Raw genomic sequence first — 283932 nt, forward strand, 5'->3', positions numbered from 1 at the left:
AATAAGTTAGACTCTGACTTAACTACATGCAAAGCACTTCGCAAGGCATCTAGATTAGGATGCAGAGAAAACGACTGCTCTCATCCTGAACTGCATCCACGCAATGCCAGATGCTTGCGCTCATAGTCTGAAGGTATTTTCACAGCAGGTGTCTTTCAGGTTGCTAGCGTCCAAAGGTGTGTCAAATTTCCTCTCTCTGCTGTTCATGTCAAAGTAGGGTAAAATCCCTCCCTGCACATAGAAACTTAAAAAAAAATAAATAAAAAAAAGATAAATCACTCCAAATTTCAGTCTGCTTAGCCAAAGATTGTCTGAATGAGCTAGGTCTCTCTGGCAAGTAAAAACTGGGCTGGATGTCTTCCAACACAACCCTCTCGAAGCAATTTGCCACTTCCCAAAGTTTTGCCTATTCCTGCACAACCTATTAGAGTAGCCATCTTAGAGAAGGTAAAAGATGCATCTGGGAGAACCCCGAAACCAAAAGTGGAGTGCATTCTTCAAAGTGAACTACCATGCTGTACACCAGAATCTTTGAAAAACTGGATATGAAACAAGGAATTTATTAAATTGAGAGGCAGAGAAAAATAAAAGATAATTCCAGCCCCTGGCCTGAGCGCTGCACCTACTTTGCGTCGGCGGGAGCAGTCTGCAGCCACCTTTATCTCGAATGCCGAGGTGTAGCTCATGTAGCTATCACGCCCTAAAACGCAATGCACGTCTAGATTTGAGCATACTCTCATCAGATCAAAACGGAGCACTGCTTGCTGGGATTGTAGTCTGAGGGCCATATCTCTTTATGAAGAGACAGAGATGATCACAGGGCACATCACAGAACTTTGTAGATCATATGTGGCCCTCCCACGGTTAGTTTGCAACACAACACACTGCCAGAAAAAGATGAGATTTGAGATTTGGACTGCTGAGGCAACAAAGACTGAAAATGTTACCACGATAGATTTCCAGGCTGGGTAAAGCAGACGAAGAAAACAGCAGATAAGCAGTCCTACCAGCAGGTACATTGTGCACTTGTCCTTTTCTCTACATGGTAACAAACAATAGTCATGTCTTTTGTTGAAATCAGCAATGATAACACAAGAAAGAGGGATGAGGAAAACACCTTTTGTTTTTTTCCATTCAAAAAACAAGTTATTAGTTGCCAGATGGTCATCTCCTTTCACAGAGTTTAAAACATCTAGTTCAGAACATGGGAAACAGGTTATCAACCAGACCTCCTCTGGTCATATTTGCCTCTGAAAACCAGGCCTCCTCAGTTCCCCTTGCTCCCTTCCTTGTCTATGCTTTCAGAGTTTTAGAACTACAAGGGACCAGGAGCAGCTCTATAACATAGGACACAGTATTTCAGACTCCTCTTGCTCTTTCTCTTCTTTATACCATGACTGTCACCCTTGGATGCCTGTCTGCTCAGGCTGATTCATCATTTAATGAGGTAATTTTGATTTGGCTAATGACTTCCACTCCCAGAAGAAAAAAAGTCTGTATAAAATCCACAAAACAAAGACTGATAGTTACTATTTTATATATCTTACCATATCAGGAAAAAGAAGGAAAATCCAGAAAACGTGAAAATATTGTAGGATTTCACATTATCATTTCACATTATTTCAGTATTATCATAACCACTAGCATAATCAATTGTAATGCCACTTCAGAAATCTAGCAGATAAAACTAAAATAAAACAAAGGTTTTCATCACCCCATGACAAGAGCAAAGCATCAGGTATACATCTAGGAATAATAAAAAAAAAAAAGAGCTACTACTACTTTAGGGCTAGATTTCACAAACATGCAGTTCTTGATCAACTTAAGGGCTGTATTCACTTACCAGGAGGAGGGAAATTTTAGTCCCATAATAGACAGCTATGATTTGAATAAATTCTCTGACTTAATAAAAGATAGCTGAGGGAGAAGAGAAAAAAGTGTGGAGAAGCCCATCATGCAATTAAATGGGAATACTTGCATCCACATCACATAAGGAGCATGAGCATGTTCCCCACCACCACTCAATTTCTTATATTAAACATTTTTAAGCAAACCATTAGTATGTGCTCCTAATAAGACTCCAGCCTCATAGACTATCCTAGTTGGCAATTGCCAGGACAGTGTTCCACAAATTTTCAGGGTGAGGGTTAAGATACATTTGTCAAGTTCCTGACACAAATAAAAATTTAAAGATGCTGCTCAGAGACATGATGTATTTTAAATTTGCCAAGTCCAGTCTCAAAAAACAAAAGAATAGGAACACAGTCATTCCATGAAACTGGTTAAGGGACCAAGTCACAAAAGCACTGACTAGTATCTGTTTCATTTACCTCTTACTCCAGGAGCTCTTTCTTACACATCCAACGCAGAAATAAACCACCATGGGAACTTGTTGGCTCCTTCCCTGGATGATCTCATTCCAGGGCTAGAAGGTACAGCTAAGCAGCACCAGATGGTCACTGGAGGACATCCAGACATACACCAAGGTAGCTTCACCCGAGCTCCAACAGGCAATCAAGAGTTCGCTCTGGAGAGAAGGAAGGCAGAAGTTAGAGGGATGAATACTGGAAAGAAGGACCACTACAAGAAAGGTCAGTCAGCCCAAGTCAAGAAAAAGACTTTCTATGCCCAATATGCTAGCTGTACTAACTCCATTTCAGTTGTAAAACTGACTAGTTCCTAGATATTCACCACTAAATCCCATCCCTCAGCAAAGAGTAGTTGATAAACACAGATTGTTCAAAATAATTTTCACCCTATTTAAATATACCTGGAGTGTGCTTTGCAGCCACATTTTGCACTATTCAGATAGCAAAGTTCCATTACCAGTTCTACTGCAGCTTTATTTCATATGAGCGCTTTAAGACGACTCAAGGTGCTTAATATATTTTAAAAAATAATATTTTAATTATATATGGTTAGGATTCTCTTAAAACTCTGTTGAAGTGTGGTTGCTCCTGATGAGAAAATATTGCACATGCTTTTAACATGGTGCATTATCACAACTCTACTGAGGATAGACCATGAAATACCTGAACAGAGTGAAACTTCAGAGAAAATTTCAGTAGACAGAAGGCACAAAATAAGCAGGAACTTTGCCAGAAGAGTGCAGAAAAAGCACTAATGCTTTACATGTGCCCTATTGAACAGCACAGCATCACAATCACAGAGTTTATAGCTTCTAGGAAGGATAAATGAAGAGAAAAAACATTCACAGCATTCAAGTTAGCTCACTTAAGGTTAGCTCGTGTTTTACATGCTGTCATCTAGTCATTTATGTGACTTAAATGCACAAAGATCCTCTAGAAAAAGAAAGCTTTATAGTGAACAGAAAAAAAACTAATAATTAATGTTTTCTAATTAAAATTTTTTTTCTGTAGTAAATAAGGGTTTTTGAGGGGAACACATGACTATTCTGATTCAGAATTTAAGAACATAAAATATGGTTGTACATCTAATACTTTGAGTATTAAGGCCAGTAAGACAAATTGTTTTCTTTAAGCTAGTTGATCAACATTAAAAATTCAGTATTCAACACTGCTCACTGTTACCCAGTGGAATATAGGGCAGAACAGTTATTTTTAAGAGCAAAGGAAAAAACGTGGTGTTTATCATTCTTCGCAAGGACACTACAGGAACACCTTTCCAGATACCCATATAAATCCAGTATCTGGATCCACTACTTACCTTTTGTAGCAAAATCCCACAATTTTGACTTGTTTAATGAAAGCTAATTACAGTTCCCTTAAGTTAATACAATTGCTCATCTATTCAGATCAATAATTGTAGAACTAACATCATCTGCAAAAATTAAGATTACTTAGATAGCTGTCAATAAAAACTGTCAGTGTAGAAATCACAGGTTATCTTGCATCTTTATATACTCACTTCCACAGGCTTTTAGATTACTCATTTCTGGTTTTCCTGTTTAGAAGTACGTACTTTACGCAGCACTTCGTTATTTTCCTTGCCTTTTCTGCTGAAGGTGGTAAGATATGCACACAAAACATGGTTCCGGCATTAGGTGTCCAGTCCCCTTCAGACGGAAAGAAGGATCCAGGATATCAAGACACTAGGGCCGGTGCCAAAGCTCCCAGCAGCAGCTGTGTCCTCCTAGACAGCACCTCCAAAGCTCTCCCTGCAGGACCTGCACACGATGCCCTCCCTGAAGAGGGGAAAGGTAACAGTCACCACTGCACACATTTGTTCTATGAAAGGAATCTGTAAATACTGCTTTTGTTTAAGCCTTAGAGACTAGTATGACATTTTCAGTAGGAGTCCTGGGAATTTTAGGAACCGCTTTTATTTTTTATTTGTGTGTAGATGGAAAGGCAGGGAGGAGGAATAACTTTTAAGTTCGTATGTGCCAGATGCTATTGAAAAAATAGGGAAAAAAGCAAAAGGATTTAAATTCTTTTAGACAATTTATTGATACACACTGCAATAGTATGACGGGCCAGCCCCAGGTTTAGGTTTTCTTCCTCTTTCCAGTGCTCAAGACAAGGGCATCTCATACCCCAGACTTGGCTCAATGCTGGATCCCTCCCTCCTTTTAGAATCAAAATGTGCCTGATGCATCTGATCACAGATACACAGCATCCTGCACGCAGTAAGCCCATAAACTGGTCCATTGCTACAGTCTGTCAGGTGCCAGGTAACATACCTGGCACTTTTGGCCTGAAAATGTGAGTGTGGGTGTCACAGGAACCAAAAAGCCTGAAAGCTGGCAGGGCCCTGGCCCAGCATGATAGATGAGACCATGGCTGATGAAAACTGCGCCAGGTTCACTGCAAGCTGTGCAAAACACTGGCACAAGAGCTGATTGCATAGCATAACCCACAAGGCCTGTCAAACCTTGGCAAGACAGTTAATAATTTGCTGAAGGAAAAAAAAATCCGCAGTAGAACTAAACTCCAGAGTTTTTTCCATAAGAGAGTGCTACTTATTATAGCCAGTGAAGCCATGCAGCAGGCAGGTGGTTGGGTATGTGCCTATGAAGTACCTGCTCTTGCCAATTGGTGGTTCTGGATGCCAGGCTAGGTTTGCACCCAAAAAGCAATGCTCAGTTAGTACCCATGCCAAAAGCTGCTACCAGAGCAGAAAGAAGAGTGAAGAAATATACTCCATTCACAAAGCTTAGAAAAGTGGGAGAAGTACATGGAAGTTTCAAATAAAAGATCCTATTTTTAAACTACTTTTATTTGCATATATATTCAGAGGATTTACACTCTAAATATAGTGAACATCATGAAAATACCCTGGTACATGAGCTTTGAAACTCAGTACTCACATTATGATGCAGAGGTGCATTTTGGCAGCCCCTGTGATTCTCTGGGTCTGTGATTCTGTGGTCCATGCTGAAAAAGACCAAACCCAACCATAAAACAAATCAGCCAATAACCTGCAGAACACAAACTGTGTTTAGTTTTGTATTATAGATCATCCAGCCCTTGAGCCTCAACCTTTTCTGAATTCAGATGACAATGTAAACAATTATTTTAAGTGGCTCTAAGCATATGAGAAGCCTCTCTCTATGCTTCTGTTTGATGACATGGATTATTAACACCGCTTGTTTTCATGTTTTCAAGAGTGTTTTAACAGCACTTCACTAGGCAGCATCATCGTGGTTCCTGATGGAGGAATCCTTTGTCAGCCCTTACTGGGGTCTGTCCGAAGCCCAGATGCTCCCATTCAGTTCAGTTTCAATCCAGGCGAAGGTAAGGACAAACAATCCAAAGATAACTTTCATTTTTACACAGAAACTCACAAATTTGACAGCTTCGAAAAATTAAAGAATCAGACCCAATTAACATTTTTCTCACTGAGACAGAATCATTTCTGTTCATGCAGATACTAAAGCTAACGTCTGCACAGCAAGCTCACCTGTCCCAAACAATAGGAAAGTTTGTAGCGCAGCCACGGAGGGATTGGGGATATTGTATGCTAACGAGTGTCAAAGCTCCCTTGGAATTTGCCGAGTGTAAACCATGTATTCCTTGCCTTTGCTGTGAGACTCAAAGAAGGAAGAGGCAGCTAGTTTATAATCCTCTCAAGTATTTCTGCTATGCGCCTCAGCTGGCCAATGTGAATCACCTTCTGACAGACAAGTTATGCAATCCCCCAAAAAACTAAGCAGCAGGCTAGCTTGCAGAAAAGGAGGAGGACTTGTCTTGGGTAACAGCCGTAGCATAGACCGAACAATGTCCAGGAGTGGCAAGTACCAAACAGTAACAAAACAGAACTTGCATCTCTAACAACATTTTTGCTCAAAGGGATTAACAGGAAGTGTGCTGAGATTCAATTAAGCCAACACAGCTAGAGATTAGCGATGATTAGGTCAATGCAATTAGCAACTGGGGGAAGGATTAGAAGGAAGATTATTATAGAAGCAAGTGGCCTGTATCATTAAACATGTGGGCCAGATCACCTGACCCAAGCCCCACAGCATGGCAGTCATACTTAAGTTTCTGGCACAGTACACAGAGCTTTAAGGGAAGAGACTCGACCTGCTTTCCCAGGTGACACATGCTTTCACTGCTTGCATTTAGGATACAACAGTGGCATAACAGCAGCTGTCCAATTTGCACTCACAAGCCTCCTGGGCCCTCCCCAGGGAGCAGAGAGGTCACAAGCTAGAAACTCCCCAGCCCTTGGTGCCTCCTCAGTCTCTAACACCCCTTGCAGAAGCTAGGGCACATTCGAGGCACTGCTGCACTACAGCTCTCTCCTCAGGAAGCTGCCGCAAGCAGGCGGAGGTGAGGAAGCCCTGCCTGACAGTTTAAAGCTATCAAATCAACTCCTAGCCTATCAAAGAACAAAAAAATGGCACAAAACTTTCTCCCCACTCCTTCCTTTTCCCAATATTTTGCACTATCTTGTTACTGCACTGACAAACTCTATGCTTCACCTTTATCTGCTAAGGGGGTTTGGGTTGGGTTTTAAAAATCCAGGCCAGGCCAGGTCACAGCAAAGCCAGCTGCCAGTAAATGAAATTTTCTCTAGCCATGCATTTTTCAGACTTGCTCTGGTACCTGAAAATCAACTGAGACTTTTATTTTTCTTGTATTGCCAGCAGAAACAAAGGTCTCAGAGGTCAAATTATGCCTCGAGTTACACATGCACAGCTCCACAGAGTTCACGCGCCTCCCCTCAGTAATACACAGAGAAACTCGGTAGGGGAAGGGGAACTGCAAAGGTGTAACAAGCTGTTCTTTGTTACATTTGCAGGCAATGTGCAGAGCTGGCAGTCAAAGTCTATTTTAATTAAGTTTCTTTCTGTCAGAAGACTGTTAGCAATGGCCAGTAGGCAGACCATCTAATCTTCATTTACTAGATCTCATTTACTAATTTTCCTATGATTTGAGCAAAATTTTAGAGTCAGTGACAGCCAATATTTCTAATATTCACACGATGTCTATACATTCTCTTCTGTGCTTCCTATGTATGACACATGTAAAAGATCAAGTTTTGCTTAGCTTACTCTTGTTGCATACTTCTGCCCATGGCACTCCCTCGAGTTTTCTGCCCCTGCATCAATCTCCCTATAAGGGCCGGAGTTCACACCCAGAAAGGCAGCAGGACTAAAGTGGGTTTGTGAACATATAGTGCCTTCCTCAGGGTCTGCTGAAAGCAACAGAACCTGCATCTCCAAATGGGATCCTCACAAAAACCTCCTCTCCTAGAGCCTCCTCCAATGTTTCTGAGGCAAAGAGCAATTGCCCCTCTCCAGTACTTGATATGAAGGCCTTCTATTAGCTACAAACGAGCAACAGTTAATCCTAGGGAAGTTGTCAGGATATAATGGGGTCTCCCCCTTAAACTCATGAAAGCAAAGGAAGTCAGGGACACTGTTCACAGCCTAAGCAGAAGAAAGTGTCTCAGCTCACTCTGTAATACAGATCACGGCTGGGAAAAACCAGTAGCCTTGCCCAAACCTATTAAAACCCAGTCAGCCTTACTCGAGGCTGCACAGGATGAGAACACATGCTATAATTGTATTTGGGGGAAATAACTCTATTTTAGATCAAGATTTATACACTTGGTTGTGAAATATTATGTTCCAAGCTTGGTCTTTTTTATAATATAGTTTTATCAAGGAAGCCTAAAAACAAAAACACACCAATCTCCCAGCAATACTTATTTAGCCAAATGTCTGTGAAACACATTTCTTTTAAAAAGGGACCATCTGTTTCAAGCAATTCCAAGTGAACAGGGAAAACTACTCTAGCTCAGTGTTAAAGGAATCCCCTTCAGTAAGAAATATGTCATATGCCTGACAATTTAAAAATATGTGAATGCAAACTGAATTAACAATTTCTTCTAACAATAGAGTTTTGAGGACGGATATTTGTCAGTCATACCTTCGCTAGCTTTTAAACCATTTTAACCCATTATTAAAGCCAGAGAACTTTGAGCTTTTCTCAAAATTACTAAGCAGAACAGTTATTTTGCAGACAACACTAGTGCTGAGACTATCAAAAAGAGGCAAATCTTTGCCAAACGTCCAGTCATAAAAGTTAAGATTTCCTACAATCACTGAAATATTTTTTAAATTATAGCAATAAACTGTAACATGACATACCTTATTAAGCTACTAGGACAGAGTCCCAAGCAGAAAAGCTACTACAGACTGCAGTAGGAATGGGGTTAGACTCTTGATGCTCTGAAAGGTAAGAATAAAAAGCAAAATACTTTCTCTGATCACTTTCAAAGATACATCCTTGCATAAGTAATAACTTAGTTTAAGTTATTATTTTAAAGTCTCGTGTGCATATGAATAGTAACAGTGCGGTTGGATGAAGTACCCTTCCAGGAAAGACAATCCTGAGGAAAATATTAAGACAGAAGTAGGAAAGTGGTATTAATGGATTTTTTCCAACTCTCCTTTACAAATTTCACTGAACTATGTAAACTGATATTTCTCAAAGGTTTATAATTTGGCTAAATCTGAAGAGCTTTTCACAGAACAGCAGGAAGCACATCAATAACACAAAATTTATACCTTATCCACCTAAAGATTTCAATTGTCTACTCCAAAGCACATATTTCAGCTTTGCAAGAAATGCTTCTAATTTTTTTCTGTAAGTTTACTGGGTTTTTTGTAGACAGAGCTACAGAAAGAACAGAATCTTGCTAAAAAGTATCGAAAAAATTATAAAGCAACTGAAAGCAAGGTCCCAGTACATTCTGCCTAGAAGCACTACTACAAGACCTAAAACCGGGGGAGGGGAAGCAAGCAACCTCCAGATATCTGTTAGGCTATCAAGAATCCAGATCTTCAGTAACGAAATACCGTAAATAATGAGCCCTTTTTGTCTGCTACCTCATGTTTAAATTTGTTACAAGATACATTTAAGATTTTTCCCCAAACTACAAGAGATATATTAATAAAAATCTATGTAAACAAAGAAGCCAGCATTCCTATAATCTTTGGAAATCAGGAACTTTAGGAAGAATATTTAATGAGGTAAAATGTGATAAAATACAAACAAGTAACTGCAAAACTAGGAGTTGTGTTATAGTTCATACATTTTCTTCATTATCAGATTTTTTTTTAGAAAGCTGTGTTCTGTGAGAGTAAATTAACTCTTATTATACTATGTCTCTTAATTAAAACATATCTTCAAACCCAGTAATTAATGAAAAATGAGAATGTACAATCTCCAGTGCATCAACCCTTGAACTCTACAATCAACACTAATTAAATTTTTTCTTTCCACAGTGTTTGTTCCCAGGTTCCCAAGTTAACGTGCTTATTCACGTTGTTTCACTCCTTCAATCCATTTAAACACAATTATCCAAAACCTACAAAAGTATTTTTGCTAAAAATACAAGAGTTAAACATTACAAGTTCAGAAACAGCTAAAATATATTAGACAACATTTAAATGCTTGTTTTCTCATCAGGTAATTTATTTTTTAAATCTAAGTGATAGCAATTATTTCTAGAGAAAAGGAGAAGGACAAAAATGGTTTTTCTTACCAGTATTTATCACTAATCCAAGTCTTTCATTTCAACCATAAGCACTGTAACTAAAACCCCCTGAGCTCCACTTTGAGGTAGTTCACCCAAACGTAGATTTCTCTGATCTTGATTCTCAGGGCAAAACCCTGGCCTCTGCAAACTCTGTAACAAAACTGCTACTAGTGCAGGAAGGTGAGAAGTTCTGAGCACCTTATAGGAGATATTTTGAGGCCTGCTACCTCTACACCTTCTTTGAAGCATACATTTTTTGAGCAACTTTCACTCCAGTCGATGCTCACTTCTTTAAGCTAAGTGACCCTTCCCCAGAAATGGCTACAACAGGTTAACTACTTCAGTCCCACTCCTTGCTGCCAGAATCAGCTCTCAGAACAGTCTGTATCCACACACAGGTATTCTGTGCAGACTGTACTGAGAGACAGGTTGATGGCTGTATTCTTGCCTAGCAGCCAGTCCCCAGGAACACACTGCACATCTCCACAACACTTGTCATTCAGAGTTCTTGCTTTGCCTAACCTGTTTCTCCCCCCCGCCCTGTGAACAAGTGCCACTCTCCTGTAGTCTCTCTCCTCTTTCATCTGCCCTTCAGAGTAGAGTCAAACTAAAGTGGATTCTCTCACTTTCCAAAGGTTATTATCAGGCTTTCCCCAGTCCTCCAATATGAGCCATTCATACGATATCTCTGTTTACCTTTTTGGATATCTGCCTGCAGATCTCTGCTACATCTGACCATGGCCAGGTGTTCAACACTGCTTGGAAGATGAGAGTTCTCAGCAAGGGGCTTTCCACACCCTATTTGCAGCAAGAGGCCACTCAGTTACTGCAAGAGCCAAAGACTCACCTGCAAAAGCAGAAATGTTTGTTAGTGAAAAGCTCATAACATGAGCTTCTCCTGCAATGGTCCCAACATCAAAGGGCTGTCTTTGCCACACCTTAGAATTTAAGGAGAGTGGACAGATAGCACTTCCAGCCTCTAAATGCTACATCTGTTAACTTTTTAGGACCAGACCTAAAACCCTGAGACAATGATTCTATGCTTGGAATGATGTGCTTACGGTTCAGTAGTTTTACAGAAGTGAAGGCAAAAAGGAATTTGACCGTTGTATCAAGCTTTTATAAAAAAAAGTGATGTTTATTTAAATGAACATTCATGTCAATATTTCAGCAGAAAAAAATCCTAACACATTTGTCCAGGAATAACAGATTAAGCTAGAGTCAACTATTTAAAACAAGTGGCTTGCAAGTTAGTCACAATCTGATCAAAGATTTTATTCCAGGACTTTTAAATTTTATTTACACTTTTAAAGTATTCAAAACAGACTTCACTCAAGAACACTGGGGGTTTTGTTTTTGTTTTCATTTTAGCCAAGAGATTCACAAGGGATGTAAGATAAGTCCTTAAAAAAAAAAAAAAAAGTATGAGTCATCACATCACAGAAACCAAGTTGCCCATTTGTTGCAAAAATTTAAAAGCTACTGGTCTATAAGAATATCAAGGATTTCTCATGATACCATATGCATGGCAAAGTGCTGATATTCATTGTTATAGGACAATCCTCTACAAGGCCCTCTAGTATTTTAGAGCAAAAGCACATGAAGTTTTTAGCAGTCATTCTCTGGAGGGAGATTTCAAGGTGACTGGAATAGTCCTTTATACAGAGAAAATATGTTTATAATTAGAATTGACTTTATATGATCATTTTACATCTCATTCATGTTAGAAGATTGCAGAAAAGGTATAGACACATGAAAAGACATAAAACTATAATTGATGTTACTTTAATTTCATATTTTAAAGAAACAATCTACATCATCCTGTTTAGAACTAGAAAGCTATGCTGTCTCCTCCTTGAAAGCCTGAGAGCCTACAGGGGCTATTCATTAGTAAGAAAGTAAAACCACACACAAAGTTCACAAGTTATTCCTGGGTTTCACAGCAGCACTTCAAGATTATCACACAAGATGCAACAAATGAGGTTATGCAAGAATTTGAGAAGTGAGGAGGTCTCAGATGAAAGGGGTGAGGGCAGGCTCAGGACTGTGGAATGTCACATTAAAATTAGCCATCTACAGTTTTGAGTTGTTTCTGCAAGAGCCTGTGACTGTGACCCTGTGCTTGGTGCAGCCAGTATTTTAACTGTGGAGCCTGCCTGTCTAAGTACACTCATGCAGCCACCAACTGGAGTCAGCTGGAGACAGCTGCTTTCCCTCAGCTGATAACCAAATCTCCTGGTTCAGCCTCTCAAGGCAGAAAAGCACAAGACGCACGTCCTACCTCCCCACATTGCTTGCATACACCAGAGAGTGGGGGCAGACCCTCCACAGAGTCCCGATACACGTGTTTTGTTTCATCGGTGTGAAGTTAGCCAGATCCTAGCCAATCTCAGCCTTGAGCTTACCACCACGCAACTGCCGCCGCTGCTGCTGTTAGTTTCATCAAAGCAGCTTAAGAGGGGATCTCTACCCAGACCCCATGCTGCCTTTGTGTATTATTTTCATATTAGCAGGGCTTGTGCCAGGGAACTGGCACTGCTCCTGCTATGCCATTTCTAGAAGAGATTTCGGAAGTTTCCAGGGCTGTTAGTCTAGTACTTTTTTTTTTCTTTTCTTTTTCTTTCTTTCTTTTTTTTTTTTTTTAACAGCTTTAAAATTCACTATCAACAGAGATATATAGATCCTGATCAAGATACTCTCAATTTAATTGCAGGAGATTCTGAAATATCTTTTGAAACCGGAGCCAGTCTTCACAGACATTCACATGAAACCTCTTTGATTGAAGAAATGAGTAACAAGGTACAAGCCATATCTTCTTATAAAATTTCCTATGAAGTAATACACAAAACATCCACAGAAAAACACAAGCGCATTGCATTCAGTATGTAAATAATTAGCAGACCTGGAGAAGGGCTGGCAGGCCCAAAAGCTTCACTGTTCCCTCTGCTCCCAGTTGTGTCAGCCAGTCTACAAGACTGCTACTTCTTCCTACAAACTGTCCCTTGCAGAAACTTAGCCCTATTTTTTTTTTTTTCCCCTCTTAGAACGTTCTGGGCATTTTTCCACACACACATCCTCTTAATGATTTATGTCAGCATTCAGATTTAAGCTATGTGCTGTCATTCAAGAAAAGATGACACCTCCAGCAAACTTCCAATAGTGAACAGCCCTGAAGACACAAACACCAGGGGGTCTCAGCTGATGGAGCAGTTCTTTCTAAAGGAACTTGTGGATCAGCATGTAGTCTGATTAAACAGGGGGAGAAATAAAGGAGATTGAGTAGGAAAAACAAAAAGAGATTAAGGTAGGGGCTTAAACAGGAATGTTTACACTGGAGAGCTAGCATGATCTTAGAGTTAGAAGCTGGAAACCAATCTCATTTACTGTGGAAGATAAACATGGGACAGACAGTATCAATAATCTCCAGTTAAGTCTCTTCCCTTCCTTGTCCTGTGCTTGCTTTACACAATTACAGTGGGGGAAGGAGGGTACAGAGAAAAACTTTTGGGAATCAAGCATATGAAAAACGCTTCAGCTCTGATGCAAACTCCTTCTGATATATCAGTAGTTACTGTGTTAAGACAGGAAAGAATGATCTGCCTTTAGAAGAGAATCTTTTTCTTTTCACTGCTTTGTGGTGTCCTTCCCTGGGGCCTCACTTGGTCTCTTGATTTACTAAAGACTATTTAGTAACAGTGGGAAGATCATTCCCCATCAGTCACTGCTCAGTTTTAGTCCTGACCAGAGAGCATAACTGGCAGGGCTGCAGAACAGGAGACCACAATTTGAAGGTATCTGGATCCAGTTTCCTCAACATATTCTTTGTTTAAAGAGACACAATCAAGAAAGTTTCATCCCTGAGTTGACAATAAAACACTTCAAACTCTGGAGTAATTCTTGAAAAAGAAGAGAAAAAAGTTCTAAGAGAAGTATCTGATAAAATTAGTTGTTTCTCTCCCCACATAGTTCCATCCACTTTATCTGTTGTTAGTCTAAACCACAGAACTTTCTAACAAGGTAAAAAATTGAGTGACAGTAGAATGAAGATATTTATGTATTTATTTTTATTATAGTTCCTATATGCAGGCTAGACAGTCATTTCAATCTAACAAAAAATGGTGAGCAAATAGCTACTGGAAGATTTCTCAGGGTTTACCAAAGTAATGTCCTTTACAGGAGAGAGATTAGAAAAAGAGGAGGTCCATCTCCAAGGCAGCTGCAGGAAAATATGACTGGGGTTCACTGCCACTCCACTCTTAACACCTAATTCCCTGTTACCTTGCAGTCAAAATCAGTGACTGCAGTCATAATCATGCTCCTAGATCTGCTATTGCAAACATTTATTCATAAAATTACTCACTAGTGTAAGTAGTCCCACATGGTTCAGTGGGTCTCACGACATAAGTCCTGGCAGAGGTCTTAGGTCAGAGTACCACATTCCTTAAGCCAGACAGATTCCCATTCAAGTGCTTAGGAGTGCTTCATTTGCCAAATAAAAAGAATTCCGCAGGTATTCGTTTGAAGCGTGATACAAATTTACTTTGGCCACATTTCTACCTTTCTCCAATGTTTGCAAGAAAGATCTATTTGAGCGCATCAGTATTACTGACCAAAGCAAATTTCAAAGTCATATTCACAGGTATTCACACCAAAAGTTTGTATACTCAACTACTACCACATGTTATCTGACCAAATCACAACTAAGCAACAACTCAAATTCTTGTGTGCCTCCTTTTTCTCTCACACAGACACACACTGATTCCCTATGGGCATGAGAGATTTTTGTTAAGTTTATACATATTAAGAAATCCTTGGCCTTTTGCAACTGAAAGGCAGGCTAAATTAAGTGCCAGGTAAATCATTAGGCTTCAGCTGTGAGCAAGAGCTAACAGTGTAACAGTAAATTAAGTTGTCATCTCGCTAAATCAGCAACACAGGATTGAACCCTTACTGCTATCGCAGTAAATGGATCTATTGGATTATGGGTCATTAGTTCAATCATCTTTAACAAAGATAACCAAATAGGAATGTTATTAAACATTTATCTTCAGGGGGCAGATTTACTGGAGGAGATAAGAAGGTTGTATAGACCCCTCCATTAGTACTGCTTATTTCAGCATGCATTCCTGTCATAAGCACCTTTCATTCATAAAAATATCTCAGGAACCCAAAGCATCCTGCAGATGTCTGCCTTTACATGCTGGTGACTGCACCCTGGCACTCTCCAGACATGGACACGGTTATTTCCAATACACATTATTTGTTAACCTCTTGTTGGCTGCCTGGTTCACATTGTCAAGGCATAGGGGCAAGCTTATGTGAAAAAAATACAAACCTATCACTGAATTTCTAAATATATAGTAAGTGCTAAGAAGATTGAACTTGCTCCCACACAGGCCAACCCAGCACTTTTTCACAACCAGGACAGTCACTTAGAAGTGTAATTTCAAGCTCCTAAGGGTTTAACTCTTACCCAGGACCTCCCTATGTTTGACTGCCACCCCCGCATCAACCCTCTTCTCCCTCCCTTGCCACTGGCTAGAGCAAGAACACACAAGGTCAATAACAGGGCCTGCCTTTGAGCCCATGGGACGACTTAGGGGAAAGAAAAGAAAAAGACAAAGAAATTCTCCCAGGTCTTTTGCAGGTCTTAATTGCAGCTCTTGAACAACTCCCAACCAATCCATAACACAATGGGACCAGCAAAGGTGACAGCAAATTATCTCCTGTAGCAACAATGATTTGTCATGGCAAAGACAAAGAGAATATTAGCCCAGAAGTAAAGGACAATTCACTGTGTCGGCTGGAGAGGAGAAGGGATCTTACTAACTGCTGCTGAAATTCTCAGTGATTTAAAAAGAAAGAGGATAATTAGGCAGAAAAAACAATCTTTTCTCCTACACCTCTTAGGTCAGTTTGGGTTCTTAGAAATTTGTACCTTAGCCCAGGTGCCATACAAAAGTAAGGAATTCATTATGCAAGATGAAAGGGCAGATCTCACCACCAGGGTCTATTGTTTCAGTCTCTGCAGACACTAACATTTGTCACTGCATCAGTTTAGTGTCATCTATATTTGTAGTTTCCCCACAAGAAATCGAAACAATTTTAATTTGCATTTAAAGGTCAAATTCCAAAACAAAATCATGTGGGAGGTTGGGGTGGGGGTGGCAAGGGTGGATTTCTGCTCAGGTTCTGCGCAGGGAAATTGCAGCCAAAGGCAGGGTTTAGTTAGCTATCTTCACTTTATCCTTATTCAGACAGTTTCCTCATTGCCTTAAAAGAAGGTTTTATACTGACTTTAAAAGTTGTATTAGGCTTCCTAGTTTTGATGCTATAAACAAAAGCAGCAACTTACTATAATATTTTAAAATTATCTGCATCACTGACATAAAAAATTGGAAAACAATTTTAGAAAGAACTGAGCCTCTCAATTTAGATTAAAAAAAATGAATCTCATTGTCATAACCTATACATAAACTATAACATCAAAAGCTACTTTCGTTACAAACCAATTGCGACAACTGACCAGGTCAAACCAAACACCAACAGCTACATATCTAATGTCCAGAGTCAAACCAAATCCCAATCTTATAAACAAGTCAGGACCTAGAATCCGAAGAAGCCTCATCTTACAAGAGTCCGCCTCAGAACTTTTCATCTTCACACCCTTTCACAGATCAAGACTCAAGCAAGCTACCCTGTTACTGTGCTCGGAAAGACTTGGCCCTGTACTTTTTAATAGTCAAGGGAGCACACAAACAGCAGCTTAGCTAGCTGAGTGATATTAGGGGTAGGTAGATGAAAAAGAAAAAAACAGAAACCCCAGAATCAACTCTTGGAACTGCCCAACAGGCAGCATATTTCACAGTTGAAAAGTGCATTTTTATGGAAGGGTGTTGGCTCTCCATGTTATCAACTGCCATGCCCTTACTAGCTCTTAAAAGCAGAACAAATGTTAGAAGAGTTTTTATGACTGGACAGGGAAAGGCAGGAGACAGACTATTAAAAAAGGTAAGGGAAAGAGTTAGCACAGAGCCAAAACAATCTTACAGCTGTATTACATTATCCCAGTGGGAAGTTGCCAGGCTGGCAGCAAAGTTAAGCTCTATGCTCATGAAAGCAAAGCACTGATACCACCAGCTAGAACTTGTATAAAACGAGCTTCCCACACCTCTGTGCCAATTCAGCACAGTCCTGATCTGCAAGAATTCTGCCGTTCCAGCCCTGGGCCTGTTTTAAGCAGAGGCTGCCAGTCAACCTGAACAAACTGTACATCTGAACTGTGTGGTGTTTACAATTAAGCTTCTTTCAAACCACCATGATAAGTACTAAGGATTGTTATATGTAAGCAGCAGCTAGGAGAATAGATACTTCTCTGCAAGTTGCTACCCATCCCACCACAATCTGATCACAACGCTTAATCTGTACCCCAAATGAGCTCCTGTGTTATTAATGCTAATTATTTTATAGTATCATAAATGTACACAGTACTTGAAAATACAGAATAGAGACACCTTTTAAAGTTGAGAGTTTACTTTAAATTAGGATAACAACTTAGGAAAGAGTTCATAAAAATAACTCTGAGGAAAAAAAGAAAGAGCTCAAAATTTCTTGAGAAGCAGAAAGGAGTTGTACAATGGATAAATATCAAAAGCATAGCCCATGTGCAGGGTAAGGCAGGACAGAAGGCATGAAACTTCTTTCATGTCCTTATCAACATAAAAAAGGCTTAGCATAGCAGCTGAACACTTTCCTTCACCTGCAACAGTACCTCCAAGGTCACCAACTATGCCTTTCAACATCATCCAAATTCTACTGCTTCCAGAGACTGTGCCAGAATTTGTGGAGTGCTTCCCAGCTGATGGTGAAGTGGAGCCTTAATGCAAAACTGAGTAGTGTGGGACCACAAAAACCCAACTGACATCTAGCTTTACCTGGTATCACAGAGACATATACTGCGTCATTGGTTTATTGTTGGCACAGCTCCTGCAGTTTAGACCAACTCAGCAACACTTTTGGAAGGAATAGATATCATAATAATTCACATTTTTATAACATTTAATTCAAAGCACTTTACAAATCTTGGTTAACAAAAACTCATGTATAAAAGCAGAATATAGATAGTATCACTTGACTTACGACTGAGCTGCAGCTGGCTCTGCCCTGCAAAATAGCAGGTGTCTAGTAGTTTCCACATACACTGTATCACCATCCAAAGTCAGTAGGAGGACTGGCTATCTGAATATGCTAGAACTACACTCAAGAGTTAACTTTTAATATTTGCAGTTATGAGAACTATTTCTGAGAATATCTGAGGTATTAAATAGCATTCATTGTAGGCCCTAGCTCTGAAATTCTTATCTTCACAAAAATCTCAACAATCTTATTGCAAAAGCACAGTATGAGATGACAGTCAAAAACCTGCTGAGATACATGAAGTTTGATACAAATTTAAAGGAGTGAAAAAGACGACCTAAGTCATCTTTTTCCTGCACCACATCATATAATACAATTGTGCTGCTGCACAGAGTTGCATGTGTTTATTAGGTTACTCCAGAGCACAGTTCTGTGGCAGTGGATCCATCTTATAAATTCAGAAGACAGAGTCCCATACATTGCTGCATTTTTCTGCAATATGTTAAGCCTGCTGCCCTTCAAAACTGTCACAGCAAATACATTTCTTTAGCAAATGCACTGATTGTGGTGCTTTGGCTTACACCTTCCTGACCTAATCAGTCCTGGCTCCATCCTCTCCTCCAACATAAAATTTCCTCAAATATGCAAAATTTCACAGGCATATGATTTAAAGGGAGTTCTTAAGAACCACTAAGGAGCACTCATTTCCAGATAGAGCAAACTGCTAGTTGTATTGCTTGCATCTTCATCTTTTCCTGAACATCTTGAGCATTTACAACAGATACTAGCCTGCTCTCTTTCACTAAGTTGTGTGTGGATGCACTGATTCCTTCTCAAAAATATACATGCATAATACTGTAGCTTTGGGGGCAGAAGTTGTGGAAAATACACCATCTGGGCTTGTGGTGCTCTATAGCATATCAGATTAGCAGTATCTTAATTTATAGGTCAACTTTCTTTAGTGTTCACTTTTCAGCAACTGGAATTGCAAGGTATTAAGTCAATAGATATTTAAACTATTTAAATAGCACCAAGGATAAAGGTCATGCCTCTGATGTGATTTATCTTCACAGCAACTAACCCAAATGTTGGAAACCACTGCCTTGGAGATAGGAGATTCTGGGGGTTGTATAGATAAGAGGCTAGTATACTCAAATCAGAAATAGCTTTTTCCAGAGTGTATTTAAATAGCTTATAGCAAGGCCTTGGGTAAAAAAAAATACCACCTACATGCTATACTCAGGAAAATGTCGATGAAGTTATGGAACATAGTCCTCAAAGAGCCTGCAAAAACTTGCAAGTAGCAGCTTTATAGCCAGAGAGACAACTGTATAAAGGAAGAGGAAGCAAGGCTGCTGCTGTACATGGGCAGGTTATTCAAGCTGTGAATTTAACTATGAACATGCAGGCTGTTCAGTAAGCCTATGTAATCCACCCTCCTGAGCTGCAAAAGAATTTGGCTTGCTGGGTAGCCATGGTGCCAGGAATAAGACCTTTCCGCAAAGAAACACCCTTGTGTTTCTTTTCCCAACAAAGTACAGCCACAGACCACCCAAAAATGAGGACAGCAGAAATGATCCAAGATGTACAGGCTTGTTGTGCACAAGTCTGTCAGGAGAACAGGATCCTTAATTATATAAGGGAGTCATTGCCTTGCATTACCTATCTATAGTCTGTCTAAAGCTATTTTTTAATTTTAGTAGTAAACTTTCCTCAATCAGCTAGACAGTGCCTCTAAACTGTTTGTAAATGACATGGTTGCATCTAGGTCCAGTTGTGCTCACATAAGCAGCTATCCCCTCACATCACAGGGCCTAAACAATATGGATACAGATGCCCCACCAACGCTTTCAGCAACATGTTGCTGCTGTAATGCACTTCACTGCTCCCAGTACTAGGGGTCCAGCCAGATCCAATTACAGCACCACATACTGTGCAACAGTAGCATCCCGAACTAATCACAGGAGGACACAGGGTCAGTAATGTAGGTCCTTGTAGGCCATATTAGCCTGCAAAGTTGCAAAAGCAGCACATGACGTAAACAGGCGCATGACATAACCACCTCCCCGAGATACTCAGCAGCAAGCGCTGTGCCTTCAGTCCAGCAGGCTGGAACAACCCAGCTCACAGCAGCAGTTGTCCTCCCCTCAGTACCAGCTCTCTCCGCTGCAGGCTGAGAGGCTGGCATGTTCCTGGGCATTCAGAAACCCAGAGCCCTTCACAGTAAAGGAAATCAGTCAAGTTCTCCAGCCACTGCTACCTCAATACTGTTTTTAGTCACAGTCCTTGCTTTACTTTTCAGGTAAGGACAATTCCGCTGCACTCTAACGGTTTGTCCCCAGCTCTAAAGAGGGGGGAGACAATTTACCCCACTGCATACTTTGAGTGCAGTTCAGTGAGCCAGCCTCAACAGTTCACCATGCTAAAATGAGTGGTCTCACACCAACATCTTTCTCTACCCAGTCATGCACTTCCCCCTGCTTCCCTTGTGCCAGACCTTGCATTTGCCCCACTCCTCCACGAGCTCACCAGCTTCCTGACCTAACAAGAAACTGCCCAGCAGAACTTAAAAGAGAACGTCTTTGCACAGATTGGCAAACTGGATCACTTGGTCGAAGGCCAGCTGAACATCACAACTGATGCCAGTGAGAGAAGGGAAAGCCTATAGCTCCCTAAATTTCTCAGGAAATCAGTTCCCACAGAAGGTGAATTAGACAGCTCCAGCACCACTATGGTCACAGCCACATACAAGTACAACAGCAAATAACTTGATGAACAGAGAAAACAGGCAAACCCAGAGAAAGTAGAGTATTTCTGTGCCTTGCTCTCCATATTACTACAAATAGGTGAAAGGCAATTATTCACATGACTTTAAGTTTTCACTAGTCTTGTGATTTTTCTAAAATAAGTCTGATTTTTGTCTCAAATTTACTATACAAAACAGAATCCTAGATTATGTAACTGAGACAGCAATAGCACAATTAAAAAATTCCACCTGAGGCCAGCTCTGTTCAGCAACCAGGAGAAAGGAAGAGAGCTAATTAAAACCATGTTCCCTAAAATCAGGGATCATTAGTTGCACATACCAGATAGAACATACTGTCTGTCACAGATGACTGACCTCAAAACAGAGGAGGGAGCAGGGGAGGTGAATGTAGTTACAACAAAACACACTGTCTGAAGGAAAAAGTGATTTAAGTTACTAGAATTGCCAGGATTTGTGTTTAGGTGAAAAGAACAGCAGAAAGTGGAGCTAAAGTAGATACTAAGGGCACATTCATGTAATCCCGGCACAGATAAACCTGATGAAATAATTAGGAGGTTTGCCTGTATTCCTCCCCCCCCCCCCCCCGGATCAGTGCCTTAGTAATAAAGTTCTCTTAACCAGCCAGCTCAGATAGGAAAGATTTCAGATTAATTAACTACAGGCTCAAACCTGCAAAGGGACATTTTGCACCTCAAAGACCACCGCACACCTCGCAGAAGGGAGCTGTAAGTATCTTTTGAGAACAAACATAGGGACCACTTATGTTCAGTTTTGAAGTTTTCCCCTGCACTGTCCAAATCTCTGTAGACTGCAGCAACTACTTCCCCCTCCCCATCTACAGCAGTCAGAAAGCTCTTGAATCTTTAACATGGGAATATCAGCACTTCTATTACTCCCAGACATTTCTTTCTTCACTTTCCAATGTTTTCTGTACCCTATCTGTCATTACCTTGTTTTCTCATTTTCCTTTTCATTAAGGATTATTATTCAAGGGAGGAAGTGTAGCACAGTCTGAGAATCCATTCAACATGAATGGAGAGAGACATATGGTCTAGTGACTTCAGCAGAGGATCAGGAGCCAGGCTGCTTTTAAGACCTAGCCTGAGACTCCCTCTTGGTCTTCATGGAAGTCACTTGAGGTCAAATACCTTTTCCCTTTCACAGTCGAAAGGATCCAAGTTCAGCAGGGGTTCAACTCCTTCAAATAGAAGGAAGCATTGCCTTACTTATACTGATTCTCCAACTTGTAGCTACGCAACCCTTGTGCAGACAGTCCCTTTAGGCTTACCCTCACTACACAGTTACAACACAGGAGATTACGAGCTCAAGTATTTCATGATCAGGTCAATGCATAGCACAGCTTTACAAACACAGGTAGGGACAAAGCTTTGTACACTACATCAGCTGGTCAAGGTGAAATTTGACTTGGATGAGAGCCTCCTCCCAATACGACTGCAATAAAGAGCTTGATTTTTCTGATCTAATCTGGCTTCAAAATTGTGTTTGCAAATGTCACACAATCCAGCCTTCAGAAGTAACTAGTGCTGACCAGATCACCACATTCATCCAGTGAAGACAACTCACTGTGAGTAATGTCCAGTCACCTCATGTCTCCTTTGGCTCAGTGCCTCTTCATTCTCCAGTCTCATAGCACTGAGATTAAGGAGGAATTCCCACAGAACAGAGCTCTGCAGTGGATAGCATATTTAGACTTCAGGTGCAAACACCAGGGAGCAACCCAGCCTTTCCATCATGTTGCTAAACCTTCACTGTGCACATCAATAAGGACAGACAGAGCAGCAAGGTCTCTTTCACATCCTGCTTTAGTTTTGTACAGGATGGCATAATACTCATTTGCTTAACGGAAAAATAATTTACTTCTGCATTAGTATGTGTTTTTTGTTTTGTTTTTACCAAACAGGAAAGCAGAACAAGCCAAGAAAGCAGATCCAGCTCAGAAAATGAGCTACTTAAAAGTAAGTTACTGAAGAGTTAGTCTAATTCCTGTGGCACTGCATATTGAATACCTAGGCCTAGAGTTAATTTTTCCCTCATTTTTTCCTCTAGAAAACAGAAGCCCTGTTTCTCAATTAAAGGAGCAAAGTCAGGATGATCTCTCCAGAAGCTTTAGATTAACGCAGGATATACAGACCAAGACGGACTCTAGTTCTCTACTGCATTCTTATGCCATACCATGGACACCTGAAGCAGAACAGCAAGATGTCGATTCTGTCAAAGGTGCAAGATTCACAATTTCTATCTCTTATATGCAAGCTGGTATATTTTCAGAGCAATAAGTTTGAAGCTTTTTAAAAAAAAATCAAGGCTAGTAGATTAAGTATAGATTAGTCTGAATTAGCCAGACTTACGTTTTGTTCAGTTTTTTCCCCAAATAGATGTTAGCTTGAGAGTCATTCCTGCACTCTTTTCATTCCAGGTTAAGAACAAAACAAAACCATCCTCTCTCAAAGTTCTTCCAACAGGCAGGTTCCTCAGTGGCAAAATTTCATGATAAGAATTTTGGGTAGAGGTGCCCAGGTACCTTAGACCTATAGATCACAGTTTCCAAACATGGCAAACATTAACACTGCCACACACACACACAAAAAAAAAAGATGATAAAAATAATAATGGAGCAATACCTGCTCTTTCTTCCTACCCTTAGGCTTTTCTCCAGATTTTCAATCTCATGCTACATTGCCTCTTCTACATATGCCAGCAAAGGCATTTGTCTGAATGGATTCAAGCTTAAAACTAGCCTTGCAAAAAAAGGTTAAGTAAAATCTACATTTCAATCTAAAATCTGCTCTCAATCCAGTTCACTAAACGCCCATACAAACACTTGTCCCAGGCTCAAGAAACAGAGCATCCAGAATGGATGAGGAGCTGAGCAAGCTCATTTAAATAACTGTCAGCTTTAAAATACTAAAGAAAATAACACTCAAAGTGGAGTTATACTGAAGCTCCATGACCTGAACTCCTATATATCCAAAGCTCTATTGAAAACTGAAATATAGGAACTTTTGAAAACACACCATTTTCCTCCTCTTCCTAGGAGCAAGCAGAATCACACTTGTCATCTGGCGGACAAAGGCAGAATCCTACAAAACATCACCCATTCCCTTAGCACTAGTTTAGAGAAGGAATTTAGGGTACAAATTTAGAGCCCTTCAGCTATTCTGCGTTCACTCACCATACAGGCATTAAACAATGCCATTTACTTTCAGAGTGAGCTGCCACAGAGAAAGGCATCATTACTTTGCATTAAAAATATCTAAACACAGGGAGACTGCAGAGAAGTTGGTGCACTGTAAATTCATATTCCAACTTATTGCACACTGTCCTGTACAAACAAGCCCTTAGACTAATAGGCCCCTGGGAGTCTTCAAGTCTGAGTGCCCAATAAGTTTTTTTTTTTTTTTTTTTTTTTTTTTTTTTTTTTTAAAAAAAAGACTCTGGAACTAAGCTCTGATGTCCCTACTCAGACAATGCTTCCATTGAAATCAAGTCTTGGTCTATTATTAACTTCCATTTCTTTTATGGCTGCAAGCTTTCCAGGTTAGAGAATAGGGATTTCATATCAAGCCAAATAACTAATCTCAGTCCAAAGGGAATTGCACAGGCATTTATTTTGATTTTATATAACTACTTATATACTGCTTGATTCAATAGACTGGCATTGATACCTAGTGAAATAACTCCCCTTACATTCCCCCCCCCCCCAAAAAAAAAAAACACTAGAAAAGCCACAACCAAAATTCAAGGTTTGTCCTGTTTTAAAAGCAAGTTCCAGATTTGTTTGAGGACCACTATGAAGTTTGAGTCATTAACACAACTTTCAGTTCACATTTCCCAACCTTTAGAAGCATCACGGACCCTCTGAACAGAGAATTGGTTCCAGGCTCCACCATGCTCCATTCTCACAGCTCTAATCCTCAAGTTACTGAGCTGCTCCCTCCACCATCCTGATTTCCCATACTTACAAACCATGCTTGAGCAGAATCCACTGAACTCAAACTTCACTACAGATTAAGTTAGCCCATTGCCAAGGTGTTCATAACCCCGTTTAGCAACTCCCCAACAACAGCAGTGATGTCAATTCTGTCAAAGATGCAAGATTCACAATTAATTATTATCTTTTATATGCAAGCTGGTATATCTGAATTAGCTAGACTTTTGTTTCTGTTCCCCCCCCCCCCAAGTAGATGTTAGTTTGAGAGTCACTGCTACACTCTTTTCATTCCAGGTTAAGAGCAACCTGCAGCAACAGCACTATTACAGGTAGTCTGACTACTCACAACCAGGCACTACTAGGAATTACTTACGCATTTCTATATAGCTATTAGGAAAGGATTGTAGAGAAAAGCCCTGGGATAACAAAACAGCCCTGGATTTCATTTGCTTGTTAGCTCTACTTGCAAGAAGCTATTCAGATTCTGACAAATAAACCCATTTACCCACCTTGGGATATCCAGCCTGCACATGAAGGAAACTATTTACATCCATGTTATTTTAACCTACTTCCTGCTACACTTTCAGCTTTTTTTTAGAATGATACATCAATGACAAACAGTTTCCTTCCAGATAGTTCACTCGCTCATAGTGGTGGTCATGGGAAGTTTGACAGCTTTATTTTTTTTCTGAGCTTCTTACAGATGTGACTCCATTTCTTTGAAGTCAACTTGGATTTGGTTGGAATGAAGTGCAGACATCAGTGACTGGGGCTTAGTGTGTCACCTGCATTTGTTATCTTGCAGTAGACAATTTAATCACATTTTTTTTTAATCTAGGCACAAGAACAAGACAAATATGTTGATCACCATTTCAGAGTGGTTTCTTCACTGCTAGCAGGCCATTTAACATCTCATAGACCATATAAAAAGGTTTTCCCAAAGGCTTAGAGTGTTTGGGTTGTTCTTTTCATAGCACAGAAGGTCATTAATGAGCAAGTGAAAGCAGCATGGAAATACCTAGACAAGTCTTGTTGAGTTAGTAAGAAACTGTCATTCTGCTTCAGTACTTTCTCATTAAGCCTCGCAATGTTCATGTCTGAGGAGACTGATGGTACAAATCTATTTAATGCTCAATTTAGTTCCCCAAATCTTGAGTTAGAGCAGGTTTCTTTGTCTTTTTTTCTCCATGGCTTTTCCACTTCAGCAACTTCTGAGGAAAAGCGCTAAATTTTATTTATGGATGCAATCCAGAGACAAGAGGGGCAGATGTACCTCAAGCCTCCTGAACAGAAGAGCAGTCACCCAGAATCAAATTTTGGCCATCTGTTCCATGAAACAGTTCAGATTTCTCTCTAACATCAGTCACCGTGTTCTCATAATTCCGATTATTTTTTCTGGACTAGAGTCTTGTAACTCATTTCTTGTTGTAAGGTTTGTTTTCAAGTGTTACATAGGCTTAACTAGCAGAGAGAGACTGACGGCACCTTTAACAGAGCCTTCTGTATCATGGATCCATCATGCAATAGAAACAATGATGCCAGTGTTACTTCCTATAAGAACGGCATTAGAAGGAAGCTTATTAACTTTCTAGCTACTCTCCTCTCCCACTCAGTTTTGGTGCTTCTGCCTATAATCTTAACCAAATTCACCTTTCTTCTTGTATCCTTCAATAGAGAATCAGTTGCCTGCATTTCAGAGCTTTTGTTACCAGTCTCCAGCGACTCCAGCACCTTCTCTTAAGCAGCTTTTAGCACTGTGCTTTCTATTCCAAACAATTGACTTTGTGGAAGTTCACCATCACACAGAAATAACAGCTCAGTTGCTTAAACTTAACCCACAGTGACCTTTACATCACTCCAAGGTTGTCATCAGCCTAGTCACGCAATGTAAGTGGAGATATGGGATAAAATATAACATCCCTACTGACCAGTTAACAGAGCTCAGTCACCTTGAGCTAAGTCTTTACATAGCATGCCATCACCCCAAACACGCACAGAAAGCTATGCCGGCACTGCTATTGCGTTCTGTAATTTAGGCCTAGCTTCAATGGTATGGAAGTCCTGGAGAAGAAGAAAGGAAGAGATTAGAGCACAGTTTGCAACAAAGAAAGCTGATGGAAAAAACCATGTTTCCTATTGTACTTTACCTGTACAAAACCTTCCTATGTGTATCAGGCTAGAAATAATAACACTGAGCAATACCAGTTCTGTCCTGCTGTTTCAAACACTACAGAAAACAGTGCAGTGCATTAGTGAGGGAGTTTCACTCTCTCATCTGTTATTCTCCAGCATTTGTTAGCTAAACCTCTTAACTCTCCTGGCTACCCATTGCTCACACCAGGGAAGTTCCTAAAGCACACCTTTTCACACAGCATGGGTTTTATCTCCTAGCTGATTTCTCTTTTCTGAACTCTGCACACATGGAATTTCTTGTTAGTAAGCCCATAACAACTGTACATCCCAGTTCTGAAAACTCCCTCTAGAGTTGTTTCCACAGAACTCATTTTTACATTAGTTTCTTTTTCTCTTCTTCTCTTTACAACAACCTACCAAAAAATCTCTAGACTTATTAAGACAAAGTACTATTTCCTGCAGCACAGATACTGTGGCAAGGAGCTGAAGTTGCTGAAGGCTTGAAATCTCAGATTAGCAGGGTTATACAAAAGTGAAAAGTGTTTAAAGGACACTGAAAAAGAGGTGAGAAAGATAAGATGCATCCCAACATGTCAAAAATGTTGCAAGATCCTACTAATGCAAATAAAGAGTTTTTCCATTATAGACCATACTGTTTTTGCAGGGTGCTTTGTAAACCCACTGACTGGAGATAACTTCAGAGATGTCTCCCGTTATTCTAGTAGTGCTGTTCTCCCATTGTTCTGGTATTCTAGAAGTGCTTCCCCCACTGCAGAAACACCAGTGTAAAACAACAGCACCCAGCACCTCTTTCCTTTGTAGCCATGCTTTTGGCAGCTGCAGACACTGTCTGGAGAACACTGGTAACTTTCCCCACACTAGCCATGGAATAAAGAGCACATCCTAGTAACTGCTTTATATTCAGAAAGAATTACTTTTGAATGTATTACTTTTCTGATAAAGATGACAACAGCAAGGCAGTAGAGAGTAGCCACTAAGCACTGTAACGGCTAAACATGCACAGCAGCATGCATATATTCCTTGACTGTATTCCTGATTCTTTCTGCAGATGATCAGCACTGTGACATTGTCACTTGGATTTACTACAACATGAAACACTACGAAATAAGTCTGCAAAGAAATTAGTGAAAATTCATGCAAGATTTAAGAGCTTCTGAAGGACCATTAAGTAGGAATGCAAACAAAATATTTATATAGTCTTGGGAAATTTCCCAGTGTTATGGTTGTCATTGGAAGAAAAGGCTCCTATTTAATTGAAGTTTCTCCTTTTGTTTTTTTTTCCTCCCACAGCCTGTATTATACAGGTTCAGCTTTCCTTAGCATATATCTTTGTTTCTCAATGACCAAACTAGATATTCTAAAATCAGAATTTCCTGTTTGCTTAAAAAAGGTGCTCTGCTTGACAAAAGAGAATTTCCTTGTCCTATATTTACCTGCATTTCAGAACATTGATAGTGGAAAATGAAACAGATTTCAAAGGTATATTTTTCATGCTGCCATCACTGCTTGCTTCTTGCTGTTTCATCAGGGCTGGCCTTAGGTTGTACAGGGCCCTACATGTCAGTATCACACACAAGCCAATATCTGGCTCCTTCTTCATCTATGATTAAGTCAATATAATCAGCCAACATAAGGGAACTATGCAGGCGTTGCCTTCTTTTTGGAGACAGAAAGATACTGGAGTTTTTCCCCCCAGGCAAAAAATGAGAAGTGTGAGATGTGATTTGTGATGAAATTTAGAACTGTGCAAAACTTGTCTGGTTTCAGATTTCATTAGCCCCACACTAGAAAGGTTGGCAAGGTAAGAGATAATCTGCCAATCAAGGTCATGCAACATTCAGGTTCAGGAAGCTTCCAGTGTGCAGTAAGGTGAGAAACTCCAGCTCCAATCAAGACTTCTGTTGCAATCTGTACAAGCACTGAAGTTCTACGAGGTTTTGCTCATATGGCAAGAAGCTGCCAAGGAACTACACGTGCCTCAACAAAAGAAATAGGCCCATTTCAGCCTTACAGTCACGGGGAACAGATCAGTTGGGAATGCTCTGTTCCTTTTGGGGCTTGTAAAATCAGCCTTACAGCCGAAATGAGACTAGTGCACACTCTCAGAGGTATGTTCAAAACAGGAAGATAGAAACTCTCCCCAACTAAGAACGCACTATTTCCAACAGCACTGATAACATTGCAAAACTGAGCAGAGACTGACAACTTCAGGTAGAATGCTCACACTATTTCTATGTTGAATTTGATCCCCACATTACACGTAAGATTGATAACCACGTATTTACAGCTGGAATTTGCAACTTTCTCAGCCCTCTTCTAACCAACAGCCCACAGCATATGCAAGTGTCCCCACTCTGAGGGTTTTTTTTAAGACAAGTTCTGTACATATCCTAAAGTAAACCAGAGAGGTTTCATATTGCAAGAAGCATGAAAAGCAAAACCATGAAATTATTATGCCTTTTTAACTGCAAGGTAGTCCTTGCGCAACTTTTTCCAGATATTTTTGTGAGGTAAAAAAGTTTGAAAGGAGAGATCCTTCTTTAAAAGAGTTATTTCCCATTAAAAAAATGGAGCTTTTACAGTGACACAACACTGCCCTGATAGAAAATGCTACCATTCTACACAGCTTTTCATACATCTTTGGAACAATGGTGCTCTCTACTGGTGCCTTAAGATCCTGGCTCACAGGCCTGCTCTGCAGAGAAAAACCACAAATACTCACAGCACAGTAGCTTGCTTTTCTTAGGGAAAATCCTGTCCCCTCCTCTCCAGGCATTAGATTCCTTCTTTTAGTAGGTTTCCCCACTAATATCCTTAAATTTACATTAGAAAGACAATCTACTACTGCCCAAGAATTGCTTACCTCTACAGTTTAATCTCTTGCACTTTCAACTGAGGCTACAGAATGAATCATCTCCTGTGGAAAAAGGCTTGATCAGAAAAGAGACCATTTGGACATCCTCTTGTTTTGTTTTTATGAAATTTTCTGTTTCCCAACATCTGAGGCCTGATGATTGACAGCACATCAGCGTGGTTCTGATAGCTTCACATTACAGCTCATAGGTCACCTGCAAACATTATTTATTAAAGAAAAACAGTCCTTTTACTGCCGCTGGCAGATACCAAGTTTCAGGAGAGAACTTGCACCTATTTTATCATGACTCACCCCTGGTTCAAAGATCTGGAAATAGATCAGAACTCAAATGTTCAATTCTGAAATACCACCTAAGATCACCCAAAATTTGGAAAAGGAGAAAAAAAACACTTTATTTCAGGTTTGCCTCTAACAAGTCTTTCAATTCAAACCCTGAGTTTGGAGTTATTTTGATTTATGCTTTGCCCCTCATTTTTCAACTAATTTAGCAGGTAACCAGTAGCTGTTCTTACTTGAGCTAAGTCATTCCTTTTGTGGTCCTAGAAAAAGGAAAAAGAACACATTTGACAGGACTAATCTAAGTTTTTCACTTCTACAGATCCAGACAAGCAAACAGACAGCAACCTGGAATGCAGTATTTCACAACTGGAAATGTGTTTTGACCTTTCAGCATACTCTGCTACGGAGATGTAAGTTTATCCAGAAACCACAATTTCTTTTTCATTTTAACTTTACTTCATTTTAACTTCATTTTAACATTTTAACTTCAGAACTTTACTGAAGTTCTGAAAACAAGACTAGGTTTCCTCTTCCTGCATTTCTATTTGTAGTCAGGCATCTTAATTACATTATTGTGCATCATTGTCTAACACAGTGAAACATCAGAGGAATTTCTCAACAATCCTACCCCAACAATAGTGGCCTCTACAGCCCATATTCATAGTGAGAAAGGACAGTCATTGCCTCCTATTTATAGTCAGACACAGATCTCCTGTCAGATTCTTCTGCTCAGATTAAGACATTGGAGTGCCACAGCGTCTAAGCACTTTAAAGGCACCTTGATGAGCCCTCTTTAAACTAGCACTTAAAAAAAGACTTCATGAAGTTTGCTCTTTAGATGTAAATGAATTCATTCAAGTCAAATCTATAACTATACAGTCCATACTAGTCCAGTCTAGACAAATTCTAGAGAAAAACAGTTTTTAGTTGTGCAGCAAATACATTGCCAGGAACAAGAGGCATGGGTGACACTGCAGAAAACTTAATGAGAGCTAAGTCCTGCTGTCTTCACACTAACAGGATGATACAAGACAACTATAAATGAGCAGCTCAATCCAGTTTGCATGAGTGCTGTTAAGTACCCTGGACCCAAAACCCAGGAAGAAGACAGATACTTAACACATTGTTCTCTACAGCTCTCTGTATAGTCTGGGACAAGTCACACAGCATTTATTTACAATAGTTACCCAAGGCAGGGGGGGGGGGGAAGGGGGGGAAATTAATCTCTAGAGCAAAATGAAAACACAGTTAAACATCCAACTTTGATTATGAAAGAATTCTTGGCCTTCTTTCTCCCTCACCCTAATAAGCAAAATTAGATGTTTTATATGAAACTTTGGTATTAAGTTGTAATTACTGCATTCCATGAACATTTGTCTTCTGTGATATTCCGACAGGAAGAACAACATGTCATGATAGTGCTAATTCTTTTAAACACTAAGTTACATGTCTTTAATTGCTTGCTTAGACCAATTCATCCTAAAACAGGAAGCAAAATGAAGCCTCTCTCTTCCTTTTAATTTTGCTAGCGATTTACAAATGCATCTCTTAGAGCCATACTCAGCAAATACATTCCAAACAAGATTTCTTAAAACATTTATACAGAACTTATTTCACTGAAATGCTATTATTTGTAGGTTAATCTTCAGAGAAACTGAGCACTTACTGCTACCACTAAAGTCACTAGAAGCTATGGGCTCACCTCACTCCTAAAATAAAAATTATACCATTAGCTTGTAAAATGCTTCGAGATTTTTGGACAATAAGTGCTACAGAAATGAAAACATAATACTAAAATATTCACACAAGTCACCTGCAAACGAGTCTTGGGATCTTCACAGCAGCATGAGAGAGAATGGGACTTACTTTCCCTAGCAGTGAGGAGACAAGTGACCCCCAAAGAGAGAAGCAGCTACCTACAAGGGTCATTAAAATTACATGAGTTATTCTTTATCCAGAGTGTCTACTGACAAATTATTCCAGAGTGTGTCATGGCTTACAGATGTGCAAAGCAGGACAAGGCAGGGGGGAAGCAGGAGAGAAAGCAAACCTCAAAGTTTTCCTACCCCTTCCTAAAGGCAGTTTATCACTGGAATCAATACTTTGGATTTTGATGTAGTTAGTTTTATTGTTGTTCTCACCATCTCCCCCCCCCCTTTTTTTTTTAAGGCAGGATATAGAGTTTGAATCTGGCTCAAGTCTTTCAAGATCTCCTAGCCATCAGGAAACAGAGAAAGAGAAGTCTGGAGTAAGAACAAGTAATTCTGAAAAACAGTTCATGAAAGAGGAGGAAGAGACTTTCAAGCCAACAGAGAGTGGGAAAAAAGCAGCTGGCAAGAGCTTTGGTATTGTAAGTCCTATGGCAGCAAAACTTCCTGTCCATTCACCTAGAATGGCTTTCAGAGGAAACTAACAGACTAGATACTTATGCTAAAGACTGGTTTCAAACATAGCTCAGATGCTGATTGCAACGCAGTAAGTGCTGTCTGGCTCATGCTGCAGATTACCTGCTTTATTCCATCAGGATAGGACTACGGTAGCACAGCATCCACTCATTTGCAAACCTAATCATCTGTAACCAACTGACAAGATATACATGCATATTGAAGGACTCATCCACACAGACACTGCTGATTAATGGTAAAATGCTATTCCTCTTTATAGTCCCTTCCTAGGGCCAGCAGCACTGAAAAATACAGCAGTAACAGCGCAGGATGAAGAAGTCCTGGCTCCAAGTATTTTCTGAGGTCACACCTCTCTGCTGTCTGTAACTGGCCCAAGGTCTGATCATAGAGTAAAGTGAAATAGTAGGGTCCCTGTGTAGAGTGAATAGCCAATCTAGTATTAAGTATTTAAAAGTAACTATAGGCGCAGTTGTATCAAGAGCAAATAAAAGACAAACCAATAAAACCCAATAACCCCCACACAACAAACAAGACAATTTGTTACACAATCAACAGGAATTGATCATGCTTTTAGTGTAACTGCTAAACTAACTTTTAGAGAAAAATAGTTTCCCTTGTTTTCCTCAGGTATTCACCATCAGTCAGTACACACTGTAACTTGAAGTTCTCTTCATGTCTCAGGTTCTCATGCAGATTTTCCACACACAGTAACATAGAAGTACCTTTGATTAAGGACGCTTTTAGAAGAATTGAATGCAGCAGTTGTGGTGAAGTTCTAGCATGCACATCCTGAAGAAATATGGATATTCTTTTACAAGCAGTATTTGAGTTAACTGACAGAAACTGGCAAACCGCAACAGTTCAAATCCTAGTACCAAGAGGTGACTCAATACCCCCTTCATCAATACACATCATGAGCACACATACTGTGACTTTTTTTTCCCCTAGGACACAGGTGCTCTAGAGACTAAAGCCATGAAGAGCATCAGTCACAAGCTGACAAAGACGGACCCAACACTCAAAACACAGAAGATCAATAATAAGAACAAACAATATCACAAAACAGAATTTGTCATCGGTAAGGGTAATAAACAAGAAGTAGATCTTATTTTCAGCATCTTGCTTTCTTCACATGCAACTTTCTTATTGTTTCAATAGGAGATACTGCACAGGAGATGCAGAGAATTAGTATATTATATTCAATTTCTGTAAAATGGAACAACTGAGGATCCAGTCAACTTTCTTTTGTGCATGCGCTTTTATTTACTGGTTGTTTGCAAGACCAAAGGCCAAGGAAAATTCTAGTATTTAAGGATTTTTAGTTTTGTGAATGGTAATGATTAACTTACTAAAATCAATTCCACTATTAATAAGCCTCAAACAAAATAACAATAAGAAATTTCAACTAAATTTCATGTAGGTATATGTAGGATTTTTGCTTTGCTCTTATGCACCAGAAGTTAAGAATTACAAGTTGTATAAACAAGCAGACACTATAGCTTGTTTTTCCTCTATCTAGAGCAGTGTTGAAACAGAAAATCCCTAAAGTATGTCTACTAGAGCATGCAGCTTTACTGTAAACATAGTTTGAGGTTATCTAGACATGCTTGCTTGCATTGCAGTGGTACCTACACAAAGTTGTGATTATGCTGAGCCTTACTCTGCAGGTGGCAGACTTTTGCAGGAAGACAATAACTTGCGTGAAGTTATCTAGCAGACCAGAGGCAACACTAAGCTGCCTTATATCCCAGATTTCCTTGACAGATATCATGGATTCTTTTTGTCCACAAAAGAAAGTATGTTAAGCACAAGAGCATTTAACCTAGACAGAGAGCCTTAGCCCTTCTGAGAGCAGCTAAAGCAGCAGTACAAGATAACTTATTAGCAATTAATAGCAGTCTGAATCAAAGTTTAAATATTACTCTGGAAGTTCATTTCAGTTTTGATGATTCATTGTTGTTACACCTGTTTCATCATAACACTGAAGCTTAAAAATAAGACTTTGAATGTATTTGATTAGCTCAAGTAGCTAATCAAGATAGAGGCAGAAAGATCAAGAGTACAAGCTGTTCTTTTAAGAGTCACCAAGTTATATGGCAGAGCAATTCCATTTGGAATGAGACTTGCAGATGGAAACAATGGTTTTATCCAATTTACAATTTACTCTCAAGTTTGTTCCCCCAGCACAAAAATATTACATAAATATAAGAATTACCTCATTAGTGGAAAGATTTACCTCTAGACTGGAACATCTGCACTTTGAGCAAGCAACTATTATCTAAAGATAATTAGCTAGATCAACAAGGTAGGAAGTGTGCTAGTGATTCGGCTGTATGTTTGGAAACACTTGTGTTTTTCCAGGAAAACCAAAGGAGAAGAGAACCACAGGGAAGAAAAGGGCCCAGCTGGAGAGGGAGCGAGCTGCAGGAAGGAGACAGCAGGCCCTCCTGGAGCCCGCAGAGGAGAGGGGAGCGCCGGGCCCCCGCGCAAACCCAGCCAGCTCTGCTGCTGGCAGCAGCTGCCCTGCCTCCCCCTCTCCTCGTGAGGGGGATGAAGCCCTCCCTGATGACCACCAGGCCTGCAGCAGCGACCACAGCCTTCCCCTGGGGTTGAGCCACTGGCCTCCAACCCTGGCCAGTAGTACCCACACAGCAGCAAGCGGGAATGGCGGGGCCTCAGAGGTGAGAAGTGGCACTTGCAGGAGGGCACACACACTGAGGTAACACCTATGTGACAAGATTGGAGGGAAAAAACAAAAACAAAAAAACACCCTCAAACCCACCAAGAAGAGAACCTATGCAGCACAGCATTACCTGCCACCTCAGCCGAGCAGCTCAGTCACCAGCCGCCTCAGCCACAAAATGGCCACCACCTTCCCCACAAAATGGCTACCAGCACCCCAGCAGCCAGAGCCCCCGCAGCCAGGGCAGGGCCTGTCTCGGCCCCGCACAGGCGCCTTCCCAGCCCCACAGCCGCCTCAGCTCTGCTTCAGGCTGAGCATCATCCACACACGAAGGTGCGGGGAGAAGCTGTCGCTGGGGGAGGGTTCTGGCAGGCTACACACACTAACCAGCCCAGGCCTACGCCAAGCCGCCTCCATGGCGGGCAGGCTCCTCTTCACGCTTCCTCCGCTACCCCCTTAAGGTAAAGCAGCCTTTCCTGTCACTTCTCTTTAGCTTTTACCTCACTCAGCCCGCTCCCCATCTCCGGGGGCAGCTGCTGGCGAGAGGCTCCCTCGCTTGCGGCTCACCTGCCCCCTCACGGGAGACGCTCCACCACCACCCGAAGGAGGCAGCGGCACGCGGAAAAGCCTGCCAAAAACCAGCGGTGCGGAGGGAAGCACCGCGCGCTGCCCCGCAGCCACGGGCCCCGCGCAAGAATTACGGATCTCCATTAGTAACAGAAGAGGTAAGCCATTCCCCGTTCACAAAACGCAAGCTTTAAGTGCATATTCCTGTTCAGATTCCTCCTAGGAAGCGGCAAGAGGAGAAATTAGCACAGGAAAAAAGAGCAGAAAAGGCAGAAAGGCGGCGGCTGGAAGTGGAGAGGAAAAGAAAGGAACTGGAAGAACAGAAGCGGAAAAAGCGAGAGCAGCAGGAACAAATGGAAAAACTGAAAGCAGAACTGGAAAAGGAACAAAAGAGAACAGAGGACATGCGGTTAGTAAAGATATCTGAGATGGGAATGTTTGGGCAGTATAACGTAAAACTGCTGTAGTCTTGCCTTTTTTTTGGGTCAAGTGTATGTACCCAAACCAACGATCCAGCAGAAGAAACGTATCTAACCAAACATCCTCCCAATACAATAGTGGACTAATAAGATATACTAGCATGAAGGAGCCAGCAAACCAGTCTAGTATCCCCAAACAGGTACCAAATCAGAAAAACATCTCAGAAGTCTTCATCTAAAACAGGCATATATACAGTCTCATCTTTTTGTGGCATATTATATTTTTTTATTAAACATATTTTGTGTATGCCTTTACTAATTTCAATCCACTTAAGATTTTCACCCATTTATTTTGGGGTTTGAGTCCTTCCTTCAAACGCTTACAACGCTCCCAAGCGAGCCTAAAATTTTGTGATTTTTCCAAGTTATTAATGAAAAATATTGACTAATACTAGACCCTAGACTTCAAAACCTACTTTGCATGACAGTGGACTGCTAGTCATTCCACACATTGTTTTTCAGCTAGTCGAACACAGCAATTTCATGCAGACAATATTCTGAACTTTACATACAGCAGCATTATACAAGACAGCAATAAAATCCCTACAAAACTTTCCTTGACAAAGTCACATTGGTAAAAACCTTAGCATAGTTATTACATGGTTATAAAGATACCTCACAGAAGTATAGGTTTTTTCATAACCATACAAGAATTTTTATACTAGTTAGAAACAGCAGTATGAGCATTTTTGCTTCTTTACCTCTGCTGCCATAGCTTTAGGAAAGAACCTTAAATAAAGGCAAAGCTCTAGGAGACTAGTCCATACGAGAAATGAACTCTGGAGTACAATTATTACCTTTTGAACTGTTCTGTTTGTACAAAACACATTTTCTGACACCATCCCACAGCTCTGCTTCTGTTATACTTCCTTTTTCATTAATAATCTTCATTAAGGAGAACAGCGACCTCCATGGGTGATTGTGAACAGCTGCAACCTACCTAGAAATAACTGAATAATAGGGATGTATGCTCTGATCCTGGGGTTATAGCAGAGGCAGCTTTGCAGAAATAGTATCTTTCATTCAATCAGGTGTTTGAGAAGGACAAATCTGATTTATAAAGCATTTTTCTAGATGAGTGCTATGCCATTTCATTCAATTTGAGAAAAGCCAAGCAGGCATTCAAGTCAAACTTCTGGATTGAGAACCCCGAGTTAGGGAGATGATCCTAAGTGTCACTGAGTGAAGTGGAAGACCTAAGAAAACCAAGGCCAATCAAATCTATTTCCAAAATAAGGATAACATTCCTTTTTCATTAGCTTCCTCGGCTTTCCTTCATTCTCCTTATTCAGTGTGAATCCTCCTGCAAAAATAGCCTACTTTAATTATTCTGTTCAAATCTAAATCTCATTCAAGGCTTTTTCATTGCCTACTCTCACACTGCATCATCTGAGTTCTTGTTCCAGGTTTCCACCATGTTTGTGGAACAAGAACACACAAATCTTTGGAGAATTTTCTCTCTAGCTCTTGCTTTCTGAGCTTTCCTAGCTGCTCCTGTGCTCTATTCCACCTCTTGTCTCTACACCTTTGTTTCAAATAAATCACATACTGTGGGAAGATGGGGATACAAGTCTATCATATCCTCCTCTAAAATACACGTCTAAGGTTTACAATTCAGGTTTTCATTCCCTGGAGATGTCATGGTGAAAATTAGGCAGTAAATTCCCCCCCCCCCACACACACACACACCCCTAAACTTATGCTAAATATCACTAAACAACACCTGTTCTGTCTTTTTTCTGATATTCTGATTTCTCTCCCCTTCACTTAGGCAATCTGTTTAGCTCTTTGGGCCAGAACCTGCTTTTCTTCTGGCAAGACTGTTCAGCAGACCCAAGGTTGCTATAGCAATTAATAATCATTTATGTTTTAGTTTACAGAAACAGAGACTAGAAAAAGAACGGAGGCGCCAGGAGGAGGAGGAGGCAGCAAGGAAGTCACAATTAGAGAAGGCAGCACAGGAACGTATTTGGCAGCAGCAGGAGGAATATCGCAGAAAGCTTCAGCAGTTCCAGAAGAGACAGCTAGAGGAACAAGAACAAGCAGGTCATCTATAGAAAGGCTAATGCTTACTTATCTGCAGATAATTCATCAAAAAGGATGATTTCTAGTAAATGCATAGAACCTAGACTTAGTTTGTGACTCTGCCATGGAATTACTGTGATACTAAGTCCCAAATTTGCAACACCTCAGTTCTTCCTCTAGAATACAGATTGTAGCAATAGTCTTCTCTCAGTCCCCACAGCCTGAACAAGAGAATTCCACAGCCTGGCTATGATACAGTTGCATAAGATGCTAGCAACAATATCAAACTAAAAAATGTGGCATGAATGCTATTTTCAGCATATTTGGTAACTTCTCCGGAAGCCACAGTCTCAGAAATAATCTTTTTCAACTCTATAGCTAACAAATATTTGCACAGAGAAGCTTGAAAACACAAATCCTAAATGTCAATCAGATTTTAAAAATCCAATTACAGTTATTCCTAAATTGCACAATTTAAGCCAAACTCATGTTTTTGAGATCAGTTTAAATACTTGGAATGTCAGTATTCCAACTGTAAATTCTCTTTATTTTTAATTAAAAAACATTTCCTAAATAGGATATATGTGAACAACTAACAGTTGTGTGATTATCTGTTCCTAAGAGGCAGAAAAACAGAGACAAAGAGAAATGTGGTTAGAGGAGGAACACGAGCAGCTAGTGGCAACGGTAGAAGAACAATGCTTGGAGGATGACAGAAGAAATCAGGAGGAAAAAAGGGCAAGACACAAGGCTGAGGAGCAGAGGAAGAAAGCAGAGGAAGAGGCTAGACAAGCTTTGGAAGAACCTGAAAGACAAACACAGCTTTTAATCAGGTACATAGCTATTATTCAAAAGGTTATGTTATTTTTTCTTGAATGATAACACATTTGCACACCTAGTGTCAGTTGGGATTCATGTATCAGTGTAGTTCAAACTGAAAAGCAATACCAATAACCTCAAGAGCAGGTTAAGCTGCCTTCAGTTTGAACTCCAAGATACAACATAGTTCTTGTGTGATTCAGATAGTTTTCTAGTGTTTCTCCAAATTGCACAAACAATTCACACACATCCTAAATACCCTAGAAAGCTGCAAAGATATAGGTTACATCCATTTACACAACAGGGGAAAAAAAAGCATATTACATTTCCCCCACAGAGCTGAAATTATGATTATTATGATTACCTTTATGTAGTCCATCAGAGCAGACTCCAGCATAGCATACTTCCAGAACTCATTCCTACTAGCATCTCAGAAGACAGGACTTGAAGTTCACATATCCCATACCAAAATACTGCATACAGCCCTTCTTAAGGGGAGCCTATATCAGTTTGTCAGCCACAAAGCACTACAAAGTATAAGAGGATATGCTATGACTTCAAATGAACAGAAATAGCTACACCTTGCTTGCTCTGTTCATACTGTTGACAGGACGAGCATATTGGCCCACAACAAGATAGAACCATAAGCTAAAGTTTACTTCCCCAGCCCATTCCAAAGTCTGCGCAAAGCAAACACCTGTGGCAAGTCCAGGCTTCTGCTCAGAAGGTACTGTAAAAAGTCAAAGAAATCAGCAATTAACAAGTAATGAGGTTATTGAATTTGTAGGTTTCAAGTCAAAGCATCAGCTTTATAATTAAAGGAAGAATTCTCTCCCATATCTTTAATCCACTTTATTAACACCATTTGCAGGCAAAAAGCAGCTCTGGAGCAACGTCTGCAGTTCCAACGAGCACTACTAATAGAAACTACTGGACTAGAACACACTCAAGATATTTCCCGTCCATGGGTGTTTTCTTATTTTCAACTACTTGAAAAGCTAGGTCTGAAAACCATACCAAAGAATAAATAAACACTTAGTGCCAGAGATACTCACTGCAGTGAGCTCGCAGTTCCAGGTTCCAACTCAGTTCAAAACTAGAAGAATCCTCCTTTACTGGATAGAGATGCTACTCTCGCTCCCAAATTTGTTTCCCCAGATAACAAGTCTAGTTTGTATATACATCCTAAGGACAAAGTAAAAGCATTCTTTTTTTTTTTAATCAGCCAGTGAAAATTAACTTAGACTATGACCACCTTTATAACCTCTTGAGGTGCCAGAGTACATTTTTTATTCTTTGCTGCTTTGTCCCAGATTCTTTAAGCCATTTTGTGGTAAGACAGAAAACAACGGAACCATCACATTTTAGGAAATGTAAAAGACCTCAGTTCTGACTTTCACAGGAATCTTCCAAAGCAACTGATTTACATGCTACTGTTTCAAAAGAGGTGAGATGACTTCCGTATCAGTTCTATGCACTACAAAAATAAACAGGATAAACTTAAAAATGAGATATTTTTTAGATTCAAGCTATACTGAAATTCCTGTAAATCTGGAGAGAAAAGTAATCAATTTTTGTGGTCTTCCTAAATTGAAGCTGAATTTCATTTGAATTAAATATGCATCAAGCACTGGTTTTAGAAGAAAAAAATCCCACCAATTTACAGCACTTCTATCATACACAGTTCCTACAGCTCTCTATATGGAGTTTCAGAAGCTGATCTTCTCATTTAAGAAAACAAAACTTTACCTGCACAGCAATTATTCAAAAATGCACACAGAAGATGCACAGGTCATATTTGTACTGTATTCTTAAAAATAATTTCCATTTAAAGTAATAAGAACTAAAAACCTGTAGTATTCAGTAGTCAAAAGAATCTGTGGCAGACTTCAAATTTTGCCATTACCTTAAATTCTAACTGAAGTCCAAATCCTGTAAATGCATTTAACTGCACAATCTTTTGTTGGATTTACAATCAAGTATATACACTTTTAAGAGAATATACAGATGCTTTAAACATACCAGCTGTAAACAAATCTGAACAGTGACTGATACTTTTGTACAGCATTTACCAATACAACCTTTATACACCACCATAGTAGATATTAATGAAGTAATTTTCACAGGTAAAAATATCTGAGGCAGAGCCAGCTCAGTGGTTCCATTCCCCCCTCACTTTGATACAAACTCGCACACACTAGTAAAGGAACCAGCTATCCAAGGATTCTCATCAGTTCTAAGATGCCTGTAAGCATATAAATGACAAAGGAAAGAACTTGGAAGAAAAGAGGACTTTCTTTCCTATTTTCCTCCAACATTAAAAGGCCAGTCTGGCTTCCAGCCATGAGTTTCAAAGGCATGTATGGTTTATCAGTTCCACCCAAGACTGCCTCTTCAGAAAGAAATTCTCTGAAAAATAAAACTTCTGCAGAAATGGGGGCAGGAAGGTCCCTGCCCACCCATCAACTCCAAAAATCAACTTTTGCTTCAATGTACATCAAAAAAACAAACTTCCTTAAAAAGGTAATAATATGTCTGTATGGCTTGTTTATCTTCTCATTTTACATGAAGATCTTAATACTAATCTTTGAAGCAGAATGCAGTTTTCCTGTTATTACTGTTCCAAAAGCTGTAACAGTACAGACTTCTCTGTAGACCAGCAGCTCCTTTTGGAAACTAGCTCTTCAAGGCTTCACCACAAACCTGAGAAAGAGGTTAAATCAGTTTTGTCACTGGAACTATACACTCTAAAGAAAGAGATTTTAGGACAAGGTTGCACAACCCTAGCCCGAGTTTAATCCCACTGACTCCAGAACACTATTCTGAAGCAAATCCTCTTCTATAGCCTCAAAAGAGTTAAATGCAGTACTTCAACCAGAAAGCTGATATCAACAAGTATCTAAAATGCAGAGTTAGAAGAGGAAGATAGGCATTAAAAAAAAAATGGTACAGCAACTAGAGCACTGATATCAAACCCAGGGGATCTGGATTCTTTTCCCAGCTCCACTTTCAGCTTCCTGAGTGACCTCAGCAAGGCACTGTCCCCTGTGCCTCAGTTTTTAATTTGTAAGAGAGGGATAATGAGAACTTGTCTACTGACAAGAGCATTGCACAAATTTAAATTAGGAAATGAACTGATATTAATTACAAGGCTACTGATTTCTGGTTATCTTGAAACAGATATATTTGGTATTCTAAAAAAGCAACTGGAAAGAAGTCCAAAGACAACATTGTTCTACATCACAATAGCAGTCTCTCCTCCCAAAAAACTTAATAACATATAACACTTTAAGAAAACCCCATATTCTGACATTTTGTAAACAAAAATTTTAATCTTTAAAAAACTGCTTAGTGCAACTATGTGTACAAAAGTATATTACTAGATCAGAAATAGGACATTGAAACCACAAGCATGAAAGGAAATGCATTTATAACTTTACAGCAAGTGCCATAAAAACAGATGATTCAAAACCCATCTGCAATTTCATCTAAGTATGCCAGTAATAAAATGTATGTCTTAAATGAATTTGGCATTCATAAAATCATCTTGATTTACAAAACAAAACCAAAGCAGAAACAAGTCCTATTTATCTGCAGAAGCAATGAAGCAGGGACAGTGCATAAGACACTGTAGTGCCCTGCCCATAACCTCATGAGCTTTCATACCCAATCAGGCATAACAGATTAGTTCAAACTGATCATTTAGAACCCTGTTACTAGCTATTACATGAAGTGAACCCTCATAATGGTGCCCAATAAAATGGGCATGCCAAGACAGTTCATCCATCATACAGGGATCACTTCTGTGACACCATGATTAAATGAAATGTAGTCATTAAGAAAACAAGTCTTTGAATTTCCTTCAAAGTTGCATTTTCAGTCTAACCTCTGAGAACGTAAAATGAAGCTTAACTATTATGAATATTTTCTAACAATAAGACAAAAAAAACCCTAATAGTCTCAAAAAATAACCTGCAAACCAAACTGTTTTAGTAGGGAAAGGGAAAAATAAGTAAATTCTTTGTTTTTAAATGAGGCATATTTACAGAGCACAACTTTTCTGGCTTTGATGTATATGTACTAGAAAGACATATTTTCATTATCACTTTTTATGTTTTTGCTCATTTCCAAACATTTGAAAAGAAGATACAAATTATTGTTTATAAAATCGTTTTTCTTGTTTATTTTAATGAAGCTGGTACAGACAATGTCCATTCAAAACCCACGTCCCAGGCCAAAAGGTACAAACAAGAGTGTCAAAGTAACACCAGTTGTCTGCTGTGAACATTCTTGCACGAATACCTGTGTGTACTAATTGCTATATGAAGTTAGAATGCTTCTGGGCTCTTCTGGCAAGATTTAAGAATCATTAGGGTTTTCAATTTTATGTCTTCAGCAAAGCCATCTCTGGAGCAAAGTACAGATGACAACAGTTCTAGCTTTTCCATTTCCAGCTTGGTAATCTTCGCTGGGCCATCAGCACAATTTAAGCAAAATAGCCGAGTTATGGATACACAATTTCTCCATAGTTTAGTTCTCTGAAAAACTTCATCTCGCACTGAAAGTTATAGTCCAGGAGTGAAACAGTCACACATCAAAACTTCAGGGCCGATATGGAAGTCATTAAGAACACTCGCCCACCTGGCAGATCTTACAACCTTCGTGCCTGAAATGCACGAACCTAGTGAACATACAAATGCATGTGTGTATGTGTATTTCTAAAGGGGAGGGCAGAAGGGAAAAAAGGGAGCAGGGCTGCAGCTGGATCACAGAAGTTCAGCACAATGAAAACAGAAACAATAGTGTATAATGAGCACGAGAATTCAAAATACCAGACGCTTGAAAATAAACTCCCAGAGATGGGGTGCCAGTTTCAATTCAGTGTTGAACACCACATTACAAAAGAACTATTATTTAAAAATAAAAAAGGATTAAGGGGAAAGAAAACAAACAGAAGGATCTAAACTGTTGAGTGACCCCCCGTCTGTTCCTGATAAACTTCAATCACATCTTCCTCCTCCATCCCCAGCTGTGAGAATAGAGAAAAAACAGCACATAATTGTTATAAATCCAATGTTCTAAATTCAGAGCAGGTCCTATACGAGCTACAGAATGGTTTGCTCCTCTTTCCTACCATGATCATTCAAAGCACAAAGGGGTTAAAAATTTTTCAAACACTATCTTACTAGTCAACACTAGTGATTTTTGGTCTGTCTCATGTTTCATCTAAAGATGAACATCTCAATCAAAGCAGCAGCCTTATCTGAAGTCTAAATCCACTCATGGAACAGAACACATCAGCCTGGAAAGCAACAGCTCTATCTTTAAGTCCTTTCTTGTGCAACAGATGCACAAAAATGCAACCAATGACATAGCGAATGCACCAGTTGTAGAGCCACATGGCTTAAAAACAGCACGCTCCTACCTCAAAATATAGCTAGGACCTAAAGCTTGGAACTCAGATCACCTGCTTACCACTGTTTCCCCAAAGAGAATAACTTAATGGATTCCACAATACACAATTTTCTTTCAGATCTTTCCAAAGGGCCACTATTATAACTCAAAGTTTCTTCCTGCTTTGTCATAACAGTTGCTGGAAATCATGGGTTAACAAAATAACCTATTTCCCATTTATTTACACTTCCATTTAAGAAATGTGAGCCAGAATTGACCCTGTTTTATTTAAAGAAGTATCTTCAGGTTAATAGCCTGGCTGAACAGAAACTAATCAGTTATGTATTTAATTTTTTTCAGTGAACACTGCTTAACACTTTCTAGAAAGAGAAACTCACCTCCTTGGGGGTATGATTATCAGTAATTCTCTGACCCTCGAAGAGGAACCTGAGTGAGTTCATTGGAACACCCTAAAAAACACACATATATAAGAAAACTGAACTTGCACATATAAGACACACAATTTCAAAGCAACACATGTGAAAAATCAAAAGGAAAGCATTAGTTCCCATTTTACAGGAAGTTCAGCTATTCTGTTGCTCCCACATAGACTATGAAAGAGTGATTCAAGGAGAATGTTAGCACTAACATGCATGTTTATTCCGAAGTGGCACAGGAGTTCAACAACTGGGAAGTTTCCTTAGTGGGTTGTCCTCCTGCCCTGCTGCTTTTTAAAGTATCCCTGCACATCCCTTCCAAGACACTTTTACACAGGGAGGTCAAGTCTTTCTCTGAACTGAGTATGCTCCCACCCTTAAGGATTCTGCCACAACATGAGTAATGTTGCATATACTTCAGAAGTCCCCTCCCTTGCTTTCCCAATCCTACAGCAAGGTAAGAAGGAACAGCATCCTTTACCATTATCCATTTTGCAGAAGTTTTACACTGTGGAGGGGAGAGAGTAGAGGTGAGAAGCACAAAGAACACCAAACAGGGAGAAAGCAGCACCCCAACAGTGCATAAGATTAAGGTACAGTACATCTGTCATACACCATGTCTGTATTACAGCTGAGTATCACACCTCACCTAAATAAGTGAGGCTGATGCTGCTACTTCTCTTTCAAATGCATTATAAGCAAAACAAATGCAAGCGAAATAATCTGTCTTCTGCAGTAATTATGTCTCAAAAGTATTTACTAGGCAGAGGAGAAAAAAGCACATATATACACAGAAAAAAAAGCTCCTCACATTGTTCTTTAACAATCCCCCGACCAACTCAGAAAAAATGTTCATGGTCCCTTCACCAGAGAAAGTTAAGTTTAAAAAAAAAAAAAAAGCATTGACTGCAGATGAAGATAAGAGGTTCTCCATTTCAACCACGTGTGTTCAAGCAATCATTTTTTTTTGAAAAATTCATAGACATGTACATCAGTCAGTCAATAAGGCTACCACATAAATTATTTCTAGGCTTCATTAAAATTTTAACTGTATAGATGGAGTCACAGCTTCAGTCGCTTGGATTTTGCTACAAACATATCCGGTGTTTAATCTCATCTTTTCTTTCCTCGTACACCGGTAGGATAGCAAACTGTATAGCAGCATGCTGAAATCAGTGTACAGAGATACAAAAAAGACTAATACACCATAGTATGAAGGAGGCATGAGGAAGCATATATACAAAGGAACACTTCCATTGACAAGTTCAACTTGCCTCAATGTATTAACATAACAAAAGCAAAGTATCAATTCTTAAGATTGTATCTGCTGAATATCTGCTGAATTGGACTCAAACACAATTGCTCAAGAAAAGGCCACATAAAAGGCACCTTCTAACCCCAAAGCTGGAATAAACTAGGCCAAGGCCTCTGCAAACACTTAGTAGCAGTGAATCCATAGTATCTGCAACAGAACCTTAAAACGAAGATAAATTTATTGTCCTGGTATCAGTAGTTACTTACCCCCAACAAATATTAATACTGCAGCTTTATTAAAATTAAAATATAATAGCTAACATTAACTGATTACCACATCAACAACAACAATTGTGTAAGGCTGTCCTCATGTCTACAGCATCACTATCTTGCAGCTTTCACAGGATTTCACTTGAAGCAGCAAGACTTCACAGTAGCTATAAATATATGCCAGGGCATACTAAAATGTAACACGTTTTCTGAACAGCTACCATATAGTTTCAGCCAGCAATTTTAACTCATTACAAAACTTGTAACAGGCTTTTTAATAGATGTTCATCTGTCAAAAAACAAACAAACAACAACAAAAAAAGACATTATATCTACCCAGATACTGATCCTGCTGGTAACTAAATAACAGCTTTCCTGTAATAAACGTCTTTGAAAGTACAATGAGAAAAGCAAAAGTGGTGGGTTTCTTTTAAGAAGCAGTGCCATTGTTTCACAAACCTGTCTTTGACAGTATGATTCTTTGAGTTTCTTGAGGTGTGTTGTCATTTTCACCTTGAAGTGAATTTCACTGCTGTCCTAAGAACAGAAAAGAAAAAAAACATTATCCCCTTTGTAGTAACTGCTAACTTCCTCTACACTAGCTTTAAGACTTTATTGCTGTTAAACTAGCAGTGCACACAGCTTAACTGTCACTGTGAATACTTTGTTGACTGGTAAATCATCCTACAGGGCCATATTATGATGCATTAAACTCATCATTCACTTTCATAGAAGCTCTATTTTAAAACAGATAGTTTGATACAGCCTGAGGCTCACTGTGGAGGTTTTAGATTTGAAAGTTTTAAAAAACATACTTAGTTCACAGTCTGTGTTTCTACCTTTTATCCAGTTGATATATAATACAAACAAAAATATGCAGGGGACTTTTGGTCTTAGATTCCAGAAGAGACAAGTTAAAGCTTGCACTTCAAAAATTTGTATAAAACTTTGTTCAATTAGCACAATTATCTAGAAGCCAGGATACAGGCTGACTTGGCAACACAACACTAACCTAAAGCAAATTCTTAGGTCTCATCCTGCAGTCCTTCCTACTAGCTGAAGATATGTAACTAGAACCATCAAAATGGCTGCAAATACAACTGACTGCAAGAGATCGTGCACATAAAGTGGGTCGCATTTAGCTTTTGAATATGTTCTCACTATTGCTGATTAAACTAGCAAGACATAAGCTACTTTATGCTAGGACTACTTAAGCCATCTGTCTTCAATCACCAATCACATCAATATTTCCAACAAACAGTACTGAGATTGGTCAAATGGACTAGGGGCTCTTTGCTGAGAACTTCTGTTCAAGGAAGACCTGGACATTCTCATCCCAACACAACTTAAATGCAGACCTAAAATCCACCCTTGACATCTACCACCAAGCCAACCAACAGCATCCTCTTCTAACCCCTGACCAAGAAAGATGACCTCGTGCTTAAGCACAAAATGAACTCTGAAGACCTGAATTTCAGTTTTGCCACAGTATTTCCTCATGTCTCTGGAAAAATTAACCCCTAAACACATTAATTCCTCTACCTTTAAAACAGCAATCACATTGACCAAATTCTCACTTAAAAAGATAGCTTTTCAAAAACCCTCACACAACAGTCAGCGTAGACTGACATCACTGGCAGCAGGTAAATAGGGAAAAAAATGAGAAAAAAAATCTAGATGGAAGAACTCAAATTCTCTACTTTCACCTGTTCATTCCTACAATATAAGAAAACTTACAGCTCCAAACATCAACAAGTAATTATGTATACAAAACAAACTCACCTGCCCAATGACTTTGAGTTTAATGTATTCTCCTTCTTTCTTATCTCCTAAGTCCTCAGCTGAAGGTTTTGCTTCCTGCAAGAAAAACATATTCCAAAAAGACTCTGATAAAGAACATTTCATTATTTTCACTGGATAGTATGACAGCTGCCATCCTCCTTACATTACATTATACACAAACTACCCAAGGCTCTTACTTTCTTCCTTTCTAAGTTTGAAGCTAATAATGACATAGCATTATGACAAACTATAATGGCATGGGAAACTAACGTAATGATGGAAGAGAAATACCACAGAGAACATAAGAGATGGAAAAAGGATCATTTGGAAACAAATGACAACAGATGCAAATATTAGAAGTACAATTTTACATCACTAAATCCCCGTGAACAAATAAGACCGCAAAAGAAAAAAAAATGAAAGGGTACTAAGAGACTCAGGTACTTACAATAAATAAAGCAAGAGTAAACAGAACATACTTGTGACACTATCAGTATAAAGAGTGAACCACACACAAACATTTTTCAATCTTTTATTACATTGACAGTATTTACTACTTTTAAAAGAAGGGCTAGACACCTTCCCTCCAACAACAACAGTACCAATTAACTGCTTCCTTCCAGCTTGTTTGCTGTAAGATGACCATTGTTAAAAGTTAAACTTTTAGTTCTAATAACTACAGTGTTTTGGTATCTTTCCAGGATAAGAATGATTACAGGCAAGTTTGATTCAGTAGCTTAAGCACAACAGCTCTTCAGGCAAGGTTCAAATGCTAGGTTCAGGAAGACATGAATAAAAGACTTCACAATTTTCATGTAAACTGCTGATAGGTAAGTCAGATCAGGTACCATTAACCCCATTCCTCATCTGTCACTACATACGATCAGGCCTTTGGTTATGTTCCATTACAACACAAAGGGATCCTACGTGCTGCCTCAGGTCCAGATGGTGCTCGAAGAAGAAATCCTCCCAAGTAGTCAGAAACACAGATACTCCTCTGATCATGTCTTAAATCTTTCTTCCATATTTGATTGCTTAGCACAGTGGACAAAAGCAAAATACATACAGGTGCCCGCTACACACGTCTTCCCAGACAAAGCAGCTTTTTGCTGCATATACAGAAACATCCTCTGTGTGGCTGAACTCAAGCAACATATATACTACCCTTACAGGTTAATTCAATCCCTATAGGGCTCAATCTCCAGATGAAAATGACAGACAAGCCTTTTGGATTTTTTTTCCCTACCCCTTTAAAAAGGGATTAAGCAAGCACAATTTCTTTATTAAGACCTTGGAGTGGGGGAGGGGGCAGAGAGGAAAGAGAAGCCTGCAAGCACTTTCCCCAACTATCTGGGCAAGTCTCAGTCTGGAGAAGAGCTTCTCTTGGTATTATTTTAACTTACTGCTTTCAGTCAGATACATTCAGTTTCTGTGAGAGCAAAGAAGCATAAGCAGACGACCCCAAATGGTTTGAATGCTTTTATTTTAAATAACCACCTGGACACAATCTGGAATGCTGGGACTAAATTTTCACCTTTCAAGCTCATAACCAGAAACCACCCTCAAGCCTTCAAGAACCTAGACACTGACCTCCAGGTTTCAAAGCAAGTTGCTTTTGAAGCACCAAAGGAGTCTTCCCTGATACCTTAATGCAGCAACTGCACTCCCTACCAAAGTTCTCCCTTCTTAACATATCTCAACTCTGATCTCATGGGACTATTTGTGGGAATAAAAATAGGTCAACTTCTACTCCTGACTCAAAAAGAAGAAACTGCAACCTGCCCTACTGACCTGTCTCTCACATCTTTCATACAGATAGTTTGCACAAATAGCATTTTTTTGGTCTGTATGTAGGATTACTGACTTCTAGGAATCCAAGAGAGATTCAGATCTCTACAAATCTAAAGTCTGTAACTTTCATAACTGTCTCCTGTTATGCTGCTGCCCAAGGAGTTTAACAGAACATCCCATCTCTTCTCATGAAATTTCAGGTCAGCATCTTTTTTCACTTTGCCAAAGAACTAAATTGCACAGCAGTATGTTGTCCCAGTAACAAAGGGCTTCACAGCAGTTTACCTAGTTCTGTGCATTATAGCAGATCTACCTCTTCAGCTTCCCGTAACAAATCATTCTGTTCAAGGTATGACAAGTCATCATTGCTACTATGACAGCACCTCTGGCCAGTACAAGCGGAAAGCAATGATTCATAACATGTTTGATTCCTACCCTCAGGGATAGAGAATTCAAGTACTAGAAACCAGTAGGGAAAGGGGCAATCAAGAGAAAGAGCAGAGGCTTAAAACATCAGTCTACCATAAAGGTGCATGCTTAAAGCCCCAGCAACCTCTGCCCCACAAAAATCTGAGCAAACAGCAGAGCTGGAATTTCAAGGAAAAAAAAAAGAAAAAAGAAAGAAATAGGATCAACAATGCTGAAAACGCCAATAACTGTAGTTTAAAGAGCAGAAAATTTGAAACCAGAATACAAGACCCAGCAAGTCTGAAACAGCTCCCTGTGTTTTGTCAGTCCTAACTGTACTGTCATTCAATGCCAAATGGAAAAGCCAACAGAAAAATACTTAAGAACAAAGGAAGCAAGCAGATTACAAAATTACTAAATTAGAAGCATTCATTAATAAATCCAAGATCAACAATACACAAGCAAAACTCCAGGCTTTTACTTGAACTGCTAGAGGAATAGCATTTGTGGGTATATCACGAAAATGCCAAAAAAAAAGACAAAAACATAACCAGAACACAATACTCTAGTATGTTTAACTTTTCACTAGATTCCTGAACTTCTAAAGGCTTCATCCCATAGTTTTCCTCAATAGCACAAAGAGAGGTCCTCTAATACTGTCTCAATCATATTAACACTGCATTCATGACTGTAAAGCACTCACAGTTCCCTGGATGAAATGCAACCCACTGTGCCAGGTTATTTGCTACTGCCACTAATGTAACCACAAAATAAACATCATAAGGCAACTTCCTCCAGCAACAAATTGTATCTACTATTACTCTGAAGCATTCCAGCTTCAATATTCAAGCCTAGAAGAAACTCCTACTCAGCATACATGAGACCATCTTTTGGAATCAGAACTATACGAGGAGTAAGATTACACCCTGCATCCCAGCACAGCAAACTCACCCTTCTTACAGTAACAGGAAAATATGTACAACTGTGCCACAGCATTTCCCATCTGCAGTATGTAGAGATAAAAATGCCTTCATCTAGACTGAACCAAAATAAAAACAGTCAGAGACTCCTGATGGGAGGAGAAAGAGGAGTAAGAAGTTATACTTCTCTTTTCCCCCCATTTGCTGTGACCCCACCAAGCAGCCATGCGTTTTTAGAAGTTTACCCTTCTTGCTACAAGGGTTTTTTTCTTTTTTTTGTTTTGTTTCATAGAAGATAGTTTCCAACTGAGAACAAAGAAAGTAAATCAACTATGCATCTTTATTTATATTGGAGGAAAAAAAAGGGAATTTGACTCCTGACAAATGACACCCTGTTAACATCTTGATCCCAGGACCAAAACCGGGGATATTGTAAACCACCTACGATTTCAGGCAAGCTGATTTATCCCAGCAGTACTGATAACCGGGGAAGTGAGACCCACGGCGCTGCGCTACTTACTGCGCGTCACGCTGTCGTTAGGCGCCTGTCCGGGTCCCTTCGCACAGCTCCCCCCAGCAGCGAGTGACTGAACAGGGGACGGCGTTCCGCCCGGGCGCCGCCGACGGCAGCAGCCTGGGGTCCCGCAGCGACGCGCCTCGCTGGACGGGGACCCGCGAGACGCGCCCCGCGGCGGCTCTCCCACGCGCCGCAGGCAGCGCCCGCGCGGGGCCGCCCGCCCGCCCGCCCGCTCCCCGCGCAGCCCCGCAGCGGCCCCCGCCGCGCGGCGCCTCCCGTGACTTGCACCGGCGCGGCCCTCGGCTCCCGGCAGCGCAGCGGAGGCGCCGCCGGCCCAGGCCGGGCCCGCGGGGAAGCGGCGGCGCCGCCGCGGCCGGGGCCGCCGCCGCCGCCCGCCCCGCGGTACCTGGTCAGACATGGCGTCGCCCCCTCGCGTGCGGCAGGCTCGGCTGGGCCGCGGCAGGCGCTGCGCTCCGCTCCGCTCCTTTCTCTCCGCCGCAGCGCAAACACAGGCCGCGGCGCGGGCGGGCGGGATTTCCTGTGCGCCTGAGATCACTTCCCGGCCCGCCGCCGCCGCGGCTCCTCCCCGCGCCGCCCGCCCCGGCCCGGCGCGGCGCGGCCCGGCCCGGCCGCCGCCCCCCGAACCTTCTGGAAGGCGCCGGGCGGCCCGGGCTGCTCCCCGCGCGGGGCGGCTGCTCCCGCGAGAGCACGGTTTAAAAAAAAAAAAAAAAAAAAAAAAATCTACCCCATACACCTTTCCTCTGTTTGAGCAAAAATCCTACGCAGCACATTTAAAATCCGCGCACGCCCCAAAAGCAAGCTGTAGAAGGCTAAGCACGCATACATGAGCTGCTCCTCTCAGAGCAACCCTTACTGCTACCACCAGTACTGAGCCTGCCTCACCTCTCCTAATAACTTTGCTTAGCTCTCCGCTGTTTTATAACGTCTCTAATTTCCCCCACCTGCAAGTAATTGCAATCAGCTGAAGGCAATAAAAGTCACCTGTAATGCTTGCTAGCTAAACTAGCTCATTTATCCTGTGTTACATATAAAGTTAGTGGGTGCTAGGAACAAGTATTTTTGTTTATTTTCTTCTAAATGCTACTAGTTTACCTGGTCTGTAAAAAGCCTTCTTATCTTCCAAACGATTTTCCTGCAAAATAGGGCTTTAATCTGAGAACAATATACAATCTTATAACACTGGTGTGTTTGTACTGAGCAGTAAGTATTAATATACTATGCTAGAGGAAAAGGTAAGTCATATTTAATCTGTAGTTTATTCTCTGAGACTGTAACCTTCTGTCCCACTGTTGGGAGAAGCAGCGCTGTAATGCTGGGAGGCAGCAGGACTGAGCTGCTGCAGAGAGAAGCCACAGCCTCCCTGGGAACGCCAGATCCTGGGTGTACAGCACTGTGCAGGGAAGTCAACAGCCTTCAAAATGCATGTGTTAAGCTTACCGAGTTTGGCGTGCTTGCGGAGCTCGGCCTGGGAGGGGGCGGACGAGTGCTGCGCAAAAGCCCTTTGTGCCACCGCGGCCACGCCGGGGACCGGCTGCTTTAGCTGCTTTTGTGGAGTAAAGCGCTTTGCCGAGCGAGTTCACAGCGGAAGGTATAGACAGGGCTTTGGAAGGAGGCCTGAGGATCGCGAGGGGTGTGGGGGGAGGTAGGGCCCTCTGCTGCCTGGGGGCCAGAGGGCGCTGCGGCTGCGTGAGGGACGCCAGGGCCAGGCTGGCTTCGGCCTCCCCTGGGGCACGGGCCGGCCTCCCTTCGAGGCTACGGACGTCGCCCCCACCGCGCCCGGTTTGTCGGGGCAGAAAACGGGCACCGACGGCCGGGAGGGCTCCAGCGCCCCACCGGGGGGGGGGAGGGGGGGCGGCCTTGGGCGCCGCCCGCTCTCGCGGCCCCGCCGCGCACGCGCCGCCGCCACGTGGCCCGCGGGTGCGCGCGGGAAAGGCCGCCCCGCCCTTTCGCTCCTTCCCGTGATATCACTTCCGCTGTAGTTACTTCCAGTTCCGGCGCGCGGGCGCGTGCTTGGCTGGGGGCTGCCGTTCTGCTCGCCCACGTGGCCGCCCCCGCGCGGCACCCCCCCCCCCCCTCCCTGCGGCGCGAGCTGCCGTTAGCCCCGCTCCGACCGTTGGTCCCGCCGCCGCCATGTTGGTGCTGTTCGAGACTGCCGCTGGCTATGCCATCTTCAAGGTGAGGCGTGGGGGGCTTTGGTGGCGCCTTGCCGCGCCGGGGGCGTGGGGGGGAGGGGAGGGGGACTGACCTGCCCGCCGCGGCTCGGGCCGCTCCGCTCCTGGGGGCGGCCGAGCCCTGGAGCCGCGGCGCCTCGGTGGCGGGAAGCGCCTGCCCGCCGCGGGGCCCGGAAAGCCCGTCCTTTCGCAGTGCTTTCGTCCTAAAACGTGGCGGCGGATTCGCGGCGCTGGGCTGGTCAGCGCCAAGGGGGACTGGGGACCCTGCTCGGGGAGCCGTCCTGGCTGCGGCGTCGCCCGTTTCGCTGGAGCTTGAGTAACTTAAGAGTTGTTGCGAGTGTTGCAGTGAAAATAAAATAACCGCAGATATTAAGGTGAGCTTGCAGAGAAAATATCAGCGGGGAATGAACACGCACAAGTGAAATGGTTTCTCAAAAAGTTATTTTACTTGTCAGCCTTACTTGGCTTCTTTATGAGGTACGGTAGAAGAAAGGGAGAGGTAAAATAGGCAGCTGAAGAGAGAGCGCTGTAAAGCGGGTCTCGGTGGGAGGGAGAGGTACAGCGTGGGGGAAGATGGCTGCGGTTCAAGTAGTGCCCTGGAAATGCAGAGCCTGAAGGTACTTGGAGGGTTTTTCCCTAAGGTGGAGCTTTCTTGATGGTCCCATTTGGGATTGTGTGTGACTGTTTCTTTTTTTTTTTTATCTATGAGAGCAGGTTTGGTGGGAGAGGATATACCTGTCTCTGTGCATTCTTTGGGATCTCTGGAGACATCCTGATTTTCTACTGTACCGGGTCTGCTGATGGCCCAACAAAGCCTCTTGGTTGCAAGGAGGGGTGCACAAGAGCCATGCAGTGTGTTCATGCTCTCCATGCCCCTAAGCACATGTGCAGGGTGCCTTGGCCTGAATGTGTTTCTGTCAGCTTTTTGGCTGACTCAGTGTATGGGCAGGGTGAACTGGCATCAGCTGCCTGCAGGTACAGCCCTGCTCTGACTTCTCTTGCTCCATTGAGGACATGAGGTTCGGTGCAACAGACCACAAGTCTCTGACAGTCTCCTAATGTGTTGATTTGGAGGTTGTAGCTCTATTACAGTTTAAACAAGTCTTAACTAGAGCTGCTAGAGTGCCCCCATCATCTCTTTGTTCTCTTGCTTGAATGTTGATGCTTGTACAATCTCATAATGAGCTTGTTCATGGAGCTTGATGATAGTGCTTGTATCTTTTTTGACATCGTGTAGTCTTTTTCTGGTTTGGCTTGTGTGACCATTGGTGCAGATGCAAGGAGAGCAAGGCACTAGTTTAGTATAGGCTAACTTATAGAACTACATCCTTGATGCCCTATGCTTTATTGGTCTGCTCTAAGACCTTTCCTCCTCCTTGGGGTGCAGCTGTGCAGTTCAGGTGAAGAGGATTTCAAGATGTAACTGTCAGGGAAAAGACTCAAAAGTATCTAAAAGCAGATGGCCTCCTTTTTCATTCCTGCTTGCATCTGGGGAACTGAAGTATATCACAGTCTTCCTGGAGGTTTTGATCAGTGGGTGTTCATGCTAGCTAATATACAGCACCTCAGTGCGCTGCTTTCTTTCCTTTTTTTTTTTTAAAGTAATTAATATCTCCAGGTAGGATTGAACCTCTTCTGCTGAGAGTCAAGCCCTCTTTGAGCCTTCCACAGGAGCTAGTAAGGGCTAAAAATAACCTATCTTTGAATCTTTGAAACCAATTAGATATGAAATAAAGGTAGAAGGAAGAACATAAAAATAAATGGAAGTTTCTTTACAGAAGTGTTGCAGCATTCTTGCAGATGTCAGTGGCTGGGACTTGGGATCTGGCTGTGATGTGTGTGTGAAGCAGCTAGAGGGCACCAGGCAGCAAGAAGTAGTGTTTAAATGTGGACTTCTAAATGTGAACTTTGTGGGGAAGAGTAGACAGCAAATGGTGTCTGGGTTGGATTGTGAGAGGGGTGGAGGCTGTTTGCTAGAAGTAAATGTAAGTAGTATTTTAGTAAATCTTGTATTTTGAGATAAGCTACTGTTTCTTGTCCTGGTTCAGTTTGCAGCTGAAGAAGCTGGATATGGGGGTGTTTATCTGCCAGGTAGAGAGAGCTCTCAATTGTATGGCTTTCATTCCCAGGCACAGTAGCTGTTCAGCTGCAAACCTATGTGGTTGTTGCACTTACTCATTCCATAACAAAGTATTCTCTGTAGAATTTAGAGCTCTTTTTGTAGCCTTTAAAGATGGTCATTGATGCCCTTTTTAATAATTTGAGGATTGTGCAGAATTTGGGTTTCTGAATTTTGGTAAGCAGTGATGGACACTCACTCCTCTTTTCAGCAGTGCCCCAAGCTGTCTGTTGCCAGTGTAACTATGCTCTGCCTTAATCCTCTGCTGATCAAGAACTATCCTTCCCTGCAAGCTCGGGAGCTCTCAAATCACCTTGTAGGTGTTGCTCCCATTAAAGAGGAATAAGCAAAGTCCACAAAGTAAGGGTAAGCAGCATAAATGCGTTCCACATCTTGGAAGGCTTTTTCCAATGAGTCTTATTGTCTTGCAGGACACAAAGTATGTGTAGCTTATATACCAACAACCTTCATTTGGTGACTTATGTTCTCTGTGCCAGTGTCTGCCTATGGGGACTGAAAGTTCTGTCTGCCTCAGGATAAGAAGGATAAGTTGGAACAAAGAAGCAATACACTGAGAAAAGGAAGAGGTGTCCTGAGCCTTTTTTGTGCCTCAGAGTCCTGTCGGAAATAAGTTATTGTGTATATTTGCTCAACTACCAATTCAATTTGTAAAAGACAGTCTCTGACCTGTGTTTAAAAATCTGTGAGGAAGCAAAATCTCATAATCCCTAGAACAATTTCAGTGCTGCACTAAGTCAAATTGTAGTTTTGGATTTAGTTGTGGAGGCAAAAGCATCAACATTTTTCAGTGACGTAAAACGTAAGGATCTTGACCGTGGAGCTGTTCCCCTGAGTACTCTTCTAGGAATTCACAGTACATTCTGCATTTTGTGAAATGCACAGAGGGTCGATGGTGTAATAGTTAGTCTTCTGCAGTTTAAAAACTGAAAGGGGATCCCCTTTGTACAGAGAAGAGATTAAGCCATTGCTGCCTCTTAGGTAATTCTTGGCTCAGCTGCTTACTGAGCTGTGGTGAATAGTCTTTATAGAAATGTCCTCTTTGTTCTGTGTTTTAGCTCAGATTAATAACTTGTTTTTAGGATTATTCCTTCCTGTTAGGTGTCCTAGACTTTCTGGTATTTTCCCAAAGCAGTGGTGAGTTTGGTTTTGGGTCACTGGGGTTGTGAATGAGTCCTGTAAGAGGTGGAGCAAGTCCAATTTTGAAAAACAAGGAGAGGGTTCTGCTTTAATGTGCAGGTTCAGAAGGACCCAGCCTTTATTGAGCAACTTCTGTAAATCAGTTGAAAATAAAATGCTTTGAATATAGTTGCATATTAATAGGATAAAGATGCTGAGAGAAAACGTTGATACTAGAGATCATTAAATTGAATTTGCTTGTTATCAGTATTGACTTCTAGGGGCTGGCATGCGATGAATCTGTTTCAGATCTCCTCTGAGGAATTCAAGGTTGAAAGCTTTACAAAAGTGTTTTAACTATAGGTTATTTCTGGTTTTTTGTCTACAGGTTCTGAATGAGAAGAAGCTCCAAGAAGTTGACAGTTTATGGAAAGAATTTGAAACTCCTGAAAAAGCAAACAAAATGTAAGTGGCATTATGTGAGGTAGAAGCTTGCTTTTGGAAGTACATGACTGCATGTATATTTATGCACATTTGAGGTCCAGGAGAAATATTGATTCCTTCTTCCCTCCTCCCCTTCCAAGTACTGTAAAATTAAAAGCTGCGAACAAAGATAATGTGAAGTGAGATATTCAAAGAAACTTAATAGAATGTCAAAATGGGTGAAAGGAAATAACTTTTTTTTTCTTGCACTGTAATTAAACTGCAGAAATCATTGTTGTATGCCACTGAACCAAAAAATTGAACAGTATTTTAAGGAGATTGGATGCTTTGACAAGAATATCCAAGCTTGTAATGCTGGCAGTGGTTGAAATGACAGGTTAAGTGCACAGGAAGCCTTAAAATAAAGGTTAGCTTAATCCAGCTGAAACTAATAATAGTATGTGAGTTGTTCTGAATTGGGGATCAGTTTTGTTGCCCATGCCAACAGTGACTGTTAGAGGAGCCGTAGCGGGGTTTTAATGTCCACCAACCAAGCTTGATTTGCTAGCAAATTGTCCTTTGGCTGGAGACAATGATGAATTCCTTCCAAGTCTCAGTCTGGGGTGTTTCTTTAGAAAAACTTCTAACCAGATTTAGTTCTAACAGAGACCTCTTAACAGGCCTTGTAATTTGGATTTGTCCTGCTCTGTAAAAGTGCTTAGTGTAGAGGGTGGAATATCCCACATCTGCCAGTTTGCTGTGTTAAACTTGTTTTAGAAATATCATCCTGGCCCCTTGCTAGATAGGATGTGTCTCTAATGGATCTCTGCTCTGATCAAGTTAATTCCTATCTTTCATGTGTTTCTAAAGAGGTATCGGTATAAACCTGGAGCTTTTGTTGGGCTGTGCAAGTTCTTAACTCAAGCATTCAGCTTTATCTGTGACCTTGCTTCCTCTGCAGATATTTGACTCACAAAGAGCAGTGGTTAATCAGAACTGGATTAGTCAAATGCCTGTCCCTGACAAGGAATTTACTGGTTTGAGATAGCTTCTTAACTGTTACTCTAGATATCAACACCCAGAGATTATGTGAGGGGGAGAAGGAAACTAGGCCTAGGAAGCTGACACGTGGTGAAACACTGTCTGTAAGACTATTGACTCTGGTCAGCAGTTTGAGCACGGTAGAATTTTCCATTTACTAGTTCTTTGTTTTAAGCTTAACCAGAACTTGTATTCTAGCATCTAATTACAGAGGAGGAGTGGTGAGTTCATGGGCAATGAATTAGTTTGGTTTTAAAGTCTCTGAAGATGCATTTGGTTAAAAAGCATGTTAAATCTGGGCTGTGCAGGACTGTGCATTCCAGAGGCAGAAGGTTCCATTTTGAAGATACGTGGGGAGATACTATCATCAGTGAGAAGTGACACCTACTTTGGATGAACAGTGTCAGTCTTCCTCTTTATTGGGGATCTGAATATTGATTTCTGCTCTCTTGCAGTCTTAGGAAGAAGTGGGGACCTGGTGGGAACTGTAACAGCAGAGGCAGAAAAAAAGTAGAGTGGGTCTAGCATCTAGTTTGTGTGTGTTGGTTTGCACATTCCTATTTTTCTTCTGTAGAGTAAAGCTGAAGCACTTTGAAAAGTTTCAGGACACAACAGAAGCACTTGCCGGTAAGTGAAAGGTAACACCATTTTCACAGAAAAGAACTCGTTGCATGTTGGTTCATTACTTACCTCTGTCCCTGCTCTTTATCTTAGTTTTTTAGATTACAAGTTCTTCAAAGGCAGCTGCTTTTGTTTGTTTTATGAGATTATCCACCTAGTCTGAGCATGGTAGAGACCTAATGAAGTATAGTTTTCCCACCATGCTTATTGCCCAAACAGTTCACTAATGAGCAGTGAATGGATGCTTTTGACTGATGTACAAGCTCTGTTGCTGGGGCTGAATATAAATGATTTGAACCAACATTTTGTTGCTGCCACTGAGACAACAGACCGGATTACAGTCAGGGAGTGCATACATTACAACTGTTTTTGTTTTATGGACTCATACTATGCCTGCCTTTTTGCAGCCTAAGAAATACCTCTATTACGCTTTAAAGAAATTTAGTAGTTTAAACAGAAAGGAAAGCCTTATATTAAATAATTTGTACTAATTAAACACTTAAATGCTAGAGGCTGTGGACTGACTTGAACAGAAATAAGAGTGCTAGCTAATCATTCAGGAATGGCATGACTGTTACTGCTAAATGGAATGCGTTGCTGTATGACATTGGTAGGTGGATGTTACATGTCACACTTACGACCAAAGAATGGATCTTGATATTCTGATATAGCAGGGATAGCTTTTTAAGGAAGCTAAGGAAACTGCAAGAATGGAGACACTACCATCATATGTGAGGTACAACCAAGACTGAAGCTGCTCTGTATTCCTCTCTCCATGTGCTTTCTATTTGAAGTATGTTGCCTTTGCTTAGGACTGGGTTCAGATCATGTATTGTTAAATGTTGGGTTTTTCTTTTCTTCTTTTAAAAAGCGCTACTACTTTCAGACAGATTTATGAGTCTGTGAAATGGAGAAGATTATTTAAACTACCTATGCCACATTTTTTTGAAGGGAGAACAAATGTGTCCGTTTTAAGTGAATTAGAAGTTACTGGCCATCTGGAAATCTTTGTAATGTATGCTCATTAAGGATGAGGGGAAAGCTGAGCATAGCACTTCAGATTTTTACCTTGCATTTCATCATGGTTCTTGAAATCGTGAATCACTGGCTTCTGCTTCATGTGCTGTGATTAAGATGTTGCATCAGTCAGAATTTCAGGGGAACACAGAGCTGACCTGTAAAGAGAGTTCTATAAGTGTCATCTTAAAATATATATTATGTGGAATTGTAAAGCTTTTATAGCTGTATTCTTGAGAATGGAGATGTCTTTTTAATAATAATAAAAAAAATCCTTCAGTCTACACAATATACATCAGAAGTGTCCATGTCTGTGTGCTTGGCTTCATGCTTTGTTGGGCTTTGGATAATGCACTGTGATTGCCAGGGGATGCAAATAAGCTGTTACTTAAATGAGGATATAGGGGTTACTGACTAAGGTACCTAAAAGATGGTTGGGTAATTAAATCATATAATGTTTCAATGCTTGCTGCAATGTTAAGTATACATCTAATGCATATGACATTGTAGAGTTCCTTAAACGAAATTGACAGAAACTGAGCTTAAGCTACATTGAGGAAAGAGGGAATTGGGAGAAGGGTTTTAAATTTGAGCTCCAAAGGGGCAAGGATATAACTTTTTCCTGTTTTGATTTAAGCCACTGCATGGTGAAGTAGTGTTGCAATTCAGACTAGAGCTATTGTGGGCAGTTGAAATTAAAAAATAACAAGTTAGGGAGTCCTAGTGTTACTGGTTTTAGGAGGGAAAAGAAAGTCCATCTTATTCTGTGTTTCCTACAGCATCTACAGCTCTTGTGGAAGGCAAGCTCAGCAAGAACTTGAAGAAAATTCTCAAGAAGATAGTGGCAAAAGATGCCCACGAACAGTTGGCTGTAGCAGATGCCAAACTTGGAGGTGTCATAAAGGTGATAACTGACTTTGCCATTCTTACTTTTGTCCTATGTTACTGAAATGTAATAAACAGTTTCCAGAGATCTTACTAGCAGTGAAATATGCTACCAATGCTGTGTTTACGTTGTTGAGGATAACTAATCCTTATGATCGAATGTGGACTGCATGTAGGATGGGAAGATGTTATGTTGAATACACAAATGGATGATATGGTTAAAGTGAACTGAGATGTTCAGACTTGTCTTGCTTATTTCTTAAATTTTTGCTGGAAACCCGACATGTCAAAGTTAATTTCCCAAATGACCTCGTACAAAAAGAAAAAAGCTAGGCAGACATTCTTCACCAGTGGCTGGAGCAAAAGCAGGGTGACAACTTGTTGCCCTGTTGTGGGGAATGTGTGACCTCCTTGCTGCCTTTCCTCCCTTCCCTCCAAATTAGTCTACAAGAGGTTGTGAGCATCCTGTACTTCTTTCCTACTAGGGGAGGAAGAAGTACAGTAGAGATGGACTACTTTCTCCAAAGTGTTAAATTCCAGGTCTGTGTTTCCTGTTCCAAAGATTTTTGACCACCCCCTTCATGGTACCTTAGGAGATTGGTGTGAGATGCCCCTAAACCTTTTACTACTAAATTTTTCTCTCTGCTGTCAAACTATTACTATTAAACAGCAAATACTTGAGTCTTCAGTTCCAGTGTATGTATAGCGGATAGAGCCTTAATTATAAATCTCTTCACACTCTGGGGCTGCTAGTGTGGGGACTGAGGATATGTCACTGCCTTGAGTGTCAAATAAGGCTGGATCAGTTGAGTGATCATAGGATTGCAGTAGGAAAGCCAAGTACAATGTGATAACACTACCAGAAGAAGAATTGTAAAGGAAAGTCGTTGTGCTTGACTTGGACCATTGCTTTTCTTCCTGCAGGATAAGCTGAATTTGAGTTGTATACACAGCCCAATGGTTACAGAGCTGATGAGAGGAATCCGTTCGCAGATTGAAGGGCTTATCACAGGCCTCCCTTCTCGAGAGATGGCAGCTATGTGTCTGGGCCTGGCACACAGGTGGGTTGCTCAGCTCTAGTTCATCTTGTCTCTTATCCACTTCTGTCTTTGGCCATGCTCAGCTGCTTGAAGTGTCTCTGATGATGTGACCAGGTCTCACATGCGTTCTACATGTAGGTCGAGACACGTTTGTATCTGTAGTCTTGTTTTATAAAGGAAGATTTTTTTCAGTTTCACTCACTCTTTACAGGAAAGACTTCAGCCTTCCCGAAGTGAAGGTGGATACCTTTCCTATGCGTATTACAGACTTTAGTGTTTGGTTTAATGTGCCTCTATTGGAGTTAAATGTGTTGTTTCAAACTGTGTTGCTTCTGAGAACTGTGGTGAAGATGGCTTTAAGTCTGGTGATTGGTCAGAACTGAGATTCCTTCCTAGTACATTATGTGAATATTTAAAGCAGCCTTTTCCTTCCTTGACACCATGACCTCATTAGGTTTAGCAGAGCAGTAGTTAAATCGAAGTTGTTGGATCAGCACTGGATTAGGCATTCATTCACAAGTAAATTTTCATCCAGATTCTGATGTGATGTTGTTCTCCAGCCTTTAGCAAGTTAGAGAACTTCCCTGCCTTAGACGTTTCCTTAAAAATAGACTTCTGTTGCTGTTGTAATGTCTAGAAAATGAGGATTAATATTGACAAAGGGCTTTGAAGATGCAAGTCCTCGTTGATATCAAGTGTGTCTTATTGTGGCATACTGTAGATGTATAGTGAGAGATTTTAAATGTAAATTGAAAAGCAGATGATAATGGTCTCTTTTTTGAGGAAGTCTCTGCTAGTGCTTCGTATTAGCATTTGTTATTTGCTGCCAGGTATGTACTGTTCTGCAGATCAGCTCCAACCACTGCAAAACTGGAAATGCTGTTGACAAATTTTTTGTGGGGAGCCATGCAGAAAGGAACCAACAGCATATTTCCTGCCACAGCGCTCATGTTGACTCTGGAGCATATGGTACAGATAGCCTTAGCTTTCCCTTTCACCCTGGTAATGGGGTGTGTGCATGCGTCACCGCTGTTGTGAAAATATGCGGCAGCAGGGTTTCTCTGCTGGCTGCAGCCAAGAGCTGTCAGTAGCATATAACTGAGGTAGTATGAGTGAATGTATGGACAGGGATATTAATGCAAAACAGGAACGGGCGGGATGTGCTCTGCAGTGGGTTGTCAGGGTGCTGATGAAACTGTATTTCTGTCTCCTCAGCCTTTCCCGATACAAGTTGAAATTCAGCCCAGACAAAGTAGATACCATGATTGTCCAGGCAATCTGTAAGTATACTTAGAATTTAAATCCTTAACGACTTCAGCTTAGGATAGCTGACTTCCTTACAGTGATTACAGAGAAGTATTGCTGTCAAAGTTTCCTCTTAGCATCTTTCAGTAAACTGGGCAGTTGCATTCAGCTAGTCATAAGACACTTTTTTCTTAACAGGATTTTCGACAATCAATAATATTACTAAGGTGATGCTGTAAACTAAGATCAATTTTCTTTGTATAGAGATCAGTTGAAGTACAGGCTGTTATAAGTTTAGTCTTCTGCAGACTTCAATTCCCAGCCTGCCTCACTTCTGAGAACTGTTGAGAGGGTGTCTGTGCTGCAGGGAACAGGATTTTCTGAGCTTTGGTTGTAGCAATAGCATGTGAGGTGAGTTTCAGCAAGAGTCCTATATTAGACAAGTAAGAACCACTGTAATGTATAATGCTGTCTTCCATGTCATTTCTTTCCTAAACTCAGTCTCTTACAGAGACCTAAATTGCAAACACAAGTAGGAAAGCCAGTTTCTCATTTTTCCTTGAAGGCATATACATTGTAATGAATATGCTTGCTGTGAAGCAGTGTGAGGAATTCTGTCTGGAATATTAATTCCCAGACTCTGTTGTCAATGATGAAACATGGTTAAGCTGAAAATAATGATTTAATTCAGTTTCTTCGTCACTACCACTGAGACAACAGATGGGAATGTTAGTATTGCATTAGGGAAATATTTTAGCCTCAGGGTTCTGTAGCAATGTATGCTGTGGCTGCTGTTCTCTTACATTCTAAATCCAGTTATCAGTGATATCTGGTAAATGGAGTCTGCTGCACTTGTTAGATGTATTTATAATTTACAATTAAAGGACTAAATACATTCTTCTAGAAGAATTTAATAGAAAATCAGTTTGTCAACATTAGCTTTTTTTTCTTGAATATTAGATAGCTAATTTTATCAGTCACTTGTGTGTAGTGCCTTGAATGGCTGGCTGAGAGGAAGAAGCACACTAGTTGCTTTTCTCTTTCTGGGTGAGTGTGTTTTACAGCTGATAAAGGAGCTTTTTGTCTCAGACAATCCCAGTGATAAAACCCTCAGGCCTCACTCATGGGAATTGTTTCTGTGTGACTTTGCCTGGAATTATGCAGTTCTCTGAAAACTAAAGCCTTTCTAGCATCCTACAGCTTATGCTTTATTCCAAGGAATCTTGATGGGGAAAAACAGTTGCGTTTATCCCTTTACAGTTTTTAAATTTATTTTGAGTTTTTCTTTTTTTAAAAACTATTTTTTTTAAAAAAGTCCATTCTTTCTTTTAGCCCTTCTTGATGACCTGGATAAAGAACTGAATAACTATATCATGCGCTGTAGGGAATGGTATGGTTGGCACTTTCCTGAACTGGGCAAGATCATCACGGATAACCTAACATATTGTAAATGTGTGCGGAAAGTTGGTAAGTAATAGAGGCGTAAGCCTGGATAATGTTGCTTGTTAGTATGCAGTACATTATGAACTGATTTGTAGACCTTCATTGTCCAGCTTGTCATGATCCTGTACACAGTCCTGCCATCAGCAGCAATGTAAATAGGGCCAGCAGAAAAGCAGTATATGCTTGAATCTGTATGTTGATGTGGTTTACCATTTGGAAACTTAACAGAAAGCTAACACCATATGACTCAACCAGTTTTTCATGGACCACCAACATACCTTCTTAGAATCACAGTTAGTCAGCAGACCACTTTGGAAAATTAGCTGCCAAAAAATGAAGTAAAGAGACTTGCAGGCTGCTTGTGGGTGTTCTGAGACCACAGCTGTTATATTTGTTCATCAGAACAGAAAGAATAGTTGGCTTTACTGTTTTAGACACTCAGTTCTTGACTCTTAGGCATGTACTTTTTTTTTTAATGGTTAAATTTGAAGTTCTGAGAGCCTAGTAGCTTTAAGGGAACTTTTTCCAACTGAAATTGTGGGGCAGGGAAATGAAGAATTACATTGGTTTAGCTGACTACTTGCTTCCTGGAATTCTTCCTCTGTAATCTCTTAAAAAAAAAAAAAAAGTATACAATGTTACACAATAAGGATTTTTTGGTTTTGTTTCAAATGTTATCTTTCTAACCATTCCTAGATAGTATTAATATGAAAGTAAGAAATAACGTTGATGTATGTTTGGGGAGCTTAGAAAAAGAGTATGGTAGACTAGATCACCTGCTGTTGTTTTGGACCTTTTACTTTGGCTGTTTCTGTTATTTTTTTACTTGTTCATCTTGTCTCAACACACACGTTTTTATTTGTGCCCTGCAGGAGACAGAAAAAATTTTGCCTCTTCTGATGTTTCTGACATCCTATCAGAGGAGATAGAAGAGGATGTGAAGGCTGCTGCGGAGATTTCCATGGGGACAGAAGTATCAGAAGAAGACATAAACAACATAATTCATCTCTGTGACCAGGTATGTACATGTGGATGGACAGCATTAGGAAGTTTGTGTTAGTTAATCATATCAGAGGCTGTTCTGCCGAGGAGTGGTTTTCCCAGGGCCTTTCTAACACTTGTGATGGCAGTGATGATTCCTATAATGTTGCTCACCTGATGCACAAACATGAGGGTGCACAGTCACTACCTCATCTGAGCCATCTTAGACTGTTAGTGTCTACACAAAGTCTTTGGAAAGCAGCAGTCTTGTTTTTGGGTGGAATCTCAGCTTCAGTGTATTTTTAAAAATTTGAGAGAATGATATTGTATATGCTTTTTTTAATATAATAACTCTTATTTGGTACTTTTGAAGGTAGCTGATACTGCTTGGGTTAAAAGTGGAGCACTGAGGCCCAAAGAGAATTAGGAGCTCTTTCCTGCTTTCATCTAGATTGTATGTGAACTCCCCCTTCAGTGGTGCCAGTTGGATCCCTTTATGACTTTGCCAGGGAGTGGCAGGATTAGGAGTAGAGAGTTCCTGTTCTCAGTCTAGACTGAGCTGCTTTTCTATGTGCATTCAAATTGTGTGTATTTGTATGGAACAAGTAAAGAGCATTTATCCCATTTCAAGAGAATGGTGGCAAGGATTTATGTGAAAACTGAATGTTCCAGGGGTTTGTCCTAAAGAAAATGTCCTTACTGAGTATTTTTGTTCTGCTTCGCTGTCTTTGGCATATTGTCAGCCCTCTTATCAGGAGCTTTGCTGAGAAAATAAGTTGCATAAGGGAATGAGCAATACAAGTCCAATATACTTCAGGGATGTAGCTCTGCTCTGGGAAGGTACCCTACATAAAGCTTTAAATAGTTGGCTCTTGGCCATCTGTGTATTTTGCACTTTGTTAGTCTGCTTGTTTGGAATCCTCAGCACTTTCTCATTTCAATACATTTAGCTCTTATATTTGTCTGTCAGCTAGTACTGATTCCTGTAACCAAACTTTGTGTCTGTGCCAGGTGATTGAAATCTCAGAGTATCGAACACAGCTGTACGACTACCTGAAGAACAGAATGATGGCCATTGCTCCTAATCTCACTGTCATGGTGGGTGAACTGGTTGGAGCAAGGCTCATTGCTCATGCAGGTGGGTCACACAAGAAGCTTAGATGTCGAGAGGTTTTCTTTGAGGAGCTGAGCAGCCAAAAGCATTATGCAAGGCCCTGATGGACACCTCTTGGTAAAAGGGAGGAGGATAGTTTTTGAGGAATCGGAGAATATCAGCATGAGCACAGTAGTAGTCTGTGATGTAGTTCTCAACTGGCCCAGATTCTTTTCAGAACATGAGGGCAACTTTAGTCACTACCTCTTCTGAGATGCTTACTGAGCCCACTGCTGATATTCAATCACCTCTGAGGTACAGTGCTGGAAAGCTGGTGCTAGACTTTGATGGTCAGACTGACTCAAGGTAATAGACTTATTGCAGTGTCTGTACTACTCAGTTCTGTGTCGCATTCTTGCCGTCTGACTTTGTCAGGAGTAGGCGTTGCTCTAGCAGATTATGTTTTATTGAGTTAGCTGCCTTTTCTGATGCTGAAATCAAACCAAGATACAGAGTTGCTTTAAGCATGGAAGATTGAAATGGCTTGCTGTCCTTCATGAAATGAACATGAAGCAGTTTGTAAACAAGTAGAAGGCTCTGCATTTCTTTTGGGTGCTTTGGGAATAGTCTTCTACTTCTCTAGCTGCTTCACTAATAAACTAATGTTGCTCTGTAACCTTCTTCTAGGTTCTCTCCTGAATTTGGCTAAACATCCAGCTTCAACAGTTCAGATACTGGGTGCTGAAAAGGCACTCTTCAGAGCACTGAAAACTAAGCGGGATACACCTAAATTTGGCCTTATCTATCATGCTTCCCTAGTGGGACAAACTACTGCAAAAAATAAAGGAAAGGTGAGTCGCAGAATTGTTTCTTACCAGCTTGACTTTTTCCAGAGCGTGAATATCTGATGAGATGCCTTGAGCTTCAAAATGGGGCCCTTTTGATTGCTTGCTTTACTCTTTTCCTTTGTGATATTGTGGAAACTGCCACTGTCACAGAAATCTTTGTGTCATTCTTTCCTATGGAGGAGAAAGGAAATGAGGTTGTCCCTTCAACACATTTGGGAATAACAGATGCATTCCTGCTGAATTATGGTGTAATACTGGCTTTCTCAAGGGGTATGTTACTACTTTCTTCTGTATATTAGTGAACTAAAGCTGTTACAGGCTTTAGTTTTCCTTGGAGATCAGTCTTGTGTGCTAAAGGCCTTAACTTTGGTGGCTCACTTCTGCTGGACTTATGTTTTTTTTAATGCAACTGTATATTTGAATTGTGGAGAGAACTATTCGGCTAGGAATTACATCTCCAATTGACCTGGTCTAAAGTTTGGGGTGGGGTGGGGGAAGTTATAAATAACTTACTAGGTTTGGATGTTGACCTCTAGCTATTTATGAAGAAAACATGGTGTTACATTAGCAGTATCTCAGTGCTGAAAAAATGATGTACTAATTGTATTTTTGGCCTCAACAGTACTAGTAAGTGGTTACTTTGTTCTTCTGTTTGTGGGCATGGTTTCCAGATAAGAGTGAATCATCACCTTATGTTCAGTTTTAGCACTTAATATTCTCTTCATCTTTTTCAGATCTCTCGAATGCTGGCAGCTAAAACTGCCTTGACTATTCGTTATGATGCCCTTGGAGAGGATACAAGTGCTGAAATGGGAGCTGAGAACAGATTAAAAGTAGAGACAAGACTGAGGCATTTGGAAGAGAGAGGGGTAAGTCTAGTAGATGGCTGCATGAGGCAGATACTGTTGGAAAGAAGTACTTTCTGTACTTCCTGAGTTTATGGTATGATTTTTCTGATGCACTGCTCTCCAGGTCTTTTCCCCACTCTTGACTATGTGATCTGCTGTCACTGTGATTCTGTACTTTCTCCCAACCTCAGCTGGAAAGTGGGATTCTTAAAGTGGTTGCATTCTTTTGTCATTTTTTTCTTGTCTACATGCATATCTTCATTTATGTTATATTGAAAAATCTTGATTCTAAACAAGTCATACCCTTGCATTCCACTACATCTCTGTTGTATTGAGTGTAGAGGTATGCTTGTTAGTTGCAGCTTCCTTTTCTCAGAAGGAGGAGAGCTCCTCTGATGGGTTTGTTTGCTTTCCCTCTCGTTTTCCACCATGGTTCCCCAAAGTCTGAACATTGGCCACGCTTAGTCTTCAGGAGCCAAAGCAAGAAGCTGTTAGTGCACAAGTTGAAGAGTACTGCAGTGCACTCCTGTCACCAAGTGCTGTATATGTTGCCCCTCCCTACCTGCTGTTCCATCTGCTGCTGTTGGCGCAGCATGCTGAAGAACATAGGACTCCTTTTCCTCTTTTGGATGGTGTGCCTGCAGAGTGTGGTCTTTTAAGCTATCATTGGCTACAGCCTTCCAAGCTAGATCTGATGCTAATGCTGTAGTACTGTCATCACTGCTACAAAAAAAAGAAAAGTCCAGAATTTTCCTTGAGCATTTCTTAAGAGGTGGCACTTTCCATGGAAACAAAGGTGCGGGGAGCCATATTAGTTAATACCAAAACAAAGATTGCCTGACAAGTACACATTTAATCCAGATCAAGTTTTGAGCTGGTAGTGTGGGTTTTTGTTGACTGTATGCCAACTGTAGGGCAATACCTGCCCAGACATGCAGCTACCTTTGCAGAAAAGAAAGTGTGCACAAATTTGAGCAGACATTGTTAATTTAGAGATATGATGCCCCCCTATCGTGTGGCTGTGGTATGTTTGATCCAGTGCTAGATGCCCTTTAATTGCGTTGACTTCTTGAAGAGCAATATTATAAAAAGCACACATCTTTCTCGCTCCAGTTACCTCCCTGTCACTATTTTACTCCTAAGTGTAAGACTTGTACAGTTATGCAGAGCCTGACCAATAAAAGGTGCCTGTATTTCCATTTTATTTCTTTTCAAGGGCTGTGGAATTTGGGTTGTGAATTGTTTTCACTATGAGTAACTTGTTTTTCACTTACAAATTTTTGTTTTAGATAAGAAGAATAAGTGGTACTGGAAAAGCCTTGGCCAGGACAGACAAATATCAAAACAAGAGGTGAATAGTTTTTCCTTTCACCTTGGCTGAGTATAACTCTCCTTATTTTTTATTACTAAGAGGTTTTTTGGTTGTGGGCTGAGTTGATTTAAGATCCAGAAAGCATTTTCTGTGCTTTTAAACACTGACGAGTCCCATTGTTAACGGGAATTTTCATTTTCTTGCAATTTACAGTTGTGGCAAAGCCAGTGAACTGGAGAAACCGTCTTGGTTTTCTAATAGTAAATTAGTGGTATCATCAGATAACAAGTATAGTTAGATGTTATCAGCATTAGCCCCAAAAGTTGAATAGTTTGGGGAGTATGTATACTCCCCGATTAATATGTAGCAGCTTTATTTAATGCAAGCCTGAATAAATTTCAGAAAATCAGAATTTGAATTAATTTCTTTGACATGATTGGAAGCTGTCCAAGAAACCTGCTTAGTCTTATTCTTTAAAAAACAACAAAAAACAAAAAGCAAAAACCACCCCACTCCATTGTTCTGAGCAAAGCTTTGTCCCCTTTGTTAGGTCCTGCACGCAATAGCACAGTATCTTAAGCAGTAAATATGCCCTGTACTCTGGCACTTTGTTCACTTAACTTTGTTACAAGCTTCTTAACTTGGCCTGCTTGCTTTGGTGAATCTTTGGTGTAGAAAGGGCAAGCACTCAACAGAAGTAGGGCAGGGTGGTAGTTTTGTCAGGATTTTGTCAGCATTACTATACCCATCTGCAGTTTCCTGACATTTTGGCTGTAGACTGGCTGTAACTTAGGTTTACATGTCCTGAACATCTTTGTGTTGTGAAGGCTGTGATTTCTGGAGCAGTGTCCAGAATTGGAAAGCCTTTAAAAAGACAGCAGTGTGTCAGTAAATGAAGCAGCAGAGTTTAAAGAGGCCGAAGCTTGAGGAGGAGAGAACATACGTCTAGGTTTTTTGATACCCTGAAATAGGGAGTCATGATGTCCTGCCAGGACATGTTTCTACTGTTAGACATGCTCTGCAGACTTGTCCGGGCTTGGGGGAGAGGTGCTGGAGAACTTCTGGCTGTTTGGCTTAGTCTGGCTGTCTGAAAGGGAAAGATACAAAATACCCATCTTGTACATAAGTGGTAAAAATTGGTATTTCTGAACTCTTCTTTCAGGAGTGGATTGTGTTCCTGAAACATGATAGTGCTCTGTTGGGAGAGTCTAGTGCTTGTAAACTGATTCAATCCCTATCAAATAGTCCTTCTAATGGAAAGTTGCAATACTACTGCTTTATGGAGATTTTTTGAAAGGCTGAACTGGTGTCTTAAGCAGTTTGGCAAGAATGTCTTAGTCTTGTGTGAAAATAGGAATCCTATATGGATTAGCTGTATCAAGATAATATTTATAATGTTAGCTGTAAGGTAGTTTATAGAGATGAGGTCCAAGCCAAGTGTTTCAGTATGTTTTCTTAAAAAAAAAGAGAGAGAGAGAGGTTTGCCCATCTTTGGCTTGCTTATTTGATAATTTGTTATTTTTAGCTCCTAGTAGTATTTTGACAAGTTAGTAACCAGTACACTCTGCTTCCATTAGAAACCCTAGAAAGAGTTCACCATTTGCAGAAGCCTCTGTAATCACCTTGAAAGTATTATGCAGTATTCATGTCCATAAGAATAATTCATGATGCTTAGAGGAGGAATTGATAGTGCTTTCAGCATTATCATATGCTTCCCAGCCTAATGGCTAGTCTGAGATGCTTGTAATCTTCTGCGCCAGGTAACTACGTTGGAGTCTGATTTTTAGAGAAGTGTGGATGCTCAGAATGTATTGGAGGGTGGTGGAGCAGCAGTTTGGGGTTACTGGGTTACTGTTTTAAAACCTGTTTTTCCTTCAGTAGGAATTCTCTTCTGAGCCAGTCAGTAAAAATTGCTTTATTGCTATTAGATGAACTAAACCTTCAACTGTCCCTGCAAAGGTTGGACAGAAGAGCCCTGAGTTTTTGGGGTAGCTGGTACTCTGCAGATGGTAGAAAAGTCTGGAACTGAGGAAAGTAGTGTGCAATATCTAGTAAGAGGCAGTTTGAGACAGAGATTAGGTACTATGTACCATAAAGTCAGTGGTGCATGTGGTATAGGGGAGCACTGAGAGGAGCTGTAGCATTATTCTGGCTTGTGACTTGACCTGTGAACATAATAGTGGAGAGGCAATGCAGATCAAGCTACTTCTCACCTTATGTCTATTACCTATAGAGTATGCTTGCACAGGCTTCCCAAACTGAGGGGAGCCATGTGTGTGTGACCATACAGCTGTGACAGGAAGGCTTTCAGCTGAGGAGGCATCAACCTAATGAGTAATACAGGTGCTCTGTACAGCCTTGTACAGGTGTAAACCAGAACTGAATTCTCATTTGAACTGGTACCTTCAATCTGGATCAGTCAGTCATGCTTCACGGGCTATCTCCTGTAGTCAAGACTGCTGATGGACCTTTGTGTATTAGATAAGGGACCTGGAAACCAGGAAATGCTTTAAAGGTGCCCGATTGATTTGGGAATATTCTTGGGCTGTGTTGGAAAGTAAATGTTCAGCTGCAACATCTTACCTGCAGGGCTAGCTCTTCTTTTTGTAACTTAAATTGACTTATTTCCTTCATTACAGCGAAGTAAAAATATACGACCCATCTGGTGACTCTACGCTTCCTACTGTTTCAAAGAAACGCAAAGTTCAAGAGGTGGAAGAACAAGAGGCAGGAGTTGCTGTGAAAGCAAAGAAGGTTAAAACAGAGATTAAAGGTGGGTTGCTGCCTCTGTGCTCCTGGCATGTTGCTGTGTGCAGTGGGATTTAGCACTGACCAGCCACAATACCTGGTTATTCTCCTTTGGTATCACATAATGTATTTTTTAAGTCCTTTATGGACTGACACTGGACTTGCCTACTTCTAAATGTTTGTAGGCATAGAAGGCAATTAAAAAAAAAAATCCAACTCATTAATCTTACAGAACTTCTTACACAGTAGCTTGATCTTTAGTGGGCCTCAGTGTCTTGAAGCAAAATAGCTACTCTTTGAAAAATCATAATTTTATTCTGTGTAAAAATGGTTTCTCAAATGTTTTAGCATGTAAACATTGAAAATTAGTATTTGAGATGAAATAACACTTGAAAGTTTCAGTCAATTTATGGGATGCTTATATTTATGTTTAGCCGCTGTGCTTTGGAGAGAGAAAACTGAGCTGTGCTTACAGTTCATTTGTTCCTTCTCTAATGAGTTACTGTGTGAACAGAGATTTTTGGACTGTGACTTTAGAACAGTCTGCACTTACATTAAAGTTCATTTCAAGAAACTCACTTCCTCTTCTTCCCTCCTATATGCACTTCCAGCACCTCTAAATGGCTGGCTTAATACTTGCTACAGTAGTGGACTAGCCTGTGTGTAACTTGGGAAGAAAGAAGAGGGAGGGCGTTAAGCCATTCTTTGTTGGACCTGAGCCAGGTCTGGCTGTGAACTACTCCCAGTTCTGTCAACTGCTTGTGCCTGTAGGCAAGGGCTGTCAGAGCTTTTCATTCCTGCCCTTCTCTGTGCTGTTTTGCTCTAGACGTGATATCAGAGTAGTTACGCTGATTCTGTACCTCTTTACTGTCACCTTATGCTGAGGTGATTTTTCCCGAATGCTGGTTGGTTGGTTCATGGTGTCTGTGCACATGGACAAAGCAACCTGCAACGAACTTTGAGAACTAAAGCTACACTGGAGGGAGTGTATACTAAAGTATATACTAAAGATCTGGGCCCTGTATTCTCTCATGCTTGTCATAATGGAACAAGGACATGTGAATGCTCTGCAGGCTTAAACTTTACCCAGTTGCTCTTTGGAGAATGAGAGTGTTTTCACTCCTACTGTTTTTGTTAAGCTTTTGAACTAACTTCCCTTACAGTCTCAATAGTTTGATAATGGCAGGGAAGTCCATGGGAACAAAGTGCTGACATCTCACAAGTGCGAAGTCCTTGCATGTGAAATTTTGGATCATTTCCAGCCTCGTATATTCAGTATGAGGATGGATATTTCTATTCATAAATACATTTTTTAATTGTTCATGATTTTATATAGAAAACCTGCCTCTGTGTTTGCTCCATTTACTGTACTGAAAATTATATATCTCTTAGCATAGGGGATGGGTGGAGCTCAGCAGTTATCCTTGAGCTACAGAGAATTATCTGAGTGTTAAGACTGCAGAATACTAAAGCTGCTAAAATCCTCTATGCTGGTTGGTAGTTTTTTGAACCTGAAGTGTGAGATTTCAGATGTGTTGCTCTCCTTCCTAAAAAAAGGAAGGCAATCCTTCAGATGTCTGGTTTGTTGCTCCTGTTTTTCCCCAACTCTGCAAGTAGAGTGGGTTATCTTATTGGGATACTAGGATATTAGAACCAAGGCCCTCATGTGTGCCAGATGCTTCAGGCTGAGGAAGAAGCACTTCTAGAAAGCTTATTTACTTCATGTCACCAATATGCAGATCTCATCCCTCCAGGCAGTACTTCTGTACCCTTTAAAATATTACCACAGTTATGTCTGCAAATTCTTGTTCAGTCAGCCAGCAAAATACATGAATTTTCCTGAACGCATGCTAGAGAGACAGCAACCATGCTCTTTTCCAAGTAGGGTTGATCTGGGTTTTCTACACAGCATGCTGCAGTGGTGGTGGTCTGAGAAGTTTGAGTGGTTGCACAAGTTCCACAGTGCTTAGGAAGTGAGGCCGTACCACAGAGGAGGTTTCAGCATTAAGATTTATGCTGCGTGTCCTAGTTGAATATGCTCAAGTGTTTCAATTCTGCTGTTCTTGGCTCTACTCTTTCTATTAGGCTTTTCCCTTGTTGGCGATCACGCATCCAGCCGTAGCATTGCGTAAAAAGTCTCTGCCCCCTCCATCCCTATACTGTTTATGCAGCTGCATGGCAAATGGGGTTGGCAGAAAAGCAATCTGGGGGTGAGGTGGGAGAGTCAGCCAGATCAATTTTGATGCAATTTGCAGCACAAGGGGAAGGAAGGTTGGGGCAGGAATGAACTGGGAAGCTAGCACTGCCACTGAAAAGTGATCTGTTGAAGTATTTGTATAGTATTTGTAGTAAAGGCAAACAATTTTTTAAACTATGCTTGCCTGAAACCTAAATCTTACTGCAAGAGGTGTCATGTTTTGTCTCCCTGCTTAGGCTGCACATCTGACACCACTTTAGATAGGAACTGATGGGGAAGCAAGGGGGGATGAGTGTGTGAATTTAGAATGCTTTGATCTTTTACTCATTAAAAAAACTGAAAGGAAGGATAGTGCCTGAAATTTTACTGCACTTAGAATTACCTTTTAATACAAAATCTGTTTTAATTGGGGTTGAGGGTTGGACACAGCTGATTTTGGGATGGGGACTAAAGTTGCTGGAGTTGCATGTGGCTAGACAGATACTTCCTAGCATTACCACTGACAGGACTAGCCAGTACCCCCAGCGACACATTCAGTTTGTATTTAAGCATCAGGGTATAGTATTAGCTAGTCACTTGAAAAGGTCTGTCTTGCAAAGAGAAGCATTGTCATAGATTAATGGAGTGAACTCTGCAAGACCTAAAGCTTTAAATGACAGGGACATGATGTGGTATGTTCAGTGATAGACTGTTGGACTTGATTCTGTGTACTCTGAGTAACAGAGTGCAGGGAGGAGAGGGCACATCAGAGTTTATGTAAAAGCTTAGAGAATGGTGGAAAATGGGTAAGTGGAACTGCAGCTAGCAATCCAGCGTGGTGCGGAGGCATCAGTTGAAGTGCTTGTCTGGGTGCTGCTTACTGTGCCTGTTTGTGATGGTAAGAGACATTGGCTTTCTTGTCAACTGCTGTGTAGCACAGAGAAGCTCTGCTGGTTGGAAGCACTGGTTCTGGAGGGAAAAGAAAAGCACCCCTGGAGCCTTTATTCTCATTCTGCTGAGGCACAAATGCACAAAATCTTGTGATGAGCTTTGCTAGAAAGGAACAGCTTAACTCTTCATGAAGGTATCTCTTGCCAGCTGTGAGAAGAGTCAGTGCCTACCAATGTGCACTATGTTATCTGCTGTAAATCATGACAGGTTCGCTGCCTGGTATGTCAGACCTGATGACACAAAGAATAGTAACAAGAAGTATTTTCCCAAGATACTACCCAGCATTTTGCTTGAAAATGCATAGCCTCTTTTTACTTAGTAATCCAGCTAAGTGAAAATGTCTAGCATAGCAAATGTGATGCGTATACTGCTGTTGTATCAGATGGCTTTAATGTAGTGTACGCTGATTTTTTTAACCACCTTTTATTTATCTAAGTTGTCTACATAGAAGTGGAGAGGTAGACATTTATGTTTTTGAACCTTTTGTTTGCATGCTATTCAGAGTGAATGACTTATGGCAGAATCCTCTTAAAATTTACATATCAGTTGCTTAATCTGAAATTCTTTGTTATTTTGCTTCTGGCATATTTTAGTGTCAGAAAACTGCATGTGCTACCTGGCTTTATTTTGCATGTGCAGAATTTTTCTACCCGAAAACAAACTTATGTCTGAAGATGCTGGAGGCAAAGATCAAAGTGTGTTTTTGAATGACAGAATCATTTTGCTGCCCTGAGGAGCAGCAGAAGTGCAGCAAAATTGTGACAGCGCAATCAAGATGTTAGGAAGCTGTGCGTTTTGGGGTTTCTATCATTGCAGTGGTTTTGTTTCTGTTCTTTAAATAAGCGAGTGTACTTTCCAAATGAAGTTGGTTCTGTTTTTTGGAAGTACTCTGAGAAGATTATTTCTTCTTGAGTCACACCTTTGGTAGCAACTGTACTCACCACAAACACCGCTGGTTTCAGCATCTGAGTTTTGTGGCTATTGAGGGATGGTGGTTGGTACGTCACTAACTTACTCATGAGTACTGCATGCTGAGAAACTTGGTGTCTGACACTGGCTCAGTTGTGCAAATGAATTTAACTTGGGTAGATGCCAGTAACAGCCTGGCTACTACATAGGCTGTCAGCTGGGTAATGATTTCTGCTTTGTTTCTTTACTTAGAGATTCCTAAAACTGTATGGTATGCATTCTAGAAAATGAGTGGTAAATCATAGTGCCTCTACCCTTATGATTTCAGATATGCCTCCTGCTGACAAATTGTTCTGAAAAACAAATTTAAAAGAACATTAATAAATCTTTCTGTGGGTTAACAGTCCTCTTACCTTATACAGATAGTTTAATCTTTTGTCTTCCAGGACCAAACAGTTTCTGCTTTTGCATTAAATGTTGTATGCTAGCACAGCATTGGTTCTTTGCATTTGCTAGACTAAAGTGTTAAAGGAAGACTTGTTGCTCTTAGCAGATTTCCAAAATCAAGATATGGGAGTTGGTTATGAATATCAAACTGCCAGCTGAGTGCATTACTAGTGTGGGTTTTAGAGTCCTTCCACTGTTCTTGAGATGCTGTTGAAAATATTTGCCAAACTATGGACAGTCTGTTCTCAGGAAGAGTACTTGGAGATAATCTGTCAGACAAATCAAAACATGCAAGCTTGTTTCAAACGTAAGGAGCAGCATATAGGAGTGCTGTTTGTGCCAGGAAATATGAATAGTACTGTCTGAATGTTGCCACTTGTCTTAGGTAGTTGTATGTTTTGATAGGAGCAGGGAGTAGTCATGCAATTAAGAGAGATGAAATGGAGCCAATATGAAGAGGGTAGTGTGGAGAGATGTAAAGAAAGCATTATAGTGTTTGGTATTTTGCATTGTTTCTTACTGTTCTTGTTGCATCTTTTACATCTTGTAGAAAGCACAGATATGGTGGGTTTGGGTTTGGGTTTTTTTTTTTTTTTTGCCTTGTATATTTTAATAGCTAACAACCTGCCTTTTGTTTTCCTCCTCTCTGTGGTACAGAAGGGACAAATGTAGAAGAGGGTGAACCTGTCAAAAAGAAGAAGAAGAAAAAGGAGAAAAAGCAAACTGAAGATGAGGGAGCACTCACTGAGGAACCACCTGCCAGCCCTACAGTTGAGGTGAGAGACAAAACTGTACAGCTACCTGATCCTTCGTGGGAACGAGTTCTCTCCAAAACATTGAGAGTGAGGGGGAAAAGCATATTCTTATCTATATAACTCATGGTATGTGAGGATTGCTTGACTCTTTAGCAACTTTATTTCATCATATCCATCACTGTAATGTCCAAGAAGACTGGTGTTACAAAATAAGGTCTGGGAAACTTGTGACTGTAATGCCTCCAAGCACCAGGAGTGTTTCCTCTACTTTCTGCCCACTCCCAGCTTTAGTCTTCCCTCTTCCTACCTCTTTTCTAGAAAACTGGGCAGAGTGTCCTTTGGTGCTGAACCATGCAGATCTCTAGTGTTCAGGACTGCTGTAGAGCAGAAGCTGTACCTGTTGAACAGCTGAAGCATCATTTGATGTCTTCAAGCACCAGCAGAGTAGATGCAGCCAAACAGAATTGGTTGCTCTATTTTGAAATCCTACTATCCTTTAAATAGGATTTCATTTTCTTTGCTTGAGGCAGTTATGCTGCCTGATACAGACTGACTACCATGGTGAGCTGCCAGCAGTGTCACAGAACACAGCTTCTCCTGCCCTACTGTCCCTACCATGCCATAAACCATCAAGTGGTATTAACAGTAGGAGAAGGCAAAATCTCTTGAGCTGTGTTTTGTGTGGCAGCTGTTGTGCAGCTCTAAGTATGAGCTGTGTTGCCTAGCTACATGTTGCTTTTTGCCTCTATGGTTTATTCACAGCAACATTTTTTTCTAGAATGCAGAGAAGAAGAAGAAGAAAAAGAAGAAAATGAAAGATGAAAATGAAGACTGAGGGACTGTTTTCCTCAGCTCCTTGGACAGCTCCTTTGGAGTAGTATTTCTTGAAATAATTTAGCCTTTTGCCAAAAACGGTAACTTCCCTATACTGGAAGAGGGCAAGGAGATGGAATTGACAGGTATCTTCTGCCCTGGAACAGGATATCAATGTCTCTGCTACTTAAGAGGATTGCTGGTGGTTTTTGCAGTTCCTTTTGTTAAGCTCACAGTAGATCCTCTTTTCGTATGCAGTCTCCATTGATAAGCAATAAAAACAGTTTTATGGAGATTTTGTGCCTCTAACTTGTCGTCTTTCTAATGAATATTGGGTATATCTAGGACTGTTCATTGTTTTAAATGAATAGTCAGTTAAAAAGCTCTTCTAAATGCCTAAATGTTCTGTTGTAGCTTGCTCTATGAAGAATTCATGGCTCATATACTCAGTTTAAGATTTGTTTAAGCTCCAGCCACCAGTGAAAATAATTTGAGCTTCCTTTTCTTTTTCTCAGGAAGGTTGCACTGGGTTTAGCTGTTATAGCTGACCAGCTGGTTCAAGTATATGGTGTGCTGAAACAGTGTATCTGGAGTGTGTTACCCTGCTGCAGTCACCTTTTATCCTAGGTGTTGTAAATCTGTTTGTGGTTGCAGTTAGTGGTATTTTACTATGCAGAGCTCTGGATCACCTGGGAGTAGTGAGATTTTTCAAAGTCACCTTTCTTGTAAAATGCAGATAAGCTTAGATCTTTCAGCAGGCAGCAAAGGTGTTATCTGTAATGAGATAGACTTGGCTGTCAGTGCCTTTAGCACTTTTTGTGAATGTATTCTCAAACACAAATCATTGCAACATGACAGACGAGTTCAGTTTCCTCTGAACTATTAATGCAGTCACTTCCTCAAAAGGCTCAAATTATGTATATGCTGCTCAGAAATTGTCGTATATAATTTACCCCAATCAGAAAAATGGTACGAGCATCAGTTGCTTAATAAGTAATCAGTAGAATGGAGATACAAAGTTTTTTTTTTTTTTGCATGGCCACCTCTTCTTCCTTGTACTTACTGCTTCCATAACAAGGGAAATATGATTCTTTTGTCTCCTTATTTAACACTTTTTAGTGAGTTACTATTGCAAGCTAATGGCTATTCTAAGCCAGTTTCTAAACTCCAGGGCAGCGCACTGGAGTTTAATCATGAAGAAACATGTCTTTGTCCCTCTTCCTTGTCCGATGTTATGCACTGATTTCAGTATCAGATTAACCAGAACCTCTACTCTGTTTTCAAATTTCTCAAGTGCTGTAAGGCTAGTGGTTTTTCTTACTGAATGAAACTGCTTTGGAGAAAATAGGTCTGAGCGCTCAGTGTGCATGACACAGAAACATTATGTGGAGAAAAGGAAGAAAGTTCTAAGCTTCTCAGTCCTGGATAGATCATGTATTATCTGCTACCACCTCTTCGGAACAGGTATGGAAATAAGTATTCTGAGTTCCAACTTGAACTGCTAAACTCCTCATCCTAGAAACAATGAGCTGCAGATCCCAAAGGATGGCTGCTGAAACACTGATAAGTGTCTTCAACTTGAGTGCTAAATATGATCAGTAAGAGTAAACTGTGGTGATACAGACTGCAGTCACTGTAATCAACAGTCGCTGTACCTGATGTGGCTTATCAGGTCTGGCAGATAAGTCTGTTTTAGTTGCATATGGTTTTCCACAAAGGTTTGTGGATTTGTTTAAAATTCTGCATTTTTTTAATGTACTTGAGAAATAGTGTAGCCCTATTGCACAGCTAAGTGACTACCTGAGAAGTAGGGCAGGGTGTTAATGGGGACTTAAGCCTTTTAATCTTTTTAAAATAGATTTTTGAATCCTGAAGCTTGTCCAACATCTCTAAGCCCCACTGCAAAATTATTTCTTATGTACTGCCTGCACTACAGGTCAATAGTCTTTGAGGGGAGTTGTCAAAAAGCATCTTGCATGGGCTGCTTGGGGACTTAGCTACTGTGTCCTCAGCTGCTGCCATCCTGGCAGAGCATGTGCAGCACACTTGCTCTCCTTTTAAAAATCAAGTCTGGTGTTAGATCTCGACAGCTTTATAGCCCAATTTAATTCTTAATCAGGGGCTGACAGTTGAATAAAAATCGTGTATCTGGCCAAGGAGTGGAGGTTCAACGAAATCTTCCATCTGCTAGCTGGGATTTACAAACTTTAGGGGGTTTTTTTTGTTTTTCTTGTGCAATAGATACTACAAACTACCTGAAGCCATCAGATGCATCCCAATTTCAGCTACGTAAGAGGTATCACGCTGTCTTGAAACAACAGATGCAGCTGCAGGGGTCCATGCAGTTTCAACATTGCACAATTTTTCCCTTGGAAGCAAGACTGTACAGTGTTAACATAAACCGTGGTGGTGGCAGCTTTGGAAGGTATGTGTCACTTCCTATGCCAATCCCCTGTAGAAAAAAACAGCTGGGATGCCTCATCTCTGCAGACAAAGCCCTGCGTGGGGCAGGCCCTTATTGCAGACACCTCTCCCTTTTAACAGGGACCAGTCCTCTTGCATGGTTGTAAGGGGGGAAAAAAAAGATTTGGTGGCAGGGTATGAGCGTGGAGGATGGTTCTGTTGGCTGAGCCTTGAGCTGTGTGGTAACCAAGGGGGCCCAAATGCGGGCTGTTCCCCCGGGAAGGGACTGCACGCACCTCTGCCAGGACACACCTGTACCCAGCCACAGGCAAATGCAGCTCGTGGGCCCGGTGCTGGGAAGCTGCCAGATGCTTATTAAGTGACCATGTGTCACAGTGGAGTTTCACTGGGACTGATGATAATACTTCATTTTTTTCCCTCAGAGGACCAGCTTCAGTAAGTCAGTAGGCTTGACCGACTCTGCGCTCAGGGCCCACTGGCTGCTTCTCCCCTCCTTGTCCCCGCTGCAGCTGGAGGCCCAGGGCAGCCGGACGGGCTGCGCGCTTGCTGCCGCCTCTCTGCTGCAGAGTCCGAGTGCCAGGCGGCCTGGCAAGGCTGAGGTCTTCTGTGGAGTTTTCTGCTCGTTTTGCTCTCTGGAGCCGGGAGCTTTGTGCAGGGACAGGGCAGCGCTGCCGGGCGCTGTGGTGAGGCTGCTGGCACGTGCTCGCTGCGCTCCTCCCCAGCACTGCTTTTGCCCTGTGGGCACGATCCTGCTTTCTTAGTAGGTACTTCGCGCTGCAAAAACTCCTGCTAGGAAAATTAAGGTATTTTCTAGCCTAAGAACTGTAGTTTCTTAGGAAAACAGGTGTGTTTTTTGCTTGCTCTTTGGAAAGTTGATGGCAGAAGGGCCCTGCGCGCCCACGTTTCCTCCCAGGCTTCTGGTGCTGGTGGGGCATGCTGGGCGCTCCCGCTGTTCCCAGTGGATCCTCACGCGTGGAGGCACACGCCATGCAGGCACGAGAAGCCGAGCGGAGGGATGCTACGTTTCTCTCCCAGTGCGGGGAGCGGGGCCAGCAAGTGCACATCACCACTGGGCTTTGATGGCTCTTTGTCCCTCCCTGCAAGGTGCTTTCAGTCCTTCCCTGTCGTTGTGTCGAAGCGGCTTGCCTGCGTCTTTGCTGTGTGACTGCGTAGCCGCGCGGGCCGCTCCGGGCAAGTGTGGGTGCATGTTGTGTCTCTGGCCCATGAGCAACATCCAAAGCAAGCTGCGCTGTCGCGCCCGTCCCTGACGTATTTCTTGGACAACGGTTCATTCCTGTCGTAGTGGTGAGTAGCTTTGTGCGTTCAGTGGCTAATGGAAACAGCACTGGTTTCTCTGCAGACTTGTATCAAAATGAGTCAAATGCCGAGGTGGGCGAAGGAGGGCTCTAGGCCCCAAGGAAGCACAGCACCAAACCTCCCTCCTCTGCAGCAGAGCTCTTGGCGCTCGCTGTGCTTGCTCCTTGGTCTTCGGCTTCCGCCTCTAAACGGTGGGATAATGCTTCCCAAATCCCCTAAGTGTGCCGGGCTCTCATTATTTATGAAGCACTGTGAGAGATCTGAATAGGATGCGAGATAGACGTGTTGTGAGGAAGGAGGAAGCTCGTTTGAGAAAGGAATGGCTGCGTGTGAGGTTATCCAAATCCAAAATGAAATCTCCCATGGCAGAACTGCAGCCAAAGTCTCGAAGGGCAACTGTGTCAAGTCTCATACAGAAGAGGGAATTAAAACCAGCTGCTCTTGAATCCGTAACACTTCATTTTCTGTTGCATTAAAAAGAAAAAGGTTTGTCTTAGTAATGAGCTAGAATCACTTCTAAAAAACATTTGCTAAAACAGACCTGGTATGCAGCCAGTGGGGGACAGCCCCACAATGCAAGCTCACACGTTATCAGTGCCCTTCGTTAGCAGCTTGGAAAGCCTCTAGGAAAGCAAAGTTCTCGTGCGTGGGAGACAGGCATTTAGAGCTGTGCATGTAGCACTGTAACCCTGGAGGTAAAGGTAAACCAGACATAATTGCCAGATGCCTGGTCAGGGTATTGCAATGTGTCAGAGCAACAGCTTCCTCCGGGCATGCTCTGGCCCAGCCAGGCCAGGCCGGTGACTGCAAGCGTGACGTTGGCCTTGGCTACCTTTCCCTGCGTCTGTGCTAGCCTGGCTCCAGGCAGCCCCAGCAGCAGCTCCCAGCCAGGGGCTGCTTCCCCTGGGATTGCTGCTCCAGAGCCCGTGGCCTGCAGGAAGCCTATTGTGCTCTCTAAATCCCACTGAAGCTCCTGAATGGGGAAAGCAGTGTTACTTGTTACGTGGTCATAGGAGATGAGTCTGGTCATTGCCTTACTAACCAAAGGGGCTGAAGCACTGCTACGAGAGCCTGCTTTTTTGCCCGATGCTACTTCGCGCCTGAAGTGTGTGGTAGGTCCATAGGTGCTCCTTTTTACTGAATGCACTCTGATGCACTGAGAGTTGATTTATCTTGTTGTTGCCTCCAGTGCTTTCAAATGAGAATTTCCCCCGACCTTTTCCACCTCCAGACAGCAAGGGATGCAAAGGGGCTTGTGTGGGCAGAAAATAGCGCCAGACGCTGAAGAGCGAGCAAGCATCACCGCCCTGTGGTGGGCGGTTGACAAACGTCGCAGCTCTGGGGGGTTGCTCTAGGCGTATGCATTTTGCGGATCTAGTTTCCCTTCTTTTAGCATAAACTTTTTCTCATAACAGCTGGAGCACTTGTTTAATCACACGAGCCTGTGGGCTGCCAAAAAGCCCAAATGCTGTGCAATTCTCAGTAGAGTCTCTGAGCCGGCAGCTCTGGTACCGACATCCAAACAGCTTCTGTTTGCAGGGCCCACAACTAGGCAAAAGAGCTGAAAGAGCTTTTCTTTGAAAAACCTTTGAAAGTGCCTGCACATGGCATAATAGAGCCCACAGTCATCGCAGTTTGGTGCTTTCCTGATCTAGTTTGTGCAGCGTACACCTTACCGACCTGCGGAAATGGCTGCAGGGAGTGAGTTGGCAGCGGGAGCCTGTTGGTATTGGAAAAGGCTGGGCAAAAATACCCACCTGCTCAGCAAAAGCAACGAAAGCCTTCAAAAGTAGCCTTGTCCACCAGCCCTTGGCAGGTTGGAGCAACTTGATGCCCTTTGCTGTAAGTGTCCCTTATTTCAGCCACCAAGCAGCTGCCATCATGAGAATGAGCTACCAGCTCAGGAAAAATCCCAGCTGCCTGCCATCGTCATCTTGCGCAAAAAATAAATAGGTGGTGGAAAGCTGACGCTCCGCTTTAAGCGGCTGCGCGGTTGGGAGGCCGAGCTTGGGGTGGCGCTTGGCTGATGCAGCTGGCCCTGCTGCCGGGGAGGGGACGGAGGATGACCTGAACAGTCGTGTTCTCGGTGGCGGGATGCGAGACCACGGGAAATAATCCTCCACGGGGCCAAACGGGGCCAGAGTGAGAGCTCGTCGTGTGGGTCATGAGCGCAGGGGGCCGACAGTGTGCTGCGCTGCCTCCAGACACTGCGCAGGCGAGCCCGGCCCGCAGTCGAGACAAAAGTGGCTCTTAGCCCTGGCTAGCTATCTATCTCATCCATCTGGTCTGCTTTTGCCAGCTGGCAGAAAAGGCTCTTTTCTCTAAAAACTATTTCCAGCTATTTCTCCTTTGAGAAACTCCGAAGCATTTGCGTGATGTGGAAGAGCTATTTCCAGCAGTTTGGGCTGAAGCGCCTTCTCGCTTGTGTTTTATGACAGGTATTTAAGCCTGTTCCCTTGATTTTCAAAGGGTTGTTGGAGATGTTCATCTTTCTGAGGAAAGGCATGTTTCCTACTCAAAATAGTCATTATTTTGTCACGGCCGTTTCAATAGCCCTTCAGAAATCGCAGGTTGGCGGCGCGGGTAAGGCTGGGGCAGGAGCGCCGGCTGGAAACCTTGCAGCTGGGGTGCTGAGCGATGCGCAGACGGTAGGGTGAAACTCATGGGGCAGGAGAGCTGGTTTTTAAGACTGGGAGGGGTTTAAAAACTGTCTTTTAAGACTGTATTTGAGGTACTGACTGTTGATGATCCAAGTCAGTTATTTTGCAAGGATGCTGGTGCACAGCCTGGACGCGCGGAAGAACGAAATAGGAGCTTTGAGGGAGCAGGTTATTGCTGGAGCCCTTCAAACGTGTGAAGGTGGCAGGGGGCGATGGTCACTGTGTTTCTTCACGGCAATGCCCAAAGCAAGGTCTGCTCTGGCTTCCAGGAGAAGCTCTGATGTATCCAAGCAGAAGGAAGCGTGATGGGTATTGCATTTTACTTGATTCAGGGAGCGCTGAATAATATTTCCGGTTACATCGAACAGCCCCCGTGTTCCCGCTTTCCTGAGCAGCAGCTGCCTAACGGGAGAGCACGGGCAGAGCGTAAAGCTGGAAGCGCAGCTGCCTCCTGCGGACGTTGGGCAGGAGCTAGTTTGCTTAGAAGAAAACCTTGTTTTTCGGACGTAGCGGTTTGCGGCCAAACCGTGGTGCCCCGAGGGAGCCTCCTGGCCGCAAGTGCGACTTCGGGATCGGCTTCGCGTAGCTGCGAGCTTGTGTGCGATTGCCACATCGCAGGCGCTCCGGCCTCGTTATCGGTGTGGAGTTGTTTTCCACGCTGGGGGCTGGATTTTCCTGGCAGCGGGGGATGCGCGCACCACGGCTGCTGACAGCACCCAGCTGGCTCCCACGTCCGCGGCCTGTTTTTCCTGGCACTGCTTTAAAGCCTCCAAGCTCTGCACGCGTCTCCCGGTGTCCGGCCCTTTTGCACGGGCGGCGATACGTTGGACACTGCAGGCTAATAGGAGTTGAAGATGCATCTAATGGCAACAAGTTAAAGCCGAAGGGCAAGAAGCTTTGTAGCGTGCTAAGGGGTCGCGTGAGCCACAGCCTGTTTAAGCGTTTGCATCTGCAGAAGCTGCCGGAGGAGGTTGTACAGTAGCAGCAGCTGCCCCTGAAATTGTTTGCGCGCGTTTGGCTCCGAGCATCCCCGTGCAGCTGGCGGGAGGTCACCGCCGGAGCCGATAAGGACTTGCCAAATGCCAAAAAGAAGACGGGACGAGGTCAGAGGCGCTCCTCTGTGCAGCGAGGCGGAGCGTGCTTAGCGAGCGCTGCTATCTCTCGAGTTGGGTCGAGAGATTTCATCGGCGAGGCTCGCGGAGGAGGCGGGCGGCCGAGCGCTGCCAGAGGGCGAGGGAAACCTGCTGCTCTCTGCCGCTGCTCTCCACTGGGAGAAGCATGGGAACTGCCTGCTTCCTCCCCAAAGCAGAGTTATCTCTCGGGTCTCCCCGGGGAGCTGCTCCGAGCTGCGTGCCGAGAAACCATTGACCTTTTTCCTGCTGCCTCTGAGCACAGGGTTGTCATCAGGGCTGGAGATGGGAGACCGGTGCTGTCGGCAAAACACGGGGTTGCCCTGTCCCGCAGCTCTCCTGCCAGGAGCCAGAAACGAGCTTTGCTGCCCCGGGGACGAGGCGAGAAATAAGTGTTTTGGCATGTGTTGGACTGGCTGGGGCCTCCTTTCCCTTCTGCGGGTTGTAGCTTTCCCCAAGCCAGGGAAATGTTGAAAATGCAAAAGGGGAAGTGCAAGAAGTACCGGCGAGGGGAAGCCCTGCTCCGGCACCCATCTCCCTGAACCCAGCGAGGGGGGAAAGGAGGAGGAGAAGAGAAAAGCAAGACGCGGAAAGTCAAAACTGCATAAGCGTGTTTTGAGGCATTTCCTGGCTCAGCCCTGCGCGCAGGCCTTGCCCAGCCCCCCTCGGTCGGGAAAGGACCTCGGCTGGAAACGGGCCTGTTGCTCCTTGGTGAATCAGAGCTTTTTAGACCTCTGAAATTTCGAATGACCCAAGACAGCGCAGGGTGAAGGGAGGGACTGCGGCACTGGGCCTGGCTACGTGTCCCAGGGGCCGAGGAGCAGCGTCCGTGGCTCAGGGCTGCGTCCGAGGCTTCGATTGCTCTTTATTTTCAAGAGAGATCTGTGAAAGGCAGAGAGGCCACATGGAGATACTGACTCGTTTTTTTTGATCTGAGAGGGTGTTCTCCGCAGATAAAAAATAAGTTTCGGAAGTGTCAGGCAACAGATGTCATGTTGTGGGCGAAGCAGAAGGAACGGGCGCCTCCGTACAGGTGCTGGCCGCGTGCGGGGCGGGAGCGGGAAGGGAAAGGAGGCTTCGGAAAGCCGCCCTGGCCTGGCCCTAGCAGGGACGGGGCGGAGAAACGGGGCGAGCAGAGGGGCGAGGAGGCCGCGGGAGCGAAGCCCGGCTGTGCCCTGTGCCGGCGCAACTTGCCCCGGCTCCCTGTCGCACCTAGTGAGCGAGCCAGGGCCGTTTTGAACGGATAAACACCCACCCCGCAGCCAGTTTCCTGCATGAGGCTGTGACGAGCAAGCCGGGTGAGCTGCAGAGGGCCTTTAGCACGGGATCTGAGGCTTAACCCCGGGCGGGAGGCGCTCTGCCGGGCTCGCGTGAGCCTTTCGCCCGCCTCCGCCCCCAGCACCGGGATAAACTTTCCACAGACTAAGCAGCGTTATCTCCGAAACAAGACGGCTGCTGCTCCCAACGCTGCTCGTAGTTCGTTATCACAGCAAGGTACTGCGTGTTGTGAAAACTAAAAATGGCTATTAACTGTTAACTGTTTCACAGCTAATCCTGTCAGACGCAGGGTACGCCACTGCCCGTGTCGAAGGAATAAACACGCATTTACTGTGTGTTTATCCTGCAATGCTCGGCTCCCTCCTTCTCCTCCTCCTCCTCTTCCTCCTCCTCCTCCTCCTCCTCCCCCCAAAGGCTCAGCCTGCCCCGCACCTGCCTGGGGACGCTGCCCGGCTCGAACCCGGTGTCTGCTGCAACGTGATGCTGTGCTACCCCAGGAAAGCATCTCCCACGCCAAAACCGGGAAGCGCGCGGGCAGCGTCAAAGGAAAGGAATTTAATGCGAAGGTAGATCTCCACGAGGAACGGCCACAAAAGCTGTGCAGTTCGTTTTGGTGGTAAATTAATTAAAAGTCTCCTTCTGGAAGCTAAACGGGGCTGCCACAAAATTTCTAGTCCGATCAAGGAGGACATCAGCGGCTACAGTAACTTTGTTGCAGAGTATGGTTCATTCTGCAGTAGATCACACAGCAGCAGGGTAGAGTTAGAAAAACAAATCTGGGTTTGAAAGCACTTACAAATTCATACTCACAAAATTTTTTTTTCTTTTTTTAAAGGCTGGATAGTTGCTGCTCTTTCCTATGCTTCAGAGAGAAAGGGGAAAAAAAGACATAATAGTTTTCAGATGGACTTTTATGAGTCCAAAGGCCAAAAGTAATGTCTGGCGCAGATTACCTGACTGGACTAAAGGGGAAACGAGTCCCCTCCGAGGCAGGGAATTCAGTCTGCTGTTTCCTTAAAGCTGTGGTTTGACTGTCGAGAGCGGGAGCCTCCTCTGCCACTCTGCCACGTGCTGCCACCGGAGGTTGGACGGGTTTATCTCCGATCTTGGCAGGACAGATGGGCTGTCGCTGGTGGTGCTCTTCCTTCCTGTGAAGAAGACCGGGAAGCTTCTCCTACAAAGGACTCTTTCCAAGGTTTTGGGCAGTCATTTCCCCCTCAGGCTGCGATGCCGCCATCCTGGCGCCATCCCACCTTGGTGTCTCACTTTGCAGGACTCTGCTTCCCCAAGGTGAAGCTGAGCCCTGGAAAGGGGATGGAAACCAGCCCTTGGTTCAGGCAGGGTGATGGTGGGCTGAAGAAGGCTCTGAAGGATAAGATGCCTTGCCCTATTGCTAAGAAAATCTGTCCCCCCTGAAGAAAGGTGTTTCTGAATTCAGATTACTCCTAAAGTCCCCTGGGGCATTCACCATTTTTCCTTTATTTACGAGCTTCCCACAATGGTCTTCGCTCTTCTAACCTTTCCCTCCCAGGAGACTCACAGGGGTGTATCGGAGCCTTGGCATAATGCTCTGGATTTGAGGTCAATGGGAAAATCTGTAAAATAAGTAACCAAACACCTACGACGATAACAGCGTCTGCGTGCGATCGCTTGTTTAGCTACATTGGCCGTGGCTTTTCCCTGCTAGCTCAGCAGACCGCAAGGAGCAGGCAGTATCGTCCTTTCAGCTCGTCCTGGCTGCGGTTCAGGATGCGAATAGTAATCCGGAGAGCTACGCGAGGCTTGGGTCTGGCTGTCGGAGATCACCTCTCTCGGCGTGCTGCTACGGGAGGTGAGATCGGGGAAGATGATCTTGCTGACAGATCCCTAATTTAGCAATAAGTGGCAAGCGTTTGCAGCGGAGACCCGTGCCAAACCCGTTATTTATTGAGATGCTGCTTGGGGGTCCAGGATGGGAGTATTTATTTGTAGGAAAGTCTGTGAACATCTTGATTATTACTGTTTCAGCGTATGTTTATGCATCAGAATCAACGCTATGGGGATGCTTTCTTTTTAAACAAACAAGAAATCTCCTGAAAACAAAAGCACTGGGCGATGTTGTTATCCTCCCTCCACAGCATTTATGACAGCATTGGGAGAACGCCCCGGGTAGACTGACGGGCAGCCAAGAAAATTTACAACTTATTTCAAACTGGTTTGTTGACACCATGAAAAGCCCTGTCAAAAAGAGCAGTTCTCGGAGTCCTAACAACGGTAGCGGCCGTACAACGTCAGCGCTGAAACGCTCTTGGATAAGAGGAAAACCTATCCCAAGAAACTTTTTAGGAAGTACCTGAAAACTGTGTTTTCTGAAAAGGAATAGAGCTAAAGTTAGTGTTCGGTAGTTTTTTTTTTTTTTTTTAATGCTCTGTTGATTTTATTCTCCACTGATTGGAATATTCGCTGGGAAGCATGGAAGTAAGATTTTCCATATACTGGGTAATTAAAAAAAAAAAAAATAAATGTGGTGTTTAAAGGAAACACTGCTAACAAGGACATGTCTAATCACGTTCATGTACAATCTTGAATTTGCAAGTGATATCAACATGTTTGCACGTGCATTGGCATGACAGCAGGAAATGTCTGCAATGTATATCAGCTTCATTTCCTGCTGCAGCCTCTCCCGTAAGCACGGAGGCAACGTAGAGGGCCGCTGCCGAGATCTGGATGCAGCCTCAGGTCACTTAAAGCTCCCTCACCTTGGGGCAAGATGTGCCCCAGTAGGGACGGGGTGTCTCTGCCCTCCTCGTCCCTGCCTGCCCGCGAGCACTGAGGGTGACAGTTGCGAAAGTAAGGTCTTTTCCCCTCTCACTTTTTTTTTTATTATTTATATATATTTTTTTACAGACTTTTCTTGATTAAATTCAATGCCGTTGTTTCACCGGGCTAAGTTCTTCCTGGCAGAAATACAGTGCTTCAGCAGAGCATTTTCTGCATTTTAAAATCTTGTTAAGTTTTAGAAGGTTTTCTCTGCTTTCTCTCTCTCTCCTGTCCTTGTTTTGGCCAACACTGAAGACGTACCATGCTGCAGCTCCGTAAGTTTTCATTATCCTAAGTGTTTTTTTTGTGTTTCTCGGCCTTACTTGGCATTGCTGCATATTAGGCTAGTGAAATGTTAGCATACAGTTAAAACAGATAAAACAATACCAAAGAAAGAATTATAAATATGCCCTTGTCCCAGCAAACAACAGTGAGCAAGTCTGAGAACGACGGTTTAGCTGTCTGGTTTCCTCCTACCACCGTGGGAAAGGGAAGCTGCCTCTGTCCTTAGGCAGCAGAGATCACTTCCCGCATCTGAGCGGCGAAAGGGGGTCAGCACCTCCCTGGCTCGGAGGACCGGGGTTTTGGCACGCCGGAGGGACGCACCTGGTCCTGGGGGCAACGTCTTCTGAAAATTCAGGTTTGCGTAGGGAAGGAGGAGAAAGCCTTGCAAACTGCTGGGAATGTGTGCGTCCAGATTAGACCAAGACCCTCATCCAGGTGTAAGCTCAAGCTAAGCAGATCCACAGCTGCGGTGGGGTCTTTCCCAGGCCCATGTGGCCTTCACAGCGGTGTTTTCTGGATTGGGGCTGTGTCCTTCTGAAACCTGTGAGGAAATAACTTTATTAAAAATGGCGTAAGTCTCATTGGGTGTGTTTTCTTTCTCTATAAAGAAACAATCAGCTCTCTGAAGAGAGAAAAATAAAAGAAAGAAGTGAGTATTTTAAGGCATAAATCTATTTTATATGATTCCTTGAACAGAAGAATTCTCAGTATTAATGATCCAAATTTAGAGCTGCTAAAACTGGAGGGAATTTTGTCTTTACTTCAGGATAAGCCAGTTTTGATGTATAAACAAATTGTCATAATTACAATAATTCTTTTAACCACCTAAACAGTAAAAGCGCGGCGTATCCTGCATGGTTAAGTTCTTGTTTTCTGCAAACGCAGTAGATAGAAGAGGCTGTATTTGTAGTGCAGCTGGCTAGAAAGCAAGTTGCACTTAGATGTCTTCACAAAACCAGAGAAGAGAAATGCTGGATTTGGGGCCCATAGTAAATACTCGGTGTTGGTTTTCTCTTTTGTTGCTTGGAGGTGAATTGTTTCCTAAAGGTCCTTCTCCCCTGTTCGCTTTCCTCAGCGAGGAGGAAGGACAGGGTGGTTGATGTGCGCTTGTGATTCTGGAAAGTGGCAATACCACTTACAACCTGGGATTCCGTATTCTATTCTCTCTTACCAATATCTACGTTAAATCGGCACAGATTGCAAGGAGGGAGAAAAAAAAAAAAAAGGTAACTTCTTAAAATCGCTCGTAGCTGTCAGCCACGAGAGCAGGGGCTGGGACACCAGGCACCACCCGGCAGCCCCCGCTTCCCTGCCAGCCTTTGATTAGCGTTTGCGGCGCAGCAAAGGCTGCAGCGCAAGCACCCTGTGGCGGCTGGGCTCTACTTTTGTCTCGAAATAGTAAAATCCGGCAATTTAAGCAGCGGAGGGCGCCGCACAATAACATGGTGGCGCGGGCGGGGCTCCGCGGAGCCCTTCTGTACCTGCGCGGAGGCCCGCCTCTATGGTCGGGGGCGGCCGTTGGGCGGGGGGCGCGGCCGTTGGGCGGGGGGCGCGGCGCGAGGCGGCGCGGCCGTTGGGCGGGGGGCGCGGCGCGAGGCGGCGCGGCCGTTGGGCGGGGGGGGGCGGCGCGAGGCGGCGCGGCCGTTGGGCGGTGGGCGTGGCGCGGGCGGTGCGGCCGTTGGGCGGGGGGCGCGGCCGTTGGGCGGGGGGCGTGGCGTAGCGCGGCGCCCCCGGGCCGGGCGGCGAGACTGGCAGTTAGAGCGACTCCCCTTTGTGTCTGGTGCGGGAGCCGTTGGGAGCGCGAGCCGCGGCGGCGGGGCCGGACGGGAGGCGGCGCGGTGCGGAGCTGCCGCTCGCCGGCGGTAGGGGAAGGCGGTAGCAGCGCGGCGGGGCTGAGGCGCTCCCCGCCTGCCAGCGAGCGGGGAGCTGCGGCAGGAGGACGGAACCGCGCTGTGGCAGCTCGCGAAGGAGAAGGGGGGCTGCGCCGCGCAGCGGGTGCCGGAGCCGCCGCGGGGCGGCCTCGCCTCGCCCCGCCGCTGTGGGGGCGGCCCGGCCCGGCGCGGGGGCGGGGGCAGGGGCGCGCGGCCGAGCCCGCAGCTGGGCCGCGATGCCGCCGCGGCCCTCGCCGTGAGTGCAGCCGCCTGCCGCCTCGCCGCGCAGGGGCTCAGCGCCTCTCTCCTTCCCCAGGCGCGCAGAGGAGCGAGGAAGGAAGACAGAGACCTTTAACAGGGCGGGATGTGCCTCTCGCCCAGGCCTTTGGGGCGCGCGGGCGGCGTCCCGTACCGAGCCTGAGGCGGCTGCTCGAATTGACAGTCCGCCGACTGACTCTTCCTCGCGGCTGGATATGTTTCCTCCTGAAGCCGGGTGTTTCTTTGACATCGTGAAGCTGCGTGGGAAATAAGCTGGGTTCCCAGAGCGAATCGCGAGACTCGCCCCTTCCCTGGGAGAAGGGAAATGCGCTGGGGCTTGGAGGCAGAAACGGGCTTTTCTCCAATTCCCAAGAAGAAGCGCTCCTGCTTCCCGAGACATGAAGGCAGCCTGGTGTAATGGAGTAAGAGCAGAGGCGGCCCCTCTCCTCTGCCATTTGCCCTTCCAGACTGGATTGTAAACCAGTGGAGTTCAGCAAGGCTGTTTGGAGAGGAGACGAAAAAAGAAAAAGGAAATTCCTCCTGACCTTCTTATTATTTTTTTTATTATTATTTTTTATTATTATTATTTTTTCCTTCTGCCTCGTCCTTTGGCCTCGCCAGGTATGACTGCCTCACTGCAGCACCTTTTGCTGGTGCTCCTGCTCTCCAGTGCCACCCTGCTGCTCAGCACTGCGGCTGGTAAGTAGCGGTGGTGGTGGTGGGGGGGGTCACACGGCGAACTAGCCATTTTGGCACGGGGGGAGGATCCGCCGGCGTTTGCCCCCGGCTGGATCTCCTGAAAAGGCGGCGTGTGTGTATTGCCACCACCGAGCCCCATAAAGTTCCTCGATACCAGTACGTTAACCGTCTTTGAAAATAAAATCTGCCTTATTGTGTGAAAGAGCTTGACCTGCGTTCGAGTTGTGTGTTTTGTCTAGATCCACCTCTCCTGACTAATAACTTCCTTCATTTTCGGAGAAAACCTATAATCTATTTTGTTTTGCATACCTCACCCTCTTTAAGGTAAAACAGGAGTATTCAGTATGCATTTTAATCGACAGCGGGGCTGTGCCTGTTTTGCTGTGGGATCCTTTGGGTACAGCCATTTTTAATTTTATCGGCATCAGTGCTTTTAGGAGTCTTAAACATGTGTTGCAGTTTTATGACCGACTTACTGCAATGCATATTTCTTTTCTTAGAGAGGTCTGAAGCGAAAATGTAGATATTTCTATTGTCACTTATGACTATAGTATAATAACAAAAAACGCTGTTGAGGAATGCTGAAAGATCTTTAAGTCAGTATTGCTTTTTTAACAGTAACTTACAAGTATATATTCTAAAAGCACCCTTATTTTTGAGGCACTTAGATGTTATTTTTTAATGTTGCTTGGAAGCTGAGCGTTAGATATATAGGCTGTTCGACCATGATATTGGAATGGAGCTCAGTATTGCTCTGGCATCCTTTTGGTTTTCTGTCATGGTGACCGATGAGCATGGAGGAGCTTTCTGACTGTTACCCAGCACTGTTAGGTGCTAGGACTGATGCAGTGTGTGCATTTTCAGTAGTTTTGGAAGGCTCTTTGGACTTTGGTTTCTTTTTACTAATATCAGGAGCTATTTTTGAATGCTCGCTCTTTTCAGCATTATTTTTGTAATCTAATGTGTCTAGTTCATAGGTGAATCTTTGTGAGAAAATTGCTATATCTTGCTAAGATGCCTCAGTAAGATAATGGTAGTTTCCATACTACTTTCTTAGGAATTGTTTTAATAGAGTTATTATCAATGTGAAAATATTTGGTATCATTATTTGGAAAATCTGGGAATTAAACATATTTAAGCAGTTTCTTTATTGCTGTGATAGTCCCTGCTTTCCTCACTTCTGCTTTTTTAAGAAGTCTCTTTGGGGAGACTTCATATTAAAATGAAATAATTGACTTTGCCTACATCAGCCTGACCTTTGGCTGTTGGTATTTTAAATTAATATATGCTTGTTCTATCTGTGATAATTTAAGAGGATTTTTTTTTTGAAAAGGGGACTTTTGAAGGTCGAAAGCCTTTTATTAAAGCATGGATGAGTCAAGAATGCTAAGTATCTAACCTTTTCTCTTAGATACAGTTTTAAAAAAAGTACACTTTTTTTCTATTTGCAAAAATTGCAGTGAATTGGTAACTTCTTTGCTCTGATGAGGGAGAAGGGTTTTTGAGGGAGGGAGTGTTGGTTTGAACTAGGCCGAGGTCTGGGCAGGTGCAGTACAGGCCTGTTTAGACAATTTTGCCAATTCACCTCAATCCTGAGCTGTCAGCAGCTGCGTTCTTATTTCTGTTCTCTTTTTTGTTTTGTAAAAAGAGTATTAATGATGCTAGCTTGTTTGGTTGTCTTGTGAATAGAAACCGATTTTCCCATTGTGATTTGTTTCTTAATTGTGAAATTGTGACAATCCACGTTATAAAGCCTTGATCATAATCCTCTGCAAGAGTAATTACACGAGCAATTTGAATTTTAGTTAAAGTTACTAATGGTTGACTGTCAGTTTACACTATGTTTCAGAAAAAATGACTCTATGTGGGGAAGCTACACTAATATGTAATTCTGCCCTTTTATGTTCATGAAAGAGCCAACACCATTTCTTCTCCTCCCCACCCCTCCCCTCAAAGGATGAACTATATACTTGCATCACGGTGGAATTGCTGGCTCTGTAGCTTTGAAAACCTTGGTTAACTGCTGCTTCTGATTAGTGAATAGATACGATGTCTCAGCAGTATATAAAATTGAGTGTTGATAAATGCAAAATCATGACAGCAAAGGGAAAGTACTTTCATAACAGGTTGGTAAATTCATGTCTTGGGAAGAATATTGAGACATCATTGGGGTACCTCATCAAAGTCCTGCACTGAAAATACGGTCAGGAAAAAGAGTGCTAAGGTGCATGAAGAAAGAAGAAACTCCTGTGGTGAGGCTGTTGATGACTGTTTCACTTGTAATCTTGGACATGAATGAAGAAAGGAAGTGGTTCTTCCTTCTCCTTGGCAATCGAAGATATTATAAAGAATTAACTTTAGATCCAGAAATCTTTTTTCCTAATTATTAGGGGATAAGTAATACTGGCTTCCTCCATAAAATCTAGATCTTAATAGGTATCCAATAGCTTTGTATTTAAGTCATATATTACCCTTTCTAAAGAGAAGTGCTACAGTAAGGGCATTTTACCCAGACTAGTCTCAGATAAAAGATTAAGAAGTTTTTAAAAAATTATGTTGGAAAAATACAAGTGCCATTTGTGCTGTTTTGCTCTTTATTTCTCAGAAGTCTTCAAATTCCTTTTTAGTAAAGCTTTTGTTTGGAAATATGAGGCATATTTATACTTCCTTATGTGTTGGAGGGCTTGGGTGTGTTAATCATGAGGACCAATACCGAAGAGAGGGTTGGTGAATGTTTGAACTGTTCCCCAATATTGTTAAAGAATTTTGTTTGGGTGTTCGTGCAGACTTAATATGAATGAAAATAATTTTTCTTCTGATATAATCATGTTTTATTTGCTTGGCGTCTGTCATACATAATGCTAAACCACTTTTCCTTTTTCATAGACATCCAGGTAGGCATTCCTTTGTCTAGTGTGTAAGTTATTTGGGGAAAACATAAAACAAAAATTAAGATAGAATATCCTTTTATCTTTGTATGTCTTTCTGTAAGTTTGTACCTGTGTGCTTCAACAGGGCTTCAGAATTTTCAGAATGAATGTAATTATGTAAATATTGAAGGATTTATTAGAAAATATCATTCTAATTGTTAGTTAAAATGAGTGAATTGAAACATCTTTATGCTGTTTTATCTTGCTTGTTAAAGTTTCTGCAGCATCTCAACATCGTTTATTTGAGGTATGACTTGTGTGCCATAAGAAAGGACTTATATGATTAGTCAACTCATTTTTTTTCTACTGCTGTTTTGAATTAATAACTGAGATACATAAACGTTGCAGGTATCTCTATGTGTCTTGCATATTAAACAGTTTTCTTAAGACTATCTCCATGCCAATTTCTGCTTCTTTGCTGGAGATATACTCATTGCTAACAGCTTATTCAGCTGTAGTCTGCAAATTAAATTTATTTTTCTGCTTGACATGGGAGCTTTTTCAGAAACATTAGCCTGGCCAATGGAAACAGGCAGTTTACTCAGGAGGCACACCTGGTACACCTGATGTGTGACTGCACAGACAAGCTCTGCCTGTGCATCAGCCCAGGGCTTCCTTAACTCTCTAGTTGTGTGAAGGAAACTGTGGCTGGGAAAGTACAGCGTTCTGCACAGAACCATTCATCCTGTGGAACAGAGCCTTTCCTCTGCAAGGGAAATCAGCCTGTGTGGACTCTGTGGTATTTCAGCCTGGCTGCTAACAATTTCCAAGCAAACTTCAGTATTTCTCTGCTGCACTGTATGGTGGGGGCATATCCTGTAAGGAAATGGAAGCTGCAGTAATCAGATTGCTGAGGAGCATGAATTTCAAGCCCCGAGCCATTACATAGATGCATCACTTCTAGGATGATTGTTTTACCCTCAAAAGAGCCATGAGTAAAGGGTTACTAAATCATCTGCATATCCTCCTTTGAGGAAGGAGGGCAAACTTTACTTCACGCTGGACAAAGAGAGAAGGGAAATGTAATAGTATTTTTTCCCCCAGAATTATTCTTATGGTGAACTTCATACAAGTGGTGGCTTTAATGACACTGCTCTAGCATATATTGCCAACTTTCCTAAAAAAAAAACTTTTACTTTCTAATGTTTCTGTAGGCAGTGTTGATTTTTTTACTCTAAGAATAAGCATTGTTTTCCCACTCACCTTTTTATATTTCGTTCAGTATGCCTCAGCAATCTGTATACTTAGTACCAGTGTTTCCTTGGCAGGTGCTATCTTCCTCTGCCTTGCTGGCAAGAGGGAAGAGAAAAAAAAATAGATCAGGGCCTTCTGAAGTGGTTTATTTCTAACAGTAGAATATGCGGTTTACTGTCAATGGAGCTATTTTGTATTTGGATTTAAAGTGTGGCCATGAACACGTACTGTCATCTTTTTGAGCAGAATCTAACTTTGCTTTGCCAGTACCGTGGGTAAGTGGTATGCCCTGAATGAAATGTTATGCCCTGAATAAAATGAGTGTGATAATGCTGCATGCTGGATAGGGCAGGAATCTATGTAGCTTGCATGCAGTTGTTATGCCCTGAATAAAATGAGTGTGATAATGCTGTATGCTGGATAGGGCAGGCATCTATGTAGCTTGCATGCAATTTTAAGTAATAATTTTATTAAATTGATTGGTTTAGTGGAGTTACTGCTTCAATTTGAGTTTAAAAATAAGTGAATAATAGGAAAAAATGTTCTCCAAAACAGAAAATGTTTGAGTACTTCACTGAAAGCTAGAGTTGTCTATAATATAAATTTTTAAATTTCCTTCTTGGAGGAAGTGCATTTAAAAGCTGTTTTTGAAGACTTGTGCTGATCCTAAGGCTGATTCTGAGTCTGCCAGTGTGACTCAAGGAGTCTGTTAAGCACAGAGATGGGAGCCAGGATGAGCAGCAGTGGTGGAATCTGATAGGAGAGCTGAGGTTTGATGTGTGAACAGAAGGAAAAAAGGCTGGCAGGGCAGGAGAGCTTTGAAAAGATGAAAATTAAATCTGTTTTGTGAGAGGATGAATACCAAGGTTTATTAGACATCTAGACAGAGAAGATGACTTACATCTGTCAAACACGTTTGGAGAATAAATGTTTGCAGTTATGTGGTGGAACGAAGATTTGTGCTGAGAGAGAGAAAGCAAGCATAGTTGTAGGTAGCAGTGCTGGAGATTTCTGTTCTCTGTTATGAGAATTAACAGGGGTCTGGTCATTCAGATAATGTCTTTCTCCTCCTCAGCAGTCTTATAACTTTGGAAACTGCAAGGTTTTTGGGTGGTGATGGTATTTTATTCCAGGTAGCTGGGTAGTTGTTGATTGCATTCATGTTTTTCTATCAAAACACATTTTGTGCTTTGAACTATAAAGGTGTCTTAGCATACTGTGTATCAGTACTTTATGTTTTCTCTTTTGTCTCTTATTTCTGTGTGAGAGCGGGAGGAAAAGATAGGAGCTACAGATACAGAGAACTTCTTTTTGTGTCACTGCCATCTGTGAACCTGCCTGTTTCCTTCCTGTGATCAGTAACTTCTGATCCTGCTTGCCAATTTCAGCCATATGTGAAAGATGTCTCAAAGAGATTAGTTTGCTACTGCTTTCATGAAAATTAGTAACTGAATAGAGGAGAGAAACCTGAAGTAGAGCTTTCTTAAAGGGAAAGTCAGACAGAGCGTAGCCCACATAATTGTATCTGCTTTTAGTTGCCTGGGGGTAGTGCAAGGAGGCTGGCAGCCTCTTGGTGCATACATGGTTCTGGAGTAAGCAGTATGCTTTCTCTTGTTCACTTGAGATGTAGTAGAATACGGGGTGAGGGGAACCTAGGATCCCTTTTTGTGGGAGGGGTGGCAGTTGGGTAAGTACTGTGGGAGAAGGGACACGGTAGGAAATTAGACTTTATTAGACTGTTCATGGAACAATTTGTGTGAGTGACACTATGCTTTAAGCAAGTGTTTATACTAGACTTCCAAAACAGTACCCAAATCACTTTGCTGAAGGACTTGTCAGTTTGCAACTGCAAGGTGTGTATGAGCAAACTGCAGCTGTTTTTTATGGTAGATGTTAACTTTCACGCTTTCAGAACTGGTTTTAAGACTGTCCTGCTTATACACTTAACTTTAGTTCAGGTATCCTGTGTATTTAGCCTTATTAAGGTCTTTTTAAGATGTTTTTGTAACCGATATTTTTCTTATGGTTCCTTTGAATGTCTGTTACATATTATACTTGAAGCTGTGAAGTGAGAATAGGTTTGTTACTTGTGTTATAGAGGTGGTAGAAAGGCACTTAAGGTGACATTATGAATTGGAGTAAATGACAGACAATGACAAATCTAGTGATTATAGTGAATCTTTGAGCACAGTTCTGTTACAGGTAAGGTGGTTAAGTAATGCTAGCAATACTGCACAGCAGCTATTACAGTTAGCCAAAAGCAGATTCTACATTCATTTTCCTTGTTGTACTATTTGTTTTTTTCCTGTTTTGAGTTGTAAGCAGGACAGGTGTAAGAAAATAGGGACAAGAAATTTTTTGGAGTGAGATGACTGAAAGTATGGTTGTAAGTCATGGATACTAATGGAACTGCTTAATTTAAATTAGACAATGCAGCATTTAATTAATATTGGAGTATTGGCCACTGGCAGTGTCATCTCCCAGGCTCATCGTTCTTGGCATGAACTGAATTTGCCTCTGCATAAGTAACAGAGGTCAGGTTCACATGAGGGGAGAAGCCATAACGTAACTCAGTGACAATAATGACTGACTAAATATTCTCTTGCTCTTGCCTTTGTCTTATCAGATATATTGAGTTTGACTTGGCTCCTATTAAAAATATGTTCTATTTCTGCAACCAGAGCAGCATAGACACCAATACTTGGAACAAAAAAACCCAGCTCATCTGTGTCAGAGAAGCTTTATTAGGTTTTCCAAGAATTTAAGCTAATCCATGGTCCTTTACTATTCTGGAATCTGTTAGACATGACGAACATATATGTCAGGAAAAATAGTAATTTTATTATTCATCCTATATTTTACATTAATGATTATATTAAATAACTGTAATCAAGCAGTAGAAAGTTTAATTGTCCACTGCTACCATTTCACTTGTTCTTATGAATTTTTGCTTTTGTTAGAAATGGGGTGGTTCTGTTGTATATAGTTCATTGCCAAGTTGACCTGAAAACTAATCCTTTCTTCTGGTGATAGCCTTCAGACAAAAATATCTGAAGCTGATTTAGAGCTTTTACAGAAAAAGTAAAAATGATCTAATTGTATGTTTTTTGATAGGACGTGTACTTTTTCTTGTGCTCGGAAGGACTCTGCTAATTGAAAATGCCAATTTTAGACGATGAAGTTTTTTAGATACCTACAAAAAATTACATTTAGGCATACTTTCTTGTAGCACTTCTTTAGTTGGACTGTGGAATCTCCATATGTATGCAAAGTAGACACCTGGGTCAAGAACAATCTTTCTGTATTAAAATAATATTTTTAGTTACAGTCAGAGAGGAGAAAAAGGAACCCTTCAATGAAGCTTGTCTAGATACCGTCACAGTGTCTATTTGTTATGTTTGCATGTTTAAAGCTTTTATTGTAGCTGTAATCACTCAGGCAAGGGAACTGTAGTTGTAGCAGCTGCTATGATACAAATAGACATATACGACTTGAGCCTGCCAACTGCAACGGGAGACAAACCTTGTGTCACGTTATACATGCTCCTGTCTTGCAGGACTTGGTTGTGATATTTTAGTAGGACTTTACTAAGATGTGGAAAAACTTGTTCTAGCATTCTCTGCTATTCTTACTATGCTTTATGGATTGGTATGAAAGAATCTGAATCTAAATGAGTGAAAGAGATGTGAGAGCAGTTTAATTTTCCCTAAATTAACGTAAATTATTTCTAACACACGCTACAGCAGTATTTGCATCTATACTGAAAGTTTGAAAAGATATCCAAGTCCTAGATTTCTACTATATATTGCATATATGCAATGAAGACAGCTTATAATACATGTATAGATATCCATATGTACTTGGTATGTTAACAACATTCAAGCGTACTAATCTGCCACACTGCTTAAAAAAATAAAATAAAAAAGAATAGTATTTTAATATTGGCGAATTAGATGTTTGCCTAGTGTTCGTAATTTCCAAAAAATCATTGTAAAGAGCTTGGTTTGTCACCAGTCAATTTTGCATGTGTTGATTAAATTCTAGTTTTACCAAGATATGTTAAATGATTTCTCTCTTAGTTATGCTAAGTCAAATCCAGCCTAATTAAGTTTTAGTTTAATTTAGATTATAGTAATTAATGCAGTTTTAGCTAATCATTTAAAAGCTCATAGTAAATATTTTTCATGCGTTTTTCAATATAAAGTTAGAAATATTTGATATGATAGATAAGAAGACTTTCTTTGCTTTTATTGTTTCCTGTCAGAGAAGTGGTGTCACTAATCAAGCCGTCAGCAAATTTAGCTTCTCTTATTTAAAAAAGCAGTGGAGTAGAATACTTGTGTGCAATACAAATAAGCCCCTAATTATGATTTTACTGATCTGTATGTGGACTGTATAATGCTACCTAAAACTGAAGATGTGGCTTTTGGACACAAGAATATGCAGTCTAGAGATGACACTACATAGTAAATGAGTTTCAAAAAAGGATGGAGGGCAGGAGATGGGAAATAAAGAAGAATGATACAATAATAATACAATGTAATAACTCAAGAACATCTTCATGGTATTGATTTGAGAATGCGAGAGTACTTTCTTTTTCCCCTCCTGCGTGCAGAAACGAAAATAGTGAGGTCCCAAGGTACTAGAATGAGAAAGGTGCCACTGTATATTTCACTCGTGCTCATATTCTGAGCAGGAGTCACTGTACTGAGGAAAGCTTAGATGTGTTTGAGAGAATAGAATAAAAGGGATGTTGAATTTGGTCCTGCTGAAGAATGGAAGAGTTTAAAGGGGAGAACAACAATTTAGAAGTGATATACTTTGAAACATTCATCAAAACAAGGTCCCTCATCATGAAGCAAGTGAAGATTTGCAAGAGGAGACTGATATGATGGCAACAATATGATGGCCAAAAACCTGTTTTTCCTAACCCTTTTTGGAAGGCTAGAAGAAGGGCTATTAACAAAAGAGCTGTAGTGAGGCATCCAGAGGAACAAAGAATGGACTTTTAATGTGATGTAAACAAAGCAGTGAACAGAGTTGGTGATCCAGTCCTGCAGAGAGGAAGATGGGGAAAGTTAAAAAGCCCCACAATTAACAAAGATTCCCATTAAAAATTGGAGAACCCCTGAAGAATGTGAACTGTGTTGCATACAGTGTAATGTCTGTTGCACCCTTACTCCTTCAGTATGTCTTAATATAGAGAGGAGCTTGCTTTAGCAGACTGAGAGCACATCTGGAACTGAGCCACTAAATCCAGAATATGCCCCCCAAAATTCTATCTGAAGTGTGCTGTATATATCTGGTATCCATAAAATAGGAGAAACAGGTTCTGGCTGAACTGTTTGCAGTTTAAAGAAAGTGATGAAAATTGAAACTTCTAATGTAATTATTTTAAACATTTTCATATAGCAAATAATATCTTCAGGAAAGTGTGAGAAGGTGCTTCCAAGTTTATTGGTTATAGGAGGACAAGCAGTAAGTAGCAGATGTCCGTGATAGCGTGGAATGAGGAGGCACAAATGGTGAGATTTACCTTGAGAGTTTGTGGATAAATGTTAAGAATTCATGAGCAAAAAGATGTAAAGAATGGGATCAGCTAAAATGAAAATTTAATGGTTTGTCAACTGATTTGCATTAATTGCTTCTGTGAGTGCTGCTAACCTGCAATAAGTGTAAAGTAGTTCATGGAAAGAAGTTTTGAACATACACATGTGAAGTTGCTGCAGAATGTTTGATGCATGGTAAATTGTTACTTTAATTTCATATTTTATCTATTTTCAGGGATGTCATCTTTTCTCTGCTAGTCAGCTGTGCTTGAGCAGAGATGGAGATGGTAATCCCTCTGCAGCCTAAAATCTGTCTAATGCAGCACTTTAAAGGGAAGTGGTAAATTCTGTATTTAAGAGAGGACAAACATAATTCTATAGTTTGCTTTCACTAACAAAAACAGAATTAGCTAAAAACAGTGCATTAAAAAGAAAATGTCAATCAAGTGAAAATAAGTCATTATTACAATTATCTGTTTAGCTGTAATTCAGCCTCTTTGTGCCTAAGCCTCTTTATTTGTGATGAAGTTTTCAACTGCATGCTTGCATATTCCTTTTTCCTGCAGGATCTCTGCCTCATTTGCTGGGAAGTGGATTCATTTGAGGTTATTGCATAGAAATATGCTTTCTTGGTTGCAGATCTTTCTGCTTCTCTCTTCTTAGCTGTTATCTCCTACAATTCTTGGGTTCTTCATGTGCTTGCTTCTTGTTGTTCTCTCTCCTTCATTTTCACTTGTTCCCCTTATTTCATTTATAATGAAAATACGCTTTTATTTAATCTTGAACATTGCTATTTTATGCGTTTCTTTGGTTTAATGAAAAGAAACTAATAGTATCATGTTACTAAAAAGAGATCTTTGATAAGTGCTCAGATCAACTGAGATGCGTAAAGGAAGTGCAAAAGACTGAAGTTTATTCTTCCCTAAAGGAATGTTTAGCTTCCTTGACTCATTTGGTCTGTTTTCTAAGAGGGGCATTTTTCCCCCTTTTTTTTGTTTTACAGAACACAGACTCTGGGAATCCTAACTGGCTGATGACAGATCCCATGTGAATATATCATCAGTTCCAAGGGGAAATGCAATGGCGTAGTTTGCTGAAAAGAAGGCAGATTAGAGGCAGTATAGGACAGTCTATCTATCTAAACATGGCTCTGTGTATAACTAAACTTTTTAAACATACATGAACTTGAGTAAGTCATTAAAGAAACTATTTCAGATATATTTTTAAATAATGATTTCAGAAGAGTCTTATGAACTCTGTAATTAGATTTTTGGGGGCTAGTTTTTTATTGCCAGTTAGGATAAAATTGCATCAAAGGGCAACTCCAGTCCTTGGGGAATCTACAGATTCCTATAGCATTGATTCCTTATCAATTTCCGCACATAGTGCATTTTATCAAAAGATTTTGAGGACTTCTGGAAGGCAAGATGACAGTATTCTTTTCCACTATAAATACAAGAATATTGAATTTCTTCTCAATGTTGCCAACTAGTGAATGTACTGGAGGTAACAGTTTAAAAAGAACAACAACATGCTGTTTTAGAGAGCCATATCTTGTCAAAAGTGCAGTAGGAGATTCAAATGACAGTGGATACCTTGCCTTTGTAGTTTTGCTAGAATTATTTAGGATTCTGATCTTTGTGTTCATTTTTGTATTATGCAAGACTGATGAGATCAGATTTTGGATGTTAGCTTAGAACTGTGGGAGCCTTTGCCTGCTCTGCCCTTCCTATCCTTCCATTTTTTTTATTCAGCAGATATATACAAATATGAATACAATGACCCTCCTCATTTCTAATGCCTCCATTTGAGGGCACAGAGAGAACCCTCAATAGAACCCTAAGAGAACCTCTCTTCTGTCCCATCCATGGCATCTATGCTGTTCTGTTAAGAATTGCAGAAGATGTCTGTTAGCTTATGATAGTAAGCTAAAATCTCATAGCTTTAAAATAAACAGAATTTAACTAGTCAGAGTTAACTACATATTTAGTAATGATACTTGGAGAGAGAAGCTCTTAATCTCCTCTTTCATGAGCCACCAAATATTTCTTTTGGTCATCAAGAGCTGACAAATCATACAGTGGCATGTGTCCCTACAGATTCCTATACTTGTGTTAAATTGTCTCAAGTGCAAATGATCACGCCAAGCAGTAGTGCTTAAGTACCATAACAAAATTATGTTTATGTGAGAACTACATGCCATTTGTGTTTACTGGTGGAGCACTAGCAGCTTAAATCTGTATCCTGACTTGCCCACTGGTTCGCATTCAGAACCTAACCTAATTCAGGTTTACAGTTTCCATGTGCAACAGGAGTGGATACATTCAAATCTAAAGTTGAATGCTCAGCCAATGCTTCAACAGGGCAGACATCAGTTTTGAGGTAATACTCAGATTTTACTTTGAACGTGTCACGGTATGAAGACAGCATGTTATTGCAAGCTTCAAACCCAGGTATTTTGTAAGAGTGGCTGAGGGAAAAGGAAACAGTAGTTAGTGTTGCTACATAAGATGAAGAAAGGAAATGGGAGCCTCCCTCAAGTGCAGCCACTAAGCCAAATAGTTAAAAATAACTACTTTTCTCTCTAAGCAATTGTCTAAGTTGCTACAGTGTTGTTGTTTTCTAGAGAGTTGTAGAGAAGCCTCCTCCCCTAGATTATCTGTTCTGATACATCAGTCCTGTTTTGAGAATTTGTGCTCTATACACAACTGATCATGGCAATATTGATGTTTAAAATAACAGAAAACCATTGAGGCCTAACTGACTGTAAGAGGGAAAGAATCTCCTTCAGAGTACTTAAAACTACCTAGACAAATGATGGAAAGAGGATCGTGGGGAGACGAAGTACCTAGCTGTTTGTTTCTTAACATGCCAGCAGCAAGCAGGAACACCCGTCTGGTGTTTCCTGCCCGTTGTCATTCATGTCACCATTATGGGTTTGTCTCATGATACCAAACTGATGTTTTTTTGAGACATCCCATAATTGAAAGGTGGTTTTGAGAGCACCACACTTGTTAAAGCTACACTTATGAGAAAACTTGTGAAAATTGGTGATTTATCGTAAAACATAAAACTACAAGAAATGATATTTTAAATTGAGAATTTGTTTTCTGAAGTTTTATAAATGCTTTTCTTAATTTCTTAGAGCTGTTGAGTAATCAGTTTCAATTTTATACAAACAATTCTAAAGTAGAAGAAACTTTAATTTGAAATAGTTTTTAGAGTAATAGTTTTAGAGTTTTTAGAGTTTTGCAGGAATTACACACTTTTGTACTGTTCTTTGCATTCTGCTTGGTCAAATTGAAGTTTTTATATCTCAAATAGCTGTTGTTTTGTATAATCCACTTGTCATCCTTTTCTGTTTGAATGAGTTGTTCTTGTGAAGTTTTAATAAGTAGCTGAACAAGTGCCCCAATTTTTTTTGGTAGTGTGCACAGTTACCCAGCTGTGTGAGTATATTTAATTATTCAACAAAAATGTGGTACATATTTGGTAGGCACATGGTAGATGTTCCTCATTGTAGATGAAAGTGAATTTTTAATATGAAGCTTTATCTATTTCTAAATTAGCAAATCCAAGCATCAGCACACTCTGACATGCTTTCATTGCATTTTCTAAAAGCAACAATTAACTACAAAATTTTCCTTGTAACATTCTACTCTTTTTTTTTCAATACTATCATTGCCTTTTTTTTTTTTTTTTTTGCATATAGAAATGATAAAGTGTATGGACATAAATACATTGATAAAATTTTATTACTCTCATTTCCCTTTTCATCTTTAGTATTTCCTTAGTGTCTTTTCATTTTTTTCTCTTCTGTCAAATGTTCAACAAGTGCCTATTCCGCCTATGTAGGTGAGTGAAGAGATAATCTGATCCATAGCTTTATCCAGTTCTGCTGCTAGAATGTTTTTGATGTCTGATACTACTATATGTAAAATTACTGAGCCCTGCCTTTGCTCTAGATTTTAAGAAACTCCTAGGCACAAAGGACATTTGAGCAAGCGTACAAAATCCTAGGAGAATTTTCTGTTAACCTTTTCTGAAGCTATTCATTTTTCAGATCCCAGGTAATAAATTATTTAATGTGTGGGGCAGTAGACTATATGTGTTTCAGATAAATATTGATTTTTGCAAATCAATTCTCCTAAATATTGATGTTCCAAATATTATTTAGTGAAAAAAAAAGGTGTGAATCTGAGGACTTACCACGGTTTTTGCTGCTTCTGTTTTTTACTTCTACTTTTTCTCTCTCTGTTTTTCCCTGTATACTGCCATTGCTGTTCTGCTTTGTGGTTATTCATTGCCCAAGGTAAATCCAGGAGGCAGTATCTTAATTAAAGATGGCAGTTAACCAACCATGAATGGTGAGCTGCTCCTGTTTTTGCTTTTTGACAAAGTATTGCCATGTACTAGGTATTTTTTTTCTTCATATTCTCTGATTTGCCACACTGGGATAAAGAATAGTACATAATACTGTGTCTCTGAAATAGAGAAAGTATTAAACATTGATATGATCTGATAATTGGTCACTTTTTTCTGGTGACTGTTAACCTGAGGTTATCTGAGAATTGGTAAAACTCTATTATATGAGCTTAGCCAGATATTGTAAACTTCTGTGCAGTTTGAATTTTAAGCTGTATACAATAGGATAAAATGCTAAGGCAGTTGTAGATGTTGTTTTTTCTTTGTAATCAACTGATTTCCCTTTTCCTCCTGTTTGGAACAGCTATTTTTGCTAATAAGCCTTAAGAGAACTTGCAAAATCCCTTATCATGACAAGGAGTAAGATGATTGTGTTCTTAAAATTAGCGACTTTGGAATTAGGAGAGGGTGCATTTTAAGTCATCCTGGGTAGATAGAACTTTTAGAATCCAAATTACAGAAAATGGGATGTACTAGAGCTTTGTTATTAAATTCTTGTATTAAAATAAACTAATTGCAAAATCTTTATACTATTGCTATTTCAAAGTAATTTGGAATGGATGCTGGACTATAGTTTCTTTAATACAGGAGAAGCATGCTACCTGGATGCAGACTTTAAAATGTATTACTGGAAAAAAAATACAGTAGGATTAAAAGTATCAAAAGCAATTTTGCCATGCAGGTGATAGTGAATGAAAGTAAAAGATTGGATGCTACGATACTGGTTACAGATGAAGAGATAACAGAGAGCTGTAGTAGAAAAGATTATTGTGATCATTTTCTACTTGGAAACAAGAAAAACTCTAGTGAGGTAGAAGACTGCTGACAACGTAATGGGAGGTAAACTTCTTTTTTCTTAATTTCCTTTTGTGGCTGAGTGGCTGAAGCTGTAGGCACCAGATTGATGTAAGGAATGAATCTTACTCACATGAGCCAGGTAATCAAGATCTCTTTAAGAATATGAAAAAGAAAAGAAAAATCAAATTAGGGTTAACTCCTAGGAAAGGTTGGGGAGAGAGAGGACTACTTAGTCTTTAGATTTCTGAGTAAATCTAAGTAGCTGACCTGTGATGTTAGCCTAATACATGCACATAGTTTGTGCATAATTACTTGTCTCTGCCTTACCACCTGCATGTTTTTCCTGTAGCTTTTTCCCTTGCGTGTAGTTTTGTCTGGTATTAAACACAGACAAATCTACACAGAAATAATGTACTAACAACAAATATTCTGTATATTAGTATTTTTGTTTGTTGGTACTGTTCTGTAAAATACTGCCGAATATAAATATAAGCTAGTTGTTTAAGTAGCTTAATGGTGTTGTCTAAAAATGGATATTTGAAGCAGTGGAAGCTCTCTTCAGTTATATACTAGGACTTCATGTAGTCCTTCCTCATATAAAAGACTGAAGCTTGCAAGGCATGGACACTGTCTTTGACAAAATGCCTGTAACTATGTTGTTTTTTTTTCTCTTTTTCTTTTAAAACAAAATATTCCTCGCTACTGCTGTCCTCCCTGAATGCTAAGGAATAATAGAATTCTTAGTCCTTATTCTTTTGATTGCTGCATAGCATTCAATGAATATATCCTCATGAGATAGGGCAGTGTTATTTACTGCTTTTTCTGATGAGGAATTGAGACACAAAAGAAAGTGGCTTGCCTCAAATTACCTTGACTTGCCATTGGTGGAATAATGACTTAAGTTGCACATTTGCAGGTTAATACTGTAACCACTTTAATTCTTGTGTCTCCAGCTTTATCCAAAATGATTTCATCCTCTGGGACAAGAAGTTATTTTAGTTTCCCTTTGAAACTGTTGCTGGTCTTCGGAGATTGTTTGGTTGCATCAATGTATGCAGTCTTGTAAATTGGAGTCTGTTTAAGTTGGTACAGATGTTCTCCCTCGCAGGGTTACACCTTGTTTTGTAATGCTGACTTACTTAACATAAAGTATCTATTTAGTATCTTTGGGTGAATTAGAGGAACATTTAATGAAGCTCTTTAGAGATTCGGTTCCACTGAATGCCAGGAAGAGAGTCTACGAAGAGTCCTAAGGAAGAAGAGAGAAAAAACTGTAAGATCAGCCATCCAGGCTGTTTTGCATCCAGATAGCCTGGCAAGAGCTGCCACTGATAAGGACAGTTATTAAAACAAACCAAACCAAAACCAAAAGCCTTATATTGAAAAAAAAGATGTCATTGAAAAGAGAAAAATCTGTTGCTATATGTTTTGATCCTAGCTGTTATTTTACTCCTGTTTCTTACTACAACAATATTTTGGTTTCCAAACCACAACATTGTGACTGGAATCATAGAATAACTGCCAGTTTTTTGGTTAAGTGTTAGAGGATGGGCAAAAAAAAAAAAAAAAAAAAAAAGTTTTCTTACAGAGTGGAGTTGCTCCTCATTGGAGATTACAAGCATTTTCAATATCTGTTGCCCGAGCTGCTGCTTCTCCTTGGTGCTTTTCACTTTTTTCTGCCTCCTTTGCTTTTCTCCGCTTCTCTGAGTGCTGAGCAGCTGTGTGGTGGCTGCTTTCTCCCCTGGCCTGGCTTCTGGCCTCTCTGTGCTTTTTGTGTGTTAGCATTCTTAGTATTTTTGTCTCCTCCTATTTTGTGTGCTTCCCTGGCAAGAGCAAGGAGCATAGGAGAGACAGCTGCCTTGCTTCTAGTTCCAGTTTTACCAGACTAGGCACTTGGCTGCTGGAGGAGGAACCACAGATAAGTTCACCTCAGCTTGTCCGTAAAGCAATTGAGCACATTTTTATGTGCCTGTGGAAGTGGTGTGTGCACAATCGCATGTCCTAGAGAGGCTGTAGAGCATGTCCAGTGTTGCTGGTCTATGAAAAATTGAGCTTACATACTAACAGCCTCTTCTGAAGCTTTTCAGAGACCTATAATTTTGGTACTTTGTCAAGAAAATGAGCAATCCTCCCTCCATTTCCCTTCCACTTCCCTAAAAAAAAAAAAAAAAAAAAAAAAAAAAAAAAAAAAAAGCTAACCACAAACCAACCAAAAGCCACACCCTTGGTATGAGGCAGCCCATCTACTACATCTAAAATTCTGCTCTAGCTCTTCCAGGTTTAGAATTTGTCAACAAAATACTTGCAAAAAGTGTTTTAATGCTGGACTCTGGGCCATTTTTCTAGTCTTGGTCTTGGGCGTGATAGTCATTAAACATCTGAATCTGATTTTCTTTTTTAAGTAAATTGGTAGAAGGACATATGCTATATGAGATTTCTGTCCAAACTGATAGTTTGGCAAATATCTTAAGCAACTGAAAATAGAGTTCCTCTAAGATGTGTCAGAAAACCTAATTACAGGCAGAGTTCCAGGGTTGGTTGTAATAAATATATAATTATTCCCTTCCCTCTTGATTTAAATTAAAAGCTAGTAAATATAAATCATGTCAACCCAACTGTCACTCAGTACTGTCCTTAATGGCTGACATTGAAAAGGTGGTTAACAATGCAGTTAGTTCAGAAGAGGTCCTAAAATGTGAATTTCAGGTTATGAATACAAATACACTGAGCTGAAATGACATGAAGGTAAACTAGAATAGCAATATTTGTGGTGGTGGTCAGTTAAAAAAAAAAAAAAAAAAAACTAATCATGATAAAAAGCCAACAGGATATCAAAACTGGTGTGTTAATGTAAATATTTATAACCTATTTGAACCAAGTGTCATCATGCCTTCCACTATGATTTACAATTTTGATGAAACTTTTTTGCTTAAATTTGTTCTGTAATGTTGCAGATTGATAAAAATTATGAATGCAATACTCAGGAAAAATAGTTTTATGGGGATGTTAGGGGGAAATCTGTAACTCCTGGCAAGGACTTTTTAAAAAAGAAGCATTCACAGCACTACTGTTTTCCAGCTTCCTTCCATTTCCTCAGAGAAGCTGCTGGCTGTGATGGCCTGTATTCCAGTTGGCTCAATGTCCTCTGCTCTGCTTTCTGCCCAGCAAGCAGCAAGACTTGTATTCAGATGAGCGTTTTTTTAATGGGCCCATTCACAAGTTGCACGTTTTCATGTAGAGCATGAACTTTGCTTCAGAACTGTATGTGCTCAGCTATTACAATCACGTTTTCAAAGAACAAAACCTTACATCCTTATGGAGAGGTTTCTGCATTAGTGCTCTCGAACTGTCCCAGTGACACAAACTGTGTGTTTGACAAATAGTTTTACCTATGAAAGATAGTTCTGAATGCCTTTGAGGACTTGTAAAACTTTTTTGACAACATTTTTCTGGAGAAGACAATGGTGCTGTTTTTGACTGGCTTAACCAGGTGAAGTGGTACAGTTGCTCAGCCTGGCTGAGCCACTTACTTGATCCCTTCCCAGTATTTTTAAGAATGCTTGCACATGGCAGTTTATTTTTCCTAGGGAGCCATCAAGAGTTTTTATATATCTCATTTTCTGTGGATATGAGACATGATGAATTTTAAAAGGAGTGAGAGACCAGTCTTGAGAGCTAGGGAAGAAATGCTGTGTAGAGGACTCAAAAGAAGCAGTGAGGCTAGGGTGGGCATGTAGTGCGCTCTCCCTTTACTGTTACAGTGTTCTTTATTTGAAGCTTACAGTAGCTCTGCTGAAGCAGTTTTCCTTCTTGGAGTAGTGTTCAGCTGCAGGACTTGCAGGGTTGTGCACTTGAATATATTTGCCGCTTCACCTTTGCCGCTGTTCTGTAATTTGTGCACTTGATTCCCTTGATGAAACGTATGACTGGTGGGTTTCTCCTGCAAGCTGAGACTTGCTCCGCTTCCCCCATACATTGCTGTAAGTACCATTCATATGGCTCCGGGAGTTGGAAGGGTATTCTGGGAAGTGGACGTTTTGGCCCATAGGTTTTGGGTTCCAGCAATCTGCGGTTCCAGTCACTTGTTAGAATGAAATCATAGAGCTAGTTTAGTAAATTATTTACCGAGGCCAGACAAGACTGGCGGAGGTGCCCTTATTGTGAAGTGAAAGCTCTCTAAAGCACTGAAACAATTGAGGGCAGAATTAGAGCGGAATTTAAATGAAGTAAAGATTTTGTGGCAGCCAGCCAGAAGGCCAGATCACATTTTCTGAAGTACTGGCTGGGTGTGTTTTCATAATCTGATACTGTGGCTCTGGAAGCTTGTAGAGCTTTCTGTTTTTGTTTATAAGGTTACTAAAATGTATGATTGTCCTAGCATCATCTAGTTCTGGTAACTGGTGCTACCTTTGTGTTTATCAAGAATTTGGAAGAGACTCACAGATTCTCTCAAGTATTATTAGGAAGCCTGTGGAGCCAAGGTCACTTCAGTTCAAGTCAAGCTCATTCAGAAATGCCCCTCTACCTCCAAACCCTGTCGTACCCTTAAACTGCCCCCCCTCAAATTAGACTGAGAATAGCTTCCTTAGCAGATTAAAAGTTCTGTCATGAACCTGGTATGTGGATTGATGGATTAGGTAAATCTGAGATCCCTATTTAGTCCATCACCTGAGCTGAACAGAATATGGGGCAGTGGTGGCCGTCTGTCTGGGAAGAGAAAAACCCAACAGAAATAAAAAGCTGTATTTTAAGGGAAAGAAGAACTCAATTTCCCTTGGCATAACATGCACTTTTTTCTCATATATATATTCCTGCTGTTCTCAAATATTCAGTTACCCTAAGCTTGAATTTATTGTAAAGAATTTTCCTTACTGGCTTTAGGACATGTCAGTACATCTTTTTTGAAAACACTTTTTATAAAGGTTTTAGGTATACAGTTGAAAACAACTTCAAAACCAGCCTTAAATACTTAGCAGTATTTATTTCTATAATTTACATGTCTGCTTTGTCATGGAAAATATTTTTCCTCTAATCTGTTTAGATGAGTATGGGTATGGTACATTTTCATAAGTTTTTTGAAGCTGCAAGAATTAAATTTTGAAGGTAGAACTTTTTTTCTAAAAAGGCTACTGAAACATGCGTACGCATTCTTCTGCACCTCTTTCAGTATTCTTCATGGAACTGATGTCTTTTTTTTTTTTTTTAAACCGTTGCTCTTTACTGTTTCTTCATGATTTCCTGAAAAGTCAGCCACCCCCCTGCCCTGAAACAATTGAAGTAGATTCAGAGATGATATATACCACTGAAAGAAGTAGTTTTCTTTTTTTGACTTATCATGACTCAGATGAGATATTAATAGTCAAATAATTTTTGAACGATTCTGTGTAATTTGCCCTTCCATAAATGAACTGCATTACAAATGTCAGTACATACAAATCATATTATTCTAAGTTTAAGACTCTATCATGAAAGTTAAAGTTCTGGAGTATTAAATAATTATTTTACAGACATGGACATTTCTCATCATCATCCCTATCTTTGCCTTTCTTAACAGCTGCAACTGAGTATTCAGTCTTCACTGAGTATTTACAGAGGTAACCACATGCAACTGGAAAATGTTTTAATATCCTTTCTGCTGCAGATATTCATCTGATGGGACAAAATACTCTACCTTTCCACAGCTGAAAAATATAATCCCCTCTCTGTATTTCTGATGCTGTTGTAGCAGATGGGGAAGAATGATAGAAGACCTGGAGATCAATGTATAAACTAGGCAGCTAACAAGAAGCAAAAGTTAATTTTCCCTTTTCATTAATTTGATGCAGGATGGTGCTTGCCAGGGTTAGTGCTAGCATCATGATTTGCAAATTGAGTGGAGTACACTGTCAACGTTTGTATAATTTTTGTTTTAGTGGACACTTCATATAGAGCAGTTTCCAAGTTACTCTGAAAATCATGTAAGCAATGGATTAAATCTCTTTCAGTTATGTAGGAATGAACAACTGCCAGAGGTGCTATTATTGCCAAGGTATAATGGCTCTGCAGCTGGGGAGAAAACTCCTTAGTTTTCTGAGTTTAAAATAATAATGTACTGTAATCACTGCACAAACCTTTGGGAACTATTTTAAGTGTAGGTGAATTTTGGAAAATAAAGCTATTCAAATTACTGTCGTGATCTAATGTTTCATATGAATAATTGTGGGTAATATTAGTGTTTGCTGTTGTTACTTATGCAGTTTCCACTTCATTTTTGTATTTCTGTATTTCTTGGAAGCAATAGTATGTCTCAATAATGCATGCTTGTTAAAAGCATGCTCTGGACTATTTTTTTTTTTGTGTACTGCTCTGCATTTAACTCTCTCTCATGAAAACTTGCTGAGATAAGTAACGGTAGGACCAGTGATTATTGCTGTTGCTTCTGAGACTTAAAAAATAGCATTTCTGCTCACAGGAAAGTTCAGAGCTTAGTCTTTTGTTTTGGGATGTGTATCTGTGAGCTTGTGTAATGTTGCCATACACAGCTTACAGAGCACTAGTATTGCAATCAACTAGAAGTACTCCGTGGTTGTCCTAAGGCTGAATGTGCTGTGCAGACTTATGAATATCAATCCTGAAATAGCTACTAATTAGCTCATGATGCAGTCTATGTTGTTTTATTCTAAAAGATTGAATATATAATATAATTCTACCTGCATTTAACCAGAAGTGCATTTCAGTGTCTTTTTTGCAATTCAGGGCCAATTAAAGTTATTTCTATGCGGAGAAGGTATTTAAGATGGTTTAAAAGTTGTCATATAAATATGCAGCTCTGTATACAGAAGTTGATTTTTGTGCAGGGTTGTTTTATAGGAAATACCTGCAAGTAATAGTAGTTCAGATTTGGTCACTCAGGTGTCTGTGAAGGGCGGAGAGAGGCAGAAGAGTTTCTTGTTCCCTAGTTTTTTGTCTTATTCTGGTGAGGGTCCTCAGGATCCAGACAGGGGACTACAGTTCCTGCAACAGACTATTTCCTCTTCCTTCCATAGCAGCAATCCATTAGTAGATCTTATTCCTTACGTTTTTTCTTAGTATCTGAGCTACAAAGAAAAAAAAGATTGGCGGAATATAGTATTTTGTTTTGACAAGCAAAGTTTTAAGACAATGCAAAATGGAAGTCTTCTCATTTTGAGCTTGCATTTGTTGCAAATTGGTTTCTTTTGCTGAATTTTATACCGTAAACAGGATTAATCAAGTTCCATTGGTCAGTGTTATACTACAAAGATTTAATTGATTTAATCTTCCTTTTACTTGTCTGACAAATGAGGTGGGCTACCAGCCTGTTCAGGAGATCTTTCCAACATTTAACACCAAGTATTGGGTGCTCTCTGAAGACTAAGAAGATGAGATCAACATCAACTCAGGTATGAACTAATAGCATGAATTTCATGGAGATTGTTTCATGCATCATTCGTAACAGTATTGTTCCAGAAAATAAAACCAAAAGAAGAAAGAAGAATTAAACTTACTGCTTTATTGGGAATGGAGGAAAGGACGATAGGAACAGCCTGGTTTTGGAACTTGAGGAACAATGACTCTCTGTAACTGTGTACTAAGGGAAAGAAAGCCAGTTGTGTTTCTGGTAAAATCAGAAGTTCATTAGGTGTTCTGAAAGTTGCTGTTCTGAAAAGGAAATTTAGCTCTGCCTGCTTGCTGTGTTTATTTGGGAGCTTCAGGACTGTCAGATGTTAAAATTGTGTGTGTGTGTATGCACTTAGGTTATACAAGTGGATAGGTTTCTTGATATCTGTATTCTATTTTAAATATTTAAGAGCCCAAGACACTTCCCTTCATTCCAGAATGGGCTGTATTTCTTTCTTAATTTCTTGGACAGAATTTCATAGGTGATTTCCTAAACTCACCCTGTAAAACATGAGTGCATCAGAGTAATGGGTGTAAATTTTTGTCTGTTTTTAAAGTGTGATCCTTTGGATATGAGATGAATGATTGTAACAACACAATTTTATAACTAAACATTTTTAATGTAAAATATAATGTAGAATATTGTAGAATTATGTAGCATTTATATGATATACAAAATGGATTATGAGATACAAGCAGGTATAAGAAATGCTTAGTAATGCAAAATCTGGGTGATTAACTCTTAAGTCCATAACACAGAAATTTTTCAGACTTGCGGAAAAAAGTATATCAGTTGATGTATGTTTTTCTTCTAACAGCTCATTGTCAAATCTGAATTTCCTTTATCTATAGATGTAGTCAGTTACCTTTCAAATTGAAATATTTGCCTGTATTTGTTTTCTATCTTTGTAGATATTTACGTTAATTAGATTGAAAAGACATTTTCTGAATGATCAAACAACCTTTTTATTTTTTATCCTTGTACAGGTTAATTTCTATAAAGGTACTTTAGGGTCCTTTTGTTGCGGTGCAAGTGTAATGTCTTGCTTAGTAATCTGTCTTTTTACATGAGCTCTGTCTTGAAACTCCCCCTCTTCACAGTCCATTTACCTTATCTTAGAGGAAGACCTGAAATGTTTGTATTGGACTACAGCACAAGGTTGTCTTGAATTTCATGGATGTGGATATGTAAGGAAAGGCAAGACTGGTAACTGACAGCACTGGAAATTCCTAAGTCCACTGGTATTTGCCCAGGTCATTAGGAACAAAGTTACTCAGGGTTCGTATGAAGGAAGAAGATTTAAAGATTTACTGTTAAGAAATGGCTAAGGCTAGGAAGTCTGAAGTGGTTTTTTTTTTTTTTTTTTTTTACTTTTTGCTTGGCTTTCAGGGCTTTCTAGTGGTTGATCAGAGATGAATATAAAGGGAGGAAATCAAACTGATGTTAAGTAATCCAATTATATTTTATTGCATAGAGTATTTTTGATATCTAATTTCTCTGGGACAACTTCTGTCATTTGTAGATACTGAAATAATGATTTTTTTTTCACTGTAGTTAAAGGGATCTTCAGAGAGCCTCTTTGCGTGTTCTATCAAAATATATGCAAATTGACTTCCAACAAGTCCATTCACTGAGCTATCCAAAATGTGTTAAAGCACTTCGTAAGAATTAAGCCAAGTGAAGATCTGTGCCTGAGGCTATATCACTAATATAACAGATTCTTTCCACTTTTTTCATATCTGTATTTTTAAAAAGGAGGTTTAGAACTTCTTCATCTGTTAATAGATGTAACTAGTAATGGGCTGCTGCTGTAAGATAGGTGGTTCTGCCTTTTATAGAGACTAAAAAGCAAAGTGCTTTGAAATTTACTCTACAGAGGTTTAGTAGTGTATTCGTCTGCTTCTTCATACAATTCTATACCAAAACTACACAATATAGAACAAAGTTACATGTTAAACTTGTATAAAAAATTCTTTGGTATTGATAATAGCTAGGGAAAATTAAGATGAGTGGATATAACTGGGTATTTTTTTAGATTTCAAAATAGAGCTTAATTTTTGTTCTACAGAATGTCATTTCTTCTAAGTGCTTTTTCTGATTTGTTTTTGAAAGGAAAAGCCTATTTTAAGTTGTGTTGAGTATGCATATAATATGGATAACTATATGCTCCCATGTAGATAGCCTATTTTCTGATCCAAGAAAGAAGGGAAATTACAGGCATCACATAGCTGTTGCATTAAAAAAAGGGGGGGGGGGGGGAATACTGTGATGTTCAGGCTGCTGATTTGAAGGAAAAAATTTCTCCACTAAAATATTTTTACTTCTAATTTGTGGAAGTGTAGGTGGTATCACACAGTGCAATACTGAAACGACCAGCAGAGCACTATTGTTTTTTCCTGATTTCCCCCACGCTCCCTCTTATATTCTGGTCAGTCTTTGGTGAGCCCAAATTTTTATTTCATATATGTGACCAGTGACTCCAAAATATTGGTTACTTTACATTTTGGGGGGTTTTTACTTAACTGATTTATTTTTGAAGGAAGAAATGAAAACCCTTTCTACCTTCTCTCACTTCTACCTGCCTCCCTTATGCCATGCTGGTCATTTTGTTGTGCCTGCTGTCTGGTGCTGGCCTCTATGCCTATACGACTAAGCAGTATTCAGAGAGCTGACTTCTGAAAAATAATGTACTGCCTACCCTGTTAGTTTTTCACCTGATCATTGCTTTGCCATTGGTACACCTCACAGCTGCGTGAGTGTTTCACTTCTGGCTTTAGAGAAACGGTAGTAAGTAGGGGATGAGAAAAAGCAAAATTGTGCTAGTCTTTCCTCAGATTGGTTTAAGAGGTGGTGTAATTGCCCCAAGAGGCTTATTTCTGGATTACTGAGTAACAGGGTTGTCTAGAGCTAAGCAGTTGATTAGGTTTTTCTTTTTTTTTTCTTTTTTTTTTTTGGCTAACCACAAGTTTTCCATGGTGTGTGAGGGTAAGTAGTCCACAACTGATATGTAGAACAACATTAAACAATTGAAAGCTTCATTCTCTCAGCTAAAAGCTTGGTTTAAGGGTTGATTTTGGGAACCTCTTGTATAAAGAGGGAGAAGTTTCCTTCATTCTCTGTTCCCATTGGTAGTTTCCTTGATTTATAGAAGGAGGCGGCTCATTTAGGACTTTACTATTGTGTGCTCTTCAGTGAGCTTTATGGTAGACCCCTTCTACAGGGAAAAATGAATGAAATAGATTTGAGCTGCTTGTATATGAAACACTGACTTTAGTTACCATCTTTTGAACTTCTGCAGTGATTTTTTTTTTTAACTCTGTTTTTGTCACCCAGTAAATAGCTAGTGGTGGGAATGCATAAAGAGTTTTTTTGGTTTTCTTTTGTTTCATTTTAAAGGGCCCATTTCTACTGGAGCCGCATTGCTTTGTGGTGCTTCCCAGCCCTTCTCTTTTGTTTCATGCAGACCTCCCTAGAATACCTAAACGTGCTAATCCCTGGCAGCAGGGGGTAAAGACTTTCTAAACTTTTTGTTTTTGTGAGCCTTTGGTAACTTAATAATAATAATGTAAATAATAAAGATACTTAAAAGATGTGTGTAATTATTTACTAAGTAGTAAGCTACAGACATTATAGATTGCTTTTCATAAACCTTTAGAATAATGTGGCAGCGGTTGTAAGAGATGGTAGCGTAGGATATTTTTAAACTGCAACCTTGCGAAACTGAGGAAGTGTTTCTAGCCCTACCGCTGCATCAAATTTGGTATCTTAAAAAAAAAAAAAAAAAACAGTTGATGAAAGAAACTAATACTGTTGTCCAGTTTCCATAAGCTACTTTCTTAAATCAAATGGTCGAGTATAATTTTATTTTATTTTATGCATAATGGATTTATAATTTTAACAATTTCCTACTGAAGAGTTGGTTGTGAACACTTTTCTTACTCTTTCTTCTCATTTGTTGTTCCTTTTTGAATTATTTGATAAAGTGACAATTATCTGATGGATCCAAGCTGCTGTTCTATAGTTCTACCTCACGTATGGATAAGCTGTAGGCGTTACACAGAAAAGAACTTGCAAGTAGTAGCTTAAGTACTTGACGTTTTATGAAAAACACCTGTGTTTATGAAGAAAATTAGAGATTGATATAAACTTACTTGATGCTAGACAAGTCTATGATTTTAGAGCTGCTGGTGTGAGCAATAATGTGAAGAGAGTAGGACAGAGTATTGGCTTTATCACTGTGTATTTACTTTCTACTGCAATCTTATTAAATACAGTGCAGAATCTTATTTCCTTGGGGTTCACACAACAGTAGATTAAAGAATCCTTAATATTTATCACAAGGTTAAGGATATGATTATTTTCTGCTGAATAGTAACCTTGAATCTTAAGGCAAAACAAGAAATTTATGTTGTTAATAAATGGCTTGGATTTGTGTAAAGTCAGATTTTTCTTGGCACTTAATTGCTTTTGTATGAACTAGTGCTTTATGATGGACTGATATACAGTTGATTTTTTTTTTAATATGACCTAGTATACAAGTGTTTCCAGTGGTGAACTGCTGACATTTTAAACAGGAGCTTACACACACTAAGGCTCTAATTGCTTCTTCCAACCCTAGAAAAAAAGGTAAATCCTTTCAAGACTGAGCGAGGTCACTGCTAGCAAAATGGACTTTTTATTGTTTTTAATGAAAGCAATTTTATGCCATTTCCTTCCTGAAGAGAAAATTGATTAATGACATTAAAAGGTATTGAATTGCATTTAAAATTTCAAATTGACATCCATTTTTACATTTTGGTTGGGTAAAGCCTATTGATGCTTTTCTAAGTAAGTTGTGATTTAATACAGCCATTTTTTTCAAGAGGATCATTATACATACAAAGGATAAATGAATGAAAAAGGATGATGAAAAGCAGAAATATTCAATACATATCTGTGACGGAAAAATCTATAGCAATTTTTTTAAAGAAAAAGACGTAATTTCTGGTTCAGGGAGTTCTAAGCTACAGATGGTTAGAAGCCAGAAAATTATACTGAAAAATTTTACATGTTTATCTAACATCTGAAAATGGTCACTATTGAACTCTTATGGAAATACATAGGAACCATGCAAGTTTAGGGTTTTTAGAAATGTTCTACTCTGTAACTGGCACTTAGTTGAGTCACTGGAGTAAAACTAGTGTAACACTGAAGCCTTTTAAAACCCTGAGCAGTTCATGACCTGAGCTGTAACCTGCGGGATAGTGCTTTCAGACACTGGGAAAACCTGCTGCTGCCTACTGAAAGTAGGGGTCTTCTGATAGTTTCCCCATGGTCCATGTGGCGTGTTTTGTGGATCAGCTTTGTGTTAAACATTACACAGCCTCTGCAGTTTTGTGCTATGAAAGAATGGTGGTGTCCGTAAATAAGACACAGTTACTCTGTATAGAAGAAGGACTGGAAGGTGAATAACTTAACCTGAAGTCTCAACCTGCAGCATGGTTTTCCCTGTGCTGTCGCGGAGGCAGCGGGTGCCATGCTGGCTGCAGTGGGGGAGGTCTGCTCTGCTGCTGCTGAGCCTGCTGCTTTTGTGCTTCATTACCCTGATGCATGCTTTGGTGATGCCTTTCGCTCTCAGTCCTTCAAGTCTGGTTGACAGGCTACTTCAATGTATCTAAAGGAGAAAGTCTTTCAACTCCTTCTCTCTCCAAATATAGCACGCATAGTAAATATTCACTACTGTGATTATAGAATTATGCTCAGCTACACTATTATAAAGACAGATTTAAATGAAACTCAGACTAAAATTTTAGTCCGGTTTGAGAAAATGGTAATAGAATAGCAGGTTTTTCATGATAGCCTGCTAAAATGCAGGTTGCTGGATGTTGTTAAGAGCAAACATTTGTCGTCTCTTTACTCTTAATTATGCAGAATTGATGTCTTTTCTCAGATCTTTACATATAAATTCTTATTTTTGCATTTTACCTGTGTTAATTTTTGTGAATTTCATAGTCTGAAACTAAAAAAGTGAGATGATGTGACTGCAAATGTTTTCTTCAATACCAAACTATGGGATGTTAACTCAATTTAAAATGAGCTATGTCTAAAACATAAAATCTTTTTTCAGGTATAAATGTGGTGTTACATTTCAGCTGATAGCAGTGTCATGGAGAAATTGAACTATAATGTGATTAATGTAGACAGGATTGTCACAGCAACAGTAACCTAGACTGCACTTTTCCACCTTTGGGCGAGATGAACTTCAGATCTGCCTCTCTCTCAGCACATTCTCTTGTGAGCCCTCTGGCCCTCCCTCCTTGTCCCTGCTTCTTTCTGTTTGCTCATTTCCCACAGCCCATTTTTGCTGTCACTACTGTATTTAATTGTTTTATCTTTGCAAATTATCCAAATGCAATGCTTCACTGGACATCATGGCATGAAATGCCCCTCCTAGGAAGCAAAATCTTCATGCTAAACATCAGTCAGAGATTCGTGCAACTCTTCCTTTCTCTAACCAGAATGGAAACATTAGGTGTTATCTAGAGCACGTGTTATGCCTCCACTTTGTGTTTGTTCAGGCTTACTCTCATGTTTCTTTTAGGTACGATCTCTTCTTGTATTTCTACAATAACAATTTGACCCTGGTTCAGCGTGAAGTCTTAGGTGATCAAACGGGAACCTTCACTTTTACCTTTGGAAAAAGCTTGCTGTGTTTGGACAGCATCTCTGGGTGGAGAGAGCAAATGCATCTTGACAGCAGTGCCAGGTCCTAACCTAGGATTTGCTTAGGATGTTCATTAGATATTATTAACAATATGTAGCAATGTCTTTTAGTGTAAGCTTTGAACAGTAAATGCCTTCGCTAAATATTGCATACTAACTATATAGTTTGTATGTATAAAACAACACTTGGGCCTGAGGACTGCTCTCAATATAAGATGCTAGTCAGGTATCAATGGTAAAGGGAGTTAACTTCCTTCAGGTTAAGCCTTGCTTAAATAGCTGTGTGCTCAGACAGCTCTGGCATTTAGCCTGAGGAGACTGGATTGTTCTTTGGTTTATTGCTGATAATTTACTAAAGTTACTCTTTTCAGATAGAACTTGGCAGCCAGAGGAATCTGAATGTATGGGGAGCTATAGAGATCCAAATATGTTTCCTTTGTGCTTCAAGAAAGGGAGCGATTAGGAAATCTTGAATCATAGCAGAGCATTCAGGTTCATGCAGTATCTCCTGTGCTTGAGTGATTTTTTGGAAAGGAAATGTTTTAGGCCTTATTAGCAGGGGGTTGTGTTATACCCTCTGATATGATAGTAGATCAAAAACAATTTAATGTTAATAGTTTGCAAATTACTGTAGAAAAAAGATATTTCTTTCTAAATGAATAAACACATGACCCAAACAGGAAAAAGTCCTTAATAACTAGATAAGATAAAGCACTTTCTGTACACTGTTCACTATATTCCAGTTATTTTTTTGTACTTGAAACTAAATGCTGGTATAACTGGAATCTAACAAACTGCCATCTATGATATAGTTAGATTGTGCTGTGATTATGTATATATATGTATGTAAATCATAGCACAACCTAACTCTCTGTCTCTCTCTATATATAAAATATATAAAAACAAGCTTATAGTCATTTATAAGAGGAAGCTCTCTAAAATATTAATATAAAGCATGAATACTAGCTGTTAATAAAATTTGTGGAAGTATATGTTAGCATTATAGTTTCAAGCAAGGTATATTGAATAGAGCACTGACATAATTGCAGTATTTTATTAGCTGAGAACATCGGCATGTATTTAAAGGAAGAGCCTCCTTCTGTGCTGAATTCTTTCTCTCTTAGCAATTTTCCCAGTCAGTGGCAGTTAGAAAATACATTAGAGCTGTTTAATACTAATTTAATATTTTTGTTTCAATTGTTGATAGATATCTGGAGTGCTAAAGAGTTAAGGTAGAAGTGGTTTCTTGTACATTGAATGTTAATGTTTTATGTGTTCTGTTGATTTGTCTAGTGCTGTAGGTTAACTGTTAATTGTTGCTATGTATTTGCGATAGCTTTTCATGGAGGAGAAGAGTTGAAATTATCCTAGATTAATTTAGATAAGTCTAGGGTAAATTATATTCTCGAATGAGTGTTTGTCCCTCTATTTGGGAAGGAGAAGCACTGCTGCCAGGGGCAGCTTTGCTGACGGTTCTTGCCGATTTGGCAGAGGCAGCTTTTGATGCTGGCGAGGCATTGGCGCTGTCGGGACCTCGGTAAGAGCAGCCTGGATCCAGGCCAAGCGTTCAGGCCACTGAGCCCCTGGCTTTGCTCTCTGGGCAAAGAAAAGCAGTTCGAAAAGAGAGGGGAAGAAAGAAAAGACTGCCTTATCCATCAACTGCCATGCTTTATTGTGCTAGATGAGTTAGCTAAATTCTTGGAAATAAACTTAGACTTTAACTTCTTTAAGCCATTGTAAAGTTGAATATGTTCTCTCCTGTCCCTCTCCATTTTGCAGTGCATTAGTGAGATCCAGTAACTGTAACGGACATTCAGAGTCCTTTCAGTATGCTTAGTAAAACTGACTTCTCTTATGCTATATTCTAAACTAAGATATGTAAAAGATTCAAACATTGCTACCGTAGCAAAATAAGAGGATTTAAATTGTTGTGGGAGTTCTCAACTCTTTGCATTTTTGATTCTTAGCTAACTGTAAATTCTTCCTTAAAAAGAAATAGTTCATTCTTGTTCTTAAACTGTAAGCATCATTGATGAAATCATAATTAATATAAAGCACAAAGCCAATTTTATTCTGTAAAAAATAGATTCCATCTATCAGTCACAGTAATGGGGAAAAACACTTGATTGGGGAGGAAGTAAGAAAAAAAAATGACATGAAAATTAGTTACAGCACAGTCAACCCGGGCTGTCAGCTGTAAGAGATACTATTTGTTCATATTAGCTGACTTATTTTGCAAATACAGATCTTTTCCATGTTTTTTTGAGAAATGACACTCTCCTTGTCAGTTCAGTAGTTTATCTAGGAAAATGATGGCATTCTTAGCACATCTGGGGAGACCTCTTCTTTCAAAGGTGACTTTTTTGCTGGTTGACTGTGTATATGGCAAAATTTATATAGGGCTATTTTCTGTTTTAAGAACAGAAACTGATAATGAGTCAATATATTGCTAAAACTAACATGTAGTCCCTCAAACTTCCATAGTAGCTGGAATCTCAGTGAAAAACTCTTGTGGAGATGCAGCAGAAAGGCTTTCAAGAACTGTACAAATAGATGGTACAATCTGCTGTTTTAGACCTGTAGTTCCTTTTTGTTTAGTAGAAAACATGCTTTCAAGTTATCTATTACTGGTTTTCAGATACTGGACTTACTTAAACTTACAGAAGTGCTACAGAATGAGATAAATTGTAGTGAGGGACACTTTACACTGCTGTTGGTAGAGTTGCCAATCACCTATTAGATTTATGCTGTTTCTGCAAAAAGCCAGGCCAGTTTAGGAGTCTGGCTAGTCCTGTATTGTCTGAAAACTGTACACATCCTTAGTTAGCTGGGTAGAATATGAAGAAGCAACCTATTCCATACTGTATTGTTAATCATTTTTTGAAAGAGACAGATAAATTAATCTGTGTTGTCCGAAAGAAAATGTGCTTGTTTGCTTTTTCAAAGTGATTCATAATTACAGTAAGGATTGCTTAAAGTGAGGCCGAGTCGATGTAATGTTGCTGACATGGAAATATTGGGAGAAATAAGAATAGAGAGGAATGAATACAGGATAGTCAGCTGGCATATCAACATATAGCTAATATTTGAGCTAGAAGGAATTGATTAAAATTTCATACAGAATTTCAGTTTACTAATTTGGAAGGGGGCACTAGCTTTGGAGCATATACTGTTGGCACTTATTGTCTGTAGGTTTCTCTTACAAGAAATGATAGTTCTGCAAAGATTTAGAATGTTATAGGCAATTGGATAGCAATCAGAAATATTACTGAGCAAGCTGAGAACTTCAGATTTTTTGCTGCAGTCTTAAAAGGCAAGTTGCTTTGAATATTTAGTATGTTTGTACCACATAGAAAAAGATGTTCCAACAGCTACTGGTAGTGCTGTGTAGAAAAAGTATCGCTGGTCATTGCAGCTTATTTGCTTAGTAATGATTGATGTCAAATGGAGGTGAAGTTCAGTGCTTGGCAGAGTTTAATTTATATTGATTGAAAAGGTGTCGAGGGACAAAATACCTCAAAGGCATCAAAGACATTACAAAGATGTTTTTGTTTTTGACTTTTGAGGGTTTTTTTAGGCTTGAAAATGTCATGCATCTTTCACATTTATTTCAGAATACCTGCTTTGATATATTAGAAGGTTGTGGTTTTCCTTGACGTGATTTAAATCATTTAGATCGTGCAAGTCTTCAGAGCCATTTTTTGTGACGTGGGAACTCTACAGCCATAGGCTTCTTTCTGCATGCTGTCTTCACACCTGAAAGTAGCTGAAATAAAAAGAAGTAATTTCATTAATATTCTGCTCTTTTCGCAAAATATCCACAACTAGGAAGTGATTTCCTTGAACTTGTTTAGGTCACCTAAGAAAAATTGAGTCTTTAAGATTCTAAATAATTGTGGTCTGAATCATTTCTAGTTGGCCAGACAAGTATATGTAGCATTTTTCTGTGCCTTGATTGCATACCAGAAATGTGTAATCAAATTTACATATCTGGATTTTCATTTGGTAACTGAACTGCCATGTATGTCATTAAAAAATAATTTTTAGTTAGAAACTTAATTTAAGAATTCAAGCAACAATTTAAGAAATGTTTATGGTTACTATCTCTGTTAATCCTAGTCTCTTTTAATTGCTTACTGCATTAGATTTTGATATTACTTGAATTAATCAAACCTGAACTTCATATCATAGGACATCCATTGGAATTTGCAGACGCTCTCTCATTTACATCATTTAAAAATGAGAAATTATTACCCAAGAAAAATAATTCAAGTTACTTCTTAGACATTCATTTGTCAAATGACAGTGATATCTTAAACCTTTTCATGGCATTTTTTCAACAGGGGCGATCAGATTCCTTGTTCCGAAAGATTGGCTTTTTAAGAACTCCAAGTAGTATAGCGAACTGAGGTGATTTTGAGTATTAAAGCTCAGGGTTTTAGAAGGAAATACGTATGTGCGCAGAGGTTTTGTCATGGGCAGGCAAGCTTGGCTGTACCAGGATCACTTAGAAAACTTATTTCTATCTACTATCTTTCAAACATAGTGTGGAAAATACTAATTAATTACTAGGCCTGTGTTTGCTGCACCGTTTATTTTCTTTTTTGGAAAGAGAATACCCACTGTTATCATTTTTCTGAATTCTTTCTATAGGCTTGTGAAGAAAGTCCAAGTATTTAGGAGTCAGCTAATACATAGGGTATTTTCATGTATAAGAACTGAACCATCTGTGAGCAGAGAGTCAGCTTTAACAGAAACTTGTAACAAGAATTAGAGAATTGTAATAAGAATTGTTTGCTTTTTGGTCATGGTGTTTTTGATTTTTAGGTTTTAATTTGATGATGCAGAGCCATTTCTACATAATTTACCTAAGAAGTTGAAGAAAATTCATAGGTAGCAGTTATAATGGCATGTTTCAAGATATTCTGGATGAAATGTAGCAGAGTCAGAGTTGGGCTGTAACAGAAATTTTCCATGAAGGTTAGAATATTTGCTCCACTGAAATATATGGCAAAACTACCCCTGACTTTAATGTGGTCAGCTCTTCAGTTGCAGAGGGACTTGAATAAACACCTTGCATAATTCTTTTCTTGTTCTAGTGACATTTCACATGGGCACTTGGGTGAAAAATGTCATGGTATTGATTGTTTTATTTATTTTCAGAACTACAAGGATAGGTGAGTATATCCTAGTCTGTGTGATCTTCGCAAGAGCAAATTCTGCACCAGATGTCCCTGCTAGTCTTTGGAGGCTTTGTCGGGGAGAGAGGCAAAAAAAAGCAAGATAGACATGGCATTTTGTTCCATCTGGAATCTGAGTGTTGCATCAACAAAGCTTCAAGAACTGCAGTTGCTATAGTGATACTTGCAAGGATGTTTTTCAGTACTTATTTTCTTTGAACACATGTACAAAGTAAAGCTTAAGAAAATAAAGATTGACAGCTTCAGACTCACACAGCTTTAAACTGTGGCTTGTGTGGAATCTTTTTGATCAGTCAATTTATGCATATCAGGAAAATTGTATAAAATGAAAAGAATGTGTTAGTGTATCCTATTTTAAAGGATAGAACAGATTTCTAATTCTAAAATTCTGTTCTATCCATTGTAATGAATGTTCCTTCTACTCCAGGAATGAAAATATATATGTGTGTGTGTGTATATATTTAATAGGCAGAAGTCTGTATTCTTTTAAAATACAGCATGTGTCAGGATAGGATTAGTGCATACTTCAGCAGAAGGTGGAGGGGGTGGAAGGATGTAGATCCCATAGGATTCAAATGTTTGTAATGCTTTATAAATGGACACTGCTGTGAGGAGCTTATGTCTGATTTTAGATTATAGCACAGCAAGACATTTTGTGTCCTACTTCTTCCATTTCCTCTTTTCTTCCTTTTCAAAGCATCTTGATTGTGAATCTAATATGGTTGTTCTGAAAAGGAACAAGGAGAGATCCAGAGTGTTACTTAGCTCCTGCCCTGAGATCATACCTGACTATAATACTAGTATCTGATGTTTGATTGGAATTTCGCAACTTTAGTTCAGTTTTACTGATGTGTATATGTTAATACTGAAGCATCAAGGGCAGTCACGGCCTAAAGAGTGACAAAGATGGTAGCAATGGTACTATGTAATTGTTCAGTTTCATGGCGAGTATTAGTATGGGGGCTGCTTTTGGACTTTTTAATAGTTAAAAAGAAGGAACTGGTTTAATTGGTTGTGGATATGTATTATGATAGAAATGAATTTTGGCACAAGCTTGGATGAAGAGGATAGAGGGTCTTTGTGACTTGGCAGTTCATAATAGGAATGACACTGAGTATAGAGAGGCCATAGAAAAGCTGTACTGGCACTTAGGGAAAAACTGGCAGCTACTGTCAAACACATCATGAGTGGAGTGGGCAAGAAAATGATAAATAAAATGAAAAAAATCAGTAAGAGGCTGAATTACGTAGGACTTTGAAAGGAAAGATGTGAAGTGTAATGAAATAAAGCATTCAGAAACTTTGCCTGTCCAGGAAGACAATGATAGGGTGGCAAATTTTGGATGGCTGGAAAGATGCTAAATGGATATTGAGGCAATGAAAGGGGTGTAGTTATAAGGATATACACTGTTGATTTGACTATTTGGGCAGAGACACAGATCATATTAATGCTCTATAGGAGGAAGTAAGGCAGAGAGATAACGATACCGCTTCAGGGGTGCGAAGGGAAAATTGAAGGGAGCATAATAATGAACTCTACACTGGAGAAAACCTATTTATAACTTTAAATGTTATGGGACAGATTCTACACTCACCATTTCCATAGCTTTTAAAGTTCAAATACTATTATTATAATAATACTATTTTCTGAGTAAATTTTATTTAGTGTATTCAAAAGTTGCTACATTTGATTGTACTTATATATTGTCTGTAGTTTTCAATTACAAATTAGTGATTTTTCAAAGCCTGTGAAATGTTTTGTTCACAATCTTTTGTAATGTTGAAAATAGCTTCAAGCTTAATTTTCATAAAGAAAAGTTGATTCTTTTTGTTTAGGACTTTATTTACAGTCTTAGTGTACCTCATTTGGCTCTGTGCTTTGGGTCAGCTTACAGAACTAGTGGCTTTCTGCTGAAGGACTTGCTTTTCTCTTGTTTATGTGTTCGTTCATTGCGTAGAGAAGTCTCAGAGAGACTCCTCTCCTTCCTGGAATGCTCCTTTTCCTCCAGAACTGTGGGGTTTTTTTGGGTTTTTTTTGGTTTTTTTTTTTTTTTTTTTTTAACTATCTTACTGTGATTGACGTAAGCAGTTGTGCATTTCCTCTGTTGGTGGGATTTCTGCATTTTATTTGGCTGTTAACCACCTGAAAAGAGAACCTGTCCTGATTTTTGTTGTTGTTGTTGTTTTTGTTTAGTGTGGTGTTTTACTTCCAGTTTTCCATTGATGCCTATGTAACACACCCTATAGGGCAGCATTCTCAGAAAAAAAAATTAAGTCACACCAAGTAGAAAAAAAGATTCTTGAGGCTGAGTTTGAGCTTGGGAGCATCTTCACTTTAATTTTGTTTTAAAATAAAAAACCCCAAAGAACTGAATGAACTTGTGTATAGACCCTTGTAGGAGCCTTTCTTTGGGTCCATGGACTAGGAGAAGTCCAAAAGCACTTATATAAGGACAAGAAAAAGCTTACAAAACTAAAGGTGTACCTTTCCGAGCACAGGGATGGAGCCAACAAGAAGATTTGGACAGTAATCCCCTTATGTGTTTGTGGGTTTTTTCTCTCTTTTTTCTTTTTTTAAAACAGAAACAAACAAAAAAAAACTGGTCACTGAGGCCTGGCGTTTTGGAAACTCTGGATGGCACTGTTTCATCCCCTACAAGGGATGTTGAAAGACCTTGAAATCCCCAGAAGGTGAGAGAAAGAAGACAAACTAGAAAATAAGCAAGTAGGGGAGGAATAATCTACCTAATCTGAAAGTTTTCTGGAAAGCAGTGCTTTGAATAACTGGTGCATAATTACACTGCTGTAGTTATCCCTAAGGCAGTCAGTCCCCTCTCGCTGGCTGGGAAATTCTGACTCATGCTTCCTCTGCTGAAATATGGAGACCATATCAATGACTAGAAACTGCTGCAATCAAAAAGATCCTGTTTTTCTCAAAATCCAGGAATCCTGGGATCCAATATATCATTCCAAGTGACATTGACCAAGCCAATGATAGTCAAAATAGAACACACGTAGTGAAAAATGCTGTGTCTGTGCTTCTCATAGCAAGTTACAGCTCTATTCTGTGCACTAGAATTACCACTCTTACCAGCTACTAGAGGGATAAATTCATTTGGTTACTAGTCTTGGATTTAATCAGTATCATCTGAAAGGAGTGGTTTTACCAGGTGAATGAATCACTAATATAATTTCCTACAACATCTAGATTTTCTCTATGGTTAATAAATCTGTAATTTCCTTTATAGCGGTATCAAGTTGGAGTGATGCAAGCATTCTCCTGTTAACAACAACACAAAATAAAAAAAAATGTTGAAAGAATAAAATGCTGAGTTGTTAGTAAGAAGCTCACAGAAAAAAATAAAACACCAAGTATCTGTTAATTGCTGGTTTCTGCTGTTTTTCTGTTCAGTAGTATCTCTCTCTCCAGTCAGATCAAGAGCTCTTCCTCATAGCTTCAGGAGGAAAGGACATTTAAAATGCTAACATACTATTTGAACACTTTTTGAGGATAAAAGTACTTCATTTGTTGAGAGGAACTGAAATTTAAATTTTGTAAATCTCTCTTCTTGTACATAGGGACTGAAAAGCCATTTGAAAAATTTTTGAGGAAAAAGTCAAACCTATGACTTCCAAAAAGTTTCAGTTTCTCTCTTGCCAGAACTTTATCCTTGCGTCCGATAGGATATTAGAATTTTGGCCTTCGTTTTATTTTTAGTGAGAGTCTGGGAGAAGATTGAAGATTTAAACCTCAGTGTGCAATCTGGCATCCTTACTAAAGAAAGGAAGTGTTTTGTAATTTTCTTCATCTTTGTCTGGTTTTACTGTAAATGTAGTTTATAACTTAACATTTTCTAAAGCCACATGGTAATTTATGTTCCATAAACTCTATTTCTTATATATCATAAATAAATGAGTAAATATAACTCTGTTTTGATGTGTATACTTCCCTCTGGCAACAACGAAGTATTTTTGAAAGTGCTTTCCAACTAACCTTGCTGTCTACAGTCTATGGTAATCAGTTGTAAATGCACATAGGCAGCTGGTTTGCTAATCCTTTGATTGCAGTATTAGTTTGTCTCAGAGAGCCTGAAACTTATCTGATCCTGTAAATGTGTTTAGTGAATATTGTAGAATAAATTATTGCTTGCCTTAAGAGTAAAATGTGTGTTCAGATTTTGAATTGTATATTTCCACTATGCGTGTGGGTTTTTCCCTTCTTTGATAATTGTTTGTTTAAAATTTAAATAATTACATGTTCTAAAACTGTTAATCAAAAAATTGGTCTTAAATTCATTTAACGTTGAAAGAATTTGTAATTTAATCACTAGAAATTGCTCTTATCTGGCTTATCACAAAGTAATGCAGGCTTGGATCACAATCTCTTATTTAGAGATTTATTGCAAAGAGGATTTCCATTATACAAACCTATTAAAAAGAATGGGAAAACTACTTTGCATGTATATATGGCTTATTTGAAATATCCATCGTAGTTGATGTTTATATTAGAATATTCAGTATGGCACTAATTTGTATGACAAGGAAACACAACACAAGCCGAAACATGATTCCTTCCCCCCACGTTATACTTTAATTTTCATAAGTTAGAGCCAGCTTACTGACATTCAAATAAGTATGTGAATTGATAAACCTGTTCTAAATCTCTTTACAACTATTATTTAAAAGTTTACTGCAAGTTATATTATTTCCTAATGTTTCTAGTTCAAGTTAAAGAGAAAAACTTACCTTTTCAATATATAAAAACTACCTGTTCTCACTGGTCACTGACATAGTGCTCAATCATAGGATTTTTTTTACAGGTACTTGAATCAAATCACTAGTACTTGCTCAGTGTCCCTATAGTAAATATATATATACTGGTGAGCAGTTGAGGTGTTCGTTTGAGCATACTGGTAGTTGGCACCCTTAGGTGACCAATACAAACTAAGTCAGCTGGTTACGGTCTTGTCTTTGGGTGTCTCTGGGAGTACCGTCTTCCAAGTCTCACAGCAGGAGCATGGTCACCCTGTGCAGTATGCCTGTGGGGGCATCAGGGCCAGCCATCAGCTGTGAGGATTTTAGATGCCACAAAGAAGCTGAGCTACAAACAGAAGAAAACTTGTGACCTGTTTTGTAGCAAAACTACCACAGTGCAGTCAATAAAAATCATTAAGGGCAATTTAGAGTAATACTTTCTGCTGTGTAAAGTGAATTTTTTGTTTCCTCCTCCCCAGATGTGAGTTTCTTTGCGGTGACCCACACACAGTACTGAAATTTACCAGACAGAAAATCCAGACCTTGAAGCAAAAGTGCATTCAGTAATTTGGGTTTGTCTGCATGTAGTGATAATATTCCTTCTAACAACGTTAAGTTTAGAAACAAGAAGTTAATGAAGACCTCATCTTGACTAGACACTGATTTTTCTGACTTTATAAAGATTGAAGAAGTTGGCTTATATCACCTTGTTAAGTGATATAGTTGTTATTAGTACAACAGAAATGTAAATGTAAAAGAAGGAATGCATAAAGAAGATCTGTGAATTGATTTTACATAGTTCAGTGTTGTACCCGTAAATTTCTGACAAGTTAAAAACCATAACACCAAGAAATAAATGAACAATGCATCTGTTTAATGGACTGGTGTCTTTGGAGCCTAACGAAGGCAAATTTCAATGTTTTAACAAACACTAGTAAATATTTTTAGCTTACAGTTCTTTCCATACTTTCTTAATCACTAGTTCTTTTCTTGAAAATGTATTTGAGCAAAGTCTTGTGATTCATGGAAGACAGAAAAGTATCACATGAAAAAGCTTCTCTTCTTGTGCAGAGACATTTGTAGGAGGTAGGTTTTTTCTTATTTTTCCCTTTGGAAGGATGCATGCTTTTTATACTGAACACGGAGTAGCCATATTTGAAGCAGATCTAAGCTCCTGTAGCAGCCTGCAAGCTTCTACTAGGCCTTGGTAATGCTCTCCCCTTTGCATAAATTGGCTTTCATCTTGTATTAGCTAAATTTAAGGTGCCCAGGGAGTTGTAGTGTTGACTATATTCTGGATTCAAGATTATTATTTGCCACAAAATATCCCATAAGCCATCAAGTGCTTTGAAGATAAAGACTTGAAATTTTTGAACTTGAACACTTCCCCCCCCCCCTTTTTTTTTTTTTTTTTTTTGAGGAATCATGGAAAGATGAGAAGTGTGACACAGTTGTAAGCATGTCAGAGGAAGCTGGTTTCTGGCTTTTGCTCCTGTTGTAGTTTTTTGAGAGTTTAAGATTTCGGAGCCAAGTAGATTTTCTTGCTGTAGTTAATCAAAAGATAGCATAATGTATACTACCGAGGCCAAAACTTGATTACAGCATTGGCACTTAATTTCCTTATAGATTCATATCACAGAATCTGTTTGCCAGTTGTCAAATGCTTCAGCATATCATCAATAACTCAAGCTTCCTAAAAATATGTCTAGGAAGAATTTTTGTAATATGCTATAAAAGATAAGTTGTATAAGTACTGTCTTTCTTCAAATTAAAGACATTGAAAAGTTTCCAAGAAAATGTTTTAATAATATACCTAGTGTAAATGACATCTGTGATTGCTAGAAAAGTGAATATAATTAGACGTGTGAGGGGAATATCCAGTAACAGACTTTTTTCAATGAAATCTAAAATAGACTCTGGAACAATTGATTTTGCTGTGGGAAACTTGTTACATTTGAGTTTGGGTAAAAATACCATAGAAATACCAAATCATTAGTTTTCTTTACTGTTGCTTTTTGCTGCAGAGTTTCCTGTGTTATTCCATGCAGATACTTCATTTTGACAGCCTAGATAAACAGAAGCCAGACACTCATACCCAGAAAAAAATCCCTGAACTCCAGTCTAGGGCAAAGATAAAGAATTCAGGCTATTTCAGCACTGCAAATACACGTTGGCCACTGGAAAAGATTGTGTGTGGCGGAGACTGTGATAATTTCTGTTCTGACATGATTGCTGAACAGTAACATTGATATAGTTATTTTTCTCTGAATGCAGGCATAGCTATTTAGGAAGTAGAATATTATTTTTTAATGATAAATTGAAAAAAAAAAATACTAGGTTTGTTTAAATCCTAAAATATACTACTTCATGATTTCAAAAGATTAGATACAGGCTGTGATTTTTTTTTTTTTTCCAGGAGACCTGAAGGAATTGGGTGTCTGAAGTCCCATCGAGTCAGTGAAAGCCAGCTACTTTTTTCCCCATGTTTTTTCAGAAATCTGAGCTTTAACAGCCTTTGGCTGGAGTTGCACTAATACTTAAAGTATGAGATATATATGAGAGCTGACTTATAAAACACTTTTTTTTTTGAAAATACTACATTTTATTTTGCTGAACATCATGAACCTGTGAGCTATTCAATACATGTAAATATGGGAATTTCTATAGGTCAAATAGGACGTTGAAAGCTAGTAGTGTTGGTTAAATAGATAGGCTGTTTATTATCAACAACACTTTCAACTTCTATGCTATAGGAATTCTGAAAGTTTTCGATTTGAAAGCTTGGTAACTGAACTACAGGTCTACACAGGTCTACATAAACAAGAATAATCTTTATGGTGTTGCTGAATAGTGCAAAGGATATTGTAAGTATTGTGTTTTCACTGCTTTCTTGCAATCTGTCTTCATCTCTTGCTCTAAGTTTATGATGTTGGTCTTTAGGTTGGTTTGAGTGGAGATGAGGAAAGCCCTTCAAGGCCCTTCACAGGGCTCCAGGGTCAGCTTGGTCTAAGGACTGTCCAGTTGTCACTCAGAATCATGTAGATTTAGGTTGCATAACTCTTGAAACATTCAAAAAAAAAAAAAAAAAAAAAAAAACTTATTGGACAAGATAGATTTTTTTTTTCCGTTACTCCATTATTCTCCCTTTTTCTGTTTTTCATGCCCATTAAAATTATCAAGTACAGTTGTCAGGCCGTTTATACGTGTCCTATTTGCTCATGGGGTAAAATGTGTAATTACTTTATCTTGAGTCATAGAAGACTGTTAAAAATCAAATAAAGTTTCTGCAGGAAAAGATGAGAGAACCAAAGATTGTGCAAATCAGACAATGTTATTTGAAGCTACACTAGTGTTCTATGCCACATGAACTCCCACAGAAAATCTCCTCCTTCAAATTTAGTAGAATTGTTGAAGCTTTAAAATTGCTGCAAGTGTTTTTAGGCTTGTCCTCCACTAGTATGTTTAAATTAGATTCCTGTTTTAAGTGAATGTTAAACATTCCATGATTTGACTTCTAGAGAATGTTTTATATTCTGCTTTTCAATAGATAAGATTGACAGCTTTTTCAGAAGGCTTTTTCATAGGCTTGGACCCTTGCATTTCTGCCTAGGACATGTTGACTAGTTCTAGCTTTAATATGGTATGTGCATGCCATTTTTAGAAATGGCTGTAAGCTGGTTATAAATTGAAGTCTGATAACAAAGATGATTATTTTAAGGCTGTTAAGATTTATTAAGGACACTTTTCTATTTTTACACAGTTAAAACAAAAAAAAAAAAACAAAGGCTTTGTAGCAAAAGATTATGATAAGTTTTTGAAGGGAAAAGTTGTATGAGAAAAAGTCAGTCCTCTGTAAGTGTTGAAATGAGGTAATGTTCTCTCTTTTAAGATGCCAGAGGAGTTTTTCACTGGTTACAGTTGATATATTTAGAATTTTCATATTGGACAGATTGATGATATTCACACACTACCTGTTGGTACACATCTCTTTTTAATTCTGTGTTGCTAAAAATCAATTTAGGGGAAAAAATTAGAAAGAAGGAACCTGCTGAACCAGGCTGACCTATACAGTAAAAACAAATATCTGGAGTACAAACTGAACCCAACTCTAAAGCAGAATCTTTAGGACTATTTTGAATGATTTAAGGATGTAGATTCTTTAAATTTAGATGTACACACTTTCAAGGAATTTTGTAAGGTGTGGGAAGCTCAGATTAGTGGCCAAAATAGAGGTAAAAGGAGGTCAAGTTCCTAGGGCTGTAGTTTAGACTGTAGGATTCTTAGTTTTAATTCCCCGTTATATCTGTCTCTGACCCTGGCCAGGTCAATGAGCATTGCTTTCGTTCCAGATTCATCTTGGTTTCTTCTTATACCAGATGAAAAATACCTCAACCTTGGTGTAAAGTGTGACCTGGTATTAACTCTACTGGTTTGAATTTGCTTTAAATTTTTGAATTTTGTCAAGCAGATTTTATGCCAGTACACAGATATAATTAGCTCCCTTGCATCTGACATGAAGCTGGTTTATTTACTAAACCTTGTGCTCTTGCTAATCAGATAAAATTTTGCTTCTGTGCTAAAGCCTGATTCAGCTGAGCTTTGCACAGCTAGGTGATCTGGTTGTCCTCATAAGCTCATGGAAATAAACCATTGATGCAGCTTATGGGCAGTAAGCTTAGGTCTCTTCTACATAAAATCTGACCAGGTGTATGGACTGCAATTTGAATTAACATAAATTGTTAGCTGCTAGCTGTGAATCTATGCCATAATCCTGTTGCTTTGCTGAATGACTCCTCTCACTTAAGCTGGATTCTTCGAAGGTAACACTAATGGACTACTGAACCTTCAAAATCTAGCTGAAACATCAGTATACAAAAATGCTGTTTAGGAATACGATGTAAAAAAGCTGTTTTGTGTCATTGCTGGTAGTGCTTTTTAACAGACTGCACTATATTAGAAAGGGAATAAGGAGAAAAGAGATTTGAAATTTACTTACTTAAAGATTGAGCATGAGAATATGAAAGACTAAAATATATGCCAGTACAAAAATAAGACACTTGAATTTTCTAGTGTCATGCTGTTTTAGTGGAGAATAATCTTGTAACTAACATGAATGATTTAGCCATGTGCATGCCCAGTCACTTAATCTTTTTGAAATAGCTATTAGTATTAGCAGACATTTTAGTTTTGGCACTGGTTCTCAATCAAACCCTAACTGTGTAATTGCCAGCATTGAAGCTGGTATGTGACACAGCAAAAGCAGAGAACAACAACAATGTTTATCAATAAAAACTTAAGTTTTCGTTGAAACCTAAGGACATGCAGTGCTGCAAACAAATTATTCCAGATTTTAATATGAAGTATAAACTCAGGGTTTCATTGCCAAAATATGTTTTGCAGTCTGTATTGAGATACATATTATATTCTATAAAATATAGAGGAACTTTAATTAATGTGATATCTACTTACTTTTATAATTAAAAGGGTAGTTTATAAAACTTCATGTGACTTTCTGCACCATTTTTCTTTACTCTTCTGGTTCCCTCCTGGAGGTCCCCACTTCCCCCCCATATTCTTTCCTTACAAATTTCCGTTCTTTCTTATTCTTTGCCTTTAAAATATTCATCCAATGATTGTATTTATGGAGACCCGCCTGGAGTGCTCCTAAGGGAGCATTTAGCACAGCCCACAGGCTTCCCGGCTGAGCTCTCCCTGGCTGTGTGTCGCGCAGTGCTCTTCAGGACCTCCTGCTTAGCAAGGCCAAGGACCGTTTCTGCTCATTTTAGTTCTTCATGCTCTCGCGCCCAGTCCTTAAGCAGGCAGCGTGTTCTTCTTCCTGGCCAGTCAGGCAGCTCTCTGTTGTGTGGTTGGTCAAATATGCTGCCAAACAGGGTACTGGAAGTGCAAATAAAAGAAAATTACCAGCAATTTAGCTTTCTTCCTCCCCACTCTAGTTAGTATTAAGGATTGTCTGTAGTAGTAAGACTTCTTTTAAAAGAAGTCAGCTTGTGACAGATTTTTATGTAAGTGTATACATTTAGATATATTTGTAGTTAAAGCCTATAGGGAGAAAAAAATGGAAAAAGAAGCAGTCAAGTGCTTATGCTCGATGATTCCTTCAGAGATTCTTTTTCTGTGTGTCACATGTCAGAATACTATCAGAAGCTGAAAGGATTTGCCTGAAGGGAACCGCCTGATACACACTTTTTCAATCATCTTCCTTTTAATAGTTTGCATTATAAATACATGTGCTGTCTTGTAACCCTACCTCTGGGGTGGTGGTATTTCCCCAGAGCAATTTCATGACTTGTATAAATAAAATAACCCCATAGAGATCTTTCGTGCCCAAGTGGGTATTGAGATAGGTGGCCATAATTACCAAAATGGTACCCCTGTATGCTGTGATGCCAGCAAGTCTGTTCTTAAGGGTTGTGTGCAAGTTTGTCTTCTGACTGTTACCTCGAATTCTGTTACTCATGGCTATTGCATCACAGAATACATTGCCTGGCATTAATCTTTGAGTTGCAGATGTTGATTTTATCCTGATAATTAGAACAAGGAATAGAATAATTCTTTGTAGCAATATCAACACTTGAGTCTGCTTTTCCTTCCTTTCCCCATCCCTTTGCAATTGATGCAAATCACATATACTATATTGAATAGATGTAAGAACAGGAAATGTTGATCAAATACTAATGGAATTGACTTCCTATGCTATTAATGAAAACATGACTCATGTCTTAAGGATTTGCAGTTGGATTCCTGTAACTTTTGGTATTTGTGTATAATTGTTTTAAGTAATTATGATTTCCTATAACATAAAATAATCACAAAAGAATTAGTATATTAAAAAGCAGTCACAGCATATTCATTTGTTTAAACTCATCCAAGTAGGGATGAATCATATATTCGTATCACAATAGCTTTCCCAGGAATAAAGGCAAAAATTCAAATAGTACACGAGTGTCAGATTATTTTTGTGGTGAAATGCTACAACCATCTAGGATTCACGCACTCTTGAATTACTTCTGTATAGTTGAGCAGCTGGAAATAACAGTACATTTACAAGGATGAAATATTAAAAACATCAGGATAGTATTTCTACTGTAGTAACTTGGGGATTTTGGGTGTTTTGTGTTGCTCATAGAACTGATAAACACTAACAAACATATTTATTTCAAAATCTGCGCTGTATGTCAAAACAAAATTGTTAAAGCCCTGGAGCATTTTAGTTTAGGCTGCCTTGTGGGATGCATAGGAACTCCTTGCTCTGCAAAATACTATGGGAGCAAACCAGATATGTAGGGTGGACTTGGGAAACTGTGGCAAATTCCTTGTTAACTTACAGTTTCATGAATGTAATTTAACATAACCTGTTTTACTGTTTTCTTTTTACAATATGGCAATAATATTTCATTATCTGCCAGAAGTTAAGTCTGTTAATGGCATATGGTGATCAGGTGCAACAATGATGGCAGCCAAGCAAGAAAGTTAGTAAAGTTGATGTTTCATAGGTTGCCTCATCTTTGGTTGTAATGCTATTACTGTTTTAAGCATATCTTTGAAAATGGCCTGTAAATTAAGGTTTATTTGCATATACATATTGGTGTAAGTGGGCTGGAGGAGGACAGAACTCATTTGTTGGTGGTCGTTTTTTTTGTTGTTGTTTTTGTTTTGTTTTGTTTTGTGATAAGGAATTGAAGAGTTTGTCCTACTCTCTCTCATACCTTTTGGTAGAAATTTGGGGAATAGTGCCTTCTGTTTTTGTTTTTGTTGGAAACTTCTGTTGGATCAGAGAACTGAGGTTGGAGTTCACATTATTTTTATTAAATTATTTTATCATAGTTTGCTACGTATACAGCTTTAAAAGGAATGGAAAACAGGCATTTGATTATAAATCTTACCATTTGTTGTTCAGGTTTTGCTTTTTTGCCCCTTACAACGTCAGCCCATCTATTTCCAGTTGTCCATAGTGACAAATTTTTCAGTGGCATATGGCACTTGTTTGCCATTTGTTCCTCTGAAAATCTCTCCTGTAGTTTGTCATTCAGAGCGGATTAGACAAGACCTGAAAGAATAGTAAGAAGATGAGTCCTATGTGAGGAGTATATTTTATGATAAATTTATCTTTTTATAATGAAAATAAAAGCACTAAAAGTACCTTTAAAGTTCCTGAAGCCATCACTAAAAAAAAAAATTGCCTTATTTTCTTTCTTATTATCTATTGTGGAAAAAAAATTACTTAAATTTTCGACTTTTGGAGAGAGCTTTTAATATGACTTTCTCCATTTCTTAGTCATAAGTTCTGTGTTTCCAAAATTATACTTTTATCAGGTATTCATTTAATAAGATAATCGATTCTATGATTCAGGAGACTTACAGTCTTTGGGAGGATATATGTATCTTTGGCAGTTTTTTCTATTTGCTGTTTTTAGACATATTGATGAATGACTTAGAGTTGTACATTCATGTAGAAACTACAATCCAAATCAACATTCATGATCTTACTGCAGTTATTTTTGTGATGCTTAATTTGTGCAGGTGTCGTAAGATGGATGGCTTGAAAGGCCCCATGGAAGAGTTGATGCATCATGATTTCTCTTAATAAGAATAGGAGTCTAAAAGAGACTTAGTGCAGTAGATGTTCTGCAATACTTCTGCTGTCACTGCATTTGGGGCTGATGTTGGTTTTGTTTGCTTAGGGGATACTGGGGTGTTTCTTGTCTGAGCAAACATAATTTCTATAGTTTGATCTATAAGTGGCTTTTGCATGTTGCCAATTTGGAGTTATTGTGATGGTGCCTCGTGGACCTGAGAAATGGTAAGGAGCATTGCCCACTAGAGTGTTTGTGGTTCTGAATGTATGGAGAGCAAATATGCCCGGGGGGGGGTATTATTTTCCTTTTTCTAACATAGGCAGCAACTGAGTCTAAATTTGGGGGTTTGGGGGATCTGGATATCTCATAGGGATGAATTCAAGAGCCTTCATAGATTAGGTTGTTGATTTTAATGGCTCTTGTTCTTCACTAAAGATCTCAGCACTGAAGTTTATCCTTCATTTCGAATCTAGTTGAACTGAAACCAAACAACCGAATCTAGTAGTTACTGTCTTACCCCACCATTTAACCTGCCTTGAGATAAAAATACGAGGTAGCCCGGCTGAGGAATGTCATTCCTCTGTCTGGTTGCTGCACACTCAAAGCCTGAACCTGTCTGCTGCAGGAAGCTCTGGACCTGGTTCCTGCTCAGCGGCCATGGAGAGCATTAGCAGCTCCCTGTTTGCATTTCGGACGAATGCCACCAAAGGATGAGTGCATAAGTTTCAGCCCTGGCTTCACCTTGTGTAGTTTTTGGCTTCCTTGATGACCAAAAACCAACATAAAAGAATGTCTGGGAGAAACACACATTGAACCTGTTGAAATAGATAAAGTTTAGAACTGGTACCCTAACAACTCTGAGTGTTTTGGTAACAATATCTCCCTTTCCTTTGGAAGTTTAAAGCATACTCCTCATCAAAGTTGCTTTCAAAGCCTGCCTTAGAAGTATTCCAATGCTAAAAGTTTTTAGAGCCAACCATTTCTGGTGTCTGAAAGAAGGAAACCTTATTGCTGTATTCCCTACACAAGAATGTGCAGAGACCATTGAACTGAGTGGCGCATCCCTTCTGTAGTTCTTCAAGATGACTTCTACACATCTGAACATCCCACTCAGGTTTTTTTGGCATTCCAGCTTCATGAACCTACAGAGGCCCTAGAAAAACAAAGTAGCTTTTGTTAAGTGTCTCTTGTCCTCCAGATGTTCCACACCATTGAGGAGGGGGCAGCGGGCAGCAGCGCATTGCACTGGGTACTGCTCCCAGAGGAGTTTTACCAGTCTAAGTTATAGTTGAAATCTAAGTTATAGTCAGAGGAATGTGCAGAGATCAGCATGAAAACTCTAGTTGTTGGGTGAGTAACCTTTATTTTTGTTGGAGAAATTTCCCTCTGAGATCATCTGACATTAAATTGTGGCAAGGTAACTTGATTTTTTTATTAGTTTACTGGAAGAATGACAGATAGGCCCTCAGTTCTCTGACTCTGAGTGCAGTACTTTCTTATGCTAAGTCTTCTTGCCGGGCAATATATTATTATTTTTGTAGTCAGAAAAGCCTTTGCCTTTGATAGAAACTGCTTTTTCCTATATTACATGGTTGGACAGCATCTACCACAATGGTTAACAACTTTTTTTTCTTTCCCTTTTTTTTTTTTCCAAGTAACTTCTGCACATTTGTGTCTCTCAACCTTTATAGAGATATGTAGAAAGATGAACACGCTAGGATGGTAGCCCGTTAAAGCTGCCTGTGTCTGTAAAGCACAGTCATGGAACAAGTAACTACATTTCTGAGTAGAAAGCAAAAACAAAACGGTTTTCTCCATTAGTTCAGAAGTTAAAAGAATTTTTTAATCTACTGAATTATGAGAGTGCACTTTTTCTGGAACTACTTCATTTTTGTTTCTTAAACAAATCACAGTTTTTTAAGAAACGAGATCTGCATGGCTGCTTTATTGGTTCTGTTTTTGTTTGTTCTTAATTTATTTTTCACAATAAAGGAAAATAATGACAGGGCTTATGTTGTGGCAGTCTGAGCATCCTGAAAACAAGGCACTTCTCCAGTGGCCTTCCTTCCATTCAGCCATTGCCTGCAGTAGGTTTAAAGCCTCTGTCGTGTCCCTGGAAGCAGACGCATCATGCTTCACAAGGACATCTAATTCTCTTCCATTCTGTCTTGAAAAACATCTTTCCATGATGCTTTATTCCCTCTTGTTTTGGAAGAAGTGGGGCAGCTCTGGTTCTCTCAGGGTAGCTAAGCACCGTCTTTGGCAGCGTTGCTCCTCGGCCAGCCACGTGCCATACAGCAGGGAATGCAGGACAGATGCTTCACGCTGGGAATACTCAGCTGTTCTGGAGAAGAAAACTGCTCTGTGCAAGTGGCAGGTGCTGCTCGAGGCTGCATATACTACCTCTTAATACGTGACCTTTCTGTCCTTAGGAACTTGATTAACTGCTCATTTAAAAAGAAAAAGTTGTATGAAATATTAAGCACTGAGTTTCTGGACCTATGCCAATGCTTCATGTTGACATTATAATAAAGGCATATGTTGCTATAAAACTCTAGTTACAGATGTGCACTAGAACAGTATGCTGACTGGCACCTGGAGGGGTGGTGAGGAACGTTCAGGCTATTGAAGTACGTGAAGTTGCAACTGGCTGGGTTTCAGGGGCTGAAAAAGCTCCTGTCCCCTTGGCGCAGGGCTGCCACCACTGAGCTGGCAGGCATGTCAACAGGCCAGACATGCCCTACCAGACTGCTAGAAAATAAACTGAGCAAATTGTGCTATCTTAATGACTGCTGCCACAGAATAGCTGGGAGTCCCACTGAGCGGCTGCCTTTCTAGACAGGGCAGCTGTTGGTAATTCTCCCAGGATAAGAGAATCTTTTGACTCCGTAATGAATAGTAACAGTCTGAGAAGTGAGACATTTGTATCTGAAGCTGAATTACATTTTGTCATACTAGTAGCAAATCATCTAAGCTAGTGACACAATGAAACAACATTTTTGCAGTAAATAGCCTTTGTGAAACAGCTTCTTTGGGGCCAATGCCATAGAATGACCAAATAAAAAATTCTCAATGAAATATCTTAACACATTTGCTCTGCTTAATAATCAAGAATAACATAGTCTACAATTTTATTTTAAGTTTAAAATTAATTGTCCCAAGAGGCCGCTTGTCATCTCCTTGACCTTGCATCTTTTTGCTACCAATGCTTTCATGCACCCCATGCATTCTATAAAATCATATAAGGGAAGAATGAAAATATTCTAAATAGCATAGTTATCACAAAACTCAAATTTATCTTGGACTTGATACCTTTCAAAAGTATTTACTATTTGAATATGTTTATTCTTCTCTTACTAAAGTAGAGATTGTAAAGGCATATCAGCATGGTTGAGTTCTTTAATGGAGACGATATAGACAAAAAAGGAATCATGGGTAAAACATTTAAGTTCTTAGATACTCAATTTTTGAAGTTTGTTGATGAAATATTCTTGTTAAAGTCAACATGATATTTTTGTTATGTTTGCTTCATTTTAAAAAATTAGGTCATCGTGAGTGTTTATTTTTGCTCTCTCTTCATAAGTTTTGCAATGTTGCTGCTGGGTGCTGCACAGAGAGATGGGCATGCAGTGGTGTTCTTATTTACAATCAGTACCCCCCCCCCCCCGAGCTGTTAGGCAGAATCACGTAGAATGTACTCAGCTGTTAGTGTTCTTGGTGTTCGTTGATAATATCGTGTGAAAGAGCCAAAACTGCTACGTTGCTGAGGGAAAAGAAGTAAATGTTGGTGCAACAGATGGATAAGAAAGTATAAAAAAGACAGATCAGTAGAAAGAGAGTGACAAAAACCTGAATTGAGTAGGCATTGGGTTGTTGGACAGCCTGAAAAAGATCAGCTTGTGTTAGGATCTCAAAATACTTTAACAGTGGATGTAGTTCCTGAAGAAACCAGCTAACAGTTGCTTTTTTAAATTCTGCACCTGTGAATTTCCAACATTTGGACATTCCTTTTGAAACACCTGCTGAGCTTTTTTTTTCATCTTCGTGAACTTAACTGTGGGGTGGACCCAAGTTCTGGTTTTGTCTGTTGGAGTGCAATTTAAAGAATGGCTGCTTATAGTTCAAGATTGCCTTGAATGTTGTTTTTCAGAAAATCTTAATCATCATTTTTTATTACAGTTAATAGTTTATACGTTAAACTAGTGACAAAAAATACTTTCTTCTTTTATCTTAAGCTACACAGAGTGAGGAGCGGCTGTGTGCATTTAAGGACCCATATCAGCAGGACCATGGAATCAGTGAGAGCAGAATCTCTCAGGAGAATGGCACAATTCTGTGTATGAAAGGTAGTACCTGCTATGGACTTTGGGAAAAAACACGAGAAGGAGACATACATCTTGTAAAACAAGGTACATAACATTTCATTTAAGTGCAGTAATTCTACTACTTTTTCCACTTTTTTATGATACAGCCAGCCGATATGAAAATGCTTGGTTGCAAAGCTAGACATTATGTTCGCACGTTTTACAACACAGCTTTTTTAATCTTTGCTTTTAGCATTTTTAAAACAAACAGAAAGTTTGTTCAGAATAAATGATTTCTGAAAGAGACTGATGAGATCATTTTCAGTGCACAGTTAAAGGAAATAAAACTCAAATTTCTTATTAGGATGTCCAGAGGAAAATGATTTTCTTAAGTGTGTTTCATTATACTTAGTGATGTAGTGCTAAACTTAAACATTTAATTTAAACAATGTATTTTCTTATTTATTGGACTTGTTTGTTTACAAAAGAAAGTTGCAAATATATTGCAAAGCTGTCACATACCACATTCAATTCGGTATTCTGGTGGGAGTATGATGGTAGGGAAGGGTGAAGGATCTTACAGTTACCAGAGGTGAGCTTTGATTTTTTTTTTTTTTTTTTTTTTCATTTTCATGCACTCTGCTCTTGATTACTCTGATAAGTATTAATGTAGTATAAGGCTGAATGAGAATTGTAGTACTAACCAAAGCCATGTGTAGTTCTCCCACTCATAGCTATTGTTTCATGTCTGATCTCGTACTGCTACTGAAAGAAGCAGTTTTGCCTGTTTACCTCAGCTTTACACTACCACTTACTCTTCTAAGAATTTTTGCACAGACAACATGTAACCAATGTTGTCCATGTTTGAGAAGAGAGAGTTAGTGTAGGGAGAAGGGGCTTGTAAACCAAGAATAAGCTGTGTTCCTGTGGAAGATTCAAGTGATATTGACAACGAGGAAGGACAGTGTTTTTAGATATTGCACAAGAAGCACCGAAGTATAAATACAGTCTTTTTTTCTGGCTGTAAGGACAGGACTAAGCCCCAAGCAAGTCCAGACTGTGGGCCAGAGGGTGATGTATTGTCCCTGTTCCAGAGAAATGGAGAATGGCATACTTCTGCTTAGAAGAATCAAGAATTTGGGATTTGTTATATTGAGGTTGACAGCTGGATGCCTCTGATGCTGGCCTGCATCTCTGCCTGTATTGCTTTTCCTTGGTTGTGGTAACTTTTGAAAGACATTTTTCAGTTGTTAGTTTAAAAACTGGTAGTGATATAAGGCAAGGAAATCATGCTAACCGTTTTCACCCCACTCTATAACATTTAATTGGGTAATATATAATATTGATATTTACAGGTGTGTTTAGATGTTCATGCAAAAGAATTAATTTAAAATTTCATTAAAAAAAATTTTTTTTAATTCACCTCTTTTACAGGATGCTGGTCTCATATAGGAGACCCACAAGAGTGTCACTTTGAAGAGTGTATAGTAACAACTACCCCTTCCTTGATTCAGAATGGAACATATCGCTTCTGCTGTTGTAGTACTGACTTGTGTAATGTCAACTTCACTGAAAACTTCCCACCTCCTGACCCTACTGATACAACACCTTTCAGTAAGTCAGATTTTTCCATCTTTGTTGTTTCATGGCTCACATAATTTAGTGGTCTTGTAAAATGGGAAACCTGTGACCTTTCTATTTATACACAACAGAAATAACAAATGGAATAAAACTTTTTCATATGAAGTTTATCACATGTACGTGTTCCAGAATGAGTTAAGTTCTTAGAGGAGAAGTGTTTGTGTAGGCAACTGTTGAGTGCGTGATTTTTTATTTTCCAAAATAGTCTCTAATGTTAGATGCTTCAGTATTTGAATACCCAATAGAAGCCTTTGAGAGTTTTCAGAAGGATTCAGGCTTCTGTAAAAACATGCCATGATTTTAATGAACTTATGGATATATTTGAAAAATCTGGTGTGTCTATTCAGTCATGGTTCACAGATACCTTTAAGCAGTAGAACCTGTCTCAGTAAGAGAATGTGGTAAGGTTGCTGAGATTCTCCCCCAACAGCCTTAGAGTGCTTTGAAATCTGACTTCTTTCTTTCTTTTGCTTATCTTTGGCAGAAATTAACTTTGGCTTAACATTCAAAGCATGGTAGTTTGAGCAATGTAATTTTCTTCCATATTAGATTATCTATTAAATTATTTATTAGAAAATCTACATAGCATATGAATAGAAATCAAGTTATCAGACCCAATAACATCCTGTGACAGAAGCACACATGCTGTGATATGATGTGTTCCAAGAATTAAGAACATGAAAAGATGAATAAGTAGCCCAATCTAAACTTTTAGATAGCCTTTTCTAAATAAGATTTGTGAAAGAGAAATTGAATTGAGGAAATAGGTGTTTAAATGGAGTACAACCTTTTCTGAATATCTGCTATTTTTTATCAGTGAAAATTTTTTGTGAAGTGAGAAGGAGGGGTGTTTTTTTGGTTTGCTTGGGTTATTTTGTTTTTATTTTTTAGCAGGGTAGTATTTATAGAATACTATAGAATGCAAAAAAAATAGGTGATTTTTTTGTTTTTTAGGATGATAATTTTTCAATTCACTTAAACTCTGGGATAGTGATGCTGCTGCTTTCAAAGGTGGTTCTGATAACTGTAGGATGGAGTTTTTGTAAGTGTTTTTGGTCAAAATGAGGGCTTGGCATGTTAAATGACCCTTTTGTTAGGAAAGTATGTATGGTATAGTTCGGTAAAGAGAGTTGGTAAGGCACACAGTGCCTTTTGGCTCACGGTTTTATTTGCAGAACTAGTAAATAGTCACCATTTGGAATTGGTGTTTGAGTTCAGCGCTGTGCAAAGCAGAACAAACACTGCCTGATTCTGACAGTAGTCGTGTGCTTGGTCTTCACAGATGTGTAGTTCCACAGGCTGGAGTTAATCCTGAACAAAGGCCTAAAGATACTTCCTTGTCCCTCTTTGTCCCCCCAAAAGTAGGGAGGCAAGGTTTCACTGAAATGACTTGTGCTTCTCCATTAGTACAAATTGCAAAGATCAATCTGAATTAATTCAGATGTTGCATGATGAAATTGCCAACTAAACTTTTTTTTCCAGAAGTAAGTGAATATTTTAATACTGAAAGATCTCTCTTGCAAAGTGAGAGTGGAAAAAAGATCTCAGAATTAAACTTGTAATACTGTCCTTAATTCACCCAGCTGTAATTGGGTATTGCAGCATACATTTCCAGTGACTCACTGTTTTGTGTTATTGTGTCATCTTTCATTTTCATAATACGTAGATCTGTCTTTAAACGTAAGCAAGGTAGGTTGCTCATACAGCTGTCTGTGTGCTTTGGCTGTGTTGGGGGAGGTGGAGACTGGCCATTCGAGGAGCACATACCGCCTTGCGTGCTCACGTACAGCCTCACGTGTTTCTGTGGTTTGTTATTTGTACGGCCTTCAGAGACCACATTGGTTCTGGCAGTTTAAATCCCATACACCCTCAGGCCTCTGGAGATGGTAGGTCTACTAGAAAGGTGGAAGATTTCAAAGAGAAGAGATGGCTACACGCAGGCCCCTGCAACGTTATTGACCTCAGATCCAGGCAGTGGCCTTTCCACTGTCCTTCTCTCAGCCCTCCTGACTCTTTCCAGTACCCATATTGTAAAAATTAGTCTTGCCTCCTTAACATCAAAGACAAACTTCTTGGATTGACGAAGTTCAGTTTTTCTCGAATTGTTGAGAAGCTTTGAGATGACCCGCAAGAACACCTTACCTTTGTACTATTTTTGAACCTTTCTAATAAAAGTCATCAGAAAACTATAAAAACCCTAGTAAGTTTAGCTTCACAGGCTATGGCAATATGTGTCATTATACCTTTTAGATTATTAAATTAAACAGATCAGGGTTATATGAGGAAACCATTTGGAGAACATTTTCAGTAGAGCCTATGAACAGTAAGAGCATTATTTCACCTGTATTTTTGATAAGGCTAAATGGTGAATAGTGTATGGCTAATTATATGAAGCCTAACAAATTCAGCCAACAGTTAACTAAATAGTTGTAAATGTTTTTCTACCGATTTCCAGCAAAATCACCCAAAATAAAAAACTTCCAGAACAACAAGTGTAAATTCAACAATAGGTTAGTAAGTAACAGAATCTGAAAAGACTACTGTGGACCCAGTCAACTTAAAACATCACTGTTAAGAAAAATTTAGGTATTCTTTTAAAAACGTTTTACTTCTTTGCAGCTGTATGAAAGACCTGCATAAGCAGCAGGAGAATACTACTATGCTCTAGAGCCGAATCTACCAAGAAAGATTAAAAAAAAAGAGGAGGGGGGTGCTTTGAAGTGGCTAAGTGGCATTTGTGTAAGAGGACTACCAGTGATATTGTGTTTCCCAGACTGTTTCTTGTTAGGGCATTGTAGAACATGCAGATGCCTGCCCAACTGGAGAACGATATATAGATGGATGGGCATGGCAATTTCTATATAAGTATCTCTGGTAAAGGAGATTATGTGCAGAGCAACTAATAAAGGTGAAAAAGAAGTATATTTCTAGAGAACATTTCAGTAAGAACAATGATTTAATGGTGAAATGTTTTGGATTTTTTGGCAGTATTTGACAAATTTATGTTTTATTTGAACCTTCAACTGCCATTCTTGTTTTTGTTTGAAATGTAATGATTGCTTAAAAGAAGTCTTTATTTTTTTCTTTTTGGTGGGGGGAGGAGGGCGAGAGGAATGCAGGGTACAGATAACCCCAAATACTAAGTAATGGCAATGTGGAAACTTGTACAAATTAAGGCTGTCTCTTGCATTGGTGTGCCAGAGGGAAAGGTGATAGTATTAAGGACTAATGTAGGGAAGAGCATAGAAATGAAAGCTCTTGCAGAGGGTCAGCACAGAATATTGTAAGACAATTAGTAATCTGTATAGGAGTTTATGTATAAATAGGAGTGAAAGCCTGGTTTCTGTAGAATCAGTGAAAGATTTTGCAAGTCACCCGAGACTGTGATAACTAGGAATGCTTTCTGAGTAACGTCAGTGATTCTGTTAGAAATTGATATATCAAAAGCAGAATTTCTTAAAGGTTATTGTTAGCAGCATTTATTGTTTTAACTTCTAAGACATCATAGTCTCCCAAGATTAAACTTGCATCTTTACTGAATGTAAAATTAGAGCTTTGATGTCCTATTGGTCTGAATATGAAATGCTGACTGTGAAGGCAAAGCCTAGCTAGGCAGAAAACTGTATATGCAAATTATTTCTCTTGGAGAGACGTTCAATCAGGAAGCTGAAATCAGTGTTTCACTTACCCTGAGATTGTAATATTTTAGAAATGTTTGGAAATTTTTGTATGCCCTAGAGCAAAAAAAAATGCTGGAATTGTTCAATAAAGTAACAACAAACACAACATAATAATACGAAGATGCTTTTATGAAAAAAGAGGAACATTTCAAATACCATTTTTAGGAAAAAAAAATAAAAAGACTTATTTTATAAATACATTCCATATTGATTTCTCAAACTACTGTTTGGAGTGCACTTGATATGAGAGCAGTACAAGGTGATTTTAATTAAAACTGTGCTGGTAGGAATTAGTACTGTGTTATGACCTGGAGGCTGGAGAACAAGGACCTTTCCAATGTTCTCTTGAAAACCTGTTGGAATCTGAAAAAGATAGTAGATAGGATTTTATCTGTATTGTGAAATTGCAGTGATGTGTTTGTAAAGTACTAGAGAGAGCTATAACCATGCTTTGTTTGAGAAGACTAAAAATATTTTACTTTAGTGTCCTTAGAGATCTCAGATCTTCAAGTAGATGTGCACATAACTTTTAGCTTATTTATTTGGTTTAATTCTCTAAACTGTATCACTGTCATCTTTGAGGTGTCCTGGATATTTCCAGTACTACACAGATAATATTTTATTTAACAGTTTCAGTTCTAGAATAAAGAAAGGAAACATACGTTTTTCCAAAATATAATCAGTGATTTTTGCCTTCTTCAATAAGAAGGCAGAAATTATTGTTTGTTCAATAAGAGCAAATAATTTACATAATAAGTCAGCTAGCATCTATAAATGGGTATCATGTACAGCTCTTGAGGCAGTAATTTGCATCTCTGCTGAAAATTAGCTTCTTGCAGTTGGTATGTCTTATGTGCTCTTGTTAAGACCTTAATGATCTACAAATATCTTGGGGTAATACAAATATTGTAAATACGTTTTCAATTTACTGGAAATACTGAGTATTGTCTGACTTTTCCTATAATAAACTTAATGTCATAACCAGCAGATGTTGATTGCAACAATGCACATTCATTTCTTGTGAATGCCTTACAGATGCAAGACAAAAGTAGGTAAGGCTCATGAGACCAAGATTCTTTCAACATGCTTTAGTAAAGAATTGGACTGTAAATAATAAAAAGAAAAAAAGGTAGTAGATAAGGAATTTTTACCTCATCTAATATTAAGGCTAAATGGAGAACAGGCAAGGATGGTGTGCTTTTTTAACTCAGCTGCTGCAGAACATGTGGTGATAAATGTTATTCTAAACAAATTTTACTCTGCTATTTAACAATCTAGACTGAAGGTAGCTTTGGGGAATCCCAGTAAATTGAGAAATATCGGGAACTCTCTGGAAAGCAGGTATACTTAGCAGTATGCTTTTTGGAAACATTCCAGATCGTTGGGCTTAAAAAGTATTTTCTACTGTAGTAGAAACATTCTAAAACTGGGTGCTGTAATTCTTGGGATATGGGAATGAGTTAATACTGCACCACTGTAGAAGTGCTTCTCCTTTGAAGGCTTGAGGAGGTAGGTAGTAACTCTCTGCGACGTGCATGGTTGCCACTTGCAGACACAGTGAAGGTTCTTGTGAGTATAATCACTCATAAGAGGAGGAATTGAGGTTGTCCGTTCAGCCGCCTTTTGGCATGTTGTCAGGTAAAACCTGAATTCCAAACTTCCGGGATTTCCGGTGCATGGGAACTCTGGGCAGCAAGCTGTGTTCCTGGAAAGTGGAGGGAGAAGAATCACCATAAGGCTTGCCTGTGCACAACTTGTAAATATCTGTATCGCTCTTCAGTGTGATGTCAGTTGTACCAGAATAGCAGTCTTTAGATACTACAGCTTATTCTGGGAATTATATATATATATATATATGCAGACTCTAACTTTGGTAGGACAGCAGTGCTAAAGGACATTAACCCGTCTTACTATATTGGATCGTAAATCAAGGTAGCTAATGGGTACAAAACTGTGTATATCAATTCTGAGTGAACTGTTGCAGCTATCTAAAGGCAAAGGTAATCCAGCAGTTCAAGGTATTTTTAAAGAGATCAGAAATTAAAATATACAGGAGGAAGTCTACAAGCTGCAAAACAAATGTAAATAAGTCAATAATGAAACATCAGTGTCTTTCAAAAGTACCTATGGGAGCAAGTTCCTGTTGAGGAGAGATTAATAACACAATCTGTTTCTAGAAAATAAACTTTTAAGAGGAAAGAAAAAAAATGCTTAGAGGTAAAATATACCTCAGTTATCTTGATGTCCTGACTTCTTATAAAACATTTTTCAAGTAATCTTGAGTTTAGTAAGTTCTTCTTTGAAAATAATTACAAGAATTTGAGCTATGATTTAATAGGAGAAATATGGAGATAGATGTCTAGCTTATTAGTTTATCCACAATTTTGACTAAGAACAAAAAAACCTATAACAAGTCTATAACTAGACATCAACTATGGCTCTATATTTGAAGGTTAAACTCAATTTTTAGTTTTCTTTTTTCTGTGAAATTCTTCTTTTTGTGAAATTCATAAAACCAGAACTTCAGTTTAAATTTCAGTTAGAGGTGGTTATTGCACATTTTATATAGGAATTTCAAACACCTAGTTTGTTTTCTGTGATTGTACTTTGGTCAGGAGTAGTCAGTTCTGGGAGCATGTAATGCTAGGATTTGAAACAGTTGCTTATATCCTTGGAGGATGAATGCAAAATGAGAACACTTCAGAGGCAAGTTCAGCAGTTTATTGTTCTGCTCTTCTGTGTTTTTAAGCTGATAATACTGCATATGCAGTGCAATATAGAACTACCCTGAAAATTATAGTGTCTGAATTAGCCAAGATATTGTACATTGTAGTCCTTACTTAGTAAATTAAAACACTATTTATGCTGTACAGATATTCTGCTCCTTAGGTGCCATGCATGTTTCAAGTTGAACATTTGTTTTGACATGGGATTTGTTGCATTCTCTGTTTGTCACTGTGCTAGTGGTTTCTTCCTGGTGGCAGGAGGAGCAAAAATGGCTCTGCTCAGGTTTCTCAGCTGCCACGGCTCCCGACAGTGGGTATTAGCTTCGAAACACTACAGCGCTATCTGCCAGGGAGTGTTAGAGCACAGAGGCTTGCTGAGAATACTATTCATTATAATCCACTTTCTCCTACTGTGTAATGCTAGTAGCATTTGTCATATTTGATTTTTTTTATCATGATTTTATTCTGTTTTCCTTTAAATTGTACAAATGAATGGAGTTAAGATTAAAAGCAAAAAGGACTTTGCAAAGTTCAGGTATGAAACAGTACTAGATGCATCAGCTGCTGCTAATAAACCCTTAGCTCTGCCCCATTGCTGGTTTTGTCTATCCTGAGTAATGGTAAAAAAAAGTCGTTGTTCACAGTCTATTGAAATAATAAGCAGCAGACTTGGTAATGGAAGTGTTAAGCATAAAACTGAACATCACTTGTAAATAATGGCTCTGTTGTGAGCTCTTTGTATGATTAAGCTTTTCTGTGCAAAATGGTGTTTAGTTCACTGAAAACTTTTTATGTCTTTTTCTTTAATTAGACATTTTCTATAAGATTCACTTGCTCTTGTCCTTGCACTATTTGCTGACAAAAATCTGATATTATATCATAGTTTTGCCTACTATGTTACTTTGAAGCAAACCTTTTCCCCCCTTGATAGTGGAACTAATGCACTTTTGAAAGAAAGGTTCAATTTTCTGGCCTTTAGAATCCCCATAGAGCAGTCTCTGTCAGCCCAACAGCTTTGCAGCCGTGCCTTCCTGAACTGCAAGTATGGACTAGCGTTGTGGAATGCAGACTGATAAGCTGAGATTGAAAACGCAGACAGATGTTGAGAAAGATGTTGGCTTTTCAGAGGAGGTCATTAGTTACTGTTCCTTTTTGAACCTTTTTTGGTCCAAATTTTTCTTTATCTGGAAAGCATTATGATCCTGAGAACCAAATACATTACTCAGTATTAGCTTCTGCATTCTTTTTTTTATGAAATGCAGTGCATCTTCATTCACTCTGCAGACTATCTGGAGATAAAACAGTAGCTGTATTTCAATATGGCACAGTCTTAGGAGATGTAGATAAATAAAGCTTTTAGTTTATAGTACAGTTGAACTACTTTTAGATAAGGTGGTTCAAGCAGCTAGAGTCATGTCTGTCAACTTCTGGCCCAGGAGCAGGCAGCTAGTGCAGCCGCTGCCCCAAGCCAGCCCAGGGGCTTCCTCTGCAAGGCCAAAGCCCACACTGCGGGCAGTGTCGGGCCAGCCCTGCGTCCCAGTCTGGGCTCCCTCTTGCTTGCCTCTGCTGCAGTCCAAGACTCAACTTGGACCTGTCTGGGCTTGTCTGTGGAAATACACATTGGAAGATTGCTCTTTATGTAGTTTGATTTATTTATTTTTATTGTACTCACAGCTGTGTTGTTGGAGCATCTTCTAGAATTTGGAATAAACAAAAGGTTAGGGTAGGTAAGGTGTAGCTTGCCTTTCTTCCTCCCGCTTATCAGACAAAACCTTTGTGTGTGGATGGGTACTGGGGAGCAGGGAGATTTTTTAATTTTAGTTTTTTCCTTACAAAGAAAGACTTGCATCCTATTTCACATTGATGAGAATAGCAAATTCAGATAAGTGCCTCAGGTGTTTGGATAGTGAACTAATGACTAGCTCTGCAGTTCTGAATCTGGAGTCTCATATTTAGCCATCTAGCTCCTGAGATGATATGTAATTCAGGCTATAGATATCTCCATTATTTCTGCAGAACTGCACTGACAGGGTTGTTTTGAAGCTGCAGGGAGCTGAGGTACCTTTGGCATTTGGGCTAACACAACCATGTGCTTGAAAAGGCTCGGAGAGAGCAGAGCTCAGGTGAAACACAGAACGCAGGGGACCGTGCAGCAAGGAAAGCATCATGGCAGTGTGCTCAATCCATAATTACTTCTGTATACTTTCACTGAGTCTTCCTTTGTGTCTTCTCATTTTAGCTTGAAGCTTACCTGGGTGTTACTCTTTTCAGTCATCTTTCATTTCTGTTCTCATCCTCTGATAGATTTAGGAATGTTGCCTACTTATTTACCAAATAGCTGTTACTGGTATTTATCTTTTTTTTTTAATTGTTTTGTATTTAATAAATAAAATGAACAGTGTCCTGTTGCTATGGACACTAACACATGAACATTTCAGCTGGGAGACTAAGTGTGTCTATTTGTGGGTTTATGTGTGAGAGAGAGAGACTTTCCCTTGTTGCAGTTCTTAGTATACTGAATTTATGATAAGAAATCTGACTTTTAAATGCCAGCTGTTCGAATCTGCAGAGTATACTTTTGGTTCTATGCTTTCATTATCAGAGTAAGTATGGATCTTTCTAAATATGGAATACAATCAGATGTATGTTGCAAGTCCATGTATTTTTTTGTTAGAAGACTATTTTGTTTTTTTTACATTTTCTTTTGGGGACAGTAAAGTATTCTGTAATACATTTGATAATTTGAAAGAAATCAGTATATAAATTAGTCTTAATCTAGTTTAGACAAGTTTTAGTTATTTCAGTTAATTTGCATAAAAATACCTTCCATAAAAATTTGATTCATGGAATAACATGTTTGATATGCAAGTAGATCTGAAGGAAGAAGTTGGAAATTCAGTCCCTGAGGGCAAGTAAAGAAACTGAAAGAGGGAATTGTAAAGTAGTAAGGGATTTTCTGTCGTCTTAGCTGTTGCCTTAACCTTTTCTTGTTTTAGGGTAGAATAAGAGATTGAAGTTTTTTTGACAGGTTTGAGGAAAGATTTATTTTTCGAAGGCATCTATATCAAGTTGCATTGACACTCAATGAGAGTTTACGATCTAATTTTTTTAATACCATTGAAAGCTCCAAGGAGACAAATTCAGTGTTTCAGCACTACTGTTTCATGAAATTATTTTTAAAGCCTGATCCTACCAAACATTGTGTATGTTCTTTGGTGGCGCTAGGCTTCCTACTTCCTACAAATGTATGCAGTAGCTACAGAGGACATTGAGCAAGTTTCAGCTTTGGCCTGGATCTAGCTTCCTTCCAGACTGGCAGCATGATGCTCATTTAGAAACTGTCTGCAGGCCTATAAACTCATACACTTGCACAAAACTCCTTGTGCAGACGTTCATACTGAATTGAAACTACATCTAGTGAGCAAAGGTAAGGTATCCGTGTATCCTGTATAAAAACACTTTTCATGTTTATAACACTTGGACAGACAATGCAAGTATTGTAGGAGTGAAAGTGATTTTCCCTAGGCAGAGCCAAAATATTTCCGTTTATCCTTGGGTAATGGTTCAGAGCTCACACTATCAATCTGTTCACAAACTGGATGCATATAGCTAAAGGAATACATGGTTTTGTGCCTCTTATCTGTTGTATGGGGCTGCTAAGGTCATTGTTGCTTGGTCATGGGTCTTTGTCTCCCATTAAAGCATTAATTCACCTAACATTAGTGATGCAGGACCCAGAAATACAATTTTAGAAGCCAAGAATTTAATACAAATTTCCTTATTTACAAATGCAGCTTTTAAGTACGTGACTCTGACTTTGCTGGTTTCACCTTAAGGAATAAAAGAGTAAATAAGAAAAAGAAAAGTATTTTTAAAAAAGGTTCAAATTTCTGAAAGCTAGACAACTAAACTTCAGCAAATACAAGTTGGTTATATTCTTAACTGCTTTTCCATTTTCCTCCGTTTCCATTCTCTGAAGGTGTAATTGCAGTAGGGCAAAATGGATGATGCTACCTGAGTGCTGGTGTGAATTATATGGAGCAAAGCTGCTCCTTTGAGGAGCAGGTCCAGACGTTGCTGTCTCTGCAATGGAATGGGAAACCAGAGAAAACTTGTTGGTGAAAGCTGATTGTGAAATAAAGCACAGAAAGACACCAGAAATCAAACAGTATTAGGTAGATGTACAGAAAACGTTTAATTTTTTCTTCTTTATGAGAAAGATTTTTAATGACTCTGAGGAGTAACTCAAGCTCTCAAGCTGCTTGGCTTCAGCAGCTGGATGGCGCGCTTGTGAGCAGTGCGGATGGAGCTGAGAGGTGGCGGCCGCCACACTCAGGTTTGGGTGAGCGGAGCGCTGTGCACACCTACCTTGGACGCTCCCAGCTGCAGAGTCATTCATAGCATCTTTGGAGCAAGCAAAAAATGTGTGTGGGTGAAATAAATACACGCTGTAAACCAAAAGCATTACGCATCTCCTGCGAGCTGTGCCAGGCGTGCTGGGAGGAGGCAGCCCGTAGGCCTCGCAGCTCTTACAGAGTGCCCGTACAGGCAGGCTCGCGCTGACAGTGGTCCTTGAAAGGTGTGGGCTAACCTTGCTCAGCTGCGGTGGGTAAAAAGGAGACGTCTCATATTCAGCACTCAATGGAGACTAGATAAATGTTGTAATGGCCATGGGGGGAATGTACATAAAGGAAACGTTTTTAAACTAATTTGAGATTTCAGTTGTGTGACTTGGATATGCTAGTAGTGTTTTTCCTAGTTTTATACACAACATTTAAAATTGATTTTATTTTTTTAATTAAAACAGCATCAAATTCTCTAGTGGGCAGAAAATTTTAGTGATAACCCCAGTGTCCAAAACGTGTTATGGGTACAATGTTTAAATTTTGCAGATAGGGAAAGCTCGTAAGTTGTGTAGCCTTAATTTCACTTAGTATTTCAGAATATATCAAGTGAAATATGATACCACAGATTCAGTCTGCATACTTTTTCGCAACTCTGCTTGAACTTCATCCTACACTGGAGGAGTGTGCAGTGCTTTGTGTGTGCTAGACCACACAGAGCAGGGTAGAGGCAAGAACAGTCCTGCATTTAGTAGGAGTCCAGATGTGTGGTCACCATGTTATGTTTGCTGTGTAACAGAAGTGTCCTAGAACATGGGGGAGTGCAGAGCTAAATATTTAATTAGCATTCTGAGATCATACTTCATCTAAATATTTTTGTCAGGAAACGCTTGTTTTATGCCACCACACTGTTGCATGCTAACTTATGAGTGAGTTCATAGGTGAGCAAAAACTGGTAAGTTTTGAGATTTTTCTAGCTATCTGTATCATAATTCAAATTATCACTTTATTTAGTCATTTGTAGCTTCTGCTTGAGCAGATGTGAAGACTAGCCTTGCAAATGCAGTGCCACAGTGATGCCAAAAGCCTGTCAGGAATTTGTTCACCCTGGGAATGTGTTTGTAACCATCAGTGCTCTGGTGATATGTTTTCACTAGCAGTGTCCTAGTCCCAAAAATGCTATTGGCACCATGATCTTACGTGTTGTGATGGGGCCATTGAAATAAGATTGGAAGACAGTCTTTTCCATTCATTCTAGATTATTATTACATGAAATAGTTACCAGGTAGGAGGTGCTAGCTACTCTTTTTTGCCTTCGTCATGGAGAAACGAGTATATACCTGCAAATGGTTTTTGAGGTTTGATTCTCTTTTTGCAGCGCTAATTTGGCCGTATTTTTACTGTTCAGAGTCGTTGATGAAGTGTCACAGAAATCATAGAATACTTATCTTTTTTGAAAAGCTAACCTGAGAAACAACTCCCTTCCCTAGGAAGAGTCGTTAGATGTGTACACATCTATGAGTTAGGTGTGTACCTGCTCAAGGGCTCAATGGCTGTGATTGCCTGCAGGCTGCTAGAAGAGACAGGCAGAATACTCCTCTCCCCCTCGCCCCAAGACTTAGTGCAGACTGAAAGCATAAACTTGCTTGAAATCTCCCTTTTCAACGGGCAGCCATAAATCCTCATTTTTCTCCTGGTTACCTATTTTCTGTTTAAAGGAACTCATAGAGTTACATATCCCATTACTCTGTTGTCTTTTAAGGCCAGAAGTTTCAGAAGACTAGTGATTGAGTGTGTCTTAATTTTGAGGGACCAAACAAATATGTCTTAAAAGTAGGCAAGTTTTGCAGCAACTTCACTAAAATTTAAAACCACTTTGTCCAGTTGGGAACGCAGACTAATTACTGAAGCCCATGGCTATGACTACACTCATATTTTGTGATAAGTTGAAGCAGGAACACCTGTCAGGAAGCAGTCAGTCTCAAGTTTAATAATATTTTGTTGTTTGACAAAAAAGGTTTCTGTTCATTTAATGGGACGTGGGGGGTTTTGCCATTCATTTAACAGGATTTCATGGTGCATTCAGGATTTGAGTAAGCCAGACTGACAGAAGCCTTTTTGTGTACAGTTTTCCAGAGACTGTTTTTCCCATTCTCATTTTTTATGGGTTTTTTTGAAAGCATGCATTGGTGTAAATACCCGTCTTAGGAATTTATCGTTCTGTTGTATAGTTTAATTGTACAGTGTCACTAAAACAGCTAAAATCGATACTCAAGGCTGTGACAGCTGCAGGGATTGATTCAATAATTTTTAAATTTCATTGAAGAAGTTTAAAGTAGAGCGGTTACAGAAGCTGTATATTTCAGGATGCAAAAGTGAGACGAGTGTAGCAGTCACCTGAGGTCAGCTCGTGCAGCTCCGTGGGACTGTGCGGTGCCGCTGCTCCAGCTGGTCACGTTGTGCCGAGATGTGTGTTCCTGGTCTGAAACGAGCTTGTTGCTCCAGGGCAGCCAGAACATGTGGTACAAGCGGCGTCAGCTGTGTCTCTCGTTTGCCCATGGTGCAGCACGGACGGGGAGCTTTGATACCAGCCTCGGCATGGGCTCTGTGCACGCTTGCTCTCGCAGGGGAGTTGCCTCAGATCTTCCTTCCTTCCTTCCTTCCTTGCTCGCTCCCCCCAGCCAGGCTGCGGCCCCCGGCTGGCGGTGCCGCACCTCAGGCTACTAAGCGGACGCGCTGGGGCACCGTGCGGGCCAGGGTGCCTGCCACTGCCATGCAGCGGGCGGGGGGCGGCAAGGGGCGCGAGAGCCAGCGCTTGGCCTGCTGGAGAGCAGCACCGAGCTTTATTTCGTCAGATGTATTTCTCAAATCAAGCCCTTAGATCTGTGGAAGGACTTTGCATAAATGCAGACTAATGATTGCTGTTTATCATTATTTCCTTTTTCATCTTCATGCTATTTTAAAAATAATCAGAGCCTTTGAAGTTAGGGAAGGTACTGTTTCTCCCATTCTGTAACTGGGAAACTAAAGCACAAAGTAAGCGAAGATCAACATACTCGAAGTCAGAGCCAGAAACAAAGCCTGCTCTTCCCATTGCTTTGTGTTTTAAGCTTTTAAAAATACTATTTTTCTTAAAAGTATATTCATGCATGCCTGGTGTAATATTTACGGCGATGTAGTTGTTTATTCGAAGAAGGTTAGCTACTGCGGATGGCATGGAAACGGGAGCTGCCTGTCGGTGGGGCTGGTGTCTGGGGGCGGGGGACACACCGTGCTGGGCTGCAGCCTTTTGCCTGGCCCCGTGGCTGCCGCCTGGGGAAGCCTCTCTCCTGCTGACCCACTCCACTGCGGTGGCCAAGTTTCCACCTTCCATGCTGTTTTTCCCTGAATTTTCTTCTATTTGAATGCTTTTTTTTTTTTTTTTTTTTTTAATTCTGCTCATTTAAATAGAGTGACTCAGAGGCCTTGAGGATGTCCCCAGCTGACGGCATCTGCTGGCTGTGAGATCCCTTTCTGGCAGGAGCTGCTTTGTGCTCAGGCGCCAGCTGAATCCCCGCTTCCGCCAGGGTGGGGGTAGCGGGAAACAGCCCTCCTTCACCGCTCGTGGGCTCCGCGGAGCCAGCCGGCCTTTCCGCAGGAACCCGGAGAGGGGCCGCTGCCGCCCTGGCCCCCGGCGCAGGCGCTCGTGGGGCAGCCGGCAGAGCCGCGTCCCCAGTGGCACTGGGCTGCTTGCTTAAAAGCCCTAAAAAGTCAGTGTGCTAAAGGAAAGAAGTTACAAGACATTTAGATACAAGAATGTAGGCTATACTGAGTTGTTTTGGAAGTACAGAGTGTATTACTGGATTAAAAACAGAAGGAAGAGCTAAGTTTTAGTATTAAAATATTTGCTAAATTTAAGAGAAGGATGACAATATATTACCTGAACATATATTAAACTGATCTAGGACATTAAATGTGAAGTATTAGGACACAAAAGTGTAATGAAAGGTTTTGTCATAAACTCATTGTATGTCTTTTTTTATTGATCTTAGTCTTTTGCTGGAATAGTTGCTTAAATTCTACTATGATTCAGTTTTGTTGCACATTTAGCGTAATGATTTTGGAGTAAATACACCATACAGTGGTGGCCACGAAAGCAGTTCGTTTTTCATTGCCTATTGATAAGGTTGATGAAGCAGAGAGGTTGTCCCTAGAGGTCTGCCAGAGGGTCTCAGCTTTGTGAGAAGGACGGCGGTTCTCCCCTTGCCTCGGTGCCCAGCGCGGCCCAGGGCTGCGGAAGGGGGGGTTGCGCCGCGGCCCTGGTGCGCTCGCCCCGTGCCAAGGGCGAGTGTCGCCAGGCCGCAGACAGCGCGCCTCCAGCCCCAGCCCCAGCCCGGCTCCGCCGCCTCTGAACACAAACATCCGCGGCTCCGGCAGGAAGCGCCCGCTCCCGCCGGCCCGGCAGGGCGCTGCCCGCTGCCCGCAAGATCTGTGGAGCAGGAGGCAGCGAGCTTGGAGCAGCGAGGAGGGCGCAGCAGATCCGTGGGCAGCATTCCTGTGCCTCGTAACAACCAGAGATGGGAAAAATGCAGCTGCCCTCCCTCCCAGCCATCTTTTTCAAGGAATTGTTTTTGAATTTGCACACCCATATGAAGATGCACATTTTTGTATTTTGATGTCACTTTTGTGTGCTATTTTTAGAGCAGCAATATGCCTGGGAACATTGTGCATATGAAATATTTAGCTACTGAGCCTGTCAGATTTAAAATAATTTTAACGAGGCTTTGTGAAGTACACATTTTCTGTGTGCAGTACATGCATTTTTTTGGTCTAGTGTTTTTTACAGATGCTGGAAGAGTACCATTATGTTAAAATGAGTGGCACTGATCAAATAGCAGAAAGACTCCTTGGTCCAAGATCAATATAAGGGGATAACAATTTTTCAGTCTTTTTATCAAAAAGCATTTTTATGAACATTTTATTTTGATATATATGAGGTTCCCAGTATCTGGTTGTGTGTCTGAACTCTCTCAGCAGATAAATGTTAAGCTTGAAAGCACAATTCAGACATACTCAAGTGCAGTTTGCTTGTAGAAGCAAGATACTTTTATCTTTATAAATATATACTTTTTATAGTAACCAAATGCTTATCTATTTGTAGGTGACTTAAGAAAGATGATCTAACTATGATTTAGGTTTTGCACTGCTAATAATTCTGCATATATCTTGATTATAGGGAGTATTTAATAGTACTAAAATTATCCTGAAAACTTCTGATCTCAGAGAGAGAAAAAAAAAAAAAGGCAGGTAGAGCAGTAGAGTTGGGTATTTTTAACAACTCTGGGATTATTTCTTCACGAAAGTGACCAGCTGCTAATTCACATTTTGTATCTAGGTATCAAAGAGAGAGATTGCATAATCCCATTCTCTGCCAAAGAAATGATCGCACGTTCTTTATTTTTTTAAGCTTCATGTATCAATGTGTCCTTCAGTTTTCAAAACAAAGTAAAAAAGCAAATACAATGTGCACAACCAGGATCCAGGTTAGGTGCTTGTTAACAGATGTTATCCCAGAGAAGTTGGGGCAGGGGCTGCAGAAAGGATTGCCCTTCCCAGACTGTGCGGTCGGAGGGGAGAGAAGCAGCCCTGAAAACTCAGGTGCAAGCTGTATTTCCCATAGCATGTTTCCATTTGAGAGAGAGATCTGCCTACTGAAACTGCACTGCCACAAATGACTTCTAGTTATAGGAGGTCTCCGCTGGAGGATGTTATGGAAACGTTTTTACAGCCCAAGCCGTGTTACACTTTTAGGCATTTTCTGCAGAGGCAGAGAGGATCTGTGATGCAGTGCTGCCAGGTCTTGATGTTACTGCAGGTCTCATGACAGTTTGGTGCTTTCTTAAAGTCTAGTTTCCAGAAGTCTGAAAGATTGCGTGGAATTCTGTTCCCATGAGAAACATGAATGAAAATTCTGGTCCTGTTTGTGGAGAAAAGCATGGAAAAAATGTGCGGTTAAGGACACTTTACAAAAACATGTATGTATGATTTTAAGTGAGAATATAAAATCGATCAAATATGATGATGCTAAGTGTGAAATGGTAAAATAGTGGTGATGGTTTAAATTTTTCTCAAAGTAATGGAATGATTGGAAATAAATGCAGACTTTCTGCTTCACCTCAGCCTTACAGTCTGGAACAGAAACCAAGGATCTGCTCTAAAGTTTAGAGAGAAAACATCCGTTTTTAGTTACAAAAGAAAATTGCCTAGGGTTACTGGTTGGCAGGGTTATTTTATTAAAGAATGTCTCATCATCTCCCTCAAAAATACTGTTCCCATTAAATGCTTTTCATCTGCTCAAGCACGGAGCGCTCAGTCCTGCTCCATAGCCCTTAATGGGTGTTTCCTGGCTAATTGCAGGCACCATGCATTTAGATGCTTGCAAAAATTGTGTGTGAAATAATGCTTGAGCTTAATTTTGGTTTAGGTATTAAACATGGTCACTTTGAGTAGCAGATATTTATGTTCTGTACTATTTCATACTATTACAAAAATTTTAACGTGAGCTTTACTTTTAATAATAATTTGTCAAGCACTGACAGATGCAGTCTCATTTCAGATTTATAGACTCATAAAACAATGAAGATGATGGTCATTTTAGAGCATGCACCTATGAAAGCTTAGGTGAATTGCTTTGGAAAAACTAAAAAAATGCACTTAGGAAAGATAATATTATAGAAATATTTTTTCTCCCTCTTTTATTATTCTCAGCTGTCTGTAGTTTTACAGAAAACTGGAAATAGCTCCTGCTGGAGTTCATTGTAGAGGACTCCAGAGAATAGCTTTAAGGTATTCCAACCTTGTAGTACTGGCCTAACGAAAAATGTCATTTAAGTGAATTTAGATCAGGGTGTGTGACTGTGATTCTTGTCTGCATGTGTAAAAGTGTGACCTAGACGATATCCAAAAGACTTCTAACATACACTTCTTCAGTACAGGTTTTCCACTTCTCTTTTTTTTTCTTTCCCATTTTCTTGTCTACACCAAATGAATTTAAGATTTACTTAAAATAATATGAGTCATCTTGATACATTGTTTATATTGGAGGCATTCTTGTCATTTGCCTTAGCGTGGTGAAGACTGAAATCTGTTGTTGCAGGACTGTGAATCAGGAAATGAAGCAGGAATAAAGCAGTGGTCAGTTAGTTGAAAAAAAATGTTGATTACCATCCAGAAAAGAGCAGAAAAAGGAACTGATTAAGTGTTTTGGTTCGGCTGGAATGTTCAGCTAGAATACAGTAAGGAACGAGTAGTTCTTTTATCCTTTGTGGAAGATTCGTAAGACACGTGATATAACCCAGAATAGACGGAACAGATGATTTACTACTACTTGTGTGTTATTTAGTGACATATCCTAAGGAGCCACAAAGTTAGAATACAGAATTTAAAAATACTATTTAAATACTCTTTACATGAAGAAAGTGGGAATTAAATCATACAGGCCGTGTGACTGTTAACTAGTCAGCAAATACAATTTAGAATTAGGATTGAAATCTGTGAGTTCTTGGAAAAAGTTGGTAACAATGGGGTTTTGTTTTGTTTTTCAAAGGACTCAGACTTCATCCCTGTGTTACAAAAATCCTGCTGGACCACTGTGAAAGTTGTATGATTTTAAAAGCAAGTAGAATTAATTATACTTGAAAAGTCACTTTTATAATTTACAGAACATATTTGCAGTCATCTTCTGAAGGCCATATTGCCTACACACTTCATAGCTCCATTGTGCACTGTGTTTATAATTTCAACGTAAGGTTTCCCCTCCTGTTTCTGATCTCATCCTCAATATCGTTTGGATTCCTTAATAGAAAAATAACTTCTGTTACAGATTGGCAGTGAACATATTGAATCTATCACATCAAAGAAATAGTTGTAGGATGGCGTTAAGACTCTGCTCCTTTTTAAAGCAATCTGTATGGGCAGATCTTTGGGTCCCTGTGTAATTTCACTGACTTTGATCAGAGTCCATACAGCTGTAGCTGTTGGAAGAATCAGATGCAACTGATGTGCTGTGAAGGTTAAAGGACAGCTTTCTCCTTTTTTTGTTGGAGACTAGCATTACTAGTATCCTGGTGATACAGCAATAAAAAAATATATTAATATTGGACAGTGAGGCCATTTGGTTTCTACAATGTATTGATACTGGAAATTCTGTAGGGACATTGGTAGATTTTTTTTAATGATTTTCTTTATATAAAATAATAGTAGTGTTTCTCTAACATGTTGTTATACGGTACTTCCTTAACTTTAAATACACGTATATGTTATCTTCTAGACTTATTTACTGCTGTTTATGCCAGATAAGTGTAAGCTCTCAGTGATTTAGATGAGAAGTAGACAGACTGTATTAAAAAAAAAATCACAAAAAAGTTTGAATAGCAATATAGAGATCTGGTGGTAAAAATTACTTTTAAAAATTACTAGTAAAAATTTGCTTTACATGCAAATGCCTTTAATTATATATCCCCTCATATTTCCTAAATACTATTGTCAGAATACAAATGGCCATAAGTATTTTAGGTTTTTTTCATATGCGATGTGTTGAAACCACATTTCAAAGTCTAAGGTTTCATATTCAAACATGTAAAGGATTAGAAAGAAACAACACAGTTAAGTCGCACACTTTTAAGGCAATCTCCTTGTGTGTCTGTGTTTTGATACAGCTTTTAATTATACAATCAAGTTTTTCCCCATGGGTTTTCTGCTTTTTCAACATAGCTAATACGTAGAATGCTGCATCTACTCCATATTTCATTTCTATTTTCATCAGTAGGTGGCTCCAGAACTGACTGACTTGCATCTTCTTAACCCAAAAGACAGCACTTTATTTCCTTGTAGGCTTTTTTTTAAAGATTTCTCATCACAACAGGGATCTGTGGAGTGTCTCAGGTTTGGTGCCTGGAAACTGAAGACCTGGTGTTCAGGGACCAACAATGAGCTCTTTGGCCGTCCTGGCACAGGAACTTCAGGGTTGCGGTACAGAAGAGCCTTCAGGACAGTTTTCAGCCACTATATCCAGGAAATCTTCCTGATTTCTCACCTCAGTCACTCTATACTTTACAATGTAAATAAAACTAAAGGCAACAGTCTTAGAAACTGTGAGTGGAAAACATAGAAATTCTGTATGGATTCCCCACAGTTCATCAATCAGGCTGCAATATTTTACCTTTGTAACGCAGACTTTGATACATGGACTGACATAACACCATTGATAACAATGGGTGAATTATGCTTTATCTGGAGCAGCCACGATAGGGAAGGTATTTTGGGAGTGGGGAGCATTAAGAGGAGAATTGTCTGGGGCTTTCAGAATATTTGCTGATGGAAAAGGAAGATACAAGAAGCTTGCAATCCTCCTTCTGGCTCCAAGAGAGGAATTCGCTAATGTTTACAGACTCTTGCCATTGGCCATTGTCACCTGTTTTTGTCCCAGTTTCCTTTGATTGCTCAGAATGTTCTTTGGTAATAGTGTAAGTGCTAATTTTTTAAATATGGAAACAGGAAGCGTACAAAGGAGCCTTTCATTTTTGTGAGTTAAATTACAGAGAAATAGAAGAAGCATATGAGCATAGACATGGATCAAAATACTTTTGCATTAATTAATATTACAAGCTTATGTTTATAGCGGAAGGTTAATTTGAAGGAAAAATATTATTCCTCGTGATATCATTTGCACTGTCAGCGGTTTTCGTTCTGTCATTTGTGAGGAAATCTAGGAAGGCAGCAGGAGAAAGCCTGTGTGTGTGGCAATATGGAAGCTTAATCTAAAAAAAAAAAAAAAAAAAAAAAAAAAAAAAAAAAAAAACTTTACCAGAGATATAGTACAAGCTTTTGGAAACTATTGTGGCAGAGGTGCCTTAGAAAAGAAAGAGAGATCCATGATGTGGTAGAAGTGCCTGAAGGGATCGTCAGGGCTAGATTCAGCCAGACTCCTCCTGACTGAGCAGTAAAAGCACTCATGATTTGCTCTAAAATACACACATTATTTTTGTGTACCTTCTGACAAAATCCTTTCCCTACACTGGATCTGTTGTACTCGAGTTTTTGGGACCTGAAAACAAGCTCTTTATTGCTGATGAGGTCAGCGTGCTTCTGGGAATGGCGTCTTCTGGCTTACCAGCTGCTCCCCAGCCAGGAGGTCATCCCTATTTTAATGAGTTGTGTGTGCCTTTTTTTTTTTTTTTTTTTAAGACTATTGATACTATTTTATGTGATTTTTCTCTGTGATGGAATTGGTGGACTTCAAAAAAGAAAAAAAGAAATCTGAATTATTATCAGAAAAGATATCAAAGGTAGATGTGTCTGCTAGCTGGCTTGGAAATGTCATTTCAGCTGCTGCTTGAGGAGCCATGTGAGCACTGCTTTCCCTTTCTTGTCTGAGTGGGATCATAGGTCAGCTGTTACGGTATTTCAGGCCTTTCAATGCTTTTTATTGTTTTTAGGGTTTTCTTGTTTTGGCAAATTTTGTTTTAGATCGGGAAGCCCAAGTAGAAGGTTTTAATCTCTACTGAATAGGAATTAAATCCTCATATATAAATAGCAGTGAAACAAGTAAATATGCTAGCCTCTGCTTTCGGTTACAGTAACATAAACTTGCAGAAGCTCTCTTGATATCTTGTGTATACAAATTTGGGTAGAATTTGGCTCAGTAATCAACTTTTTAATCATTAGATTTCTATAGTCTGCAGCTAATTCTGCTCTGCATATCTTTGTACAGACTTAGGCTATTTTTGGTGTGTGCTGTACAGTGGCGGGGAGAAGTACTGAGCTGTCTCTGTCCCAGCTCTGCAATTCGAAGCCAGCAGCAGGCAGCTTCTGCCTTCCTTCTGTCTGTGTTTGTTCCTGAAGAAAGAGCCAAATTAGAGTATTCATTAGTAATTAAGCATATTTAAAGTTAGTTCATACATACTCTGACATGAAGAAAACAAATACTGAAACTGTAGGGCGAGTGTATCAATCTTGTCCTTGTAAATAAACTTTTAAAGCAGAATCTGCTGATTTGGGGATGGGGTGGTTAACAGTTTCAGATTAACTCCGTCTGACTTCAGTTACACACCTGGAGCCACTGATAGGAAGTGTCATGTCAAATACATGTTCATACCAAGTGTCCTCATCTGAAGGAGTGACGGTTATTTCAGACAGGACTACATATACATGAAAGAAAGCAAGAAAAGAAATTTGTATACGCATGTGTTTTACATGCCTATTTAAAAAGTAGCTTATTTGAAGGTCAGTAATTATGTTAATGACCCACACTGATGTACCTCTTGATGAGTTAGTTTAAATGCATTGTCAGATAATACCTGGAAAAATATGCAAGAGCTCTGTTTGTGTATACACATACGGTTTTGCAGTATACAATATATTGTGTATATATATTACTTTATAATATATTTATCTCTGTGTGTGTATGTTTTTATATTTATATCTGTATTATTATACTTAGAACTAGATAAAAGAGGAAAGGTATATCTCAGCAAATGCTGTTTACTAACAGTCCATGTCTATTTTTAGCTGAAGTTTTGGTTTTGCTAGCATTTTCCATCTAGGTGTTTAAATGCAAGTCTGCATCTAGTTTTAAAAAATAAAGGTGAAATATATCCAAAGAACAAGTTAGATCAAAGAAATATCCCAATTAGAAATTTTTGTTGATTTGAGTGATAATTAATTAGCTGAATTCTTGTTAAATTTTGGAGGAATTTAAAACTGTAGATAGGTGACTTAGCCCTTTCGTTCTATTTAAGAAAGATTGATAATCTAACAAGCAAATCAGGCAGCCATACAAAACAGATACAAGGCAGATAGAAGTAATACTTAGTTTTTCTTTACATCTTCAAGGATTTCTTCTTGGAATATATGTAAGCCCCCTTATTTGGCCCATTCACTTTCATCTCTTTTCTAACATTGCTCTTTTTCGGGTGGGTTTTTTCAGGTGGTTCGGGGTGAGGGAGCTGGTGTTCTTGTTTCATTTTTTGTTTTAGGGGTTTTTGCTTTTCTTTTTACATAGATTGCAAATAAAGGACAAATAGTAAAACAGTCCCTGCTGGTAAATGACTGGAAGTCATAAGCAGTGTTTTACTCACCCATGTTATTTTGAGTTTCAGCTTGCCACTTCAGTAATTACTGCCCTTATTAAGAAATTTGCGTTCATTCTTAAATTTGTAAATGATGCCTAACAACCTGACAATAGTAACTCTTGGTATAGGACTGACTTGATTATTGAAACAGCTCACAACATTTTTAAAACAAATGTTTATGAGACGAAAGAATGGTGCTAGATAAGTCATCCAGCAGCAGACATCCAGGATTTGTTGAGAAGCAACTTCTGGCTGCTTAAGAAAAGTTTGTTTCCCCCCCCCCCGCCCCCCCCTGTTGAAAGACTATGAAGTTTTTGGAGGATACCTGGTAGCTACACAAATACCCAATAAACATGAAAAGTCTCATAATGGTCCATCAAGGAACGATAAGGCAATAATGCATACAAGCTTGTTTAAAACCCCCTTTTCTATATGTGTTTTTCTACTGCTGATCTGCACAATACTTTGTTATTTGAAGGTTTTCTGGTAGCTCTTGGGCTTGCATAATGCCACTATTCACAAACTTTTAGTGGGAGAAAGAGCAAGTGTGTGAGCCTGACAGCCCTGGCGCGAGATACCCGCCACGGCCGGGGCCGTGCTGGGGTAGCGGAGCAGCAAAGGCCCCTTCCGGGACAGCCCAGGGATCGCCAGCGCGGACGAGGCGCCGCGTTGCCCCTTTGACTGTATCAATAATTAAAGTAGAACAGTCAGGCGTTAGGTAATACGTGGCAAACGCTTGTGGGAGTGATGGCTGTGTATTTAGCAGCGGGAAGGTTGTAAATGCCTATACCCTAGATGCTTGGTGAAGCAAAATAGCAAAAAAGCCCAGCCTCTCAAGCCCTGCATTTTTCCAGTGCATACGAGGTACTATGTTAAACTAAGACAAACGCATACATTTAGTATGTTTCAAAGATGCCTGAAAAAATGGAAATAATTAAGTTACTTTGTTCTCAAAAACATCGAAGTTATGCTTCCTCTGCTCTCAGTTATTTGGCTTCTTGCACTTGCCTAGTATTTCACACAGCTTTGTACACTGGTTTGCTGTGATGCTGTGATTTTCATATATATGCCTGTAATATATATATACATGAAAAAATGTTCTGAATTTATAATTTAGATAAATATTGTAACTTGTATTTTTTTAACCTCCATGCAATGGAAGTCACAACTATTACGCCAAAGCACAGTGCTCTGTGGCAATAGGTTTGTTATTGTTGTTCTTTAGCTAAAATTATTTTACCAAACCCAGTAATGATGGTATTTCTTTCCACTGAGCAACTTCTTTGAATATGATGTTGTGATTATCATGAGCTCCCTCTGGTTTTGGGGAGCATATCTGAGTCGCATATTACTTTTGATAGGTGACTTTTCACACATACAGTTAAAACTCCCTCTGGTGTATTGTTTTACCAGCTTTTTATTATTTCCTTTTACCATTACAGATGCATAAAAATGGAAGCTGTCATCTTTTAAATTTGCTTTCTCTTCTTACCTGGTTCACTTACACGTATCCACACTGGCAATTGGAGTAGATGAATTATGTTTAATTTCTTTTAAAAGCAGTTCCAGCAAAATGAATTTGTTGACTTATCCAGCTAGTGTAGACGGAGGTGAATTTTATTTCAGTCTCACCTAAAAAAAAATTGCCAATGTTTAAGCCTGTGTGCATTTTATACTTTGTGGTTTTAGCATAGTTAGGGCCTCATTACAGTCTTTAAAGGAGCACTTTTAGCAATATATAAAACAAGTTTAAACATAGTTCCCAAACTTGGTTTTAAAGCCAATGTAAATGAAGTCTTGTAATGCCACATTCCTGTGATTCTGACATCAGAAGAATATCTGCAGTAATAGGTTTTCATATTAAAGCTGTTGAATTTTTATGTGCCTGAAAGAAGCAAGACTGGGGCCTGATGTGGAGAAGTAATAGGCAAAGCATTCAAGGCACTAACCATTTTTTTTTTGTGAAAAACTTCTTTCCTATCTAGAAGAAAATTTGTGAGATACAATTTTGATACAAGAAAGTCAAGTGTGTTAAAAAAAAAAAAAAAAAAAACAAAACAAAACAAAAAAAACCCTTCAGTTAAAGTGAGCATCTTATTTAATTTTGTTCAGTGTTTTATTGTTGTTTCAAGTTTCTTTATAGTCTACTACAGTCTGCAGAGATGTGTCTCAGTTTTCATGAATTAATCAAAATTGTGCTAAAAAGATCTCAGTGCTGTCTGATAGGAGACAAGTCAAAACCCCAAAATATTTTCCAAAGTTTTGCACAAAAAATCCTGCACTCAATCTTTGTGTAGATATTTGAATACAAAACATTCATCAGTATGCAGCATTATTAGCAAGCTTTTTTGAAATTTCCATTCTGGGAAAAACAAAAAATAATCGAAAAGTTACAAGCCCGATTCATAACAGGAAACTTGATTAAAATACTGGTAGTAGGACTGGATCAGTCTGGTCTTGTATGGCTTGGTTAAACTTTGCCAGCTACAAAGAAGATTTGATTTCTGTTTTGTTGCCTTTCTCTTTTTGGTGGCAGAGAAAAGATTGGAAAATGCTGCCCACAAAGTACGCGTTCACCCATGTTTGAGCTCATCAACTCTCTTGCTACCTCTAGATTTTAAGAGTAAAAAAAGTTTAGTGCAATATCTTACAATCTAGAGTATGATATTTTTCCTCCCCCTCACTGTTGCATGGTCCTGATTCTCTTGAATTTGCAATTAAAGATGAAGAGCCTTTGTCTTTTTTTTTCTTTCAGATTCTTCTCATTCTTTTCATCGAGATGAGACTATAGTTATTGCCCTCGCATCTGTGTCTGTCCTGGCTGTTTTGATTGCTGCTCTGTTCTTTGGATACCGAATGCTTGCAGGTAGTTTGACAATACTGTTTTTTTATATCATTCTTTTTGATTATTTCTCAAAGTTGTACTTAGGTCTTCTTCCCCAGTCTATACAGTATTCCCCTTCTCCTCTCTGACGTTTCGTGGTAATATCTCTTTCATAACAGTGTGGAGAGACTTTATAATGATTTCTCAAAGCTGGCATTTTGGAACCCATTTTTCTTCGACAAATGCTCTGTTCAATGCAGGTAGTTTAAGTGAGACTGTGAATGTGCTTTACAGTTATTGCCAATGACATTCAATTATCAAAACAGATGTGCAGCAGATAGCTTGCAGTTTGTAGCTGTCAGTGCCTCTGTTGCTGATTTTACTGACTCTGAGAAGATTTTACACAATTCCTTTTTAATTGTCATGTCCTTCCCCTGAAAATGTGTTTCGGTCAAATTCCAGGTAAGCTTTATGTTTTCACTTGTAGTATGGCAAAAACCTGAAACTGCCTGATTCCCCCACTCCTGCCTTACAGGAGACCGTAAGCAAGGTTTGCACAGCATGAACATGATGGAGGCAGCAGCATCAGAGCCCTCGCTGGATCTGGATAATCTGAAGTTACTGGAGGTAAACATTCAACTCAGTTTCTCAATCTTATTTCCAACTGAATATAAAACCTGTGATCATATCACTTGCCAGCTATCGTTACAGAAATAAATATATCAGTACACTTCTGTAATGTTTTTTTCTAAACTATAATTAAAAAAAATAACAAAAAAAGCAAAAATGAAAGATTACTTCAGTTATGTTTTTGCCTTTTTGTGTTAGCAGTATTGTTGGTACTAGCTAGGACATGTTCTACCTCGAGAAGAACATGCTGAACGCTCTGGGGTGGGGGGGGAAACTGGAATGTGCTGTGTCTGTGTCACGTGAAAAAATCCTTCTTGGTTTGACACTGATGGCTCAGCTAAGTGCAGTATCCTTCAGCAGTCGTTTGCACCGCTTCAGGCGCAGCGTTGGTGTGCAGACCTTACTGCAGGTAAGGGCAGGGTATTTCCAGAGTTCTGCGTTTCTGTGTTGTTGTTTGTCACCAAGGGGTACTCCCTGTTGCCATGGCAACTAGAGGCCAGTCAGAACTTTCCACTGAGCTCGCTGTTACCAGTATCATCAGAAACCTGCAAACTCTTCTGTCTTCAAGTGGCATGCAGAACTTGCATGAGATTTTTTAAAGTTTTTAGCCAAAAATAAACCAATCATTAGCAATGGAGTAATGTCTTTGTGAGAGGGATTCGGAGGGCGATGCTTTTCTTCCTTTTGCCCATCAGAAGTCATCCCCAGAGATGCAGGCTGCAGAAAAGTCGATCCCCCTGCACTGAGGTCTGGGCAAGTGGTGGAAGCAAGCTAACCAGCAAAGAAACTTTGCCTTCTGGCAAAAGTTAACATTTTTTAATGTTAACATTAGTTAACGTTTACAAGAGTGTAAGGATTCCTATGGTAGAAGCATGCAAAGTTTCAGATGAAATTATTGCTACTAATGTGCACTGTTGGAAAAGGTACTGACTGTTAGCGGAGAGGTCTACTACGAGGTCTTCTCTGCCCTTTCTCGAATGGGAAGGGCCTGACTCCTCCTCACCCTCATGGTGTGCTGTGGAACAAATTGCCTTAGCCTTCTCATATCTCTGTGAGTGAAGTATATTCTGCCTTTATGCTATGAGGTAACTCGCTGCCGCTTTGCAATCCGTTGTGAGGACTGCCTGACACGGAAAGCCTGAGAAACAAAAAGTCTGGCTCTCAGATGATGCTTTCCTGTTAGGCAATTTTATCACCGTTAGAAGCATGATTTTATGATCCCTTTCTCCTTCTCTTTCTACTCCATTTGCACATATTTTAAAAGGGAAAAAGGTATTTGTCCACAAAATCCTTCTAATTTCATGTAAAGGTTCTCCTGCAAATATTTGAATTGAATAAACTCTTAAATTCGATGAAGTTAGAGTTTTTCAACGTGGGAAGCTAGGACCCTGCCCTATGTTCAGGGTCAGAGCAGAGATCTCAACCATCTTCAGTTGCCATGGAGATGGGAAAGGTTTTTCTGTGAAAACTATCTTAACATAGTGGGCTTTAGAATGAAGGTTCCCAGGTAACACAGAATTGTGCTTTTCTGTTAAGACCTGTTTACCTCTTTTGGTCTCTATTTTTTACTGCAAATAAGTATATTGTTATTACTCTCCTAGAAGATACCTAGTATACAATATAATACCTATGGTCATGTAAAAGCTAATGTTCGGTAGGCAAAAGCTGAGTAAGAACTGTCAGCGCAAGATAAATCATGGATTTTACCTATCTTGTATATAAAGTTGCTGAATAGATGATTTATGATTTATTAATTGGGTATTCAAACTATAGATCAATTTAGTAAGATCTAGTTTGGCCTATCTTAGTGTTTCCAGTCCCAAAGCAGCTTCTCTGACATCATTTTACTTCTGGTTTTCAATTGTACAACCATTTTGTACAGTGTAATGCAGCATAAAAGTTGGCATATAATCCTTGTGGAGTGAAAACTTTGATTTTTGTCTTCATTTATTAATTAGCGAGCTAATTATTTAATTCTTTTTTGCAGTTAATTGGCCGGGGACGATACGGAGCAGTGTATAAAGGCTCCCTAGATGAACGCCCTGTTGCTGTGAAAGTGTTTTCTTTTGCCAATCGCCAGAACTTTGTCAATGAGAGGAACATTTATAGAATTCCCCTGATGGAGCATGACAATATTGCCCACTTCATTGTGGGAGATGAAAGGTTCACTGCAGATGGACGTATGGAATATTTATTGGTGATGGAATATTACCCCAATGTAAGTGCCACCAAAAAAAAATAGATTGGTTTAGATTCCTAAGAATAGCTGCATAGGAAGGATATACTTTAATATTTGCCAATGTTTTTCATTAGGTCTTCTTGCAAAGTAGTCCTCTTTGCCTGGTGTAATGTAAAAATAATCCATATAAATTACAATTTTAATGAATCATAATGTCGTCTACTGTAATACTCTTTAAGATTTCCCGGTTGGTGCTGCTGAAGGTAGTCTTGATGAATTCATGGCTGTCATATTTTGCTCTTAGTTATGGTGCAGTTTTTCATCATCTATGACATATTCAAGGATGGTATTTAAAGACAAGTTTTTGCTTAAAATATTAAATAAAATTGAACCTCTTCATGGAGCTTTAATGGTTTAATATTACAGTAGTTATGACTCAGTGGCAGTAAATAACAGTTTATTATAACCAGTGTTATTTTAAAACTAGTTTGCGGTACTATAAATCATGCTTTTTGTTATCTTGTTATCTTCCTTACAGTATTCTGTGACATAGCTTATTTATTCTACTACATCATGACTGACGATACAGGAGAAGTCTTAAGGCAGCCTTACTTCCCAGAAATGTATTTTCGGATCTCCTTAGCTAACTGAATGCTTATGTCCTTTTGACTTCAGTTCCGAACACTGTGTGTGTGTATGTATATATATATATATATATATATATATATATATATATATATATGCGTGCATAGAAGCAGAAGTATTTAAAACTGTACAACATCAATGTGAATTGCTTATCATGAAAAATGATAAAATGTAAAGTATGTGGGGAGTGTGTGAATATGTAAACATGTATACATTCATTTTATATTTTATCTTTATAATTTATCTTGGCTTTTTTGACTTCTTTATAGAAAAGGACTTTATTTGTTCAGTTAAATAATTTTTTGACCTTTTTTTGGTCTCAAGTGAGTGAGCTCATAGTGTATTGACACCAGTTTGTGAAGGTGCTGGCTGATTCGTTATGGAGACAGTTGGACAAAACCTTCTCATTCAAGTAGCAAAAAGAAACAGAATAGTAACAAATAGCAGTAACGATAGTCTGTGTCTTAAGATGCTTGGGGTTCAACATACATGTGTGTACTGAAAGGTAAATGCCTGTACTTATACAAATACCTAACTATATATACAAATTTAAGAAGACAACATAGCACTACAAGAATATGTAGAGAGCATCTTAACGGAAACTTCTTAAAAGTGGGAGCACAGTTGAAAAAGCAATGTCATGCCGTAAGAGGTGGACATCTAAGAAGAGATTGCAGAAACTAGAAATGACCACAGAAAAGCTCACTTGCACACATAGCACAGGTACAATAGCAAAGCACCTCATCTCTGTCTACAGAAGCAAAAAAAAACCCTGTGACTCTGGGGGAGATGGCTTGTTTTCAGGTAGTTAAGGAAAACTGAGTGAGTACTCCTGATCCTGGGAGGGCACAGCGTAATTGTCTTAACAGGTGAACAGGTTTTGCTGTTTTTGAGTGAAAGGGATTTTCAGTTGAAATGTAACTTGGCTGAAAAATGTCGTCTTTATATAAACCAGATCTGCTAAAGATCTGATTAAATGTACAGATGAGTCTTATCATTATTAACATTGTATTATTAGGTTCTTTTTCAGTCAGGTACTAACATGAAGATTAGTCCCAAACCAATCCACTAGTGGTTTGAGAGTCACTGGAAGAATGCACAGCAGGTGTAATTAATGCACAGTATGAACCTTAATTCAGTGAGCAGGTGTTCTGGTGTATGTTGAGCTAACAGCAAACAGAGAAGCAACCCTGCTGTGGAAGCTCTGCTAAAAGGGAATTGCATGGTTCAAGCTGTAGTCACAAGACTTATTTCAATAAGGGACAACCAATGCAAGATGTGCTGCTGAAATATTTTTGTAGCTCTCCAAGACAGGGTTCTCCCTGGAAATACTTCCCTCCGAAATAGGAACTCACAAGCAGAGCATTCTCGGACTGTTCTGGGTCTTCCCTGGGTGAAAGTAAGAAAAATCAGATTAATCCAAATTGTGTTACTGTCCAAACTTGCCTTCAGGCTAGTGAAACTAGCAAGTAATAAAAGCAAAGATGTGTGTATTCATCATCAGCATGCTGTGCTGATGGTACTCAATCGTATGCCAGGTGAATAAGCAGTGAGATAAGTCACAAGTGATGACATACTTGTTATAAAATACATAACAGTCACAGAATTGTTCCCTAGCAGTCAAACATTCATAGCTTTTAAGAACAATTAAAAATCACCGTTAAACACATAGTAGAATCTTAAAATTTTCAAAACAAAACTATCAATTTTTTCAAAAGTTATTATCAGAAAGAACAAATATTCTTGATTTAATATGTAATTTATGACACTGACAAGAATAATCTCAATTAAAAATACATATCTCTAAATCTTGACTGGAACTTTTCCTGAATGTCATTTATATTGAACTTCACTAAAAGCATAAAAATCAGTCAGTTTTAAGTATGTGGTATTTAGCAAGCTTTGCAGCAAAAACGTCTTGGAAGTTGGTTTGAGATCTTTCTCTGTAAAGTACTTTCCACTTGCACCATGCCGACAGTCCCGATGTCTTTGTTGGGATGGACCGAAATCTCAACTCACTAACCCAAGAAAATCTTTTATTGCAATCAACTTTCTGGTAGTCAGTGTCCTTACAGCTGTTGTTTTTAGTTTTTGGAAAAAGTGTAAAATACATATATTACAGTGATTTAGTCGAAAGAAGCAAACCATGGGCTAATAACAAAAGTGCTCACAGCCTCTAGGGCTCCTTTGTAAGAGTGTTTGCAGTGAACAGTACAGTTATGACCAGTACCTGAACCTGTAAAATCTAGTGCTATGCAGGAGCTAAATGATACGTTGAGTAACTGGAGCTCATTTAAAGTTTTAGGATTATACATACTGTGTCCATTGTCAGTTACCTCACACTTGCATATAAACAACCCGTTTTATCTGAGTACATAATGTTTGACAAGTTTGGTTCAGCATATGTCGACTTGAGAGAGGATTAAGGCTGAGGTTTATGCCTACCACCATAACATTTATTTTGTGTACCCCTTATTTTGTTTTTTATGTTTGTTTTTGCAGTAGTAGTATTCATAGAATACTATTTACTGCTTTCTGACCACTGAGCAGGTTCTTAGGTGTGAATGAGTTCATTTTGATATTCTAGATCAACTAGAAAACAAATGAAATTTAAAATCAGTGCAGAGAACACGAGTCCTCAGGAGCCAGGAATTGACAGTGATGTATCGGGGGAAAAAAACACCCCTCACGTGGCAGGAGGAGTTAGCCGAACGGAGCGAGCGGTGGAGAGAGGGCAGGGACTCTGGGGCTCCAGGTCCTTTGACACTGCCTGTGCACAAAAGCACCTCTGTGCAAACACCTTCGTTTTCTGAGCAAAAGAGGCAGGAGTTCATGGGAGATGAGTAGTGATGACATATTCCGTACCCTATCTGTGCACGCTGAAATCTCAGTTTGGAGAAGAAGTGAAGAGGGAAGGAGACTAATAAGAATACTTGTATTTTCTGAAGAGCTGTAAACAACAAAAAAAAATGTAAACTGCTTTATAACTTATTACTAGGAAGATTCTCAGATATATTTTCTTAACAAAAATCTATTTGAAGTTCATATAACAGCATTTCAAAACAAAATGTTTCTGTATAACTCTGAGTAACGTTTGCTCTGTATTATCACCAAGGAAGAGGTTATCTGTTTACAGGTTTTGTTCCATACAATGATCAGAAAAGCTGCAAAATCCTTGTAATGATACTAAGGAGTGTCAAGAACCTGGTGGTAGTTTTAACATTGGATTAAAAAGTTTCAGAGGCTCCAGTGGTTCTGAATTGTGGTGTCTATCTGAACTGTGTTCACATTGCATATCTGAATACTGACTCCGATATTGCATATCCGAGTGTTGAGGAACTTAAATGGCTAATACCAGATTTTTGAAAAAATCAAGTGTTTTATAGCTATTTTTGCAATAAAGTGTTTTTATGCAAGGCTATTATAAATGTCATGCATTGGTGCATCATTAAGATTACAGATTTAAATAGTCGAAAAGCGGGTGGCCTATACTCATAAATAAACATGGTATTGTAGTATGTATACAGGGAAGGCTGGGCTGCTTTTTCTTTATGCATAGGGTTTTCATTTGTTTAAACTGAGTATATTGTCATTGGGGGCTGTGTACATACAAACTGCAGAGGATGACTTAGTTTGCAGAATCTGACTCTTGTTTCTGATAGCAGTTTGAGTTTCTAGAACATTTCAGCATCGTAATTGACACCTTTGCTTCTGTTTTTCCTGAGATTGCACCACAACTTACTAAAAAAAAAAAAAATCACTTTCACATATAACTTCTCTTCCAAGAAAGGGAGAACATAACATTTTCCCCCCCCTTTTTCTTCTGTGCATGTGGACTCGCTTCCTGTTTGAATTTGGGGGGGGGGGGGGTGCAGAGGGAGGTTTGCTTTGCTGACTAAAATAATTGAGAGCAGAAGAGATGCCAGTGAGAGGTGTTCAGTATTCTTCAGTAAGTGCTAATGGTTCAAACTCCACTTTGTAGTAACTTGGGCTGTTAAATCTGCAGTTACCTTTCTTCTTCTTCTGTTGTTCAGCAACAAGTTCTTCGAAAGAGTAAATAGAATGGATGTTTTTCTACTGTTTTATAACTAATATCGTTCCTCCTAAAGGCACAGCCTGTTGTTTTTCACTAAATAATACCTTTTCTGTTCTTTTGTAGGTAAACTCAGTGGCAATACTAAAGACCAAGGAAACTTGAGTCTAATATTGTGATTGGTAACGTTTGGGTAAACACAGAAGCAGTTGCAGGATTAGATCTTTCAGCAGCAGTGGATGCAACTGACTCTCTCAAAGATTTTTGAGTTATTCAACTTGCTAAAGCTTTTAATCCAATGCTTTATTCTTTTAGGGTTCCTTATGCAAATATTTGAGTCTCCACACAAGCGACTGGGTGAGCTCTTGTCGTATGGCACATTCTATTACTAGAGGCTTGGCGTACCTGCACACAGAGCTACCTCGAGGAGGTAAGGCCGGGAAGGGATGCTGTGGTATCCAAGATATTCTTGCTATCAGATAGCAGATTCCTTCCTTCCTTTGTTTCTCTGTTACATTACAGCGAATAGGAAATGATGAATCAAAATAGAGATTACTCAGAACTTCTTACATATCCTTTCCTTCTGAACAAGCCCTTGTTGTGGGATATGTCTGCGACACTTCTAAGAAAACATGAGGAAGAGCAGCAGTGCTCCAGCGAAAAGGCGGGAGAAGGAAGCAGAGCTGCACAGTGCTGCTGTATCATGGCAACAGATTGCTAAAGACCCAAAGCACTGGGCGTCTGTCGAACACAGAGCAAACGAATAAAGTGTCTTGTTTGTTTCTGCAGTTCAGACACAAATTGCCAAAGCAGTATACTTTGTGTGTGAGCTGTACCTATTAAAAGAAATTGTTTAATCTATTTCACTGTGGTTTTGTTTATCACAACTCTTGATTTTTTTCTGAGAGTGTGGACCTGATCTTTTCTATTTACAAATGATATTGCTGAATTTTTAGTGCCTTATTAGAGCACTAGATAGGACAACTTTGATTTATGTATCTCTGCTTGCATGCTTCTTTCTGCATTTCAGGAGTTGAAGAATTGTGATTATATAACAGATGTTCTGCAATCTGTGATGTAACAGGCTACAGAATATGGTCTGGTACTGAAGCATTAGTGTTTTGGCAGTAAATGAAAGGAATAATTAGTATAGTAGGATTAATTCTACATTAAGGTCTAAAGTTTGGATTAAAATCTCAGATTACATACCTCAAATATTGAGCATCATCTGTAGCACGTAATGAAAACTGAAGATACTGTTAAAAGAGCATGGCTGATAATACTTAATGTTGTACTGCTATGTGTCATTGAAACTGCAGCTATCATCTTAACTTCATCATTTTGAAATGTGCAGACAGGTGTGTCCATTAGCAGCCAGAAAATGTGTAAACTTTCCATCATAAAGGAACACAGAGCCTCAGCTGGTGTGTAAATGCTAGGAGAGAACTCATGGAGTAGAGTAAATTCCTGTGAACAGCAGGCCACAGTAAAACCAGTTTTATAGTCCTCACTGTTTTACTTTAAAAAATAAAACAAAATAACTCTATCAAAAAAGCATATACGCTGGGAACAACTGAGATAAGTCTTTGGAGGTCAAATACATTGCAAGGTTAATGCGTTCAAAGTCTCAGGAATAATATTGACTATGTATTTTCTGAATATCTGCTGATCTCAATTGTAATGTAAACAGCTGGTGCCGTATTTGACACTGGTTTGTGGATGTGAGAGAACGTTTGGCCTGGCTGTCTCGACTGCGGCAGCAGGTCTGTACTTAAGCACATGCTGCCTCCCCTGCCAAAATCATGCTGAAATATCTCTTGGAATCGTAAGAAGCTTGTTGATGAACACTGAAACTAATAGATTGTGTAGATGCAGTCAGTCTTCTATACATAGCATACTGTGGAGCTCGTAAAGAAGCAAAACTGTCAGCTTTCTAAAAAATAAGTTGGTTTTCTGTTTATAATAGCTGTGCAGACATAATAAGATTGTCTTATTTTGCAAAACTGTCAGCTTTCTAAAAAATAAGTTGGTTTTCTGTTTATAATAGCTGTGCAGACATAATAAGATTTTCTTATTTTGCCAAACAGTACAACTGCTTAAATAACAAGTACTTTCATGTGTCCAAATAGACCATTACAAACCTGCAATATCCCATCGTGACTTGAACAGCCGCAATGTCCTGGTGAAGAATGATGGAACATGTGTAATCAGTGATTTTGGCCTCTCCATGAAGTTAACTGGAAACAGACTAGTACGCCCGGGTGAGGAAGATAATGCAGCCATTAGTGAGGTAAGTACAAATACACATAAGCAGCTGTATTAAGGTAGAAAAATTAGTATGGAAGTAAGGGCGATACATGCCTGTTTCTGTTTCCGTAAGGTGATTATTAAGGTGGTACAATTCCTGTTAGGGAGAATCGCTACAATGTGGGGAGAAGGGGCTGAAGCCTTGAGAGGATGGGACTGATTCTTATGTCAAAGAACTTGAAGATGTATCTACCATTATTGAAAGGTGATAGAATGGCAGCTGTGGAGACTGAAGTGCTCTGTGTCAGGAATTTGGTTGCAGGGCTGTTTGCAGTGATGAGGATACAGATCCCTTGGGTATTGTACTGCAGATATTACTTAAGCCCAAACATTCTTGGGAAGTTATTTTTTTCCTGGTAATATTTTTTTTTTTTTCAAAATGGTGATATACTACATTTCACACCTTACAACTGTTTCTCTGGGTGTCATCTGTAATTTCCTGGATGTGAAATGGATATACCTGGGGGAATGAAAGCATGTAAAAAGACATGGACCACTGAGAAAGAAACAGAATAAAATAAAAGATGCTTGAAAAAGAAACCTATGAGAAAAGATTGAAAGAATTAGGGTTGTTTAGTCTGGTGAAGTAAAGACAGAGACAAGTCTTCAAATATGTAAACAGCTGCTACAAAGAGAAGGGAATAAACTATTCGTATTCACTGTGGATAGGACAAGAGAAAATAGGATTACATTGCAGGAGGGAAAATTTAGGTTAGATACAAATAAATCTTTTTCATCTATAGAAGGGCAGCGAAAGTCTGTAATGGATTGCCAAGGAAAGCTATAGACTTTGCAAGATTTTATGATTTTAAGGAACAGATTGGAAAAACATCTTGCAGGGTAGATTAAGTAGAACAGAACCTGGGCAGAAAGAGAAATGGTGAAGCTTTGTTTTTTATGATGCTGTCATTCAGAGAGTGCTTCTTTGTTGCTTTCTTTTCGTATAAGCCTAAATACATTGACACCTGAATACAGGGTACTCAACTGTAGTCAGACTACTTTAAATGAAGAGTGAAGGTCCCAGAATGCTTCAGTATTTCTTTTTTTTTTTTTTCTTTTTTACTCTTACAGTAAATCTTTATATTTCATTCAAAGAATGTGCTTCCCAGTTCTGATCAACATCCCTTAGAAAGGAAGTATTACAGTAAAACCGCCTAGTGCAAAAGTGCCCTTGATAGATCTCTCCTCACTGAACAAAGACGCAAAAGGATACAAAACCATTGTTTAAAATGCAGGGATTTAGAGCAGTCCTGTGGCTTGCCCTGCAAGGACTGGTAAATGAGTGCTCCAATCGAATGTATTTCTCAGTGGAGACGAACATGTCTTCCAAGGCTGCTGTTAACCTTTAATCCTGGAAGATGTAGGCGAGAGCCTTGTCAGCAATCCAGGAATAAAGAGAGCAAGTTCCTTGTTCACCTACATCCTCTCCCATTATGGTATGTACTTTGGCATATAACAGAGTAATTTTAGGAAAGAGAAACATTTCTGCTATATCATCCTGCACGTTAGAACATTGTGTAAGAGACAAAATTATTGTTTTGGTACAAACAATGTGTGACAGAGTACAGGAAGAGTTTTATTATGACTAGGTGACTGATAAGAGTCTAGAAACTGAGGACATTGATTAGAAGAGAATTGCATTTCCTGCTAAATCAAACAAAACATAAAACAAAGTAGAATATTAAAAAAATCCATAATAAATAGAATATGATGAAGGATTTGCTTCCTGATTTGAAACTTTGATTTTATGTTTTTCCAGGTTGGTACGATCCGCTATATGGCCCCAGAAGTGCTTGAAGGAGCAGTGAACCTGCGGGACTGTGAATCTGCTTTGAAACAAGTAGATATGTATGCACTGGGCCTTATCTACTGGGAGATATTTATGAGATGCACAGATCTCTTCCCAGGTAACTAAAAGAAGTAGGAGTTTTTTTCTTTAAAAAGAAAAAAAAACACAACAGTAGAAAGTAGAGTATGAGCAACCAAAGTTAATCCCTAGCCAACCTTTTAAAAGTGAACCCATCCTAAAAGGGAAGTAGTTTTCACAATTGTATTTCACCATTAGGTCAGTGCCACCTAGTGTTCACAAGTATTATTGTTATCAGTATAACGTATTTGCGTGTCAAGAATGGATCATGCTGAAAGACTTTCCACTGCTTTTTTTAACCAACTTGCAAGCTTTGTGGTAGTGCAATTTGAGCACTATAATTACTGTCCAGAGTTCATGAACATTGGGCTGATTGCAAAAGCAGTGCATTCGGTCCCTAAAACTGATAGAGCACTTGAAGCGCCTCTCAGACCTTACTCATGAACAGGTGCTGTGATATTGTGTAACCTTTAGCCATTCATACTTGCTTTTATTTATGTTAGTGACATTGAAAATTTAGGGAAATCCGTACCTGTAACATAAAACAAGAGGAAATAGACTGGTAAAAATTAGCACAAGTGTCACAACCACCTTTCTATTCCTGAGATACAGTTTAAAGAGTTAATAGTCTGACATGCAATATTCCCTCTGTTGTCAAACAGCTGCTCTTTACATACGGGGACTTGTGATGTCTTTGGGCTTCCTCTCAAATGAAGCATATGAGTATTTTTGGTCTGCAATGTTTCAGAAAATTAGGTGTCATCCTCGGGTTCCAAGATATTCCAAATCTTCAGAGAGGCTCCTAAACAACACTTAATTCATTCGCAGTTAATTCAGCTTTTCTTTATGAAGTCAGACTTTGGAGAAAATGGAGAATATCCTGATAGACAGAAAATTTGATATTACCTTCCATCACCTGATAGCCCTTTTATCCTTTTTTTTTAATTATTATTTTTTAAATCTGATTTTTCTTTCTTTTGCTAACAGGAGAATCTGTGCCAGAGTACCAGATGGCTTTCCAGACAGAAGTCGGAAACCATCCCACTTTTGAAGATATGCAAGTCTTGGTGTCTAGGGAGAAGCAAAGACCAAAATTTCCAGAAGCCTGGAAAGAAAACAGCCTGGTGAGATAGAATATTTACTAAGAAACACTAGCCAGCTATAAGGTGCTCTCCTTTCTTAAGAGCAAAATTTGATTTTTTTTTTTTTTTTGTAATTTTTGTTAGTATTTACGGACTGTGAGCTGTTTCTGGCTGGACTTCTTAGGTATCGACTTCAATTTTAGGAAGCCTTTGAGATTAAAGCTAGATTTTTTTTTTTTTTTTAAGAAAAACTACTCTGACTACTATCAGATGTTGAAATGTGATAGGCTGAAGATTACTTGTATTAATTTTCACATGGTGCCTGTAGTATTATTCATAAAGTGCCCATATAGTCTCTGTAAATCAAATGAGACGCATAAATGCACTTTGTCTTTTGTTTTCTTATAAACTAGAAACACTCTAAATTAGTTAGCAAAAATGTAATTATACTCCTCCAAAAATGAATTTTCATACACATTGTTATGAACTTTTTCCGAAGATGTATATTTTTCAGAATTTGCAGCACCTAGAGTTTCTAGCAATAATTTTATTATAACTAAATTAGACATTTTGTGTGGCTTCATTTGATCTGCAATTTTTATTTTCAAAGCTATAAACAAAGCAGTGTTTGTTTTGAATGAGTATAGCCATAGCTTAGAGCCTTGCTTGCTGCTGCAGGCCAAGTTACCGCAAGTCAGCTGAGCTCTAGTAGTAGTCTGCTTCCTTTCATCTGCAGCAAACATAAGGTAATGCAATTCCCCTTAGCTTCGAGGGGGTTGTTTGTCTTTCATTACAAGCACAGTGAAATGCAAACAGTAACTGGATTCATCTCATACATACTAACCTATTTAAGCTAAAACAGGTCAATTGCGAGTGTGAAAATCACATATTTTATTTTAAAAGATGCTTTTAGTTATTCCTTTTCTGAAATTATGCCCTTCAGTCTTCAGAGACTTTGCTAGTTGATAAATACATAGCTACTGTGCAGATAATGGGGAGCCTAAGGCCTCATCTGTGCTGATACTTGTAAATATGTGTGAAACTATTTTCAGAGAGGAGCATAGCCTCCAGTATTAATGCTGTTATAGAACATGTTGTAACTGAGTTGAAAGCTTCATAGAGAGATAATTTTATTGCACAGTTTTGGCCAGTGAGTCCTAAAAAGTCAACACACAAACTATGTAGGAAATCAAGCAGCAGCTGTTCTAGCTATGGCCATGTTGGCAAATGCAGTGTTGGAAGAACAGAGCTTGCAGCTGTTTCTGAAGACGGCTGTAACTAAAACAGTTCAAGAAGGTTTGTTTTGTTTTGCAAACTAGCGTTTTAAATGTTAATTATGCTCTAACAGGTAGGTAGACTCCATTATTATTAGACACTGAGCTAGTGATGATCCCCGTATTTCAGCTGCCTAACACATTCCATGTGTTGGCTCTAATGCTTTGGCAAAATCCAAGGTAACTTAAAAAAGAATATTCTGGTCTAAGGATGGATCTACACCATTGCTTAGAGAGAGAGAGAAGGAAAAAAAAAAAAAAAAAAAAAAAAGGTAGTTCTGTCACGGATATCAGTCAAACAACCCAGTCCACACTCTGTCAGTTTAGCATATGATCCCAATGGCCACTCCAAGGAGGATACTGTAGAAAACTGCGCTCCAGATAACCTCACCCTGGACCCAGCTCTTAACTTTCTGTATCCAACGCATGGGATAAAAGTCTTCTGTCCTTTATTTAAAGCTATGCAGACATGATGCAGTTTTGGGTTACTTTCATGTAACTTCATCTATTAGAATATCTATTTGCCTTTTTCCTTTGAGAAATAAAAATAAATATCGAAAGGAAAAAATAGATCTGAGAGAGAGTATTCAGTTATATACTCATTAAATTTACTGCTGGAGAAAACTACAGTGGGAGAGTCTTACCAAGGAGGAAGATTAGATATTAAGATGCCCGCTGACTTGGAGATAAAAAAAAAAAAACAAACAGTGACTAAATCAAGTACTAAAAGTTGAAGGCTTTTTATTCTGGAGGAGAAGACAGATCCAGTGCACTATCCTATCGTTATCTCTGAGGGTGCTTTTAGACTCATGTGCCTAAGCTAAGGCGGGTGTAGTAGCTTAGCTTCACTTCCATCCATTGTGGAAAGGGAGATAAAAGATGTGCTTGTGTGGAACCTCATCCCAAACTGTGCAGCGTCACTAAGCAGCAGGGACTTGCTGGATGCAGGCAGTGTCAGGACCCTCTGAGGGAGTGCGGAGTTCTCTGCCAGCGTGCAGAGCTGCTCCTGGCTGTCGCTGCCAGAAGGGGACAAGGCAGATCTGGCACAAGGAAGAGAAATCTGTGGGGCCTGCTGAGTGCCTTAGTGCCCAGCTGAGGCTGTGCACAGTTGTTGGTGCTGGAGAGGTTAAAGCTGGGTTGTAGATAACATGAGACATCCTGGCAAGCCATATCCCATCCATGAGCTGCACATTGGCAGCAGGGGCCAATAATGTCTGCCCTTTTCCTGCACTTGGGGTGCAGTGGAGTAGAAATGTTCAATGCTCATAATCTCAGTTGTCTCTTCTCCAGGTCTCTGACCAGATGGCAGCATGATTTGGAGGTTTTGAGCTCTAATCCTGACTTCAATAGTCACCTCACAGTGTGAACACGGGAAAGTGTGTCTGCTTCCATTTTTCCATCTGTAAAATGAGGGCAGCGACAGTATCCTCCCATAGTGCAGACAAAATCACTGATGTTTGGGAGGTACTTGGATGTTGCTGTAGTGAACAGGAGAGGAAAAGCATGATGAGACGAACAAGGCTGTGTTAACTGCAAACAGCGCAGGGCAGCAAGGCAGGCACCATTTGCTGCACTGAGGGTGTCAATGACATTTCCAGAGTATCATCGACCCTTTGTACATGGCCTTCATAAGGCAGAGGGAATGACTACGCATATGTCTAAGAGGGCAGGTTGGAGGTTGTATAAGCAACTGTAAATGCAACTTTTCCTAAATAATGATCTTCTCAGCTTGTGTGTGATATGATGGTATTAATCCTGCATATTTCTATTATTAAAGTAAACTAGCTTTGAATACTGTGTTTATCTTCCATTTCTCTTTCTCACAAGCTTGTAACTATTTCCATGTGTACGGAATGCTGTCATAAGACAGTAAATTAGAAGCACAATATAAAAGGGAAATAATGCAAGCCAAGAGGGTTTTTTGTTTATTTGTTTCCTGGCAGGCTGTGAGGTCACTTAAAGAGACAATTGAAGACTGTTGGGATCAAGATGCTGAAGCTCGACTAACAGCGCAGTGTGCTGAGGAGAGGATGGCAGAACTCATGATGATTTGGGAGAGAAATAAATCAGTTAGTCCAACAGTCAATCCTATGTCTACTGCCATGCAAAATGAGCGGTGAGAAAGAAAATACTTGTTTTTAGTCACCAGGGAATGCCCAATGCGTAGCTCACTCCAGTAAGAAGCCTAGAGCACAATGTTAGCCTGATGTTGCTGTACCTGTGAAGCGGGCATGTGTTACATGGGTGTTGTACAATATGAAGCCTATTGCTTCGTTTTACACAAATCCACATTGTGAGGAGTTCTCAGATCTGTACATCCCCAGAATTCACCTTTTATGTAAACTGGACTTCTCACAGAGGGTCCTTTCTAACTGAACAAACTGTGCAAACAGGTTTACACAGACAGGATGTGATTTGGAATTGTCTTGAAGGACTCTTGCTACATGATGCATGAAATTTCTATTTAAAAAATTTCTAGTAAAAGCTGTACATGTTCAGGAGATACGGCTACAGGAAATTACCAAGTCTCAGGCTTGCAGATTTTCAGTTAAAGAACCACAAGGCCACCATTTCAGTTATCATTATTCTGACCCCAGTGAGAGAGGTGCTGCACATTCCCTTTCTCTGTCTATAAATTATCCAGAGAGAGTGAGAATTAGCTGAACTGACTTTAATACTTAGTGTACACTAGAGATCTGGATTTGAGAGATGAATAATGTTACTATACATGGCAGTATCTGTTCAAAATATGGAACATTGAAATTGTTAAAATAATAGATTTCTCCCAGTTTAGGTCCTTGTGACCTTTCCCAGCATCACTTTCTCCATCCTATCTTGTTACCCTCCTGCAGCTTCACTTCTCTGCAACTAGAACAGTGCCTTAGCAGTGAAATGGACTAATGATGTATTGGACAAATAGAAGAAAATTACTGATCTCTGGCTTAGTTGTATAGATAACATCCATGACAAAATTTCTATCCTACTAAAACAATTTTCTGCTACCTAGGATTTTTCAAGGAAATTACAGAAGGGTCTCTGTTAGATCTGTATCTGTCCTTAGATTATGCATGAGAAGAATCAGAAAAACACTCAGCTTTCTTAATTGAGAGGCTTTATAATGTAAGGTGATTTTTACATATTTGGTCTTAATATCACTTATTTTTTCCTTAAAGGAATCTGTCGCATCATAGGCGTGTATCAAAGATAAGGCCATATCCAGATTACTCTTCTTCCTCCTACATTGAAGATTCAATCCACCACACTGACAGCATAGTGAAGAACATTTCTTCTGAACATTCAATGTCCACTACACCATTGACTTCAGGGGAGAAGAACAGAAACTCCATTAACTATGAGCGGCAACAAGCACAAGCTCGCATCCCTAGTCCTGAGACAAGTGTCACCAGTTTGTCCACCAATACTACCACCACCAATACAACTGGCCTCACTCCTAGCACTGGCATGACTACCATATCTGAGATGCCTTACTCAGATGAAACAAACTTGCATTCTACAAATGTCATGCAGCCAGGTGGGCCCACCCCTGTTTGTCTGCAGTTAACGGAGGAGGACCTAGAGACGAACAAACTGGACCCAAAAGAAGTGGATAAGAACCTGAAGGAAAGCTCTGATGAGAATCTGATGGAGCATTCACTTAAGCAGTTTAGCGGGCCAGATCCGCTCAGCAGCACTAGTTCCAGCTTACTTTATCCACTCATAAAACTTGCTGTAGAGGTGACAGGACAACAGGACTTCACACAAGCTGGCAATGGTCAAGCATGTTTGATTCCTGATGTCCCATCTGCTCAGGTCTATCCTCTACCCAAGCAACAGAACCTTCCGAAGAGGCCTACTAGCCTTCCTTTAAACACCAAAAATTCAACGAAGGAGCCGCGGTTAAAATTCGGTGGCAAACACAAGTCAAACTTGAAGCAAGTGGAAACAGGAGTTGCCAAGATGAACACTATCAACGCAGCAGAACCTCATGTGGTGACAGTTACCATGAATGGAGTGGCTGGGAGAAGCCACAGCATAAACTCTCATGCTGGGACAACCCAATACGTAAATGGGGCAGTGCCATCTGGCCAAACAACCAGCTCAGTAGCACAGAGGGCCCAGGAAATGCTTCAGAACCAGTTCAGTGGAGAGGATAGTCGGCTGAATATTAATTCAAGCCCTGATGAGCATGAACCCTTGTTGAGACGGGAGCAGCAGGTTGGCCATGATGAAGGTGTTCTGGACCGCCTAGTGGACAGGAGAGAGCGACCACTGGATAATGGCCGAACAAATGCCAATAACAACAACAGTAATCCGTATCCAGTGCAAGACACAGCTACGCTCAGTGTCCAGAATGTAGCAAGAAATCCTGGGCAGACCCAGCCTAGAAGAGCACAGAGGCCTAATTCGCTGGATCTATCAGCCACAAATAGTTTGGATAGCAGTAGTATGCAGTGTAAGTGCCAGCAGGACTGGAACAGTTTCTCTGACTCTTTTTTTACTCAAAAACTAACTGTGTGTGTCTGCTTGTATAGAAAATACTTCTGTGTCCCCTTTCCCCCCTCAAAACATCCCTGCTAAATGCCATATAAGTTTAATTTCCATCAGGACAATTTCAGTCTTCTCAATAAAGTGCTGTCTTCTGTCTCCATCAACTTCAGAACATATTATGTCACTTCCTTCCCCATACCTGGAACAAATCTGTCCCTTTCTAACCTACCTCCTCTGACTCTAGGCAGGTAGTCACTTCTATACTTATTACTCTTTACAAGGCACCTACCTTGGCAGCTGCAAAGCATATTGAAAGGTCTTCCTATTTCTTCCTTTAGGGGCATATTGTACCCTCTTTTCTTTACTTTTCCTCATTCTCTTAGAAGTAGTTGGCTCTAAGATGCATTGATTAAAATAATTAATTAGAATAACTGCTTATTCATTTCATTATTTATAAAATGACTGATTTTACTGTGTTATTCCAGTGTAGATAGACGTTCAGGCATTCTCCACTTTGCTATCTAAGCTCCAATAATTATAGCACTCTTTCAATTTACCATGTACATATTAAAAATTAATCAAAGCAGTTAGAGAAGGAATCAATTTTAATAGACTCCATCAGAATAACTGCTTTAGAGTGTTCTACAGCCAAAGACTTAAGAGGTTGTAATGGGACTCTCCTTTTTAGTAAGCATGTAATCACGTAGTTAGAGCTAAATTAGCTACATCTTCTGACATGTCTTTTGTCTTTGGGCCTGTTGGAGCTGCTGCAACACTTCCTTGTGTGCATCTTGAAGAGGATACGTTTCCACATTGCACTGTAGTCTTTGAAGGATCCTTGCAAACCTTTGACCATGTTTAGATAAGAGACTATAATTACTAATGAAATAGTCTGGTGTGCCAGGCATTACATGTATGGAAATAAATGTTTAGAAACAAACCAGAACAGATCTTCCAAGAAAAGTAGTGGAATACTCAGCAGTGGAATGATCAAGCTTTCCTTTTAAGTAGGAAACCTTAATTCATTTGCTAATATGGTGATTTTGAGTTGAAAGTTTGTTGAGCAGAGACAAAAATATTATTGCAGTAACTTTTCTTAATTGAAGATTAAGTAAAAAAAAAAATAAAAAGTTTGAAGGTTAAATAAGTAAAGTGAAAGAACTGGATTAAAAAATGAGATTTCTACTGCTGAAATTTTCTGTTTAAAATTGAAAAGCAACTGTTTTAGTTTACAAGCCCAACTCCCAAATCCTGATTTAGGAAAAACAGAGAATGGACCATTTTGCCTCCAGGTGAAGGCTTAAACCTTGCCTGAGGCTTTGTATGTAAAACTGCTTTGCCAGGTGAAGTGGGAGTTAGGGGATCTTTAATTTAATTATGCTACTAAAAATGAGACTTTGCCATCCTGCAGTAGCTCCATTTTTCTGTACCTCCCATTACAGGTAATATAAGATACTATGATTGCAAAAGCTACTCAAAGGCAAATGCTGATTCTGCTGTTTGATGCCAATTCATGTTCAAGGTAATACAAATTACTTCGCTGAAGTAATTTTTGATAGGGAACAGAATCTGATCCTTTGTTTTAGTGGCAGCTACTTTAGTTCATGTAATTGTCATGCCTCTGCCACACAGTTGCTTATTTTGATAAGATGTTGCTCATCTATTGCATGAGTAACAACCCTGAACTCTCCAGCATAATCTTCCTCATAATGCTATTTTATTTGTTTTCTTTTTTTTTCTTTTTTTTTCTTCTTCTTCAGTAGGTGACTCGCAAGATGGCAAATCAGGCTCAGGAGAAAAGATCAAGAAACGTGTGAAAACTCCGTACTCACTTAAGCGGTGGCGTCCTTCAACATGGGTCATCTCCACTGAACCGCTGCACTGCGAGGTCAACAACAACGGCAGTGACCGGGCAGTCCACTCCAAATCCAGCACTGCTGTTTATCTTGCAGAAGGAGGCACTGCCACCACAATGGTATCTAAGGACACAGGAGTGAACTGCCTGTGAAATACTTTAAAAGCCAACAAATGACCTTTTTTGCATTATTTGAAACAAACGTGCAGAAGACATTTAAAAAAAAAAACTGCTTTCTCCTCCTGTCAGCAACCCCTACCAAGGACTCGCTTTAAATAGATTTCAGCTATGCAGAAAATTTTTAGCTTATGCTTCCATATTTTTTATTTTGTTTTATTTTTTGAACGTTTTTGCACTTTTATTTAGTATCGCTAAAGTTAAGTCTGTCTGTTTTGACCACGGAATATATATATGTGTATCAAAAATGTGGTCTCAAAATATTTTTTTAAAAAAAGTAACAAAAAAAAGTATTGCTGATAATCAGTTTGGACCAGTTTCTTAAGGTCACTAAGATCATAAGCAGACTATAAGACAGGTTTGACTGCAGTGGTGTCTTGTAACCATGTTTTGATTTCTGTGCACAAGCTAGTCTGTATATTTCTATGTTAAAAGGTGTATTCTGTTTTGAACCCTTATTTTTCTTGTGTCATGTTGAAATGTGCAATAGTCTATAGTTCACAGTATGCTTTACTGAAAAGTGTGTTTCTAAAACTGCCACGTTCCCTTTCTGTGAGTATTTGTTAATTTTTCCCTGACAGTTGAGCAGTCAGCCAGTCATGACAGTGAACTTTGCACACCATAGCCAGCTTGAAGCAGCTGCCTGTATCACATTGTGCTCTGAGGTGACAATGCATGAATTTTCCCAAATTTAAAGGGCTTTTAAAAAGGAACAACAACAGAAAGCTCAGTACCTTTCCTTTAATCCTTCCAAATCTAAATGTGTTTCCTCTGTAACAGTAGATGCTAGCCTGTGAAGTTCTGAATAACAAAACATTGAACAAATGTAAGGAAACAGAATGTCAGCCATTTTTCCATTTTATTTTGGTGCAGTTTCAGCCTTTGTATTTATGTAAAACCTTATTTAGATCACTAAAAATGTACATTGAAAAATACATTTTTATCAGCTGTCTTAATGACTGTCATACTTAAAAGCTCTAGTGAAGACAGGTTGCTAAGATATTTTGTTTATGTAGAGGAAAAAAAAATCATGAATCTTGATCGGCACAAACCAGTTTTGTGATGAGTCACAAATCTTTCAGCATTTACCTCCTATAGAAAGTCTGAGGTAAAATCAGCCTGATTACTTATGCAAGTAGATGCATCCTAATTGACTGTTGTTGCTGAGTTAAAACTCTTCTTCCCTTCAGAGTTTTTAGATCCTCTTATTCATCTTGTTAAAATTTAATGCATGCTTTTAAAATTCATGGTTATGAGTGTTTCGAGGTGAGAGTTGTTTCGTTTCTCTGGTTAGAACTTTCTTTCTGTTTGTATATAACACTCCACATGTGATTTTAGGTGTCAGTGATCATGAATGTAATATCTATTGAGATAAATTGTTTTTCATCTTCTCAAGTAAACATTATTAGTGTTATAACATTGTTACAGTGATCATTTTTGCTTTCCACTGAAAGAAAATTGATTTCCTTACTGGCCAAACCCCCCTTCTCTCTAAGAGTTTTAGCTTGAGAAATATTCTTCCTGATTGAAAAATTTCGTTAAAACCTATTTACATTAAAAGTATATAACATATGTCAGTCTTTAGCACTGAGTAAAGTTTTATCACTGCATCTGAAAAGCGGTTATGTTCAAAGACAGAAAATCTATTCAGTCAGCATGCCAAACTCCTATGTAGAATGCTGCTAGCCAACGATTGCCTCCCCCAACATGTCCTCTTGCAGCTGACTGAAACAAATGCTATATGCTTTCAAGCTCATTTGTTTCCTTGCTATTGTATTATTTTCCCCCATGAGGTCAACTTTGCCAATTCTGTTCTTTTACATCATAACTGGCATATATAATATATGCCTTCCTACATCTGATTCTTACCATTTCCCGAACTCCGTTGTTTATCCTTAATTTCTGTGATTTCCTATCTTGTTCCTTAAATGCTTCTTAGATTCTCCTAGATAATCTCCAAGAAGTAATGCTATATACCCAGCCTCTGATTCAGCATAGCAGTAGAAATATAAGCCATGATAGACTTCAGGCTCCCTGTGGTCTCATCTCTGGTGTACTTCAGGTACTACCTTTCTTCTCAGAGGCGTAGTTCTGTTACCCGAATGTGTAAATACAGTTACGTCTCCCCTCTTCAAAAAGACAGCCTTTCTCTGGTTTTATTCTTAATTCACTCTCCAGCTTGCCATCTGTTGCAATCTCTCATCCCAGGTGTTGTAAACCAGCCATTTGCTCAGCTGACTTTCAAGATCTGAATAAGATTTTTTGACATGCTGTTTTTAATTTTGACTGTGTTTTTTATCCCATTTGGGCTTCTCTGGGTCTACATTTGAATGTCTGGAGTACAGTATGTTATTTTGTGATGGTCACCGTATCATGCACGTTGAAGAGTCTTCATTCCTTTTCCAAAGACTTTCTGCTTTCCCTAACCTTGTATCTTCTATCAGCATTGCAGACTGTGCTTTGAAAAGCATATGTAGTACTTTTATCTAACCTGAAATGCTCTGGGGAAAGAAAAGTTAATTACTCTGACTACTGCTTTTTTCTGCTAAAGCAGTTTTGCACCAGTCTTCTAGCCTTTCTTTTCAGGCCAATCCTTTGTAAGAAATCCAACTTTTTATGCTCAATGCAATCAAAAGATTTTAATAAAATGATACACCAGATGGAAAAGTTCTACAATTCTGCAGTTTTTCTTAAAGATTCTCAAAATAAACACAATTTAATTTCTTTTATCTTTTTCTGCCACTTGGTAAAAAGTCTTTGGGAAGAATCATAATAAGTAAAAGAAAAAAAAAGCTATATAATCTAGTATGGATAAGTATAATTTGTAACATGATAGAAAAATGTACTTTATCCCAAAATACCTTATAGATTAAATAGAGAAAAGCTGTTTATTTTTAAAGGTCAGTCAAAATGAACTCTTACGTAGGTACCAAAATATTCTGATTCTGCCACAGCCAAATGAGATCAGATTAGCGCAGCTTGTTTTTAATGCTTAATTTAGTGATGCCCTTTTTTGCTCACAGCAGACAATCCAGTCTGTACAGAATATGTTCTTTGATAAATTGAACGATACTGAATTGTACCTCACAAAAGTACCTTGGGGAAATCATTCTTAAATGAATGAAAGATGCGTAAGAGAAATCTACAGATCAGACACACGGATAGTTGATTAATATACTATTACCTGGCAGGGGGGAAAATGTGTTTTATTTCCTTGTGTTTTTGTTTGTTTGTTTGTTTGTTTGTTTTTAAGAAAAAGGTCAGTTATGGAAGTTGGTAGTTGTCTCTCAATTTCTGATATATATTGCAGGCAAAATAAATAGTGTAAATAACTAAACTGTGCCACTGTCAAATAGGCAGCAGTAGAATATTTGCTATGGTAATTTATGATGTGTAATTCAAGCAAAGTGTAACAGTAAACATTTGTGATTTTTGTGTATATAAGCCAAAATCCAAACCCTTAGTGATTTTCGAAAAATCACTTGATAATTGAAGCTTGGTTAGGCTAAATACATGGCCTGTTTTTCTATTTTCTGTAATAGAGATACTCATCAACATTGCAGTTTTTAGAATGTGAATTCTAACCATTTATGCAAACATTTGCATAGTGAAATTTACTTTCTTCTAAAATTGATATTCACAAGTCAGAACACTTCCCCTGAATCTGCTCACAATGATCTATAGCTTCACATGTTGAACATTAATAAAAATGCCATTCTTGGAACTCCCAGATGCACTTAAACCGCATAGCTAAAGGTAAATGAATTCTCAATTTAAAAGAAAAACAATTGGTATTTTCATCACTATAATTTTCTCTGAAACAAGGGACATTTCAATTAATGTATATCTATGTTTTGCTTTCTTACTGCAGTTAAGTGTTCTTTGTGTCCACAAAGTTACCTATTTTCAAAGACAATACAATTTATTTTTTTCTGTCTGTTAAGGGAAAAAAATAATGCAAAATGGATGCTGGCAGGTTTCAGGAATAAATAAAAATTATGATTAGAAAATACATATCCTCACATCTATCAGTGTGTTCCAAAATAAATTTTTAATCCTAGCAGCCTGAGGAAGGAGTATAAGGGTGTTCTGTATAAGTGTGGAAGAGATTATTGTGCAAAACTTGATATTAATGACTAGGTGTTTAGAAAATACATGTTGTATGCATTATACATGGCATAGTTTGGGTGTTAGGCTGATTTTTGGGATCATGCGTTTTGCTCTAATGATATCCCTTAAGTACTTTTGAGAGTGTTATTAAAAAAAAAATCAATTAGTGTAATTTTACTGGGTTTATGTTCAGACGATGATTTCCTTCTGTGGCAAATACTCAAATGATCACAGACATTTTGCCCGTGAAATGTTGCTATGAAAAGTTCTAGCCTAATTAAAGACAATTTTTAAATTTACATATGTAGCCATTACAGGAGAAATGTCTTGTGATATGCTGTAATTTTTACTTATATAAAAATGATAAGGTTCCCATTGCTGAAACAGAATGTTTTTAAGCACTAAAATAGTAATTGCCAAGCATAACTGACTCAATGTCTATTAAATTTGAAAATTGGGAACAATTTGTCAAAGAGGTTTGACGTAGGATCGATTAGATTGTAAGTGTTGGATTATAGACTGGACAACTTGGGTACTTTGTGTAAATTTGGCTTATTTGAATTTTGCTATCTGATCTCCCACTATCCATTTTAACAGATAAATATATTAAATAACCTCCCTTTCTTCCATGTACTTACTGTTTTCAGCTGTGGTTGCTTGTTCTGTGAAAAAGCTATACATACGGCATTGGAGCCAAATACATATTTTTATGTAAACTCTATATGTATTTTGAGGCATATGGTCATGCATAAAATCCAGGATTAAATTCTGTGGGTTACAGAATCCGATGGTAGCAGTGGTACAAGTATAGTGCTCTTCTGCATAGGCCATTTTTAAATTGTGTTTAGTACATTATGATACGTATTGGGCTCAGTCTGTGACACTTAGTCCAGCGGTGCAAGGTCTCTCAGACTTGTCACTGATTGTTTAGGTGGAATGAATTCATTCTCGAAAGACGAGAATGCACTTGATCATGCATTCAGCTGAAGCTGAGTAATTTAACATTGCTCCTTTGAAGATATTAGCTAAGTCTGAAAAAAATCCAAAATCCTTCAGTATGATGATTTTTACAAGGCTTTTGTTATACAGCTATGGTTATATGCGTGGTTGCCGTTTAAACATAAGGTTATTTAGGCCATTAAATCCATCAGGGAGAAATTACTTTTTAGGCTTGTATAGTGGCATATAAAGCCTCAAGCTGTAGAAATAAACCCCCCCTTTTATTTTCCTTCCAAATTAGGTTTAGTTTGAATGTGAAGTAATAACAAATCAGATTTATTGTTGTGAGATTTCTTCTGTACTCACTAAAACTGGTAGCAGATTTTCCACTTCTGCAGATAAATACATAGATTCAGGTCCTCCTTCGAATCAAAGCAGGAGTTTGTTTGGCCCAAGCGTGTCTGAGGAAATCGGCATCTATTCAGTTAATGCTCGCCTCTGAAATCAAAGAGGAGTCTGCCATTGATTTTGACCGAAGGAGGGTCAGGTTCAGCTGGTGCTGGTCTTAATATTTTCTCATGAGTGTTCGTGCTGGGAAGGCCAAAGCAGAATGTTAGACCGTGGGGGCTGACCCTGGGTATTGATGTTTTGTGGGGTGTTAGCTGATGCCTTGAATCATGCTGTCGTGCTAGGTCAGCACCAGTTCAGCTGTGGTTACTGTTAAGAAGTGGAACTGCACCAGTAGGAGCGATAATAGAAGGTTTCAAGATAAGTTCTCACATACACCAAAGCCTTTTATGTTGATCTGGGCTTAGTACAGGTCTGATTTAGTCAGAGCTGTAGTGAATTACTAAAATGGAAGTACTTTTTATGGCAATTTCTATTTATTTCACTGTGGTTTAATCTATATATGTGCATAACAGGGAACCAGTTGGAGTTATGTTAATTTATAATGTAATTGTCAGATATTTTTAAAAGTATATTGGTTGGTAATCATGTACAATTGCAAGTCACTCAGTTAACTTCAATACATAGGTCATATTTCAACAGATTCAGTAACTATCACAGTAAAGGAAGATTTCTTAAATTCTTGCAGTTTTCTATAGCTACGTTACATAATGTCCTTCAGGAGCATAGCCTCTTGCATGGTAACTATTTTAAAGTAGAAATAGTTACTTTTTATAGCTTATTAGTTATAAGGCCTCTCAAAAGTCAACTTTTTTTAGCCTATTCACTTACCTATTTTTAAGACAGAGCAAGAATTTGAGAGGTTTATTTCTAGAGCACTTGATTCACTTTTTTGTGCCTCAGAATTGTATCATGAAGTATCACACTTGTTTATTCAAAAGAAAGGAAAATTGTTAATGTTTCAGTAATCTTTTAACAGTTACAAAAAGAGGCAAGTCCAAGTTACAGCTGACTTTCATTTGTCACTTCCCTGACAATTTCTGATTTGTGGCTCTTTTCTCCGTTTTACAATGTTGAAATGTATTTAAAAAGGTTTATACATAATGTTTCTTGTCTGCTTTTTGTCTCTAGAGGAAAGTGTGCTCTATTCCCTTTTATATAAGCTGGAATCATATTTTACAATCACTGTTCATTATTCCCTCCCTCCCCCATGCAGTATAAAAGGAAAATGAAATTGCAAAGACTGATTTCTAGGGTTTGGTCTTCTGTAGAAGCTGAAATAAGGAGATGTGAAACTGCCATTTTCTTTATGAAAGACTTTAAAAAGAGCATTAATTTCTGAGCGAGCGTTTCTGGGGAGGAGGAGGAGAAACCCTAGAATATGGAGTCTCATCAGAACCCTTTTGTTAACGGGTATTTTTGTTTTTTCCTCTCAAGTAACTGAGGAAATATTATGTATGAATTTATAAATAATTGCTTTCAGTTATTTCTTTTATATAAGCTGCCCAATACCCTTGTTATGCTGTATAAGTTGTGTTTCATGGAACAGTGTGAGTATGAAATAAAAAGCTAATTTTTGTTTTTTAATCATCTGTGGATGCCACTATGAAAGCTGACATTGTTAAAGCCACTACAGAGTTTTCTATGAATACTTGTAAGAATTGCTTTGTTATATATAAACCTAAATAAAGAGATTGTATTGATACAGAGACATTGGATAAGAACATTTAAAAGGCTATTCTTTAGGTTTAAAAGAAATGGCTTGCTGTAAAATGGTGCATTACTCCATTTATTAAAGATCATATTAATGATAAAAAGCATGGTCTTTTGTGGGTTTTTTGTGGTATTGTTGGCCATGAGTAGTAAGACATGCTCCCAGAGGAGAACTCCTGTTGGGGCTGTATTTCTTTGGCTGAAAGATGAGGAACTACTTCATTATTGAAGGCTGAATAGGACCTTCAGGCACCTGAGGCATGTGACAGATTACACATTGCACAGTCATCGGGTAACAGCGTGAAACAGTTAGGGCTTGCCTCTGCTGCACGAGTGCAGCGCCTCCGCTTGCTTTCCTGCCCGTTATCGCTGGTGAGGGTGAGCCCGTAAGGATGCTTGCACTGGCAGCTAAATATAGCTTGTGGGTGTTTCAAAGCAGTAGGCCTTATATGGCCTCTTCTTATGCCTTGTCTGCAGGCTGTTTAATGAAGAAGAACAAAGCTGAGAAAAAGGGAAAGAGAGGCCTCCTACAGTGGCAGATTTTAACTAAATACTTTTCAACTTCACTTTTGGTTTGGCTGAACTTGGATGGTCTGTGGGATTCATGACAACCAAGCACATGGGAGGAGCACAGGAAGCAACAACCTCTACATTTGGGACAAGAACTAAGATTGCAAATTTGAAAATTGGGAACAATTTGTCAAAGAGGTTTGACGTAGGATCGATTAGATTGTAAGTGTTGGATTATAGACTGGACAACTTGGGTACTTTGTGTAAATTTGGCTTATTTGAATTTTGCTATCTGATCTCCCACTATCCATTTTAACAGATAAATATATTAAATAACCTCCCTTTCTTCCATGTACTTACTGTTTTCAGCTGTGGTTGCTTGTTCTGTGAAAAAGCTATACATACGGCATTGGAGCCAAATACATATTTTTATGTAAACTCTATATGTATTTTGAGGCATATGTATGTCATGCATAAATTCCAGGATTAAATTCTATGGGTTACAGAAAATATCACTCCTTGCTGGCAGCAAAAGCAGCCAAGTCCTGCCCTGCCCCTGGTAGGTGCAGCTGAGTTTTATCCTCAAGGCATCTGAGAAGCCTTGAGTAGGCTCTGCAGTAACAATGCGTTGCTGCCGAATTTTACTCATATATTTTTTATTGGGTGTGTGAGCTATTCACTTAAGAAATAGTCCCCTTAGCAATTTCCCTGTGTGACCTCATGCTCTCACCTCGGCCAGCTCACTCCTATAGAAAAAGCAATCATTTTTATTGGACTTTGGTGTTGCTAATGGGAAATTAAAGAAAAACAATAATAATTATGTTTCCCTTTGTTCCAGAGCAGTGATGCAGCTGCAGAATGTACTTTGTGGAACACAGCCACATCAGTCTTTCACTTGTTTCCATTCATTTTTTCCCCTCCATTTACTTCTTGCTAATTCTGATTTTATGGAAATTCTCCACGTGCAAGAGATTATAGACATCTGCTCACTGCCATGACCCGAAACGTGTTTTATTGGCTAAGAAGGTTAATTTTCACAGGCAGGAAAACTCTAATGTATCGAACTGTTTGTATGCGTATGAACTCAGCTTTTAACATTAGCCTGAAAGATTATCATTCTCCTTCAAACTAGGAGCTGAAACATTTTGATTTATGAATTAGATGAATTAGAATTTAACCAACACCCCCAGGCCTTTTACTTTTATGTCAGAGGATCTTCCTTTCTTCAGATCTCAGTATGATGAAAAAGGTCTGGGAGAAATCCACAAATCTACTCCCACATCATGCTTTGGGGGTGTTTCACGCCTCCTTTACAAAGACAACAAACAACTCTTCCTGAGGACAGCTGGTAGACTCTGGGGCAGCCCTGTGTGAGATCTGTGGAAGATCACCAAGGGAAGCAAGTCTGTATTTACTACACAACATCTGAGCAGGTGGCATTCCTAGACAGTCTCACATAGGCACTAGAAAATTTTAGGGAGGCAAATACTGAGAAGGTTGGAAACTGTGCTAGGTGCTTTTCAATTCCTGCTGGGAAAGACAGCAGCTTCCCAAAAGCATAGCCCAGGCACCTTTGGGGCATGAGCACATGCACTTAGTACAGAGCAGGCACATTTTTGGCAGAGTTTTGGGTAAAAGCCAGTGTGCAGTGTCCCAAGATGCATGAGATGGATTTGAGGAAGCGGTAAGTGCACAGGGAGTAGGGTAGATATATTTGTTTCAGACATTAGCAACGTGGTAGGTTTCAGCAGTTGTCTTTGACCTATTTCTTTATGTTCTCTGCCACGTGCTCATAGGAAAAAGCTAGTAGTCTAGGGTATCATGACAAAATCAAAGCAGTAACAGCAGTTGCACAGCCCGTCTTGTCAGTGCCACTGCTTACAACAGGCCTGCAAGCAGCTCATAGGAATGGTACAGGCTCTTTTTGGTTCCCTCTCTCACTTAATGCAGTCTTTGTTTGCCAGAAGTTAACCCTAGGCTACTAGAGTTCTTAAACAGAATAACTAGAAATACATTTTTCATAAGATAGTTCAATATGCCTGAAACTGTGAGCACTTGATAAGAAGTGAGGTGAGTTTGTGGTCTGTGGCTGGTGTCTAGCCTGTATTTCTGAGTGACCAGTATTTTAGCAGTCGTTCTCTCTCTCTCTGGTTCCTCTAATTGGAGAGGCAACAACTCTGCCCTGCAGAGAGTTAAAAAGAATAACCTGTAGCACCTCCAGCACTCTGGGCTGTGTAAAAACAGGTCTGATACAAATCACTGTAGCAAGTTTTAGGTCTGGCTACAGTCAATGAGGTAGGTGTTGCTGTTGCACACAGCAGTTTCATTGGTGCAACCAAGATGTATATGGGTGACAAGGAGTCTCCTGTAGGAGGCCTTGCTGGATCTCCGCTGATATATAGCAGAATGTATTTATTGGGAACGTGCATTACTGTTGCTATGCTGAGGTATTTCTTGCATGACGAGATGATGAATCAGGCTTCAGGGACATGCAGCTGCCTTAAAATCATCATTAATAGCAGACTTTTTTTTTTTTTGTCTAAATTCTGGAAAATGAAAATGCAAGTATATCATAAGTTTAAGCTTTACCCTATGATCCTGAGGGATGGCAATATGCTAAGAAAAAAAAGAAAGTGGATGTTCCCATCTAATTGCATGAGCCACGAATCATGAGTGTAAGTGAATACAGGTACTTGCAGCCAAACAGCAGCAAGTAGCAGTATCAAAAAGGCTTGTTCTCAGGCACAGTGTTTATTTTAGCATAGCAGCCAGCCACAGGACATACTCACAAGATTGACCCCAAGCTGCAGATTTGGGAAACCTCCCTCTAGCCCAGGTGGGGGTGCAGGAGGCAGGCAGAAGAACTAAACTCTGCTGGAGAAAGGAGGGAGGGAGGCACAGCAGAACTGCAGGCTGGCATCCCTTGTGGGATGCTTTCCCATGCTGCTTGGGAGACTGCTGGCTCAGGGCCAGGGTATGGCAGAGCTGAGCAGCAGCTCATGTACATTGGGTTTGTTTTCTTCAGGGTGCAGCAAGTATGCTCAGGTAGTCAGCCTGTTGCTGACATTGCCAGTAGACGGTCTGCCACTCTCCTTTTGACAGTGTAGTGACTTTTGAGTGTGTAGGGACTGGCAGCAAAGCCCAGCCCGTGGATGACTTGTAGACTCTGTCTCTGCATGCAGACACGTCACAGGCTGTGGCCTCAGAGGAGAAAGGCACAGCCCAGCTCACAGCTCAGGGTGGCTGTGTTGCTGTGTTTTTCCCTATAGCAAAAGAATTTCTGTGAGCTGCCAGGCAGGCTGCAAGTGTGTCCAGGGGAAGCCAGGCACCACATGAGGGCCAGATGTCCTCATGTCCTCATGTCCTTCCTTCCACCAGTGCTACACAAATGTGCTGCTTTGGGCAGGGCCTGAGATCTTTTTGGAAAGATCCTAAGGAGACCTGGTCCAGGGACTTGCTGGTCTCTTCTCTAAGCACCAGACACAATCTGCAATTTCACCAGTGTGAAGCAGCAGCCTGGCCATGCCAGCTGTGACTACTGGAGATATTTGCATGTCCCTGCTGAGCAGAGTGGGTCTGATGCTCTGCCTGAGTGTTGGATGAGGGCTGATAACAGCAGTGAGGCTTGGGGCTTTGCTCAGCTTTTTTTTTTTTTTTTTTTTTTTTTTTTCTTTTCCTTCCTCCTCCTGTTTCAAAGATCACACACTCTCCCTCAGTTATGGATCTTCGGGTCTACTGGATGCTAACTCAGATAGCAAGGGAGATCTGCTGCAAAATCATAGCTTACATGAAGACAGGATGGGAGGAAAAAAACAGCACAAAGTGAAAAACTGATGTCAGGTTGAGAAGTAGTCAAACTAGTTAAAGGCCCACCTGCCTCCCCTCTATGGCTGAGTGCTAGGAGACTTCAGACCACCACTTGATCCTTGTCTTTCTGAGTAGATCTTTTCCCAGACTAGAGAATCCCATGCTCTCATCCCATCACACACTACGCTGAAGTCAGTTTGATTAACTAGAGGGCTAGTAGATGTATGTGGAGAGAAACACAGCTATTTCATCACCATTTCTCAAATGCATGAAGAAGCCATGCTAATCTGCATTTCACAATCTCTTTAGCTTTTTATAAATGTTACAGAAACAAATAAAAGCAAAACAAGATTGCAGGCTTGAATCAGAAGAAATCATCTCTCTTTTCTGTTCTCTTAAGTGAACAGTATCTATAGTCATATGCCTATTCACCAGGATGTTTATCATCATATAATCTAGGCATAAAATCTACATCGTTGGAATATTGCCATTTATCAATTAACTGATAACTGTTACAACAGAAGTGAATATTTTAGTCACAATATATTGTCCCATTATACTCACAGTATAGAAATTGTAGCTAATTTGTGAGAGAGCAATCAGTGTTTAATGTTCATAAATCAAGCATTTTCTTTTGTGGTTCAGACATATTCTCTTGCCTTGAGACTAGACATACAAAATCACACATTACATCTCCATATACAAAACAAATAGAGAAAAAAAAACTATTGTTTTTGCAAGCTCTATGACTATATGATAAAAATACTAATTTTTTTGGAATACATCTTTAAAGAAAAGTAATTTACTTCCTAAAGGCAAGAAAAGTTTTGTTGCCAAAGGGGAGAAGTTATGGGCACCTCCAACTGCAAATTATCCTTTGTGTCCTTCTTGCAGGGTATCTGTGGGAGACTGAACTGTGGCTGGCTTAAATGAAACAGGCCACTAAATGGTACTGAACCCAAAGATTCAGAAATATGGTGGCAGTATGTCTTTCCCGTTGCTCTTGCTCTTCCCTAAACAGATCTGAAAATAGGTGCAATGACTATTGCCTGGTGAGAGCTCATGTTGGTGAGCCATAGCTGACTCCAATTGCTCCTTTCCTTTAGCAATCGGACACCGTTTCACTATAAGGTGGTTGTTTACTATCACTACTGTCATTTGACATGCGTTCAAAAAGTTGATCTGCATGCACAGCAAAACGTAGCATGTAGGTGAACTGGATATTTGTTCCTGATGAAATTAAACTGGTACTTTTCCCAAGTAATGTTGTGTGTCATGGATGTGTGGTGAAAACATCTCCCAAGCCTGCAGCTAAGTGTTGCACTAGGGAACAGAGTTTGTCAAAGACAAACTTAGCTTAATGACAGTGAGGGATTGAAGCCTCAGGATATTATTTATATAATAACTTTTCTTAAAGATTGCAACTACATAAACTGTGACAAAGATGTATTTTGCTCTAAGTTACTTATTGCATGTAGCTTGATTTATATCCAAGGTCCTGTCTGTTATTTGCATTGTTTCAACCTCAATACCTCATTTCAATTTGCTGGCCTCCCCCAAACCCTCTTGTTATTATTATTTTAATAGTAATATTTGCTCGTTACTATTATTTTAAATGCAGCATATTTTCCTGCATATTACTCTGAGGGTAGTTCTACTCATAAACTTTCAGTGCTTAGTCTGACAAAACTTCCTAAGGTATTACTTCTTTTGATAGTCAGTATAGTTGGATTTGGGCTTATGAACTTGGTTAAACAGCCTTGACCCTTGTTTCTCTGTTTTACTTTCAGGGTTACTGTTTCGACCACTTCCTTGACTTGTTTTTGTTCCTATTTTCAGAAGGTTTCAAATCTATTTATGCAGCTCTGTGTTTTTTATCTATCTGCCTTTGAGGACACATGTGACATGCTTCTAACATCTAGATTGATTTGTTTGTATCTTCAGCTCTTATTGGACACTATGCTTAAAAATATTTGCCTGTAACTGGATGCCTGCAATACTTAAATTTAATCTCCCAACAATGGGTACTAGCCAGACATTTTGAAAAGTTTCTGGTTAGGTGCTAAGGCACCTCCAAGTCAGTGGGAGATGAAAGTGTTCATTACCTCCCAGGAGGTGGTACTTTAGTTTGGTGTATGAGCATACTCATATTTGCTCAGATCATGCAAGCCAGGGTTGATGAAAAAAAGCGAGGTAGACAGAAGCTGCATCCAGAGATGGATCCCATGTATCAATCTTGGTAGACGTAATCACAGGGAAGGTCTGGTGGGGAGGGAGGAGGCTCTGTATGCAAGTTATTGTGGGCTGGGTATTTTTGCTTTGATTTTTGTTTAACCAAAAAAAAAAAAAAACTTTCAAACTATTTTCAAGTAATTCATAATGCTGCTTTAGTTGTTTCTATTATTTCCATAGGGTGTAGGAGTAAGATCCAATTGTAACACATTTGTTACAGTTTAAGCAAATTAATGTATGAAGTACACACTGTTTGATTAGGTCTGAGTACATAACTTTACATGTTGGAACTTTTGTTAAGGTTTAATGCATATAAAGCAAGATAAGTGACAGTGAAGAGTATTCATAAAGGCCTTACTTTATATTCAAAACAATTGTGTGGAGCAGTGTCATTTTTGTACTGTGACAATAATGTGGGAAGAACTACACTTGTTACACGTATCTTGTGCATTCAAAATTGTGACTTGGCTAAAGTTCATCATGTACATAAATATGAATCAATACCTTTAATCTTCTGGCTTCTTCAAGAGGAATCAGGAATTGTTCAGATTATTTTATGCCTTAAAAATATCTTTGCGGTACACTGCTTCCAAATAAATCCAGTATTTCTGGGGAGGATAAACTGTCCAAATAAAAAAAAGACCTGCTGAGAAACTGTACTGGCATTGGCAGTAGTGATATCCCTTAAGTCACGCCAGGAAGAACGTAAAGAGGATTTCATCTTTTGATCCAGATTGAAAGTTGTAATAAAAGAAGTGAAAAACATGCTGTATTGGGCCTTTTGCACCATTTAGACTTTTTGCAGTGGCAACAACCTTTCAAGTTTTATGGGAGTGAGAATAATCATATTCATACTCCTTGATTAGCCTGTAACATAGGACATCACAGATCATTAGTATGAGCATGCATTGTCCTGGACTGCCAAAAAAGCAACAGGTTCCATTTATTTCTCTAGAACTTTTTATTTTTATTTTTTTTTTCCCTGCCTTCAGGACATTTACATGTGGAGCATTATGAAGCACAGGTTCTCTTTGCAATATATACATACGGTCACTGAGGGAATTATGTGATTTGTGTACCACCAATACCAGCAACATGCAGCCCATACTGTTCTCTGCCTCTCACCAATTCCTGGTGAGGACAGCAGTTTTTCCCTGATGTTTCACTAATTAGGCAGGTTATCTGTAATTATGATGCTTTGCCACATTGCTCCAGCAATGTCTGTGATGGCTATGTGAACAAGGCTGTGAAGTAGCCCTGTAGGTGTGATTTAAGGAAATTGCATACTTTAAGAAGGGGTAAAACAGGACTGATGGTGATCAGCCAGGTTTCTGGTGCCTTTCCCCGACTTGGCCACTTTTGAGTGTAGTCCACAATAATTCCCAAGATAGAGGACAGCCTTGTAGCCAACTGTGTTTTACTTGGTCCTGTCTGTCTGGATTACTACAATTTACAGTACCTGTGAGCAGGTCTTGTGAAGGACCAGTGTCCTTCAAAAGAAATTCTGTTAGTCTAGAATGCAAGAGCTAACTTCCTTGATCATCAGAAACACATCAGTTCTGTCCTATTTTGCAAGTCTGATTTCTCATTAAAAAAAGGCAAAAAAAAGCTCTCGAATCTGATAACAGTTTTAATCTTCAAGGCCTTAGGTAGTCCTGTGTCCAGATTTCCTTAAGAAGGACCTGTGCATATAATCGCATGCTTCAGGACTGTTAAAACTGTCAGCCATGAGGATGGAGCTCTTTAAAGGGGAAAACAGCAAGGCAAGGGAAGGAAGACAACAACAGCAAAGGAGAAAAGAGGAAAAAGAAAAAAATAAGCTGAAGACAAGCAAGAACAATATGTAACTTGTCACATCATTTGTATCACACCAATGGTATTCAGTTGCAACATGCAACTTGCAGGCCAATACTGAGAAGAATTTGGGTAAAGAAAGTCCTCCTCAGTAGTACAGAAGTGGCATTTGCCAGAAGGGGAGAGAGAGGATTTATTAATTCCTTCATGTGTTGAAAATGCTAAATGGCATTTACTTTGCATCGAAGTAATACAGATTCATGAACTATGGCCTGTTAAATGTGTATATTCAATTCTCTAATGCATAAATCAGGTTAAAAGGCTAATTGCAGTTAACAAGGATTTTAAAAAGACTTGCTTTGAAGATGCATAAGCCAAGAATCTAATGGAGAACTGTAAACACAGCAATTAAAGGAAAAGGGGGTCAAGTCTGCCTGGATATTACCCGCATATCTGGTGCCATCATCAGTAATGCTAAGCTGGCAGCAAAGCGATTGGATAAAATGCTGCTGAGCCCTTGTCCCCTCTTCTATTGCATTTAGAGCTAAAAATAATTGAGCAGCCCTACTTCTAACGTACAACTATTTCCTTGGGACAGACTCCTGGGACACGGGTAAGCGTAAACGCCTTTCCCTGCCGGATTACAGACTTCCCGCGTGACCTTGGACAACTCACCCAGACCCCGCTTTGCAGCGACATGCACAGATGCGGGCTCTCCCAGAGCCCCTCTTTACTTCCTACGGCTGCTTTGCCTTTTGAGGTGACATTAACGGGTGTCATGGGGGGGACTGGGGATCACCCACGGCCTCAGCCAGCGGGCTCCTGGGGCCGCGGCTGCCGAGGAGCAGCCGCGCAGCCGCGAGGCCCCCCCGCCCGCACGCGGCACGTGCGGCGCGCACAGCGGGGCCCGCTGCGGGCGGCCTCCTGCTCCTTTAAGAGTTGCCCCCTCCCCGCTCCCCGCGCAGGCTCGGCCACTCAGGAGCGCGCTCCGCAGCCAATGGGCGCGCCGTAGCTGCGCGAGCGGAGCCGCGGCGTGCCCAATGGGCGGGCGCGGGGGGCGGGCCGGGCGGCCGGGGCACTATTGTTGATGAGGCGCACGGAGCCGCCGGAGGCAGCGCGGGGCGCCCCGGGCTGGGGACGGCGGCGGCGAGGAGGGGAAGGGCTCGCGTGAGGCGCCTGGATCCTCGCGAGGACCTGCCCGCACCTCACGCCTTTCCCTTCCTTCTCCGCCACCGACGGTCTTCCGCGAGCCCCGCGTCCCGGCGGACAATGTCCCACCAGCGCGTGAGGCGCAACGGCTCCCCGACCCCGGCTACCTCCCTGGGGGGCGGGGGGCCCGCGGCGGCGGCGGGCGGCGGAGCAGGAGCGAGCAGCCGCCTCCAGCCCATGCGGGCCACGGTGCCCTTCCAGCTCAAGCAACAGCAGCAGCAACATGGCAGCCCCACGAGGAGCGGCGGGGGCGGCGGCGCCAGCGCCCCAGGCGGGGGTCTCCCACGCGCGGCGCCCGCCTCGCGCAGCATCAGCCCCACGCGTGCGGCTCCCACCGGCGGCGGCAACGGCGCGCGCGCCGGCCCCGCCGTGGCCACGCAGACGCCGGGAGGAGGGGGAGGCAGCGCCGCCGCCTCTGCAGCTGCCACCGCCGCCTCCTCGCGGGGCAGCCCCACGCGCGCGGGCGGGGCGCGGGGGAGCCCCCCGCGGCCTCACCAGCTGCCGCCGCCGCCGCCCCCCCCGCCGCTGCCGCCGCCCCCTCAGCCGGGCTGCGGGCCCTCACCTTGCTCTTCCCCGGTGCCTCCGCTGCCGGAGGGTAGCGCTACAGCCGCGGGCAGGGTCCGGCATCGGCGACACTCGCCGGAGCAAGGCAGGAGCTCCCCGGAGAGGAAGAGCCCCAGCTCCCCGGTCTGTAAAGGTGAGCGCTGGCGCCGGCGTGTCTGCCTCCCCGCGCACCTGCTGGCCGCGCGGCGCGGCCGTTACCCCTCGAGGAGAATGAGGGGGCGCGCGGCGCGGCCGTTACCCCTCGAGGGACGTTGGGGGCGCGCGGCGCGGCCGTTACCCCTCGAGGGACGTTGGGGGCGGGGCGGCGCGGCCGTTACCCCTCGAGGAGAATGAGGGGGCGCGCGGCGCGGCCGTTATCCCTCGAGGGACATTGGGGGCGCGCGGCGCGGCCGTTACCCCTCGAGGAGAATGAGGGGGCGCGCGGCGCGGCGCGGCGCGCCCTGAGGGGAATAGGGGAGGGCGGGGCGGGGGGGGGGAGGAATGCCCGGTCCCGGCGGCGCAGGAGACCTCGGGCGCCTGGTCTCAGCGTGGCCGGGCGTGAGTTTGTAATTACAACCTGGTCTTTGTGGGGTGTGAAGGCTGGGGCTGGTGGTGTGCCCAAGAGCACGCGGTGTTTCTGGAGGGGAGAGGAAGCCTTGGGACAGGGGTTGTGTCCAGGCTTGTACTGGTTTTAGATCTTGGCTGCAGCGTTTGTCGGGGGCTTACGTGTTGAAGGACTCGTTTTTTTCCTTCCTGGCTCTCAGAAAAGGGACAGAGAAAGTAAAACGTGTCATGTGAGGAGTACAGCCACTCCTGCAGTCTTTTTGCTAGTAGGTTGCTGGAGGTTGCCAGATGAAAAGATAAAGGGCGTAAGAAGAGATGAGCTTCAAATACTTCAGAACAACATTAAGATGAATTTGGTATTTGGGAAGTGCAGGGTAGCCTTGACATCTTCCGTTTCTGAGCCTCTGGTGCCAGATGGTATGTATTTTTGATCCAAGTAGTGTCCACAAGACTGTGATTAAAATACTAGCTGTCATTACACACGTATGTAGGAAAAAGTCTTCAGTGCCTCCCAGTAGTTACTTGCAACATAAACCCTGCAGAAGGATGCGTGAATTTGAGGGTGATGACAAGCTTGCACTACAGCAAAGATAGAAAATAGTACGGAAATGGTATATGTTTTGTAGCAACTGCTTTTTACTGTTTTTGAATAATTAAAACATACTAAGACACTCTGAAACATAAGCAATGTGTGGTATCTGGTTGAGAATATTAAAGGCTTACATATGTAAATCTTTGGTCTTAGGATAAAAGTTTGTTCAAAAGTGCATGAGTGAGGATTTGTGTTGTTGTCCTCCAATCTGGAAAATCAGTGACTTTCAAGATAACAAAACTATAACTGGTATTTTGTCATGAAATTGCATCCAGTACTTACACAAAGTTGAGCAATATACAGAAGTATGAAGGCAGAAATCTAGGACCAGCACCATTCCCATTAACTTTTCTACTTCTTCTAATGTTGCCCTCCCTTCTAAAATTTTGATTGCAGCCACACTACAGTTTTTATCTATCCTAACTCTTGAGGAATGATGCTACCAAATTAGTTGTAACTAACTCATACAGTACTTACAGTAATACCTGTGTGGCTTAATTTTTGTTGTTTGTTGTTATTGTTGTGTTTTAATTCAGACATACTTCTTGAGATTGCCATAGGTTTATTTCTCTGAAATGTAAGAGAGCAATGCCACAAAGGCATTTAGGTTCTGATTTAGATCTTCAGTTTTCCAGATAAAAGTGGTGTGTTTTGCTTAAGGTCTATTCTGAGCCTTTGGGTTGTATATATTCCTCATCTGAGATTCTTGTTAATCAGTAATCTGAAAGACTATACACATAAAAAAAAAAAATCATATTTGTTCTTAGAACTTTATAGAAATTCTCACACAAAATGCAGTCTCCTAGGTAGTCTGGAGAGTGAGGAACAGATTGGCTGCCCTTGAGATCCAAGTTCAAAAGCTGTTTTTGAAGGTTGATATCAGACCACTTAGAAGGAGGAAAAAATTGCACTGTCTTCAGATCATCATTTAGAAACATGTTAAAACCACACTGTCTAGCCGACTTCTTTACTGGGTCTAAGAACTAGCATATAGGAAGAAATTTAATCACTAGTTGTTTACCGCTACTGTGTTAACAGATAACCCTAGCTTTTTACAAGATGAGGGGAAATGGAAGAGTTATGTCCTTTTAACTGCTGCCATGCATTTAAATATCTGAACAGTACTTGTATTGACCCAGAATTAAAATGCAAATCAAGCAAGTTTAATATTGATTAACATTTGTGTTATGTAGTTCAGTGTTTGTTAGAGATTGAGTTGACTTAATTTTGGCTTCATATAGATGAGAAAACTTAATGCTGAAAGCAGGGAAGTAGAACTTTATTTTTGCTTACTTGGTTAGAGTTGTGAAGCTGTGCAAGGATAAGCCACTTTAGGGCAACATTCAGAATCTACTGCAAAATAAGTCTGGTTTTGTTGCTTTTTGTTTTGAGTTGATGATGGCGTTCATTCATGCCTACAGCTGCAGCCTTTTTTTCTTTTCTTTCTTCTTCTTCTTCTTCTTCTTCTTCTTCTTCTTCTTTTTTTTTTTTTTTTTTTAAGATGAAACGAGGTTAGACAAAGTCATGTCTACTTCTGAACTTTGAAACTGGTTCTGTAAGTTTAAGACAAACTTCATGTTTGTTTGATTTTCTTTTCTGGTAAGCAGTTGAATAGTTTTGAATGTAAAGTTTTCTTCCATATGCTTAACCCATGAGAACAACTTTAAAAAATGTGGTTTAATAATTTTTTTTTCTTGTTTTTTAAAATCTAGGATTTCTGAACTGAATTGCAACTAAATTTGGAAATATTTAGCTGAATCTTCTGTTCAGGATGGGGTAATTACAAACTGAGGATTTCATGAAACACTTCCTTCTAAATTTCCATCCCTCTGTTGATGCATTTCTCTGAAATATTATGGCCAAGAGCCTAGATCTTTCTTCTGACCACTTTTTCATCTTTTACTTTCCTTCCCTGTAGTCTCAAACACTAATTTCTCTGACTTTAGCTTCTACTTCCATGTTATCCAAACTGATTTTGAGGTTTCTGTGCTCTCTTTCCCATCACTTTTGTGGTGAGTGACTCTTCTGCCTCATTTCTACGCTGCAGAATCTGTCCTGTAAATCTCAATTTTTGGCTCACTTTTTGCATACACTCCTGCCTGCAAACCATCCCTATTAGAGGAAGCTAGACAACCATCTGATTTTTTTCTTTGCCTTCCCCCAAATACCTTTTACTTAATTCCCAGTTAAATAGTGTTTTTCACATTACAAATTTGGGAATCAATTAATGACATCTTTATCACCTGTTGACCTTCTTATCTTTCTGTTGTTCTACCTCCCTTTATGGGATCCTGTTACTTCTAAAAGTAGCTCAGAATTTTTTAATTGGGTGTGATTTGGGGTTCTACTAGCTGAATAGTCAGTGTGACACCACAGAAAAAACCATAGATGTCTTTTTGTCAAAGTATTTCCAGTAAAGAGAGCCTCATGCATAGTGTCATTAGAGCTTTCCAATGAGAATGTCCTGAGACATGATTTGCATTTCAGAAGATCGTAATTTAAAATAGGAGAGTGTATGTGCTAGACTAGGAACAAATCATCTCATTTTGTCCTACTAGTGAACTATTCCAAAATGTATGTGCTCTACTTCTATTATTATTTTTATCTTAGTTTATTTACTGAATAAAGAGCAATTGTGTTCTTCAGTTATTGGTTGTCTTTCTTGAAATAGATCTGAGAAGAGTTCAACTGTAAACCACATGACTACCTTTCAGAAACAATGAGTAAGGTACAGTTGAAGCTTTAGGAGCCAGATGGTTGGATTACCAAACCTAGATATCAAGGGAGGCCAGCAGACAGATCATGAGTACCAGGTTATGGGTTTGATCCATGTATGGGCCACTCATTTGAGGGTTGGACTGGCTGATCTCCAGAGGTCCCTTCCAACTTTGCCAATTCTATGATTCTGTGCATGCAAACCAAAGAGTAAGCACGTCAGAGGTGTTCAGCTCTGAAAACATGAAGACACATGAGGCTACATGAACAGGAAGATAAGGACCAATGCTGTAGCAGTCATTTACTGGCCAATTCAGGTGTCTGGAGATTCTGAGAGATATCTCTACTTAATAGTGAACTTTTTGCTATATTGCTGTTGACATTATTGGACATAAAATATCAGTTTGAAAATTAAGGAGGAGAATTGGATAAAGATAACGAATTCAGAGGGGGGGCTCTATCGATGTAGTTAAATATCTGATGGGTGTAAAGAGGAGGGCAGTCAAACTCTTAGTGGTGCCTCGTGGCAGGATGAGAGGCAACGGGCATGAACTGAAACACAGGAAATTTCACCTCAACATAAGAAAACACTTTTTCAGTGTGGGGGTAGTTGAACGCTGAAACAGGTTGCCCACTGATGTAATTGAGTGTCCATCCTAGAGATGCTCAAAACAAAATGGGACATGGTCCTGGGCAACCTGCTCTAGCTGACCCTGCTAGAGCAGGAGAGTTGGACCAGGTGATCTTCAGAGGTCCTGCCAACCTCAACTATTCTGTGAAAACTGTCTTCCAAAGTGAATATACTGTTTGTCTGTTCTTAATACTGTTTGAGCCTGTTGAGTACTTTCAACCAAACATGAACAAGGGGTTGTAGTCTCAAAGATGTTGCATTTTTACAATTTTGGGGGAAAAGAGAGCTGACTTGAGAGAGATCCTATGAATGTCTTTACTGAGGAAAAAGCTGACCAAAAAAAGCTCACTCAGCTCTATTACTAGATGCCAAAGAAACTTGTTTATCTCAATGTTTGGATTTCAGATATGTAAGTTCAGATATCTAAGTTTTGGATTTCAGATATATAAAAAGCTTCAGTTAGAACTTCTTGTCAGAGAATTTGATTCTGAGATTAACGACATCTTGTACTTTTCCTATGGCACTTTCTGCTACTTGCTTGTTTTGTTTTCTCATGGTGTCTACTAGAAGCTGGTTCTTTGGAGCTTTTATTTTCCTTTTTGAAAACTTTAATTGCAGATGTTTAGAAAGATATTAGCAGTGATGTAAGATCAATCTTCAGATTATACTTCAGCAGTAATCATTATTTTTTGGTTCAAGCATTTCTAACAACAGTTCTGAATTTTTTAGGAAAATTAAAGCAAAGATGAATCTTCAGAGTGTTTTTTCTCCTAGGATCTTTTCATGAGATAGAGACCTTCCTTCCTTTTATATACAAAAATTTTCTCCTGTGAGGTGTACAGTTCAAAGGTGTGCATGCTCACAATATAATTTCCTTTTTTTTTCCAATTGTTATTGTAGTAGTAGCTATATAATTTGATTTTTTTTAAAAAAAGGCACATCAGGGTCAATGTTCTCTTTCACTAACTTTCACATACTTGCTGGTAAGCATCTATATTTGTTTAACTTCGCACTGTTCAGTTGCTTTGTTTGACTGCCTTAGTTTGAATCATCTTCACAGGTGCATGCCTCATTTTACAATTGCAATAGGTGTGTGCATTAGTAATTCACCAATAGTCACTTCTGTCAGTTGTGCTGCAATGACTTGCGCAGACTTGGTACCCAGCTTGATATTTTCTCAAATTGTGGCTTTTTTTTGATTTGTATTCTGTATGTTCAGTTGATACTTTATTTTATTATTTTGCTTTATTTGAGACCAAAATGTTTCCAGATAGATTTTAGAGTAGGGTGGATAGGAGGGTTGGTATTTGTGACAAATATTGGTTTAAAGAGATAATCAGGCTAATTAAAACAGATCTAATATTTAAGAAGCTTCCATTTGATGAAACAGCTCCATTGTTTTTCATCAGCCACAGCTGTTGTAACTGTTATCTCTATGGAGGCAGATCTCTTGTTATGTAGGTCACATAAAGGGAAAATAGCAGCTGAGTGCTTGCTCCAAGAACTGTAGAGGAAAATGTAATGAAAACATCATAAATGTTTCCACTGAAGTGTTCTGAAAGACCAAGAGGATTGGAATAGTAGACATTAGCAATTTGTATTAAGACAAAAATTGTGATAGTATAGTGCCCTTTTTTTTTTTTTTTTTTTAAGGAATTCTGTTTTTTATTGGGCAAGAACAGCTGATGTTTGAGCATACTTGAATAGATGTTTGAATATATTTTTTCCATTATGTAGTTAATTTTGAAGGAATATTTAAATTAAAAGAAAAAAGAAAGTATAGTTAGGCTTTGTACCTTGAAGGAAGCAGCTTCACTTGAACTTAAACAGTAAAGAAGCTCTTTGATTTTCATTCTCTCTGCCTGGTAAAATACTCCTATTTTTTGATGGGGGAAGGTATGCAGTAATAGTTTATGCTGCTTAGTTTTGAAGATGTCTGTTGCAGTTGCTTTGCAAATGAGGTGACTGACCACACACGCTTCCTGATTCCCCACCACCACCTCCACGTGCTTTCTATTTCTCTTTTGTAAAAAGAGAGAAACTCCTTGAAAAGGAAAAATAATAATTAAAAATACTTAGGCAGAATATGGCAGCTATTTCTCAGACAAATAGCATGTTTGATGTAACTTTGCAAGTAAGTATAATTCCTAAAGAATGACATTGCTCTAGCAGATCATCTTCCGTGGTACAAATGGAATATTTCTGATGTCTTCTGCAAAGGTACCCTTCAGTTAGCTGTATAGTACTAGTCAATCAATTTCTTTGATACAGGACTCTTCAACTTCATAGTAACTTTTAGATTGAGATTTGCTGCTACTCCCTGAAAGCAGATCTCTTATGACCTCAATAGTAGGATTTTGATGGTTGTTGGTGCCTGCAGAAATAATTAACCAGAAGAGGATTCTGGAGTAATTTATGTGAGAGTTGCTGATTAAAGCACTAATAATTATTTCCTTGTTGTTAAATGGAAATATTTTTCACTGGTTTAATGTATATACTTCTAATGGAAAATTTGCATAAGCCATATTAATTATAGAATGTCACTAGACCTAAATTTGAAGGACTAGTGTTCTAAGAGACTTAATGTTGTCCACAACACTGAAACGTACACATAATAGGTTTTATTATTTTTTACATGTCTTTATTAGGTTAAAACTGCTGGGAAATTGAATTCTGCATTTCTGAAGGCAAAATTATTATTATTATTATTTGACTAGCTGTGTGATAGTAATCATGGACAACTTCTTTTGCACATGTATGCATTTATGTAAAATGTCAATTGCCATGTTATTACTACTGTTAGTGCAGAACTTGTCCTATGGCACAGTCAGAAAGTGTTTGTGACTAATAGTTCTTCCCAGTGCTTTTCTAAAGCTTTCATCTGATCTCAATAGCATTTGCTGTTTTCGAGCCATTTGTTTCATCCCTTTGTATTCTTCACAGGTTGGATTAATATATGATATTTTTCAAGTCTAATTCCTTAGGGAGAATTAGATGGATTGATAGTAAGCTTAAATCTTAGTAATCTCTGGATTGGCATTTTAGATCTGGAATGGTTAAAACAAATAGTGTGTATGTGTGAGCATATACATGTATCTAAAGCCTGGCTCTTTCCTTAGTTTTACACACCTCAAATTCTGTGTTGAGGGGCTTTTCTTTATTGCGTTTGACACTTACTAGCTTCTAGCTTAATTCTTTACTGTAGTCCCACTTTAAAAAATAGAGTTGATAGATGGAGTAAGTACTCCATGTAGTAAGTCTTTTAACCATATTCTTCCTTCCGTTTTCCCTTCCTACATTTGTTATGTTTAAGCTTTTTTTTTTTTGCAGTAGAAATTCCTGTTAATATCTAGATTGCTCTGAAAAGTAGTGTCAACATAAACAATAAAAATGTTGGATAATGTTTTGCAGAATGTAAAACATCATGTGAATATGAATGTAGTTACCAGGGAGCATATAAAGGGAGGAAACGCCTTGATGTCTTGTAATACATAAATCATTATCTAATCAAAGTTGGCTTCTAGAATTAAAGGTTACATATACCTCTTTACGAATCTGCTATATGTTGTATTTTGGGTGGTTACTAAAGCTTGTCAGCCTAGAGCACTCCTTTAATTCAAGTAGACAAAGAGAAATAATTAATGGTATGAACTCTAATAAACCTAGTTTAAACTGAAAAAATTTAGTATGGATTTTCTTTGTTAGTCTTTGACAGGTATAAAGAAACTAAGCTGCTTTATTTTCTTCCAGGCCATAACTGTTAAGAATCCAATGACTGTTGTGCTTTTGAGGGAATAAATGGTAGTTTACTGATTATCAGTTTCATGTTTTTAACATAGGATATTTTTCAGGGAAACCATAAAAACACATTGCACTGCATATTAAAACTGAACAGAACCTGAAATAACAAGCTTAATTCCTGTATTGAAAATATCTTGTCCTGTACTTAATGACTTGCTATAGATAATTAAAACTAAACTCTCTGATTTGCTTTCTTTCTAATCAAAAGTTCTTATTCCAGCTGATAAATCAAGACCACCTTCCTCAAGCCCTTCCAGTATTATTCGCCGCACTTCCTCACTGGATACACTTGCTGCTCCTTACCTTGCTGGACAGTGGCCTCGTGATAATCATGGGCAAGCTGTTCCATGTATGAGAGACAAAGCCACACAGGTAGGACAGATTTTTATCTTTAGAATATTCTATATTTCTAAAGTCTGTATTTCTAAGTATGAAGGCAGGATTTAAATGCAAGCTTTTCTTTGAAGTATTCATTCTGGCTTTCTAGATTGTAAGTTTTTGTTCACTTTGATATTACAGTTGTTCTGCTTTTGATATTTCACACTCAGGTTATTTGCATCATTCTCTAAGAGAAGACCATGAACTGTGGCATCTGTTAAGAGTGCAACTTTCTCCTTTTTTCTCTAAGAAAAGCACTAGTATATCACATGTCTGTGTTCTCATTGTTTGTGGAGGAAAAAAGGTTGTGCTGGTTAAATACTGTTTAGTCTTTAATTTATGCGAATGAACTTAAAGTGACTCCTTATATGTAGTTCTGTTTTAAAATTTCATAAGAATTTTTTTGTAGTGCTTTTATAAAAGTTACTGTAGCCTTTCCTATGGAAGGCTATTAATCCTCTGATTGTAACAGGCCTTTTAATATTCATCTGGGCTATATATATCGAAGTGCTGCATCTTTGAGGAATGAATGATGCTCAAATTTAGTTGAATTGCAAAGTAATTAAAAAGTACGTGATTTACCAATAACTTCAAGAACTTGACAAAATTTCACAACATTTTAGTGATACAGTCCTATGCTGTTTGTAAAGGCAGAACCAACAAAAAGTTGAATTGAATTATGGCATTACCAGAGCTGCAAGTTTACCACATGACACTTTTTTTTTTTTTTTTTTTTAATCAAATTCTCCTTACAGAGAGCAGTCTTAAATGGTATCATACGTATATGGAAGTGGTTCAGGGTAGATTTTTCTGTTGACTGTCACAATGTTTCATTCCTGCTTCTGTGGATATGTTTGGCAGTGGATTTCCCTAACTTGTGGAGTGAAAGAAAGAACCAAACATCTTGAGTTTTAAGTTCCTTATCCTAGAGCATGGTTTCAACAATAGGCCTTCACCAATTTCTAAGAATGTATCTGAACTGCATCTGGAAGATATACAGGCAGCATGTGAAACATACTTGAGTTTAAGCATACCTTAGTTAAGTCTGGTAGCAATAATGAAAATGCAGTCACATAGGCTTCGGTGTGTTGTCTACTCAGATGCATAAGATGTCAAGCAGGTAATGTCCTCACTGTTGATTAGTACTGCGAAAGAGCTGCGAAATTTAGTCCAAAGGAAGCAAGAGCAGATCAGTGGAAAGGTAAGGTATTTTTCCGAGGAGTTTGACCAAGTGTGAAGTTAGAGATGGTGAACAAGGGAGAATTGAGAAGCAAGTTTTCTGTGCAGGAAAATGAATAGAAGAGACTGTTAGAAGATGGTGTAAAAAGGGAAAACAAATTGTAGTGAGAGCAGGAGGATGGAGGAAGGCATGTGATATACAGGGTATTTCCATTCATGCTTAGCTATTAACAACTATTTCTAAAGGGCAGAAGATAAAGTTAGTAGATGCCTTAGCTCCATATTTTCAAACTTGATTTCTTAGAATAATACTTTTTTCAAAATCACTGTATTTCTAAAATGCTACCAAAGTATTTGTTGTATTCAGCTGATCTCTTCCAGCTTAGCTAAGTTTTAATTGGAGTCATGGCTGAGTTCTAACAACCTGTATATTTTTCCAGTTAGATTAGATAATATCTTTTTTGGATTACACTTTTCTTTTGTATCTTTCTTCTAATTCTGACACACCTAGCTAGCTGCCTTTCTGGATAGGCTTTTGTATATAAAAGGAAATGCATTTACCAAGATTAATGGGAAGGCTATATATAATTAAGAAATTCCATTGGGTATTTCCACAGGATGAGTGTATTTAATGGACATTAAAGTTAATATACTCCTGAAAGAAATAGAATAGTATGCTTACACTTGCTAACTGAAAATGTGTCTGACAAGGTAGAAAGTTCTGGGATACTATACATCTGTATGTCTAAGCCTTGAGCTGCTGTGACACTGACAGGGCAGTTGTTTGTGATTTTTCTAGTGGGCTTGAGAACAACTATCTGAGTTAGGGCCAAGTTTCAAACGTATGATTTAACAAAAGCTGATTTCCCAGGAGTGTAGGCTCTCCAGTTGTTAAATTTATTGTTTGTGAAGATATGGTGTTTGGATGACGTTTCACTTACAAGTTATCACAGTTTCAATCTGTAATTTCAGATTTCACAAAGTCTGTCATCTCCCTCATTTTCACATACTTTGAGTTTGTGTTTTTTTCTGTAGTGTTTGTTGACTAATTCTGAGTAAGATCACAGGCCGAGACATATGATAAGAGAGAGAATGTTGTGTTGCAGACGGATAAACCAATTATGTACTCATTTGCAAGAGTTTGCTTGTAATACAAAGGTTATGTTTCAAATTATATATGAAGGGAATAACCATGAATACTTTTTTTATCCAAAACAAAAAAAAAAAAGATGCCACATTTGGCAAAAACTGGTAGGTAAAATCTGTTTTTCTGTGGACAGTGTTATGCATGCTCTGATGGAGATCCCTGTTGCAGGCTGAAACTACTAAGATGTAGAAAATTTTGGAGTTGAGTCAGCAGAGGATCTTGATTCTCATAGCTTATGGGGTGGACAGTGTAAGTCATTCAGGAAGCAGGTTGAGAAGCAACAGCAATTAGTGACACTCTTTGGCTTGCAGGCCGTTAGAGATGCCCGTAGGACATAGCTGAGAATTGTGTAAGAGATCCTACTTCAAGCAAAACAGTCTGTATATCAGACTCTTACTTCAAGTATTTTATTTTAGTGAAGGTACAACTTGTCTCTCAAACCAGATTAAGTTATGTACATGCAGAATGCTCTTTGATGAATATCAGTGAACATCCTAGGTCTGGCTAGAATTCATCCATGCAGGTGTTGTTGTTAAGTATTACTTAAACAGGTATTTGTAATCTGGTCTGCCTTTTCTTTTGAATCAGACTTTTTTGACTTTGTGATTGTTTGAAATACAGCTATGTCAAAATGCAAATTATAATGAAACAACTGTTTTGACATTTTTTAGCTCTTAAAGAATGATTTTGAATTCAGCTACAAAGTTTTTGTTAGAAACTTTTTTGTTAAGTGTTTTTTGTTAAATCTAGTATCTGTAATAAATTTAGCCATAAACAAACTTCTTGTAATTACAGAGCAGGCATTGCGAATGACAGCAACTAATAAGGAAGTAATAGTAGATTAAGAACCTAGAGAAATAGAAATCCTTCTTTGTATCAGTTGGTTGTTCAGTCTATTTGTCTTGAAAGTGTGTATTATAATATGTAGGGAAGAGGTAGGTGACTTACTAAAATGCTATTACATTTCTGATTTGATGTAAAGATTTCCTATAATTCAACATCTTATTCCTACTTCTGCTCTAAAAAGATTTTTTTGCCTATTTGCTTTGAGGATGAATATCAAAATAAACTTTAATCCCTTAAAATGAATCAGATAATTTATAAAAGAAGATCTGGAACAAAGTCTTGAGCATAAATTATATGCAAAGACTAATTAAAGTCTCAATGTGATTCTTGTAGGCAAATGTTAATAGTTGTGCTGAGTTGAAAAGTTAGAATTAATGAAAAAAATGGATCGTTCCAGAAGCTAGAAGATGGGATGAGATTACAGACTGAAATTAAAGAATGTGCTGGGCAAAGACTGGGATTAGCATCATGAATCTGGGAATAGGGTTTGTCAATTACTCTATTTTAATCAAGTTGCTGAAGTTGGAAAATATAGGTAGTTTTTAATGATATGAAAGGAAGATTCTATGATTAAGGTAAACGCCCCTAGAAAAATGGCTTCTGGTTTTGCTACAAAATTCCTGTTCAACCCTACTAACTTGTTACTCAAATTCATCCTAGTTAGTTGCTGATTTGGAATTGTGAATGTGAAAACACGTTGATAGTGGAGGTTTCATTTATGTGAAACTTCCATCTGTAACTGAAGCCAATGCAAGTTGCAGTCTGTGTGTTCCAAGAGTTACATCTCAATTTTCCCTGGAAAATGGAGATCAATATCACATCATTAAAGACCTTGCAAGTTTCTGTGTTCTGTGAATGGATGGGTAAGCACAGTCAGCTTGTGGCTTGCAAGCTGTTAGTTCTAGATGTTGTCTAAACATAGTCCTAACCAACTGTTGTACATTTTGGATTTGGAGGCTCTGAGGCAACTGAAGTTTCTGTCTGCAGGAGAAAGTGAGACATCAGTGACTTGGAGGGCTGAGGTAGCCAGGTCGCCACTGGATGCTGTTGCATGCTAAGGACTGCACTATAGCAATGGGGTTTTAAAGGAAGTCACTGTCTCTTTCAGCTTGTTCTCTTTCAGCTGTTTCCGGAGATCCTTCCTCTTGCTTCATTAGGTATGTTTCTTGTGGCTGCATGGAGATTCCTGATACGTGTTTTAGTATGTTATCCCTGAACTAGAGGGTTTACAGTTCACTGCTTTTGAAGGCTGTTCTAGATGTAGTTGGGTAGGAATACAAATTTTGCCTCTAAAGCATGCAGTATTATCACAGGTTTGTTTGTGGTTTTTGTTACTTTTAATGAACACAACTTGTTCTAATGATGCTTTGAATATCCCAGATCTTTTTTTATTACAATATATTTGCACATTTCTCTCTCAAATGTTAATGACTCTGTTTGTTTAGTGAAACTAGCATAGTATTGTCTAGGTTGCTTTCTGCTTGGCACCTGAGGCAAGTATAAGCCTGAAGCTCTTTGGGTTTTAATGAATGAACTCCCTGCCTCGGAATAGCTCTAGTGCCTCACCTTCGTTTTTCTCATTCTTCTGAGCATGAATTTGATTTCAAAGCTCTATCAGTACAGGATTTTCCATAATTTCCGGCAAGTTCTTTTTGCTGATATATCAGAAGTAACAAAATCAGCATCTGTGCAGGAAGGACAGAGGAACCGTCCGCTCTCAGTGCAACTTCAGCATTGTCCTGCTGGTTCTTGAGTGTTCTCCAGTAGCTTGGGATTCAGCTGACTCTTAGTACTGCTTTACCTATATACCTGTACCTGTATAATAATATGGAAAGGAAATGTGTGTATTCGCATGCTAGAGGAGGTCTGAAAGTTTGTAAATATATAGTTTCACTACGCATTCTCTTACTTTGCTTGCCAGAAAGCTTCTAGTTAGTGACAACTTCTCAGTAGTCTTTTCTGTATCCAGAAAATCTTAAAACTGTTCTCTCTCCCAATTTGTCTCAAAATATTTCTTCCAGGGAGTAGAAATCATCTTTTTTTTTTGTAATTAATCTGGTAATCCTCTTGCTGTAGACAGAAAGTGCCTGGGCTGAAGAATATTTAGAAAAGAAGAGAAGCTCACACAAACGTTCAGCATCGTGGGGCAGCACAGATCAACTCAAGGAGGTCAGGAATGCTATTACATGATACACTTTTTTGGGTTAAGTTTGCTGCTGTCATGCACTGTTTCCTTGACTTTTCAGGAAGGCATGAATGTTGTACCATTTTGTTGTATTATGTAAAGCCTGGGCTTAGTAGAAAATAAACTAAAATATACTTCAGTTGTTAATTTGGCTTTGATCTCTTATAACAGTTTAGGACTTAAAATTTTAATTTTAGTGTGGGAAAGAAAGTATCAAATGCAGATGACATTTTTCAGCAGCAAAAGAAATCCAGCAGTGACCTAATTATTTTCAAATTTTATGTATTTCAAGTACTTTCATTAAACTTCAGGAAATATCTCCTGGATTGAACTGAACTGGTATCTAACTTTATTACTTTTGCAGGAACTTAAGTTTAGTGCTGGCAGTAATTATGAAAATTCTGGCAGTAAAGGCTTAGATAAGTGACCAAATAAACTAGTAAAGCTATATATGTATCTGAACATATCTGGTAAAACCTAATGTGAATTTTTCCTTTATTAGATTGCAAAATTGCGTCAACAGTTGCAGAGAAGCAAGCATAGCAGTAGACATCATCGGGATAAGGAAAGACAGTCTCCGTTTCATGGTAATCATGCAGCCATTAACCATAGTCAGGTAAGGCTATGCTATCTTTTTTGACATAGTGGATATGTAGTACTGTTTTTAACTCCATTTAAGATTGATTTTCTTTTTTTCTTTCTTTTTTTTTTTTAAGGGAACTCATACTTCTAAATATGTTGTAGCTGTAGGTGATTTCTATGAAACAGATCAATTGCCTTTGACTTCCTGGAGTGCCTTAAGTGCAAGATCTTTTTATTACTTGGCTAGGTTATCTTGCTGTGTAACTCTGACTTCCAAAGAATTTCAAACAGATTCTTTTTTTTCAAGGTAGACTCTTAAAATGTATTCTTCAGACTGTATGAAAGGATGATGTGGATAAGTTTAATCTGAAACCATCAATTTATCTTTTTCATGAAGTGTTGCTGCAACAGTTAGAAATTTGTGGAGAGGGTATGTCATGGAGCAAATTGGTGGTAAAATGATGTAGATTCAAATGAAATTGTAAGTTATGTTGACTGCATGTCCTGGCAGGAGCACTTGTCTAATCCTAGGATGAGGTGTTCAGGGAGCTTAGCTGACAAAATGCTATTCAACTTTTGTTTTGCAAGTTGCTCTATCAAAAGTGTTTGTCCTCTTAATGACTGCATTCAGCATCAGCCTTTGTAACCTTTTCTCTGTGATTTTTCATTATACCTTGAGACTTTCAGTAGTAGTCACTATGAAAATTATGTGATGGCTATGCCACCACATGTTCAATGTGCAGTTGTAGTTTTATAGTTTTGTCTCAAGGCTGTTAATGAGGCCTGGTTCACAGAGCTGATATTTTTAGCTCAGTTAGTAGTAGGTGGAAAAAACCCCTTTTCAGATCTCTTTTGCTTGAGTAACTTTAAGAAAATCAATAGGAATTTTTTTCAGATTTTTTTTCCACTGATCTCTCACAAATATATATTTGGGAGATAACGGATTTTTGTTTAACTGTTACAAAAAGAGTAAATACCTCACAATTGCCTTGCAAGTCAACCTAGTTGAAAGAAACCATGGAACTATCAATGCTGTAAATAGAGAAAGGACTTTAACCGTGCAGCTTTTCCGCAAATCTAATTGTATTTCCAATTACTTCTAAAATGCAATTAGCATTATTTCAATAAATGTTGCATTTTGATACCAGTTAATTAAGGCTGCTTCCTTTGCTTTCCATCCTTCCTGAAACAATTTAAGCTGGGGAGGGGAACTGTTGCTCCCTCAGCATGTGTTCATGTACCTTACAGGTATATAGACTAATTCATCCTGATAAGAAAGGAAATAAAAAGGAGGACCATACAGTCTGGAGCAGCCAGGTTCTTTTATGGATGGAAATCAGGTATCTGAGTGAATCCTATTGGCTTCAAGAGTGGAAATAAGAGAGAACTGAATTTCAAATTTCTCCTGCACTGTAGTTCTTAACTCCTAGTTTGTATAAAATGTAATGGCATTATCTTTTTGTCTCCAATCCTAACATCCCTGGAACAATTCATGTTGTTAGGAGTTTTGAATTTTAAGGAGATAAGTACACTTGAGTTTTTAATTAGGTCAAATTCTGTGCTTCTGTGCAGAAGTATTATATTTAGGGTTTGTTAGGATTATATTTTTACATCAAAATTTAAGAAGTCTTTTTCAAAAGGCCTTTTTATTTTTTGAGAAATCAAGACAATTTTTTTTTTTTGAAAATTGTTGGAGTCTGAGTCATGTGCTTTGTGAAATCCACATCAAGAATTGTAATTAAGGAAGTACTAAGTTTCAGTTTGTCTTCTACCCACTACTTTAGTGGTATTATTAATTAGTGCATCTATTTTTCTTTTTTTTGCCTTGTTACTGTTCATAACTTAAACTGAAGTATTCTGTAGTTCAATCAAAACTTTAACTTGATCTAAAATGAATTCAATCGACAGTAAAAGCTTCTGAAGAATTCTAAATCTTGTCATTATAACTGTTTGGTAGTCTTGTTCTGTGGAGTTAGTAGCTAGTTTTTCAGGCTAAATATTTTTAGTGATGTTTAAGTACTGACTTGCAGAGCACCATTTCTTAGTCTTCCCTAACTTTTTAATAACTCCTTTGTATCAAAAGAAATCAAAACCAGGATTTACTTGAATTGTAGCGTGTAGCTTTTAATCGACAAACAGCAACTATTTCCTCCTCTGCTTCTGTGTAGCAGAATATTAGTCTACAAACAAGAAAGGAGAGTAGTTTGGATTTGAAACAGCAGTCTAGTACAAATTCCTACATCTTCATCTGGTTTGCTGGAGTACAAAATAGAACATGCTGCAAAGCTTAGTGGCTACTGTAACTCAAGTCAGAATACTGCAAAATGCTGAAAGGAAAAAAAAGAGAGAGAGAGAGAGAGAGAGAGAGAGAGAGAGAGAGAGAAACCCAAAGAAATAACCTAATTCCTGTCTTAGATCGTTTTGAGACCCCCTAATTTTCCTGGGAAGAGCAGTTGAGTTGGAATGAGTATTCTGGTCAAAATACTTGATGCAGGTATTTTATCTGAATTTGTAGAACTTGTTTGAAGATTCATTCTATACTAATAGGGAATTGATGTATTTCAACAACAAAAATATTTATAACTTAAGAATGTTTGGTTTGGGCACTTCATTACACTGGAGAATTGTGTGCAACTTAACTGATCTGGCCTCGTAATTAAAACTCTGGAAATTTCTGATTGTTAAGCTATTGTCACTTTTAGGTAGATAATTTTTTTGCTTTTTTGATTATTATTGACTATGATGCTACTGCTCTGAAAAATATCAAATAAAAATTCTCTCTCTATATATCTATATAAAATTCTTCAGCATCATAACATTGTTATTCTGCTCATGAAATTTTACCTCTTGTATGAAGATTTTTTTTTACTTTCTGCCAAATTTTGAACTATGTAAATAAATAAATAGAAAAGTGCACAATGGATAATTAGTGTTTGGACTTGTGAAACTGATCATAAAGTATTAGCTGAGGCAGCAGCTTTTCCAGCATTGTGTTATAGAACAAGCCATTGTTGTTTTTCATAGATTTTGTGCCAGCTGTCTCCTACCACTTGGAAGGGGGGTTGTGGGAGGCTTCAAAAAGAAGTAAGCAAAGGGTTAGATAATGGCATTTAGAGGCTGCTTTTTTGTGAAAAGTGTAACTGCAAGCTTCAAGTGTTCTTTCTAGGCTCTCACTGAATCTCACCAAAAGATTCGTCTGACCACTCAAAAGAAAGTATACTCTGAATGCAGCCAAAATACTAATACTGTAACTACATTAAGCCAGAGTAAAAGGCCAACAAAACAACGTAGGATGACTTCCACAGAAAGAAAGTAGTTCCTATAAAGGAACTACTACACTAGAATTTCTGGCAGCAGCTCAGTTCTTTCAGGGTTTGTGGGAAGGACTGTGTGAAGCTTTTCCGAAATTTCTTGAATTCTATCAAAATTTTTACAGTGGTTCTTACCACCTAAGCCTCCTACTGAGTGGTTTTGTTGTGCTTCTATGATTTTTAAACAAATAAACCCACAGAAATCTGTATGAAATAAACTTGTTAGCTATTCCTGTCCTGCCACTCAGAATGAGAAAATAGTCGCTGAACTTGAGTACTTACTGCTCTCTGTAAATTCTTTTTCAAAAGTATATATATATTTTTTTAATACCACTAGTGTTCCATCCTGCCTCTTTTTATAGGAAGAAACATTTTCTGAAAGGTATCTCCTCTCAGGTAATCAAAGGATGCTTCCAAGAGTGTTGGACTTTGAATTAATTCTATGGTCAAAGTCTGTAAACAGGAGTCTTGTCAGTGAGCTCTTCCTTTAGTCTCAGTGTTAATGTAGTGGAGAAGCTAGAAATGAGGCCAGAGCTGAGGACAAAAAAATAGATTAAGTTTTTAAAAATGCTTTTTCTTTAGTGCACTTGGCTGAGGTTTTGCTATTACTGGATGTTTTGAACCATCAAGCCCCTTCCTTTCAGTTTCTTGGGAAGCATTTTCCATAGTATCTTACTCATTGGTTGTTTCCAGTGAACCAGCCACTAGAGTTATTCAACCTCAAGGTGGTTTGATGTCAATATATAAGACATCAAAAGGCCTTGGATTCTGTTTAAAGCTCTGTTCCTTGTTGAAGATTTGGAGGAGCTTATGGCCTTTCCCTCTCCAAAATTCTTGTAAACAATTTAGATTTGTCACCTCCTGTGTTTCGTAACTCATGGCTTTATGCCATACCCATGTTTGAGAACTCTTTTAACTGTCCTGCACCAAAACTCCTCTCTCTGAAAATGTCATATGTGAGCACTGTAATTATTATCCTATGTTTGATGTCTTGCTGTTTTTGTGCATTCCTGCATCTGCTGATCAGTAGTCAAGGGCATCCTTAAAGCCTGTTCCTATATATCAGGGACTAGCTCCATGCAGACTTCAGTGAAGGCAGTATCTCTGTTTTGAAGGCTCTTGTTTTGAGGCTGTTTGTTCCACTCTGTAACAGTGTCTGCTTCTCCTCCTACTGTCAATACTCAGGGTTAGCAAGTCATCTTCAGTCGTGAACCAAATATTATATCCTTTTGGAAGTGAAGGATGCTATATTGGACCTTTATGAGCTCTACCTGAGCAAATCATGCTTTGCTATTTTGAGCTCTTCAAATGGTACTATGATTCTGGGAATTTCTGTGGCAGGCAAGCAGGGTTAAAAGATGGAGAATTCCCACATTCTGCTATCAAAAGCAGAAATTTTAGAGGCTCTAGGATACACCACTCTGCTTTATGTTTTTTAACAAGTTCAGTTTATCACAGGAATGTGTATTTGTAGTGACTGGGTGCGTAATCGATCTTTTAGTGCCTAAACTTGTGCTTATTGCACCCAAATTATGAAATAGATATGACCTCAGAATCACAGAATAGTTGGGGTTGGCAGGGACCTCTGAAGATCACCTGGTCCAACTCCCCTGCTCTAGCAGGGTCAGCTAGAGCAGGTTGTCCAGGACCATGTCCCATTGTTTTGAGCATCTCCAGGATGGAGACTTGACTACATCAGTGGGCAACCTGTTCCAGTGTTCAACCACTTTCACAGTGAAGAAATATTTTCTTATGTTGAGGTAGAATTTCCCATGTTTCAGTTCGTGTCTGTTGCCTGCCACGAGGCACCACTGAGAAGAGTCTGACTGCCTCCTCTTTATACCCATCAGATATTTAACCACATTGATAAGATTCCCCCTCTGAACCTTCTTCTGGATCACCTGCCTCGCCCTGCTGGCAACACTCTGCCTAATGTAGCCTGAGATGCCGCTGCTTTGCTGCAAAGGTGCATTGCTGGCCCATGGTCAACCTATTGTCCACCAGGACCCCCAGGTTCTTCTGTGCAGAGCTGCTTTCCAGCTGGTTGACCCCCAGCTTGTACTGTCTTGTTTGACCTTCTTTTGTGCAGAATTAGCAGGGTTGCTTTCTCAGCTTTGCAAGCTCTTCTCCACTGCTTTCTATTTTCTCTTTGAGCAAGACAAAGTCTTTTCCAAGTTTGGCCATTCTGAGAATGTTGTGTTTTTGTTGCTGTAAAAAATGAGTCACAAGCATTTCCTGAGCAGAAGCGTTTGCAGTCATTGGGCAAGTCTCTTTTTATGGCTCTTCTAATGTTTCAGTAAAGCAAAGATAGTATACTTAAGTATACTCCCATCTTGGAGATTTGTAGTTAAGTGTGAGAATAAGTCTATGTGAGGGTATATATCTGCGCATAGAATGCTGTTGTTTAAATTCATTGATCTAAAGTAGTTTTAAAAATTCGAGTGCAAAGTAGCCATGCTTTCATTTCTATCTATGCACAGTGTTGCTTAGAAAAATACAAAGTGTTGTGAAGACCAAGTGAGAATGTTACCTTCCCTCAACCAGTAGAGAAGATATTCTCAATTATATCATATTAGGCCATGATGCTAAACTAACAAGGGATTTTAATGTGACTTTTGTAGAAGTCATGCTGCTCTTTGAGTTAGAGTAAGTGTTTGCAGGAAGCCTTCCATCATCTTTGATAGTGCCCTGCATCACCAAGATCACCTTAGTCACCAAGACTGTGTTGAAATTTAGAGCAGAGAGTCTCCTAATGTATTGGGTAGCATGATTTTGAAAAGGAGAGAGTACCCTTTGGTACCAGAAAGGGTTTTTAAAAACTTCAGTAACATGTTTTTTTGATGTCTCTAGAGAAGGGATTTATTGTATACATACTTTAAAACATTTAATTATAAAATGTTAATCTTCATTCTGAATCAGTTGTGTATTAACACATGGCTCTGGGGTTCTGTTCTTTCTGTGGAAGTCTTCCTACGTTGTTTTGTTGGCCTTTTACTCTGGCTTAATGTTACGGTATTGGTATTTTGGCTGCATTCAGAGTATACTTTCTTTTGAGTGGTCAGACCAATCTTTTGGTGAGAGGCAGGTGTATCCAGCCTGTTCTGTGATGAAGTTAAATGAGCCAGAAAACTTTTCAGGGTCTTACGCTTTCAAGCCTTTGTAATTCCAGTGTTCTTCTGAAGAATCCAGAATCCTTTATGAATCTAGTCAGAAAGCTGGTAACCTAAGGTACAAATCACTGGTCCATGTGAAAGAGCTTAACAATGGCATAGCTGTATGTGGTGCATGGTGGAGAATGTGAGGAGAAAATCTATGTAGCTCCTGCAATGGTTACCTTAAAAACAAAGTGAAGTAATTATCAACAATAATGAATAGCCCTTTTCTGTGAAACCAGAGAAAAAGAGGACTCTGCTGGAGGATTTCACTGATATTTAGTGATAGATTGAGATAGGGCAACTGTGATTTCCAAAACTCTGATCTGCACAGAACTAGTTGTTTGGCCTTGCATTTGTACAAAATTGTATTTTCAAGGTGAGTACAGTCTCTTTTAACATTGCAAAGCACATTCAAATTTTGTGCTTTACTAGCTGAGCGTGCTTTCTTAAGTACTGAATTGCACAGAACTCAATTTTGTTGCTTTATAATATATATTTTTGCAACTGCTGATTCAGCATTTATGCTAGTAGAACAACTTCCAAATGAAGGTGTTTAACAATCCTTCTTGGTAACTGAGGTAGATATGTCCAGGAAAAGAGTTGACGTTAAAAAAAAAAAAAAAAATCTTGCAGTAATTTTTCATTTGTAGGACCCAGCACAATGTGCTAGATTTTTTTCCCCCTATTTTATCAATGTTATGAGAAATTTAGACATCTACTGTCTTTCTGAGTATTTTGCTGAACTAAGAGGAGGCCACTTTAATAGCTATTTCAGGTCTTTATTTCTAATATAGTGCAGTCTTACATTTATGGAATAATCTTTCCTTCTGCTTTTGTCATAGCCCTGTAGGTGACAGCAGACTGCCACTAAAACAGAATTATAATGAAGTTACAAACAGTAAATACAAAGGAGAGGGAAGCAAAATTGTGGTACAGCTCATTTCAAATTGAATGGGAATATATTTCTAAAGGCTGTGTGGCTAAAAGATTTGTTTTACTTAAATCTGTTGTTAAATTTTCACTTGCAAAGCAATGTAGGGTGGGAGGCAGACCATATCAAGGAAGGTTTAGAGAATAGATTTTTGAAAGCTTTTCCTGCTACAGATTAGATTTGAAAAAGTTTTTGAATGTCTTTGTCCTCATTTAAAGGTATTTGTTATTAAAGACATTTGTTACAGCTTCATGTAAATCCTTGATATTTAGGAATAAATGTGTTATGGTTAAACGTTGACCTTGAAGTAGAAATATTAACTATGTTTTGTAAGTAAATTTACGTTGCTTTCTCACTGTCTCGGGTTTTTCAGGCTCCCGTTCCAAAGAGTGCTCTTGTTCCTGTGATACCTATTACCAAATCAACAGGATCGCGATTCCGAAACAGCATAGAAGGACTGAATCAAGAGATTGAGATAATAATTAAAGAGACGGGAGACAAAGAAGAGCAGCTTCTTGTATGTATCTGCCAAACATGATCCATGATCACATTTGATTTTTTTTCTTTGAGATTTTAAGTCATAAGCTTTATTTTGCACAGTTTTTAAGTAAATTTTGTCTTGAATTAATTCTTTTCCCTAATAGAAGTTGTTTGAAGGTCTCTTGGAAAGCAAAAAGGGTAAAAGCTTGAAACTGAACCTTTTTCTTTGTGATTACTCCAATGTAGTTAGGTTCTCAATGAAATAAGAAAGCTCGATAAAACAGCAGAGGAAAAATAAAAAGATCTATTTTGAGAGTTTCCTTAGTAACTTTTTTTTTTCTTTTTTTCCTTTTTACCCATGCCGAAGAGGAGTTCACGTCCCTCCTCGGATGAAGCATAACTCTCCTATTTTTCATTTTATCTTCAGAGATTTTTAGAGAAAAAAATTAGTAATAGAAGAAAGTAACAGAAATCTTAAAAACCTGGTTTTAGTTCTTAGTTTCAAAACCTGACTGATTTTATCTTCTAGTGGAATCCTGTGTAATGAGCAAAATTTTCCACTTCGAACAGGTTTACGAAACAGAGAAAAAAAATCCTCAGCACTACTGGTTTAAAGAAATTGCTAACCAGATGAGAGCAGCCATCTGATACAATTTCATGCCTTTCATTTTTAACAGCCCCAAGATATTCCAGATGGGCACCGTGCCCCACCTCCATTGGTTCAGCGTAGCAGTAGTACTCGCAGCATTGATACCCAAACGCCTGGTGGAGCAGACCGAGGTAGTAATAACAGCAGCCGTTCCCAGTCAGTATCTCCAGCCTCATTTCTCACCATCTCCAATGAGGGCAGTGAGGAAAGTCCATGTTCTACAGATGATCTTCTTGCTGACTCCAGAGATAAAGGTATTGTATAACTTTAAGTTCATGATCATTTGCAGCACTGCAAAACTTCTAACTTACTGCTCTGTGAATGAACATGTAGTAAAAGAGTGGGTGTGTTTCTCATGTCCATGAATAAGTCATAGATTTTTTTGGGGGGAGTTCTTTGTAGGTGATCTTTTTCTTCTAAATTCCTCCAAGTATTGTGTGTGTGCACACACATGCATATCTAGTGTTCTGTAGTAGAAGTTGAATAGATCTGTAAGAGGAACATGCTTCCTAAATATCATTACTTTGTTTTTAAATTATATATTATTTAAATATCTTAAACAGGAAATGTGTGAAACAAGAATGTATAGTGGCAGGTGGAACAGCAAAGTCTAATTGTCCTGTTGGCTCTGTCAAGCATTTGTTATGATCTAGGCCAAAACAGATAACTTTCCACCTTCTAGCAGTTCTCTTTCTCTCATCTCCCACACCAAAGGTGGTGGGTTTGGGGTTTTTTGTGTTTTGGTTTTTGTTTGTTCTTAATCAGAAGCATTCTAAGCGATAATAAGACAATTACATAATTCATCAGAAACCTATTCTGTTTTTTAAGGAATATGGTTCCTGCCCATTTTTTTTTGGCTAGATGATGGGAGTAGAGGACCCTGGACCTCAGGCGTGCAGTTATAAACTGAGTATGTCAGGGAATGAATGGAGCTTGCAAAGGGAAATAAGAAAATGATGTAAGAAAAAATGGATGATATAAGAAAAAATGGAAAGGAGGGAAGGGATTGAGATAAGAAAGCATATTCACAAGGGAAGATTGGGAGGTGAATTAAAAAGATTTATTCGATTTTTATAATGCTGACAGTGATGTGAGTTTGGATTTTTGGAACATTTTTTAGATCGGTCTTGAATTTTATAGCGTGATGTATTTAAGTAATGAGAAACTCTGTTCCTGCAGAGAATGGGAATAATTCTCCCCTGCCAAAATACGCTACCTCACCGAAACCCAATAACAGCTACATGTTCAAACGTGAACCTCCAGAAGGCTGTGAAAAGGTGAAAGTCTTTGAGGAAAGCTTGTAAGTAGACCTTTACTACATAAGAAATAACATTTAACACTCCATTGACTTACTGATTTTTGAGTCAAATCAAAACAATTAGTCTAAGCACTAAAACAATACTAACAGTGCAGTCTCTGCTTTGTATGACTGTATACTGGTGTATATTTACTGTATTGCTGGAATTTTGTAGGAAAATCAAAATCTTGACAGACTGCAGTTTTTAAAGATTGTTTTACAAGCTGGTGGCTTAGCCTCCAGCTGGGTGCGCTTGTATAATCTTCTCCCTACTTAGTTTTAAAAATTAGTTTGAAAAAATTACTTACAAACATACAGGCTCTTTTCAAACTTGAGGATCAGTTTCTTTCCAATCAGTTTCTTGCGGCCAAACCAACATAATTTGAGAGGTCCATGGTCAAGTGTGTCTTACCTGGCAGATAATGGGAGGAAAAAACAAATAAGCTAGTACAAAGAGAGGTACTAAGCCGTTTTAATGCAGATACGTCACCTTGGGTACATCAGAGCTTGTTAGCTGTGACACCTTGCTGAACTTGAGCTGGCTCTTGCAGAACTAGACAGCTATTTTTACATCCTATCATCCAAAGCTCAGGGAAGTCTATGTCTTCTCAACCCCATTTATGATGAAGACTCGAATGTGGATGAAGGTACTTCAGTATTATGGAGTGTTTCCCCTAAGTCTCAACGCCACGTCCCAGGAAGCTGATCCCACTTTTACAGAAATCCCCACCTTTCCTGCTGGGCATCTGACCTTTCCTGTGTAATTTGATCATAAGTTAGAAACATGCCCATTTATCCTGCTTCTTTAGGTGGGTAGTACCTCTACAAAGTTCTTGATGGAGAAATGCTTTCTTTCTTCCTCCTCCTCCTTTTCCTAAACTTATAAAGTTTGTTGGGTGTTGGGCAACTATTATGGTATTTTCCCAGCTTCCAGGTCCCTACCAAGGCTGCCCCTTATGCAGTCGTCCCTGGACTCTGTGCCTCTGATATCCTACTCTGAGTTAGAGCTTAATTTGAGAACCTGCTACTTGTATTACTGTAGCCTTCAGCCTAGAGTCTGTCCCTTTCTCCTTTTCAAAAGCAACCGTGAACCTGGAAGTCTGCTCCACGGCCGGCTTGGAATTTGCTCACCCATGCAAGTGTTGGTTCAAGCTTTCTTGCAACATCATGCAGTCTGGAGCCCAGCAGACCAACCTGGGAGATGAACCTTTCCCTGCTGATTGGCCTGGCAGAACCCTTTTCCTCTCAGCTTGACCTTTGTGGATATCAGGAGTAAAATTTATAGAGGAGCTGGGCGGGTTAACTCCTAGTGCTCATTTTGTTATCAATTTGTTTGTAGAATACCCATTTTTTCTACAGACTCCAAATCTTAGTAGGAAAAGAAAGATCTTATGTGGAAGGGATATGAATGAATAAAATTCCAACCTTCAAGATGGTGGAACTGAGAAGCTATTGACCAGTCATCAGACATAACTATAGTCCTAAATCAAATATTCAATTGGTATCTAGATTAAAACCTTAAGTGAATACTTTATAAATTATGTGAACCTCTGACTTTCATGCTGAAGCTGGTCAGGACTGTGAATGCTGTGCGTTGTGAAAATCAAACTATATGATTTATAAAGCCATTTCAGAATGAGGTCAAAGTGAATAACACGTTCTCTGTCAAGGCTACTTTCTTTGTCTTGTAAGGTGCTAGTATGTTATGTGGCCATGGTGTCCCTATTCTAACCGCAAAATCTTCATTAAGAAGAATCAGATAATGCCTTGTTTTTTCATTTGCAAGGAACTGCATCACAACTGGGCTGAGTTACTATACGTGTTCTAAAAATGTTCCTAACTGCTGATTTGTCATTAGATTGTTATTTTTAGTTCAGATTTTTGCATGTCACTTATTCAAAATGAATGTTTTAAAAACAACTAATTTTTGCAAAGAAATTGATTAATTGGTTACAAATTGTGAATCCAAATGCATATTGGAGATTTAGTGGGTACTTTTGTTTAACCTCAAGTGGAGAAGATTCTAGTAAATGAGATTTCAATTTAGAGTTCTGAAAAGTGTCTGAGTGTCCTGAATAGTTGAAGCAGTATAAGATTTAAAGTACTATACAGGCATCTGCTCTGATGTGTAATGTGAAGTATGAGGAACAATGCAAGAAGCAGTGTACCAAGAAAATCACTGGGCTTCTGAAGGCCATCTTTGTGTCCTCACTAGAGATGAAAATCTAAACTTTGTTTCAGGAAACATGTAGCAACTTGATGAGTGCATTCTAAAGCATTAGTTCCACCCTGAAAATCAGCTCTACCCTAGTGGTTTTTAGGATTATCAATTTTCAAAAAGTATTTTCCTTGTTTGCAAGTTTAAAGATACTTTTAATTGCTTAAGCTCTGAATGTCAAACTTGTATTCTTTCCGGTTTGTGAGACACATCTGGTAATCTAGATTCTGAAGACCAAATTCTTCTCAGCTACATCTATGCTGTTGTGAGACCATTGGTGACACGTTTGAATTTGACTTTGCATATTTCATGCTTTGGTCCTTCTGAAAAAGCCATCTTTTGTCATTTTGGATTTTTTTTTTTTAATGGAGTTTTTATTCCTTGATGTCACTTAGACAAAAAGTTCAAAAATCTTAACCTATATTTAAAAAATTCATTTAAAGATACAAAGAATATAGTTCAGTTCTGTCCTATAGCTAAATTAACTCAGCAATGCCATCTAGTACTAGTTATAAAAAAAATCGTAGCTGCCTTCATGTATTTGCTGTCTCTGTGCTACTGATTTTGAGAGGTTTCTTTGTTTTTAAATCTCCTTTGGCTCTCCATATAAATGTGGAAAGGATTACGATAACTTGGGTTACCTGTTTCTCTTTTGGAGTGCATAAGCTGTATTGCCAATAGATTAGTTAGTCTTCACTTGTTTTAAGAATATGTTCTATTGTGATTCAAATTGCATTTGTATTTTTTTTCTTGGAAGTCTGTACTAGATAGTTATAGTGCTGTTCTGCCTATATTTAGTCATACAGCTGTGAAACAGGCTTCAATAGAAGATGTTACCTAGCTATGCCAATTCTTAGTTGCAGAATCCCAGAATAGCTGAGGTTGGCAGGGATTTCTGGAGATCACCTGGTATAGCTCCCCTCTTCTAGCAGGGTCAGCTAGAGCAGGTTGCCCAGGAACATGTCCTGTTGGATTTTGAGCGTCTCCAAGATGGAGACTCCACTACATTAGTGGGCAGCCTGTTCCAGTGTTCAACCTCCCTCACAGTGAAGAAATGTCTTTTGTGTTGAAGTGGAATTTTTTGTGTTTCAGTTCATGCCGACTGCCTCTCATCCTGCCACGGGGCACCACTGAGAAGAGTCTGATCGCTGCCTCTTTACAAAACCACATTGATAAGATCCCCCCTCTGAAACTTCTCGTATCCAGGCTAAGCAGTCCCAACTCTCTCAACCTCTTCCCTTATGAGAGATGCTGCAGTCCCTTCTTCCTCTTTGTGGCCCTTCACTGGACTCACTTCAATATGTCCATGTCTCTTGTACCAAAGAGCCCAGCTCTGCCTAATGCAGCCTGAGATGCTGTTGGCCTTCTTTGAGCATTGCTGGCCCATGGTCAGTCTGTTGTTCACTGGGACCCCCAGGTTGTTCTCTGCCAGGCTGCTCTCAAGACAGTCAGCCTCCAACATATGCTGGTGCATGGGATTATTCTACCCCGTGTGCATGATTTTGCACCTCCCTTTTTTGAACAGCATGAAGTTCCTGTCTGCCCACTGGAATTTCATGCTGAAGTCTTTCTCACATCTGGTACTTGTGTTGTGGTATTTATGTGGAATACATGAATGCCACTATTTAAAGATATTTAGTATAGCAACTAACAATTCCTACATAGAGTTGATCGTTCTCCTTGTCTTATTTCGCAGTTTTGCTTAGATTTTGATTTTCTGATAGGTCTCAGAGGTGAGTCATCTGTGCACTCTTTTTATGCCCTTTGTGAAGATGCACGAGAGCCACAGCTGCTCAAAAACTCCAATTCTGTAGTGCAAAGAGGTATGGAAAGAAATGAATGAAAGGTGTTGGAATATATGCAACTATGTCCAAAACCACTGGTTATCTTAAGACAGATAACACCCTTTACCTAGCAGACTGCCCTTGACTTTGTTGTCAGTTGTTTTTTCAGTTAAAGCCATACTTCAAGTCCATGAGTATAAAAAAAAATCTGTTAGTGAGAGTGTGCTTTAAAATGAAGAATGTCTTCTATCATAAAAATGGTCTGAAATAAGTATGTAAAAAGTCATGTACCTTGAAAGATTTGTTCTATAAATTGCTTAAAAAAAGGTTTATAGAATTTCCAGCTGTCTCTAAATACATGTAGTTAGTCAAAAACGATGGCTTAAAAATTTAAATGTTCTAAGTTTAAATTGTTTGCATAAGACTATGAAGCTTTAAAAAGATGGAATAGAAAATTCATCTCAGTTTCTTGGATGATCAGCTTCTCTTCTAAAAATCTTCTGTAAATCCATGTATTTAATGAAAAACCCTAATATATCCACTCATGAAAATAAATGCATTTGGGACATAGTTAATATAGAGCTATATCATACTTGGCCATAGAAAGTAGCCATTGTTTGATGACAGAGTCTGAAATTCACCTAGCTTTTTATAGCTGTACAGTGCTAGATGAAAAAAGGGGGACTGAAGTGCTGAAAAACAGGTTTGGGCTGCCAAGCCAGTGGGAATCATGCAGTCTAAGGACTTTATAACCATTCTGAGCTATTCTAGAAAACTCCTGAGGCATGCTGGCCTTTGTGGTTTCCTCTGTATTATGCCTTCTGCAGCATGGTTTATTGTGAGATTTTACCTATTTTTGCATTTTTTCAAAGCTCTAGTTTTTGAACAATTGTGTGAACGCAGCTCACTAGCAGAGACAAAAGAGGCATGATTTTCTCACATAATGCTTTGCCAAAACTTAATTTTTCCTGTGCTTCTGCATACATGTGCATAGACAAGTCTGTTGATAAAACTTCGAAGAAGTAACATTTGCTGCCCTTCATAATCAGTGTTTTATACCTTACCCTGGTCATAGTCTAATAAGCCTGAGCACAAGGTGTTTTTGCTACTGTTTTCTATTCCTTCTCTTTTCCCCTGTAGTAATCTCCTCTATCCTACAAGTTAGATTCTTTCTTAGCATATATTTCCCTTCTAGAAGGGGAAAAAGATAAAACTACAAAGGAGAGGTACCAGGATTGGAAACAGTGGAAATGACAATGAGTGGAACTGTAGAAGAGATGCTTTCTTTGCATGTTCATCACTCCAGTTTTTATGTAATTTGTCTTCTAATTAGATTTGTGACTCCTCAGATATTACAGACTTGATTGTGAAGTAATACTGTTCTGGGTAAGCATCTGGAAATGAGGTTCCTTATGAAGGATGTGGCTTTGTTCTTGCCTATTCTCTCTATGTGAGAATCTTGTCTCTTACAAGCCAAGTATAAACTGTTGCTGCTGCTTACACATAAGGAATCAGCACAACCTAAAGCGAACAAGAATTGCATTCAATATTGGTTTCACATGTACAGAATTTTTAGTCTTAGTTTGTGGGATGTATTTTACTTCTATTTAATCCATGCTTTTCAGCGGAGAGGTTGATTTGGACTAAAATGAACTACTGCTGGTTAGTGAAATTCAAATTTGGGGGCAAAATGAAAGAAAATCTCAAACTTCGTTTAACATATATCTGTTTGAAGTTTACAGGATTTTCATTTGGAAAAATAATTTATAAATAGGATTGAATTTTTGGGGCACTTGGAGAGAAAACTAACATGAAAATTCACTGTATTTCTTGTACAGAATTACTTTTCAGAATAGCGTATCTTCTAAAAGAGTAGACAAAGATTGCTTGCTGGGCCTGGCAGAATGAATACAAAGAAGGATATGGCTGTTTTATGTGGAAGAGAAAGTGCTTGAGGAGATATAAGCTAAAGCAAAATGTTGGTACAAGAACAAATGAGTATAAATTTCTAATGATTATTTTCAAGCAGGGAAGAGTGATTTTGGAACAGATTTCTATAGAGTTTGGTTTTAAAGTAGAGTTTGAACTAGTTTAGTAGATTTATATTAGAAGGTTATGAATGGTCACAAAAGCCATTCCTCTGCTAACCAGAATTTCCTTTCCAGTTCTAAGTCTTTTTATAAAAATGTCTTACTGTAGCTTTGAGCTGGTGGAATTATATGCTAAAATGACTAACCTACAAGTGTAGATCAAATGCTTAGATACTGACTTCATTTTTAGGTTATGCGTACTTGGTCACAAACACTTCTGTAGGCATACTGTATTTTATTCTTTGCATGGATTTTTAAAGTGGACTCATATTCTACAGAGATTAAAGCTGCAAGCAGATGAACATGCAAAGGAGGCAGAAGTCTTGAAGATGGGATTCGATATGGTCATGAATAACACTGAGATCTGCAATATTAGGAACAGTGCTATGCTAGCTTTCTTTCACAAGATTTACTGTATAAAGTTTGTGCATAGGGAGTGGAATTTGGTTTGTAAAAATTTCTGGAGAATGTGAATTGAGAATACTGTCTCCTATGTTGGACATGCAAAATCATAGTCTGGATTTGTGATCTGCAACACTAAGATAACATTTCCCTTGGTTTTGAAGACTAAGCCTGCCCTAGGAACATGCTGTTCACCTTGCAGTAAATGTAAACAAACACTTTAAGCCATCCTGAGTTTGCTGTGAAGCAGGAATGTCACAAAGGCAGCACTGAGTCCCTGAAATATTTCATGTGTAAACCTAAGTACCATGTCTATGATGATGTGTTCAGCAATGCATAGCTGTCACTGACAGAATTTGATTGTTCAATATTGGTTTAAAAGTGTTCTGTTTAAAACTGTTCCATGTATTTTCTTTTTAGGCCAAAGCCATTGCATGAAATTCCAGCCTTCTACTGCCCTGACAAGAACAAAGTGAATTTCATTCCTAAAAGTGGCTCTGCTTTTTGTCTTGTCAGCATCCTCAAGCCACTTCTTCCCACACAGGATCTTACACTCAAGGGTACTACTCACAGCCTGACTGTCTCATCTGGCATGACACCTGGTTTGTTACAGCCCATTTCTGTGGCTTCCCTATCTGCAAATACAGATCAAGACAGGATCTCTCGTGGAACAAGTACAGTAATACCACAGACCCCTTTACTCCAGCAATCAGGACATACTGAGGAAGCTGAAGGATAGATTTAGATTGTCTTGACATTCTTCTGGGAAACTTCTGGGAAAATTTTGGAACCAGTAGACTGGACCTTCCTGATCACACTATTTGCATTTTAACAGTTTATGGCGCTATCATAATCAAACTGCTTGGTACAAAAGACAATTTGGTAATACATTGAGAAGTTCAGGATGATGCAGCAGCAGATGTTCTGTTGCACTGTCTGAAGACTCCAGTTCTGTTTTCTTGCCTGCTTTTTTAAACACTGGTGAAAATGAAGACTGTTGTAATCCATTGCTACTTAAAGGACCAGTTCTTGTGATACAGTGTTTCCTTTTCCATTAAAAAAAAATCTCCAGACCAACCAGCTGACCCCATTTACCATTGTGATCTGCCAAGGGAGGGGCAATCAAATGGTTTTGCAAGATGTCTTTTGTATAAAAATTTATTTTATAAAAAAACAAAAAACAAAAAACAAAATTGCTTTTTCTGGTGCATAGCAAAGTGTTCAGAAGATATTTCCTGAACACAATCCCCCCACACACCTTTTTTGGTTTTGGTGAGGAGAGTTCTTTTTCTTGGCTGTTTTCCAGCTGCTGGGACCAAAGGATTGCTGAAATATTTCAGCAGTTTCAAGTTAATGTGACCTTGCTGAACAGCCTCAGCCCTAAATAAAGTAAGATGAATTAATGTGTTTGAAAATTTGAAAACAAGAGTATCCAAAAAACAGTGTTAAAATATAGTGTGCGGTTTTTTTTTTTCAATATTTGAAGTTTATGCTTTGGGTAAGTCACATTCTGAAAACTCCTTCCTTCACAGAATTCTCATCTGTGTACGTTTATTGCCTGGAAGGTTGCATTTTAAAGCACGTGTCCCAGTAGTGTTGCATTTGTCCATAGGATTTTTGTGTAGGAGTGGAAAAATAATTATCTTCTTATCTTCTTATCCCCTTTTTTCCAGAAAATCTGCTACTTGCCTCTTACAGGATTTCTTGGCTACTTACAACATTAGTCATCTTGAATCATTAACCACTCTTGGCACAAATTTGCGCTATCATGACTCATCACTGTATTATAGCCCCCTAGCCACATAATATTGAAATATCTGAGCATGATTTCTTCCCTTTTGCCATAGTGATCTTTTGTGGGTCTGTTGAGGGTGATAGTCTGTAGGGTATGGTATCTATTGTACAGCAGTTTACAGCAGAGGATACATTCTCCCTTTTGACTAGCAACCTAGGCTGATGTGTAAAGCAGAGGTTTTTTTGACACTTAGTCATGATATGCAGCAGTTTATGATTCTTTAGCAACTATAATAAATGAAAATGGGGTAGGTGGGCATTTCAAACTGATGCTATTCTGGAACTTCAGTAAGGCTTCTTCTGTGTTACTGAAGTTCATTACTTGGATTTGAGTAAAATGATATGTATATGCAAACAACTGCAGTTGCTTGAATACCAGTGTAACTTTAGTTTACAAAATGAATTGGCCTTGCAGCCTCTTACAGAGTAGATTCAGTAATTTCGAAGTAAGTGCTGTAGTAGACGGTCTCTGGGTCTGAATATTGGTCAGCTGCATATGAGCAGTTCTCACTAACTTGTATATAGCTTCCATCGATCAGCTACATGCTCAGGTCTTCTCATAATTACATCTGTTTAAATATTATACTACAAGTATAACAACTGTGTTCAGTGCTTAATATGCTAAATTTGGTTGCACACATTTCACTTGGAGAAAAGATACCTGCATACCTTTGCAGGTAACAGTCACAGTTTTGATACACACTTACTGTTCCTGTAAATGCCACACGAATAACTGTCAAATAGCAATAAATTTTACAGAGCAAGTAAGTGTGAGTCATACTGGCCTACATAAATCATACATTCATGATATAACAAGCCCTTTCTTAAAACATCATGCAAAAGTTCAGCAAATGAAAAATATACCACTGAGTATTAAAATATTAGACCTGTAAAATTAGGAAATGAGCAGAATTTGGTTTGCCATCTTGTTCTTCCCATCAAAATAGTTAGGACTATACAGATGAGTTTAAAGAACTTTGTTTTGAAGTGACAGCTCTGATTTTCACTAAGAAATTGGGAGGAGGAGATCAAATAAGTGATTTGGTGCTTCAATTTTCTGTAATATTATCAATTGATAATTTTTTGTAGTATTTGTGGATGTTGGTAAGTTTCTTCTGAAAATTGTGAAATTTGAAGTCTAAAATTTATTACTTTAGATAGCTTTGTAAAAACCTGGTATGACCGGCTTCATGGGAGATGGGATTATTGAGATAAAGGAATTGCTTGCAAGTCTGTTGTTTATTCCATAGTAGTAGCATATGGAGAGATCCATCAATGCCAAATAGCATAGTGCTTTATCAGGGGATCTTAACTAAATGGTTAAGAATTGAAGGGCTAAAGTTAACAAATAGCCTTCATTACAGCCTTGAGACCTAACTGACTTCACCAAAATTGCATTCTGATGTTTATTTTCATCACTGAGTGACTCTCCCAAATAGCAATGGACTTTCTTATCTTAGAAGTTTCTTTTGCGCCTGTTATTGTAGTACTTGAGCAACTCTTAGTTTACACTGTATATTATCAGAAAATGTACTGTATAAATTAATGAGCTGCTCTGATAAAAACCAAATGTAAATGTGAGGTGTTTGCTTTTTATAAAAACAAGCTGGATTCAGGACATTTTTTTTTTTTTTTTTTAAACATGCAAGACAACTCCACTCATTGCAGTGGCAGCTGTACTTTACTATGAATCCATGAGAAAGACTCATAATCAAGAAAATAAGACAACTCTTGTTCCAAGACCAACTTTTACATATGTGCACAAAAAAATTAGCCTTAAACATCCTATATACTGTCTTGTGCCATAGCAGGGCTGTTAGATAAAGTAAATAAATCAATTGGATAAATCAATTTCAAAATAGAATTGAGTGCCTGGAACTTTTAAAAACTGTGTTATATTTGGAGTGAGATGTTTAGTTTTGGGAGGTTTTACCCATACACTCATGGTTTTACCAAAAGAGTTCAAATTCATTTGGCATAGTTCCTTGGTTGCCTATTTCATAGCTTGAAAAAAAAGTAAAGGTCTGTTTTTATGCACAACTTGACACACTTGGTACTCTATTTTCCTGACGTTGCACACTTCTAGCAACACTTAAAAGCCAGAGTATTCAGTAACATTGGCAGTTGATTTCTGAGATGTACTAAATTGTGTTCTCCTACTTGTAAATTCTACCTGAGTCGCAAGATAGAAGGTCACTGTTATAATAAAAGACCTGTGCTGGCAGCTATGACTATTGGAATCCTTGTTTTAAGAATTCAAGGCACAAGGCAAGAGGAATTCTTTGTTAAAGTTTAACTTGCTTCTGCTGTTCTTTCCTCACAGGACTGGTGCCATAATCGTGTAGCAACAAATTTAAGTACTGAGGCAGTAAAAGCTAATGCTCAAGTACAGATTCCTTGGAAGGAAATTCTTGGTTGTATGTGCATATGCCCTATGCGAAAGAAGGGAGAGAAAATGAAATATTGAGTACTGTAGAAGTAAGTGATTTCTGTGTTTGATTTATGTAAAGCAATAGCAGCTCTTAAAAAGTATCTTTACTCTCAGGGCTACTTTCTGGTTTGTTATAAAATACAGTGTACTGGAATTCAGAATTTTGAAATTGTTGAAAAACACTGTAAGCTGAGTCTTTTGGGGAGAAAAAAAAAGCTTTTAAGAATAGGAATTTACAACATTTTATTGCTGTAATATCTGGAAATACTTTATTCTTAACATTATATACCTGTTAGCAAATACATTTAAAAATTCATAGTTCTATATATAAAACATTGTTTCTGATCTTGATATTCAGAGAGTTAAAAGTTGCTGTTTAAAGACAGCTTTTAAAGCAAAGGATGTAATGAAAAAAGTTTGGTAACAGGAGGAAAAACTGAACAAGTATGGAAAGTCAAATCCATTAACCTTTCTTCTGCCTCAGGACTAACTTGTTGCTTATTGAATTTGAGTAGTACAGCAGTAATTCCTCACTGAACTACTGTCTGTTTTCTCTGAAAAGCTCAGTGATAACCTCACAGTAACTCGATGCCAGTGATGTCCAAAAGGCTTCCCTCTTATCATTAATGTTTCTTTGCTGAATGTCTGACAGTTTCGCTGTGAAACTCTGAAAGATGATGAAGGAGAAGTCAGTTTTCAACAGCACTGCACAGAAGGACACCAGTGACTTGCAGTTACAAAGATCAGTGCTGTTTGGTGACTTCGTAGGTATTTTTATTTCCATTTGTCAAATTACCTACACTTGCATACCGTCTGTGTAGGTCTGCTTTTGTCTTTCTGGTTTGAGGCAGGGCTGGTATTTATAAGAATTTTTTGTATGGATAGACTTTCAGACCTGTTCTCATGCAGAACTGATGCACACTTTTATAAGCACATACAAAGCAAAAATGACATGTTATTTCCACTAGTTCTCTTGAAATTAGTATAGCCTGCAAAAAAGGCCCTTACTTAAGAATGGCAGGACTGTACTTTCTCCTTATAGCCTTCATCAAAAGTTGTAGCCTAAAGATGTTGTAGTGGCTTATACCCAAAGTGGATTGGTGTGTATTAAAACTGAAATGTTAGTTCTTAGAAAAAGTAGTAGAAGGTTCAACTGTCCTAACCTAGATGAATGAAAAGAGCTGTGGAACATTTGGTTTCACTGTGGTCAAACAGTTCTTAGGAAATTCTTTTTCTAATGCAGGCAAACAAAATGACCACTTACTGCCAAATGTACCTGTATATTTTCTTGACATTGACTTAGAGAGTGTTCAGCCCCTCTGGAAGTCAGTTCGCTCTTAGCCTTTTTTTTTTTTTTCTTTTTGTACACAGATTGACCTAGATGCATTGTTTTGAAAATGTTATTTTGTATGTAGAGTTGAGTGTTGGGGGGAGAATATTAACTATAAAGAGGTATTTCATGAAATACCAATCCTGTATCTCAACTGAATTGCAACAATCTCTTTCCAAATGCTCGTGGAATTTTATTACTGCTTTCTTGATCTCGTTGCACATCATCTGTAATCACTTAAATATGGTCTTTGCTCATCTGTTCTTCATTGGGTTTTATATTTGGCAACAGAGGCTTCTGTAGTATGTAGACATGTTTATCTGAATTGCAGAAAAGTACTTGGGCTGGTAACACTGGAAGTTATATTTCATATAAAGATATATTTTGAAACACTTTGGAAAATTTGGTAAGTTAAAAAAATGAAAAACTTTTCTAGACACCTCAGCCATCCTAATTGTCAGTATGTTCGTTGTTAAAGAAGAATATTGCTTGACTTTATTCTGGTTTACTTTTCATTTATTAAAATGTGCAATTTTTGAGTTTGGCAGTCGGGGCTGTCCAAAACTGCCATTAGATTTGCCTTTGTATGAAATTGGCTGGTGTATTTTCCTCTGTTACACTGTGATAACTTGTGAAGATGTTCTTGTGTATGTTGTACTGATAGGTTACTTGTTGCATGTAAGGCTATTTTTTGTAAGCAAGAGGAATTCCGGGGATGTTCTGCGGAAAGGGTATATTCTGAGATGATGTACACTGGTGTAAAACTGGAGCAGCTCAACTAATTTCAATGGAATTCTTGATTTACACTAGTCTCCTTGCTATGTGTAGTTATGCCAGTACTACTTTGCACAATGTTACCTTAAATCTTGAGTTCTGACTTGTGAACTGTTTCCACTGAAAACATTGAAAATTTTAAAATTTGCAATGGTAGAATGTTTGGGGGGGTGGTTGATTTTTTTGTTGTTATTGTTGTCTTTTTTTCCCTCTTTTTTGTTTAAAATAAAAAGTCATCACTTGCTACTATGGGCTAATTCTGTTGTTTCTGGTAGGTAGGAGTTTTGTGTACTCTGATTACCTTAAGGTTTCCTTCAGAATTTATCCCAAGGTGTAGTAGGCATTTACCACAAATAAAATTATATTTTTTTAGCCCTTTCAGAGTAAATTTATCAGGGAGGAAATCTCTAGTTAAACGTTACCATTATTCCTCCAGTGCATTGTCAGAACAGGCATACTGATGATAAGCCCAATCCTCATCCTAAATTCCTGGTCTTTGTCTGCAGTAGGTTTGGTCAGCTCCTGAACACTTTACAATTGCATTAGAAGAGGAGGATGCCACCAATCCAAATTTTGGGAACAGAAGGATTCAGCCAGTGTTCTCTTGGGAGTGAGGATAGAGGGGCAGGACTGAGGAAAAAGATGCACATTCCTGCTGGTACTTCTATTCAGTAAAATGCAACTATTGAAGTAATTTATCAGGGAAGGTACTTAAGCTGTTTGTGGAAATAGTCTCTCAGTCTGCATGTTTGTGATTCTATCAGCTGCCTTGATGGCTCTGTGGTCCACTAGTTGGTATTCACCTAATCACTAGTTTCTGTTCACTAAAATCAAATTTCTTTGTTGAGGAGCAGAATTTGGAGTTAGGACTCCTTTTACATTAGAAGTAATGGTGAGCTAGATAAATGATGTATTTTACTTTCTGCTAGCTCTTGTATTCAGTTTAACTCATACATATTTAGAATATGTGGAATGGTTCCTCTTCTGGAAAATCATTGTCAGCTGTATTTCAACACAGAATGAAATGAGAGTTGGAAGATTTTCCTGTATATGGGCGAGGAATTGACAGGCTTCCAATGTGCCTGCCACAAACCAGGGCTCGCTTGTTTTCTGTCTATGGGAAAAGGGTTGAGCAAGTACATGCAAAAGCAGCAGCATGGGCCCAGGAATGTGGATTTCACAGCAGGCTGCTTGGAAAATCAGTGCCCAAATGAAACTAACTTGTTAAATTTTAAAAGAGGAGTTGAAGTTTGGGGCAGAATTCAAGGGTCTCTTGATACTTTCTTCCATTTACCTTGCCATGTTCACCTATCTCTAGGTGAGCAGGACCCAATTCTCTATTAAATATGCTCTGACCAAATTTTTCATTAAATTATTTGTTCTCTAGTAACTTCAAATCTAGTAGCCACAGATTCATGCACATAAGCATGATGTCACTGTAACTAGATCTTGTAAATCCTATTTATCTTTTTTTATTATTATTGTTTCATACATATTATTTCCTGATATTTATTTGTGGCTCTTAGAAATGCTCTACTGCAAAATAACATTGCATCTCATGCAGTATACTTCAGAATCTCCTTTAAATCTACAACAAAACCAAGCAAAACTTTAGGTAAAATTGTCCTGAATTAAATGTAACAAAAGATTAAGCAGCCACTGAAAGTCATTAGCTATGGCAATTCACCAATACTGTAATTCCCAAAATCTCCACTAACCATATTCCAATTTCTTAATTTGACCTCACACTTCTGATTCCTTCAAGTGTATTCTGTCTCATTTTATTGGTGTATGTGGGTGGGTTGTGTTGCAGTTACTGGGTGGTTCTTTACATTTTAATGGTAATGACTGTGCAGTTGATTCTTATCTATGGAAACAGAGCTACTTAAAGAGCTTCTTCAGGATGAAAAAGCCTCCTGGGTCTTAGGTTTATAAGAGACTAGAACTGAAGAGCCCTGATATTACTGGGCATGTTTACAAGGAAATTGGGAGCTGAAGGTCACTTTAAGCTCAAGGTACTATTCTACACACACAACTCTTAGCCGAATAGATAGCAAACATTACTAATACTAAAGGGACACAAATTCATTTTATTTTATTTTTCTGCTGGTTAATTCTGGTGTTTAAATTCTTTTCACACATTGTGTTACAGAAGCTACAAGACATTAAGGAGTTGATGAAGATGATCTATGAAGACAAAAAGAACTGAAAGAGTAATTCTGTGTGGTGAGCAAAAACCATTCTTCAATTTTTGATTCACTGTTTTTATTGTGAGAAGTTATTTTCTTCTGTTAAATAGCTGTTCATGTTGCATCTTGAGATGATGAAATAGAACTAGATAGGGAAACCAAATGAGAGAATTTCTCAGGTATTTCAGTCTTCTGTTAGAGGCAAACCTGATTACATAGCAAATCAATATAGAAATGGAAGCGAAGGCTGCTTGTATTTTATCTTACTCCCATGTTGTCCTTTTACCTCCTCTTCAGTCTCAGCATTTTGAAGTTGTATAAGAGTCATCCTTTCCAAACTTATAATCAAGTGCTATTGTTTTAAAATATTACTTCTGCATGCAGTATTTGTAGAATACTTGCTCTGCTGCAAGACATATTCAGGGTTCAGTGCTAGATAGGGTAGACCTAAAATTAGAATAGGGCAGAGGAAATAATTGAGGAGAAGTTCTCCCACTCTGGAAAACAGGCTGGGTGCATCACCACTGCATGTACCCTTCTTTGAAGTCCTGCCAAACAAGCTTTATTTGCCACCTCCTGCATTGTCTGTGTACAGTACCCCATTTCATATACCTAAAGCCAGTTACCCAAGTACTGTGTCATTCCATCCTTCGCTTATATTTCAGCATTGCTTGGCTTCTTTCTTCGTAGGGGACAAGCAAGATTTCAGGCTAGGCTGATCTGTGGGAGCCCCCTACTCCTAGCTTTAGACTTTTACGTGTGTTTTTTTTTTTTAAAAAAAAAAAAAAAAAAAAAAGACAGGTCTGCCCATCCTAGTAGGAGTACTCCACTGTATTCATCAGCACAACGTGAGGTAGGAAAGAGAATCTTTTGCAGACTTGCAGTAAAATCATGCATATTTTATGCAAGTATGATCACAGAGGCATGCATACGCAGCTTTTGGGCATGCGTTGTATTTCAGAGGGAGTACTTTGAAAGGAACCTGATCTTGATGTTTGTTTTAATATGGGAACATGTTTGTAATAACACTTTCACATTGTGGTAACATTGTAGAAAAAAATATTTCAGTATTAGATTAAAACCTGATTACTGCAAGCAAAGTAGAATGCTGTTCATCAATTCCTACACTTCTGAGCAGGGATGTGTAAGTAGCATGCTTAAACTATTTATTAAGAACCTCTGCTAACAATCCTTGTGGATGCGTTGGTGAACAATAAATGAGTATCTGACCAGTGTAAACACATTTCTCCCTTGAGGGAGAGGCTTTTAGGGAGGCTTTGGGTATTCCACTATGTGCTTGTGAACAGTGCATGTTGCCAGAGTACATCAGGCTGTGTGTGTCAGGCAAGAGGTGGGAATTTATCCTCTCCTGCAGCTCTTCATCTTTCCAAACCTCTGAAGTTGATTGCAAGTTAGGGCAAAACGTGACCTATGTCATCCTGTACTGGACAGGTTAAAAGGGTTACATACTGGCCTAGCCCAGATCTTTTGTATTGTTTTGGCAAAATCAAGATTTTAACCATGCCTCAAACTACTTTTTGTGTGTGTAGCATTTATAGAGGCAGTGCTGGGCTGCAATTAAAAATGAAAAGTAATGGCTTCCTCAGGATTGGGAAATGACACCATCATCCTATCCACATTTTTGTCCTAAATACAGATTAGCTGGCTCAGAGGTGTGGATTCTGTGCAAGTTATTTCCTTGAAAACATAATGATAAATAGGAGACCATTGTATACCTTGGAGTATTTTCCTGGAGCTAGTAGTTGACTGGTAACCCTAGGGATATTATTTTTGGAAGACCAAGGAAGAAAGTAAAAATTCTGAACCCAAAAACGGTTTGGAAAGTGTTTGAAAGATGCAGTCCTGTTTCTCTAAGAGAGGGTGGCCCACGCATACGTATTTCCTGTTTGCATTAGCCAATAGTGGAATTGGAGATGCTGAGGGCAGCAGAGGGGTGCAGAGAGGTCATTGCCCCTGTCTTATGCAGGGCTCATGTTGCATTTGTGTGGTGCCTAAGTAGCTTCCCCGTGTGCAGCACCTGAGTTTACCTTTTTGTTATCACTAAAGGTCTCCTGTTTGCAGTGATTCCTTGTGATGGAGTTCAGTCATTTTTCTGGAGTGCACTGACCTGCAGCCATAGTGCCACAGTGTCCCTTGCTACATTCTCTATGGTTCTAATATTTCTTATTAAAAAAAAAAAAAAAAAAAAAAAGCAACAACACCCTATACCCTTCTCCCTGAGACAAAAACCTAAACCAAAAAGCAAACAAATAGCCCTGTCGCTTGCAAATGCTTTCTCCTTTCATTCTGCTCTCCTCTGTAAATTATAAATGTGTTCAACAGTGTTGATGCAAGTCCAGATTCCTGAAGTAATATTAAGATATGCTGATAATTGACTATTTATCCTATTCATTCCATTTTCTAGTTGCTAATACGTGTCAGAATTTTACTTCTTCTTTAGTCGTTTGGGCCTGCAAAAGTTAACAACGAATAAAGTAGGACTGTAATGGCTTTGTGTAACTATATCCAGATAACTGCAATGTAACCTACTTCAGGGAAGAAAAATTAATTTCTTTAAGTAATGAAGGGTGGGGTAGGGTTTTTTGTTTTTGTTTTGTTTATTTTTAACTGTTTCACCTGGTATTTTTCAAATGATGTATATTTTCATTTGGAAGTCCAGGATCTTTAGGAATTTTTTCATGCTTTGTGGAAGTTCTGCAAGCTGTATAAAACTAGCGTATTGACCTTTATACAAAGGGCAAAGGAACCCCTTTGCTCTGTTTTGCTGTATTGGGACATTTTAATCCCTAGTTATTTTGAACTCTCCTAACATTAGCTGTGGCTGTAAGGTGCTAGCCAGCTCTTCCCTCCCTTTTACAGAAGGCTATTGCACGTGTACCCCTGACTGGAAAGCATTTGAAAATGTATGCTAGCTTTTCAGGCTGTGGCAACCCATGGCCTTGTGGATTGAAGCACTCCCTCCTCCTGCAGCACTTTATGTGGAAAATATTAATGATGTTAATATGTTTCAGCAGAAAACATTTGGGTTTTTTGAGCCATCTGTGCTGCAGGTGAGGAATATTCATTTATATGATATTTCTTGTTGCTGTCTACATTAACCCTAGGGTGTTTATTAAGGATAATCTCATGGAAAACTACTCCATCTGTAAAAAGGGTCTTCAGAGGACCCTCTATTTTAGAAGTAGTAAGAAGAAATATCAAAAGGTTATTTGGAGCACAGATACTGAAGGCATTTTTTGCTTCCTGAATTTTCTTACTTTTCTCTAAGCTTAAAAGCTGAGAGTCATCAAGCTTGTTTATTTGCAAATTGTTTCTTCCTTGAACTTTTGTCATTGGAAAAAATCCAGAAATAAAAATAGGCCTGATAGGCCTGAGTTGAAAAAGTGCTGCCAGAAGAACTGACAATTAAAGCCACCAGGCCAGAAGAATTTCTTAGGCAAATGTGTATACATAGAGTGAGTCTGTCCCATCATTATTTGTTAAAGTAATTATTACATAAAAAGATGACAAAAAATTTGCAGTATTATTATTTCAAGGTTATATCATTCATACAAATATTAGGCATTGTGATTCAGAGAGTTCCTTTAGAAAGGATATTGATAGATCTGACTTTTGTCTCCATTGTTTGTAATATCCTTTCAGCATGAAAATATTTTTCTGTTCCCATCAGTTTTGTTATTTTTTATTTGGCAAACATGAATATTTTTCCTGAACTGTAAGTAGAATGAAAAATTATTATTTTTGTTGGCTTGCGGATGTTGTAGCTTCCCCTCCAGTAAGACTGGCAGGTTTATTTTTAGAGATGTTGTACCAATATATATCCTACATGATTATTTAGTGAAAGCAGGTTGTATGAATCTGCAAGAAGGTGTAGTTTAGGGCCTGCATGCACAGTTTGAGAGGGAGCTCTATATGACAGAGAATATAGTTCTCTGTATCTGTAAGAATGCAGTAATTTTTACTGTGGAGTTACACAGTTATCTGTTTAGCCCTGTTGGCTTTCTCTGTTTCTCTCTAATCTAGCTTCAAAGGGAATACTTCTAACATTCCAAACTGCTGAGCAGCTTTCTGTCAGCTGCCATTAAAATAAGAAGAAAAACAAAACTGTTTTATTTGTTTTCTTCCCAAGTGTGGATCAGGTGAAATTAGATCCAATTTCTTGTGTGTGCCAACACTACCCTACTGTACCATCACCGATGTTAGAGCCATCACATCTGAGGTGTAGCTGTCCACTAGAGAAGGGAACCACAGACTGCAAGTTGCACTGTAACAGTGTCGTGTACAAGAACATTAAATCCTGGGCTTTGCAGTTCTGAGGCTTGAAGGTGTCCATGTTTGCACCTGGAAGGAAGTGCATGGTAGTGCTGATAAGGTGGGTGAGAATATACAGCAACCATCCTCAACCATACCACCGTTGTGCTGGCCCTTAAACTAGAAGACTTTCAAATGTTTAATAACATAACTTCCTGGTAATTAAGTTAACCAGGTAAAAGATAAAACATGCTATAAAATTCATTTATTTCTGAAATAATTCTAAAGAAAATATGTGATAATAAAGCTGATGCAAGTATGTTTTCATGGATATTTCCATCCACTCTGATCTGCATTGTAATAGATGCAACAGTCCCTTCCCACACTGGGCATACCTTCTGCAAAGATCTTGCTTGTAACTTCTCTGTTCTCTGCCTACTGCAACAGCTTGGACTACAATAGGATAAGAGGCCCATAAAGGGTCTGCTGCTGCGCTCTCTCGCTCCTCTCAGCCACACTACTGTGAAACCAGTTTGTTCCATGGAAGAGCTTTTTGCTGTGGATCGAAGTTCTAACTTTGACCCATGTGGATATGAAGCTGATCACACATGACAGCATTTCTTTCTTTGTTAATCTGCGAATTAATACATGTATGAAATTCATTCAGAGAAAGCGTAGTGCATTTTGTACAGTGGCATAGGTCTCGATAAGAGGGAAGAAAGAGGGTTCAAGTACCCAGTGATGTGGATGATAGGGATGATTTGACACCACTCAGTGTATACCTGGTATCTCTTCACACATTTGGGTGGCTATGTTAGTTGCTGAGATGTACAGTAAAACTTCTTGAAAGCTAAAATTGTTATACATGCATGTCTTACCTATTCCATTTTCAGTTGCAACAGAACTTCTTTCATCTGACAAGATTAATCTGAGCAGAATAAGAAAGAATTGGTCAGAGAGGGCTCTGTGATGCCGGTTGGGTTGAAATTCTAGTGGTCCGTTTGCTGTATAGACAAGGACAGCATACATCTTTTTCATGCTGATTTTGCATTTGAGTAACTCAAGCTATTTCAATGGAAGCTCTGATTTTTCCACTGATGTCAGGGAGAGGAGGTTCCTGCTCTAAAGGTAGGTAAATCTTTTTATTTAATAGATATGAATTAATAGATATGTAATCGTTTACTTGCATGACTTAATATTTCCAGGAACACTGAATTTATGTGTTCTAATGTAAAATAAAAAGATATACATATTATTATAACTAAACGTGTTTCTATATTTTTATAACTAAGGTGAAAAAAAAGAAAAATGAGAGAAAATGACTGCTGAAAGAAAAGATTAGAGATTTGCAAATAGGATTTTGTAGCATTTTTTTAGAATTTCTAGGAAGCAGGTAATTCTTTTCCTGATAAAACATGTATGAATGTTTTATGACTTTCTAGGTTCTGTCTCCTTTTTCTTCTTTAATTAGATTTCTGGAAATGTCACCTATCTTTTCTCTGCATTCTTCAGTGGGGTTGTTTAAGGAAGGCTTCTGTAATGACTGAGAAAAAGAATGTTTGTTTTGAAAGAAAGAAAGAACACATCGACCCATTGTTTCATTTCTCCAGTCTATTGATTTCTACAGTGCAAGATGCATAATAAGAATATTCTCTCAAGTAGCTGCTTGTAGAAATACCTTTGTATACTATGCTTAGAAACTGTTAAGGAAATTCTGGTTATACTTCATAACACTGGAAGTGGCTGTATTTCCTCAGGATCATGACGACATGCCAAAATTTTGGTCACGCCTAACAAGAAGATCCCATTTGTAAGTACAGTACTCTATAGCTATTTAACTTCATCAGATATTTTATTAATTCTATAAAAATACTCTTTTTTCTTTTTTAATCTCTTTGATCATATTGCATATTAACATTCCATCTATAAAAGCGAGGAAGGAGGAGGACGAAGATAAATGTGTTTCATACTTTTGTATAGACTAGCAAATGAGCATGGAGAATGACCCTGAATGTGCTGAACATAATTGTGCTGTTTAATTCTAGATTAAATGATCATTCTCTTATTTTGAAAGCTTACATCTGTACAGAAATCCTTGTCTTAGCAAGTATGAAGGAAATCTATCTCCTGTGCAACAGAATAACATGGATGGAAGTCTATCCAGGTTGTTCAAGGATTTTGAACTTAGCTATCTTGCAGAAATGCGGAAGAGTTACCTATGGGAGACAACAGAGCCACTGAACAAATTTAAAGCTGTTTAGCTATCCGATTCTGCAGCGGATCACAAACAATTGACTTCCTATTCAATTCACTTAAAAAAAAAATTTAAAAAAAGTAGATGAGAGATCTCAAGCTTGAAAGATGCAGCTGATCCTCCAGCCATTTCTTCATAAAACCCTGTATATTCTAAAATTGGAGCATGTAGTTCTTCCATCCAGATACTTGTGCAAAAGCACATCTTTACAAAAGAGTAATTGAAAGGCTCAAGGATGAATGAGCATAGAATCTTTTCTTTTCTTATAAGAAGATAAGGAGTAGGGCTCAGCCTTTCCCTATGGTGTCTTCCAGAAGACTTTGCATAATTTCTTTGGATTATTTATTCCAAATGAAAAGAAATTCGAACATAATATTTAAATGTCCACACTTGCTCTCTCTCTATATATAATGACTAGGATGACTAAAATGTACAGGCTTGCTGTTGAGTGGTCCTGCCAGAAGAAAGATAAACAAGCATGTGAATGTCAGGAAGTTTGCAGAGGGCATCAGGTCAGAATTTGTCATAGTAAATAACATACTGAGCCATTCTTAGTCTGGGAGCCTGGGGAATGCACATGAGCAGGAGGGATTTGGTGCTACAGTAGAATCATAGAATCAGTAAGGTTGGAAGGGACCTCTGGAGATCATCTAGTCCAACCTCCCCACTCAGGGTCATCTAGAGCACGTTAGACAGGGTTGCATCCAGGCGGGCCTTGAAGATCTCCAGAGAAGGAGACTCCACCAGCTCTCTGGGCAACTTGCTCCAGTGCTCCATCACTCGCACAGTGAAGAAATTCCCCCTCACATTCAGGGGGAACTTCCTGTGCTTCAGTTTCTGCCCATTGTGTCTCGTCCTGTCGCATGGGACAACTGAAAAGAGTTTGTCCCCATCCCCTTGACTACCAGGGAATGTGACAACAAATTTCAGTGACTGGCTCCAAGCAGGTTCACCTTCTGACGGACACCCGTTCAGCTTCTCCAACTTGGACTTGATAGCCCTTATTTGCATCTGTACTTAAACCCATTTAACAGGAAGATAACAGCAAAGGGTGATCTGTCTTTGACTCTTATTATGCAATCTAATACCTGCAACAGTTTCTGCTTAGAGATTCTATAAATACAAAGCAATTTAGAAATCTATAGCACTAGGACATGCTCTATTGTTCTGGGTGTTTTTATATGCTTATAGGATGAGATGTTTGTCAAAACCCCCAATAAATTGAACACGTATTAAAGAAAATTCTAGAAATACTAAATAGTAATCATAACCATAAAGGTGAAAATATCTTGATGTTATGCAGGTAACCTAACTGTGGGCATGTAATTTTGACTTTCGTGTATTTATTTCCTTTTACAGAATTTTAATTCTGCACATGTTGAACATAGCTACAGTGTGGTCCTAGAGGACAGTGTTTCAGGCAGAAAACAAAGAATTAAGCTTTCCTTCACTATTTTGTTTGCTTCAGAAAAGTACTTAAAAGAACAGTTTCTCGAGAGGTCAAAAATGGAAGCACTTTTGGAAGGCAAGTCTCTACACAAGTAGGAAAACTCTTGTGTGGTTTCTCTGTATTATGGTAATTATGTTTGTGCTGATAAGTGTATTCTTCTGCTTTAAAAACAAATATAGGGAACAAGAAGATCTTTGCTGTCCAGGTGTAGAGGGTTTTTTGTTCGTTTTGGTGATCCTCTTCACTGAGATGCAATAGATATCAGTAGGTGAAAACTGAACTAAGTTAACATGTTTTTGTCTCCACCTAAGTCATGGTGAACTGTAAAATTACTCTTTGGCAATCAGTTGTTTAGTGTAGACAGTACTTGTATGGATGACTGAACACTTACTTTTTTGAACATCTTCACTTGCTTGCTGGCATCAAGATCAAGTCCCTGGGATTTATCTTTGATCCACAGCAAAGCTTCCCTGTATTTTGAGCACACTTTGTTCCATAAGGCATCAGATATATGGCTTTGTGGCTAAATGTTGGTAATGCCTGAGTAAGTGAGAGAAGAGCCAATCTGAAGGTAAAAGAGAGAAAAGAAAGATACATAAAGTTCCAAGTTACCAGAATGTTTTGGGAAAACATAACAGAAGTGGACTGTAACTACGGTATAGTTAAAATTGCAACTTTGGCATTCATTTTTGTCAGTGTTCTCACACAGCCTCACCTCATTGCCTTGTTAGCACATGGCAAAAACAGTAGTAAATGCTGAGCTAAAAGTGGATACATAAAATCAATTTTCTTCCAATCTATATCCCAAAGTGTGAAATTACCAGAGATGCATGTTCCATGAATGTAACCTTGTATTTACGGCATTAACAGGAACCTGCTTGCGTACTCGTGGTCTACAGTGCGCCCAAACACTGCAAATGTCCAGTTTAAGCAATGCACATTTTCTTTCCACCTTCTTCTGTCCAAAAGCAGAGCAAATCTCTGGGAGCACAGGAGTAAGTACATGCAGTATTTATTGGAATTCTCAGCATTCTAAATATAAATAGAATTAAAATGTCATACAGTAATAATGAGTCTTATGTTCTTGCCCGCTCACAGTGGACAAGTGGGTGAAGGATCTGGTTCTGATAGCAAGGCGCGTGCACATCTACCCAGCAGTAGCATTGAACTCACCTTCAGTCTATTGACTGAAAAAGCCCAATAATAGCTTGAGTGGATAACAACAGCTATTGCTCAATATGGCTTGGCACTCCAGCCCTAAGGTCTCTCCTGTGGAACTGCATGGGACTTTGCCAAGTTCTAGCATATCAGGGTGAAATTTGGATCTGTTCTATCTCTGTGGATGGGCTTCTATTAACATTCTGAGGCGGATGCAAACCCAGTCTGAATGGAGAAGGATGGGTGGGAAGAAAAGACCGGGTGCACAGCTTCAAGCATCTCAAATGATTGTGGGAAGGAGAGGGAGGTGCTCAGACCACCCTGTTATCACCACCAACACTTGCTAACAAGTATTTTTCATGCATCTGAGTTTAGTACACTGGGGTTTTTTTCAGGTATAAAATGGCTTTTTGAAATACATGCATGTTTTCTGCATGAGACCTTCAATAGAATTAGCAGCAGTACATGTAAAGCAGATGAATAATATAAAAAATTCTGAAAACTTTCGCTGAGCAGAAGAATGGAGGGTCATCCCATTGATATCCATCATTTTTTTACATTCTTTTGCATACTGTTCTGTTTGAAATGATAATAGGAGCCCTAGCTTATTTTCTTCCTTGAATAAATAAGTAATGGCTATAAAATAATGACTATAAAAGGAAATAATTGGAAAAATAAAATATGTGACACTATTTATAAATAAAAAATAAAAACAAATTTAAAAGTCCTCAAGGTGGCAAAACAAACACATTGTTCATTCAAACTGATAAGAATCGTAATGTCCACAATAATTATTTGGTCACGATACTACCTGATCTCTTCTTTAAGAATGAGAACTGCATCATGAATAACCTAGTAAATCTGTACAGCATAATGGTTAAGTATATTTGCAAAAGAAATACAAATGCTTTACTTGATAATAGTGAAAAATACATGTAGTATTAGAGGTGGAACTGCAGTGAGTATTAAGATAATCACATATATATGTACATAATTCTCTAAAGAAAAATGCAAAAAAAGGAAGCAAATATGATGGAACATGTATGTGCGTGTATGCGTATGTGTTCATATACAGATGCATAAAGATTGTAAAGGAACTCTAAATGTTTAATATTCTTGAAAATTAATTTTGAAATTTGGAAACACTCATTGCAAACAGCAGACAGCATTTTGAAAGGCTGTGCAGCTGTAGTGTAATTCTAAATATTATTTTCCAAAGCATTTCCCATGAAGTTTTGTGTTCTTTTAAGGATCAAGAGATAAAGGTGTGAGAAATGGGAGGTAAACTTCTTTTCCATAACCCTTGCCCCTTAGAAGTAGTCATGTAATGCTGTCATGCTCAATAATGAATGGCATGCTTAGAATTAAATACTGTTATGTGTGTATTTACATTTGTAATTGGAAAGTCATAAATTCATTTTTAATCGCTATAATCCTTGTTTCAGTACAATTAGAGATTAACAGAAATTTTGCTTTCTTAATGCTGCAGTTTTACAAATAAATATCTTTTTTTCAACAAATCTCAAATTTGAGCATTGAGAGGTTAATCTGAAACAGTGATGGTCTCAGGAGGCCATAAATGTTTTCCTAAGGACTTGTTATGGAATAAGTATGTATTTAAAAATCCAGAATGCTAAAAACAAGAGGAAAAGAAAGAAACAAAGCTACAAACTAAAATTAACTTGTCACTGCATATGGTACCATGAAATCACTATTGATACTTCTCAGTAATCTTTGAGATCTGTGCAGATCAACTGAATGGAGCAAAAAAAACCCTTTCAGAAATACAATTAATTGTTTTGTGGACAGAATAAGTTAAACTGCAACATTAAATTATATAAGCATATAAACTGTATGTATTTAAAATAAAATTTAGTAAATAACATTCTTCTGGGGCAAGCAAGTTTTCCAGCAAGAAAAAGAAAAGCAACTTTGAGTGAAATTGGAAAAAAATCTTTTTTAGCAGCTATGAAGGATTTTGTATTGAGATGATCCCGCAGACTGCGGGAGGTGGTCCTGCAGCGCAGGAACAGCAATGTCCCTGCCGTGAGCTGCATGGAGCCCTGCCGTTAGTGAGGGAGAGGCATCGGCTGTATTTCCTTTCCACTTACCACCTCTTCCCTAGATGCTCGGTAATTCTTCTAACAGTGTGTGTGTGGGGAAAGTTTTAGCAGAAACATCTGCAGAATAAATGTAAATGGGGAAAAATGTGTGATATTGCCTGTGGTAATGGTCCTTGTGTCATGATGTAGTCAACAATGTGTGTGGGAAGAGGAATACAGTAGCAATGCATTAGATATCCAGAATCATTGCATATATAGCCTCAAGGTCAAAACCTGACATATTTAAAAGAAAGGAGACCTTTACAACCTTGACTTTGATATTCCCGTGAGGAATAAGAAACTTGATACTTTCCTTGTTAAACACAGAATGGATGACAAAATAAGAAAAGTAAATACGAAAGGAGGGAAACAGAAAGCAGAAGGGAATTAAAAAGTTTGTAGTTCTATCTGTTTTTTTCCATTGACAGACTCACAAACTGTTGTGTCGTAAATCATAAAAAGTGATTGGAAAAGGCCAGCAGCAAAAGATGTAAGCAGTGCTCAAGCCAGCTAAGCAAAATGATTAGCTTTGAACATATCCGCCAAGGCAAGTCAGATACAATTTAGACATATCTCAAAACTGAAAATATTTTCAGTTGTTGCAGTAGCAGCAAGCTGAGAAAAGATTATAAATAAGGATTGTTTTTTCTTTTGTTTAAAACAGACTTCCCTGGTATGGCATAATACTATTCTTCACAAGAATAATGTGGTCAGATAAAAATGTATATCTCATAATCCTGTGCTTACATCTAACAAGCAACACAACAAGTAGTCCAAAGATTCAGAATGGTGCATGGTGGGATAATACATGGGTTGTAAGCTGCTTTCCTTGCAAAAATGGTGGCTTCCTTTCACAATACCACTCTGGATTCATATGCTTACATTCCAGCAGGTTAGATACTAGAAAAACTGAAATAGGAAATTTGTAGTCTCTTTACTTCTCATCTTTGGTAAGTTGATGCTGGATTCTGTATCACCGGCACTTCAGACAGTATTTTTCTTACAAAACATCTGCTGTTTCCTCTGCTTAAATACATTGGATTAGAAGGGGAGAAAACTATCATCTCCTCCTCTTACACATTCAGTTCCAAAGCTTAGTTATTACAAAAACAAATCCTTCCTTCCAGAAAGGACTTTGTTGATATGCAAAATTTATTTTTGAAAACGGTTCTGGCTCTTAATTTTCAGCTGCATCAAGATACAAGATCAAATTAATTATTGCCAATTTCATTCAGATAGGCTGCTTGTAACTTTACTCCATTGGCTTTGATAGGCTTCATCGACCTAACTGAGATGCTCTAGAATTACACCAGCGAAACTAAAATCATAATCTGTTTCAGTGCTGTTTAGATCCAGAAAATATTTTGATACTTCAGCTGCAACAATTGACTGCTGAATGTACTGCAGTTTCCTAAAAACCAGTAGACTATCCGTTGGGGGTTTGTGTGTGCTCTTAAAAACTAAAGGCAAAACATTCTAATTAATTTACTCTGCTTTTAGATGCCATAGATATCTAAAGAGGACTGTTGCATGTTGATGCAAGATGGAAGAAATATATTTTTTGTAACACCAAGAACTGTACTTTATCCCAAGTATAAAAGCCTCTAGCCAGTAAGTTCCAAAAACATAAGGTCCACCAAAATGTTGCACTAATAATGCAGGATCTGCTGAAATATCAGATTCCTCATCTGAGATTGAGTGGAAAAGTGAAAGATCAGTCTGATTTCATAAGCAGCTTAAACAGATTCTGGACCCTGGTGGGACTGAGTTGTCTTAAGGCGGCAGATTTTGACTTTCTGATTTTTTTTTTTTTAATTTTTTACATTAAGATCAGAAACAGATCCCAAACTTGTATGAACCTTCCAAAAAAGATTCAGGCTAATGATTATGCAAAACGCAAGAATGAAAGGATGTGGAAGAGTTGGAAATTTGTTCTGTTTGAATAGGAGGACAAATTGTTATATTTACATTGACATGGAGATCAGAAAACAGAGGTTTGTGAATCCAAAACACAGTAAGAACAACTTCTTGCTATTGCGTACCCACAGCACACTTTGTAGACTTTTGCTCAAAGCATGCATTTTCAGCAGATTCCTCTGGATGTCCACATCCACTATTTGATGTGCAGAGTACCTTCAAACTTTGAATCATACAACTGAGCGATTTATGTTGCCCAATTGCCTTCAATGCTGCATGTGTTCAGCAAATGGAGAGAAAAACTCCTCCCCCTGCCCAAATAAGCCCTGGGTGATAGAAAGAACCAGCCATCTAGCTGGTAGACACTGTGTGCTACGCTTCAGTTGATGCAGTAAACTGGAAACCACTAACCTATTCCTTGTATGTTAAGTGTATGCAGAGAGGTATGCACAGATATGGTAATGACACAACTTATGATGGAGAATAATTTAAGAAATTCTCTTTTGTTGTGAATAGATGCAGAAAACAATAATGCAACACTAAATACCCTTTCTGACCCCTCAAATTAAACAAATGAGGGAGACTGTCCTGTTGAAAGTAATTAGTACTTTTTGGTGGCAAGAAAAATAATGTAATTTTCATGTATTCATATTTGATATGTAAATTCTTACTAATGATTTGCCCTGGCTTTGCCAGATGCCAATCCACTGCTTAAGGGCCCTTAGGTTTACCTCTAATTTGTCATCCAGCTCTGCGTCAGGTGTTACCACATGTTCATCATTGTTCTTTTTTGTAACTTTGGTTAGCATTTGTTTCATTTTCCAGCCTCTCTTCCACATTTTGCTACCTCTGACTGGTCTTTTGACCTTTCTTCTCCACAGAAATACCTGAGGTGGGGGAGCAGCACAAACTGGAACATTTTTCAGCAGCTGGGATAGAGGAATTAAGTCAGTGAGCATTTCCTGAATGTTTTTCAACATGGCCTGAACTGTGTTTCAGAGATAGTTTAGAGCAGTTGTGTTCTCACCAAAGGTCAGAACTTCCCTCCTCTAAATCTATAGACTGAAGCAATAAAAAGTGTGATGAGGAGGACCTTTGGGGGTAAATAATTCAGATTATTGGGATGTTGAAACAGATACAGAAATTTAAATTATTATGGTTTGAGTTTTTTTCTGCATTTCATGCAGTAAATCTTTTGATTTGGGCAGCTTGGTAGGCTCATCCAGACTGAGCAGCTGTCTTTTCTAAACCAGATTCATTCGGCTTCTCACAGTTATAAATACATGCAGCTGAAAAGGCACTTATTCCTATTTTCTTGCAAACTGTAGGACAATCTAGGACTGATTTTCATGATGATTTTAATGCAAGTTTTACCTATAACTTTAGTTCCGTGCCAACATGCTTAACTCAGATGTAGTTGGTGATTTTAGGTTGATTGGGCTTTTCTGGCGTGTGAACTGTAACATCTAACAAAATAGCCTCTGCAGTTTTATTTTTCTCTCATGTGAGTTGGCCAAATTTTGAAGAATTAATCAGCAAATCATTCATTCAATTTATGTGAATATTAGAAGAGAAATGAATGGTGGTTTTATAGCTCTGCCTTTTGGAACAGGATAGTGAGCATTTCTCTCTAAAGTGCTCTCTTCTAGAACCACGTAACTACTATACAGAGGTGCAATAGGGATAGTGTGACAGACAACCAGTCAGAACAAGCCTACCAAATGTGAATATCTTTTTTTAAAAAACAAAAGAGGAAACAACTCTCCCCTCAAATACTGTTTTTAAATGAAGCAGAAGGGTAGTTCTCAAATCGTATTCACTCCTGGATTGGGAGATAAGCAGGCCCATTTTTCCAGAGTAGAAATTAACTCCAAGTCAGGTGTGTGGATCTCCTAGCTTGCATGAAGTATTTAACCTGACAAAAGCTTTTGACTTTCCTACAACAGGAGAAAAGAGCAGATATTGAAACTTCATTTAAGATGTGGAACAGATCTGCCCAAATCTGATCCACTTTTTTTTTAAGAAACGAATTTTTTGAATCACACCATCTTGGAAATAACTTTGTAGCCTGCATTAACTCACTGTGATGGGGAAAATGTAAATAATTCTTTGATTCTTAAACTTATATCGTGTTCATGACAGTGTGGATTGTCTCTTTCCTATGAAGCTATTAGAAACAATTTTCAGTTCCCTCTTGAATCCCTAGAGGTTCAAGGATCTCTTGTATTATGAAAGGATCCTGAGAAAGATTTGAAACGGAAGGCAGGAGAGTGGGTGGGAGAGTGGCTAATACAAAATATTCTGAAAAGAAGATTGCGGTTTTCTGATACAGTATTATGAACCATAAATTAATAAAACATAATCAATTGTGAGGAATGAAAGGAAGATAGAGTAATTTTATCATAAGATTGTAAAGAAGCTAATTGGAGCAACATGGAGACAGAATTTCTCATAATGCTTGTTTTCTGTCAATCCTGTATTCAATAATATGGCTCTGTGTTACATCTGACTTGTGCTTGTACCTGGCTATTATACTATCAGAGTTTCATTTTATGAGATGCTGGGATTTAGATTTTCTTGATTCCGTTTAAAATTTGCTTTTAAAGTGTCTACACATTAGTTATCAAGTATGTCTTACATATTCAAGAAAATGGCTTCTTATACCTTTACATGCATGAAAACTTCATATATTAATCTGTGTATTTATGGAGAAAGACTCCAATATGGTTCTGGCTCTCATTTGTTTATCTCTTATTTATGATAGCCATCTGCTAGCTTTTCTAGTTTGGATGGAAGCCTTATTGCATTTGCTTTCTGGGTTAATGCTGCTTGTAATATTTTCCTTTGATTTATTTTCTGGAAAGTCAAAAGAAAATCAGACAACTATTGCAACATGCCTTTGACAGTCAAACTAAAAAATAAGGAGGACTGAGGGGAAAGATAGATATTCAATGTATTAGCTAAATATTCAGCTAGTAATATAACTGCTGAATATGGAAAATAATTCAGCAAATTGTTTAAAATATTTGTTTATCTTATAGTACTAGTGAAATTCCAAATGGTATTCATTCTTTTCTGTTTAATGGGACTAATCAATTTTATTTCATTACTTTGCAGTACATTCCTATGCAGCAACCCCTACATACTGTATTCACTTGAGAGTCAGGGTCCTTATATCAGAAAATATTTCAGCTTCCATATGTATTGCTTCCATAGGTATGTTACTTAATGCTTCTGTTTTTCTTTCTCAAATTCTACCAAATAAATTCATCTACTGAATATACTAGTCAAGAAGAATATTTATCTAATATTTGTCATTGTATCTTTTCTTCCTCACATGATCGGAAATGTGATGCTGCCTCTTGAACAATTGTTTAGGACAGATGCAGTCTCCAAATTAACAGATTTGGTAAGTCACTTTAAAAGGTAAAATTTTCCTTTCAGCTGCATTGATTGTTATGCCAGTGCTCCTTGTTTTTACTATCTAGCTTCCCAGCACTTGCACTTTCCACTCTGTCTAGATATTTTTCTTTCAAAGGTTTTGTTTAAAGTTCAAAACACAGAATTATGATATTACGTGCTTCATATGTTACAACTTTATCCATCTTTACTGACCTTTTTCCAGTTGTTTGCATACCACAGTGTACAAACTTCCCTGAAGTCTTTTTATGATCGTCTATATCAAGTTTCTTAGATTTTCTTCATGTTACACAGTGAACTGTAGAGTAGAAATATAGCACGTTGAGCAAACTTGATTATTAATGAGACTTTGGTTGTCTTAACAGCATAAGAAAAGTGTGTATTTTTACTTTGAGGATTTTCTGTGTATGCCTATCTAATGCTTTCTACTGCAAAAAATTTAACTGAAAATGCAGAAGAAAACCTTTTATCTCAGGAGTTTCTATTAGAAACATGTTCCTTTTTTTTTTCTCCTTCCAAGCCCTCTTTGAAATATTTTTATGTTTAAATTGTGGAAATCATTTTAAGTACATATGATTAAATCTACCTCCTAATGTTAGATGTACTAAATCTAGTGAGCTATATTGAGTTTGTACTGTAACTATATCAGCCTACACAAAACTCATTTAAATTTAGTATAAGTTTATTTTCATTAAGGAAAAACTTCACCGCCATAAACAGAAAAAAAAAAAAAAAAAAAAAAAGGTCTACCTCTCTGATGTGTAATTTATACATGAATGGAGAGAGATACAGGTTACATGGATTTAGAAGGAAGGAAGTTAAGCTTCCACAGGATTTAAAAACCCTGTAACTGTGTGCATGCAAATATCTTGTTATTGCATACCAGTTCCAGGCCATGTTAAGCAAAACTGAGAGTGTTTTCTGCCACTATCAAATGTGGCAGCAGGTGGGGAAGGAGCTATTTGAAAAGCTGGAAAGTTATTTTTGGTTTAGAAAAGCCATTCTATTTTAAACTAAACAAATAAAAAAAAATCAAAGCACTAGAATAATTATCTCCAAACAGTGTGTGAGTAGAAATTTATTTAATACATCTTATATTTTTAAGATATCTTTTCACTGCTTCATAATATATACAGTAGCATAGTACCATCGTGATCTCTGAATATCTAAAAAATATATATTTAGGAAATTTAGTGGTAAACTGTCCCATACTAAATAAAAGGATAAGATGCAAATAGGAAAGAAGAAAAAGAAACAATAAATGCAAATGATTTAAGAATTTCAGTAACTTGCAAGAAATCTCCTTGCCATTAGCATAATTCAGTGAAGTTTTAAGCATCTGTCAAGGAGGTACATTTAAAAATCACCATAGAGATTTGTAAAAATGGTGTCAGACTTCACTATAACAGCTAAATTTGGAGTTCACTTCAAACTCTATGGAGAATACATTCTACAGGTGTGCAAAACTTATTTTTACATTATAAAATAGGTTTAATTTTGGTTGGCTATATACTAGTTTTGTTCTGTTATGGATGACTTAAGAAAATAAGCTGTTTGACTTGCAGGTCAGATTCAGAATAGGAATTATTAGCTACCTTTTTTGCAAAAAATGAAAAACTTTTAATTTAGCAGAGGGAGAGACTGGAGCTAATTAAATATAACTCTAGAGCTGAAATTTATTTTTGCTCTTCCGATGATTAAATAATAAAGCAACCCACATTGATGTAAATTTTTTCCATTATCTTTGTAAAAATTTAGTATTGATTTTTCACCACTTGAAATGGTAAGATTTACTTTTTAATGTCTCAGTGCCAATTACTCCACAGATAGTTATGTGTCAGGACTTTGGTACTGGGAGAGAGGACAGAAGGGAAGAATGACACCAAATAGGTAGTCTCTGAATAGAAGATTGTGAACTATTCAGGGCGATGTTCACAAAGTCTAATTCAGCTTTATTGGTCTAAGTCGCATAGCTTGATACAGACCTTGTGCCAGCTTCGTCCAAATATTTTGAAGGAAGATACTATGCCATGGGGTAAATTAAATTCATTAGTAAAAGATTCATGGATAGAGCAAAAAAATTACGTGGCTGGAGTTGGCTAGACACAGGAAGGGAGATTTATATTCAAGCAGGTCAAAACAAGACTGAGACAGAGAAGTTTCTGTATCCATAAACAAATTATTGCGGCCCTTGGCCAGCTTGAGCTGTACCCCTCCCTTCCCACCCCCTTCCCCAACCCCCCACTGCAATGAGGCATGCACATGAGAAGCACTGTGTTCAAAAAAACCAAACAAACCATTAAATAGCTCTTTTTTTATACCATTTTGTCTATTTGGGAGTATGTGTGTGGGGGGGTATTTATGAATGTTTTGCATGTTACTGAATTTAAGGTCAAAAAAGCACTAAAAACAGTAGGCTAAGTTTACATCTCAGTTTTTTTCAAGTGTGTTGTCTGTTTAAAAGTTTTGAAATACTTATTTCTTGTAAGGAGCAATGGCATTTATGTCCTGTTTATCTCTAAAATATTACTTGTAAGGCAGACGTGTCCATGTATGGACTTTAAGAGGAAGCTTTGCCATTCTGGTTTAGATGCTGAATATCGGATAATGCAACTTTAGTGTTACAGTATTTAACAGATTCAGTAGCAGATTTTGATACGTATTGACAGAATTATTTAGATGCAAGTTAAAAACAAATAAGTAGCTGACTTCAAGATTGTGTGTTGACCTTTTTATTTAACACCAGTAATTAATAGAAATTAACTTGTGACTTGATTTTAATATAATTATTTTTATGGTAATGGTATATCAAACAGAAATTGATACTGGCTGATATTTTCTTTTAATAAGCAACTGAGTCTAGATCTGGGTAAATGATCTGAGCTTTTGAGAACTGAATAGACTGAATTCTCATGTATAATTTATAAAGTGCTATGTAATAATGGTGTACATTTTTAATGTACAAAAGATGTTGAATGTGCATATAGTGAGTTTACTAGTATCTGTGTTTTCTATATGTAGTTTTGTAAACATGTATTTCAATTTTTTAAATCTTTCTTATGTACATTTTCTGTGATGTATTACACTGTAGAGTTTGCCAATTTTTATTCTAAAATCTCCCCAGGACTCAGGTTGACTTTACCCTAGAAGCCTTGGTATTTATATAAATACCTGTGTACTTATTTATTATATAATAAGTAATTCACTGCAGATGTGCTGTCATTACACCATTGCTTCCAGCTTCTCTTTTGCAATGCCTGCCATGAGGTACACAGAGGGCAGAGATAGATCTAAATTAAGAATGTGGGTCTGGGGATGCAATGGCTTCAAGAGACTATGAACTTTTCTAACTTCCTCTGTTTCTTGGTATATTAAATTGAGATAATATTACAGGAACTAGCTTGCCTGCAAGGAAAAATATTAAGAGCTTGAAATGATCCTCTTTTTCTCTCTCTTTTTGTTTTGTCTTTCCTTTTTTTTTTTTTGGTGATAAATCCTATCTCCTTTGTGTAAAAATAATTGACACCGCATAAATTTAATTGTAGATAGTGAAAGGGTTGTAAGTCCCGTCATCCATGTAGCGTGTGGGGATGATAACTGTGTCTTTATCGAGAATGTCAGGTTGCAGTTGTAACACTTCTGTATTATGACATTCATCTCAAACGTAACAATACTACAATCTGGAAGTTCTGAGAAATTCCTTCAAGAAGGATGGAATTCGTGCTCCAAGGGTGTCTCAGGAAGGCACAGCGGGGAGTGGTGCATTTAGATGGCACGCTCACAAGTGGAGGAAATTGCATCTTGGTTCCTTGGATGTTTTCTAGGGGATCCATCTGGAAGGTTTGAGAGACTTGTGACTTACAGGTTACAGGATCATTTTGGAAACAGCTGCTCTGTTTGAAGTAATTCATCTAAGTGTTTTGCAGCCTCCATGCTGATGGCTACAAAAACAGACCAAGCTAATGCCCCTTTTGTGCCTCAGCACAAAGCGAGTTGGCCCTGCTGAGGTGGGCATTTCAGTGCTTTGAAGTGAGTAGTCCCACTTTCTGGTGAGATAGATTAGGAGAAGGCCCAACATGTTCCATCTCTAACCCATCCAATATAAGGAGAGTTACTCCCTTTTCTACCAGTAATAAACATATGTGACCACTACTTTTCTAAGCCTCTATGGCTTTTTCCCCAGTTATGAGGCTGTGCTCTTCCATATCTCCTCATGTACATGAGTGCTACCAGAGGAATATGCCCACCACCGGAGTACAAGTGACATGTGACAGGTAATAGCAAGTCTCAGGTTGGAAATAAGTGGGTTGCCCAAAAAGTGGGTGCATGGGGTAGGCTGGTGCTGAGGTGGTCTGGGACCAGTCAAATAAGGAAAGGCCAGGTGTGGGTGGTGGTCTTGGGCCAGAGGGTTTAGAGGAAAAGACCACAGAGAAGTGGTGCAGCAAGCAAAGCTGATCTGGAGAATGACCAGTAGTAAAGCATTTGGCTGGGTAGGAAGTATCTGAAGTGGAGTATGCAATTTTAGGGGCTGAAAGCCATGAAGCTGCCTTGCAGGTTGAGACCACTGTCCACAGTGCTGTGGGTGGAGCTGGCATGCTCCTTCATGGTGGAGGGTCTGCATGGTTTATGGGAAAGCTGCTGATTTTGTGGATGGTACCATGGTGAACTGCATTATACAAACATTCAGATTTACGTTTTGTCACTTTCACTAGAACAGTTACAGTTTCCTTTCCCCTTGCCATGTTTTTAATTCAATGTCACAGATGAAAGAAGCTTGAGAACTTAAAAAAAAAAAAAACAAACAAAATGCCAACAAGACAGAAAAGTCAACAAAAGTCTGCCAAGGCTGGCTGTAGGAAAGGATGGCAATTATCCAGAAGAAGAGATGAAAGGGTCAAAACAAAAGAACAGTGAAAGAGACAGCTGGGAAAAAAGCAAACATATGAACAGAAAATGCAAGAGTGACCAAGGATCAAGCAGGTGAACCCTGGTCTTAAATTAACAATTCTAACATGTGCCTTAATGCAAAATGTTGTTTGAACTGTATTAACGTAGTGCATACGTGCTAGCAGAAGTTATTAGCTCAAGCCAGGTATTAGGATATAGCGAAAAAAAAAAGCAAAATCTTTCAAAAACAAAGCAGGTGCTTCCCCCCCCCCCCCCCCCCCAAAAAAAAAAAAAGTAGTTTGAAAATATTTTAAGAATCATAACTTTGGTCAGGGATTGACCCAAAATAGCAAGCTATATAGCTTTGTCCCTGCAGACTGAATACAAACTCCAGAACTTGTAGTTTCCATGCAGTATTCTCAAACCAGAATAGTTTCACTTCTGTTGGTCTTCCTACACAGTATTTTGTGCTTATATGAACATACTAATTGGTTCAATGACCTAAAAAATAACCAGTTTAAGAACTCCTATTTTGGGGTGCCAACTTGAAAAAGAAATTGTCAGACAATGATCAGACTTATCTAGAATTCTGACAGATGACATTTTCTAATATTAAATGCACAATGTAAGGAAGTGACTAATGTGTCATTTTCAACTTTTGTATCAATACGGACACAGATTGAATGGGTAAAGATTGCAGCTGTTGATTGTATTTAGTCCCCTTGGTTGTAATTTCCCTTTTGTTTAAGGAAAACTAGCTGTTAGTACATAAAAACAATGCTTTACTGTTCCATGTAATGCTACTGGGGCACTAGAAAGATGCAGGGAAAAAAAAAAAGTTGAATCACTGTCAGCACGTTGGTTCTGGAAAAAATCATTTTGTTTTTGACTCAATTTTCAAAAACTTAAAATCAAGTCATGCTGGCCATTCTAGTTTCACATACTTATTTTAAAGGAGGAAACTGCATGTTTGGAGGACAATATAGTGCGTACTGTGGAACAAGGTGGGGATATTTTTGTAAAGTATATATGTACAGCCCTAACTTCTGAGCAATAAAAAATGTAATTTCCCATTTCCCAGTAAGTAAGTCTATCAAGTTCCTTTATAAGTAGATCATACACTTGCACTGCAAACAAAAGTCTTCATCCCCAACAGCAGGACTGGACTTGCCAATTAAGGACCTAATCTAAAGAACTAGTAACAGCCATGCTGAAATGAGAGTTGCAGAAATCTAACCTCTCTCTCTCTGAAATAAGGCACTAAAACAATGAACTATAGATAAAAACTTTATTTTAAGGAAAAAATGGGTAAACTTAAAAAATAATTTAGTCCAATGAGTAATTTTTCTGCAAATATCAGAAACAGTTGACTTTTTAATACATGGCAGTAGGTTTTGTACAGTCTTCTTACAAGAGAAAAGATGTTAATTCAATGCCATGTTTGCTCATCAAAAAGGGAGGGAAGACTGATTTTTTGTTTCGCACTAATCTTGTTTAAAGCTGCTTTTTGCCCTTCCTCCATTATAAATATGGATATAGGTTACCAATTAAAAAAAATAGAAACAGCTGCTCTCTGAGCTACAGAAAACTGTTGTCTTCAGAGGTTAGTTGTGTAGGGAAGCCAAGAGAGAGGGACTGCTGCAAAGTATCTTTTACAAATCTTCTAGCTGTTGACCTTCATGCTCCAACATCAGAGGCTACGGCTGGGTATTTGTAGCAGTACAGTTTGTTGTCTGCACCGCCACTCAGTAGCAACTAATGAGAGAAAAAATAAACCGTGATTAGTATCAAAACTAAGCAAAATATCCAAATAAGAGTTGAGGAGTCCAATTTTCTTTCCTTTGAAGAGCTAAACAAGAGAAGTAATGAATAGAGAGCTTTGAATATATGACCAAAATCCAGAATCAAAGAGCAGAATTAGTCTTGTCTCCTACCCTCCTCCTAAAAGTAGAAAAAGCAAAGTTTTGTGGGAAAAAATTCTAAAGCTTTTTCTGCCTTTTCCCATTTCCTGAGAAGAGGAGCTAAACCGAGAACCTGAATATTAACAAAATTTTTTCTCCCCTTCTACACACCTGTGTTTCTCACTACAGCAGCAGAACTACAGTAGCAGAAGAGGTTACTGTACAGTTTCCCCTACAACATATACTAACATGCCCCAGGTGTCTGTTCATGCTGCCTCTTTGGTCCTCATTTGAGCAAACAATTCCTTGGGATATGTATTTTTCTCAGTAAGGTATTCTCTTGTTCTCATATCCTTCCCTGTTTGGAGTACTGGTGTAATGTCCACTTAATGCTATGGAGCTTAACCCCCATTCTCCTTCCTTGCATGCAGTATGGGGAAATGCTGCAATGAGTAAGACAGTTACTCTTTCTCTTTTGCTCAGTTATCAGTCAAAACAAATTTAAAACTTCCTGCTCTCTTCTGCCTTTAAGCATAAAGGAAAAATGGTCTGCAACTGCTTGTAGCCCTCTTCCTAACTACTACGCACATAAATTGAGTATCTTGCTCCTGAGGTTCTTACCCCTGCTTCTGTCCAGTCCACACACAAAACTTTGTCTTCATGAGCAGCCAAGTCATACAGAGGAGCTTTGCAACTGGTAAAACAAAGACATTTACTGTCATACACCTGACGTTACGTGAGCAGTTACTGTAGGCAAAATTGGTCCCAGGAAGAAATACTGGCAGGATGCTATCAAACAGATGTGGTCTAGCAGTTACAAATGCTTTCACAAAGGACAGATATCCACTATCTGTTGTATTTTTATTGCTTTCTCTAGAGCTGATCACAGTTTTAACTCCATTCCCAAAAGGAAAAGCAGCAATATTTTTCACCTTCTTGCAAACAACTTTAATGAGATTGAAGCTTAAGGAGTTTGCTTTTTTTAGGAATAATTTATTATACAGTTTTCTCCTTTTATTTGGATACTTCCTGACTGTGTGTATTTTCCAGACCAATCGTTTAAGTCTTACAAATGCAATCCAATTCTTTCCTTGGGTATTTGTTATGAAAGGTCTGAAAAGAGAAGCAAGTAAAACTTCATGCTATTAAGCTTGTTCTTTAGAAACAGAATGTGTTTTGTTTCTTAAAATAGAGGAATGTTTAGCAGAGCCTCTGCTGTTCTTAATCCCAGTAGCAATGTTATCATTGCTGCTTTCTGCATTTCAATCATCACTGTTGTTAATGCCAGAAAAGTCTTGTGTTGGATCATCATACAGCTCCCATACATGCTAAGCCATTGGTCCTCCGGTAGGACACAAGTATTTATCTTTCTTATGTGTTTGACTCCTAAATGCTAGAGGATTTTCAGATTTCCACAGACACCGAGGCTGTTTTTTCCTCAATTCTTTCTCTTTGTTCACTTTTCAGGCTGTTTTTCCCATTTCACTAGGTTAACTGATTCTATTAGCTCATATCCCTTTAAATAGCAAAGAATGCATGTTTGTTTTACCTCCTTGTGTCCCAAAGCTTCACAATATTGTCCAGAGAACCTGAAATTAGCTGATGCTCGTGGATGGGTGACCACTTCACAGATGTCACCCAGCCTGTGTGAGAAGTCAGAGACAGGAGAACCAAGGAACCATCTGCACAGAGGAAGAAAAAAGCCACTCAACAGATGTCAACTGAAACAGGTCCTTTTAAGATATGTATAAAATCCAGCGAGAAAAAGCTATCAGAGCTGCACCTAGGTGTTCAAGGTAAGAGTTTCTTCCTCATTATTCTGTAATTCTAATTTCAAAAAACAAACTACTTTGAAGAAAGCAAGCATTGACATACAAGTTCTGGTTAAAAGAATAACCCCCTCCCCCCCCCAAACTTATTTTCCCATCACTAAACTCTCTTTGCAAAAAATGTTTGCAGAGGTGGGGAGGGGGACGAGGAGGAAAGCTTATATTATTAACAATACAATAGTGAAGTTCTTCCCCTGAAGATAATACTGTTAAATCCCGAATCAGATTTATAAAAGCTAAGTAAGTAAAAATGTATATGAAATAAAACTGGTAGCTCAGTTATAAATGATTAGCCACCTTGTCAGACATGGCAGCATTACCTCAGAATTGGCTACTCTTTCACTTTAATGATGGTCTTTCCAATTTAAACTTAGGTGTGGCAGGTAGAGGGACTGACTCTCCCCCAAAATAATAAAATAAAAGGCAAGCAAAGTTTTAGGCGTGTAACTTCATTGAACATTCATTAATAAGTTATAAAAAGTACAGAAAGCTTAAAGCTAAGTTAATTTTCTAAATTGTTAGGTAAGAAATTGAGGAAGTTTTGCATCAGATGATGGAAAACAGAAGTAATCTTTGTATTACAGAAAAGCTCCCGAATGGCTTGTTTCAAGCACCGGTACCAGAAAACAGTCTGTGAGATGTCTTCCAACAAGGAGAAGTTCCGATTCTGAAGAAACAAGTTTGTGCAGATGCGTGTTTTAGCTCACCTTTACTGCGAGGATCCCATAGTCTAATATGTCTGTCAGTGCTCCCAGATGCTAAACGTCGACACAGTAGTGAGTAGGAGATAGAATTAAACACTTTGTTTCCAGTCTGTCAAAAAAAAGGAAAAAAAAAGAATAACTCTAAGAAAGGAATTCCAACTTTTCCTTTAACCTGGACTGTTGTTGCACCTAGTGAGAAAATACTTTAAACTGTGTATAGTGATCTCACCAGAGTTGATTTGAGACCTCCCGTCTCAGCATCCCATAGTTTAATGGTGTGGTCCCACGATGCGCTGCAAATTTCTTCAGCATCTGACCACAGCACAGAAGAGATGGCTTCTGTGTGGCCAGAAAGGGTTGTGAGGGGTGTCTAAAATTTAAGAGTGAGAACAGACTAGATTGAGTATCTTAGACAAAGCTATTGTTTCAGCAAATAAATGTGTGTCTCATCACCCTCAAACACATCACCAGAAGTTTCCATATAGTCACTTTAACAAAGATAATTTATTTTACATGGTCACAACTTTAAAAATGAAATCGTGGGCAAACCTGGACCTCATCTTACCCTTGTGAGTCCCAGCTGTTCAGTTTTCTGCTTTTTCCGTGGTCTGTTAGCTGCCTCTTCCATTTCATCTTCTTCATCTGTAGGTACTATGACAGAAGACAGTCAGACTTGATTTAGAGACTTTTGAAATGCATTTTCTTATAAGAGATCATGCAAAAACTCATGTTATCACAGTATCTAACTCATTTATGATACATGATTTAATTTAACCATATACCTCTAATGATACCAGTATTATCTCCATTCTGTGTATGAGGAGAATGAACACAAATTAAGTGATCTTCTCCAGGTCATACAGTTTTAAAATAGAACAAGTTACTAACTCTGAAGTTCTTGTTATATTTTTTAAAACTATCCTTCCTCACTGAAAAACCCAACAGAAGAATCATGTTGTTTGGTAAACACAGTCTTTCTTTTAGCTACAGTACCTACATATACATACCCCAGGCTGAAAGAGCATAACTTGACATAGCAAAAGACTACATTCAGATCAAATGGGATTAGTCTGTATTTCTAGAAAAGATCTAGCCATCTTGTTATCTTATCACAGTGCCAATAATACAACAGGAACTTAATCCACAAGCTTTTGATTTATAAAGATTCCATATTCAAACCTGCACACTTGTATTGCCCTATTAAAAACATGAAACAGATGCAAAGTACTGAGCGCTCTGAATAAAATAAACAGCAGCAGGCAATTGTCAACCATACCTGAAATTTAAGTGTTTGCAAACAAAAAACAGTAACTAAAGATGATGATATATAATCTTGCAAAGCTATTGCCAAAAATCATTGTAGCTTGCCTTTAATATTACTATATATTCAAATTTTCATTGTCTGTCATGGACACCATTTTGAAGTTCTACAAAGCCAAGAATCCCAGCTTACACTGATCTTACCTGCAGACCAGATCTTTAACATCTTATCCCAAGATCCACTGCAGAACTGTATGAACAGAAACATTTTGTTAAAAGCTGATCCAGAAAGACTTTGTAAGGCATACTAAATCCACATGCTGCTTGAAAAAATAAGCCAATGCTTTATAATACATGAAGAACAGCACTGAAATCCTGAAAACAGTATTTGTGGTATATATCATTTTTTTTCCCTTTCCTTGCAGGAAAAATGCATACAAAAAAACTCTTTATTTCCTCCTGCTCTAGGAGATTTTATTTTAACCTGTCTGATATTGAGTCAAGCAGAGAAGGGTGAGTCTGCCTTCAGTATGAATGGTCTTACTGTTGAATTCCTGGATAAAAGGAAAGAAACTTCTGCCACCTGCTTTTTCTGAATATCACTTTGGAAAAATTTTTCACATCCAGTATTATTGTGAGAATTTATATCTAATTTGAAAACAGTTCGTTACAACCCACACACAAATTTATGCCATCAGAAACATTTACTTAAACATCCAACTTTACTCACGCAAATCAAAAGCAGTAGTACAAGGTCTTGTGCTATCTGAAGCCACACTCAGCTTTTTGCAATATTGGAGGTTAAGTGCATCTCTTTGAAAAGATGACCTCGTGTTGATGAAACCTTAATAACCATCATTTACAACAAGACCGAAAATTTCAGTGCATCAGTCATAGTAACATGACGACCAAAAAATTATTTTTGCGATATAGGCTATTAACATCCCAAAAGACAAAGATTTCTTTCTGCAAGTCACTCACTTTAGTTCTTGTGCAATCAACTGCTATGGAGTCTACGCTCCCAGCGTGTCCCCTGCAGCAGTGGAGGGCTTTCACTTTGTTTCTCTCCACATTCCACTCCCATAGCAGGATAGTTTGGTCCATAGAAGCACTAAGTAATAGGCATGATAAACTGTCTGAGGAAGAAAAAAAAGTCATGGTTACATTCAGCTCAAGTTTCTAAAGCATTTATAGTAATTATTCCAGTCAAAGAAGAAAAGAGAGATATACAGAATCTGATATATGTCTCAGTTTACATCATCATTACCCTGCAAGTTCAATGAACATAAATATGTATAAAAATACCTGCTAATGAAGACTAACCAGTCTTCCAGTACCAGCACACAATGTGCACATTAAACAGTTCATTACTCTCAGTGGATCTTTTTTGAGACACAAATATTCCTAACATCACTGGCAGGTTAAAATAATTGTCCACTTAGATTACTGGATATTCTTTGGTTGAGGAATATTGATGTTTCTCTCCCCCAAATCAATCTATTATTAGTCTATAATAAGATATACTGACCTTGTTTTACCCATGCCACGTCCTTCACCACTTCTGTATGCCCAGCTATTGTCATAATGGATTTTCCTTCCAAAGACCAGATTTGAGCAGTCTGGTCATAGGAGCCAGTTAATATCCTATGAGGTACAGAAGTTGAAACATTCTTGTCTTTAAAACAAAGAATGTTTTATGAAAAAAGCTTGTCTATCAGAAACTTAGAAAAATGTTAGCATAGTAACTGGTTAGCTGAAATGAACTACTGAACTACTATGTGTGAAAATATGAGTTCTGGAAAGTAAATGAACTTTTTGTTACAGAGCTAAGCTTCATGAATATCTACAACTGCAAGGCTAGGAGTACACAGGACAAAAAGAAAAGCAAGGACACGAAAATGAAAACTAGGTATGCTGGTAGGTAAGTGATATAATTTAAGATCGCATATGTTATTTAAAATGGAAGACAATTCATTGTTCACAGTACAGTACTATAAGATCTCAAAGCATTTTCAAACTATTACATAGCATAGAAATGTTGCCAATCTCATTGGATAATAAATTTAAAAATACAGTAGAAATTGTTTTTTTAGAAAAAGCTCTGCAAAAAGGTTCTGCAAATGTTTGTTGCTCTGTGAATGTCACATTTGAAGGGAAAAAGGTTTATACTAAAAAAAATGGAAAGAAAGAAATCATTGCTGTCCTTTGAGAGAAAGGACAGTAAGCAGCATTGGTATTATGCATTTGTATTAAAAATATATCATCGTATGTGACCCTAGTTATTTTCCACTTGTGTTAAAGATACTGTCAGCACAGAACAGAGGTGTTAAAACTGAACTATTTTCCAAAGCAAGTAAGTAGCTGACTGACTTGCCAGGTCAAATCAGAACAAAACCAGAAAAAGGTGAAAAAGTAAAGATTATCAAAGAGAAAGACTGCTACTCCATTTGACACCAGAGTCCTCTCCTTTACAGTAGGATTAAGCAAGGCAGAACTTAGAACTGATAAGTGTGGTACCATTCTTCAGTGGCTTGAACAGAACTGATCCAGTCATCATGGAAGATGCATTCCTCTGGCTGAGGTGCCATGTATTTCTCCACATACTCTATTTCCACCACTTCTTCCTGAGCTCACAGACAAAACGCTTATTTAGTATGGTTTCATTCTTTAATCAAAAATAGTAATAATTACCTGTAGTGTGATACAAATATACAAGTTCATTGGGCAAAGATCTTGGCTGTCCAAGCCCTTTGCCATCCATGGTCGTGGAACTGCGGTCTTTAGAAAAAAAGTCCCTGGATTATAGTGGTTTCTGTAGCCTTATCAAATTACTGTTAACAACAAGTTGGAGGTAAAAGAAAATCATCTTACTCTTCAGGTTCCTCCTCGTCTACAGCTGTTGCTGTAAAACTAGGGTTTAAAATACTTCGCTGTGTTTGATTTTTTTCTAGAGGTACTGCTAACGTAAAGATCTGTTAATAAGGAATCGAGTCGGGCGAGAACCTCCCTCCCCGGCCGGGCCGGGCCGGGCCGGGCCGCGCCGCGCCAAGCCGGTCCCCGGCGCCGGAGCCGCGTGACTGACCGTGGGGATGTTCTCCGTTTCCACGTGCGCGACGAGCGGCACCCGCAGGAACTGGCCCTCCACGAGGAAGTCGAACTCCACATGCTTGTGGTGCGCTGAAACACACCGCGGGCGCGGCCGATCAGCGCCGCCGCCCGCGCCGCGCCGCGCCGCGCCCCAGCCCCGCAGCCACCTACCGTCGCGGGCCGCCAGCAGCTTGTTGATGAGGTTGCTGAGGTCGCCGACCTCGGAGGCCGCGGGCACCGAGAAGGGCACATCCTCGACGGCGTACCTGCGGGCACACAACGCCGTCACCGCCCCGCCCGGCCCGGCCCGGCCCGCCGCCGCCCGCCCCTCACCTCTGGCTCTGCGTGCGGAACCGCGCCTGCAGCTGCGCCATGCCGCCGCGGCTCGAGCGCTCGGGCAGCGGCTCGTCGCGCCTGTGCCAAGGGCGCATGCGCGGCGCGGAGACCGCAGCGCCCCGCGCGGACTACGGCTCGCGCGAGGCGCCGCTGCCGGGCTGCAGGGCGGGCGGCGGCGGCCGTTGCCCCGAGCTGCGGCGCTGCGGGCGCGTGCGCCGAGGGGCGGTCCCGGCGGGGCAGCCTGCGGAGCCCGGGCCAGGTAGGGCAGACGCCTTCTGGAGCCTTCCCGCGCGCCGCGCCCCCCGGGAGCTTACGCGGGGGCGCGCGGGGGCGGTGTAACGGTCGCGCGCGCGAGCCGTTGCGCGCGGACGGCGTAACGGTCGCGGGCGGGCGGCTCGCGCCCCCGCCCAGTAGTGAGTGTCCCACTGAGGGGAAGGAGGCAGGGGGCCGCGTCGCCCCCCCCCCCCCCCCCCCGAGAGCGAGTGGAGGTCGGCGGCGAGGTGCCCCCCCCCTGCCCGCCCGCCTCACGGAGGAGCCGGGCGGTGAGGTTCTCCCTCGGTTTGTCGCAGTGAGGGAGCAGGGCATGAGGGGTAGGGGCTGAGGCTCCCCTCCTATTTCGCTCAGTGGCGGATAGGAGGTAAATTCCCTCTAATTTGCCGAGGCTCTCCAGAAGCGGAGCCTGCTGCTTCGCCTAGGGCTGGGCGTGTGGGGACTGTTCTCACGGGGTGCTTCCAGGCTCCTCGTCAGTCCTTGCGCTGCTGGACCCGTGGGCTTGGTGGCTCCTCTCAGCTGAGGGAGAGTCAGTCCTGCCGTATGCCCAGGCCAGGCCAGGGATGGCCAGTGTAAGGCAGTGTGTGGTACCGACTTTCCTCCCATGACCGCAGTGGTGAGTAGTTTTCCTTGTGGGACTACAACGCTGCCAGAGTCTGGAGCTCAGGAGGGCTCGGGGGATGATTGTTGCTGCTGATAGTGTCTTTAAACAGTTTGGCTTGTGTTTGTATATAAAGTGAAATATGAGCAATAAACTCCATTTTGAAAATAATAAGCCCAACACAGAGTATGTTATAAAAGAAGCTGTAAGTGGATTTTTTTTTCTTTTGGAGGGTGCTTGTGTGAGCACTTAGTGTATTTGACTTTTTTTCTTTTTTTTTTTTTCTTTTTTTCTCTCCTCCTCTTTCTTGCCTTTTTGACAGTTACTTGTGGCCTCTCTGAGAATAACTGAGTTTTCACTGTGTGATGGTTCAGGTTGGGGTGATTTGCTAAAACAGGCGAGTGTTATGTCGTGGTATTTTTATGAGGCGCCAAGATCAATCATGTTTTCTGTGTCTTTCATCAAGTATATTTAAAAGATCTCTGTTTTTTTTCCCCAATATTGATAACATTGTTATTGACAGAAGTGTATTTTCTTATTACCTGTGTTAGATATACAAAAGTAACTTACTGGAGAAGCATTTTAAGTAGTAGTTCCTTTTTTTTTTTTTTCTTTTTTTTTTTTTTTTGTAATGCCTTGTCAGCTGTTATTGTGGTTTGTAGGTCAGTTATGAGACCTTCTGTGCATACTTAACAGTACCATTTGTTTTTCCGTGTCAGAGATGAGCTTAATCTCAAACCTGGTGCAGGTTAATATAAAGCTATAATAGTAACTCATTCTTGAGGGGATCACCATGCCTTAATTTTCTCCCCATTATATTTTACTATAGTTCATACCCTTTATAATGCTTGCCAGGGAAATATTATCAAAGACCACCTTTGCAGAAAGAGTGTTTACTTGTGTTAAGCTTTGTAATTATATTAGGTCTTTTTATAATAACTTTGAGTTATTTTATGGGAAACCTGGAGCGGATTGCTGGTGAGGCTTTTGACTGAGTGTATTTCCCATCATGAATTATAAATAATGCCAAAACAAGAATGAGGTATATCCCTGTCAGAAGTACTAGAAACATGAATTTGCACACTCAAAATTTGATATTTAACATAGGTATTTGTTGAAGAGTTAGGTTTGATCAATGTAAGAGAATTCCCTCTTTTTTTGTGTGTGTTCTTTTTTGTTTGTTTTTTCCCAGACAAAGTATTCCTAGGCAGAATGTGCTTATTATCATAGTGGGCTCATCCCCCCCCCAGTTTAGCACTATTGACTCAATATTAAAACATTTAGTTCTAGAATTTTGAAAGGCATTTGGGATTTGGACACCTATTGCCTTCACATAGAGGCCTTAAAGCTGAGAAAAGGTAGAAGTAAAAGTTAATATGAGACCTTAAAATGATGTTAGTCTAGAATGTACAGAATGTATGTATTTTTAGGGGATACTGTTTGCCGTTATATATTTGCCCTACTGCCATTCTTCCCTGTGGATTATTATTAGGCAGTATTGGATACTAGGTATTTGTCTTCAAGGACCATTGGTCCATCTCAATGCAGCTATTCTTGTGGTCCATGATAGGTCTCTAATGCACTCAAATTAGGTTTTTAATGCACTAAGACTATATGCCATTGATATCTGTGTGGAATGAATATTTTTGGTTTATCTAAAAGAGCTAAATGTATTGCTTTGGCAAAACTGATGCGTCTTTTTACTTTACATCTTTTAAACAGAGAAAAATGATTGAGTGATGGTGAAATCTAGTTTTCTATGCTTTTTCATTTGCTGTTAACATCTTTCAAGATGTTTAAACTGAAATTTCTCATCACTTGTCAAATCTAAAGCTACAAAATATTCAGTAAACATGAGGTAACTTCATTTGGAACTAGATTTGGAGCATTATTGTTTGAAATTTGAAGGGAAAACTAAATCTGCTTTAGATTAAAGCATTTAGTATATTGAGCATATGAGCAGCTTAACTTTGGAATATTGTTCATATCAGCAGGGATGTGAGGTGGATGTCCAAATTCCTGGGAGCTTTGGCTTTTTGTTCTTCATCACACAATTAATGCCAAGCTTTGTTTTGAATATCTGGCATTTTTCCTGCCTAAAATTTATTGCTGCAGGCTAACAGTAGTAATTCTTTTTCATTTAGACATTGGTTCATGCTGCTTTAAAACACTTGCAATTTACCTCAAGATGGCTGCATGACAGAGAGGGATAATGCAAGTCCTGTGTTTTTACTGTAGAAGTAGATGAGCGATATCTTCATAAAGCAGTGCTGGCTTTAAATATCAAGTGTTCTCTAGATGTGTGCAGTTGTTAGGTGAGTACTTGTGGACGTATTTAGATAAAGAGCATGAGGGCATGTATGTATGTTTTCTATCTGTGTGCACAAAGACAACAA

At 39.2% G+C, this 283932-nt stretch overlaps 5 protein-coding genes, 1 long non-coding RNA gene and 3 other non-coding genes across 19 annotated transcripts; 6 read left to right on the plus strand and 3 right to left on the minus strand.

The window, feature by feature from the left end:
• Nucleotides 1-42428: 42428 nt before the first annotated feature.
• Nucleotides 42429-52475, minus strand: SUMO1 (small ubiquitin like modifier 1). The gene is made up of 5 exons (XM_062579101.1): nucleotides 52296-52475; nucleotides 48254-48328; nucleotides 46931-47008; nucleotides 44909-44980; nucleotides 42429-44145 (listed from the first exon to the last, which is right to left on the minus strand). The coding sequence occupies exons 1-5, from the start codon at nucleotides 52305-52307 to the stop codon at nucleotides 44077-44079; spliced, it is 306 nt and encodes a 101-aa protein (XP_062435085.1). The 5' UTR covers nucleotides 52308-52475; the 3' UTR covers nucleotides 42429-44076.
• Nucleotides 52476-53888: 1413 nt separating this feature from the next.
• Nucleotides 53889-79226, plus strand: NOP58 (NOP58 ribonucleoprotein). 3 transcript variants are annotated; one of them, XM_062578400.1, is made up of 15 exons: nucleotides 53889-54085; nucleotides 57726-57802; nucleotides 59376-59428; nucleotides 61219-61343; nucleotides 62249-62385; nucleotides 63580-63644; nucleotides 64942-65076; nucleotides 65925-66070; nucleotides 67045-67171; nucleotides 67814-67977; nucleotides 68709-68843; nucleotides 70112-70173; nucleotides 72774-72907; nucleotides 78023-78141; nucleotides 78899-79226. In XM_062578400.1, the coding sequence occupies exons 1-15, from the start codon at nucleotides 54041-54043 to the stop codon at nucleotides 78953-78955; spliced, it is 1581 nt and encodes a 526-aa protein (XP_062434384.1). In that variant the 5' UTR covers nucleotides 53889-54040; the 3' UTR covers nucleotides 78956-79226. The 3 variants fall into 3 exon arrangements, with proteins under 3 accessions (XP_062434384.1, XP_062434385.1, XP_062434386.1); XM_062578401.1 differs by lacking the exon at nucleotides 59376-59428 and having other exon boundaries at nucleotides 53890-54085; XM_062578402.1 differs by lacking the exons at nucleotides 53889-54085; nucleotides 59376-59428 and adding an exon at nucleotides 56490-56566.
• On the plus strand, nucleotides 64246-64333 carry LOC134142416 (small nucleolar RNA SNORD70). Its single transcript, XR_009958875.1, has one exon. It is a non-coding gene; the product is annotated as a small nucleolar RNA SNORD70 (small nucleolar RNA).
• LOC134142414 (small nucleolar RNA SNORD11B) lies at nucleotides 66174-66257 on the plus strand. Its single transcript, XR_009958873.1, has one exon. It is a non-coding gene; the product is annotated as a small nucleolar RNA SNORD11B (small nucleolar RNA).
• LOC134142418 (small nucleolar RNA SNORD11) lies at nucleotides 67322-67404 on the plus strand. The gene has a single exon (XR_009958877.1). It is a non-coding gene; the product is annotated as a small nucleolar RNA SNORD11 (small nucleolar RNA).
• Nucleotides 79227-92610: 13384 nt separating the features above from the next.
• On the plus strand, nucleotides 92611-200642 carry BMPR2 (bone morphogenetic protein receptor type 2). Of its 5 annotated transcripts, none has more exons than XM_062578414.1 (14): nucleotides 92611-92664; nucleotides 93014-93654; nucleotides 145439-145612; nucleotides 146942-147121; nucleotides 172763-172873; nucleotides 173367-173458; nucleotides 175449-175679; nucleotides 180634-180748; nucleotides 182448-182608; nucleotides 184385-184532; nucleotides 185480-185616; nucleotides 188792-188964; nucleotides 190022-191301; nucleotides 193097-200642. In XM_062578414.1, exons 2-14 carry the CDS (start codon nucleotides 93579-93581, stop codon nucleotides 193342-193344), a joined length of 3126 nt encoding a protein of 1041 aa, XP_062434398.1. In that variant the 5' UTR covers nucleotides 92611-92664; nucleotides 93014-93578; the 3' UTR covers nucleotides 193345-200642. The 5 variants fall into 5 exon arrangements, with proteins under 5 accessions (XP_062434398.1, XP_062434399.1, XP_062434401.1 ...); XM_062578415.1 differs by having other exon boundaries at nucleotides 92653-92688; XM_062578417.1 differs by lacking the exon at nucleotides 92611-92664 and adding an exon at nucleotides 192779-192858 and having other exon boundaries at nucleotides 92937-93654; nucleotides 193097-193131.
• Nucleotides 191631-209716, minus strand: LOC134141875 (uncharacterized). 2 transcript variants are annotated; one of them, XR_009958743.1, is made up of 3 exons: nucleotides 209557-209716; nucleotides 193169-193315; nucleotides 191631-191731 (listed from the first exon to the last, which is right to left on the minus strand). It is a non-coding gene; the product is annotated as an uncharacterized LOC134141875 (long non-coding RNA). The 2 variants fall into 2 exon arrangements; XR_009958742.1 differs by lacking the exon at nucleotides 209557-209716 and adding an exon at nucleotides 207592-207676.
• Nucleotides 209717-210150: 434 nt separating this feature from the next.
• On the plus strand, nucleotides 210151-242365 carry FAM117B (family with sequence similarity 117 member B). Its single transcript, XM_062578938.1, has 8 exons — nucleotides 210151-210787; nucleotides 219157-219308; nucleotides 224563-224655; nucleotides 225174-225287; nucleotides 233024-233167; nucleotides 233808-234033; nucleotides 234959-235079; nucleotides 241991-242365. Exons 1-8 carry the CDS (start codon nucleotides 210151-210153, stop codon nucleotides 242307-242309), a joined length of 1806 nt encoding a protein of 601 aa, XP_062434922.1. The 3' UTR covers nucleotides 242310-242365.
• A 30457-nt stretch (nucleotides 242366-272822) lies between these two features.
• WDR12 (WD repeat domain 12) lies at nucleotides 272823-280738 on the minus strand. 4 transcript variants are annotated; one of them, XM_062579139.1, is made up of 13 exons: nucleotides 280663-280738; nucleotides 280501-280595; nucleotides 280325-280419; nucleotides 279760-279866; nucleotides 278771-278886; nucleotides 278224-278378; nucleotides 277447-277492; nucleotides 276548-276633; nucleotides 276212-276352; nucleotides 275986-276091; nucleotides 274999-275131; nucleotides 274071-274143; nucleotides 272823-273303 (listed from the first exon to the last, which is right to left on the minus strand). In XM_062579139.1, exons 1-13 carry the CDS (start codon nucleotides 280701-280703, stop codon nucleotides 273226-273228), a joined length of 1272 nt encoding a protein of 423 aa, XP_062435123.1. In that variant the 5' UTR covers nucleotides 280704-280738; the 3' UTR covers nucleotides 272823-273225. The 4 variants fall into 4 exon arrangements, with proteins under 4 accessions (XP_062435123.1, XP_062435124.1, XP_062435125.1 ...); XM_062579140.1 differs by lacking the exon at nucleotides 280325-280419; XM_062579141.1 differs by lacking the exons at nucleotides 280325-280419; nucleotides 280501-280595; nucleotides 280663-280738 and adding an exon at nucleotides 280114-280315.
• Between the last annotated feature and the right edge of the window lie 3194 nt (nucleotides 280739-283932).

Source organism: Rhea pennata, chromosome 6 (assembly GCF_028389875.1).
Source record: "Rhea pennata isolate bPtePen1 chromosome 6, bPtePen1.pri, whole genome shotgun sequence".
Classification (NCBI taxonomy): Eukaryota; Metazoa; Chordata; class Aves; order Rheiformes; family Rheidae; genus Rhea; species Rhea pennata.

What these genes read in the sequence shown, in the direction of transcription:
- SUMO1 (XM_062579101.1), bottom strand. An exon ending in AATCATACTGTCAAAGACAG is followed by an intron (nt 44,981 to 46,930) that starts GTTTGTGAAACA and finishes TGTGTTTTTTAG; the next exon opens with GGTGTTCCAATGAACTCACT. An exon ending in ATAATCATACCCCCAAGGAG is followed by an intron (nt 44,146 to 44,908) that starts GTGAGTTTCTCT and finishes CTATTCTCACAG; the next exon opens with CTGGGGATGGAGGAGGAAGA.
- NOP58 (XM_062578400.1), top strand. Translation starts at nt 54,041, where the DNA reads ATGTTGGTGCTGTTCGAGACTGCCGCTGGCTATGCCATCTTCAAG. An exon ending in AACTTGGAGGTGTCATAAAG is followed by an intron (nt 61,344 to 62,248) that starts GTGATAACTGAC and finishes TTCTTCCTGCAG; the next exon opens with GATAAGCTGAATTTGAGTTG. An exon ending in TAATTCATCTCTGTGACCAG is followed by an intron (nt 66,071 to 67,044) that starts GTATGTACATGT and finishes TGTCTGTGCCAG; the next exon opens with GTGATTGAAATCTCAGAGTA.
- BMPR2 (XM_062578414.1), top strand. Translation starts at nt 93,579, where the DNA reads ATGACTGCCTCACTGCAGCACCTTTTGCTGGTGCTCCTGCTCTCCAGT. An exon ending in ATAATGCAGCCATTAGTGAG is followed by an intron (nt 182,609 to 184,384) that starts GTAAGTACAAAT and finishes ATGTTTTTCCAG; the next exon opens with GTTGGTACGATCCGCTATAT. An exon ending in ATGCACAGATCTCTTCCCAG is followed by an intron (nt 184,533 to 185,479) that starts GTAACTAAAAGA and finishes TTTTGCTAACAG; the next exon opens with GAGAATCTGTGCCAGAGTAC.
- FAM117B (XM_062578938.1), top strand. Translation starts at nt 210,151, where the DNA reads ATGTCCCACCAGCGCGTGAGGCGCAACGGCTCCCCGACCCCGGCTACC. An exon ending in ACAAAGAAGAGCAGCTTCTT is followed by an intron (nt 233,168 to 233,807) that starts GTATGTATCTGC and finishes CATTTTTAACAG; the next exon opens with CCCCAAGATATTCCAGATGG. An exon ending in TGCTGACTCCAGAGATAAAG is followed by an intron (nt 234,034 to 234,958) that starts GTATTGTATAAC and finishes CTGTTCCTGCAG; the next exon opens with AGAATGGGAATAATTCTCCC.
- WDR12 (XM_062579139.1), bottom strand. Translation starts at nt 280,703, where the DNA reads ATGGCGCAGCTGCAGGCGCGGTTCCGCACGCAGAGCCAGAG. An exon ending in CGTGGCATGGGTAAAACAAG is followed by an intron (nt 278,379 to 278,770) that starts GTCAGTATATCT and finishes TTTCTTCCTCAG; the next exon opens with ACAGTTTATCATGCCTATTA. An exon ending in AAGCTTTGGGACACAAGGAG is followed by an intron (nt 274,144 to 274,998) that starts GTAAAACAAACA and finishes TTGTTTTACCAG; the next exon opens with TTGCAAAGCTCCTCTGTATG.